Source organism: Sphaeramia orbicularis, chromosome 3, assembly GCF_902148855.1.
Source record: "Sphaeramia orbicularis chromosome 3, fSphaOr1.1, whole genome shotgun sequence".
Classification (NCBI taxonomy): Eukaryota; Metazoa; Chordata; class Actinopteri; order Kurtiformes; family Apogonidae; genus Sphaeramia; species Sphaeramia orbicularis.
Genome location: NC_043959.1, coordinates 19014456 through 19244455, shown reverse-complemented (window position 1 = coordinate 19244455; position 230000 = coordinate 19014456). Strand labels below are relative to the sequence as shown.

Sequence of the window (230000 nt, the reverse complement as noted above, 5' to 3'; positions counted from 1 at the left end):
GAATACGTGACCGTGCAGACACACAATGTGTTTATGGAAGGAAATATGTTTTTCCTCTGCTCCTCCTCCTGGGATGCATAATTGTGACGTTTGTCGCATTTCAATAACATAAAGATCGGATAAATGCGACCTGGCCGTTCAGACTGAAGTTGCATTGCAAAATATCAGATACGTATCAGATTTAGGACGACATATGAAAGTGGTCTGGGTCAGATTTGTGCTGTTCAAACGGTTTTTAACAGATTGGATACAGGTCACATATGGGTGAAAACATCGGATTTGGGTCACATTAAAACGATGTACAAATGAACTATTATTCAAAAATATAGAGCTCAGGATTGACTAAAGAAAATACTTGTTTAAAAGAGTAGGATCAATACTGGTAGTTGAGATAAGGACATGATTTACCTGAATTAAATGAAATATGTGTTCTCTTCTGTTGTATATTTAGCAATGATTAAATTGAAATTTTGCTTGTTTGTTTGTTTTCATGTGGCAATATTTTGTTTATTGTAAATAGGGTTAGGGAAAATAAATCTGCACTTCAGCTTAAACCCTTTTGGTCGCATTATATATGGAACAATGGATTTGTTGTTTTTTGTTTGTTGTTTAATAGTAATTAACGACTGAATAAACTACTACTACTACTACTATTACTACTACTACTACTACTACTACTACTACTACTACATTTGCCTGTAGTCTGAATGTAGCCATAGACTTAAATTCTCATTCTGGTCTCATTACATACTCTTTATCTTTTCAAGATATGAAACTAAATATATAAACTTCAAAATAGTGCATCACATACATACAGGACATGAAACCCATCTGTGTCTGGAGGCGTCCACAGGGTTTAATAAGATCCCTGCAAGACACAAGTACAAAACATAAAAATGAGAAAAACCTCTTTTTCTCACAGAGGACACAAATCCTGACATAGATAACCAATAAAAACAACTTTACCAGTTAAAATGATAATTATACACTATATGAGGGAAAACATAGGAGTGTGTAAATGCAGACAGACAGAGATGAGGCTGAGGCTCTTACTGGATTTTTTCAAGTCCTTTTTTTTTTTTTTTTTTTTTGCTGTACATCTAGGTCTGTTTTCAAAGAGAGTTTAAACATGAGAATTAATATTCCAGCACAGAGCTCCGTTATATAACATGAAAAATAAAGTGCAAATGTGCCTGCATGAGGGTCTGGAAGCAGCGCAGATGAACTCATGGGTTCACCAAGTCCAGTGTGCGGATCAAAAGAAGACGTTAAAATTGGATTAAAGTGGACCAGGTTCCATCTGCAGCCGCTCAGTGTGTTCATATGCACATGGAAACTGTGGGTTTGATCCGAACCGCCATGGAAATGAAGGAGATCCTGGGTATGTGTTGAATATGCTCCGCTGGTTGAACTTTTAAAGACCTCCAACTATTTTTATGGTGACTTCTGAATTAATATTTCTATACATCTAAGTGATTTATCACCATTTATTATAATATTATTCTCTTAATTTGGCATTTTTCTGTGTAAATCAGGTATTTTCTATATTTAATTCACAGACCATGTAGATATTCATGAAAGCTAAGAGTAAATTCAAAGGTTATTATATAAAATCTGAGAAAACTGAAGAAATAAATGACTTTTTTTAGCAAAATATATAATTAATACAACTACCCTTTTGTGTTACATCCTGTCATAATGTAAATACGTAAATAATATTTAATTCTAATTCTAAATTCATTTAAACATTTGTATAAATACCAAATTTCTTATGCCTCTCTTTATATTTAATTTTTCATTCGTTTTTTGTTTTTCTACCTGTCTTTTTCTCTGCAGTTGTGTGTTGTGTTTTGCTTCTGTTAAAGTGTTAAATTTCCCCACGGTGAGATAAATAAAATCTTATCTTATCTTATCTTATCTTATCATTTATTAATGTTCATTTCCTTTTGTATTAGTCATATATTTAATGAATCCCACATATTGATCGACATTTTCCAAACACAATTAAGTTTTAATGCCTTTCAGGTGACTTATCCATTATTTTTATTTTTATCATTGTGCATCTTCACAACATCAAGACTAAATTAACCCTTAAAGACCTACAAATATAACAGCATAAGGTCTCAAACCACAGGCAAATTTAGAGGTTATTACATCAAAACAGAAAAAAACAAAGAAACTGATTTTTTTCAGCAAAATATATAATTAATTAACAAAATTACCCTTCTACACTGATGATACTGTCACTTACATTAGCATGTATTTGTGTCTATTTCCTTTTGTATTAGTCATATATTTCATGAATCCCACATATTGTTTGACATTTTCCAAACACACTTGAATAAATTCAAAGATTATACAAAAACAGAGAAAACTGAAGAAAACGTGGCTTTTTTTTTTTTTTTTTTAATCAAAATATATCATTAATTGTACATAAGCCAAGTATCTCCATCCACTAATTTTGGGTTTTACTGGTGAATCAACAGTGAGAGAGAACTTAATGTTTCATGCGCTGCTCCTACATTTTGGCCTCAGTTTTGTTCAATAAATAATGACACGGTGGAAAATGTTGTATGTTATTTTATGCTTGAGGTTAGACGTATGCTGTGTTTTAGATGTACTTTCTTTTCTACCTCTGTATCAGATCTGTTGGAGCTTTAGAAGTTGTAAAGGAAGCAGGTACATTAATGAATTCAGCCTGAGTTTGTTCGGTTCTTTGTCTTTGGAAACAGTTTGATAGATGCTGATCGTCACTGACACCTCACTGTATGGCAGCTCGTTTTTCAGGATGAATGGGAGCAGTTTGAGCTTTACTTTGCATTGAAGGGCAGAATAAATGATGAAACAGGTTGAAACCGATGAGGAGGTGTGAGAACTGTCGGTGTGGTTGGAGAAGAAAGCTTTCCATTACAGTTCTGCAGACTTATGGATGCTTTAAATGTACTTTTCCCCTGGAATAAGTTAGAGATGTTTTATACTGAATTAGCTACTTTTGTGGCAGTTTGCAAATGAATTTTTCTCTATATTTATCCTTTATTAAGCAATTTATCACCATTTATTATAAAATCATCCTTTGTATTTTGTGTTTTTTTTAAGTGAAAAATCATGTATTTTCCAATGTTTGATTCGCTGATATGTGGATGTTTATTGAAGAACAAATTACGTTCAAAGTAAATTGTATCAAAAACAGAGAAAACTGAAGACAAAGTGACTTTATCAGTAAAATCTATTATGAACTGAACCTAAACCAAGTGTATCCATCTACTGTCATTTATCCAACTCCATGGGTTTTACTGGTGACCTATAAAGACCCATTTCTACTTTTGTGGCAGTTTGCAAATATTTAACCTTTATTAAGTGACTTATCACCATTTATTATAAAAAATATCCTGTGTATTTTGTGTTTTCAGTGAAAAATCATGTGTTTTCCTATATTTAATTCACTGATATGTGGATGTTTATTGAAGATCAGAGTAAATTCAAAGCTTATTGTATCAAAAACATAGAAAACTGAAGAAAAAGTGATTTTATCAGTAAAATAGACCATTAATTAAGTGTATCCATCTACTGTCATTTGTCCAACTCCATGGGTTTGACCCATAAAGACCCAGTGCTACTTTTGTGGCAGTTCGCAAACTAATTTTTCCTCTATATTTAACCTTTATTGAGTGATTTATCATTTATTGTATATCAGTCTGTATTACTTTGCTTTTTTCCAATGAAAAACATTTATTTTCCTATGTTTAATTTACTGATCGTGTAGATGTTCATAAAAGCTCAGATTAAAGTTGAAGGTTATTATATCAGAAACAGAGAAAACTGAAGAAAAGTGACTTTTTCAGTCAAACCTATCATTAACTGAACATAAACCCAGTGTGTCCATCCACTGTCATTGATCCAACTCCATGGGTTTTACTGGTGAATCAGTGTTTCAATGTTTTATTCATTTTGTTGATTTTTTTGTTTACTTTGTTTGTTTTTATCCATTTTATTGATTTTTTTTGTTTGTTTTGTTTATTTTGGTCGTTTTTATTCATTTTATTGCTTATTTTCTCCATATTACTGTCAAAAATACGTCACCATTTCACAGGAATTATTTATCAAGCACAGATACATGGATTCCACAGATAGTGCATATGTTCAGGGTCCTTCTCTGTAAGATGGTTGACGAAGGAGCGTTACAGTGTTTTACAAGTAACATCATATCAGAACAATATACAAATGGTTTGATTTGACCTGATTTCGTTCTCTGACTTTGTCGTTCATTTTGAAACAGTGATCCTGCCCGATCTGGCCTTGATCTGGAACCTGAACTCATGGTCAGTCTGTGAATCCATGGATCCTCTGCTCCAAAAAAATTGTCTGTGAAGTGGGGCTGTATTTTTGACAATAGTCACATTGGTGAATTGGTATTCGTGATGGAGAAAGAACAATCGTAAAGTTGCATTTCATGTTTGTAATTCTTGTCAAAACATATGAATTCATATTCTGATAACATACACACAATACATTTTATGTATGACTGAACTCATTCAAGAGTTTACACGTTTATTTTTTGCACATCTACAGACTAATATGCACAACATGTGTCTAATGCACATGAATATTTGGCAGCTTCCTCACCCCATAGCTGTTGTTTTCCAAAACATTTTTGATCTTAGCTGACATTAGTTCATGCAGTTGTACAGGTCTGTGCTGAACGTCCAACTCAGACCTTCTCTTCATTGTTTCTCAAGCTTTTCCTGATCTTTTCTTTAAACTCAACAGATGCTAAATCACCACCAAACTCTGGGTTTATTCACTTCTTACTCATACCGGTTTCTCTCCCTCTACATTGTTGTTTTCGTGGTCGTCTCCACTTTCTCACCTGTAAAATACGACACAAAAACCTACTTTTATGTTATGTGAGCAGACCAGTGTCCTGGGTTCTGGACTGGTTTATTTTTACTCAAAGTGCTCCAAATGGCTCAGAATTAGGTTGGTGAAGTCAAATGGTGTGTTATCATATTGGTACAGTTATAACAACTAAAGTAACTGATCATAACAGTATTAAGTCTCTGAAATGTAGTACAGGAGAAGTACAAACACCTCAAATTTAGTATTTACTGACATTCTACCACTGTGTTGATGTTAAATAATGACAAAAGAATCAAATCTGACCAAAAATATGGTTTGTTTAATAGGTTTTAACCCTGTCATTGCAGTTTTGACTTACTATTATACATCTCTGAACATAATGTTATGTTCATATTAACCCATAAAGACCCAAATATCAACCAGTGACCAAAATCATTTACTGATATAAAAAGGTAAATCACTGTCGATCCACTAATTCTATCAATACATGTAAATAATTGGCATAAAATACAGTTATTCATCTTTTCATGGTCATCAGATATGACCCAATTGGACGTTCAGAGGCTCTGTAGTTACCATGGAAACACCGTCATCTTCTACAACTTTGATTCACCAGTAAAACCCATGGAGTTGGATCAATGACAGTGGATGGACACACTGGGTTTATGTTCAGTTAATGATATAATTTACTGAAAAAGTCACTTTTTCTTCAGTTTTCTCTGCTTTAGATATAATAACCTTCAACTTTAATCTCAGCTTTTATGAACATCTACACGATCAGTAAATTAAATATAGGAAAATACATGATTTACACTGAACAAATGTAAAACACAGAGGATAATATTATAATAAATGGTGATAAATCACTTTAGAAAGGTGAAATAGAAAGAAAAATGCGTTCGGGAACTGCCACAGAAGTAGCACAGGGTCTTTATGGGTTAAACATTCACAGTTTCAGTTTCAGTTTGTAAATGTAAACCCTGTCATGTGATTTAACTTTTTTATGGTAAAACAAAGAGAAAAATCTGGAGTTGTCATTATTTGTAGGTTATTATACTATTACCTTACTGATGATTAAAGTACATTTTCAGTAAATCTAGTATTGGAAAATAACTAATTTTCACTCAAAAAAATGTAAAATGGAAAGGATAATATTATGATAAATGGAAACAAACCACTTAAGAAAGGTTAAATGTAGAGAAAAATAAATGTGGGAACTGTCAAAAAAGAAGCATTGGGTCTTTATGGGTTAAATAAATACATAAACAAAGCATAAAGTCACCCCTTAACTATATGAATTATCAAATTAAGATCATAAACCATATTAAAGGGTTTAATCTATTCAATTCTGCAGTTGATTTTCTGCATATATGCATTTAATTGGGCTTTTAAACAGTGATTTTTATTTTGGTCTGATGATGATGATGATGATGATGATGATTATTATTATTATCTTTATTCTATTGTTTTTATTTGGTAGTGGTTTATTGCTCTTATTTTTTTTTGTTTTTAATTGTATGGCTTTTTTTTTTAATCTATTCTTGTATTTTATTCTTTTATTTGGGTTTTATTTATTTTTCTGTACAGCACTTTGGTCCACTGCTGTTATTTTAAAGTACTTTAGGATTGGATTGGATTTAATATAATTATAATGATAAACAGTTTGTTATGCATCCGCGTCATTTAAACAACTGAGTAACATATGGTCTGAGTTGTTAACGCCACTAACTCTGTCAGCAGAACACAGATTACCAGATTTAGACACGTCTCGCTGCTGACATCTGCTGGACGTTACAACCAAACACAGATCTGTTCATGCGTTTAATACTGATGATCAGACGATAAAGTATCTGTTTTTGCATCACATGTACTGCACTTGAAGTGTTTAAAACTGAGATTCAGTTGAGTATTTCCAGTATTTTCTGCAGGTTTCTACATTTACATCTACTCTGAGTTTAAGATTGTACTTTTTACTTCACTATATTTGTCTTTTCAATCCAAAATACATACAATTTATGGAGTTTCTGATCAACTTAAGGTGAAATGCTCCATTTATGAGTTGAGTTTCAAATTCTCATCCCCAATAAATCAAATAAACTCTTGTTATTTCTGGAAAATTCAGTAAATTAAACTAGCACCAATCTATAAAGTCATTTAAATGAGTTCAGATGTTAACATGAAGATCAGGTAAATGTAAAATACACATGAATGCAGGTGTAAAGGTAATTAAAAATGTTACATATAATAGTAAAACACTGTCAGGGAACATTTCACTGTGTAATGAAATGTGAATTTTCATGGTTAAAGTACATGTGAACGATAATACTGATGTACTTTTATTGAAAGAAGGTTTAGAATGAAGTTTTTATGTGGAATACTAAGAATGAAGACTAAAGTAGCACTAAAACAATAATTACATTAACTGAAAGAGAAATAAAAATGAGTAGATATTAACAGTGTTTCCATTCAGTTTTAATTAATGGTTGAAAATTAATAACAGTACAATGTCTCTGCATATTCATTCATCAGTTAAATTAGACTGAAACTAAAACTATGCATTCATAATAAAGCAAAGTGACTTAAGTATCATCAAAAAAACAAAGTGAAATCCTGAATATAGTCAATATTTGTAAAACTACCAGGACTCTACTGATGTCAATGGACTCATATCTTACAGAAATTAAAAATCAATCCACAGTCTGGAAGCTCTCTACTGGATTCACCACAGATACATTCCCTGGCCACTTTATTAGGTACACCCTCCTGGCCCTCCTTCACCTTCAGAACTGCCTTCATTTGTCATGTTTCAGATTAACCAAAGTGCTGGAATGTTCTTCGTAGGACAGTCATAACAATACTCAGGTCGGCTGTAGAGCGGGGGGGGGCAAGGTTCCAGATTCAGCCCAATATGATCGCAAGTGGAACAGACCAGTAAAATAATAACATAATAACCTATAAATAATGTCAGCTCCAAAGTTTTAGAGTAACAAAAGTAAGATTACATCATGAAGATGTTTGCATCTACAAATTTTCCTTTAAAAAAAAAAAAAGAACAATATGAGCAAACTGAAGTTTCTTAAGAAAAATAAGTGCAATAAATAAGTTTTTACAGTATTCTGCCTCAGATTCTCATTTACACATGTACGGTCGCAGAAAAAAACATTAGACCACCCCTTGTTTTCTTCAGTTTCTTGTTCATTTTAATGCCAGGTCCAACTAAAGGTACATTTGTTTGGACAAATATAATGATAACAAGAAAAATTGCTCATAAGAGTTTAATTCCTCCTCTTTCATGCTATTTGTACCTCCTTTTAAATAGCATGAAACTATTTTAAAGAAGGTACAATGACACAATTTTTCAGAGGTAAAGGGATGAGGGAGGTGTTGGGTATCACAGGGTGGGATAAAGATGTACAAGTATGTGGTATGTGTATGTATTAGGTGTGTGTGTGTGTGTGTGTGTGTGTGTGTGTGTGTGTGTGTGTGTGTGTGTGTGTAGGTGTATGTGTATGCGTGTATGTATAGTGTGTGTGTATGCATGTGTATATTGTGTATATGTGTGCATGTATGTGTATGTATAGGGCGTGTGTGTGTGTGTGTGTGTGTGCGTGCGTGTGTATGTAGGTGTGTGTGTGTGTGCGTGCGTGTGTATGTAGGTGTGTGTGTATATGTGTGTATGTATGTGTATGTATAGTGTGTGTGTGTGTATGTGTATGCATGTGTATATGGTGTATACGTGTGCATATATGTGTAGGTATAGGGTGTGTGTGTGTGTGTGTATGTGTATATGTGTGTATGTGTGTATGTATGTGTATGTATAGTGTGTGTGTGTATGTATGTGCATATGTGTGTATGTATCGGGTGTATGTGCGCACATATATATGTGTGTATGACTATGTATTTACATATATTTCTATTTATTTATTTGCACACCATAAAACAGCAAGAGAAAATTAAAAAACAACAACATTCAAACAAAGCAACATCATTGTGCAGGAGAGGTTAGAAGCCAAAAAAGGCTTATATGAATACCTCCCCAGAAATGAACAATACACAGGAAAAAAAAAAAGAAAAAAGAATAAAAAATATATCTGAAACAATAAACTAAAGTAAAAACAATAAAAATGCAAATCACATTACAAATCATCAAATACAAATCAAATGATATACAGCCTTACATTTTTTCATTAATTAGTGTTACTGTATTATATGTTAATGTAAATCATATTATAATTGTTTATAATAATATAGAGCCGGAAACCAAATTATTTAATAAATATCAGTCATATTATAGTATATAGTATAGATATGCTTAGACTAGGAAGATTATTACTGTTATTAATTATTTAAGGTGAAGGGGTGGGAGTTTAAGTTATACTTCTTCTCACTCCTTTTCAAATATGTATTAAAGGTCTTATGTCTTATGTTCATGTGTTTTGTTTATTACCTCCGCCAAGGAGGTTATGTTTTTGCGGATGTTGGTCTGTCTGTCTGTCTGTCTGTCTGTGTGCAAGATAACTCAAAAACTTATGGACGGATTTGGATGAAAATTTCAGGAAATGTTGATACTGGCACAAGGAACAAATGATTAAATTTTGGTGGTGATCGGGGGGGCACTGATCTGCTTTTCTAGTTTTCCTCTGTTTTGACATTCATATTCAAAATAAATACATCCTGTCTTTTCACAAAAAATGTGGATAATCTGAACAAATATGAACCTGCAATGTCTGAAGAAACGCTTTGTGTATTTGTAGACCCGCTGTGATCTGTACGTTAATATTTAGCTTCATTCAGTGTCACTATCATGTGTGGGTGCAGCTGTGATTATTTCTTTCTGTTACCATATTTTATTTTATCATATTATTTTGCAGTGTTCACATATTTCTGTGTACTTTGCATTAAATCCTCCTGTATACATAGCGTTAATTGAACAGTTTTCTTCATGTCCTGCAGGTACGACAGCACCAGTGAGCCTCCCACTGCAGATCATGGACTCATAAACTCATCATTTTCTTTCTTAAAATAACTAAATTTAGGCTCAAAGAGGTGAACCTATAGTTTACCGTTTCTGCAGATGCTGAAGTGTTTGTGTCACACGTTTGCGCTGTAAGACAAGCTGCATCCACAGACGTACAGTTACTGGAATTTCTCCTCTGTGTTATTGATTTTCGGTGGGTTTTGCTAATGTTTACACTGTGAGCACGAGACATCCAAGCTTTTCCAAATGATGCCGGTCTGCTGTGCTGCATTAGAGGTCAGCAGACAAACAGGATGTGAACGTCTGCACATATGGGCAAAGACACGCTCACTGCTAGGATCGGATCAAACTAGAATCATTTATTTTCTGTATCGTTAAAACAGTAGAACAACCAGACTGGATTACATGACACAGAAGATACTGAAAAAACGACATGTCCTGGTCTACGAGTTTTATAAAGGATCTGCCTCAGAGAGTAAACGTGATAAATGTTATTTTAATAAGATGAACAGAAAAGAAATGACCAAAGTGTTGGTTTGCTGATGTTTTCACTGTATGTGATGAAGTGGTTTTACACATTTATATTGTTCTGGGGCTTATTTTGATGATTATTTTCTCCAGTTTTGATTTTTTTTTTTTTTTTTTTAAATTAATTTCCTACATTATTCTCTTCATTTTCTTGATTATCTCTTCATTTTGTTAATTTTGTTGTTTATTTTCTTCATAAGTTTCTTAATTTTTTATTATTTTTATTATTTCCTTCATTATTCTCTTCATTTTCTTGATTATCTCTTCATTTTGTTTATTTTATTGTATATTTTTGTCATTATATTCTTGACTATCTTATTCATTTTCTTGATTATTTTATTCACTTTTGTTTGTTTTCTTGATTATCTCTTCATTTTGTTAATTTTGTTGTTTATTTTCTTCATAAGTTTCTTAATTTTTTTTATTATTTTTATTATTTCCTTTATTCTCTTCATTTTCTTGATTATCTCTTCATTTTGTTTATTTTATTGTATATTTTGGTCATATTTTCTTTTTTTCTTGATTTTCTTATTCATTTTCATGATTATTTTATTCACTTTTGTTTGTTTTCTTGATTATCTCTTCATTTTGTTAATTTTGTTGTTTATTTTCTTCATAAGTTTCCTAATTTTTTATTATTTTTATTATTTCCTTCATTATTCTTTTCATTTTCTTGATTATCTCTTCATTTTGTTTATTTTATTGTATATTTTCATCATTATTTTCTTTTTTCTTGATTATCTTATTCATTTTCATGATTATTTTATTCACTTTTGTTTGTTTTCTTGATTATCTCTTCATTTTGTTAATTTTGTTGTTTATTTTCTTCATAAGTTTCTTAATTTTTTATTATTTTTATTATTTCCTTCATTATTCTCTTCATTTTCTTGATTATCTCTTCATTTTGTTTATTTTATTGTATATTTTCGTCATTATTTTCTTTTTTCTTGATTATCTTATTCATTTTCATGATTATTTTATTCACTTTTGTTTGTTTTCTTGATTATCTCTTCATTTTGTTAATTTTGTTGTTTATTTTCTTCATAAGTTTCTTAATTTTTTATTATTTTTATTTCCTTCATTATTCTTCTCATTTTCTTGATTATCTCTTCAATTGGTTTATTTTATTGTGCGTTTTTTTCATTATTTTCTTTTTTAATTATTTTTATTCATTTCCTTCATTATTCTTCTCATTTTCTTGATTATCACATTCATTTTATTGATTATTTTATTCACTTTTGTTCATTTAGTTGATTATTCTCTTCATTTTGTTAATTTTGTTGTTTATTTTCTTCGTAAGTTTCTTCATTTTTTATTATTTTTATTCATTTTGTTCATTATTCTCTTCATTTTTTTGAGTATCTCTTCATTTTGTTTATTTTATTGTATATTTTCTTAATTGATTTTGTTTTTATTATCTATATTAATTTTCTTTATAATTCCCTTCATTTTCTTGATGATCTCTTCATTTTGTTTATTTTATTGTATATTTTCGTCATTATTTTCTTTTTTCTTGATTATCTTATTCATTTTCTTGATTATTTTATTAACTTCTGTTCGTTTTCTTGATTATCTCTTAAGTTTGTGAATTTTGTTGTTTATTTTTCTTCATAGGTTTCTTGATTTTTTTTTTTTTTTTTTTTATTTCCTTAATTATCATTTTTATTTTCTTGATTTTCTCTTCATTTTGTTTATTTTATTGTATATTTTCTTCATTATTTTCTTTTTATTATTTTTATTCATTTCCTTCATTATTCTCTTTATTTCCTTGATTTTATTCATTTTGTTGATTTCTCTTTTCATTTGGTTCATTTTGTTGTTTATTTATTTCATTAATGTCTTCATTTTCTTGATTATTTTATTCATTTGGTTGACAATTTTGTTAATTTTGCTTATTATTCTCTTCATAGTATTCATTTTGTTGATTTTTTTTTATTTACATTGTTGATTAGTTTATTCATTTGGTTCATTTTGTTTATTTCTTCTTCACTATTTTCTGAATTTTCGCTCATTTTAGTGATTATTTACCTCATTTTTTATAACATTACCGTGACCTTTGACCTCAGACCTGGCCTTTAGTCTCATTAATAGTCTGGATGGTCACACAGTGACTGTTTCTTCATCCAAAATGGTGTAAATGTTCACAGTCGAACTAACAGTCAAATCACTTCAGTTTTACAACAGGACAGTCACAAACCCTGACTCTGATTCTCATATTCGTCACTTGATGTTATTTCCTCTTCAGTCCATCATGTTCATGTCACTGTTTTCCTTCCATCTGCTGTTTTATTTGTTTTTGTTTTGTTTTTGTTTTTTTTACTTTTCAAGTACTCTGTCACTGAGTTCTTCACATCGAAGCTTTATTTTCTACCTTTAAACCTGCTCAGATCCACCTGCTTCAGTCTGAGTCCAGATCAAATCTTCACCAATAATCAGAATATTTGATGAATTCATTCAGAATTTTAATTTTTCATACTCCTAAAGTGTATGAATCAGAAGGTGAGTCATGGTTCTTCACATGAAAACTGAGGAGGAAACAGAAATCCACCGCATCCTCAGCTGAGTCATTAATGAAGTTACTTGTAATAAATATAAACAGTGATGTGGGGTTTAAAGGCTTAAAGAGACAAGTCATTATGCACTGGGAGAGAATATTTAACTTTTAATTTTTTTGTTGTGAAGCTGAACAATGACGTAAAATTATTGATAATTCACCTGAAATGCATTAAAACTTAAGGCTGTTTGGAAAATGTCAGACAATATGTGGGATTCATTAAATATATGACTAATACAAAGGGAAATGGACCCAAATAAATGCTAACGTAATGTAACGTAAGTGACCGTATCATCAGCGTAAAAGGGTAGTTTTATTACTTAATGATACAGTTTGCTGAAAAAGTCACTTTTTCTTCTTTTTTTTGTCTTTGATAAAATAATCTCTGAATTTACTCCGAGCTTTAATGAACATCTACATTATCAATGAATTAAAAACAGGAAAAAACATAATTTTCCACAAAAAAATAGAAAATGCAGAGGATAATATTGTAATAAATGGTAATAAATCTCTTTGGAAAGGTTAAATGTAGGAAAGAATCATTTGAAAGATGCCACAAAAACAGATCTAGGTCTTTAAGGGTTAATTCAGTCTTGATATTATGAAGATGCACAATGATGCAAAATAAAAAATAATGAATAATTCATCTGAAATGTATTAAAACTTAAGCCTGATTTGAAAAAGTCAAACAATATGTGGGATTCATTAAATATATGACTAATATAAAAGAAAATGGACACAAATAAATGTTTATGTAAGTGACAGTATCATTAGTGTAAAAGGGTACTTTATGAACATCCACTGTATCAGCTGTTATTTTTTCATTAATACGTGGAAAATACGTTTTTGGACAGTTTTTAAAACAATTTTCGAGGCAAAATTTCAGATTGTTCATTAAATACATTTATGGAAATGGACCTACCGAGACACCAATGAAGAATACTGGGACAAGAAGTGAATAAAAAAGACAAGAAGTTAGACCCAAAATAAAATAAGAATCATCAGAGAAAGAGACAAACAAAGAAAACCAATGACAGCAAGACATAAACCAGCATCATAACTGTTATTTAAGGCATTTTTAAAAAGAATTCTGACATTAATTATCAAGGTAAACTCTATTCTCTATGTTATTGATTTAATTCTGACCTGAACCCGTTGGGGTGGAGGTTTAATAAATACAACAGGACCCTGTATTGATCCCAGAGAGGAAGTCCTGTTTCCGATCAGCCCTTCAGGGTCAGTCAGAGGTCAGAGGTCAAGGTGTCCATGTCTGACACAAAAGTCTAAGCTGATGGAAACAGTGACTGACAGAAAGTAACAAAAAGAAGAGAATCCAACAGTCATTAAAATAATACGGATAATAAAAGATGTGTGAAGTATACAGAGTTTACAGAGGTCTGATGGTTTTCAAGAACTGTCCTCTGGGTTGTCTTCTAGTAATAGTAGTAGTAGGAGTAGTAGTAGTAGTAGGAGTAGTAGTAGTAGTTGTAGTAATAGTAGTAGGAGTAGTAGTAGTATTAAACTGAATTTTGCCTTGTTGTCATTGTTGTCAGTTGGTTGTTGGTTGTTGTTGGTTTGTAGTTAGTTGTTGTTGGTGATTGGTTGGTGGTTGTTGTTGGTTAGTTGTTTGTTGTTGTTTGTTTGTTGTTGTTGTTGTTGCTGTTAGTTATTGGTTGGTTGTTGTCATTTGGTTTGTTTGTTGTTGGTTGTTTTTGGTTGTTAGTTGGTTGTTAGTTGTTGGATGTTGTTGTTTGTTGTTGATCATTGTTGTTAAATTGTCTGTTATACTATAAGTTGCCACATAATATCTGAACCAAGATTATTCTTACTTCTGAAAATTAACAAATAATTGAAAATTGGGTGTGAAAACACATTTTTGTTTACAGAAGCAAAATCAAGTAAAAGTCTCTGTTTGTGAAACTAAAATGAACTGAAATCACAGAAACACAAAACTTTCCATTTTTTTTCCATCTTTTTTTTTCCATCTGATGTTTATGTTTGTGAAACTAAACTTAGAAATTCAAGTTCAGTTATAATTCACTTCTGTAATGGTTGTTGTTGTTTCAATGTCCTGCAACATGATATTTATAGAAAACCTCAAGATGGATCATTTTATTGATGTTCTTATAAAGGAGAGCAGGATAAAGTCCAGACAGATGTAGACTTTAATAGAAGAGGAGAAGAACATCATAAAAGACCTGGAGGAGGGAACTCTGGAGCAGTTTGAGAACCAAGGTCCATTCATGACTTCATCTGTTTATGTAAAGTCTGATCTAAACAAAGATATATATTTTCATTATTCTTCTCATGCCAGTCTTAGAATAAATGTCAGTTTCTCCAAAACAAAAACATCCAAAATCACATGAATACAGACTTTCAGGTGTCGAGAGGATATTTATCATCTTTTTATTTTCCAAACCTTTTTCTAAATTTTCCATTTTTCAGTGTAAATCATGTATTTTCCTGTATTTAATTCACTGATCATGTAGATGTTTATTAATGCTCAGAGGAAATTCGAAGTTAATTACAGAAAAACAGAGAAAACTTAAGTAAAAGTAACTTTTTCAACAAAACATATTAATAAAATTACCATTCTATGCTGATGATACTGTCACTTACATTACATTACATTAGCAGTTATTTGTGTCTATTTCCTTTTGTATTAGTCATATATTTAATGAATCCCACATATTGTTTGACATTTTCCAAACACACTTAAGTTTTGATGCATTTCAGGTGAATTATCCATTATTTTTATTTTGCATCATTGTGCATTTTCTCAACATCAAGACTGAATTAACCTTTAAGACTGAATTAACCCTTCAAGACCCAGAGCTGTTCTGTTCCTTTAACAACATCAGGTCTCAAACAACAGATACAACATTAAAACATTAAAACATTTAACATGACGTTTTAAAAAACATTATTATATTCTCTCCAAGTAAGAGCAGATGTCCTCCTCTAGTGTATATCTACCTATAATGTACAATAACCTCCTTTTACCATTTTTCATTTCGGTATCGTCCACCTTTAGCTCTTCTAACCCATCATACTGTTTGTTATTCTTATGATATGGAACTGAATTAGCACCCATTAAACCTTCAAAATGCCTGATTATATCATGATTAAATCCTCTAAATTCTGTCTTTTTTATATTTTCATTGATTCTAATCAGCTAAAACTGTCTCACAAATGTTATTCTGGACATTTGCATCAAAAGAGAAGAGAATGACAGTATTTTAATATGATAATCGACAGTTTTGCCATTATTTTAGAGATATTATTACATTATTAAGTGCATGTCATTATTACATTATTATCAAGTTACTGAGCTGTGATTGAAAATGCAGAACTATATTTAATTTCGCCATGTTTTAAGATCAGTGTATCTTTTGGTAATTGGATTTTCTTTTCAGAAACAAAACAAAAACTAGTGGTTCAAATATTTTCATTTTAAAATAGAAAAATTAAAATTTAACCTGACAGAAATGGAAAAACAGACCTAAAATGGCTGGGTTTTTTTGTTGGTTTTTTTTACTTTTTCAAAAACTGGATGCTGTCATTTTAATTGAAAGAGCGCTAATGCCTCAGTCACAAAGATTCTTATGAACGATGGGTTTGTTGTAGTCTTCCAATTCGTACAAAATCTGGACATCATAGACATGCTCCCTCCACGAATGTCTACGAACTCCAGATTCATACAAACACATGTTTCGTAAGAATCATTGTGACTGAGGCATTAGCACTCTTTCCTTGAAAATTACAACATCCAATCTCAGAAAATAAAAAAAAAAAAAAAAAAACAGGCGTTTTTGGTCCATTTTTCCCATTTCTGTCAGGTAGTAACTTGTTTTTTGTTATTAGAAAGAGAAAACCAAAATCAATTAATTTTTAAAATTTGGTTTATCTGTTTTGACACAGAAAAACGCCTTGATATTAAATTTTAATTCTTCTATTTTAAAACGAAAGTCAATGAACCACTAGTCTTTGTTTTGTTTCTGAAAAGAAAATTCAATTACCAAAAGATACAGGGACCTTAAAACATGGTTAAATTTAGTTCTGCATTTTCAATCACAGTTTAGTAATTTGGTAAAAATGTAGTAATGGCATGCACTTAATAATGTAACAATATCTCTAAAATAATTGCAAAAATGTCAATTATCAGATTTAAATACTGTCGTTCCACTTCTCTTATGATGCAAATATCCAGAAAGTGAAATTCAACTAACCACTAGTTTGTTTTGTTTCTGACAAGAAAATCCAATTACCAGAAAATATACTGACCTTTTAATAATAATTGTTCTTGTTTTAACTGATTCATATCGGAATTGTTGTATTGAATTGTATTTTATTGTTTGTTTTTGCGTTTATCGCCATGTTCTGAATGTAAATCCTATTCGAGTCTATTTTTTTTCTGTTTTTACTTGATTGTGTTGTAAATGAGGCCTTCATCTCCTGTATATTCTGGGATAAACAGAGGTTATAATAATAATAAGGGTGTCCAGTGGCGGTCATCTTTGCAGACCAGGACAGTGTGTGCATGTATATATATCATATATTGTGTGTGTGAGCTGGAGGATTGGGTTACACTCTCTCTGGATCCACCTTACTTGCGGGAAGCCGAGCGGCAGCAGGAATAAATAAACGTCCCCGGAGGAAAACCGATCGGCCAACTCGTATGTCCACAGCAGATACATATCCGAGTGTCTGCGTCTTAATGGCCTCACAATACACAACGCACACATCTATACTGTGTGTCCTGGATGTGTTTGGAGGAAGGGAATCAGCAGAAACACGCAGGAAAAACGACATTTAGACAGATTTATGTTCAATTATTCACCATTTTATCTCATATTCTGTATTAAAATGAGATAAAATATGTGAGGTTTTTTGCAGAAGGTGGAAAAAACCTCCTTTTGTTTCAGTTTATGTCTTTATTAACGGAAAGAAAAATACAAAATTCAGGCATCAGATGCTTCCAGATGTTGATGTATGATATATTTATTCTGGTTTTATTCACATAGGCCTGATTTCAGCCTCTGTCCTCTTTATTTTATGTCTTTTCTAATGGGAATTAATGCCTTAGTATACATAAATACATTTATTTAATAGTATTTTATAAACTCCAGGATGTGTGTTGATCAGGATTTCAGGAAATTTAATCAGAATGAAGGCCTATAACAGACTGCTTATCCAAATAATCTATAACATCTGGGTGCTTCTATGAAACTGGGTTTATTTTTTCCATCTTTTTTAGACCCAATAATAAAAGGTAAATATACACATACAGTATTTTCCCCCCGGATGGACCTAGTGATGACCTCACATAAATGCAAAAATAATTATATTCCTGCCCTGAGCCATCCCATAATTAAGACATTTATAATAAAACATTGGGGCCAAAAATAGGCCCCAAATATGGACATTAAATCTCCCTAGGAGTCAGTGCATTAGATGTGAAAACTTGTGTGTAAAGGGTCTTCTATAGACTATAAATAAAGACACTGTGTTAAATGTTTCGATCTTAGTGGTTTTTCTAATCCGCACATGTGGGTTTTTCATCAGTCTCAGCCTCATTCCAGGTTTGGTGTAGAACCCATTGTGTCCATTGGTGTTACCTACAGAACCTGAACATTTAAACACAAATAAAGCATGAGTGATTTTGCAGCAGCGGTCATTTTTGTGAAACACTCTGCCTTGCATAATTAGTTCGATTCCCAAAATGTACCTGTGAGAGAATGAAAAAATACAAATATATTAAAAAAAAATAGTGGCAAGTAATTTTCGTGTCCTTTTGACCTTGTTACATATGGATTTTTGTATTAAATAAATGTAAAATAATATAAAAATGTGTTTTATCTGAAAACTAGTTTCTCTTTTACCTCAGTAAGTATTTATTTTTCAAATAGACCCAAAGTGCTTCCAAACTTGCTTCATAATATTAGTCTTTATCTGGTTTGAATTTTTAGCCCCATGTCCTGTTTTAGGACCAGTTTCATAAAAGCACCCATATACAGAATAATATCCTCCAAAGACCCATAAAGTTACAGTTTTGGCTTGTTTTTTTTACATTAAATAATTATCTTAATTTGAAACTGTATAATGCAACAGTTTTTCAGATACATCTTTTTATTATTACCTCCGCCAAGGAGGTTATATTTTTGCCAGGGTTGTTTGTCTGTCTGTCTGTCTGTCTGTCTGTCTGTTTGTCTGTCCGTTAGTGTGCAACATAACTCAAAAAGTTATGGACAGATTTTGATGAAATTTTCAGGGTTTGTTGGAAATAGGATAAGGAAGAAATGATTAAATTTTGGTGGTGATCGGGGGTGGGGGGGCCCACGGGGGGGCCACTGATCAGCCTTGGCGGAGGTCTGCGCTCTCCGAGTGCTTCTAGTTATTTATTATTTTATTTTAATGGTATGTCATTTGCAGTGGACAGCATTTTGGTTTTTTGGTTTTTCTAAGTAAAGCTGTGAAACTCTTGTCCACTACTGGGGCCAAACATGCACTGCTGGGTCTCAACAGGATATGGATGATCAGGGAGTTAAATTCTGACAGGATGATAAGGTTTTTCCATTTCTACTGTGGATGTGAAACGTCAGGCTATGTGTGTTTGTGGATGAACCGGCGGTGGAATGTGTGTTGGATCAGATGCTGTCGGTCTGATGCAGATCAATGGAAACAACAGAGACCGGTGGAGCCAGAGACTCCCAGCTGATTCAATTTACCATCTCTGTACTTCACATGATCATCTACACACAAAACCAGATGAACTCAGAGGGATGGACTGGGACTGGAGGAGGAGGAGGAGGAGGAGGAGGAGGAGGAGGGGGAGCTTGTTTTATATTTTCTTGACATAATTTTCTTCAGTATCATCATTTATTAACCATCAAAGACCAAAACAACCACCATCGACCAAAACCATCTACTGATCTAAACTGTTTAATACCTGTTGATCCATTAATCCTATGAATACATGTAAATAATTGTGTAAAATACAGTTCTTCATCTTTTCATGGTCATCAGATATGACCCATTCGGATGTTCAGAGGCTGCGTAGTTACAATGGAAACACCGTTATCTTCTGCAACATTGATTTACTAGTAAAAACCATGGAGTTTGATAAATGATAGTGGATAAAATTAACAAAAATTAATAAAAACATACAAAATAATAAATCATGTGGAAAAAATAAGCAAAGAATTTACAAAAATAAAGTGAAAATGAATAGAATAAGCAACAACATAAACCAAAACAGTGAAAGTAATGAATAAAATGAACAAAAATGACAGTGGATGGGCACACTGGGTTTATGTTCAGTTAATGGTAGATTTTACTGAAAAAAAGTCAGTTTTTCTTTACTTTTGTGTGTTTTGATATGTATTTACTTTGAGCTTTAATGAATGCCTACATAATCAGTGAATTAAACAGAGAAAAATAGATGACTGACACTGAAAAATGTAAAATACAGATGATATTATAATAGATGGTGATAAATCACTTTGGAAAATTTCAGTGCAAAGAAAGAATAATTTGGAAGTCACCAAAAAAACAATTTGAGGTTTTTAAGGGTTATTTCAGTCTTGATGTTGTGAAGACGCACAATGATGCAAAATAAACATCATTGATAATTTACCTGAAATGCCTTAAAACATAAGCCTGTTTGGAAAATGTCAAACAATATGAGGAATAAATTACATATATGTGTAATACAAAAGGAAATGAACCCAAATAAACACTAATGTAATGTTAATGTAAGTGACAGTATCATCAGCATAAAATGGTAGTTTATGAACATCTACATTATTAGTGAATTAAATATTGGAAACATGACTTTCACTGAAAAATGCAAAATGCAGCAGATAATATTATTATGAATTTTTTTTATATTTTGAAATTCTGAAAAGCAAAGTATATAATATATAGTTTATAACAGTAATAGAACCTTGTCAGTATCTAATTACTGAGTGAGTTCTTTGGTTTTACTGTGGAATGAATCAAAGGTTCAAATATAATTCTATTGTAAATGATTGTGTGTCGTTTTGACCCACCTATGGAAGCTTAGGGTAGGAAAACAAAAAAAAACAACAACTACAATTTCATAAAATAACATTTTGTGTGGGCCCTGCAATGAACTGGTGACACGTCCAGGGTGAACCCTGCCTTCGCCCATAGGTAGCTGGGATAGGCTCCAGCACCCCCCATGACCCTAGTGAGGATAAAGTGGGTTCAGAAAATGAATGAATGAATGAATTAAATGAAATGACATGTTTTGTATATTTTACTTGAGCACCTTACAGAACATAAATCTAAATTTTGTTGCACTGTACAATGGTATCTTGCAATGACTATAAAACGTATTCTATTCTATTCTATTCTATTCTATTCTATTCTATAAAAAACAAGTCACAAATGTAAGTGGCATGATATTAATAACATGTATTTTGAGAAATACCTGGAATATGAAATAATGTTTCATTATAAATATATTACAGGTAAACAACCGTCCTGGGTCATTTTTGACCCACTTATACTTCCAGGGGTTTCCTCTGCTTTAGTTGATTCACAGATGGTCAGACTAACTCATAAACTAACTCAGATCATGTGGCGTTATGTGAAAACATGCTGCCGTCTCAACGCTAACACATGCATTTGGTCGTTCGTCTGCTCTTGGATGCATAAACGGCAATAAAGCTCTAATACAGATCATATAAAAATATGTCTCCATTCATCCACTCATCTATTATTCATGCTCACGTCTGTCTGCCTGTGGGATCGATGCCTCTGTAATGTGGACTGATACGAGGCTCTGCTCGAGTCCGGCTGCAGGTTAATGGACCGACTGGATTTCACCCATGGTCCACATGTCCACATGTCCACACATGTCCACACGTCCACACATGTCCACACATGTCCACATGTCCACACTTGTCCACACATGTCCACACTTGTCCACACATGTCCACCACAGCCTGGAACACTAACACAGGCTCTTCCACGTCCACCTCATCAACACAACTTCAACCATTCACAGCCTTTCAACCAAAACATACATCCCAACCACAGCTGGAAGGTAAAAATAGATGGTTTTCCTCCAACCGAAGCACAAACTGATGTGGTCGTCTCAGATTCAACAGGAAGGAAGAAGAGATGACAACAACAACAACAACAACAATGAAGAAGAAAAGAAACCAGTGGAAAAATGAATGTTCAGTGACTGGAGATTAAACCTAGAGAACACAGAAGAGATCAGCAAGAATTAATGACAGTTTCACTACAACACAAAAAAAAAAAAAAAAAAAAAAAAAAAATCAGAATAGTTCTATCTATCTATCTATCTATCTATCTATCTATCTATCTATCTATCTATCTATCTATCTATCTATCTATCTATCTATCTATCTATCTTTAAAGGGTTAAAAATGCCAGTTATTGAGTATTTGGTAGTTTTGTTTATTGCTCAAGTGGATGAAATTTTTAAAAAATGTAAAAATAAATGAATAAATAAATAAAAATAAAAAAGTTACAAACTATATGAAAAAACAGGACATTAGTACAGCACTGTGCCAAGGACTTTTGGTGGTTAAAGGACCTCTGTGGGCGGGACACCAGAGGGTTAATGTGTCACATGACATAATTGTAAATTTTGTAGGTATTTTTATTTGGTCTTGGTTTGTTTTCTGAAATCTGTGGTCTTTCTTTTCCTTTCATTTACCTTAATGGTTTTATTTGTTTGAAATAAAGTTTATCATCATCATCAGGTGAATGGAATAAAAGGTTTTGGTTTATTAATGCATATTCTCTGGTTTTCCTCCAGTAAATAGGGATGATAACAGTGGTTAATAAACTGGCTGTAGTTTTTGTTTCCTCGTCATCATTTCATTTATGGTGTGTTTTCCAGGTGGAGCTCCATGAAAAGAGTTAAAGTCAGATTAAAGCGATGGGCCGAGTGCCAGAGCATGTGTTCATCCTCCTGCCGGGCGTGTGATAATGTGAAAAGCATTAAATATTCAACTGAGAGGAAGTTGAGTGTCACTACATTATCTGAGACGTCAGCCGTTTATTGATGAGCAGCCTTTATCTATTCAACACACACACACGCACACACACACACACACACACACACACACACACACACACGCACTAAAACCACTGGGACTAATATTATTAGCCTGGTAGATCTGTAGTCTGTTTGTTTCATGAATTATAGATTTTCCAAAATGTCCTCCAGAGCTGGAGGTCTGTCCACAGTCCACATGACTTCACTTGGACACATGGGTCGTCTTCACTGCACTTTCTGGAAGTTTTCACTCACAAACTCGGTCGGTTTTCAATCAATAAATGAAGCTTTTTGCAGCGCTTCCACGTTTCCTCTGCAGGGACGAATGTTAATGAGTAGAAGCTGTTAGTGAAGACCAACTCAGATCCTGTAGTGCAGTGTACAAATACTGCATTACACGGCCTGGTTTAGTAAAAGTACACAATACAGCAAACAAGGGATGGATTACTCACTATCGGACACTGTTCCGACCTCAACACCTTCAGATCCCTTTTAAAAACTCATTTATTTAAGACTACTTTAAATGTTTGTTTTATATTCATATACCTGCCTTCTGCACCTGCTTTTTATCTGTTTTTAATGTGTTTGGTTTCTGTTTTTATCTGCTGTATGTAAAGTCTCTTTGAGTACTGTGAAAAGCACTATACGAATAAAATGTATGATAATAATAATAACTAGAAAAGCACTCAGAGAGCGCAGACCTCCGCCAAGCGCAAAAATTCCCCACATAATCGGTGATACAAATCCTACATTTATTTTTTAAAATAAAATCCGCCTTCTGGATCAGATCCGGATCAGCCTTTGAAATGTGATAGAGGACCCCATTGTCAATTCCTGAGTTAAATGTCATGAGTTTTGGTCAATAATTAAGCGAGATATTGGGAAACGAAAATTTTGGCCCCATTTACCACAATATTAACGAAAATTTCAAAGTGATCCAGAATCCAGGATTTCTTCCGGATCACCCCCAAAAGTTAATCATTTCTTCCTTATCCCATTTCCAACAAACCCGGAAAATTTCATCAAAATCTGTCCATAACTTTTTGAGTTATGTTGCACACTAACGGACAGACAAACAAACAAACAAACAGACAAACAAACCCTGGCAAAAACATAACCTCCTTGGCGGAGGTAATAATAATAATAATAATAATAATAATAATAATAATAATAATTATTATTATTATTATTATTATTATTATTATTATTATTATTATTGTTATTGTTAATGTTGGCTGTTTTATGCTTTGTTTCTGTCACTTGGGACTGCAGATGAAAGGTAGTTATTTTTATTAATTCTGGCATATTTACATGGGTGCATTTTTTTATACATTAATGTTCATAAATGTGCACAGTCCCTATTAAATAAAACAAACAAACAAACAAACAAACAATAAATAAATAAATAAAAACCAGCACACGGTTGGCCATGAAGGTGGAATAAAATGTAAAATCTAATAAAATCTTTATCAGTGACTCATACGTGGTAACATTTCACTACTTTTATTCTGGAAGCATTTTACTTATAGACCAGTCTTACTGTACGCTGTACCTTGTACTGCTCCTACTCATTTTTTATGTATTATAATTATTCTTTTATCTATTTATTCGTTTATTTTGTATTCTATGCATTGTCTTTTTTATCCTCTGCTGTACAGTGTCCTTGAGTGTGGTGAAAGGCGCTTATGACTAAAATATATTATTATTATTATTATTATTATTATTATTATTATTATTATTATTATTATTATTATTATTATTGACTGTGCAGTTTAATGTCCTTTAGTTTATTATTACCTCCGCCAAGGAGGTTATGTTTTTGCCAGGGTTTGTTTGTTTGTTTGTTTGTTTGTCTGTTTGTCTGTTTGTTTGTCTGTTTGTCTGTCCGTTAGTGTGCAACATAATTCAAAAAGTTATGGACAGATTTGGATGAAATTTTCAGGGTTTGTTGGAAATGGGATAAGGAAGAAATGATTAAATTTTGGTGGTGATCGGGGGTGGGGGGACCCACGGGGGGGGCCACTGATCAGCCTTGGCGGAGGTCTGCGCTCTCCGAGTGCTTCTAGTATTCACATATGTTCACTTGGATCAGGGTCTGGTTTTACCCACGTTACACTCACTAGCATACCAACGTTAATGCTATCTACCCATAATGCACCAGTCTCTGTACTTACAGTGGTACTCTGTGTTTGTAAAGTGAATATCAGTGCAGTCTGAGTTCACTACTGTGGGATTTAAGACAGTAAGTGTGTGGGAAACCTGAATGGAAGCTGTTGGTTGTGTGTGTCTGACCCACAGACCTCCACTGACCCACATGGTGGTGGCTGTGGTGGGGGCTGTGGTGGGGGCAGTGGTTGTTTCTCTGTTGTAACACAGCGGTTCATCTGGTTGAATTATCAGCAAAATATAGTTCAGTATTTTCAGACTGAAACAGGATTCCAAGTGGCGTCATTAGATGAACATGTGGATCATGTTACCGTTCTCGTTTCTGCAGGATACTGAAATACTGAAGCACATATCTGTACTTTACTCAACTATTTAGTCATGTTTTATGTTAAGTTTTTACTTAAGAATACTGAATTAAAAACTTTTTTTGAATAAAAATTCAGATTATGAAACTCTGTAAAAAAAAAAAAAAAGTGAAATACAACTATTCAAAAAAAATTATTGCGAAATACAACTATTCAATATCTGATGGCACCGATTTACTTCCATACACAATATTATAAAACAAAAAATAGGACCAATGGCCCTGTAGCTTACCAGCCAAATTCCAGCCAAGTATCCAGATGCCATTTATTATCACCCAGTTATGTGTATTTATTTTATTACAGAAATAGCCCATGTTTTGGTCATATTCCAATCAGATCTGTAAAAAATTCAAATTCCAACTTGATATCATTGCTACTAATTTATTGCATCGATCCACTTCCTATCTCTTATAATGGGGAAATTTTTCAAAGTCAAATTTTTTCCCCATAAGAGCTCATGTAAAATTTTGCATAAGTTCCCGGATCCAGAAGAAGATCCTGATCAGGATGTGGCCATTATGTTTTGGTCATCTCCCATCAGGGCTGGACTGTAGAAATTTACACTGGATATCATTTATATTTACTGAGTTATTGCATCGATCCACTTCCTATCTCTTAGAATGGGGAAATTTTTCAAAGTGGCACCAAATCCAGAATCAGATCCGGATCCAAATAGTTTCACTAACTTTTGTTGACATCATCATAAAAAAGCTGTATACCAAGTTTGAAGTCAATCAGAATTGTAGTTTTGGAGAAGAAGACGATTGAAATTTTTGTAACGGACGACAGTGTAATGCGGCTAGTACAAACACTGAATCCAAATGCAGTAACTCGGACACAAAAATAAGGTTCAATGGATTTATTATTCACACACAGGTGGAAGAATAATAATAATGACAGAATCTTGAGGATAAAGGTGGGAGATATCCTCCTCTGATTCGTCCTCTGGTTCGAGGGCGGCAGCCCGTCTCCCCGAGCGGCGTTTGGGGTATTTTCCCCGACTGGGGAAAAGCAAAGGGAGGTCAGGGACGGAAACAGGTCATGCACAGGCAGGCTATCACTCAGGCAACAGGACATAAGGGCTAGACAAATACTCACGTACCAGAAAGTCAGGGCGAGAAGATCGAAACCAGGAAATCCAAAGAGGCAGACAAAAACCGACAGGGAGCAGGCAGTAGGCAAAAAACCGAGGAATCCAAAAAGGGTCACAACAGGCAGACAAAACGAACAAACGAGGTCAAGACGCTGGTAAGAACTACGAGAGTTACAAACTGGCGACTGACAAGGGGAAAGGACAGGGTTTAAATACACAAAAGGGAGGGAAGACAACTAGACACAGGTGGAGCAAATCAGGGCGGAGACAGGTAATCAGGTAAGAGGTCAGGGAGAACAGAGAACAGGAAGTAAAGACGACAGACAAGACACATGAGGGGAAACTTAACAAAATAAAACAGGAAACGACAAACAAAACATAAAAGACAGACGAGACCAGACTAACGTCTGGCTGCGGGTATGACAGACAGACGCTGCTGACGACAGACGCATGACGACAATAGTTTACGGCCTGTTGGCTGGTAAGCTAAAAAACTATAAACTTAAAATGTCTCAAGAAAAATAAGTGTAATTTTAGCCATGTTCTGCCTCATCTATTATCATTTACACATGTTCATTACAACTTACAGATCAGTGGATCTACAAATATACAAAACATTTCATAATAGACAGAATATTATTACAATTATACTTACTTCTCTTAAGACATTTCAGGTTGTTCATATTTATTCCAGTTATTCACATTTTTTCTTAAAAGATAGTTTGCGATGTAAATATTTACATGTAATTTTACTTTTTTTACACTAAAACCAAGAAAAATGTGTGGTTGTCATTATTTATATTATTATGACAGTATTTTCCTGATCTGACCCACTTTAGATCATATTGGTGTGAACTTTATTAATTTTGACATCAGTGATTAAATAATGTCTTTGGTGTAATTTTTGTATTTCACAAATTCATCCCATGGACCGGACTGGACCCTTTGGTGGGCCGGTTTTGGCCCACGGACCGTATGTGTGACACCCCTGTTTTATTTGTGTATATAATAGAACCTGCAGATCCACCACCTGTAGACTGTCATTGAATCCAGTCCAAACCAGTTTGCAGAAACACAGGTCACATGGTCTGTTTTTGTCACTTCATGCATGTTTTGTGTAAATTCCTTTTTTTTTTTTTTGGAGTGTTGTTGTAAAATCTGATTGGTGTCCACTCACAGTAATCTGTTCTGCAGCCGACGGATACAAAGACTTGAAACTCCTCAGACAATGAGCTCTAATGCTTTGCTTTCACATCAGATTCAAGTCAACGGGCAGAAATAGAATTAGACTCAGAAATAATTCATTTTGTGAATGAAAAAGCACTTCCAGTCCACTCTGGGTCCGTTTGAGCTGGGTTTGGAGACGGAGGGGGTCAATGAGGGATTGGGGGGGGAGGAGGAGGGAGGGGGGAGAGGAGGAGCAGCATTTAAAGACACCTCCTCCTCCCCTTCCTCCTCCTCCCTCCTCCACCTCTGCCTCCCTCATCCCTCATCCCTCCTCCTCTGTCCTCCCTCTCCTCCTCCTCCTCTTCCTCCCTCTCACCCCCCCCCCCACCACCGTAGAGGAAGCTGCTGCTCCTAGTGCGCTTTGGCTTCATAATTATAAAGGCAGCAGTCCAGTGGTTCATCTGTCAGAGCAGAGGACCATCTGAACATGGACGTGGACGTGCAGATGGATTACTGACATGTTCTAGACGGTAAGAACACCACGTCTGCTCTCACACTTTTAGTTTGTGTTTCTGAAACTCAATGATGAATCTGTAGGAAGATTTACAAACATTTAGGATTATTAATCATCTCATCTGTCACTTTACTGTTTATTGTCTCTTCAACCCCCTGATGTTTATAGAGCTATTCTACTTTTATAGATCTACTCTACTTTTACAGTTCTATTCTGTTTATAGTTCTATTCTATGTTTAGAGTTGTATTGTATATTTATAGTTCTATTCCACTTTTACAGTTCTATTCTATGTTTATAGTTCTGTTCTATGTTTATAATTCTATTCTGTGTTTATACTTATATTCTGTTTATAGTAACATTCTATTTTTTACAGTTATTTTATTTTTACAGTTGTATTCTGTTTATAGTTCTATTCTATGTTTAAAGATCTGTTCTGTTTATAGTTATATTCTGTTTTTATGGTTTTGTTCTATTGTTATAGTTCTATTCTATATTTGTAGTTATATTTTAAGTTTATAGTTATTTTTGTTTATAATTCTATTCTATATTTATAGTAATGTTCTGTTCATAGTTCTATTCTATATTTATACTTATATTCTGTTTATAGTTCAATTCTATTTTTTATATTTGTATTCTGTTCACAGTGACAGTTAATCAACTAGAATTAAAACTAGTAATGAAACTTTCAACTGAAATTAAAACACAAACTCAAAATAAAATCTATTATGAGCAGGGAGTTTAAAAAAAAAACAAAAAACAAAAACACAAAGTTAAGGTGATCTAGAAACAGCATCTTTAAACCATAAACGATGTTTAATGAACAGTGGTTTTGTAAATCATCTCTGATATCACACGTTTTTTTTCCATTTTCAAATCAATGTTTTCCTCCTAAAATCTGAAAAACTTTACAAATAAAGACAAACTCAGTTAATTCAACTCAAACTAACACTATGTATGCACTCTCAAACAAAAATAAAACAAACTGAAAAGCCAATGAAAAAGAACATCTAATTGTAATTCCAAAGCAAAAGATACCAACACAAGTCAAGGTTATAATAGTTTTGGATTTTTAATTATAGTTTAGTTTTAATTAGTTTTGACTTTTTTTTCTCTTATTCAGTTAGTTTTAATTAGTTTTTAGAGCAGGTTTGTTAGTTTTTATTAGTTATCGTTTTTTTCTGAATGCTTAGTTTTAGTTTAGTTTAGTTTAGTTTAGTTTAGTTTAGTTTAGTTTTAGTATTAGTTTTAGTTATTTCATATATTTTATCTTCCTCATCATCCTATTCAAAGAAATTAGTGAGGCGCGGATATGGGTTACCCTGGACACTTTATTTGGGGGTCGGGTTAGGGCAGCTCATGGACTGAGCAGAGACCCAATGTACCGTACAATGTATAAATTCCCTATAGCAGGTTGAGGGGGGGTGCAATCCATACACAACGTCACTTACGTGAAACAATGCGAAGATGTGCAAAGCATGAGAGGAGATGCACAAAGCAGCCAGCAGTTAAAGCAGATAGAAACATATATAAACCAGCTAACCAGCAGTTAAAGCAGATAGAAACATATATAAACCAGCTAACCAGCAGTTAAAGCAGATAGAAACATATATAAACCAGCTAACCAGCAGTTAAAGCAGATAGAAACATATATAAACCACTTATAAACATATATAACCCAGTTCCTCATCAGTAAACCACACCTTAGCAGATATCTCATCTCTTAATCATCTCCAGTTCCATTATTAGCTAACTTTGCTTCAGTTCAGTTCAGCTAGCTGTAGCTAGTAACATCAAACGTTTTTTAACATTCTAACAGGTTCCATACCTCTGTAATTGGATTAGTTTTCATCCTCCTCTTTTCTCCTCTTCTAAACTGTGCAGTTCAGGGCTTGGAAGGCCTTTTCATGGTGATAAACGCTCCAGTTTTAACCTGGATGCTAGTCCTGTTTGACTCTGTCCTTTAGCTCTGCTCTGTCTCTGTCACTCACGCGCACACACACGGTACGCCCAAAAAAAAAAAAAAAAAAACCTGACCCATGTATCACTACAGTAAACCCCAGACAGGACTGTGCTGCTTTGTCCCAGCTTTAGTCTGTATGTTCCAGGTAGAGTGGGGACCAGAAGACGACTGGAAACCACCAGTGACCAGACATGACAGACTGTGAAGTGTCGTATGGTGTCACCAGCTCAAACTGCTGGAGCCAAATAAATTAATTTCATATCAATCCGACATTGACAAAGACGAAAACGAAGGGAATTGTATCCATAATGTGTATACGTTTTAGTTAGTTTTGTAAGCTCACAATACAGTTTAAGTTAGTTATCGTTTTTTTCTTTTAATTAGAGTTTTTATTTATTTCAGTTAACGAAAATGTTATTTCAATTTTAGTTTTCATCATTTCGTTCGTTTTCGTTAACGATAATAACCTTGACACAAGTCTAAATGAACGAGTCTTAAAACATGCAAAGAATACACTGATAAGAGCAGGAAATGCAGAAACGGTAAAATAGTCATTAAAATTTCACTAATGAGTGTTCAAACAGATGGTGTTAAAAACATTAAACCACTGAATCATGTAAAATAAATACGGAAACTCATAAAATATGATGATGTGTTTGTCTTTTGGGAGACCTCCTGTTTATGATCATTTATCTGTTCCAAAACATCTCCTGGTTTCTATAAGACAACAACAATAAGTGAGAAAAGAAAACTTACACTTGTGGGTCGTCTCCTCTTCACCTTTACCTTTGAGAGGAAGCTGACAGTTGGATGAAATGCATCTTGGGATATTTTCAGCCAAGTCCACATGAGTCTCCAACCAGTCCATCCTTGGTTTAATGGAACGAGACCAGAACAACATCCGGGAATTCCATCTGATCTTGAACTTTTAAACGGAACACCACTGGGGCCCCGACTGATGACGTTTAAGGAGATCACAAGAACAGAAGAACAGACAATGAATTAGGAAACACTGAGTATTTTTGAAATAAGAGTCAGTGGTCAGGATGGAGGGAGGACAAACGGGTGGAAAAGTGTCCTAATGAAAGGAGAAAGATAAGCAGGGACGTGGACACCTGGGCTACATTTAGACGGTAATGATCCGAACCGAAAACACAAAAGAGGCGAAGCGTTCTCACTTCTAATTCTGTGTTTAGACGTGAGTTTTGAGGGAAAATCCACATGCAGATGGACACGTAAAAGTGTGAGAAATTTCCTATTTATGGATGTGGTACAGCACACCAGGTAGCATCACCACCACCAAGACCAAGCGCCTGCGTGGAACTGTTCTACTTCATTTCCTGTTCTCTAGTAATAATAATAATAATAATGGATTGGATTTATATAGCGCCTTTCTAGACACCCAAAGCGCTTTACATTATTAATCCATTGTATCTCACATTCACACTCTGGTGGTGGTAATCTACATTTGTAGCCACAGCTGTCCTGGGACAGACTGACAGAAGTTGCCAATGTGCACCTACCGACCACCACCAAACATTCATACACCAGTGTGGGTGGCACTGGAGGCAGGGAGGGTGAAGTGTCTTGCCCAAGGACACAACGGACTGACTAGGACAGAGCGGGATTCGAACCACCAACCCTTCGGTTATTGGACAACCCGCTCTACCACCTGAGCCACAGCCAAATACAATCAAAAAACTAGAAACAGAACATGACGAAGCAATGCGCAAAAACTGACAATTTTGTGGCAGGTCTGTCACACGGAAAAAATCTGACATGTTGTTTTCTGTACTGGCACGTGTCTGTGTAAACCAAGGTTATTATTGTTAGTGAAAACTAACGAAATGACAAAAACTGGAATTGAAAAAAACATTTTCGTTAACTGAAATAAATAAAAGTATAATTAAAAGAAAAAAAACATAACCAACTGAAATTGTATTGTGTGCTTACAAAACTAACTAAAACGTATAAAAATTATGGATAAAATTCCCTCCGTTTTTGGCTTTGTTAATGTAGGATTGATATGAAATCGACTTATTTCGCTCGAGCAGCTGGTGGCACCATACGACACTTCACGGTCCGTCACTTGTGGTTTCCAGTCGTCTTCTGGGCTCCACTCCACCTGGAAACATGGAGACTAAAGTTGGGAGAAAGTGTCCCAATATTGGAATAATATCAGCAAAGAACTTGGAAAAATATTGGGATACGAACTACCAAGGACATGTTCTGTCTTATATTTGGGTCATTTAACTGGAAAAGACATACCAAGTGGGGATGGATATTTGATTAAAATCTTCTTGGCATTGTCTAAAAAAGCCATCACATGAAAATGGTGCAAAGAGGACCCCCCCCCAAGCCTAAATAATTGGAGAGACATTGTGGAAGAAATTCACAACATGGAGAGACTTACATATATAAGACTACAACAAGCAGCTTGTGAAGATCGATGGAAAAAATTGACAATATACATGACGACAATTGACACTATGTTCTAAATGTTTGTGTTGGAAAATTTCAAAAATTGGAAGAATAAAATATAAGTTTAAAAAAAAAAGCTGGGAGAAAGCAGCAGAGTCCTGTATGAGTTTATTTAAATACGACGACGAGGAAAATAAAAGAGATGAAAAACCTAAAACTAAGCATTTAGAAAAAAAAAGAAAACTAATAAAAACTAGCAAACCTGCTCTAAAAACTAATTAAAACGAACTGAATGAGAGAAAAAAAAGTCAAAACTACATAAAACTAAACTATAATGAAAAATCCAAAACTATTATAACCCTGATGTAAACTCTACACAACGACAAAACAGTTTTACATTTTCAACCCTTTAGACGGTGACGCAAAAGTGGAGCGTTTTTTAGATTCCCACTCACTTTTTTGCGTTTTCAACCTCCAAAAACCCTGTTGCGGTCTCAACAAAGGCACATTTGAGCAAATATTTTTTGTTGTTTTCACTCGAGAGCGTTGTGGCGTAAACTGGTCCTTGGACAGAACAGAACCCACTGAGGAGGAAGATCAGCCTTTTATAAACTACCACTGACCAACCACAGCCAGGTGCGTCTTTGAGTACTTAGAAAAACACTATATAAAACCAATGTATTATTATTATTATTATTATTATTATTATTATTATTATTATTATTATTATTATTATTATTATTATTATTAGGTGAGAAGGACCCCGACAGCTGAACCCCATAAACACTAACAACCTGTGGACCAGATCCAACCAGGACACAAAACACCTGGGAGGGATCTGGACCCGGAACAAGATAGAAATGACCTAATAATGGAACAGAAAATCAAACTATTAACCCAGGGGTGTCAAACATGCGGCCCGGGGGCCAAATGCGGCCCACCAAAGGGTCCAGTTCAGCCCCTGGGATGTTTTTGTCAAGTGAAAAAATTCCACAGTCTTGAATTGAATTAAGCAAAAAAAATAAATAATAATTAGCTTGAATTAAGGAAAAAATCTTGAATTAAGCAAAAAAAAAAAAACTTCAATTAAGTAAAAACATCTTGAATTAAGCCCCCCCCCCCCCCAAAAAAAATCTTCAATTACGTAAAAAAAAAAAATCTTCAATTAAGCAAAAAAAAATCTTCATTAAGTTAGAAAAAATGTTGAATTAAGCCAAAAAAAATCTTCAATTAAGTAAAAAAATCTTCAATTAAGCCAAAAAAAAAAATCTAGAACTAACAACTTAAATTTTTTTCCTTTGTTTTAGTGCAACAAAATAACATTAAATTATGAAAATATTTACATTAACAAACTCTCCTGTAACACTAAAATGTGAATAACCTGAACAAATATGAACAACCTGAAATGTCTAAAGAAAATTCAGCACAGTTTTAACAGTTTTTCTGCCTGTTCCTCAGCGTTTAGTGTCTTTGTAGATCTGATCCATAATACACATGGAGAAAGAGAAGTTGAGGAATAATGTTGTTAAAATTGCACTAAATTTTCTTATGTTTTTTAATTTAAATTTCAGTTTTTTCAGGTTTTTTTTTTTTTTTTTTGGGATACTTTATAAAAGTAAGTATTTTCATAATTTAATGGGGGGTTTTTTACACTGAAACAAAGACAAAAATTTGGAGTTGTCATTATTTATAGGTTATTATGTTATTATTTTTCTGGTCCCGCCCACTGCAGATCACATTTAGCTGAATATGGCCCCTGAACTAAAATGAGTTTGACACCCCTATATTAAACCATCTACTGATCTAAACTGGTTAACAACTGTTGATCTGGTCATGGTCATCAGATATGACCCATCTGGACGTTCAGAGGCTACGTTTAGTTACCATGGAAACACCGTCATCTTCTACAACATTGATTCCCCAGTAAAACCCATAGAGCTGGATCAGTGACAGTGGATGGACACACTGAGTTTATGTATATATATTAGATAATACATCAAATTGAACAAAAATTAAATAATAAAAAATGTACAAAATAATAAAAAAAAAGAACTAAAATGACATTGAAAAAGAATAAATTAAGCAGCAAAATAAACAGAAACAGTCAAAGTAACAAATAAACCGAACAAAACTTAACAATTCAACAAAATTGAAGAAACAATAATAAAATTAGCAACACAGTGAACAGAAACGAATAAAAAATAAATCAAATAAATCAAAAATGACAATGTACACAATTGTTTTATGTTCAGTTAATGATATATTTTGCTGTAAAAGTTACTTTTCTTCAGTTTTCTCTGTTTTTGATATAATAACCTTTGAATTTACTCTGAGCTTTAATGAACATCTACATGATCAGTGAATTAAATATAAGAAAATACAGGATTTACATTGAAAAAATGGAAAAATGGAGTGGATACTATTGGAATAAATGGTGTTAAATCACTTAAAGGTGAAATATGAAGAATAATTCATTTGGAAGTCACCACAAAAACAGCTCTAGGTCTTTAAGAATTAAATCAGTGTTGATGTGAAGATGCACAATAATGCAAAATAAAAATAATGGACAATTCACCTGAAATACATTAAAACTGGTTGGAATACATTAAAATACATATAAGTTTAAAAAACACATAATAATATATTAAAACCTGCTTGGAAAATGTCAAATATGAGGGATTCATTAAATATATGACAAATACAAAAGGAAATGGACACAAATAAACACTAACGTAATGTAACGTAAGTGACAGTATCATCAGCGTAAAAGGTTAGTTTTATTAATTAATGCTGTATTGTGCTGTTAAAGTAACTTTTTCTTCAGTTTCCTCTGTTTTGATATAATAACCTTTGAATTTACTCTGAGCTTTAATGAACATCTACATGATTAGTGAGTTAAATATAAGAAAATACATGATTTACTGATGTAATGGTGGAATGATAGAAAATGCAGAGGATAATATTATAACAAATGGTGATAAATCACTTAGAAAAGGCTAAATGTGGAGAAAATTAATTTGGAAGTCGACACAAAAAACCTCTGGATCTCAAAGGGGTTTTACCAGTTTTATGTTCAGTTGTTGAATGTATTTATTAGATTAAACTGATGTTTGTGTTGATGATTTTTCAGCTTTAGTTTCATTTTGAATCATGTGTTTTACAATTTGTGTGAATGTATTGTGTTCCATTATTTTGACTGGTTACAGATGAAGGTTCATATCTGTTTATTTTTAACCGGGTAACGAGATCTGAACCTGGTTATGTTTCTCATGTGACCCGGTGTCTGTCTTTGTTTCCCAGAGGACAAACAGGAAGCATCATGTCGGAGAAGAAACCTCGCGGCTCAGACACTCGACCCAAATGCAGCCTTCGCAGCTGGAGCGCTGACAGCTACGTCTGGAAGGGGAAGAAAAGGTCACGCAGCGTCCGGAACAGTTCCAGTCCCGGTCTGGAGGCCGAGGAGGACCTGGGCGTCCGGTCCACGTCGTGTCCGAGGCGGCGCCGGGACAGGAAGTGCAGCTGCAGCGCTCTGGGCGACGCCCTGACATCCGCCGACCTCGATGTGGTTTGTCGGAAGGCGTTGTCCCGTCGCTCCCTGCGGCAGAAGTTCCAGGATGCCGTGGGGCAGTGTCTTCCTCTTCGCTCTCACCATCACCATCATCATCATCACCTCCATTCGGGCTCGTCGCGGCCGTTCTCCGTTCTGTTCTGGTCCAAACGGAAAATCCACGTGTCGGAGCTCATGCAGGACAAATGCCCCTTCTCACCAAAGTCTGAACTGGCCCGATGCTGGCACCTCATCAAAAGCAACGCCGCCCACCCGAGCGGCGTCAAAGGCCTCAAAGCCTCGTCCTCGTCATCATCGACCTCCCCCCCGCAGACCCCCCTCTCCTGGGACGACATCTGCTGCTCCCCGGGGCCTGGGACCAGTTCTCTGGAGGACTGGGATCCGTCCTGTGGCCTCAGAGGAGCAGACAGCGGCTGCGACTACATCCTGGTTCCAGATCTGCTCCAGATCAACAACAGCCCTTGTTACTGGGGCGTCCTGAACCGGTTCGAGGCGGAGGAGCTGCTGGAGGGCCAACCCGAGGGCACCTTCCTGCTCAGAGACTCCGCCCAGGATGAGTTCCTGTTCTCCGTCAGCTTCCGCCGCTACAGCCGCTCCCTCCACGCCCGCATCGAGCAGAACGGGAAGCGCTTCAGCTTCGACGTACGCGACCCGTGCATGTACCGCGACCCCAGCGTGACGGGGCTGTTGAGGCACTACAGCGACCCCGCCACCTGCCTCTTCTTCGAGCCGCTGTTGTCCCGCCCCCTGCCCAGGACCTTCCCCTTTTCGCTGCAGCACCTGTGCAGAGCAATAATCTGCAGCTGCACCACCTACCGGGGCATCGACAACCTGCCGCTGCCCCCCCAGCTCCGAGAATACCTCCGACAGTACCACATCAAGTGTGACGGAGCATGTGCAGACTGACCCACCAACCAGGACGTGGAAGTACTTCAAGGTGTAATACCACAGACCGCCACTAGAGGAGGGCAACTAAAGGTGTTGAAATTGACTTCAGTCGAACTTGAAGAAACAGAAGACAAATTAAAGCTGCAGGTGGCGATAATCAGGCCCCGAGACCAAGTAGATGTGTAGATGTGTTCAGGTCGGGCTGTGATGAAACACGAGGACAATCAGATTTAAAAAAAAAAACAACTGAGTTACAGTAATTTACTGTTTCAATCTTTGAACTTTTCAGCGCTGTAAAATCTGAGGCAGATTGAATAAAGTACATTCATGTTCAAACTACTTCCTGTTCTGAGGTGAAACCATGGCAACAGCCTCAGTACTGGCATGTGGATGTGTTCAGGCCGGGTCGAGCAGACTATGCACTGTAGCAACTTCAGATTTCATGACGAATGATGGAAATAAAAAATAAAATTACAAAACATTCACAGCATTGCCATGCCAACAGTGTTTGATTTTCCACATTTTAATAAATGTCTGTAAGTGATATTGACAAAAGTTTATAAAAATACAATGCAAGTAAATTATGAACATTAACATTTATTTATTGAGGAGCAGATGAGGTGGGTCATGGGTTCCTTGTTCAGGAAAGGACGCCTCCTGGACACCTAGAGGAGGTCCTGGGGCAGATCCAGGACCCTGTTTAGGCCACTTCAGTGATCCAGGAAATGGATGGATGACAAATATGCAATACTTCAATATTTAAATCTTATTATTTGTGTGTGTGTGTGTGTGTGTGTGTGTGTGTGTGTGTGTGTGTGTGTGTGTGTAATAGATGAACATGCTCAACATTCCCAATACTTCCACTGCATTTTTTCATTTCCTTTTCTTCTCATGTTTGTAAAGTGGTAAAAGTATAAACTTATATGTTTCCATTACACACAACTCAAATTAATTAGTTTAATTAAAGAACAGAACGAAACATTACAGCTGTATTTCTGTCTTTAAACACTTCCATTACCGTCCTGGATTAGACTGTTTTTCTTCATCCTTATATTTATTTTAAACTTGATATATTCCTGTAAACTGGTTTATGTTTTTACTTTTGCTTTATTTCATCTGTTCAACTGTTCCATAATTTGACCTCTGTGATTAAAACACTCATCCTTTTTAACAGTTTAATTCTATCCCTCTTTTCTCTCTGAGAATCATTTCTGTATTTTATTTCAAAGTCATTTTTGTCTTGTTTAACTATTATTTGCACTATTTTAAACTGAAACAAATCTGGAAATTTCAGAGTTCATGTCCTTAAAAAAAGTTTATTTATATGATCTCTATGTCCTGTTTTGTTCTTCAGTCTAAAAGCCTTTTTCCTCATTATATATATTATTTGTATTTTGGTTTTATCTGTGTTTCCCGACAGTTTAATGCAGTGACTCAAATACAGTAAAAATAATGTATTTCGAACAGGGGGGTCAAACTCAGTGTAGTTCAGGTTCCACATTCAGCCCAGCATGATCTGAAGTGGACCAGACCAGTAAAATAATAACAGTTAAAAAAACAAAACAAAATTACACTATGTAAACGTTTACTTCTACAAAGTTTCCTTAAAAATGTGAATAACATGAACAACCTGAAATTTCTTAAGAAAAATATGTGCAATATTCTGCCTCAGTTCATCACTTACTCATGTTCATTATAATTTACAGATCACAGTGGATCTACAAATACACAAAACATTTAATAACAGGCAGAAGATTGGAAAAACTGCACTTACTTTTCTTTGAAACTTCAGACTGTTTCTTTTTTTTTTTTTTCAGGTTGGCCAATTTTTTTGTGAAAAGATAGTGAGTAATGTCAACATTTTCGTAATTTTTTTCCTTTTTTTCTTTTAACATTAAAACAAAGATTGGAGTTGTCATTATTTATAGGTTATTATGTTATTATTTTAGGCAAGGTAACGCAGGTTTATTTCTATAGCACATTTCATGTACGAGACAGTTCAAAGTGCTTTACATAAAATATTAAAAGCATTACAGCAGGGAAGCAATAAAAAGTATAAGCATGAGGAAAACAAAACAAAAAATGGACATAAAACAGATAAAAACTTGAAGCTTAAAAGAAACAGTGCAGATCTGAACTGATGAATAAAAACTCTATTCAAATGCAGCTGAGAACAGGTGGGTCTTTAACCCGGATTTAAATAAAATACATTTTACTGGTTTAACCCACTTTAGATCATATTGGTCTGCATGTGGATCCTGGACTAAAATGAGTTTAACATCATTGATTGTTAATGAGTTCAGTGTATAACAGAATCATCCCATGGGCCAGATTTGACCCTGGTTTTTGGCCTGCAGGCTGTATGTTTGACACCTGTGATTCAGAATTAAAGTATTTAAAGGTGTCATATGTAGGATTGTGGCCAAAACTGGTACTGCAATCACATTCAAAATACTGGAGAGCGTGGTGTCCTCTCCTCCTCCCCCAAGCCTAAGGGTTGCCAGATCCAGCATGAGCATCTACTACTAGGGTTTCCACTAATCCTTGCCACCACACCATAAATTTCATACAAAAAAATCCTCACCAGACTTATTCTACATAAATCTAATCTATAATAGAACAGGACAAATGTCCTGCACACTCAAATGAAAGTTTGTGAAGATTCAGGAGATAGAGAAAAGGGAAATGAACCTTAAGTTTCACTTTTACTTCTGCAAAGTACAAGTGGCACAGATGACTATCGTACCACTCCCCCACACCCACCCTGGCCATACCACGGACGCTGGACCCCCCCCCCCCCCCCCCCTTTGGATTACACACCGCTACATGAAGAGGTCACTTCCACAGAAAACACTGAACTACAAGGGCCTACCATGGCAAGTGATAAGTCCTACACCGGTACCCGGTCTCTTCACCAGGGCCAGGAGAAGAGACCGCAGCCCAGCCCTGGGAGAAGACACCAACGGTCAGGGACCAGGTGAAGAGACCGCGGCCCCGGCTCTCAGTGGTTCTTACCGGGTGGTCAGACTAAGGCAGAGCCGGCGTCAGTCTTCAAATCCTTCTCCTCTTTCATCCCGTCTCCATGTTTCAGAATCATCTCCTGTACATATCCTAGTTTTGTTTCTCACTTTGTCACAACATATTTGGGAATAATCAGAGGCCTTTCAGGTTTATTAACGTCAGACATTTATGATCAGAAATGTTCCAGCTGCAGCTCAGTGGAACTGCCAACCTGGATGAACAAAGGCTTCTGACTCTGTGATTGGCAGACAGGTGATGGGCGGAGCCTCAGACCAAAACACACAATGCCAACATAAACATCATTTCGTTGCTGACACTGAGCTTTACAAATGCAAGTATTCTGTCTGGACTCCTACTGTCAGTGATATCAGTATGTGAAATGAACATGATTCCTTCATGTCTGGTGACAGTCATTTTATAATTACTTCGGACATAATTCCTACATACTGCACCTTTAATATTTTTCATTCTTGTTGTAGGTGTGGTCTGATGAAACCTTAACAAACCCACCTGAAGTGCCTTCTCCTTTGTGGCCACATGGTGTCAGTATATCCACAGAGCTCAGATGAACCTGTGCCTCTTCATGTGATGAACCCTGGGTCCATGGCGCCCCCTGCAGGTTCATCTGTGCTCTACACCCTCCTCTCTGACTCAGGACACATCAGTCCATGTCTTCTGCCTCTGACTGGTTTGTTTGGTGCTTTTTTGCGGTGCATCAGCCTCCATCCTCCCCCGCTGTGTCACATTCAGACAGACTAATGGGACGGAAAACGCTGCTTCTGAAGAATCACCTGAGTGTCTGAAAAAGGACACGTCCAAATGCCAAGTGTTCAGCAGAGCAAATAGACTGATAAGGACATGAAAAGGACCAGCAGCGCCACACTCATGTGCATTTTACCTTCTTTTATGTCACTGACTTTGTCTTCAGGCCCACAGAAACAACTCAGCTTTGTTCCACGATTGTTCATGGTTTTCATTTTTATATCTTTTTCACATCAGCTTAGTCTTACTCTTATCATCATATTATCCTTTTTATTCATATGTTTAACATTTCTCTCTCCTAACACCCTTTATTTACATTCATATTTACAAGAAGATCTACCATTTTAAGAAAGAAATAGTATTTTCATCCATTTTCGCATGTAGTGGCAAGTTACATATTGATGGCCAGAACACAAAACCTCCTTTCTGAAAAAATCACTTTTTTCAGGAAACAAAAAAACCGTTTAGTTTTATTATAGTATGGTCTTTGTTAAAAATATCTAGGCATATTCTACTGTTCTCAGACTCTCTTTCTATATTATGTGATAACAATACATACTAGATATTTATGCCTCCCAAAGTGCAGTCCATTTAATGTGAAAACTCAAAATCTAAAAATTTGCAGATAGGAGTTTGTTTGTTTTTTGGCCATCGATATATTCCATATATGTTTGCATGCATTCCATATGTCATATAAGCTTTTACATCTATTCCATGTATCCTTACATACATTCCACAGGTCATATAACATTGAGTGACTTTGTCTCTAGTTTATGGGATCATGTTCACCTTTCCTGTCTGTTGTGTCAAGTGTTGAAGGCCAGTCTGACACCTGTGTGGAATAAAAAGGATTTCTCACAGAAACCTTATCTCAGCTGGCACCAGCTCGATAAGTTCGAAACAACATAATTCTTTCTTTTCTTTTTATATAAAAGACAAAGACTGAGTGTGATTTGGTGTACTCTCACACAGACAACGTGAGCCTCTGGTTGATCTTGTACCTGTTTGGAGCTCCAATAAAATTATACTTCAAAGACACTGATCGCCTGAGGACCATTTCTTAGTTTGAGGACGAAATAGTAGAGTATTTTTTTTTCCATAACACGCATTATAAGATAAGATAAGATAAGATAAGATAAGATAAGATATACTTTATTGATCCCCCAAGAAGGAAAATCAACCAACTTCTCCAAATGTCTCTTTTTCCTTTGAAATATTAAGGTTAAGACTATTTAGGCAAAATTCCTTACTCTAAATGCAGAAAACTGTATGGTTTTTGAGGTTTTATGCCATGATTTTTCCAGATTTTTTCCCCTTTAACAAAAAAATACTGTTTTTAAATTTTAAATGATTCACTATAAAACTTGATATTCAAATTTCATTACAACTCACTCTTAACAACAACAACAATAACAGTAATAATAATAATAATAATAATAATAATAATAATAATAATACAATTTAGATAAAAACATGAAGAGACAGCTGTGGAGTTCTGCTTTATTTCAATAGGATCAAACTAAACTAAAATATTACATTAACCGTTTTAACCCATAAAGACCCAGTGCAACTTTGGTGTCAGTTCACAAATGAACTTTTCTCTATATCTATCCTTTCTTAAGGGATTTGTCACAATTCTAATAATATTATTCTCTGTATTTTGCGTTTAATCAGTATAAATCAGATATTTTCCTGTATTTTATTCACTGATCATCTAGATGTTCATAAAAGCTCAGAGTCAGTTCAAAGGTTATTTGATCAAAAACAGAGAAAACTGCAGACAAAGTGACTTCTTCATTAAATCTGTCATTAACTGAACATAAACCCACTGTGTCCATCCACTGTCAATGATCCACCTCCATGGGTTTTACTGGTGAATCCACCAGGCTCATCTCTGCAGACCCTCCTCCTCCTCCTCATGACCTCCAGCCCTCACCATGACCCGGGTCAAAACCATCCAATCAGAGAGTTGGAGTAAAGGACAGGACGTCACCTGGGAAACGCAGCACAAACATCTGGACTAATGGAAGCTGACGAGCAGACGGTGGCAACTAAAGGACAATAAATATATGATACAGGGAGGACGGAAGAATCAGAAAATAAATGGACGAAAGCCCAATTGAAAGTGAATTCATCCTCTGTGTGGAAATGACGTGGACTTTTGGACTTTTTTTTATTGTTTCTTAATGCTTTTATTTTTTTTAATTTATTTATTTTTTTCTAATTGTGCTTTTAGTCTTCTGTTCTGCACTTTGGTTGTTTTATAGTGTTTTATAAATAAAGTTGGATTGGATCATTGATAGTAAATATCTTCAGTGTAATTTTTGTATTTCATAAATTCATCCCGTGGGCCGGATCGGACCCTTTGACGGCCGGTTTTGGCCCATGGGCCGTATGTTTGACCTCCCCCGACCCCATGTGAAACACAGACAGTAGAGTCCATGCACATCAGCCTCACTCTGGGTTTAGTTGGACTTGTGTGTGTGTAAAGGATTAAAGGAGTGGAGAACAACACACAGGTCGTGGTCACATAGAGATTTAATTCGTTTGATTAAAAAGTCTTTGCACACAGTACAGAAAGTCACAATGAAGATGAAGGATCCAAAGAGCTGGTCATCCTTCACAACAAGGCCACAAAAAAAACAACAGGAGCTGTTTGGTACACTCAGCTTCAATCCAGCCCACGCATACGTCCACTCACACAGGCGGCACAGGACACCGGTGGAACAGGCCCACGTTAGCCCCCCCTCTGGACCATACCGGGGTTAAAGACGCCTGGGCCACATTATATACCCCCCACCCCCCCAGGCCACATTATACCCCATGATACCAGTGGTGTTCAGTCACATGCACAAGAATGACTTCATGTTTCAACATTTCATTAGGGGTTCAGCTTTGTCACGTACATTAAAGGAGAAAACTAATGATTACTTTTATTACTTCAACCAGAAAAGTAGAATAGAATAGAATAGAATAGAATAGAATAGAATAGAATAATTTTTCTCTTTATATTTCATTTTTCTATCTTTTCTTTACACTTGCTTGTTGTTTGTTGTTGCTGTTAACTGTGAAATTTCCGCACGGTGGGATAAATAAAATCTTACCTCATCTTCTTACCCCGCCCCATGAAGAGGAGGCCAGCTGTATTGTTTTTGGTTCAGTTTGTTTGTTTGTTTGTTTGTTCACACTTTAGCAAGAAAACTGTTGGTTGAATTCATACCAAACTGGGTTTATAGATTACCAGTGACTCACAATAGATGTCATTACATTTCGGGAAAAGTAGGTCAAAGTTCAAATTGTTTATGATTTTTTAAAATCTTCCCATTTACTTATAATGGGAGAAATATGTGGGAGGGGCTCCATCACTCCACATCTTATCTTATCTTATCTTATCTTATCTTATCTTATCTTATCTTATCTTATCTTATCTTATCTTATCTTATCTTATCTTATCTTATCTTATCTTATCAGAATAGAATAGAATAGAATAGAATAGAATAGAATAGAATAGAATAGAATAGAATAGAATAGAAGAGAGGCCAAACTATACCCTATATGATGCACAGATTTGATGACACTTACAATTTTGTTGCATTTTTTACAATGACAATAAAGATATTCTATTCTATTCTATTCTATTCTGTTATCAGTGTTTGAACATTTATATTGTTGTGAGGACGTACTAGTCTTAGAACCTGAAGTTTCAGGATGTTCTGACTTTTATTATAATGAACAGTCAAAATAATTGACCATTATGTTCCAATTGCATTTGTTTTTAATCTGCTTTTATTTTAAGGTGTAAACACTACTGAGAAGTGTGGTAGTAATGTTTAGTCTGTGTGGAAGTCTAATATTTCTACTGATGGAAGTAATAAAAGTAATGGTTTGGAGTTCTCACTTAACTTATCTCCAATAAAATGTTGAAAACTGAAGTCATTCTTGTGTCTGTCACTCAATACTACTGATATCATGGGGGTATAATCTGGAATTGGTCACTTTAACCCTAAACTTTGGTCTGTTACATCGGTTAAAACCTCCTTAAGTCAGTCTGGGGACACGACGATGTGTGGAAACGCAAAGAAAGTGACAAAAAAACCTGTAGTTTCACACTTAGTCGTCTCATCTGCTGCATCACACACACTATATCTGCCTCTGACACGAAAACCTTCAGATCTGAGCTCTGCCGTCAAGCTGTTTTTATCTGATTCATCTATTTTTTTGGTTTTATACGAGAGGCAAACTGGCACAAAGAGGCCGGACCTTTGACAGGACGGCACGATAAGACAAAAATCCACTGGAAAAATGAGAAAAATAGTGGCTTTATATTTGAGTGCAGCTTTTAATCTGCGGTCTGCATCTGGGGCGGATTCTCCACAACCACCATCTGCTGTCAAAGAGTAAAACAAATCTAGTTTTTTTTATTTTTATGATCAGCGCTGAGTTATCTACGTCTTCTACAATATAAGGAAATAAAGAGGAAGGTTTAGTGACTTTCACTAAGAATACATGAAAAAACACAGAGTTGTTGTATTTGTAAGGTTTTAAGACTTTCAAGTTTGACTTTTTATGATATTTTCTGCTGTAAACAATCAGAATATCTATTGTAAAAAACAAGTGGTTGTGAAAAATGAGTTTCAGAGCAGATTTGTATCTGCTACACAGAGGTAGCTCAGTCCTAAAAACACCTACACTTTCTTTATTATGTGGGGCTCAGTATTTCCCAAGTTAGTTTTAAGTATCGGGGTTAAAACTTGTTTTTCATCTTTATTTTTGATTTTCATCACGTGCAACAATAAAAAAAAAAAATGCATGTATTTTCAACATTTTTGTCCAGGTGATTAAAGCCATTTCATACAGTCTGTAATTTAATATAATAATACACTGCTGCCCATTAAGTTGGAATTATTCTGTTTTCAGACTCATTTCTCTTTTCATTCCTATTTAATCACTTTGGACCAGGTGTAATTATTACATAATGAGTCCCAGTCACACTTTATCTGTAACAATGAATCACATTAATACAATTATGTCACGAGAACAGGTAAAAATATGTTATTCTAACTTTATGAACAGAGCATGTGTCTGTCAGTTCACCTGCTAATTAGCCACCGAGCGCTAATTACTACCAATGGGACCTTATTTCAGAAAAAAAAAAAATCAGTCCAGTCAAAGATAAGAGACCAGACTTCTGCCTCATTTACACACAAGATGTTTGTCAATTTAAAGAATTTTACAAGTGAATAAAGTCTGAGTTTGTTGAAAAAACCTTGAATTATCAGAAAAAAAATTGTAAATATAAAGAAAACACACCTGGAAGTTATGGAGGCGTCGTCATGGTAACGGTGTCTGTCCACAATCTGGTCAGAGTCTGAAGATGGAACCATTAAACCACACCAGATCCATTAAACCAGACCAGATCCATTAAACCAGACCAGATCCATTAAACCAGACCAGAACCATTAAACCAGACAAGATCCATTAAACTAGACCAGAACCATTAAACCAGACCGGATCCATTAAACCAGACCGGATCCATTAAACCAGACCAGATCCAATAAACCAGACTGGAACTGTTAAAACAGACCAGAACCATTGAACTAGACCAGATCCGTTTAACCAGACCAGATCCATTAAACTAGACCGGATCCATTAAACCAGACCAGATCCAATAAACCAGACTGGAACTGTTAAAACAGACCAGAACCATTGAACTAGACCAGATCCATTAAACCAGACCAGATCAATTAAACCAGACTGGATCCATTAAACCAGACTGGAACCATTAAACTAGATTGGAACGTTTAAACTGGACTCAAACCTTCAAAGCAGACCAGATCCATTAAACCTGGCTGGAACCATTAAACCAGACGGGATCCATTAAACCAGTCCGGATCCAATGAACCAGACTGGAACTGTTAAACCAGACCAGAACCATTAAATTAGACCAGATCCGTTTAACCAGACCAGAGCCATTAAACTAGACCAGATCCATTAAACCAGACCGGATCCATTAAACCAGACCCGAACCATTAAACTAGACCAGATCCGTTTAACCAGACCAGATCCATTAAACTACACTGGATCCATTAAACCAGACTGGAACCATTAAACCAGACCAGATCCATTAAACCAGACTGGATCCATTAAACCAGATTGGATCCATTAAACCTCTTTAACACTTTAACACTTTAACACCTGTCATTTTGCTGTTGACATGTATCATATGTGATACTGAACTGTTTAACAGTTAACTGAATGTTTGTTTGTTTTAACAAATTGTGACTTTCTTGCCTCATAAAAGTACGTTTTAAATCTTCAAACATCATATGTGTAAATGGAGACGCAAAAAAAACAGGATCAAAACATGAATAATTGGTTTGCCATTGTCATCAGTGTCACACTTCGTCTAAAGTTGGGACACAGTGGAAGGGGCGGAGCTTAATTCACCTCTCTGTATGGACACTTCTGTTTAAAAACAACACACAAAAAAAAAAAAGATGGAAACGTAGAAAACCCATGAAGCCCTCCAGACCTCAGTCTAGGACACAGGGACAAAGCCTGTGTTGTTGACGCTGTTTGTTTTGTAAAGTCTCTGAGTTTCTGACCTTTTATCGGCGTCTGAACCCGACATAAATCCAACCCGATCCACCTGAGAAGCACGAAGCAGCTACAAAAACCTGATGTCAGGTCATGTGGAGCTGAGACCAGAAGGACCTGATGGGGTTGGTTTATCAGGGACGGTTCCTGTTCAGTCTGATGTTTGACTAACGCTCACACAGGAAACTCGTGGACAAACGGCTAAAGTCTGTCTGTCCATGTGGAACAAACAGTGTCAACGTCCCCACACAGAGGTGAAGGCTCCAAACTCTGACCAGAAAAACCACCGAGAACAGCAAAGAAAAACAGAAAAACACACACTCATTCACACTCAGACTGAAAACACACACACTGAGGGTGACCGGCCGCTGGACCGGCAGGAGGAGGTAACCCCAGGCAACAGGAGGAGGATGGCCACCACCAGGACCAGGGTCCTCAGCTCCGGATCAGGGTCAGAAACTCGTCTCGGGTTTTGGGATCTTCCCTGAAAACTCCCAACATGGTGCTGGTGACGGTTTTACTGTTCATCTTCTGAACGCCGCGCATCACCATACACATGTGCCTGAAAGCGAAACAAGAGGATTCAGCTGAACTCTGCTTCAGTGAATCTGCTCTGATGGCTTTGAAATGTAAAGACAAACAAACAGACACATGCACAAGAAATGAACCCATAACCTCTTGAGACCCAGCAATGCATTTATGTCCTCTGTAGGGGGCAAATGTTTGACAGTTTTACTGGAAAAAGTGTGGTCCATCGCAAAGGACATTCCATTAAAAAATAAAGAGAAATAAAAATTAGTCTAAAAATGTATCTCAAAAAACTGTTGCATCATGCAGTTTCCAATCAAGACAACTGTTTCATATAAAAAAGGTAAAATTTTCCACTTTCTTGGGTCTCAGGAGGATAAAGGCCCACTGTCATTTCCTTAGTGATATCTACTCTATATTTAATCTTTCTTAACTGATTTATCACCATTTCTTACAACATTATCCCCTGCATTTTGTATCTTATCAGTATAAATCATGTATTTTCCTGAATTTAACCCATAAAGACCCAAACATCCACCAGTCGACCAAAACCATCGACTGATCTAAACTGTCTAATACCTGTTTATCCATTAATCCTATCATAACATGTAAATAATTGGTGTAAAATATAGTTCTTCATCTTTTCATGTTCATCAAATATGACCCATTTGGATGTTCAGAGGTTCTGTAGTTACCGTGGAAACACCGTCATCTTCTACAACATTGGTTCACCAGTAAAACCCATGGAGTTGGATCAATGACAGTGGATGGACACACTGGGTTTATGTTCAGTTAATGAGAGACTGGACTGAAAAAGTCCCCTTTTCTTCAGTTTTCTCTGTTTCTGATATAATAACCCTCAACTTTAATCTGAGCTTTAATGAACATCTACATGATCAGTGAATTAACCCAGAAAGACCCAGTGCCACTTTGAGGCAGTTCACAAATGAATTTTTCTGTAGATTTAACCTTTGTTGAATAATTTATCACCATTTATTATTATATTATTGTCTGTATCTTGCATTTTTTTCCACTGCAAATCATGTTTTTTCTTTAGTTAATTCACTGATCGTGTAGATGTTCATTAAAGCTCAGACTAAAGTTAAGGGTTATTAAATCAAAAACAGAGAAAACTGAAGAAAAAGTTACTTTTTCAGTAAAACACATCATTAACTGAACATAAACCCAGTGTGTCCATCCACTGTCATTGATCCAACTCCATTGGTTTTACTGGTGAATCAATGTTGTAGAAGATGACGGTGTTTCCACGGTAACTACGGAGCCTCTTAACGTCCAAATGGGTCATATCTGATGACCATGAAAAGCTGAAGAACTGTATTTTACACCAATTATGACATGGATTGATAAGAGTAGTGGATCAACAGGTGTTTAACAGTTTCGTTCAGTAAATGGTTTTGGTTGGTGATAGATGTTTGGGTTTTTATGGGTTAAAGTCGTAAATTTGCAACAACAAAAAAATCATGAGTTTACAAGAAAAAAGTTCAAGAAAAGTCACATATTCTCTTCTATAAAGGGGGTGAATTTACAAGAAAGAAAAACTGAACAAAAGTACTGGTTTAAAAGTTCATCACAGTGTGGACTGACTGTGCACAAATTTGTGAAACAGTGAAAACACACCGGTGTGTATTTATGTCGTGTGCACGTGCAGACTTTACATACGTTGCCTCGATGACCACACCCACACCGGTTGGCTGCAGGGCCTCAGTGATCGCCACGGCGATTTGTTTGGTCAACCTCTCCTGAACTGAGACCAGAACAAACACAACGACACAATTTGGTTTTATTTGTTTTGATGTCTGAGTGCAGCACTTTGGCCAACTGTGCTGTTTTTAAAGGGCTCTGTAGATAAAGTTCAGTCGAATAAAACCGCCACTGGATGAAAACACTGGAAACATGACAGTTCCTCTGTACCTTGTAATCGACGGCTGTAGATTTCCACAATCCTGAGGAGAGAAGAAAAAGAATATTCAACAATAAAACCAACATGTTTCTTATTAGTGATCATTAGTCGACACTGTTTTGAACTAAACCGTTCCAGTCGGATAAAAACAGATTAATCAGCTGACTGGAGTTTAGCGCTGATAGTGGCCGATGATTAATGTCAGATGGATAAGGTTCTGAGGATCCTCCAGGAGATAAATGCACATTCAAGTGGATCTCAGCCAGAACTTGAAGCAAAACTGAAAAAACAGTTCCAGTGTCCCTGTACGCCAGCGTCTGTTCTATGTGAATCAGTCCCCATGTTATAAACCATCAAAATACGGACCACTAGAAGGAAAGGCATATTTAAATTTTTTTTTTTGTAAAAATTTCTGAAAAATGTGAAAAAATTTTGTAGACTTTGTCCCAAGGAAGATACATATAAAATATGAAATGAATCTGATCAGTAGTTTCCTCATAGAAGATGTTTGAAGAAATTGCCAATGAAGACACTGATGACAACGAAGACGACAGAAATGAAGACAACAAACATGACAACGAAGAAGAAGAAGATGATGAAGAAGAAGCCACAGCGTTTTCACAAGAACTCATGGTCTATCGGCTGCTAAGACAAAATACAGGAACACTGACAGCCTCTAAACAGTGAAAACAGGCGTATGTTTGGACACAATCTGTGATCAACCTAAATGTGTGGGACGGTCGGATTGGACAACAGACTGATGCTAGTTTCAAGTCTATTGGCTGATGATACCAGGAAGTAGCTACATCCCATCAACCAAATGGACGAGGACACGCTCCAAAAGAAAGAAAAAAATAATGAACAGAAATAAAAGAAGACAAAAATTCAATAAAGAACAAAACCTCTGTTCACATTAATGCAGATACTTAGAAAAACAATGTTTGTTTCTGTCGTCCACAAATAGTGTTTTAAGTCATAAAATCTTTTACAGTTTCTTTCCAACATGGAAAATCTTTTCCACAGGTTGGACAACACCTATGGACAGTCTTATCCACGGTGTCCACAGGCTGGACAACAGTCTTTTTCACAGTGTCCACAGGTTGAATCTTCATCTGTGGTATTTGGAGTCTTAGTTCAGAGTTCAACTGTAGTTCATTTCAGACATGTAGGATGTATTTCCAGTGTCCTAACACTGAGCAGCTGATCCTTTACTGTCTCCTACTGTGTTTAAATGTGGACTCAGGAGGTCGTTCCGTCCATGAGATGTTTATGATCTGACCTGGCGTCACCTTCGACTCATGCTCTACTCTGATTAAAACTAGTTTGGACAAATCTGACCTTTCACCTCTGAGTAAATGTCAGAGCAGACCATCCCTGAAGATCGGAGACTTTAACTAAGAAACTCCTTATTTGACCTTTTTGTCATTTATACCGTTTTATTTATAGTGTTTGGATTTATTTAGTTTATTTCTGTTCTACACTGAAGCGCCAACGTGGAGTTGGATGTATCTATTATCAGTGTGTTGAAACATCCCATAAAGTGGACAATACTGTTGTCAAACACATTTGGAAGTGTTGACATGTATCTATGATTAAACATGCTGGTGTGCAAATATGTACAGTGTATAAATAAGGGTTAAAACCTTCCATAAGGTCGTCTGCTGGTTTGTGAACTGTAATTCTGAGGCCATGACATGACTGTCTTATTGTTAATGGAAATAAGTAGGTGGAGCTGGAGAAGACAGGGGATGAAAACCCCGCCCACATCCCCTACCAGTATCATAATAAACCCGCCCACATCCACTACAACATCATAATAAACCCCGCCCACATCCACTACAGTATCATAATAAACCCCGCCCACATCCACTACAGTGTCGTAATAAACCCACCCACATCCACTACAATATCATAATAAACCCCACCCACATCCACTATAATATCATAATAAACCCCACCCACATCCACTATAATATCATAATAAACCCCACCCACATCCACTAAAAATATCATAATAAACCCCACCCACATCCACTACAGTATCATAATAAACCCCGCCCACATCCACTATAGTATCATAATAAACCCCACCCACATCCACTATAACATCATAATAAACCCCACCCACATCTGCTAACAGTATCATATCAAACCCCATCCACATCCACTACAGTATCATAATAAACCCCACCCACATCCACTACAAATATCATAATAAACCCCGCCCACATCCACTACCAGTATCATAATATACCCCACCCACATCCACTAACAGTATCATAATAAACCCCACACACATCCACTATAATATCATAATAAACCCCACCCACATCCACTAAAAATATCATAATAAACCCCGCCCACATCCACTACCAGTATCATAATATACCCCGCCCACATCCACTAACAGTATCATAATAAACCCCACCCACATCCACTACAGTATCATAATAAACCCCACCCACATCCACTATAGTATCATAATAAACCCCGCCCACATCCACTACAGTATCATAATATACCCTGCCCACATCCACTACAGTATCATAATAAACCCCACCCACATCCACTACAAATATCATAATAAACCCCGCCCACATCCACTACCAGTATCATAATATACCCCACCCACATCCACTAACAGTATCATAATAAACCCCACACACATCCACTATAATATCATAATAAACCCCACCCACATCCACTAAAAATATCATAATAAACCCCGCCCACATCCACTACCAGTATCATAATATACCCCGCCCACATCCACTAACAGTATCATAATAAACCCCACCCACATCCACTACAGTATCATAATAAACCCCACCCACATCCACTATAGTATCATAATAAACCCCGCCCACATCCACTACAGTATCATAATATACCCTGCCCACATCCACTAACAGTATCATAATAAACCCCACCCACATCCACTACAGTATCATAATAAACCCCACCCACATCCACTAACAGTATCATAATAAACCCCACCCACATCCACGACCAGTGTCATAATAAACCCCGCCCACATCCACTACCAGTGTCATAATAAACCCCACCCACATCCACTATAGTATCATAATAAACCCCGCCCACATCCACTATAGTATCATAATAAACCCCACCCACATCCACGACCAGTGTCATAATAAACCCCGCCCACATCCACTATAGTATCATAATAAACCCCACCCACATCCACGACCAGTGTCATAATAAACCCCGCCCACATCCACTACCAGTGTCATAATAAACAACGCCCACATCCACTAGCAGCGTCATAATAAACCCCGCCCACATCCACTATAGTATCATAGTAAACCCCACCCACATCCGCGACCAGTGTCATAATACACCCCACCCACATCCACTATAGTACCATAATAAACCCCACCCACATCCGCTAACAGTATCATAATAAACCCCACCCACATCCACTAACAGTATCATAATAAACCCCACCCACATCCACTAACAGTGTCATAATAAATCCCATCAGGTCATTTCAGATCCTTCATAAATGTTTACACATACAGTTGTGTTGATAACAGTATAAATGTACAAACACACTAATAACAGCTACCTGAGCTAATTAGCGGCTAGCACAGACCATAGAATTCAATACATATTAATGCTAACACCAGCTAATGCAGCTAAGTTCCTCTGGGTGTTGGAATGAATCTCCAGTGAACTTCATGACAGAATCCTCTGACGGTCTGATTAATGGAACAAACTTAAACACAAATACATCAGAAAAATAGGATTTATTCAATAAACTAGAGCTCTGAATGTCAGACTCAACAGACAAGCTAATGCTAACCCTAACCCTTATAAAGAACGTTTTGTCCTATTATTAATCTAAACAGGTGAGTCATATTTATATAAATTCACATCCTCTACCATCGTCACAGAGGAAATCATCTACAACAACCATAACTATTTCTTGTATTGGCTGTAAACATGTTTATTTCTTCTGTAAAAGTTCGTCATTTTAATATGGGGGTCTATTTGGCAGCCCGTCCAGATTTGGGTTACCAGAGGTTAAAGGTTAAAAATTAAAGGTCAAGGCCACAGCGACCACACAAAAATCACATTTATGGATATAAATGAATACAAACTCGATTTGTAAAATGATCAAGTTCATTGGCTTCATCAACAGAATGAGTCTAAACTAATTTCCTCTTATGCATTTTATTACTATTTGCACTTACTGAACTTGATTATATAACATGTAGTTTTTTATTTGTTTGGTTAATTGCAATCTTAACCTCTGAACTTTCCAACTGTTTTTTCTGTGAATCTTGGAATTTTTTTTTACCGATTGTGCCCCAGAATTACAACAGTTTAAATGTAATCACCCATAAAAAATACTAAATAAAAGGATTAAGTAAAATGATTGAGTTCTCTGTTTGTGGACAAATTAATTTGTTTTATCAACGATGGAATCCTTTTTTCTCCACTGTCAACAAGAGTGTCCTGCTGTCGCCTATGTCCTTTTGACGGAGAAATTTGTTGTTAATATTCGTTATATTAACTCTTAATCAGCCCTGAGCATTGTAAAGAGGAGTTGATCATATTAATTTTAATTTTAGATAATATTATTGGGTTTTTTTTTTTTTTTTTTGGGGGGGGGGTGTTTTTTTTCTTCTTTTTTTGTGTTTAATAGGTTTGTTATAATTTTTTTTTTTTTTCGTATTGTGTCCGTGTGTTGTTGTTGTTTTTTTTTTATGTCTAAGTACATGTTTATGTAAATGTGTAATTTAAAAGAAAAAAAAGAAAAAAAGGCAGCACAAAAGCCTAAAAAAGTAAATAAAATAAAATAAATAAATAAAAAAATTGGGCCATTGGCTAGAATCGCAGCAGCTAGACTTCTAACAGACAAACATTGGTAAATAAAAAAAAACACAGAATAAGAGCAGTGAACGGACAGTTTATGATGTTTGGATAATGGACACATCTAATGGAACATGTAGTTTTCATTTTTTATTGGTATAATTCCCCTTGTTTGTTGTTGTCGTCTTATCTTTCTGCGTTAATGCATGTTTGATCCTGTCGTTCTAACGTCCACCTGCTGAAAACATCATAAAAACCTGCAGAATCTCAGTCGTCTGATGTTTTGTGTCATGGTTTTTCTGTTGGCAGACATAACCAGCTCACATTTTAGAACAAAGTGTTGTTTCTCCACCTGTTGCCATCACTGTGAGTGTACGATGTTAATAAGCTGACGGGTTGATAAGCTGAAGCTATTGGGGTCAGCGGGATCAGATTCTACGCTAGTACACACAAACGCGCTTTAATAATCAGCTTAAACACACACATCCATGTCATCCACTCAAACACTTCACACTCCACCTCACCTTATTCTAACCTTAACCCTGAAGCCGCCGCCGCGTCGACCCACGTTCATAATAACTGGATGGATGGAAATAACAGCACGGTGTCCAGATGTTATACGCGTAACTATGGAGACAGCTGAAACAATAATCATTTTCATATCACTCAGTATTGATAAATATCATGTCGAGTTGAATTCCTCATCTAGTTGGTATGTGTTGTCCGATACCATCTGGTATTGTTCTTACCATTGTTGGGATGTGCTGCCTTTTACCATTAGTGGTATTGTAGTTTTTTGTTTTTTTTCTTACCATAGTTGGTATGTAATTATTGCTGTTTTTTACCACTTGTGGTATTGTAGTTTTTTATTTCTACCATTGTTGGTATGTAATTATTATAATGTAGGTTGACTGTTAACAGTTCCCTGTGGTAACACCACCAGGAATATACTTTATTTCTATTTTTCACACACATTTTGGTTATACAATGTAAATACTGTCAAATGAGTTGATTCTAATTTGGTTTAGGCCTATTTTGTTCATTGTTCTGGCTTGAAGTCAAAGGACAGGAGTGAGTATTTAAAATGTTATTATGTTCAGTTATTTGATGATGAGAATGGGGGTGGGATTAAAATAAGTTTTTCTTCTTCCCACTCCTTTTCGAGTATAGATGAATGATTTTGGAATTACGAATTTGCATGTATTCTGTAAATGCTTGAAATAAACAAACAAAATCTAAATCAAATCAAATCAATGTGAAATTTTAAAAAAAGGGGTTTAAAGTCTGATTTTTGATCCTGAATGAAGTCTGTAAAAACCATATGAAATGCATGTACAAAAAAAAAAAAAAAGATGCTAAGGATGAAACCAGACAAAAACAGTGTAAATGACAAAAACAGTTCCAGTGTCCCTGTGTGTCAGCATCATGTTCTGTGTGAATCAATCCTCAGTTGAATGTGTGAGGTTGTCAGGTTGTGTTCTACGTTCCAGTCCTGTGGTCTGGATGCAGATCAATCTAACTATAGAAGTGGGCGGGACTTTCACTGTAGGAGAACTCACCTAATTCAATCAAAGTCCAAATATGACTTCTATCAGTGACCAGTAGGAACTAGACTGATATCTGTAACCATTTACATGTTATAAACCATCAAAATATGGACCATTAGAAGGAAAGGCACATGTTTAATATTTAAAAAATTCATAACAAATCTGAAAAGCAAAATTTTTGAAGACTGTGCACAAATTTTGTAGACTTTGTCCCAAGGAATATACAAATAAAATATGAAATGTATCTGATTAGTAGTTTCAGAGAAGAAGATGTTTGAAGAAATTGCCAACGGAGACACTGACGACAACAAAGACAATAATGGAGATGACGATGACAAACATGACGATGAAGAAGAAGATGATGATGAAGAAGACACAGTGCCTTCACAATAACTCATGGTCTTTCGGCTGCTAAGCTAAAATACTGGAACTTTCACTGGAGGAGAACTCAGCTAATTCAAAGTCCATATATGGCTTCTATCAGTGATCAGTAGGAACTATATTAATATCTCTAACCATTTACATGTTATAAACCATCAAAATATGCACAATTATAAGTAAAGGCAAATTTTTAATATTTTAAGAATTCGTCAAAAATTCAAAAATCAAAATATATCAAATCTGAGGAGAAACTGTGTAGACATTGTCGCAAGGAAGAAACATAACATTTGAAATGAATCAGATCAGTAGTTTCAGAAAAGAATATTGTTGAAATCTAGACACTGGTGACCTTATGTTTGACCCTTCAAGGTCACTCAAGGTCAAAGGTCATGGACCCAAATGAAAGTCCATATTTGACTTCTATCAGCACTCAATAGTAACTATATTGATATCTGTGACCATTTACATGTTATAAACCATCAAAATATGAACCAATATATGGAAAGGCACATTTTTTTCAAAAACTCCTCAAAAAATACAAAACCTAAATTTCTTAAAACTGAGACCAAACACTGTAGACATTGTCCCAAGGAAGATACATATAAAATTTGAAATGAATCTGATCAGTAGTTTCATTGTAGAAGACATTTGAAGAAATTGCTAATGAAGACAATGATGACGACCAAGACGACGTAGCAAACAACAAAAGCTGAAAATCAGTCAACACAACAAAACAAAAACAACAAAATAAACCAAAGAAGATCCAATATATGCTCCATAGATCTGGACTAAAACATTACAAAGATCCATCTGATGCTAAATTTGTTGTTCTTGGTTGATTTTTACTACAGTGTTTAGCAATTTTGGGAAAAAATATATCAATGTGGACGTGGCCAAATATCAGCAGAAACAGTTGACGAACATATGATCATAAACTGAAGTTACTGTTAAAGCGGCCATACACTGTGCGATTATTTCGATCGTTGCATGTAGCTCCATCTCAAACTGTGCGAATCAATCGTAAAGTCAGGCTAACGATTCACGTTTTCTCACTGTACGGACCGATGCTCGTATGCGACCTGACTGCTCACACTGTAGGACCATACACCAGAGGATGCACCACACGTTCCAGTGTTGTATCCGGAAATACGTTAAAATACCAAGGAATCCGTAAAAGTGCATAAACGATTGTGTATTGGTGTGAGTCAAGAAATGGTAGTGTTAAACAAAAACCAATGAGCTGCTTTGGCAATATGTGCCATTATCTGTGAGGAATCAAAAAAGAAGAAAAGACAATGATGCGTTTGGTGCAGGTGTCCTGTCGAGCCACCCTACCTGTCGAGTTGAGCTACCTAGCGCTACTGAGCATGCACGTGCCCCTAAGTGTTTGCACAGTTTAAATGCCCATCAATTTGTGCTACCCCAGGCAGAAGTGAGTCATATTTTGTAAGTATATTTCTTTTATAGTTCCTTTTTAGCAGTTAGCATGGAAGCAATTATGTGCACAAAAGATAGACGTAGAATATGGACGTTAGATGATAATAGCGTAAGGAAGTTCTCATTGTATGATATAGCGTTAAGTACATGGGTCAAGTGGGTGTTAATGGCGTTTAGATTGTTGTTTAAGTTAGTTCAACAGATGCCAATAATGGTAGCCTACCATTTAACTGACTAAATCTATGTTAACAGTTCCTGTAAGCAATTACATGTGCACGAAGGATAGACGTAGAATACTGAAGTGAGATGATAATAACGCAAATAATGGTGTTTCTATAGTAGGAGCTTTATTTAATAGAAGTTATAAGCCTGTCGAAATGAGCTTCCTCTACCCATATTCAGATGAATAAGTAAATAATGGTGTTTTTCTACAGTCGAAGCATTATTTCATTTTTAAATAGGCGTGTCAAAACGTAAGGTAGCATGTTTTGACGGGGTAGCGTCAATCGATAGACGTCGCTGTCGATATAAGCTACTGGTAGCTTACTTTGACGGAGCAGCTCAACTCGACAGAACACAGGGATTGGTTGGCCAGACGTGGACAGTATGGGCTGTCAATCCTACAGCAAACGAAACTAGAGGTAAACTGCAACAGCTAAACTGCACTAGGCCAATAGCCAGCTACTGTAGCTTGTACGCTACTGTACGCTTCTGTGTTCGCGCATGCACAGTGTGAGAATTTGAGGAACATGGGCTCGTGGCACTGCTTTGACAGTGCGATACCCTCACAAGGAACGAGCAGGATTTCAAACAGCTCCGTTTTCCTTGCGAACACACGATTGCTGATCGTGAGGTGGTCGTGAGGTGTTAATGGCTTCTCCTTACCCCATGTACACTGGACGAAGCACCACACACAATCAGAGGCACATCTGGCCCCATCCCAGAAAGAGTCACACAAGTGAGAAATCGTCTCTAAAATCACACAGTGTATGGCGGCCTCAAGACGTTCACTTCATATGTTACGGAACAACTTCAGTCCTGTGTAGGTAAAAAGTCTGGTTGAGAATAAAACCTGAAAACCCACAGACAGGTTTCCTCACCTGGCCAACTTGCTGAGACCCAGAACTCTCTTGTTGGGGAGGTAACCGATGTGAACCTGAAAACAAAGACAAAACCAACACCAACATCAGTGTAATGAAAGGTTTATTGACTGTTTATCTTTCATTACATATAGAAGATAAAAGGGTTTATTAACGTTCTGCATGAGAGTTTAATATGAAGATCAAATATACACAAGCAGTGATGATACTTGAGTTACTGAAGGATATAAAGACTTATCACCAGGACCAGGTGGAGAACAGCAGAGTCTGGACTTTAATACTGGACATTTGGATTCAGAGTAAACACCTGATGACCCAGTGGTGGAGAGACTTCACATACATGTAGTTCAACTAGATTTTACTGTAACTTCCTGGTAGTTCAACTACATTATATTTTGTGCCGCATCAAGTAGTTCAAGTACTTTTAGGATCCTTTTTTTTGTCGTTTAACTCATAAAGACCCAAACGTCCACCGGCGACCAAAACCATCTACTGATCTAAACGGTTTAATACCTGTTGAGTCACTAATCTATCAATACATGTAAATAATTGGTGTAAAATACAATTCTTCATCTTTTCATGGTCATCAGATATGACCCATTTGGATGTTCAGAGGCTCCATAGTTACCGTGGAAACACTGTCTTCTTCTACAACATTGATTCACCAGTAAAACCCATGGAGTTGGATCAGTGACAGTGGATGGACACACTTATTTTATGCTCAGTTAATGATATATTTTGCATAAAAACTGATCTTTTTGTTCAGATTTCTTTGTTTTGGATATGATAATCCTCAACTTTAATTTGAGCTTTAATAAACATCAACATAATCAGTACATTGAATATAGGAAAAGACCTGATTTTTGCTTAAAAATGCAAAATACAGAGGATCACATTAGAGTAAAAGGTGATAAATTAGTTAAGAAAGGTTAAAAATAGAGAAAAAAATATTTGAGAACTGACACAAAAATAACACGGGGTCTTTATGGGTTAACTATTCAATATACAAACTACAATTCTGAGCAACAATATAAAATTAAGGGGTTTTTTAAGATGTATTTTTTTGTAATATAAACTGTATTTTACCACTGAACACAGACAGTCTCTTATTATTTCATCCTGAATGTCTTTGAAGGGATGATCATGTCATGACATCACAGCCAACGCTGCCTCTGATTGGCTGGCCCTGGCACCACTCAAATGCTTCGCAGATGTACGATCATCACTAACGATGTGTGGTCGTCACCACCATGGACAACCCTCCCACCAGCCCCACCCCCGATAGCGATGTGCCACCCCAACCATGTTCATATTTGGTTTCATATTCACCACATGTACATTCTCAATTTAACACTGAAAATAAAAAGTAGCTGCTAAAAGTACCTTTTCTAGCTGTAGTTTTACAAACTCCATTTCTCCAGAGGTAGAACTGTAGTTCGTTTGAACTTCTGCCATGATGAACTACTGTAAAGTAACTTCCCCAACACTGTTACTACCACATGGGGCGCTGGTAAGGGGGGGTAAACATGACAAATTCATGGGGCCCAGTAGTTGAGGGGGGCCCATAGAGCAGTGGAGGGGGTCCTGTGGACATAGAAGATGTGGGAATTTTGTGTAAGATCTGCTGCATTAGAGAGGTGTACAAGTCAGGAGGTGAACGTTGAAAGTGACGTTTATGGACCACACCTCCACATACCCCCACCCCCCCCAGTCCGACAGATTAAGAAGATAGGCAGTTTCCATAGATTAGGCTTTCGTGGGGCCCATTAGGAGTAGGGGCACCCCTGATCACCACACACTTAGGGAAATCTTCAGAGAAAAATCTAAGAAATCTTGACAAACACTATTAACCCTCCGGTATCATTGACGTAGTAATGTCAATATGTTTTTCATTCAGCTTTTTTTTTTTTTTTTTTTTTTTACTTTTTTGTATTTCATCAATTTGAACCATAAACTAAGATACCAAATACTCAGTAATTGTCATATTTTTTTTAACCCTTTCAATGCCATGTTTATAATGTAAAACAAAGTTGTTTTTTTTTGTTGCAAAAAGCACAAAAACTTTTTTTTGTTTTTTCAATATACTACATAAAATTTGGATTACTTGTTTTTTGTTTTGTTTTTTTCATTTTGCAGCCTGGCATATATCAATGATTAACATCAGTGTTGGTTAATCCTGCTACCACCAAAGATATTTGTCCTTGAATCTGTCTTGAATCACTGTTTTTAATGCCTGTGAGAAGCATTTAGTTCTGTCTTTAACTGTGGAATTTGGTTGTTTTACAGTGCAGATTTAATACTGTCAGTACGGACTTTAATACTGACTGTAAATCTTCTGTTCTTGGAATTGGCTGTATCTCCCTGAACTGCTACTTTATCAATATATCAGGCACCTGTGACCTTTATAACAGCTCTTCAGGACTTGTTTTTCTAACCACAGACCTAGACATGAACGTTTGTTCTCAGTCAGTTCCTCATTTCTGCTTATTGTCAGATACTTTGTCCCTTAGAAAACCACAAAGTAGGAAAATCAACATCACAGGCTAACTCTGAGGTCTTACATCCTGTCTGTGTTTATTTGATTTTAGCAGATATCATTTATTCTGCTCAGCGACAGCATCATATGTCATATCAACCAATCACATGTAAACTTAGTGCAGACTACTATAAGTTAGTACAGGGGTCAGCAACCCTGGTCCTCCAGAGCCACTATCCTGCATGTTTTAGATGTTTCCCTCTTCCAGAACACCTGACCATCGTTATCAGGCTTCTGCAGAGCTTGATGATCAGCTGATCATTTGAATCAGGTGTGTTGGAAGAGGGATACAGCTAAAACATGCAGGATAGTGGGTCTCGAGGATCAGGGTTGCTGACCCCTGAGTTAGACCTATTTTCTGTATGGGTCAGAACTGACTCCTGACAGAGGTTGAAACTTCGTCTGTCAGTTTCTCAATTGTTCACAATAAAAGGATCGCCTGATTGAAGCAAATCCATTCTCTACCTTCCATCACACAGAGTATAAATTTTTTCAAATAATTCAAATAGAACTAAGATAGTAATGTATTTGGAGTTCCTCATGGCTACATCCTCAGACCTCTCCTATTTCTGATTTATATAAATATAAGCTTGTTCCTACTTCCACCAAAAAAGCAACAAGATTTTTGCCCTTGAATCTATTGTGAATAACTATTTTTAAGGCTTATAAGTGTTTAGTTATTTCCTTAACACTGGAATTTAGTTGCTTTTACAGTGCAGATTTAACATGACATTAATTTAATAATTCAAATAGAACTAAGATACTATTTGGAGTTCCTCAAGGCTACATTCTTGGACCTCTCCTGTTTCTGATTTACCTAAATGTATGCTTTGGTGGAAACAGGAGCAAGACTTTTACCCTTGAATCTGTCTTGAATAACTGTTTTTAATGCTTGAAATTAGCATTTAGTTTTTTTCCATGACACCTGAATTTGGTGTTTTTTACAGTGCAGATTTAACATTATATTAATTTAATAATTCAAATAGAGGTAAGTTATTATTTGGAGTTCCTCAAGGCTACATCCTCGGACCTCTCCTGTTTCTGATTTGTATAAATATAAGCTTGTTCCTCCTTCCACCAAAGAACAAAAAACAAGAGTTTTGCCTTTGAATCTATCAAGATTAACTATTTTTAAGGCTTATAATAAGTGTGTGATTTTTTTCCTTAACACTGGAATTTGGCTGCTTTTACAGTGCAGATTTAACATAAATTAATACACATAAATTTAATAATTCAAATAGAGCTAAGATACTATTTGGAGTTCCTCAAGGCTACATTCTCGGACCTCTCCTGTTTCTGATTTACATGAATGTAAGCTTGTTCCTGCTTCCACCAAAGAATAAGACTCAAGATGGAAATTTAGCATATGGCTATAATCGCTCAGATTTACATGTAAATGTTCATTATTACGAACTGTCCCATTTTAAAAATCAATCAATCAATCAAACACGAAATATGATTTTTGCTTTTAAATATGTCTTGAATAACTGTTTTTAATGCTTGTAATTAGCATTTAGTTCTTTCTTTAACACTGAAATTTGATTGTTTTTACAGTGCATTTTTAACATTAGAATCACAGTGAAACAGAAGAACAAAAATGTGAATAAGGGTGAAGCCAAAGAAGAGGAGGACGAGGAGTGTGGAGCTGCAGAGTCAGTACTGTGGATGTCCGCCGGCTCTAATTCTCTTAAACACACACACACTCCACTCAAATGTCAAACGCAATTTGTTGACAAGACGAGAGAAAGGGCAGCAGCGAGAAGCGTGCAAAGATCTCTTCTCCTCCTGTTTCTCGTTTGTTTTTTCTCTGCTCGGCTGCAGCAGTCCGATAAATCGACATCAAACAGACCGAGTGTGACGGCTGATTTTTTTCACTTATCTGCTCATGTAAGTCCTATTTACTGGAACGTGATGTGAGTGACAGGAAGACATGATAAAAATAAACACAAAGGAGAATGGGGATGAAGAAGAAGAAGACAAAGGAGGAGAAGAGGAAGAAGGAGAAGATGAGGAAGAAGACGACAAAAGAGTAGAAGAAGAAGAAGATGAGGAAGAGGAAGAAGGAGAGGAAGAAGAAGGAGAAGACAAAGGAGGAGAAGAGGAAGATGGAGAAGAAGGAGAAGAAGATAAAGGAGGAGAAGAGGAAGAAGGAGAAGATGAGGAAGAAGAAGACAAAGGAGGAGAAGAAGATGAGGAAGAAGGAGAAGAAGAAGAAGGAGAAGACAAAGGTGAAGAAGAAGGAGAGGAGGGAGAAGAAGATGAAGAAGGAGAAGAAGACAAAGGAGAAGAAGAGGAAGAAGAAGAAGAAGGAGAAGAGGAAGACGAAGGAGGAGAAAAAGTAGAGGAAGGAGAAGAAGAAGACAATGAAGAGGAAGAAGAAGACAAAGAGGAAGAAGACGAAGGAGAAGGAGAAGAGGAAGAAGAAGGAGAGGAAGACAAAGGACAAGAAGAAGTAGAGGAATGAGAAGAAGAAGACAATGAAGAGGAAGAAGATGAAGAAGAAGATAAAGAAGATGAAGAAGGAGAAGAAGACAAAGGAGAAGAAGAAGAAGTAGAAGAGGAAGAAGGAGAGGAAGACAAAGGAGAAGAAGGAGGAGAGGAAGGAGAAGAAGACAATGAAGAAGAAGAAGGAGGAGGAGAAGGAGAAGAAGACAAAGGAGAAGAAGAGGAAGAAGAAGAAAAATAATAATAAGAAGAAACAGGAGAAGAAGACAAAAGAGAAGAAGAGGAAGAAGAAGAAAAATAATAATAAGAAGAAACAGGAGAAGAAGACAAAGGAGAAGGAGAAGAAGAGGAGGAAGAAGAAGAAGCCTGTGGGGTTTGATTCTTAGTTGATCTGCCGTTAACACTAATGTCCAGTTTAACCTGTTGCAGATCAACCAGGGTCTGATGTTTTGGGCAGAAGGAAGTGGAAAGGTGATGGATTTAGTAAAACAGTAAATATTTATTAGTTTGGTTTGTTTGTGTTTATCTGACCATCTGGATCCATGGAACAAACAGCTGATCCGTTCTATCCGTTAGACGTTCTCGTCAACAGAATTTATCTCTAAACTGTTTCCACTTCCTCTTAATGTACACTTGCTGCTGTTTGAAAAAAGGAAAAAAATCACCTCAAATCAGTATTTTTGTGAAATCTGTGAATTTTTCCATTTTTGTAAATATTTTCTGATGCAAAATGTCAAAATGCAGAAAAAAATCTCAACGTCACAGATTGATTTCACTGAAACAGGATGTTTTATCAAAGCAGAATTTCCTAGTTCCTCATATCTTGTGCAAACAGGAAATGATGTTGACACAATCAGGACACGAGAAAATAACATGTATACCTGATAAAAGCCTTTCAGATGAACCGTTATCCAGTTAATAAATAATATCAGTCATCATTATATCAGTGGTTTCTAATCATCCTTTAGAAATCCACCTGACTTTGAATTTACTTTAAGGTATTTTAATATAATAAATATGGACAAATAAAAATGATTTAAATGGACATTCATACATATAATAATAATAATAATAATAATAATAATAATAATGATAATTCATCATCATCACAATAATACATTTTATTTATAAAGCACTTTTCATTTTTAGCTAAAAACCACAAAGTGCTCCAAGCAGGGTACAATAAATACGATTAAAAGGGGAAGTTAAGAAACAGAAAGCAAGATAAACAGATAAAAACTGTTAAAACAGGTAAATCATGCACAGACCAGTGAAGATTATGGGAATCATTATTAATATTATTCTGATTTAATGGGCATTAAGATGCAAACTGTTAGATTACTCTAAGAAAAAACTGAATAAAGTTGCTTGTTGTTTGTTTGCTGTTAAACTGTGAAATTTCCCCAAGGTGGGATAAATAAAGTCTTATCTTATCTTATCTTATCTTATCTTATCTTATCTTATCTTATCTTATCTTATCTTATCTTATCTTACCTTACCTTACCTTACCTTACCTTACCTTACCTTACCTTACCTATATTATAAAAGGGAAGTGGACTCTGTTTGTGTCGGGTATCACCGTATCGTACAGAACTGACTGCTGCAGTTTGTCATATTTATGTATTTTTGGTCAATGAACAGACTAGTGAAAATGACAAGTTGATAGGACCGATATTTTGGGAGATATTAGTAATTTTGGAATACAATAACCTCACAACCACCCACAATCACAGAATCATAGAATTGAAGTGGGTTACTTAGCAACAGATAAACAATAGTGGCTTTTCCATTGGACATCTCCGCAAAACTTTACCAATATTTACTAAATGTTGAAAAAACAGAAGTGCGTAATGTCGGTTTTTCCATCAAATCACAAATACAATGATTTGTTTATTTATTATCGTGAGATGACACGAGAAGTCATTCCATAAACATGGTGACAAATGTAAATATGGTGTTGATTTACAGATATATTCAGTATTATTATATATTACCCCTCTATCTCGTACTAAATTAAAAAATGAATCAGTTTCCTGGCGTGTCCACACATACCGCACCATGGTTCTTTTAAAACTCTGTCAAGATCCGTTTTTTTTTTTTTTTTAATTCACATGGCTTTAGTTGAGGAAAAAGGCCTTTCCAGTGCAGTTTTGCATGATATATCATTTGTGCTACGCTCAAAAATCCACCTCTTGCCAGCACAAAAACTTTTAGTCAAAAAAAGAGAGTTTTGAATGAAAGTAAAAACTTTACAGCTGATAAATAAATAAATAAATACAAAAATAAATAAATACAAAAATAATAATTAAAAAAATACATGAAAAAATAATACAAAAATGAAAAAATAAAAAAACTTTACAGCTGGCCAAAGTACTGTACAGAAATCATAAAACAAGGGAATAAATCAGTAAAAACTGTGTTAATAGAAGATACAAAGAGCTGAAAACAACAAAATACAACCATCATAAAGCAAAGACAAATTCAAATCTGGTAAAAACAACAGAGGAAATGTCAAAAAATTATTTTATGCACAAGTTATATTTGCGCAATTTGAGGGTCAATGGAAAAGTGACTAATAAGGCCACATTGCCATGGTGACAAATTTCCTGTGTAGAAACAGACTTGCCAGCTGAGAGGTTATTCAACTGAAAACGACCCTGGAATTTACCAAGAAAGAAAAGAAAGTAAAAGAATGAACTGGATCAGAGGATCTAGAACCCATGGTTCCCCACGGGTCAACACACCGGGTATTATTAGGGACCGAGCCCACAGGGAGGGGCCCTCTCCCTCACTCCCACAGTGAGGGAGAGGGCCTTTACCCTTAAAGGCCCTGTTGTATTTCATTCATTTTTTATCATTATACCGAGATGCAATAAACTGGAATTTGACCCCCTTAACATGCTCAAAAACTCACCAAATTTGGCACGAATGTGATGTCCAGTGAAAAATTTGATAAAATGTAAAAATTATCCCCTTAGGTGCCTAAATGAGCTCTCTAGCGCCCCCTAGATACACAAAAACGGGCCTAGCAGCCAGTAGGAATGTCATAGGAATGTGAAACAAAACGCCAAAATTTTTGTCTCATTGAGCCCGACAAATCATACACTGACACCCATGAGCTATCTCCAACAGGAAGTTCAGAATTTGCCTTTCAAAATAAAATTTCTAAAACTAACTTGTATGACATCGTTTGTCATATTGTCTTCTAAATAGCACCAAAAGATAGAGTGAACCCTTCTCAAAAAAGTGATCTCGCACTTTTTTTTATAACTGTCTTAGTTTTTTTATAAGCCCTGAAAGTTGCTAAGTCTGAAACTGAAAATTCAGTTTGGCCTTTTCCCCCACATATTATATATTGAAATGTTCACAAAACACAGCAGAAGTCTCCTGTGAAAAATTTTTTGAGATACAATGTACGGTTTTGGATTGACAGCAATTTATGTGAGAAGTGGTGTCTGAGTGAACTGCACTATTAACTGTATTTATTTGACTCACATGTCTCATCTATAGGAGTCATGTGACATAAACGTGCGCATGCACACACATGCTGACAGATGATTGGCTGAAATCCTTTAGAGTGGAGAGGCTTTCATTTTGTGTTATAAAATCTAGAAACAACTCATTATAACTGACATTTCTGGGGTTTCAGTAACAAATTATACATCAAAATGTAGGAAAATCTCTTTTCTTTCAAAGACTGTTCTCATTTTAATCTTAAAGTGTTTAGTTTTTCATCTATGGGCCTCCAAACACAACAACTGGTGATTTTTCTCTCATGCACTGCCATGTTAAATGTGTCTCACTCACACGTTTGACTAACTCCACCTTCGTACACTCACTGCTGATTCAGTTCTGACTTTGTTTCAACACATTATAGATTGACACGTTTCCATAACTATCCACAGTCTGACATGCAAGAACTTTTCAGATTGGAGGTACGGTGATGGACTGACATCAGTTTGTCTGACAGGTGGTTTTTAGTTCATGTCTCCTCTACAGGACGTTAGTGGTGATCAGGTGCACCTGCCATGTTTATGCTCCCCTAGCAACCATGTAGAGTCCATAGCAACTGTGTGCGTGTGTGTGTGTGTGTGTGCGTGCATGTGTGTGTGTGTGAGAGAGAGAGAGAGAGAGAGAGAGAGAGAGAGAGAGAGAGAGAGAGAGAGAGAGACTACTACTACTGCTACTACTATTACTGATCCAACCTGAATAATATAAAAAACTGACTATAACTGATTCTCTCACACACACACACACACACACACGCACACTGTATAATCCACAGCAACCATGTGTGTGACACTACTACTACTGCTATTTATACTACGACTACATCTACTACTACTGCTCTTACTACTAATACTACTACTACATCTATTACTACTGCTATTACTACTAATACTACTACATCTACTACTACTGGTACTACTACTACTACTACTACTACATCTATTACTACAGGTATTACTGCTATTACTACTACTGCTACTGCTACTATTACTGACCTAACCTGCATAATTAAAAAAAAAAAAAAAAACTGATTAAAACTGATTCTCTCTCTCTCTCTCTCTCTGTCTCACACAGAGAGAGAGAGAGAGAGAGAGAGAGAGAGAGAGAGAGAGAGAGTAGCATTTTTCAAAATAAAAGCCTTGTTATAAAAAACAAAACATAAAACAGCCAAAAAAAACAAGAATGGGTGGAGGGAGGTGTGACCGGTAACAGGTGGCAACATGGGAGGGGGAACCCAGCCAGAGTGCAAAGTCCCGCCCAATGCTGCTTGCAGCTTTAATTATCATTATCATCTGCCTGTCTTTAAATCATGCCCAAAAACACACTGTTTCTCGTTGGGTTTTAATCAGTGAGTGAGATGTTTTTAGATTTCCTCTGTTTTTTTTTTACCAGACTTTAATTTGTTTTTGTTTTTATGATGGTTGTATTTTGTTGTTCCTAGCCCACTTTGCACCCTGTGTTATTATCACTGTTTTTACTTATTTATTCCCTTGTTTTATGATTTGTGTACGGCACTTTGGCCAACTGTAAAGTTCTTAAAATGCTTCATAAATAAAGTTGGTATGGTATTATTAAGCCTTCGGTATCCCACCCAAAGAGGCCTTTCCTAATCACAGAAAGTGTGTAATCTGCACAGTACAGTAGTAATGTCAAATTTATTGTCATATAAATAAATAAATAAATACATTTTACATTTGCAGTGAATGCCACAGTTTCTTCACTATATTTCTGTTTCATTAGTGCAGGGGTGTCAAACATGTTGTGTGTTCTGGAGCTGCTGTAATTGATCACACTTTGGTTAAAGGGGAAAAAAAAGAAAATCCAGGTTCCAAACTCATTTATTGTCCTGGAACGGCACCAATTGCATGTAAGTGAATAAGGGCTGATGGAGGAGGGGTGGTGGTGGGGTGTGTGTGTGTGTGTGTGTGTGTGTGTGTGTGTGTACGTGTGTGTGTGGGGGGTCAGGCTGTAAACACCACCTGATAAACACACACACACTGACAGAGGAGGTCTGTGTGATTCAGTGCTGTCATCAGATGTGTTTGTGACGCTGCAGAAGGATCAGCTGCCAACCCCTATTGTCTTAAATGATGTGCACCTGCAGGACCAGATCCACAGATAGGAGGTGGACGGAGGCAGGAAGCAGATGGAGGCAGAGGCAGACAGAAGCAGAGGCCGATGGAGGCAGGAGGCAGATGGAGGCAGGAGGCAGGAGGCAGACGGAGGCAGGAGGCAGGCGGAGGCCGGAAGCAGATGGAGGCAGGAGGCAGATGGAGGCAGGAGGCAGACGGAGGCAGGAGGCAGGCGGAGGCCGGAAGCAGATGGAGGCAGGAGGCAGACGGAGGCAGAGGCAGACAGAGGCAGGAGGCAGGAGGCAGGAGGCAGACGGAGGCAGATGGAGGCAGACGGAGGCAGAAGGAGGCAGACGGAGGCAGACGGAGGCAGGAAGCAGACGGAGGCAGGAGGCAGACAGAGGCAGGAGGCAGGCGGAGGCAGGAGGCAGACGGAGGTAGAAGGAGGCAGGAGGCAGAGGGAGGCAGGAGGCAGGCGGAGGCAGGAGGCAGGCGGAGGCAGGAAGCAGACGGAGGCAGGAGGCAGATGGAGGCAGGAGGCAGGCGGAGGTAGAAGGAGGCAGGAGGCAGGCGGAGGTAGAAGGAGGCAGGAGGCAGGCGGAGGTAGAAGGAGGCAGGAGGCAGGCGGAGGTAGAAGGAGGCAGGAGGCAGACGGAGGCAGGAGGCAGACGGAGGCAGGAAGCAGACGGAGGCAGGAAGCAGACGGAGGCAGACGGAGGCAGGAAGCAGACGGAGGCAGACGGAGGCAGACGGAGGCAGGAAGCAGACGGAGGCAGAGGGAGGCAGACAGAGGCAGAAGGAGGCAGACGGAGGCAGGAGGCAGACGGAAGCAGGCGGAGGCAGGAGGCAGACAGAGGTAGAAGGAGGCAGGAGGCAGAAGGAGGCAGGAGGCAGAAGGAGGCACGAGGCAGACGGAGGCAGAAGGAGGCACGAGGCAGACAGAGGCAGAGGCAGACGGAGGCAGGAGGCAGACGGAGGCAGGAGGCAGACGGAGGCAGGAGGCAGACGGAGGCAGGAGGCAGACGGAAGATGGAGGCAGACGGAGGCAGAGGCAGATGGAGGCAGACGAAGGCAGGAGGCCAGGGTTTAGCTCACAATCACAACATCAGTGACAAAATGATGAGACAAATGGACAAGAGTTTGGGGTTTGAGGCAGATACATTTGCAGCTTTTACATCTAAACCTTCAACAAATCCAAGAGCAGTCTTACACCTGACTGAGACATTCAGGCCAGATCCATGAACGAAACAGAAATATAGTGTAAAAAGGTGGAATTCAATGCAATGTGTCCAACAAATGTGCCCATGTCATTTGCATGGATGTAAATTAGGTAATTGAAATTAGACCCTAAATCAACCCCTGTCTAAGATTATAATAGTTTTGGATTTTTCATTATTGTTTAATTTTATTTAATTTTGACTTCTTTTTTTTTTCTCCAGTTCAGTTTGTTTTAATTAGTTTTTAGAGCAGGTTTGCTGATTTTATTTTGCTAAATTCAAGCCAATCTGCCAATGGAACAAGTGAAAATTATTTTGGTAAGATTTCTTGACATCAGATTTTCCAGATCTATTGTCTATAAATCAGTTCTTATATCTCACTGAAAAGTTACTCCTCAGGTGATTCTGTCTTATTTTAAGTGTGATGAGATATTTGGACTAGAAATGAGAAAAATACACTTGGTAAGATTTAGATTTTTGCAGTGTACTGCTTGATTTATGTCCAAAAAACTGATTTTCAACTAAAGCGCCCCCATGTGGATGACTTATAATACTCATAGAGAAGCTGAAATCCACAGGGTTCTTCCACTAGGGGTCCACTATGATGGTTAAGGAGAAGAAACCAAACCCAATCTGTCCTAGTTATCGCCTTCACATGAAGGAGATCCAGCGGTGGCGGTCGGGGTAAAACCATTATATCCCTGAAACTCGATTTCAGAAATATAATAAGTAATATATATGGAATGCTTAACATTAAAGTAGATTAATGAAGTATTATGTAAAATAAAAAATAAAGACTAAAAAAACACTTGTTTGATCGGATTCAGTTTCATTTGCGCAGAACTTCTTCAGTGTGGATGTTGGTATAAACATGTGTTTTCACTGTGAAACTGCTGTGGGGGTTTGTTGCCGTTCTCACCCTGCCGAAGATGGGCACCAGATGATGTTCACACATGGAGAACATGTCGATGTCTTTGACGATCACCATCTCATCGTGGTCTTCGTCGAAGATGGCGTCGTTCAGTACGTCTGAGGAAGGAAACACAAACATCCCACGTCACCTGAACATCTCATTTAAAAGAAATGTCTGTGATTAACAGGGCTTTGTAAATTAATGAATATTAGTTATTCATCTCAAAAGTCATTAAGTTAATTAACTGAGCCACGTTCATAAAGGTAGTTGCTAAATCCTCCATTTTGATTGGTCAATGACACAGTTCTCTTATTTCTACAGAACACACTGATGGCACCTTTGCACAGTTCCAACCACCTAAGTCTTTTATTTTAGTGGGAACAAATAAAACACATTATTATAACATTTTAATGTCAATAAAGTCAATGTGAGTGTGACAGACAGGTCTGAAGTCACTTAACTCTGTGTCGACTATAGAGGTTTTCCAAACGGTGGATAAAAACATTCCCATAACACAGAAGGGTTCAGTGTGTTTTAGTGTTTTTAGAACAGAAAATAAACTCTACTGTTCATAAACACAAGTGGACGTCATTACACTATTATTCCAACAGGTGAATTTATTTTTGTACCAGGCTGTAAACATGTTTGTTTCTTCTATAAGCCTGGATGTTTTACTATGATGGGGCCTATGAGGACTGTTTCATTTTTAGAGTCACCCTCAAGTGGACATTCAAGGAACTGCAGGTTTTTGTCACTTTGAGTTTGTATTTTGCATTGTCAGTCACTTCAGTACAGAACCACATGTGACTTATTCCGACAAATTTGTCTCATAAGAACTAGAGTAAAAATAGGACCAAGGCTCCAACTGCAAATTTAAAGACGTTAACTGACATTGGATCATCTTAGGTCAAAGGTCGTGTCATCAGTCCTGTCCTGATACTAGTGTATTTCGTCACACTGCACATGTTGTTAATTTTGAATGTAGACTTTGGACTTTAGAAAAACTTCTTGAAGAACTGACTTTTTCGTGTTTCTTTTCCTCTTGTGCTTATACATGTTTTTAGCTGGATAGTCAAAATCTACAGTCTGGGTTTGACCTTTTAAAGTCACTCAAGGTTAAAGGTCATGGCACCAAATGAAAGCCCATATGTGACTTCCTATCTGTTGCCAATAGTATTTACATCAATATGTTCAACTGTTTTCAAGTTATAGCACTTTGAAATGTGTCCCATTATAAACCAATGGGGATTTTTGAAATGTCAAAAATTCATAAAAAATCTAAAAATCAATATTTCCCAACTCTTTGAACAAACTTGGTAGACCTTACCCAAAAAGGTTCCACAACAAATATCAAGTCATTCTGATGGTTTCAGAAAAAAGATTCTTGAAAAATTGTTTACGGACGGACGCCAACTGATCCCAAAAGTTCATCAGACCCATTAGACCCATCGAACCCATTAGACCCATCGGACTATTGAACCCATCGGACCCATTAGACCCATCGGACTATTGAACCCATCGGACTATTGAACCCATCGGACCCATTAGACCCATCGGACTATTGAACCCATCGGACCCATTAGACCCATTGGACTATTGAACCCATTGGACCCATTGGACCCATTAGACCCATCAGACTATTGAACCCATGAGACCCATTAGACCCATCGGACTATTGAACCCATCGGACCCATTAGACTATTGAACCCATTGGACCCATCGGACCCATTAGACTCTTGAACCCATTGGACCCATTAGACCCATCGGACTATTGAACCCATGAGACCCATTGGACTATTGGACCCATTGGGCCCATCGGACCCATCGAACCGTTGGACTAAAACCCAGAAGACACTGGTGCAGATCCACAAACAGACCAGTGCAAATAAGACAAAAATATAACCATTAATGCACAAAGTGTCTGTAAAGGGTGGAGTGGACCATAAACTGTGTCCATGCAAATATCATTATCATAGATGTGATCTGGGGAGTTTTTATATCCATATCTGGTGCAAAATAGACCACTTTCTGTGTACAAACAGTTTAGCTGACAAACCCCTTTAGTATTTATTTGAGCTGGTCCAAACACCGTCTGCAGAAGGCTGAAGTGAAACTCCACTCACCTCAGACTCACTGCCTCAGTGTTTCTCTCTGTTTCTACAAATCTTGGACTTTGTGAAGTGTGACTCATACTAAATTAATGTTTACTGATGTACAAAACCTTCCATCAGATATTGGAGGATATTTACAACTTAAATATAGGAGCCACTGATGATCTGACTGTTTCATTACACATTTTATTACCTTATCATCTGACACTATCAGAGTACAACAGTTGCACAAATACAGCTTTAATGACTTTCCTGGTGATCTGCAGTTTATGACATTAGAACGCAACAGGTTTCACATCTGAATGACATGAATCACTGAATAAATGGAGCTGATTTTAATGTTTCAGTTAATTGTTTTATGCAAGAAGAGGTTGAATTATTAAAATTATCAAGCCAGTTTATGTCGATTAGTCATGGCATCATCGTTAACGTATGGTCACCACTTGAACCAAAACAATAGAAAGTTTAAAAAAGGCAGGAAACATTGTCATACATATTAGTTCTGCATCTATGCTAACTCCAACACAAAACAAAGTCAAATTTCACTCAGGTTTGCACCAGTAGAATGTTAGCATTTACTTTTCTGGCCCATTGTGAGGAGGAAAATACCTGGAAATATTCACATTTAACCCATAAGGACCCAGTTTGACTTTTATGGTAGTTCCCAAATGATTTTTTTCTCTCTATTTAACCTTTCCTAAATGATTTATCACCATTCATTACAATATTATCCTGTGTATTTTGCATTTTTTCTGGTGAAAATCATCTTTGTTCCTGTGTTTAATTCACTGATCCTGTAGATGTTCATAAAAGCTCAGAGTAAATTCAAAGGTTTTTGTATCAAAACTGAAAACCCACCCACATTAAAGATACACATACATACTCCACCTTTACAGCCAAATTAAAAACATGGTTTGCAGACAACTACACTTGTCCACACTAACATATGTCTGTGTGTTATTTAAGTCATGATCATAGATGCTTTCAGTCCATATATGATGTCTGTTTACATCCCTGTCTGTGATTCTGTGCTGATGTTCTATGTGATTATATTGTTTGTGCTGCTTTTGTATGTTTGGATTATATGTGCCGATGTTTCACTGTTCTTTTTTATCTTTTATCTTTTTATCTTTATTGATTCATCTTGTCTCTTAACTCTCTGTTTTTAATTTATGTGCTGTAATATATTGTTTTTTAGTGTTCCTATTGTCATCAGGCCAGGGACTACAGCAGGATACTAGCCATGTTGGCAAACTGCCCCTTTTTACTGTTATTGATACAGTTCATTAACTGGGATTGTCCACGATACAATAAACTATTAATAATAAATAATAATAATAATAATAATAATAATAATAATAATAATAATAATAAAATGAAGAAAAAGTAACTTTTTCAGTAAAATATATCATTAACTGAACATAAACCAAGCATCTCCATCCACTGTCATTGTTCTCACTCCTTACTGGTGAATGTCCAGACGGGTCATATCTGATGTCCAGCTACATTTTACTCCAATTATTTGCATGTATTGATAGAATTAGTGGATCAACAGTTTAGTAGATGCTTTTGGTTGAAGGTGGATGTTTGGGTCTTCATGGGTTAAAAAGATGGAATTTAAGGATGCAGATGCTTTTTCATTGAATCAAACTGATCACTGATGCTCAAAATAATGTTGGTTAATGTAGTGGTATTTTAATTGGTAATCTATGAATTAATTGTCACAGTTCCATCATACACAGGCTTTAACTGTCCTTTATACCAGTTAAATCCTTATATTTATTGGCTATTTGTCCATAACTGAACCACTCAGCAGATGTTTAAATGATGAACTCATGTTATTTATGTAATTTGTTGTGTATTTTTTTGCAAGCGGCTGATGGAAACCCAGCTGACCTCCTACAGTGGTGCTGGTGTTGATGCCGTTGCCTTCCTCTTTATCGCGTCCTCCTTCTTTCTCCTCTCCATCTAATTACAGCTCTGCTTCCATACTCTGCTTCCTGCTGTTGCTTTATTGTATTTTTCGGTTGCCGGGCGTTCAATAAACTGCTTTATCTGTTTGTGACGCTGCAGACACCTCTCGCTCTCACTGTGGCACTTTTTAATTTCCTGACGTCCTATCTGTTTGAGGAGACGGGGGGGTCACATCCTACAGACCTGTTGCTTCAGTTTCTGCTGATTATTGGACATCTGTGTGTAAATACGACTGTGGGTTTGAGCAGATAAACATATTCATAGTTTTTTCGGTGCCATGTTGCTGCAGCAGCGTCATTATTCTTCACCTGACAGAATCAAACATTGGGGGTTTGTCTTCAGATGACACTTGAGCTTATTTGCTCCATTTACTGCGATAAACAGTCGACTGATTGTTTCGATAGTCGCTGTTTGGAACCGCAGTGAAACTGGACAATCTCAGCTGGAAACATCTACTGTTAGTTCATGTCATATGTATATATAGTTTAGGTTTTCCTACATTCTCTAAGGCAGAGGTGTCAAAGTCATTTTAATTCAGGTTCCACATTCAGCCCATAATGATCTGAAGGGGGTCGGACCAGTTCAGTAATACGAAGTAGCTACTGACACAGAACTGTGGCACGAAGTATCAGTTTGTCTGTTGGGGTGGAGGGCACTAATGGTGCTGCTAGGTAAATCTGACAGTGATATAAATCAGCCACTGGGACAATGTTCAGAGTGCAGGATTCAGACCACAGGACTCAAAACACTGAACTGACACAGAACTGACACTGAACTGACACAGGACTGAGAAGTCACACGGCACACTGCTGCATCTAACATAGCTCCGCCCACCTTCTCCAGCCTCCAGAGTAAAGAACACCATAAAACAACCTATAGAGTATTCAGAACAATAACTCCTATTCTATACTGTATACTATCACTAATTAGTGGTTTCTTCCGTCAGTTGCCACAGTACTGTGGTAGAAAAATGAATAAAAAAATGAACTGAAGTATACTCCATATATAACCACAGTACTGTGGAAACAAGAGGAGAATGAGTTCATGGAACAGTATCTGTGATTGGCTCTAGTACAAATGCTAACATATGATTGGTCTGTGGAAATAGACAAACCCATATTTCTTGCCACAGTACTGTGGCAGTAGCCTTTGCATCAATAACATATAAATGATGAAAATTAAATTTTTTCTGCTTTATTTTAATGCAAAAAAAAAAAACATTATAGGAAGATGATGCATGTACTGTGATGTGATATTTACATCACTTTATGACAAATAACTAAAAGATCAGAGAGATATGAGCTAAATCTGATGATTGTTTCAGGGGAATGATATCAAATATTTGTAAAAAGAATCGTGAAACATCTGAAAAACTTAGAAAGTCTGCACTGTCACTTTTAGAATCTGACCTTAAAAAAAAAAGGGTAATATAATTTCACCCTCTAAAAACAATGGACTAAAGTCAAAAAATGTAAGTCAATTTTCAGCAAAAATAGCATATACTATACATTAAGTTAAGGTTTTTTTTTTTTTTTTTTTGAGAAACTTGAAAATGACTTAGGCCATTATTATCTGTAACATAACTGTTAGCAAACATCTGAAACCAGTCTGAAACCAGTTTCAGCCAGTCTGAAACCTGTCTAAACCAGTCTAAAACCATTCTGAAACTAGTCTAAACCAGTGTGTAACCAGTCTGAAACCAGTCTAAACCAGTCTGAAACCAATCTAAACCAGTCTGAAACCAGTCTAAACCAGTCTGAAACCAATCTAAACCAGTCTGAAACCAATCTAAACCAGTCTGAAACCAGTCTAAACCAGTCTGAAACCAATCCAAACCAGTCTGAAACCAGTCTGAAACCAGTCTAAACCAGTCTGAAACCAGTCTAAACCAGTCTGAAACCCATCTAAACCAGTCTGAAACCAGTCTAAACCAGTCTAAACCAGTCTGAAACCAATCTAAACCAGTCTAAACCAGTCAGAAACCAATCTAAACCAGTCTGAAACCAGTCTGAAACTAGACTAAACCAGTCTGAAACCAGTCGGAAACCAGTCTAAACCAGTCTAAAACTAGACTAAACCAGTCTGAAACCAGTCAAAACCAGTCTAAACCAGTGTTACTGGTGTTTCTTCTGAGTGGTTCCAGTATTTATTTTGCTTCACTGGATACACAACCACCTCAGACAGAATTAACATGAGTAACTTATTAAAAAAAAGCTCAACCATCTTTGTTCACTGACAAATGTTTGCTAAGTGGGCTAGCATTATTTAGCATCATGCTTTAGCATTTGATTAACTCTATCAGAGCAGTAGACAAAACAGAGTGGAGACACTTTCATGGACTCCCGTTGTAAAAAATGGCGGACGAAATATGGACCTACTTCCGGGTTATGGAGGCGGGGCCAACACTTCCAAACATTGAGTACGGCGGCGTCGGAACACATTCATTTCTATTTCTGCTGATCTACCAACTCCAACGCTAAGTTAATAAGAAATCGTCATCTTTTAAATTATTTCCTGTATTAGCGACATTTATGTTGTATATTCTGTTTTCTTCGGTATGTGTTAGCATTTGTACGCATTTATATCTTATCCAACCGTTATGTTTGATTTTCAGCTGTAGCCCGATAGTTAGCTAGCTTGACTTGTCCAGCTGTTGAGAATCAACCACTATAACCACAAATGATGGAGTTTTTAAGGTAAGGTAACGTTAGTCCAAGGCTGAATCCCATTTCACCCCTTGCCCCCCCCCCCCTTGGGTTTGTGCGTACATGTGAAGGGGTAGGGGTGTCCTGAATCTCAATTAGTCGGAGGGGAAGGGCTAAGGTGGAGGGTTGTATAGCCCTCGAAATGGAGATATTTCAGGACCACACTACAAGCGGAGGGGTAGGAGAAATTTCTCATAATTGTGTTCAAATCATCGGTCAGATGGAGATAAACACTGCAAAAAAGTGCAGCAGTGATGAAAGAAACACACAAATTTATGGATTTTCTTCGTAAGCAGCTTCGCCTAATCATTTGATTGACTGTTGTTTTTTTTTTAAATATCTTTTTATTTCACAAAAGAAAATCATCCAGATACAGTATACACATAGTGATACCGAGTCTTGCTTTTTGCAATTCTGCTTTGTGCACTCTTCTCACTGAACGACTATTTAATGCCATTTCAATGTGTTATAGATTGCATTTCTGTGGTTTATAGTTGATAGACGCAAAAAGATGACCAAAGCCCATGGAACAGAGACGGTTACAGCTGCTGACGGCATGGAGAATACTTTTGGAAAGAAAGTTTTGCATCTGTTTATAGCGGCATCGATGACTGATGATGATGTAACAGGTCTGGAAGGGTGGGGCCGTTTCATAGGGGAATATTTCAACCACTACCTCTTACAACTCTGTTTAAAGGGGGAGGGGTCAATGGCCGCTGCACGTCTTTCAGAGAGGGGAAGCTCATTGTCGGCTTACATAAAAAAAAAAAAAAAGGTCAATTTATTTAAACATAAATTCGGCCCTCCATTCCTTTTTAAGAAAATGGTCAGTGACCTTATCATACCAAGTAAACAAGAAAACGGTGAAATTATGTTAAATTGAAACAAGGAAGTACAATGAGTGTGTTTTATTTACAGAGCAAGAAATGAACAAGTAATTTCGTAGTGGTTTCTCTCTTGATTTCACAGCAGAATGTGCAACGGTATCACAGTTTTTCCCAATTGCTAAAACACAAAAGCCAGTTCTCTAAACCAAATGACCAGTCCTCTAAACACATTTAATAAAAGTAGGCCCCATTTGCCAAAACCATAAACACATTTCACATGAAGACACAATTCACAAAACACATCCTCCTTTTTTCATAAATCTAAACACATTTTGTCTTGCTAAAACACAAGTTGCAAAAAAAAAACTCTGCTCAAATTCTCAAATTAAAGCTCATGTGATGCAAAATACTTGCCACAGTCATCAAAATTTGAACACAATGAACACACCTGGCTTCATTCATTAAACACAACGACTCAAAATTGAAGACACTTGTTGCAAATGATGTGATTCCACCTATAAAAGCCAGTTCAGAGTGAAGAGTTTACTGAAGGTTCAAACAAACACAGTGGACAGAGGCAGAGGCAGAGGAAGAGGAGTGCAACGACATGATGCCGCATAATATATGTGTGTGTGGGATAAACACTGTAAATAAACAAGAAAAGTACTCGGAGAGCGCAGACCTCCTCCAAGGCCGATCAGTGGGGCCCCCCCCGTGGACCCCCCCACCCCCGATCACCGCCAAAATTTAATCATCTCTTCCTTGTGTCAGTATCAACATTTCCTGAAAATTTCATGAAAATCCATCCATAACTCTTTGAGTTATCTTGCTAACAAACAAACAAACAAACACGCACGCACACGAAGCAAAGCAATCACAATTTTTACCTCCACCAGGAGGTAAAAATATCACACCCTGAACATTGTTTTCAATGAGTATTGTTGTGTGTACTGGATCCTCTGTAGTGTTTGCATAGAGTTGTGATCCAGTACAGTAGTGTACATACTGTATTTTCTGTAGATTCACATACTGTTCATATGAAACACACATCTATGAAGGCCCAGTACTGTACAGTGATATATTCTGAGAACAGATGCTGTAAGGTTTCTAAAAATATGCTTTGGCAATTGTAGAAAAAAAGAACATTCTCACACACTGAACACTGTGTTTTCAGTTGTTTTTTTGTAGTGTGTAATGATGTGTATAGTGTTTAAATTTTTGCAGGCTTTGAGCAGCTGTTTTGGAGTGAAAGTTTGAATTTTGAAGAGAGAAGGTGTAGTTTTGTTTATGTAGCTTTAGAAAAGTGTGCGGTGTTTAGAGTTTTGGAAAAATGGAGGAAAATTTTGTGAAATGTGTTTTAGCAGTTGAGAAAAACTGTAAACTGAACTGTCAGTGAAGGAGTAGATTTCAAACTAGCTGTCAATCAAACTGGATTCAGCCTTTCGACTGATCCTCCAATCAGCACGTGGAAGCCCGGCGTCCAGCCCGGCCGAGCTCCGCCCACAGCTCCACTCACCCCCAGAGACGCCCAGCGTCCGGGGGCGGGACAACATCGTGGCATTTATCCAATTACCGTCCAGTTTTGAGGCAATGAAAAAAACTGTTCCACTCAGTCCCATTGAAGTGCATGGACGCTGAGCGTCTACGGCAGGGGTGGCCAACCCTGATCCTGGAGAGCCACAACCCAGCATGTTTTAGATGTATCCCTCTTCCAACACACCTGAGTCAAATGATAAGCCTATCATCAAGCTCTGCAGAAGCCTGATAATGACCATCAGATGTGCAGGAAGAGGGAAACATCTAAAACATGCTGGATTGTGGCTCTCCAGGACCAGGGTTGGCCACCCCTGGTCTACGGACAAATGCACTGAGCAGAGATCAAATGAGAAAACAGCGCAACGGGAATGTATGAGAAGTGAACAACATCGACTCCGTTGATTTGTGATAAAGCTGATTCTGAACGAACTCATCTGTGAGATGAACGTGTTCTAACACATTTGCAGTCAATAAAATGTCAACACAACTGAACATATTTAACCATTTAATTTGAGTACTTTTAGGGGAAGCTGAGCTTCCATTGCAGTCTATGAGACATCACCTCTGATAGGGGTAAGGGGGAGGGGCCAAGGGGTGAATTGGGATTGGGCCCAAATGTGGTTCTCAGTGGGTTTTATTTTAGTTGTTTTGCTGAACCTGGTGGTGTTTGGTTCAGTTTGTCAGCTGAGCTCATGTGATCATCAGTGTCATTTACTGCAGGTACAAATATGGGTCCACTTTGACAGTTACTGTAATTTATTAATGTTTTATAATGGCATGTGATGACTGTAAGTAGTTTTATTTGTCCTGAACTCTTCTAATTGTTAAACAATTTTTGTCATTTTCACATATTTTGCTTATTTTATTCTCATTTTATAAGTATTTGTTCACTTTCATGCCTCATTTCAAGGTTATTTGGTTCATTTTCCCCCCTTTTTTCACGGATTTTGCTTATTTTATTCTACTTTTACAACCATTACCAATAGCTATTAAACATTTTCAATCCGTAGGTAGCTTTGGGTCGCCGTAGTTAATCTTGATCTTCCATTCTTTTATTTTCCAGCCTCCTGTTGATTCCATTCTCCTTCATTCCTGTGGGCTTCTTTTCTACTCTTTCCGTTCCCCATAAATTGTGCTTGTCGTGTAAATGTGCTCACAGTATGAAGCACTTTGTAAACGATGGGATAAAACTCATGATATTTACAAAAGTTATTAATTTATCATTATTACTACATGGGCAACAGTGAAACATGGACAACAAATCCATAATACAGTACAATTGTCCTTTAAAGCAGATTTAAGTGCACTTGAACTCCCGTCTGTGTGTTTGCCCACATTCTCATTACAGCCTATTACACCACACACATCAGCCCCCAGAGAAAGCAGCATGAGTTGAACCTTAACCAAATAAAGGGCAGCTGCCGAGGACGCTCTGGGTGACAGAGGTGTCACATAATGACTGTTACTCATCGGCAGCTCGTCCATTGAAAAGCACATCCTCCTCTGGTGGAAGCAGGCGACAGGCCACATGTTGACGTGTTATGAATGAAGCAGCTCAGGCTTAAATGAATCAGTAAACAGAGCTTTTTGTTCAGAACCAGGATGTGCCGCCGTCGTATAAAGGAGAGGGTCATTATTTTATGTCTATAACAGAGTATTACGGCCACTGTTTGGTAACACACAGCGATTACTTGAATTATAATTATTTGGATAATGTGAGTGATGTAATGTGTGTGATATTCATCAAATTATACATTTCTGTTCACATCTGGAACACACCTGAAAACTAAGGGTAAAATGAACCAAAAAACCTTGAAATACAGCACGAAAATGAGTAAATATTTGAAAAATGAGAATAAAATGAGCAAAATACTTGAAAAATGGGGGAACATTAACCCAAAAACCTGGAAATATGGCATAAAAGTGAACAAATACTTGTATAATGAAAATAAAATAAGTAAAATACTTGAAAAATAAGGAAAATTTTAACCAAAAAAACTTGAAATACAGCACGAAAATTAACAAAATACTTGAAAAATTGAGAAAAATGAACTGAAAAACCTTGAAATATGGTATAAAAGTGAACAAATACTTGTAAAATGACAACAAAATAAGCAAAATACATGAAAAATAGAGAAATAGAGTTCCTCCTTTTACATGCTAACATTTATAATTTTTTTGTTTATTTATTGAATGAAGCAGCTCAGGCTTAAATGAATCAGTAAACAGAGCTTTTTGTTCAGAACCAGGATGTGCCACCGTCGTATAAAGGAAAGGGTCATTATTTTATGTCTATAACGCAGTATTACGGCCACTGTTTGATAACACACGGCGATTACACAAATTATAATCATTAGGACAATGTGATGATATTCATCAAATTATACATTTCTGTTCACATTTGGAACACACCTGAAAAACAAGGGGAAAATAAACCAAAAAACCTCAAAATACAGCACGAAAATGAGTAAATATTTGAAAAATGAGAATAAAATGAGTGAAATACTTGAAAAATTGGGGGAAATGAACCAAAAAAACATCAAAATACAGCATGAAAGTGAGCAAATACTTGTAAAATGACAATAAACTGAGCAAAATACTTGAAAAATAAGGAACATTTCAACCAAAAAAACTTGAAATACAGCACGAAAGTGAGTAAATACTTAAAAAATGAGAATCAAATAAGCAAAATACTTGGAAAAATAGGGAAAAAAGGAGCCAAAAAACTTGGAAATATGGCATGAAAGTGAACAAATACTTGTAAAATGAGAATAAAATAAGCAAAGTACTTGAAAAATAAGGAAAATTTTAACCAAAAAAACATTAAAATACTGCATCAAAATGAAAAAATACATATAAAATGACAATAAAATGAGCAAAATACTTGAAAAATAAGGAAAAATTCAACCAAAAAAACCTTGAAATACAGCACAAAAATGAGTAAATATTTTAAAAACTGGGAAAAAATAAACCAAAAAAACTGGAAATATGGCATAAAAGTTAACAAATACTTGTAAAATGACAATAAAATGACCAAAATACTTGAAAACTCAGAATAAAATGGGAAAGAAATAAAATAAAAATGAGGAGAGTTCATTGTTTTGATTTGCTTCTTTATCCTATTGTATTTTCTTTTGTATTTACACATATTATAATTAGAATTATCATGATAATGTGATTCTGTTCATCAAATTACACATTTTTGGTCACATTCTTACATGCATTTTTTATTTTTATTCTACTTCTATTCTTATTTTACCTTTTGTAAAAAAAAAAAAAAAAAAAAAAAAAAAAAATTATATTCAATTTTCTTATTTTACTTTTCCTAATTTTATCTTCACTTTATTCTTATTTTCTGGTTTATTGTTTTTGTTTTGATTTTTTTGGTCATACTGTTGCACTGACTGGAAAATGCAGTGGCCCAGAGGTGCAGCAGCCCAAAAAATTATCCACTATAAGAAAAAAAAGAGAACAGCCCAAAAAATTATCCGCTATAAGAAAAAAAAAGAGAACAGCCCCAAAAAAAATCCACTATAAGAAAAAAAAGAGAACAGCCCAAAAAAAAATCCACTATAAGAAAAAAAAAGAGAACAGCCCAAAAAAAACTGTCCACTATAAGAAAGAAAAAACATCATCCACCGTTTCAATTAAGGGGGCGCTGTTTACCTGAAAGGCCTCTTGCTTTAAAATTAAGGCCATCAGAAAAAATAAAAGCATAGGCTGAAAATTTTTAAGGCCTTCAGCTAATTTATTTAAATTTTATTTATTTGTGGCTAATAAATAAATGACTAATGACTAATGACTAATGTGGCTAATGCTAATGAAGTAACCCACCGGGAGTGGAGGTCGGTGCGCTAAAAATACAGTTATTTTAAAAATATATAGTCAATCTTTTTTTGGGCTGTTCTCTTTTTTTTTCTTATAGTGAATCTTTTTTTTTTTTTTTTTTTTTTACAGTGGATAACTTTTTGGGCTTTTGCACCTCTGGGCCACCGTAGGAAAAGCACTGAACACACAATGAAAATAAAGGCTATTCTATTCTATTCTATTCTATTCTATTCTATTCTATTCTATTCTATTCTATTCTATTTTAGTCTTCTCTATTTTATTCTATTCTAGTTCATTCTATTTTATTCTATTCTATTTTTATTGTACTCTATTCTATTCTATTCTATTCTATTCTATTTTAGTCTTCTCTATTTTATTCTATTCTAGTTCATTCTATTTTATTCTATTCTATTTTTATTGTACTCTATTCTATTCTATTCTATTTTATTCTATTTTTGTTGTACTCTGTTCTATTCTATTCTATTTTATTCTATTCTATTTTATTCTATTCTAGTTTATTCCATTTTTATTCTATTCTATTCTATTCTAGTTCATTCTATTTTATTTTATTCTATTCTATTTTTATTGTACTCTATTCTATTTTATTTTATTCTATTTTAGTCTACTCTATTCTATTTTATTCTATTCTATTCTAGTTTATTCTTTTCTATTCTAGTTTATTCTATTCTATTTTATATTGTACTCTATTCTATTCTAGTTTATTCTATTTTTATTCTATTCTATTCTATTCTATTCTATTCTATTCTATTCTTATTCTATTCTATTCTATTCTATTCTATTCTATTCTATTCTATTCCCTGTTTGTCATTCCTGTTTTCCTAGTTGTTGTTTTTACTATTTTCGTGTCATATTTCTTATACATTCACTCTTGTTCTGCTACTGGAACTTTAATTTTCTGATGGATCAATAAAGTTTAATCTAATCTAATCTAATCTAATGTAATCTAATCTAATGTAATCTAATCTAATCTAATCTAATGTAATCTAATCTAATGTAATCTAATCTAATCTAATCGTGTTAAATGGGTTAATTGTTTCCATGCAGTTTCCTTCAGAGTGGACAGTAGAAAACATTCAGGTCTGAGTTCATCCAGTTCAGTGGATTGGAACAGGCCCGTGTCTTAGAACAAAGGGTTAAATGTGTGGAACACGCTGGTTCTGTTCCAGCTGCTCACATGCTTGTGGTTTCTGAGTCATGTGAAGGAAAAAAAAAAAAAAAAAAAAAGAGGATTTTGGGCTCATGTTGACAAAAGCTGAAGCGTGACCTGGCGCCGTAAACATGCGTCCACTCGGCTCCGTGTGCAACGACTTCAACCTGAATCTACATGTTTCCAATAAGTTAAAGGGGAGGCTCCGGCAGCAGCCAATCAGCACGCAGCATGAGCACCGCCACCGCCCCCACGGTCAGCTGCACCACAACACCTCACAAAACCAGGAGGAAGAGGAGCTGGAGGTGCAAATCAGCTGGGAAGGACCTGGCCACGCCCCCCCTATGACATCACTCACATGACGAAGTCCAGGTTCAGAAGCGTCCAATAAATCATTTTATTTGGAAAATTTCATATACATAAAAATAAATATACCAAAACACACCCAAATTTTAAAATCTTCCTAATGGAATTTGAAAAATATATTAAATCTTTAGAATTATCTTGAACAAAAAAAAGCTCTAACACCCTGACAATTTATAAACAGTTCTTTAAAATAGATGGAACTCTCTGTTGCATTTATTTATTTATTTTTGTTAGATTTATTATTTTCAGTTATTTATTTATTTTTATACTATTACTTGTCTATTCTACTTTGTGTCTTTAGATCTATGCATTATTTTCTTAAACTTATTTGTTCAAATGCTTTTTCCTTTTTGACATCTTGTTGTTTGTTTGTTCAAAATGCATGTCTTGTATACCCAAATATTTTCAATAAAGTTGACAAAAAAAAGAGAAGCGTCCAATAAAAGTGTCCTTTATAAGACGAGTATCAGCTGATTATGTGGATGTGTGGATGCGGAACCGAACCGCAACCTGAACAATTGAACCACTTTAACCTTAAAACAAAACTAAACTGTGTCATTTTCTTCATCATCATCATCTTTTGTTGCGTCTTCTTACATCATTTACTTTATTTTTGTCCAGTTTTGTCTTGAAATATGTTCATTTTATGTTGTTTTTGTGTTGTTATATATTTTACAAAAAATACCATAATGTTTCATCTTTTTTTTTCCTTGTTTTGTCTTAAAACATCTTATTTCATGTTTCATCTTATGAAACTGTTTCATAACAGTTACATCATTTATCTAATTTTATCTTATGTCTTTCATGTTTTTTATGTTGTTTTATCTTATATATTGTTTTCCTTAACATTATTTTGAGCTTTTTGTCATCTTATATGTTGTTTTTGTGTTGTTACATATTTTACAAAAATTACCAAAATGTTATGTCTTTTATTTTCTTTTTTTTTCCTTGTTTTGTCTTTAAACATCTTATTTCATGTTTCATCTTTTCCAACCCTTTTGTAACAGTTACATCATTTACTTTCATGGGTTTTTTTGTTGTTGTTTTTATCTTTTACATCATAACATTATTTTGATCTTTTTGTTGTGTTTTGTCTTAAAGCTTGACTTTCTTTACTCTTATTTATCTCGCTTGTCGTGTTCGTTTTCTTACATCTTTAACAATCGTTTTGTAACAGTTACATCATTTACCTCATTTTTTTCTTATGTCTCATGTTTTTTGTGTTTTATCTTTTATATTGTTTCACATAACATTCATCTTTTTGTTGTGTTCTGTCTTAAAACTTAACGTTCTTAACTTTACTCTTATTTTTTCTCTCGTGTTCCTCTTGTTACATCTTTCACAACCGTTTCATAACAGTTACATCATTTATCTAATTTTACCTTATGTCTTTCATGTTTTTTATGTTGTTTCATCTTATATGTTGCTTCCCTTAACATTATTTCTAGCTTTTTGTCATTTTTTTGTCGTGAAATATGATATTAATCTTATATGTTGTTTTGTGTTGTTACATATTTTACTGTTTGATAACAGTATTTAATCTTTTCTGTCACTTCATATTTCATCTTTTATGCTGTGCTACAGCATTTACTTTCATGTTTTGTGTCGTTTTATCTTTTGCGTCGTAACATTATTTGTATCTTTTTGTTGTGTTTTGTCATAAAGCTTAACTTTCTTAACTTTACTCTTATTTCTTTCTCTTGTGTTCGTTTTATTACATCTTTTCCAACTGTTTTGTAACAGTTACATCATTTACTTTGATGTTTTTTATGTTGTTTTATCTTTTACATCTTAATACTTAACATTATTTTTTTATATTTTTGTTGTGTTTTGTCTTAAAGCTTAACTTTAGTCTTATTTTTTCTCTTTTTATCTTGTTACATTTTTACAGTTTTGTAACAGTTCCGTCTTTTTTCCGTACAGATTTAACATTTTTTTAATCTATTTTATTTTATTTTATGTTATTTTGATTTTCTTTTCTTTAACAACATTTATCTAATTTAATCTTTTATGCCATTTTCATTGCATTACATCTGTCTCTAAAGGTTTGAAACAGTCATGTGTTGTGCATCATTTTTATTTTCGTTGCTTGTTCTGTTATTTTTGTCCCATTTTATCTTTTAAATAACTTCTGTTTTCATCTTGTTACATCTTTTACATCATAATGTTCTTTTGTTTGGTTGTCTTGTTTCCTACATTGTTTTTGTCTTAAAGATAATTTCATTTTTCCTTCAAAAGCATTTAAATGAAAGCAGCAGAAAAAAGTACAGAAAGTAATAAAAGAACAAGGTTATGAAGTATTTAAGTATTTGTACTTGATTACTTCTTAATGTTTTTGTGTCCTACTTTTCTATTATCTGACATATAAAGTCTGGATTTGTCAGAATAGAATAGCATAGAATAGAATAGCATAGAATAGAATAGCATAGAATAGAATAGAATAGAATAGAATAGAATAGAATAGCATCGAGTGGAATAAAATAAAATAGAATAGAACAGAATAGAATAGAACAGAATAGAATAGAACTGCATAGGATAGGATAGAACAACACAGAATAGACTACATTAGAACAGAACCAAATAGAATAGCACAGAATAGAATACAACAGAGTAGAACACAGAATAGACTACAACAGAACAGAACCGAATAGTATAGAACAGGTCCAAATAGAACAACACAGAATAGAATAGAATAGAATAGAATACAACAGAGTAGAACAACACAGAATACACTACAACAGAATAGAACCAAATAGTATAGAAAAGAACCGAACAGAACAACACAGAATAGAGCAGAATAGACTAGAAAATAACTTTATTGTCAGTGTTACAGGAACAATGACAAATTTATACTGAAAAATATATAGTATATAAAAGTACTGACAATATACAAAAAATAACAAAGAAACACTGAATTATACAAAAGGAAAAATCTATACCACAGATAGAAGAAATATATACGACATAAAAAGGATATATATGAGGGAAGAATATATATGTGTGTGTGTGTGTGTGTGTGTGTGTGTGTGTGTGTAGCTCAAAAAATTTGAATATCATGAAAAAGTTCCATATTTTTCATCACTCATTTCAGAAAGGTAAACCCATATATTATATGACTCATTAGACATAGAGTGAAATATTTCAAGCCTTATTTCTTGAAATGTTGGTGTTTATGGCTTACAGATAATGAAAACCCAAAATTCTGTGTCTCAGAAAATTAGAATATTGCATGAAATCAATTAAAAAAGGATATTTTCAACAGAAATGTCAGGCTTGTGAAAAGTCTGTTCATTTGTCTGAACTCCAGACTTGGTTGGTTCTTCTCTGACATGAGTTCCTGCTTCAGTGGGGCATGTCATGGAGGTGCTCAGCCTGTGGTTCTGCTCAGGTGGACTGGAAGCCCAGGTTGGTTTGATAGTGTCCTTCAGCTCATCTGCACTGTTGGGTCTGCTGTCTGTCATCTGCCTCTGGACAATCCTCCACAGATTCTCTGTGGGGTTCAGGTCAGCTCATTTTTCTGCTCCATCAGTCCCAGTAACACCAGGGTCACTGAACCAGCTTTTGGTTCCTTTGGCAGTGTGGGCAGGAGCCAAGTCCTGCTGGAAAATGAAATCAGCATCTGCATAAAGCTCCTCAGCAGAACGAAGCATGAAGTGTTCTAAAATGTCCTGGTAGATGGGGGTGTGGACTGTGGACTTCAGAAAACACAGTGGACCAACACCAGTAGATGACATGGCACAACAAACCAGCACTGACTGTGGAAACTTCACACTGGACTTCAAGCTGCGTTAACTCTGTTCCTCTCCACTGTTCCTTCAGACTCTGGGACCTTGATTTCCAAATGACATGCAAAATGGACTTTCATCTGAAAAGACGACTGTGGACTTTCCACAGTCAGTGGTGGTTTGTTGTGCCATGTCATCTGCTGGTGCTGGTCCACTGTGTTTTCTGAAGTCCACAGTTCAGCTGATGAGCTGAAGGACACTATCAAACCAACCTGGGCTTCCAGTCCACCTGAGCAGAACCACAGGCTGAGCACCTCCATGACATGCCCCACTGATGCAGGAACTCATGTCAGAGAAGAACCAACCAAGTCTGGAGTTCAGACAAATGAACAGACTTTTCACAGGCCTGACATTTCTGTTGAAAATATCCTTTTTTAATTGATTTCATGCAATATTCTAATTTTCTGAGACACAGAATTTTGGGTTTTCATTATCTGTAAGCCATAAACATCAACATTTCAAGAAATAAGGCTTGAAATATTTCACTCTATGTCTAATGAGTCATATAATATATGGGTTTACCTTTCTGAAATGAGTGATGAAAAATATGGAACTTTTTCATGATATTCTAATTTTTTGAGCTGTACATACACACACACACACACACACACACATATATACACACACACAGTATATGAGGGAATAAAGGATATATACAACATAAAGTATATATATGAGTGCATAAAGGATATATATGTTTGTTCTATGTAATGGTGTGATTTTTAGTAGATTTCAATCACAGGAAACTTCCTAAAAGGTTTAGTTAAATTCTAAATTAACTCCTTAACCCCCCACCAACACATTTTTCTCTGACTTTGCTGCATTCCTCACTTTTACATCACCCCCCCCCCCCCCCCCCCCACTCAGATGCCAAACTACCTCCAGATGCTGCTCTTCTCTTCTGTTGTGTTCCGTTCTCTTCTGTTCTGTTGTGTAGTGTTGTGTAGTGTAGTGTTGTGTTTTTGTGGAGGGGGGAGGGCGGGTCCAGACCCCAACGCTCCAATCAGTGTCGGCGTGGAGAAGTCGGCCCATGTGGACCCGACGCCTTGTGACTCAGCATTTTTAGACGACGAACAGCCGGTTTGTCCAGATCTGAGATGATGGTGATGATGTGCAGCTCTGATAACGGCCTGTACGGACGCGAACGACGTCACAGACCTGACTGTACTGTGAATAATTCACACTGATTAGGAAGGTTATTAATTATTTATGTCATCAATAAGGAAGTCAAGATCAATGCATTTTAGTCAATGGGGGTCGGGGCCAATAAACCACAGGATTATTCAATAATTCACTCCAGTACTGCAGTACTTTTCAAATATCTGTACTTTATCTGAATATTTTCAACATATTCATTACTTTTGACTCAAATATCTGTACTTTATCTGAATATTTTCAACATTTTCATTACTTTTAACTCAAATATCTGTACTTTATCTGAATATTTTCAACATATTCATTACTTTTGACTCAAATATCTGTACTTTATCTGAATATTTTCAACATTTTCATTACTTTTAACTCAAATATCTGTACTTTATCTGAATATTTTCGACATATTCATTACTTTTAACTCAAATATCTTTACTTTATCTGAATATTTTCAACATATTCATTAATTTTAACTCAAATATCTGTACTTTATCTGAATATTTTCGACATATTCATTACTTTTAACTCAAATATCTGTACTTTATCTGAATATTTTCGACATATTCATTAATTTTAACTCAAATATCTGTACTTTATCTGAATATTTTCGACATATTCATTACTTTTAACTCAAATATCTGTACTTTATCTGAATATTTTCGACATATTCATTACTTTTAACTCAAATATCTGTACTTTATCTGAATATTTTCGACATATTCATTACTTTTAACTCAAATATCTGTACTTTATCTGAATATTTTCGACATATTGATTACTTTTAACTCAAATATCTGTACTTTATCTGAATATTTTCAACATATTCATTACTTTTAACTCAAATATCTGTACTTTATCTGAATATTTTCAACATATTCATTACTTTTAACTCAAATATCTGTACTTTATCTGAATATTTTCAACATATTCATTACATTTAACTGAAATATCTGTACTTTACTGGAATATATTTATTACTTTTAGCTCAAACATCTGTACTGTATTTAAATATTTTCAACATATTCATTACTTTTAAAACTAATATCTGTAGTTTACCTGTATATTTTCAACATATTCATTTACTCTTAACTCAAAAATCTGTACTTTACTTGAATATTCTCAACATATTCACTACTTTTAACTCAAATATCTGTACTTCATCTGAATATTTTCAATATATTCATTACTTTTAACACTAATATCTGTACTTTACTTGAATATTTTGAACATATTGACTACATCTAACTCAAATATCTGTACTTTCTACTTCCTACATTTGCATATTAGGCTCCTTACTGCAGTTTTAAGAGAAATTTCACCTACATCAATGGAATAAGATTAGATATTTATCAGCAGCTCAATTAAACTGCAATTAAACACAGTAAAAGTGCATCAAAACCAGAGTAAAACTAGAATAATAAACAGCAATAAAGACAAAAACACTGTTAAGACAAATAAGAAGCAGATGATGGAGTTTTTGTCTTATTGAATTCATTGAATGCATCATTGTTTCATCAGTTTAGGCTGAAATCAGTGCAGATGTCATGAGGATGCACAAGGAAAGAATCAAAATAAGGGATAATTCACATTAAAATATAAATGCATTACAAAGAAAGTAATGAGTAAATGTAAGGATGAGAAAGTACAGTCGTATGTGTTCAAATGTCCAGATAAATAAGTGAATAAATACTCAGATACTGATGCTTATCATGCAGGTAGACAATGAAGACGACATACTGCAGAGGTGGAAGCTGTTCTTTCCTGTCGTTGCTTTTATGTTCCTCCACTGGTTCAGTTTATTTACGCTGAACCCAGTAAACGGCCTTGTGTTTGAACTGTGTTTTATAAATAAATTCTAATAATAAACTGTTCTCAGGTATTGACAGATTTCCCTGAATGTGGGATCAGATGCGCTCTGTCCGTCTGGGGTGATGAACTCGGTTACAACGGAACAAGTCAAAGATGGAATTGAACACATTTTTGATTCATTCTCTAACAAACGTTTGAACTTAGATGATAAAGCTGTAAAATCATACAAACGTCCACTTAACTGAGCACATTCCACTGATGTTTTCTGACAAATACAGTTGATTTAATGCTTTTTGTGTTTATTTTGTGCTCAGTCTGAGGTGGAATTCACTTGATCACTGTGTTGAATTTCAGCAGCAGGTGAAGAAAAGTACATGTGAGACGACGCATGAACCTGTGGTTTAGAAAAACCCAACATGGACAGTTTTATCTGCAGTTCTATGTGGAAACAATAACAGGTACGTCAGAGGTTTAATCTGAATGTCTCCATCTTTTGCAGTGTTTCCTGGGATGTGGTCTTTGTTCTTCAGACATTAACTATTTCAGATGTTTTATCCTTATTTATATGGACAAAAGTATGTGGACATGTTGAATTCAGTGTCTTTTCTACAAAACAATAATGATAAATGTCATAATATACTTTTATTTTTGGGATAAATATTATTCCATTGGTTAGTTTGGTTTAAATTGTTGTATTTGTTTCCAAAATGCCTCAGAGATGGTGTAGACTGAATTTCTCTCAACACTGATTTCCTTTTTTTTTTTTAATCCATGACTGTGATTTTAAATGTTCTTCCTCTAAATTCCTATAATATTTTTCCTGCTCTGACTGTAAATAAAAATTTTCTGCCACATCTAACCATCTACTTTCTTCACATCTCACTGAGGAAGACAAATCTCCCATTAAACTTTAAGGAAATATTGATGTTTTTATCTCAAATCAGCATGAACATGATGTGTCCCAATATTTATGTCCATATAGTTTATAAACATCAAAGAAACATCTGAATTCAACGTGTCCACATACTTTTGTCCATATAGTGAATGTCAGATGTTTAATCTAAATGTCTCCATCTTTTGAAGTGTTTGTTGGGATGTGGTCGTCCTTCTTCAGACATGAACTAGTTCAGATGTTTTATCTTTATTCTTTATATGGACAAAAGTATGTGGACACGTTGAATTCAGTGTCTTTTCTACAGAACAATAATGATAAATGTCATAATATAGTTTAATATTTGGGAGACATATCATTGCATTGGTTAGTTTGGTTTAAATTGTTATTTTTGTTTCCAAAATGTCTCAGAGATGGTTTTTACTTAATTTCTCTCAATATTTATTTCTTTTTTTTTTTTTCAAGTTTAATGAAAAATTGATGTTTTTATCTCAAATCAGCATGAACATGATGTGTCCCAATATTTATGTCCACATAAACATCAAAGAAACACTTGAATTCAACGTGTCCACATACTTGTGTCCATATAGTGTATGTCAGAGGTTTTCTCTTTTTATCTCAGTGTTGGTGTTTTACTTCTTCAGACATAAACTACTTCAGATGTTTTATCTTTATTTACATGGACAAAAGTATGTGGACATGTTGAATTCAGTGTCTTTTCTACAAAACAATAATGATAAATGTCATAATATAGTTTTATATTTGGGAGACATATCATTGCATTGGTTAGTTTGGTTTAAAGTGTTATCTTTGTTTCTAAAATGCCTCAGAGATGATTTTTACTTCATTTCTCTCAACACTGATTTCCTTTTTTTTTTTTTTTTTTTTTTTTTTTATCCATGACAATGATTTTAAATCTTCTTCCTCTAAATTTGTTAAATATTTTTCCTGTTCTGACTGTAAATGATAATTTTCTGCCACATCTAACCATCGACTTTCTTCACATCTCATTGAGGAAGAAATATCTCCCATTAAACTTTAAGGAAAAATTGCTGTTTTCACCTCAAATCAGCATGAACATGATGTGTCCCAATATTTATGTCCATATAAACATCAAAGAAACACTTGAATTCAACGTGTCCACATACTTGTGTCCATATAGTGTATGTCAGAGGTTTTCTCTTTTGTATCTCAGTGCTGGTGTTTGACTTCTTCAGACATAAACTACTTCACATGTTTTTATTTATATTCTTTTCTTTCTTTTTTTTTTTTTTGTTGCTGTTCAGTTGTATTTGCTCTGTTTTGGTCCAAATCTTCTTGGGTTTTCCATCTGCTCTAGGAGGAAACTTCACCATCTCGGCTCTTTCAGTAAACATAATCCACATTATTACCCCGGTCCCGCTGAACCCGGTCCCGGTCCCGGTGCCCCGGGTGCGCACCGGGGCCGTGCGCACTGAGGACCGGACACCTGTTGCGCGGCTCAAATCCAGCCTCTGAGCGGCTTTGTGGATTTACACTCACCGATAATTTTCTCCTGGTATCCCTTGGTGAAGAACTGCATGGCGGTGGCGGCCCTCCAGGGGGTCTTCAGGAGCCCCTGGCGCTGCGGGTCCTCCCCCAGCCCCCGCAGGATGGTGGTGTAGGCTGCGGCCAGGGACGGCAGGCTCATCTCGTTGTCCTCCACGCTGCGGGTCCGCTCCTCCTTCCAGCTCTCCATCACGGAGGCGGAGGCGGAGGGGGCCGGTCGGTCCGCGGCCGGAGCCCCGGTGCGCTTCACCGGCCCGGCAAAGTGTCCGTTAAAGGCGGAAGACGCGTCCCCGGAGCCGGACTCCTTCTTGTCGGCTTTGGGGAACTGGGCTGCGGGGGGTTTGGAGTGTTCCATGCCTGTCACTTCAGCGAAGGTCCGGTCCGGTTCTGTTCCGGTTCTCGGGTCTGGGTGGGAGTCAGGACTCTTCCCGCAGCCTCAGCATCCTCAGGCTTTATACCGACGGGATAATCCAAGAGGCCATCCTATTGGCTGAGCGGCCCCGAGGGGCGGGGCCAGGGTGGCTGATTCATTTATCTATTCATGTATTTATCAGAGACAAAGCAGGGAAACACAGAGAACATACAGAACTGAGAGAACATATAGAACATACAGAACTGAGAGAACATATAGAACATACAGAACTGAGAGAACATAAAGAACACAGAGAACATACAGAACTGAGAGAACATAAAGAACATATAGAACTGAGAGAACATAAAGAACATATAGAACTGAGAGAACATAAAGAACACAGAACATAAAGAACACAGAGAACATAAAGAACACAGAGAACATACAGAACAGAGAGAACATAAAGAACACAGAGAACATACAGAACTGAGAGAACATAAAGAACATACAGAACAGAGAGAACATAAAGAACACAGAGAACATACAGAACTGAGAGAACATATAGAACACAGAGAACATAAAGAACATATAGAACAAATGGAACATACAGAACATAAAGAACATATAGAACGGAGAACATATAGAACATACAGAACAGAGAGAACATATAGAACAGATAGAACATATAGAACAGAAAGTATAGAACAGAGAGAACAGAACATATAGAACTGAGATAACATAAAGAACATATAGAACATACAGAACTGAGAGAACATAAACACAGAGAACATACACAACATACAGAACAGAGAGAACAAATAGAACATACAGAACATATAGAACATAAAGCACAGAGAAAACATATGGAACAGAGAGAACATATAGAACATACAGAACTGAGAGAACATAAAGAACAGAGAACATACACAACATACAGAACAGAGAGAACAAATAGAACATACAGAACATATAGAACATAAAGAACAGAGAGAAGATATAGAACAGAGAGAACATAAAGAACATACAGAACATATAGAACTGAGAGAACGTACAGAACAGAGAGAACATATAGAACATACAGAACATATAGAACTGAGAGAACAAAAAGAACAGAGAGAACATATAGAACATATAGATAGAAGATACAGAACATACAGAACATAGAATAGAGAGAACACATAGAACAGAGAACACATAGAAAAGAGAGAATATACAGAACATATAGAACAGAGAACATATAGAAAAGAGAATATATAGAACAGAGAGAATATACAGAACATATAAAACAGAGAACATATAGAACATATAGAATAGAGAGAACACATAGAATATATAGAACAGAGAATATTTAGAACAGAGAGCATATACAGAACATATAGTATAGAGAGAACACATAGAACAGAGAACATATAGAACAGAGAGAATATACAGAACATATAGAACAGAGAACATATAGAACAGAGAATATACAGAACATATAGAACAGAGAATATATAGAACAGAGAGAATATACAGAACATATAGAACAGAGAACAGAGAGAATATAAAGAACACATAGAACAAAGGACATATAGAACAGAGAATATATAGAACAGAGAGAATATACAGAACATATAGAACAGAGAACACATAGAACAGAGAGAATATACAGAACATATAGAACAGAGAACATATAGAACATATAGAATAGAGAGAACACATAGAACATATAGAACAGAGAACATATAGAACAGAGAATATATAGAACAGAGAGCATATACAGAACATATAGAATAGAGAGAACACATAGAACAGAGAACATATAGAACAGAGAGAATATACAGAACATATAGAACAGAGAACATATAGAACAGAGAATATACAGAACATATAGAACATATAGAACAGAGAATATATAGAACATAGAGAATATACAGAACATATAGAACAGAGAACACATAGAACAGAGAGAATATACAGAACATATAGAACAGAGAACATATAGAACAGAGAATATACAGAACATATAGAACATATAGAACAGAGAATATATAGAACATAGAGAATATACAGAACATATAGAACAGAGAACAGAGAGAACACATACAACATATAGAACAGAGAATATATAGAACAGAGAGAACATACAGAACAGAGAGAACATACAGAACATATAGAACAGAGAGAACATATAGAACAGAGAACATATATGGTCAAATACTAAATGTCACATAAAGTATTTTGAATTTCCTGAAAAATCTGAAAAAATTGCATCACCAATTATTTCAGGAAGGTGACTGTTTTTATCTGGCTCAATTTGAAGTTCTTCTTATTCAGTTCTTCCATTTACTACTGGGGTACTGTGGTTCTATAGAACCTTATATTCACCTGTACATACTTGTGTTGGGATTGTGTATTTTGTGTGAAGTTGTTGGATACGTCGAATTTCCTCCATGGGATGAATAAAGTCCCTTCTATTCTATTCTCCAAGGCTGGACCATGAATAAGACCAGTGAGGACACCCAGAACCCCAGGACCACTATGGAGACCAGTGGGGACACCCAGGACCTCCAGGACCACTATGACGGAGACCAGTGAGGACACCCAGACCTCCTGGACCACTATGACGGAGACCAGTGAGGACACCCAGACCTCCTGGACCACTACGAAGGAGACCAGTGAGGACACCCAGACCTCCTGGACCACTATGAAGGAGACCAGTGAGGACACCCAGATCTCCAGGACCACTACGAAGGAGACCAGTGAGGACACCCAGACCTCCTGGACCACTATGGAGACCAGTGAGGACACCCAGACCTCCAGGACCACTACGAAGGAGACCAGTGAGGACACCCAGACCTCCAGGACCACCATGAAGGAGACCAGTGAGACACCCAGGACCACTATGGAGACCAGTGAGGACACCCAGACCTCCTGGACCACTACGAAGGAGACCAGTGAGGACACCCAGGACCACTATGGAGACCAGTGAGGACACCCAGACCTCCAGGACCACTATGGAGACCAGTGAGGACACCCAGACCTCCAGGACCACTATGAAGGAGACCAGTGAGGACACCCAGACCTCCAGGACCACCATGAAGGAGACCAGTGAGACACCCAGGACCGCTATGGAGACCAGTGAGGACACCCAGACCTCCTGGACCACTATGAAGGAGACCAGTGAGGACACCCAGACCTCCTGGACCACTATGAAGGAGACCAGTGAGGACACCCAGACCTCCAGGACCACCATGAAGGAGACCAGTGAGAACACCCAGATCTCCAGGACCACCATGAAGGAGCTCAGATGTAGACACTGGTCCAGGTTCTTCAGCAGTCAAAACTATAAGAGGAAGAACTGGTGAATAAATGTGGACCAGAGATCATCACCCACAGGTATGAGGAGACTGAGGTGGACTGGAAGAGGGTTCTCAGGTCTGATGGAACCAGAACAGGCGCCATGTTAGACCGTGAACGCACCATCTCCACTGTGAAGCCTGGTGGAGGTAGAAGCTTAAATGAAAGAGGAAAAATAGTTCCAGTGTCCCTGTACGTCAGCGTCTGTTCTATGTGTTCTAATCCCAGCTGAATGTGTGAGGTGGTCAGGTTCTGTTCTATGTTCCAGTCCTGTGGTCTGGATGCACATCAGTCTATCAATAGAAGTGGGCGGGACTTTCACTGGAGGAGAACTCAACTCATCCAATCAAAGTCCATGTATGACTTCTATCAGTGATCAGTAGGAAGTAGACTGATATCTGGAACCATTTACACGTTATAAACCATCAACATATGGACCAGTAGAAGAAAAAGCACATTTATAATATTTAAAAAATTAAAAACTGAAAAAACTTTGTAGACATTGTCCCAAAGAAGATACATAGACAATTCCAGGGTTCCTACAGGTTGAATTGGAGACTATTAAGACTATATATGACCATGCTGTGGAAATAAAGGCATTTTAATACTTACAGACAGTGCCTTGGAGTTTTCTTTCTGTTCGTCACTTACTTTATTATCCCTTTTTCCAAAGAGCACCTTAAACAAACTCTTTTTGGTCCTAGAAGCATTCCTTCCCATGATTTTTGTAACATTTTAAGACTATTTAGAACTGTGTTTTTCAACCTTGGGGTCGGGACCCCACGTGAGGTCACCTGGAATTCTAATGGAGTCACCTGAAATTTCTAGTAATTGATAAAAAACAAACAAACAAACAAAAAAACTAATAAAAAATATATGGTGAGTTGACAGAGACAATCCCAATCCATAGCACACAAACTGTGAGTCTGAAACTGAAGCACTGTGGTTCTGTTTATCTGTCAAATGTTCATTGTGGTCAGTTTCAGATGCTGCAGCTCTTTCATAATTCATAGTTTGAGTTCTTGTTTGTTCAGTATTAATTGTCAGCCTTGTAAATCCAAGCTGGACTGACTGTACATATCCTGACCAAGGAAAATCAAATTCTCCCTTTGTGCAGTAATCTACACCTGGCTTTTCTGCCTCCGTCCAGAATAATATACATTATATAGACTAAATGTCCTCTAAAATTAACCTGTATTTGAAATATAGTGTAGCAAACTATTACATAATCAAAAACAAATTAATTTTAGCAAAAAAAAAGTCTGTTTTGAATGTCTGGGGTCGCCAGAAATTTGTGATGTTAAAATGGGGTCACAAGCCAAAAAAAGTTGGAAACTACTGATTAGAACAAATGTAATGCACGTTTCACAGCCTATTTTATGGCCATACTGGAGAAAATTCACGGCTACTAGAATTGAGGAAAATATATTAATTTATTCCAACACCTTAAATCCGCAGTTATTGATAACTGGTTCCTAATTTCAGTATAAACTGTCGGTGGAACTGAGTCGACTAATGTTACTTTCTTTGCAGTTTGGACATTTTAACAGACATTTAAACACAATCCAGCGAACAAGTTTATGGAAACAGAACTTAACATAATTTAATACCTTTTAAAGACTTTTAAGGTATTAAATGCAGATTTGTAAATTCAAGACTCTTAAGACGTTTTTAAGAACCGGCAGGAACCCTGAACTAGAAATGAATCCAACCAGTAGTTCTGTAGAAGATGTTTGAAGTTTTGCTCATGAAGACGTCACTGGACACAGCATCTTCACATCAGCTCATGTCCTATTGGCCGGTGGGATAAAAAAAAGCAGATTTCTCTGGATCAGTTTATAATGAAACCACCTGTGAGAGCAGAGATGAAAGTGAGGAAAGAAAGAACACATGAAGCTTACACTGTCAGGAGCTGACAGTGAGGGTATATCCCCTCAACCCCCCCTCCCAATCCTCTGCCACATAGAAGCCTATCCACAATAAATGTTAGATAATCAATATGAAGTCTATTTGAGCTACATGGACCTGATAGTGGCAGAGTAACGGTCAGAGAACCATGAACCTCCACCTAGCAAGGTTATTATCGTTAACGAAAACTAATGAAATGACAAAAACTAGAACTGTAAAAACTATAGTTGAAAGAAAAAAACCATAACTGAAACTGTATTGTGTGCTTGCAAAGCTAAAATAAACACAAATTATGGATAAAATTCCCTTCGTTTTCTTCTGTCAACGTTGGATTGATATGAATTCGATTTATTTCCCTCAAGCAATTTTAGTTGGTGGTACCATATGATATTTAACGGTCCATCACTTGTCGTTTAGAGTCAGCTTTTCGTCCCCACTCTACTTGGAAACATGGAGACTAAAGCTGGGAGAAAACAGCAGAGTCCTGTCTGGGATTTATTTAAATACGACGGCAAAGAAGAGAAATGAAAAAACTAAAACTAAGCATTTAGAAAATAACAAAAACTAATAAAAACTAGGAAACCTGCTCTAAAAACTAAAACTAACTGAATTAGAGAAAAAAAAAGTCAAAACTTAACTATAATGAAAAATCCCAAACTATTCTAACCTTGCCACCTAGTGAATGAAAATGACCCCATATGAGCTTTGGATGGCAGACAGAACATGGACATTTAGAAGAACATCAATTGGAACCAAATTTGATCTCAATCAGCCTATTATTGATCGATTTATGTCCAAAAAACTGATTTTCCACTAAAGCGCCCCCACGTGGATGACTTCTAATACTGATAGAGAAGCTGAAATCCATAGGGTTCTTCCACTAGTGCAGGGGAGGCCAACCCTGGTCCTGGAGGACCACTATCCTGCGAGTTTTAGAGGTTTTCCTCTTCCAGTCCACCTGACGGTCGTTATCTGCAGAGCTCGATGATAGGCTTATCATTTGTATCAGGTGTGTAGGAAGAGGAGCACATCTAAAACAGGCAGGATTGTGGCTTTTCAGGACCAGGGGTGGCCTCCCCTGCTACAAGGGGTTCCCTATGTTGGTTATCAAGGAGAAGAAATCCAACCAATTCTGTCCAAATTATCACCAAAACACCGAGGAGATCTGATGTTCAGGGTAAAACCATTATATCCCAAAACTCCATTTCAGGGATATAATTAAGGAAAGACAGAAAACGACAGAAATTCAACTACCTGATGTTTTACTGAAGCAGATTCTCCTTCAGAGTAAACGTCCTCCTCATTTTTCTGATTTAAAAACCCTTAAAGGATTTTTTTGGGTAGTTTTCTTGGGTCTGGAACAACTCAATTATATTTGAATTCATTTCAACGGGAAAATTGATTCACAAAACAAGTAAATCGCAAAACGAGCAGTCATGGAACAAATTAATCTGGTACTTCGGAGGTTCCACTCCATTTCACCTGAACTGAAGTACCTTCTGCTCCTGTTGATACGTGTTCTGTCGTGTTTATTTCACAGGTGACCTCATGTAAACCTTCGAAACTGAAGCTGAGCCTTAGGAGCAACCCCAATTCCCCCCTTGGCCCCTCCCCCCTCCCTTTTAAAACAGAGTTGTAAGGGGTAGGGGCTGAAATGGTCCAACCCTTCCAGACCTGTTCCGTCATCGATGCCGCTACTCAGATTTTAAAACTTTGTTTGCGACAGTATTCTCCATGCCGTCAGCAGCTGTAAACGTTTCTGTTCCATGGGCTTTGAGCATCTTTTTGCGTCTATCAAATATAAACCACAGAAATGCGATCTATAACACAATGAAACGGCATTAAACAGACGAGCAAATGATTAAGTGGTTCATGAAGAAAATACGTACACTTGTGTTTCTTTCGTCACTGCTGCACTTTCCGCTGTTTACCTCCATTTTGCTGGTGATTGGAACAGAATTATGGGACATTTCTCCTACCCCTCCGTTTGTAGTGTGGTCCTGAAAAATCTCCATTTCCAAGGTCAAACAGCCCTCCCCCTTAGCCCTTCACCACTGACTCTTCGAGAATCGCGACAGCCCTACCCCTTCCTCCTCCTTTTCACTCGTGTAAATTTTGAGGCTTAAGACGTTGCAGTTTCAAGTTACCGTTTTGTTCTCATTCTCTTGATTATCATTTATTTGTATTTCTGTTTTTAAATTGTCATTTGCGTGATTGAAATAAAGATGTCAATCAGTCAATCAACGTGCAAAATGGAGGGGTGGGATAAGGGGGAGGGGCCAAGGTGTGAAATGGGATTGGGTGTTGATGTTTCAACGTTCAAAAACCTAAAAATTCACCGTCGACCAAAACCATCTACTGATCTAAACTGTTTAAGAGCTGCTGATCCGCTAATCCTATCAATACATGGAAATAACTGAACATCCAAATGGGTCAAAACTGTATTTTACACCAATTATTTCCACGTATTGACAGAATTAACCAATCAGCAGGTCTTAAACAGTTTAAATCAGTAGATGGTTTTGGTTGGTGGGTGTTTAAGGACTTTTAGGGTTAAATAAGAAGAAAATTTAAGTGAATTAGATTAAACACAACAGGTGAGTTCTAATAAATAAAGTCAAATCCAATAAAGAAGATGAAAACATTTACATTTATTCAGAACTTACAAATACAGCGTGTGTTTTATTAAGAAACGTTAAAAAAAAAAAAAACAGACAAAATTAAAAGACGTCTTATATTTTCAGTGAAATCTGAACTCAAACTCCACTAACTGTGGCTTTAGTTTTTGTTAAATGCAAATGCCGACAGTTTGGAAGATGCGTCCACAGATTTCTTCTTCTTGGCGTTGTTTTGGTCCGTCTCCGCCACGTCATTCTCAGCTCCGTCCCCTCCTTCCCGTTTCCTCTTCTTCAGGTCGCCGGCGTCTCCGCCCGGGCCTTTCGCTCGCTCCGTCCACGACTGAATCGAACAGAAAAAGGACGTGACACACACACACACGTTAATGAGTGCAGCGGCGAACAGAGCGGACACCTACGGGACGATGACTAAACGCCCACATGGACGATCGCACAGCGCTCTGAAATTGCATCCTGTCATGTGTAATCACTATTGACAGGCAGCAGCTCCACCAGAGACAAAAGGAAACGAAATGGAACCGCGATGAATCATCAGGACACACACACACACACACACACACACACAAACATATACACACACAAACACACACACACACAGCTGCAGGTCATTCATTTATCCTTCATCTAAAGCTCAGACCATGAATCCACTGGTTCCTCTGAGAGTCTGAGGTTTATCTGTTAAAGACGGTGGAGCCTCAGATTTATAGAAAACATTATATATGTGTATATTCTACATAACTGACACTGGACTCACTTTTGTGTGTGTGTGTGTGTGCTGTTTTTTACTCTTATATCGTCTTTTACTTCATCATAATCTTAATTTAAACTCTGCGATATATTGAGGACACAACCTCATTTACAATATAGCCGAGACAGAAGAACACGACATTTGGACCATCGGTATGAGAAAAAAGTAAAAGTGACAAAGACGAATTAAAAACAGAGAACTCTACCTAAAATCAGGAGCAGCTGGAGGTGAAATAAGATGGAGTTATGGATTTAAAATAGAAACTATTTGAAATGTACGCCATATAAGAAGTACCAAAAAGAAAAAGTGAAAGATGAACTAAAACCACACTTGACTGTTTTTAACTTATATTTTTATTCTTGAATGTATAATCGATGTGTCATTTTTACTCTGAGCACCGAACAGAAAACAGAATTTTGTTGCATTGTACATATTAATGTATTGCATGTACAAATATATTGTATGTAATATTATATGTATATTATACACTTCAAACAAAAAGTTAAGGATATTTTTTTTTGTTGTCATTTTTTTGATCGTTTTTGCCATTTGTAAATAAAACTGTCTGGTCATTAAACAATGTGTTTCAGTTCAGTTCACACACAAAAAAGTAAAAAGCGCTGTGCAAGAATCCCAACAGAAACAAAACAGCCCAAAAATAAAAAATATCCTTAACTTTTTGTTTGTAGTGTATACATTACATATGCCAATTGCTAAAATCGCACTTATTTTTCTTAAGGAATTTCAGTTTTTCAGGTTATTCACATCTTTTTTGTGAAAGGATAGTTTGTAAAAGTAAATATTTTCATAATTTAATGTTTTTTTTTTACATTAAAACAAAGACAAAAGTTCGGAGTTGTCATTATTTATAGGTTAGTATGTTATTATTTTACTTTGACAGCCCTGATCTTATATATTATCTTATATTGTATGTATTATGTATTACATACTACATATTTGCACGTGCAATACATTAATTTCTACAGCGTAAGAAAATTTGGTTTTACATCCTGTAAACCTAAATAAATATATACATATTATATAATACATCATATTGTAGATTATTATATGTATATAATATTTAAATTTATATCTAAATTAAATATATATAATTTATACATGGAAAAAATATAAAATAAGAAAAATAGATAATAAAAAATGAGACCAAAGAGTCTAAGGACATCAGTTTATTTCTAATTAACATTTATTTAAGAGAATTTCTTTTTCTTTTGTTCTATTTAGTTGTTGATGCTAAGTGATGTTGTTGATCATTCACTTATTGTCTTGTTTTTTCCTCTCTTTCTAATTATTTTATTTTATTTTATTTTCATCTTCTTGGTTCATTCACTCTGGTGTTTCACACTGTAAAACCTAAATAAATATGTGAGACCCGTAAATATGAGCTGATGTGGTTTAACTCTTATGTCTGTGTCCGTCATTCCGTTTATTCTGTTTTTCGTGTCTTTTTCGTTTCTTTTGGGTTCAGGACCGGCTCTAAACCCTCCTCCTCGGCCGCTGATATAAAAGTCATTACTCCTGTTATGGGCAGATCAATGCCGGGCTCTCCATGGACTCCCAGGCAACCGGCCCTCGGTGGGCTTCTGATCCACTTCAGGGGGTCTTTGTTCCCGTGGAGAGTCATTGAGGTCTGTGTTGATGGGATTCATGTATGCAGGGTCAGGAGCCTGACGGTGTGTTCACCCACAGAAACAAAGACAGGATCCACAAACACAAAAACACTACGGACCGGGTTTAGTCAAAGATCTGACCTGGAAAAGGTGCATGAGTTAAAGGGAAATGTCAATAAATGAGCTGGAAACCGATTTAATGAGCATAAAGACACTGTATCGTCCCCTGACCGAATATAAGAACCTACATAAAAAAGACACATGAATGGAAACGGTGATGAAACACTGAACTCTTATTCCGTCCTCTGACATTTTTCTCTTATTTTTTGTTTTATTTGTTGATCATTTTGTCTGTGTTGCAGCTTTTGGCTCAAAATTTAGAAAGAACTTTTCTTCTTAGTCATATTCTTGTATGTATTGCAATCAAATGTATGTACTGCATGTGCAAATATATTTTAACAGGGTTTCTGCAGGTATCAGTCAATCTAATTTAATGCTTTTTAATGCCACTTTAAACAAATGTAATGCCCATGTCCAACTGCAGATACCGTTTATAGTTTTATGTCAGTTTACTGTTGACAGGCTTTAACCAGAGTCTGAATAGTTCCTCTTCCGGTCACTTCTGCTGAAACTTGCATTTTCCTATTTTTCCCACATTTGCTCATATTCCCTCCACTCTTTCGTCACAGTATGAACATGCTCACAGCATTTTGCATTCCAAGCATCCGATGTTGTGACTTTGTTCACAAGACGTTAATAGTCAATTAAAGGGTTCGGCCTGTCAGTCATCACACTATACCTCTGATCAAAATTATTAAATGTTTATATAATCAAAATACATCATGAATAACAATGCTTTTTTCCATCAAGTGTCTTTAATTTTATAATGCCTCTGGACATCGAATTTAATGCTTTTTAATGTCATTAAGGTCTTAATTTTCACTAAATCTATTTAATGACTTTTGATGCTTTTTAATAAACTGCAGAAACCCTGTGTAAATATGTCTATAATACTGAAATTTAAATCTAAATTTACAAATATTAAATCGTAGTTTTCTTTCTTTTACTCTTTTATCTTGCTGAGAAGGACGGCCTAAGGACATGGGATACCCGGGACATTGATCCATTTCTTTCATTGACTGTTTATTAAGTTATTACTTGACTGTTTGTTCATTTTCATTGTGCTTTTTTTTTTCATCAGTTCAACAATTTCTGTAAAGCCCTGTGTGGCTACTTTGTTGTGATATTGGGCTCTATAAATAAAACTGAATTGAATTTTACTCTCAAAGCTATGGAAGAGGATTAGGGCCACTGGAAAAAAAACAAGGGCCAATATATATTTTTTATTATTCTGAGAAAAAAGTCAGAATTCTGACTTTAATCTCAGAATTCTGACTTTTTTCTCATAATAATAATTTAAAAAATATATTGGACCTTATTTATTTTTTTCCAGTGGCCCTAATCCTCTTGTCCTAATCCTCGTGTATATTTTCCATTTTCTGTCTTCCCTGCACTTTATTTTTGTATTTGCTGCTCTTATCTGTGAAATTTCCCCATGGTGGGATCAATAAAGTCTTATCTTATTTCTATATACTATCCAGTGTCTTTTACTCTTACATGTGTTTTAAACTCCCATGATGCATTTTGCTCCCTCTGGGACACAAAAAACTGCTATAAAATCATCATACATCAATATTTTTTTTGCTTTTTTCCCCATAAATCTCTTAAACCACTTCAGCCCTGCTCAAAACTACTAAACAATCAACAGCTTTGAGGATGTTAACCCTTTAAATGCCATTTTAACTATTTGAATTCTTAATGATTTATTACCAAAAGACACAAAATGTTGAATATTTTCCATTTAATAAATAGTCAGGGGATGAAACATTGGTGGTGATTAGAGCCTTGGATATCTTAAAGATTAGCAACAAAACTGATTTGATTGCGTTAGTATTTTTCTGTTGTGTCAGATACTCTCTCTGGTTACCCTATGGACTTCCATTAAAAACACATTTTTTTCTAAGTTTTTTGTAATAAATCATTCAGAATTTAAAAAAAAAAAAAAAATCCAGCTGGCATTTAAAGGGTTAAACTCCTGGAAATTGTTGAATGTTTGATAGTTTTGAGCAGGACTGAAGTGGTTTAAGAGATTTATGAAAGAAAAAGCAAAAAAATAAATATGAATGTATGATGATTTTATAACAGTTTTTTTTTAATGTACTGTAAAAACATTTTTGCCACGATTGTAACCAGAGGATAGTAAATTAAAGGAGGGCATGAGGGTGAAAACAAACAGATAAAGAGTCTGAATCAACATAATATGATCCAGAGCAGACGTTCAGACTGGTTTAACGACCTCTGACATCTATCAGCTGGATGGTTGGATGTTTACATATGAGCGACTGTTAACCCTGACCACGACTAAGGCTCCGTTCACACTGCAGGTAAATGTGGCTCAAATCTGATGGTTTTGTCCACATGTGACCTGGATCTGATCTGTTAAAGGCAGTTTGAACTAGGGATGTCCTGATCCGATCTAAACATCTGTATCAGCTGTCGAGATGGCATTTTTTTTTAGAAGATCGGATTTAGTCACTAAATTGGGCCGATCTGGACCTGGTTCTGGGGTGGTGGTGGTGGTGTGTGTGTGGGGGTGTGTAAACAAACCTCCTGCTCCCTTCAAATTAAAGTTTCTGAAGGTAGGAAAAAGAAAAATTAGACACAACAGCAGGAGGCTTATAATAATAATAATAATAATAATAATAATAATAATAATAATAATAATAATAATAATAATAATAATGATAATAATAATAATAATAATAATAATAATAATAATGATAATAATAATAATAATAATTACAGCTGAAACTATTAATCGACTCAAAGTGATAAAAAAAAAAATCATTCAACCACAATTCTCCTGAATCAAAGCTTTGTTTCCTTCATTTCTCTGCTGTTAAACATTGGTTCCACTGTTGTGTTTCACACGGACGCTTACTGTGACGCACAAAGAAGCTTCAATTCAGGAAAACTGCAATAGCATATTTCCCTTCAATTAATTTGAGTCGATTAATCGAATTGTGAATTTTTGCATTTGCTTCAAGCACCTAATCGATTAATCAGTTGCAGCTTCAATAATAATGATGATAATAATAATAATAATAATAATAATGGATTAGATTTCTAGAGCGCTTTTCTATGAACACATACTCAAAGTGCGTACAGTGGATCCATTATTCATTCAGTCACACATTCACACTGTGGTGGAGTTAAACTACATCTGTATCCACAGCTGTCCTGGGGCAGACTGACGGAAGCATGGCTGACAATTCGCGCCTACAGCCCCTCCCACCACCACCAAACATTCATATGTGTATAAATGGAGGTGAGGAGGGGGAAGTGTCTTGCCCATCAACAGCACATAACTAGGACAGACTCGAACTGCCAACCCTTCGGTTATAGGACGACCCGCTCTACCTCCTGAGCCACGGCCGCCGCTTAGAGGAATCAGTTAAGCGTCTATCGGTTTCACTTTCACTTTAAGGTCCAGTAGTGATGCCTGAGTCGGGTTTTCTTTTCAACCCATGAAGCTTTTGTGGAATTATTTGACCCGACCCGACCTGACCCGCGCATCACTATCATATGGTGCAAAACGCACCCCCGTATAATCCCTGAACGTACCTGTCCATAGACACGCTACTAGGGCTGTGTATTGGCAAGAATCTAGTGATACGATACAAGTCACAAGACTAGGATCACGATACAATATATCACGATACTGTTAAAAAGGCAATTTTTTTGCTTGTTTCTTTTATTTTATGATTATTTCCTTGAAGAATTGAATTACACCAGAAATCTGCACAAATACTAAACACATTTTTATTTGATCAGAACAGGATCTAATGTTATATCACAACATTTACCTGTTAAAACTTAAATTATGTTTTACAGACACTACAGTTTAAAGGTGCTGGAGACTTTGGTGACCAATTTTTCATCAGATCTGTCAAACCTCAGTATTATGAATCTGTAAGTCTTTCTGTCATTACTCACCTGAATCTCTTGCATTACAGTGAACAGTTTCTTAGTGCCATCCGCCAGAAACAAACTATGTGTTTACAAACAGACCTGGGACGTCACTTGGGAGTCTTTGGAATTTTGTTGCGACATGCATTGTTGGAAACGGAGGTTAGCGCAGCCACCTGACAGCAGCGTGACCATATGGTATTATATGGATGAAACAAACATGCGGAAATGGCTGGAGGAATATGCAGAGAAGGAAGTGAGTTCCTGCTGTTTCTGATAGTGTCTGTTCCAGCTGCTGCTGTCAGGTGGCTGCACAAGCCTTCGCTTCCCACAATGCATGTCGCAACAAGATTCCGAAGATGCCTGAGTGACCTCCCAGCTCATTTGTAAACACATGGACTGTTTAAGGTGGATGGCAATTCGAAATTGCTCACCGTAATGCAAGAGTTTCAGGCAAGTAATGACAGAAAGACGTACAGATTCATGATACTGAGGATATGACTGAGGTTGGAAAGATTTGATGAAAAACTGGTCACGAAAGTCTCCAGCACCTTTAAGATCCTGTTCAAGTGTTCATATTCTATTAGTTACTGCTGAACTTCAGTCTGTCAGTATTCTCTGAAATATCGTGGACCAAATCTGTGGAATAATCTAAGACTTGAACTTCAATCAACATCTACTTTATCATTGTTTAAAAGCATCTGAAAACGACTTTAATTCATGAAAAAATGTAAGGCTGTATATCACTTGATTTGTATTTGATGATTTGTAATGTGGATTACATTTTTATTGTTTATATTTTAGTTTATTATTTCAGTTATATTGTATTTTTCCATTTTTTTTTTGTGTATTGTTCATTTCGGGGGAGGTATTCATATAAGCCTTCTTTTTTGGCTTCTAACCTCTCCTGCACAATTTTGTTACTTGTTTGAATGTTGTTTTTATCCATTGCTGTTTTTATTATGTGCAAATAAATTAATAACATTATTTTTGTGCAATCCCAACAAAGGAACTACCATTATTTAATAAAAGAGCGTTAAAGAATAATAAATAAAAAACAAAAACAAAAAAAACTAAAATGAACCTCCACAGTATCTGCATTTGAATACAGACCTAAAAATATCGATACAGTACTTTTTAATATCGATACAGTATTGTGAAATGAAATATCGCGATATATTGCAAAACCGATATTTTTCTTACACCCCTATACGCTACAGCAGTGGCAAACATATGGTCTGCGGGCCAAAAGCGGCCCACCAAAGGTTCTAATTTGTCTCACAGTATGAATTTGGAAAGTGCAAAAATTACAGGGTAGAGAATTAAACATAGGAAAATACATGATGCAAAAATACAGAGGATAATATAATAATAAATGGTGATAAATCACTAACAAGAGGTTACATCTAGAGAAACACTCCTTTGTGAACTGCCATTAAAGTAGAACTGGGTCTTTATGGGTTAATTCGTCTTTTTCTCATCATCGTCTCCACTTCCTGTATCTGTCATTTCACATTAAAAGCCTCTCGAATCCCTGTAAATGCAACTAAACAGATCCATACTAAACCCTAGACCCTCCCTCCCTCCCTCCCTCTATGACCTTTGACCCCTGTGCTGGTCCTACCATCCTCTCCTCCGCCGTCAGCGTCCTGAACCGACCCATGGCCTCTTTGATGACCTCAGTTTCCTCCAGGTCTGGACAGTCCGCCGTGATGCTCTTCCTGTTTTCCTCTAACCACAGCTGGAAGCCCGTCTTCGGCCTGAACACAAAACACACCCATGTTTTACCTGCGACGACTGGAATTTTATATGTTGGTATGAATTTATATCATTTACTGCATCAGCCTGGGCTTGACTGAATGGAAAATAAATCCATAATAACGCACGTTTGAGACGTTCACTGTCAAGTAAGTACCTTAAAATAACAATATTATTGTCTGTTCTGAGACAAAATTAAGACATTAAAGAAATAAGTAAAAATTTTAGAGTATTTCTTTTTTTTTTTTTAGATATTTATCACAAGTCACTGTTATTGTCTTTTAATTGTTTTTACACTGCTTTCATTCTGCTTATATATTAAGATTTTTATTTCTGATTGTATCTGTTAATCTTTTATATTTGTACTCATAGTTACTCCCATGTACCTGAATGTGTACAAATGGCAAATAAACTCTCTTATCTTAATGAGAAAGAACAGAAAGAACACTGAAGATATTCACAAGACAATTATTCATATATTTGACAAAGTTCTCTGAAAATAAACCTTGAAATATATGAAATGAGTCAAAACTCTAGGGAGGCACTGACTAAAAAATATTTGACACCAGTTTGTTTTAAAATGACGTTTTGCTCAATATCTGGTTTTACTTTCAACTTTTTAAAATATTATTTTTTTTGTTGCTTTTCATCCTCTTAAAGAAATATTCAACATATCTGTAAAAATAGTCTGGATTTTAACGTCTTCCAGTCCTTCATCACTTAACCTGGTTAAAATTTTAAATGTTACCTTTCTTTAAGTAAAATTTTTAACTTATTTAAACACTTTTATTATCTTTTTTATTATTTGTATAGTGACTCTTCATGGTGGATGTGTGAAAAACAACTTCATTGTTATGTGAACCACAGAAATGACGATAAACTGGTACACTTCAGTTTTCCACTTTTCTCGAAATGCAAAGTATCAGGAGTAAACTTTTGTTACGATTTGATTCTATATAAATAAACTTTGACCTATTGATTTGATTGACACAGAGAAGATAAAGGCGTTTTATGTCACCTTGTATTCTCAGAGTCCTCTGTGGGCGTGGCCAGCGGCGGCGGCTGATCGGCCTGTGACGGCGTCTTGGCGTTGACCTCAGCGTTGACCTTCCGATCAGCTGATTTAGAGCCGCTCATCTGGAGCAGAGTGGACTGAGTCTGGAGAGACCACATGGACATGATCAACACCCCCATCAGACCCAGGACACCCAGAGGGGGGGTTAGGGTTGGGGTTTGGGGGGGTGGGAGTAACAGTACCTTGGTTTGGGGTCTAGGGGGTACAGGACCTTAGTCTCGGGTCTGGGGGGGTACAGTACCTTAGTTTTGGGTCTTGGGTCTGGGGGGTACAGTACCTTTGTTTTGGCTCTGGGGGGGGTACAGTACCATGGTTTTGGGTCTGGGGGGTACAGTACCTTGGTTTTGGGTCTGGGGGGTACAGTCCCTTAGTTTTGGGTCTGGAGGTACAGTACCTTGATTTTGAGTCTGGAGGGGTACAGTACCTTGGTTTTGGGTCTGGGGGGTACGGTACCTTGGTTTTGGGTCTGGGGGGTACGGTACCTTGGTTTTGGGTCTGGGGGCCAGCGGTTTGAGGACGGGGCCTTTGCTTCCTTTTCCTGCTGATCCGCTCAGTGGACCCGGCTTCCTGCTGGATGACATGTTGTCCAGGATGTTGGTGACCCGGGCTGGACCAGGGGACGGTTTACCAGAACCAGGAACCTGAAAAGACCCCACCTGGAGTTAAAACCTGGACTTAAAGGACACCTTTCCAACGCTGCCATGGGAGGAGTTTAGTAGTTCTTACCTTAAAAGGGTTGGAGCGTCCGACTTTAACGACTGCAACACAAATTCAACACTCAGATAAAAACACAGCAGATACAGAACAAAAGCTCCTATAACAGGGGAGTCAAACATACGGACCATGGGCCAAAACCGGCCCACCAAAGGGTCCAGTCTGGACCATGGGAGGAAATACACCAAAAATATTAACAACCAAGGACATGTTCATATGTATGTTAATAAATGTGATAATAACAACTTCATTTTTCTTTTTTCGGTGAAACATTTATAAATTATCCTTTCATAAATAATGTGAATAATCTAAACACCTGAAACTTGAAATCTAAGAAAAATAAGTGTAATTTGACCAATCTTCTGCCTGTTATTAAATGTTTTGTGTATTTACAGATCCACTGTGATCTGTACGTTATAATGTACATGTGGAAATGATGAACTGAGGCAGAATATTGGTCAAATTGCACTCCTTTTTCTAAGAAAACTTCAGGTTGTTGGTGCTATTCTTCTTTTAAAGGATAGTTTGTAGATGTTTGTAGACCATTTTCTTCATGTAATTTGACTTTTTTCACACTAAAGTTGTCATTATGTTCTTATTTTATTGGTCTGACCCATTTGAGATCATTACTGGGTTGAATGTGGAACCTGAACTAGAATGAGTTTGACAGCCCTGGACTAAAGCAACTAAATCATCATCTGTGGATGTTGATGTTCGTCTCCTGAGGTGGTTGCACTCACCTGGTTTGACCGACGGCCTCTCAGGTGAACTGGAGTCTTTGGCGAAAGGATTCAGACCTGCATCGACAACAGACACAGTTAAATATACAGACGTTTTACTGCACAGTCTGGAGCCGAAAAGCAGAACGAAATCTGTCTGAAGGATGGAAAAACACATTTCACCCATCTACATCTGACCATGAGGCAGATGATCTGCTGTCCACTATTTGGGATTAGTGTAACTTTGCTTTTTCATTACTTTTTTTTTGGGATGGGGGGTGGGGGGGTGGTGGTGGCTTATTGCCTTCGATATTCTGGAATGTTCTGTTTAAATTTGGGGTTTCGTTTTGCCTTTCGTTCACCTTTGTATTTTGTTTCTACTTATGTTCAAAATAAACTTCAAACTTGAACTTCAACAAAAATGAAATGTTTGGTGCATTTATGAAATTATGCGACTACAATAAAGAAAAAAGTCAACATTTTTACAGTTTTTAATGGGGTGTGCTCTTTCCAATACAAAATTATATTGTGTAATTGAGAAAAATCTCCACTTTCATGCACATAGGCTTAGTTTTAAACAAACTGTAAATACAAATGTAGTATCTTCTATCTATCCAAAAGTTTTGCTGCTTAAGTATTAAACAAACAAACTGAACCAAAAACAACCCTCCCTCCAAAAAAAACAAAACAAAACAAAAAAAAAAACACAAAATTGAACTTTTCCTACAGTATAGAGGGTATGTCACTGCTAGCAGAAGTCACCGCAATTACGTCCACTGAGTGGCAGAAAGAGGGAGATGAATAGCGGCTTTGGTTTGAATACTGCGAAAACTTTAGAACAGTCTAAAAAATGGGGAAGAGCTGTTGTGCCATCGATTGCACAAATAGGTTTAAAAAGCACTCGGAGCTATGGTTTTAGCGGCGACCTAAAGCCAAAGACAGAAGAAGCAGATGGATCGCTGCAATTCATAGAAATAACTGGAATCCAGGCAACGAAACCTGGATTTGTGGTTGGCATTTCGTGTCAGGTAACGTTAATTTAAGTTGTATTCTTGTGTAAAATTATACCTTAAATTACATATCGTTTTGGCTAACGTTACTTCTTAGTAAAGCTCTTAATGTTAGCAGCTGTCATTTAATTCTATATTTCATAACTGAAACATTTTTGTCTTCAGCTGTGTGATTCTGAACCTTGTGCTCTACATAATTTGTAAACTAGCTTAAACTGAGGCTAACCTAGTTTTCCAAATAAGGGCGTACTCTAGCAACAAGCTACAAAGCTGTTGTAGCTGTGTTGGATCAAGTATTTGATGTTAACTCTACTCAAATCTCCACAGTACCAGTAGATCATCCACTCACTTGGGTCAGTACTAAGGGTTTAACTCCAGTAAATCAGTAGTGAACTGTGAGCACTACTGCTGGGCCTTTACCTTGGAAATCACCACCAAGAAAATACATCTTCACTGATGTAAAACCTCCAAAACAATAGTATGTTGAATTAAAGCACTCACCAGCTGTAATCCTCTAATTAACGATGACGAGGATGTCAACAACTCTTTGGCTTTTGTATGCTTTCAGCCTTTGCATTGGGTATTTTCCCAGCGTTGAAATCAGGTTCATATAAATGTCAGGATGCGTGATTTCCGCCCACATATCAGTGTTCGTAGACCACTTGTTGTTTGGTAGTTGTATGGATCCATGTCCAGTCCAGTTGTCTTTAATTTCATGTTATATTCCACTTTTTTCCCAGTCTCGCTGTAGTCACTGCTATACTCTGTCATGTTGAGCCGGTTTGTTTTTGCCACTCAGTCTGACTTAGAGGGGCGTGGCTCGGGGGGAAGTGACGTATGTGCATACCCTCTATTGGGTCTTTTTACATGTGTTGGTGGAATCCCCTTTAACCAGATCCTGTTGAAAACCCCTCAGACCAAATTAAAAACCAAACTCACGTTTCCTGGTTTCTGTCTCTGTCTCCTGTCCCTCCTCTTCCTCATCTTCTCCCTGAGGCTCCTCCTCCTCATCATCTTCCTCTTCCTCCTCATGTCTGTTGCTGTGGTGACGTCCTGTGACCTCATTCCGACTGAACCTGTATCAATAAAATGTATTATGGGAAACGTCTTCTGCGTGAGACATTATCAGATCATTTCAGTGATCGTTCAAGGACTCAAACTGGAATTCAGTCCAGTCGTCTTCATCTTCATCACTGTTTGAGTGTAAATGTCGTCAGAGGTCATGTGATTCAACACTTCATCAAACTCAGCAGCATCACTGAAAAATGTTAAAAGAATCACCGTACAATATTAATCCTTTCATGCATGAATTATAAGAACCTTAGTCAACATTTTTACTGCTTTTATTTCCTTTTCAGGCAGAAAAAACTATGCAACTGAAATTTTTTTATAATCCTGTTTTTTTATGGAGTTACAAAAACCATGTGTTTAAATTCTGAAGCAAATAAATGTATATTTAACAATCCAATACTAGAAAATGATAAACTGTAAAAACTATGACATAACATGTTAAATGCTGCTGAGGTGATGTTTTCTCACATTTTAACATATTCTACTAGTTGTTACTTATTTTATGGAGAGATATATATAAAAAAACACCTTTTAGTTTTTTTTAAAAATACAGTTAATTCCACTCTATTAACAATTATTAACTGATTTCCACTAAAACCTGTTAGTGCAGATCAGGTTTATCCAGAATGATCAAGTTACAGTAATGGTATGATTTAGGGTAAATAAAACCAGTGATGCATGGCGTCCAATTTAATTGACATGGGATTAATTGCAAATTTCATCGAATATAAAATAAATATGTGGAATATTTACCAATAATATTAATCCTTAGATGTTACTTGATGCTGCATATTTTTCTACCTTCAGGGGTGTCCTGCGATAGAAGAATTTACAAGATATTCCTGCCATCTGTCTTTACCAGTATTGTTAAACATCTGTATTTACTAGAAATGGTGACCTACACAATACGACTTCAGAATGAACTGGGTGAAGAACTTTTGGAAAAATGACACATTTACATAATCTGTAAGACAAACTTGGAAACCTTTAAGTGTAAAAACTGTGTTGTTTGTCTAAGCAATGTGATCTTTGTAATCCTTTGACCTCACGACCTGTTTGTTTTGGTTTTTGAATCTGTAAAAAAAAAAAAATAAAAAAAAATAAAACTTTCATAAAAAGTTAAAAAAAAAAAAAAAAAAAAGATATTCCTGTGATGTTCAGCGTTTCTGACTTCCTGTCAAACATCTTGGTTATGAGTCAAACAAAAAAAAGCACTTCCCAGGACTGACCAATAGGTGTCAGTGTATGAACCAATGTGTCCACTGTGTTGGCTGGTACAGAACCAAAACAACCAAACCCACAAATATACAAAAGAACAGCTGTAGAACAGATGAACACTGGACATGAAAGGGTTAAACAACACATTAAGTAAAAAAACTTGCATTAAATGGACACATTCTAAGTTTTAAGGACAATAATTATGATGGTTCTGAACTTTCACACATTTGGGCTGACATACTGAACTACAGGTTTAACTTTCAGATCTGACTCCTGTGTTTGTTCTGATGAGTTACCCAGAATTCTGTCTGACGCTGTTGAACTCAGCCTCCTCCTCTTCCTCCTCCTCTCTACTCTGACTGGCTTTCTCCAGAGCAATCTCGCTGAGGCGCTGGGCCAGGGCCATCCTCCGGGACCGCGATGCGTATCGGATCGCCAGAGTTACCACGTTCTGGGTCATCAGTTCTGCCAGCTCCACGCAACGGAACTCCCTCTCCAGTTTACACGACAACTGCCAAAAAAAAAACAACAAACAGTTTATTTAAACCTGGTCCATTTGTTTAAGTCTGAATCATTTCAATGTAAAACAAACCAATGGATTAGCATCGATAGCAGAAGTTTCATTCATATAAAACCAAGTTATGATCAGAAAACAGTAAAAATAAGACAGCATTCATCATTTCTTCATAATGTTCCTTTATTTTTGTTCTTCTTTGTCTAGTTCAGTGAGTTTTAACAGTAGAAATAATCTTAGTACTATTGGATCTGTTTAGTGTTAGCTTAGCACTGTTAGCTTAGCGCTGTTAGCTTGTCTCATTGGTCTGTTTGATTCAGTTCTTCCTGACATACGCTGGTCTCAGACTGTTAGACTGGTTCAGATATTTGACCATTTCACTGCTTTTTGTTTGATTTGTATAGAATTGTTAGCTGATGTTCTCCTGGATATGATGATGTATAGAATGTATATAGGCTACTGCTACAAGCGTCATAGAGCGTTACCATGGTAACACTGATGTAACTGTGGCAGTCCCTGTTACCCAGGGTAACCAAACCTAAGAGGCTACAAATCCCATATTGAAGACATGTTATTGTTGTTCAACATTTAAATTGGACTTATTTTGGTATTGCAGTTGACAGAAGAATTTTTCACTACATTTAACTTGTTTGAAGTTTTATCGAATTACACAGCTGTACGACGGTGTATCAGGGCCACAGAAGAAAATAAAAACACTTGTCACTATGAGAATAAAGCCGTAATATTTCGAGAATAAAGTCGTAGTTTTAAAAAATCCCTTATTTAAAGCTGTGTATGACTTTTGTCTCAAATTTTTCATCAGATCTGTCAAACCTCAGTCATAGCCTCAGTATCATGAATCCGTAAGTCTTTCTGTGATTACTCACCTGAATCTCTTCCCTCACAGTGAACAATTTTGAAGTGCCATCCACCACAAACACAACATTTGTTTACAAACTGAGCTGGTAGGTAACTCTGGCATCTTTGGCATTTTGTCGCAACGTACATTGTGTAAAGTGGAGGTTCGACACGGAAACGGCTGGAGCTCTACTTCCCACAATGCACGTCGAAAATTCCGAAGATGCCCGAGTCACCTTTTCTTTCCACCCGTTTCCTTTTCTTTCCACCCGTTTTTGCTTCATTTAAATCAAAGTAGGCAAAACTGATTCACTGGTCTTGTTCCGTCTACAAAGACAACAAAAAGAAAAAAAGAATATCGGTAACTCCATGTACTCACCGCGAACATCTTCATTAGAAGTTCCTGCTGCTCTTTGTGTGACTGGTTCTGAGCCTCCTCATCAATCTCGTAGCCGCTGGACGACAGGAAGCTGTAGTGGTTGTGGAAGAGGACGGAACGCCAGAACTGCTCCTGAACAGACGGACGGACGGACAAATCAGTGTGAATGAAGACGTCAGGATTGTCCAGATTTTTTACCAGTTCTGTTTTTATTCTTTCTCTCTTTCTTTCCTGTGTTAATAGTGGGACATGTTTGCTGTTGATAAACTTACTTCACACGGACAGATCTTATTCATGGATTTGAATCTAAATCATTCCAGTTAAATCAGTTTAACTGAGTTCAAACAGTGAGGTCGTTGTGTTTTATCTCAGATATTCTGGTTTATTCTCGGGGTGCATTTACCTCCATCTGTCCTTTCTCCGTGGTCGTCTGACACAGCGGTATTTTAAAGGGCAGGATGGCCACAGCGGGTCTGGGCAGGGTGGGGGGGTACCTGGACCCTTTACATGGAATACACCTGTCAGGAGGGGAACACAGCAGAACATTGTCATGAACCTGCAGAACCAGGACCCACAGGTTAGAATCAGCACTGGGGGGGGGGTCTGACCTGAGCTGCTGGGGGTTCTCATGGACCCCCACCACCCAGTAGTGGTCTGACTTGCTCTTGCAGGTCTCTCTGGTGTTGCAGACCGGCGTCCAAGTGTTCCCCAAAGAGCGATTGAGCATCCGAACCACCCCCTCCGAGTCCACGAAGCACGGAGTCCCTGAGGACGGAGACGTCAGACCGTCTGTGTGTTAACAGTCCACACCACAGAGACATGAGGATGAGGATGAAGGCTTAACACTAACCTTCTGCAGTGAAGCCCACCCAGGACAGATGGGCCTTTGGGCTGAGGGGGAGGGGCTCACCGTGGACCACCTGACGCTTCCTTTCACCAAACTGCAGCAGCTGAACTCCAAGAGCCTGGTCTCCATCGAAACCTGCAGCTGAAAAGACCGAACACGAGAAAGAGTCACATGACGTCTGTGGTTTGGAAACTGAAAACCCATGAACAGTAAAACCTGGAAGCACCAGAGTCACCACCGGACGAGAGATACATGGGAGAGGTGGCGGGGGAATATTTTTGTCTTGAAATCATTACACACACACACACACACACACACACACACACACATTTTGAGTTATATATGTGTATATTTAGAACTTGATACATCTATATGTGTTTTTGTTGTATTGATAATTTCTTTCCGGCTCCTTCTTATTCCACTCGAATGGAGTGACTGTAACACAACTCTGCACTGCAACGCTTACTTTAATACTTGTGTGTTTTTATATTTTTGGATTTTATGAGTTGTTTTCTTACTTGCTGTTTTTAATCACCTTTTACATGTTTCTTTTATCATGTTTTAAATGTGTTTCTTTTTCCCTGTCGTTGTATTTCAATGTCCTGTGTGAAGCACCTTGAATTGCCTTGTTGCTGAAATGTGCTATACAAATAAACTTGCCTTGCCTTGAAATCAGAAACCACAGACTGACCTCCTTGTTAAACTTCCTGTTACCTCCTTGACCTGTGAGTCTGGACCAGTGTCCTGGTCCACACTGGTCCAGTCTGGTCCGGTTCAGTCCAGTTTCTTACCTCGGTGGTAGACGATGAGCAGCTGCTCCCCGTGTCCTGACATGCAGACCACAGGTCCAGGGAGGCTGAACACCTCCCTCTGGGCTCCGCCCACAGAGAACAGACGAACCATCAGTGAACTGGTGGCGACCGCTGCCCAGCCCCGCCCCAGACACAGCGCACGCACGTCCTCCCCTGGTGGCAGGTCCACCATCCAGTCCTTATTGGTGTCCCATGACGAGAAGTGGAGACACTGCAGCTTACTGAGCAGAGGACGAATACAGCCACAGGTCAGTTTATTATAACGTTATAAAAACTGAAAAACAAAATGGATTTACACACAACATAACTGTCGTATTTTTAACCCTTTAAATGCCATGTTTGTAATGTAAACAAACCATATTTTTTGACGCAAAAAAACACAAAACTTTTTTTTTTTCAATTTACTACATAAAATTGGATTAGTTTTTTTTCATCCTGGCGTATGTCAATAAGTAACAGTAACATTGGTTAATATAATTATTATTTTTTGTGCAAGGTCAAATGTTAAATGCTAAAATGTGTCAATATGCATTTTTTATTCACTTGGTAGAAGGGTGTTTGTGAAGGAATTTTCTATTGTTTATAATGTGCTGATTTTAGGAGCTGGGTCAGAAATTTAAAAATCATGCAAAAATGAACATTTTTTAAAATTCTGACCTACAACAAATTGTAAAAAATTTCATGACCTTTTATAACATGAAGTACAAAGTGTGCATAATATGCTCACTGAATACTGGAAGGATAAGAATTGATTCATTATCATCATTAAAAATCTTTGAGCTATGAATCTGCGGTGAAAATATGACTTGATTGTTAAAAACAGGCAGCTTTTTGATGAACCCTGGGAGCTCAGAGTGTCTGAAACACCTGACTATTCCATCAGAGTTAAAGTCTAGACTGAGCAGAAGCAGGTCCGGTGGGGCGGGTGGTACCTGGCGAGCTCCTCGGTGCTGGGACAGGCCAGGAGCACGGCCTCCTGGGAAAGGTCAGCCATGGTGTGGCCCAGTGAGTTGGTGAGGTGCATGGCATGGTGCACGGCCGTGTCGTGGAACTCCACGTCGATGGCGTTGTCCTGCTCGTCATTGTAACCTCGGATAATTCCCACCGAGTTCCACATCTGAGGAACACGTTACATCAGGGGTGTCAAACATGCGGCCTGTGGGCCAAAACCGGCCCGCCAAAGGGTCCAATCCAGCCCGTGGATGAATTTATAAAATGTAAAAATTACACTGAAGATATGAACAATCAAAGGCGTCAAACTCATCTACAATTGCTTATCATTTTCAAGAGGATCAGACCAGTGAAATAAAAGAACAAGTGGTGCCAGGTTCTGCCTTTGAAAATATGCTTTCCAGGGTGAAAAAGGTTTCAAATAAAAAGAGTCAGATATGGCAAATGTTTATGGCTCATATTACGAGGGCAACATCTTATAGAAGGTGTGTGTGTGTGTGTGTGTGTGTGGGGGGGGGGGGGGGGGGGGTGTAAGAATTGTTTGGGATTGGGGTGCTAGGGGTGGTTTGCAGCTGCCTTTTTAAGTTGTGGGTTGTTTTGTTTTTTGCTTTCCTTTTTGTCTTTCTTTTTTCTCAGTTTTTTTCCTTTTTGTAAAGGACTGAAAATATGATAAAAAATTAACAAAACTTAAATGACAAAAAAAAGTGGTTCCAGGCACAACAAACCCCGCCCCTCGCATATATTGTATCTTATTTTGGCATCGATCCAGCCGATGTCATCATGTTTGTGTGTGTGCTGATGTCATCATATCAGTTACCTCTATATATGTGCCAAGTTTGAAGCAAATAGAAACAAAACTGATGTTTTTATAGGCATTTGAAATTTCACCCATTTTAAGTAAATGGGAGGAAAAAAAAAAAGATTTAAAAAAATTCATAAAAAATGTGAACTTTGACCTCTTTTTCCCAAAATGTAATCACATCTGTTCTGGGTCACTGGCAATCTATAAACCCAATTAGGTCTAAATTCAACCAATAGTTTTGCAGCTAAAGTGTTTAACATTGAAACAAACCAAACCCAAAACATTACCCCTTGCCTCCGTTTCAGGGGGCGGGGTCATAACCTGTCAATAATCAGAACTCCAAATGTTAAGTGCAAGTTATAATGTACATGTGAAAAAGATAAACTGAGGTAAATATTGTTAAAATTGCACGAAAACAACAATAAACATTAGCAGTTATTTATTGGTTATTATGTTATTATTGTACATCCCTGTTTTACATCAGATCAGTCTTCAACCATATTTCACATTTTATGGAAACGTGTCCTTTGCATTTTCTTTTTTCTATTTTTGACCTTATTTCACTTTTGCTTTGGCATTTTATGAAAATGTGCCTTAAACTGATAAAGCTGTGTCCCTGTACTGTTCTTATCACCGCTTAGTCTCATAATTGTCTAATCTGTTACGGTCTTTGTTTGTCCTCTAGTGTGACTGTTGTTTGTCTCTAGGCAATAATATTATGGTCTGTAAATGTCACCCTGTGCTGTAACTGTAAACGTCTGACATGGAAACTCCTGCAACACTTTCATCCTTCAACACAAAAGACTTCTGAACTCTGAATAAAAGGAAGTCAGACACAAACACGGGAATGAAACAACATTAAAACCACAGCTGGAACTATTTTAGAGTCTTTTAAACTGATTTTTAACTATATGCACACTAAACTTCTTATGTTTAACAAACTGGATTTATTTTATTTGTGTTTTCGAAAGTCAATGCAATGAAATTTTATGCCCATTTTGTAATTTTTTAATTAATTTTGTCTTTTTTTTTTTTTTAATTTTTCATTGATTTTGCAGCTTAATTTTTGTCTTTATTCATGTTGATGCTTATGTTTGTCCATTTTGTTAATTATCCATCTATCAATCCAACATTTTTTCCATGAATTAATTATCTATCCATTTATCTATTTTTGTGCCATTTATTTCTGTTCACTTTTCTTGCTTATTTTGATTCAGTTTTTATTACATTTGTCTCATTTTGTTCATTTTTCACAGATTTTGCTGATTTTGTGGTTATTACTTACTTTTGATGCTTATGTTTGTCCATTTTGTTCCTTACTCTGGTCATTTTTTTACTCACTTTGTTGCTTATATTTGTCATTTTTATTAATTTTGTTATCAGTCTATCCATCCAGTTCATTGTGCTACTTATTTATGTGTATTTTTTGTCATTTTTCTTGCCTATTTTGTTCTTTTTTAAATTAATTTTGTCTCTTTTTCATTAATTTTGCAGCTTATTTTTTCTTTACGAATTTTTACTATCCAGTATAAAAGTGTCTTAGTCTTTTTTTGTGAGTTCTTATCTGTTAAAAAATAAGGCCTTGACGTAAACACAGCATTTCGTCTTCGATCATGGTGATTTTCTGCCTTAAAATCCCACTGATGTTAAAACTAGGTTCATCATAAAAGAACGACGCTGCTTCGACATCATGTGATTTGTCACTGCGCATTTAAAAAGGACACAGATCTGATCTAAATAAAAATGAGAACGTGTTAAAATACCAGTAAACACTACGTTGGCATCAAATAAAGACTTTTTTTCCTACCATCCTCCCAGTGTCTCACCATGAATCGGTGTGTGAGGTGTGCAGGTGTGGATCCGGGCTGAAAGGCCTTCTGAGGAGGGGTGGGCAGGGGCCCCTCGTAGATGGGGCGCAGAGGTATCTGGGGGGGCGCTGCCGCCGGGACCACGGCGCTGCTGGCGTCATCATCACCATCTTTATCCTGACCGAGCCTCAGAGAACCGGTGTCTGAGACAAAAACACAAGATCAGTGAGTTTAGAGGAAGGGGGGGGGGTCAGGAAAGACCAGGAAACACAAGAGGGTTAACCCTTTAACCCCTGAGCCCTGATTCCAGGTAAAGATTCACATGTTAACCCTTCAACCCCTGAGCCACTCAGAATGGACATCAATAAAAGATTTAGGATGTTGAACATCAACTGTGAACTGGAAAAACACTGAACAAGGATTTGACTTTTGGCCCAGTATTTTTCGTTTTGGGCTCTATTTTTTAAATAAATCAGTCCAGCTGCTTTTTGACACCTGTTTAACTCCATAAAGTAGGTCCACAGTCAAAACTCCGTGAAAACAGTAAAAAAATAAAGGAAAATCCCCACAACACTGGAAACAACAGGAAAAACAAAACATAACATATACTGAACAACAAAAGAAAAGCAAGTATGTTTCGGTATTGGTTTATATGGGAGTTTTATTATAAATATTGGTTTCATATGAGATATTTATATCCAGCTGTGAAATTTACAGTGGGTCTCTCTTGCTGTCCTTGTAGCACTGAGTTGACGGTCACGGAGATGGGCCAAGCGAATATGGCGATCCTGATTACGGGTGGTCACACGTGGTCTTCCGGATCTTGGTCTGTCCCGAGTGGTCCCTGTGTCACGGAATCGTGTCCTCAGCCTACTGATGGTGGACTCGTGCACTTGCAGACGTCTGGCAACGTTGCGAGCCGTTAAAACAGCATCAAGCATACCAATAGCGCGTTCTCTCAGATTATCGTTAAGGCGAGGCATCGTGGTAATGCAGTAACTTTTGAATCTTACCATTTCTTTTTATAGCCCCCGGATAAACAAAGGGAATTGCCACTCCCATTTGTTGCTCCCACTACCATATCACTCAAAACGTACCGCACCTCCGATACTTTGTACACGTGCTCAACACCACTCGTGGTCGTGTTTGCCTGCAAACACACGCTCCAATGGTTACAACTCACTTATTTTAATGTGCATCTCAGTTGACAACTCAACAGGACAGCTGAACTCTTGCCTAAATTAACGACCAAAACTTGCGTTTCTTTTGTTGTTCAGTATACATGCCCTTGAAAATCCTGGGCCTGACTTATCAGGCACATTACTGCCCCCAGTGGCCTGACTTATCAGCACACGCCAAAGTTTTTGGACGGATGGACGGACGGACACATGGACAGACAACCATCTGATGACAATACTCTGCAGCCAGTGTGGCCAAGGGTAAAAAAACAAAACAAAAACAGTGTTTGAAAAAAAAAAAAAAAAAAAAGCCCAAACCATCTATTTTTATAGTGAGTCGGTCTCACTCACTGCTCTGTGTTTTACCCCACATTCCACAGGCGGTGGGGGGTGAACTGAGCATGCTCAGATGTCTATGGACAAAACAAGGTCTATTCTATCAGCACAATTTGAAATTTTTCCTATTGAGCAAATGGTTGTGAATCTTTATGAATATTTAAAATAAATCACACATTCAGAACGATCACCACAGACACGTCAGGGGTTAAAGGGTTAATTAAATTAGATTACATTAAATTAGATTAGAGACTTTATTGGTCCCACAACAGGGAAATTCACTGGTCAAGGCAGCAACAGAATAAACTGCCACAAAAGAATGTGCATGTGTAAAAACAAAAAAATAATCTTAGTTAAATAATCTTAGTACATTTGATTAATTTTTCAAGAAAATCTATTTAATAATAATGTGTCATTTTATCGTCATTTATTTTGGCTTTACTACTGACACCTTTGAAAGTGGACAAAATGCATATAAGTAGTATAGATAGTTCATAACACATGAATGGAACTTACTGAAACAAGATCATTTCATTTAAATACTTGAAGTATCATTAAACTTTACCACTGCAACAAAAAAAAGGAACAAAATTAGATGAAAATTTAAGACTGAGTTGAAGACTGACTTCAAAATGACTAAAATAAATCCATTTATTTACTCTATTACAGTCCACTCATTACTAAATGATCACTTTTTTTAGACTGAAACAGGTAATATGGTGACCAATAAGTGGAAAAAAGTTGGTAGAGTTTACTCATAGCCCTGCCCAGCTGCACAAGACTCTGCCCTTTTACAATCACAGTCAGTTATTCACAATAATCATCATTACACTGAGAATTATTCAGAAAAATCCCCGTTATGACGACTGATCATTCCTGCACCTGATCCTGGACCAGACCCTGGACCTTTCACTCACCCATCGAGTTGTCGTCATCCAGAAACGTCCCTCTGTTTCTGACTCGACCCGTTGCAGGCATCAGATAATCATCGTCATCATCATCTTCATCAGCTGTTGTTGTTGTCGGCTTCTTCACCGGAGTGTTGGTGTCGCTCAGTCCTTCATCCATGAGTTGGTCATCATCATCATCAAATAGGTCATCATAGTTTTTCACAGGTTTGTTTATTGGAGCCTGAAACAGTCCAACAGGTTCAGTTTATGCTACATTCCATCTGTATTTAACCCTTTAAAGACGACTGTGTCTCCAGTGACGCATTTCTACATTCACTGTCATTCAAATTATTGTAACTCCTGAACTGTTTGTACTATTGACAACATTCAAAGTACATCTGAAAGCTGAGATTGGGTTCTTTTTATCTATACAAAAGCCAAGTGGCTTCTGTGTGTGTGTGTGTGTGTGTGGTGGTGGTGGTGGTGGGGGGGGGTTCACACTAAATCCGTACAGAGCTGACTGCTGCAGTTTGTCATACTTATGTATTTTGGTCAAGGGACAGACTAGTGAAAACAGCAAGTTGATAGGACCAATTTTTTGGGAGATATTAGTAATTTTAGAATACAACAGCCTCATAATCACGTTGCTATGGCCAGAACGCTTTGGCGGTGACTGCTGGACGAATGCAGTACAGCATGTACGAATACACAACAGCATAAAAACTACCACATCTAGAACCTGTGGATCCCCACGGGTCAATGCACTAGTTGGACTATAACACATTATGGTAGAGGTCTGCATTGGCTGAGGGGGAGGGGTGGAAGTGGGCGGAGCAGAGAGCAGCAGAGTGCAGTCAGTGAGAGAGAGATGGAAGACTTCTTCTATTGTTAGCAGCATTTTAGCGAGGTTTTAGCGGTGAATTCCTGTAAATATGTAATAAATCTATATGCAGAGCTGTCCAGGGCATACACAGATGCAGTGTCTGTATTTGAATCAGATGATGGAGGTTTTTGTCAGTGAAATGAGGGGCTCTGTCTACAAGACAGAAAGTGAACACAGACTATCACAGGATCCAAATGACTAGAAAGAATTAAAAATAAGAAGAACATGGACACAGAATGATCCAGACAAACTAAAATGTTTGAGCACATGGAAAATAGATGAAAGATTATTTCTATAATCTCAGAAAGGTTTGTTAAAAACATTTACAGTTTTTCATAATAAATGTAAATTTGATTTTTACTATAACACACTGTTTTAGGCATTTATTCCATATATTAATGAAAATTAATGGGCAGACACTTAAAGGAAATGGCAAAAAAGACCTTTTCTGACATTTTTCTTGCAAAAATAACAAAGAAATATCGGCCTGTTATGATGGTATTCTTCATAAGGTTAATTAAAAATGCTCAGTATTTACTCGTCATATTACTCATCTGTGTGCTCTGTGTGGTTTGTTCTTTGGTAGTGTTGGCCCCGCCCATACAGTACCTGTCCGTCAGGGGGGAGGGGTTTCTCACCTTGGTGCTGTTGGAGGTGGACGAGGCTGAGCTGAGTCCATCCAACAGACCCAGACTGCCCTCGGTGTCGGTGTAGGCGATCTGATGGCCTGATGGATGCCACGCCAGGCTGCACACCGTGAAGCCTTTCTCATGTTTCTGCCTGCAGTGGATAAGACACACTGGATATGTAGTATCAGTGTAACCATGGTAACCAAACGGACTCCATCAGACAACAGCTACCTGAACTAAAACCACCTCAACATCCATGACTGTCAATATCTTCAATGTCGTTTTTGAACTTTGGCAATTCCTCCTGCGGGCCGGATCGGACCCTATGGTGGGCCGGTTTTGGCCCGCGGGCCACATGTTTGACACCCCTGCTCTAGAATATAAACAGACCCTTAGGACATGAGCATCAGTTCCTGGTTGAAGCAGGATTAGACATTCAGACCAACTGGGATTAACATTACAGTAGAGGCTAATACTCTAAATCAGGGGTGTCAAACATGCGGCTCACGGGCCAATAAAGGGTCCAGTTCAGCCCACGGGACGAATCTGACAAATGCAAAAATTACACTGACGATTAGGGGTGTAAGAAAATATCAGTTCTGCAATATATCGTGACATTTCACAATACTGTATCGATATTAAAAAGTACTGTATCGATATTTTTAGGTATTTACTCAAATGTAGATATTGTGGAGGTTCATTTTAGTTTTTTTTGGTTTTTCTTTTTTGTTTATATTTTATTTATTATTATTTAACGCTCTTTTATTGAATAATGTTAGTTCTTTTGTTGCGATTGCACAAAAATAATGTTATGATATTAGTTATCAACAAATAGAATATGAACATTTGATCAGGATCTTAAACTGTAGTGTCTGTAAAATATAATTTAAGTTTTAACAGGAAAATTTTGTGATATAACATTAGATCCTGTTCTGATCAAATAAAAATGTCTTTCGTATTTGTGCATATTTCTGGTGTAATTCAATTCTTCCAGGAAATAATCATAAGAAAAAAACAAAAAACAAAATAACAAAACAAAACCAATAAAAAATTGCCTTTTTAACAGTACCACGATACATCGTGTAGGCCTGTAATGGTACGCGTACTGAACCGAACCGTTTCGGTACACACCTGTTCGGTTCGGTACACAGCTGTACTGAAACAGCACAGTATGTTGAGAAAAACAAAAAGGAACGAAAGGCGTCGTTAGATGCGGAACTTTAAATCCGCACAAGTTCCACACGAACATATGGAACTAATGCACAATGACTCGAAATATGAAATAGCTGCTTCCATAAGGTTAAAAAAAAACAACAAATATGATGTCAACCTGAAGGGAAGAGACTGAAGACCCTCCACCATCAGTACAGTCCAGTTTGGATCAGTTCAGGTTCAGGTGAAAGACAACAACGAGGAAAGAGACGTTAATAAGACGGACATTGTTTGGCCCCTAGGAACTACGGTAGTTCTAAAACACTGACACTAGCTCACTCTCTCTCTCACTCACACACGCTGTATAATAGAAGAATAGAACCCGGGAGTTGGAAGTTGTACAGGAGTTGAAAGGATGTAAAGTTTCACTTTCGTTTCACGCCAGCGTTAGTTATTACGTTAGTTATGGTCCGAACCCCCATATATAACCCCCCCCCCCAAGGGAAAAAAAAAAAAAGAACCCCCCCCCCTTGACAAATCGCACCCTACACACACACACGTACACAAAGTGGCCTAAACACTTTATCTGTCCTAAAATAAATAACTAGGTTAATTTATTTGTCAGTGTTTCTCTTCAGTTTGTTGTAACAGAATACCAGTTTACCCTCTTGTTAATGTTGCACTTCATGTGGAATTTTTTTTATTTTAAAGCAGAATGTGAACTGACAGAACTGTGATTAGATTTTTGTTCTTTGTTCAAAACTCCCTTTCAGGGAAAAGTGCAATACTAATGTTTAAAATACATTTAGTAATATTTTATTTTCTATTTGATTTATAGCAGCAGAATTATATTATTCCTGTTTTTCTATATTCTACTGTTTCCAAAAACTGGGGGAAGAATGTTCAAAAATTCATAAACGCATTAAAGACATTTTGAGGGGTTTTCTTTCTTTCTTCCTGTACCGAAAAAAAAAAAAAAAAAACGAACTGTGGCTTTCAAAACCGAAAACGTACCGAACCGAAAATTTTGTGTACCATTACAGGCCTAATATCGTGATATATCGTATCATGATCCTAGTATTGTGATTTGTATCGTATCGCGAGATTCTTGCCAATACACACCCCTACTGACGATATTAACAGTCGAGGGTGTGGAACTGGTTTTAGTTCAGGTTCCACATACAGATTAATAGGATTTAAAGGAAAATAATCATAGAACCTAGAAATAATGACTCCAAATGTTCATTTTAGTTTAATGTGGAAAAAAAAAAACCCATTAGACTATGAAAATATTTACATTTACAAACTATCCTTTAACAATAAAATGTGATGTGAATAACCTGAACAAATATGAACAACCCGAAAATTACATGTAATTGTACTAATATTCTGCCTGTTATTAAATGTTTTGTGTTTGTAGATCCACTGTAATCTGTGAGTTGTGTTAATAATAAACTGAGACGCAATACTGTAGAAATTGTTCATATTTTAGGTCCAAAATTTTTAACAATATTATACCTGTTACCAAATGTTTGTGTAACATTGTGTGTAATGAACATGTATAAATAAGATGAGGCATTATATTGTTAAAATAACACTTATTTTGCTCATGAAATTTCATTTTTCCAGGTTATTTACATTTTTTCTGTTAAATGTAAATATTTTCATAATATAATAGGTGTTTTTTGTACTAAAACAAAGAAAAACTTGGAGTTGTAATTATTTTTAGGTCATTATGTTTATTATTTTACTGGTCTGACTCACTTTAGATCATATTGGGCTGAATGTGGAACCTGAACTAAACTGACTTTGACCCCCCAGGTCTAAATTCTCTCCTCATAACTTACATTTTAATGTCTAATATCTAATAAACTCTTTACCTGTTCCTGAAACCTGACGTATGTTTCTACCGTGTCCCTGTTGGTGCTCGTTTATTGGACGTACCTCTCCACACACAGACGGTTGTCCACGTCCCACACCGTCATTAACCCTCCGATGCAGCCGGCGGCCAAGAAGCGTCCACACGGAGACCAGGACACCACGTTGATGGGCTGAAAAAGAACAGGATGAATGAGACCCGACCCACAGAACTCAGAACTCCTCCCACTGTGGAACCATCAGACTGAAGCGACTTTCCATCAAAATGTATGTGAAGAGTTTAAAACAATACTGTTGAATATTAATCACACTGTTGATTATTTAATTACATGTGTGACTTAAGAGAAGATAAAAAGCGTAATATCTGGGGAACATCTGGAATATGAAAGAACAGCATGTCATTGTGCAGATACTGCAGGAAAACAACCTGAGTTTGTTCATCTAAGGGTTAAAACCAGACTGATCAGTATCGTAACAGTAGTCGAATCATGAAAGTGTTGATCAATCAGGTGCGTAGTGATGATGTCACCTGTGTCAGCTGATCATCTGACAGCGTCCCGACCTGATCCCAGGAGCCTCGTTCATACAGGTGGACCTTCGAGTCGACGGGAACGGCTAAAAACTGAGAACAAACAGAAAAGGAGAAGTGTGACGGTACAGACGACCAGGTGGAACAGTGACTGTAGCGTCAGACAGACTGGAACCAGACCGGAACCAGACCAGAACCAGACCAGAACACTAGACCTGAACCAGACCTCAGCCAGACCTGAACACTAGACCTGAACCAGACCTGAGCCAGATCTGAACCAGACCTGAACACTAGACCTGAACCAGACCTGAGCCAGATCTGAACCAGACCTGAACACTAGACCTGAACCAGACCTGAACACTAGACCTGAACCAGACCTGAGCCAGATCTGAACCAGACCTGAACACTAGACCTGAACCAGACCTGAGCCAGATCTGAACACTAGACCTGAACCAGACCTGAGCCAGATCTGAACCAGACCTGAACACTAGACCTGAACCAGACCTGAGCCAGATCTGAACACTAGACCTGAACCAGATCTGAGCCAGATCTGAACCAGACCTGAACACTAGACCTGAACCAGACCTGAGCTAGATCTGAACCAGACCTGAACACTAGACCTGAACCAGACCTGAACCAGACCTGAACACTAGACCTGAACCAGACCTGAACACTAGACCTGAACCAGACCTGAGCCAGACTGGAACCAGACCTGAAACAGACTGGAACCAGACCTGAGCCAGACCAAAGCCAGACCTGAGCCAGACTGGAACCAGACCTGAGCCAGACCACAGCCAGACCTGAGCCAGACCTGACCCAGACTGCAACCAGACCTGACCCAGACCTGAATAGACCTGAGCCAGACCTGAAACAGACTGGAACCAGACCAGAGCCAGACCTGAACCAGACCTGAACCAGACCTGACCCAGACCGGAACCAGACCTGACCCAGACCTGAGCCAGACTTGAAACAGACTGGAACCAGACCAGAACCAGACCTGAGCCAGACCAGAGCCAGACCGGAACCAGACCTGACCCAGACCTGAAACAGACTGGAACCAGACCTGAAACAGACCGGAACCAGACTGGAGCCAGACCGGAGGCAGACCTGAGCCAGACCTGAAACAGACTGGAACAAGACCAGAGCCAGACCTGAGCCAGACCGGAACCAGACCTGAAACTGAACCAGACCTGAGCCAGACCGGAACCAGACCCAAGCACTAGACCTGAACCAGACCTAAACCAGACCTAAGTCAGACCCGAACCAGACCAGAACCAGACCTGAACAAGATAAACTTGAGGAATCCTGTTCAAATCCTCTTTATGTTAAATGGGCTTTTCCCCCACAAAATTTCCTATTTAAGTTTTACAAATAAAATTAACATTAGCTTCTCTCTCATAATATATAAAGCCAAAAAAGGTAATCTATTACAAGTACATTGTGCACAATGAAATAAAATAGCAAAATTAAAAATAATCAATTATCTTGACAAAATAAATGGGAAAAAATAAATAAACTCTACTGTGACTTTTGCTCTAACATTAATTTCCTATAACACCTGCTGATGATTTGCCTCCACTTTAAAAGGACAAGGACTTAAACTACAGTTCAGTAAAAACACCAGATGTAAAAACTAAACTAGCAGGTTGTTCATTATGTGGATTCGGTGTCTGGTTCAGGTCACATGTTCAGTGGCTCAAACAGATGGTGGCGTCACTGACCTTCGCCATCTGGTTCTGCCAGGACAGACGACACAGAGACGTGGCGTTGGTGATGTCACTGCTCTTCTGCAGAAGGTTCCAGCTTTTCACCTGAGACTGAAGCACAGAAAAACCCATCAAATACGTCCAACATACGCCAGGAAAAGGCCTCAGACGGTTTAGTTTGATGAACTGAAACAGACGAACCTGCTCCTCGATGTTCCAAACCACGACTGAACCGTCACAGCTCGACGACGCCTTAAACACAGACATTATTATGTTATTATTTATGAATGAGCAGAAGGAACACATCCAGACTGAACTTCACTACGGTGACCATTCACAAACATGGATTTTACAATATTTAGTCATCTTCAATACGCTGAATAATTTCACTTCTGACACCAGTGACCAGGTTTACCCACCAGATACTCATCTTTAGGGTCAAAGGTCACGCTGAGGACAGGGGCTTCATGGCCGCGGAGTGTTTTCTGTTGGCTGCTGTCGGCCACGTCCACCACTTTAACCATGAAGTCACTGAGAGCGAAAAGGAGAAGCTGATTAAGAACCGAGATTAAAGTAAAAAAAATAAAATAAAAAAATTTCATCATTTTCCAACAGGAAACTGGATTCATTTGAGAAAAAAAACCCACAAACGTCCATCTCTTCTCACCACCTTCATTATCTGGTTTATTTGTCCTGTTGGATCTGAACTAACGCTGCCTTCATGTGCTATGGGAATTATGGTAATTACTAGTTACAAACTTAAAAATTGCACCTGAATGCCCCTTTACGTCATATTTTCCACTGTTGTTCCACTATTGATCCATGAGATGAAAATAACCTTTGACCTTTTCAACAGGAGAACAATAATAAACTAATATTTACCATTATTATGTCTGAACTTATTATTTTTACATGTGCGTTACAGGTCGGATCTACAAAGACACAAAACATTTAGTAACAGGCAGAATATTGTTAAAATTACACTTATTTTTCTTAAGATATTTCCATTTTTTCAGGTTATTCACATGTTTTTTGTTTGGATAGTTTGTAAATGTAAACATTCTCATAATTTAATGTTAATTCTTGACACTAAAAACAAAAACTGGAGTTTGTATTATTAATAGGTCATTATGACAGTATTTTACTGGTCTGACCCACTTTAGATCCCATTGGTCTGAATGTAGAACCTGAACAGAAATGATTTTAACATCCTTCATTATTAATGTCTTCAGTATAATTCCTGTATTTCATGGAACAGATTGGATTCTTTAGTGGCTGGTTTTGGCCCACAGGCCGTATGTTTGACCCCCCCGATCCAGAGGATAAATCCACCTTAAACAGCCTCAGATGGTTGAATTTTTCCATCAATATGAGAGCAGAGGCGTCGATATGGCGCCGTGGCCCGAGCTGTTATTGTGGACATAAACCTGTTTAGGACGAATCAATCCGACACCGGACACACGTTGAAGTCCAATCAGGACTCATCACAAACACATCCCAACGTCCGCCGCGCACACAAACACCAACCCTGGACATAATGAGATCACGGCGGGCTGAGTCACCACATCGCATCGCCATGGAAACGATCCAAGCGGACAGAACCGAAACGACGTTCACCGGCTCCGGGTCCAAATACCTACCGGACGTCCACACAGACAGATGCGTTCTGCCCAGGATTTAGATTCACAGGTTGAACTGACATCAGATGAAGACAGTGACAGAGCAGAACCAAACAGAACCTCAGGTTATGGTTCTGATCCGATTTATAAGTAAGTAAGTAAATTTTATTTATAGAGCACTTTTCACAGACAGAGTCACAAAGTGCTTTACCAATTCAAATCAGAATCAAATTAAGTTTACAGAGACCCAACAGAATCCTTCAGGAGCAAACACTTGTGATTGGTGACAGTGGCGAGGAAAAACTTCCCTTTAACAGCAGAAACCTGGAGCAGACCCAGACTCCTGAAGGATGGCCGTCTGCCTTAACCAGTTGGGGTTAAAGAGAGAGAGTAAAGGAGGAGAAAAGAGAGAGTGATAGAGATATAGAGAGACTGGGGGGGGGGGAAGACGACGACACATGGAGTACTTTATGATGAATACATAGAGTGTAATCAGTTTGTGGTGGCCCTGGGTCAGGTGGGAGAATAAAAAGCCTTTTTGAACAGGAGGGTTTTGGGGTGTTTTTTAAAGCTCTCTACAGAGTCCATGGACCGTAGGTGTAGAGGCAGGTCATTCCATAGACGTGGTGCCACAGCTTTAACTCTTTAAGTGCCAGACAGTTAAGGGGATAATAAGCCTTAAAAGTGCCACAGAATTTGGCCGTTTTTCAGTATTTCGCGTCGTTTTTATAATATTTGAAGAATCCTGCAGGAAACCGCTCGGTAACATCTGACCGATTGCTGATTAGATCCAAAACGCACCGGACGCAGCCGATTCATTATTGATCGTAATTTGCATAATTTATAATAATAATAATAATAATTATTATTATCTTTATTTATATAGCACTTTTCATACATTAAAAACTGTAGCACAAAGTGCTTTACATATCAGTTTAAAAATCAGTACCGCCCCCCACCCACACCCACCCGCTCACCCGCGCACACACACACACACACACACACACACACACACACACACACACACACACACACGCAAACCCACATGCTCACACATACTTAAGAAGACTGACTGAGCACGGGTAGACCAGAACAAAAATGTACAAGTAAAAGTAAAACATCCATTTAGGAGGCGCTGTCTCAGGGAGCCATCCGCACCAGGATGCAGCCGCCGACCCCGGCGACCAGGCACCAGCAACACAGCCCCGCATCCCAACTAGTGGGAGAGGGCCAACTGGGACCCCCACCCACCAGAAAGGAGCGGACCCCAGTGAGAGAAGGCGCCACAGCCCCCGGAGTCCACAGCCGCCCCCCGGCATGGAGGGCTCCCTCTGATGAAACACCGGAGAATAAGAAACATTAAAAGATATAAAAATATTATTCGGTCGCGTGACCTCAAATTCCCGTCTGCTTGGTCTCAAAAGGGGGACACAGAAAGAACGTCATCGAAATGTGAGAAAGAAATGGGGGTGGATGGTTTGTTTGTACACAAATATGGCGTGTTCTCCAAAGCCGATCTGATCGGCCCGTGGCACTTTACAGGTTGTTTTCGTAAAGCCCATTTAATCGGCCCATGGCACTGAAAGTGTTAAAAGACCTGTCACCGCGTGTGCTAAAACAGGTGCGTGGAACCATCAGCAGGTGCTGTCCTGAAGACCTCAGGCTACGAGTCGAGCTGTAGGGCTGGATCAGGGAAGCAATGTATGCAGGGTTATATGGTTCACTGACCCGAGGAAAACGAATGAGTCTGAAAATTACACCATTATTCTGAGTTTGATGGATATTATAAAAGCAGCAGATTCCACTACGACGGGGGGTGGGGGTGTCAAACATACAGCCCCTGGGCCAAAACCAGCCGTCAAAAAGGTCCAATCCAGTCCACAGGATGCAAAAATTACACTGAAGATATTAAGAGTCACATATGTCAAACTGGTTTTAGTTTAGGTTCCGCAAACAGACCAATATGATCGAAAGTAAAATAATATAATAACATAAATAATGACTCCAAAGATTCTTCTTAGTTTAATGTGAAAATAATGACATTATGCTTTCAAATAATGACATCTCCAAATATTTCTTCATTTCAGTGTAAAAAAAATAACATTAAATTATGAAATATTACATGAACAAACTATCCTTTAATAAATGTGAATAAACTGAAATGCCTAAAGAAAATTAAGTGTTAATTTTAACAATATTTTGCCTGTTACTAAATGTTTTGTCTTTGTAGATCTGATCCATAATGCACAAGTATATAAAACTGATAAAGTGGAGACATAATATTGTTAAAATTGCGCTTCAAATATTAGATTTATTTTCACTGAGCATTTAACCAAATTAACCCATAAAGACCCAGTGCTACTTCTGTGTCAGTTCCCAAATGAAGTTTTCTCTGTTTATTCTAATATTGCCCTTTGTATTTTGCATTTTTAAGTGTCATCATGTATTTTCTTATATTTAATTCATGGATCATGTAGATGTTCATTAAAGCTTAGATTAAAGTTGAGGGTTATTTTATCAAAAACAAAGGAAACTGAAGAAAAAGTGACTATCAGTAAAATCTGTCATTAACTGAACATAAACCCAGTGTCTCCATCCACTGTCATTGATCCAACTCCATGGGTTTTACTGGTGAATCAGTGTTGTAGAACACAGGTGTCAAACATGCGGCCAATGCAAAACTGGCCCTCCAAAGGTTCCAAAGCGGCCTGCGGTGCAAAAATGACACTGAAGATAGGAACAGTCTGGGGTGTTAAGCTGGTTTTAGTTCAGGGGCCACATTCAGCCCAATGTGATCTCAAGTAAAAGAATAAAATAAATAAAATGTAAACCTGAAAATGAAGTTCAGTTTTAACAATATTTTAGAAATTGTTTTGCACATTTTTAGATCAGATCTATAAGTCGTTAATAATAATCTAACACATGATGTAGAAATCATTCCTTTTTAAGGTCCAAATTCCAAACTTGAAAATGTTAACAACACTATGCCTGTTACCAAATATTTGTGTAACATTGTGTATAATGCATGTGTACAAATGACAAGTTGAGGCATAATATTGTTTTTTCTTCAGAAATTTCCATTTTTCTGGTTATTAACATCTTTTTGTGAAAGAGCAGTTCATAAATGTAAATATTTTCATAATTTTGTGTTTTTTTATTGCACTAAAACAAAGAGAAAAAAAGGACCAATGGCCCTGTAGCTTACCGGCCAAATTAAAAGCTTTGGGAAATGTATCCAGATGCCATTTATTATCACCCAGTTCTGTATATTTATTATATTACAGAAATAGCCCATGTTTCGGTCATATTCCAATCAGATCTGTAAAAAATTCAAATTCCAACTTGATACCATTGATACTTACTGATTTATTGGATCAATCCACTTCCTATCTCATAATGGGGAAATTTTTCAAAGTGGCACCAAATCTAGAATCAGATCCAGACTAAAATAATTTCGATACCTTGTGTTGACATCATCATAAAGAAGCTGTATACCAAGTTTGAAGTCAATCGGAATTGTAGTTTTGGAGAAGAAGACGATTGAAATTTTTGTAACTGACAACAGACGACGACAGATGACAATAGCTTACGGCCTGTCGGCCGGTAAGCTAAAAACTTGAAGTTGTCATTATTTATAGGTTACTATGCTGGGTAATGGCTAGTTTACATATATTCTATATTCCATATAAGATTGGTTGAACAAATGATTGTTTTGCACTCTGGTCTTGGACACATGGACACCTGTGTTCGAAAATGCTTTCTCACAGGAGTTTCACACAGAAGTTATCTCTTCTGGACATTCCATTCTAGCACAGGAGATATCATGATTTTTTTATTAGTTTTCATATCAGAGACAATGTCAGACTGTAATTTCTAGTACACTCATGTCGACAGCTTACCTCTGTATGATCGTATCTTGGAGCTCCAATTAAACTTAAGACAAAGACACTGATCGTCTAAATGACCATTCTTTATTCTGAGCACGAATGAGCAGAGCATTTTTTCCACAACAGCTGATATTTTAATGGTTTGGCCCGCTTGAGATCAAACTGGGCTGAATGTGGCTCCTGAACTAAAATGAGTTTGGCACCCCTGTTGTAGAAGATGATGTTTCCACGGTAACTACGGATCCTCTGAATATCCAAATGGGTCATATCTGATGACCATGAAAAGATGAAGAATTGTATTTTACACCAATTATTGACATGGATTGATAAGATTAGTGGACTAACAGGTATTTGACAGTTTAGATCAACAGAGGGTTTTGGTCTCCAGTGGACATTTTGGGTCTTTATGGGTTAATCAGAATATCATCTTTAGGGAATTTGAGAGAAATTGGAATATTAGTGAGCATGTAAATGATTAGACCTGCATTTAAATCTGACCGCATGCAAACAACTTTAATCCAACCTAAGACGACAATCGGACACATTTGGTGGTGGTGGGACCACTGTGTCCACAGTCTGAACAGGTAGACACATTAGTGGACACCAAACCCTGAGTGCTCAAAGGTTACCTGGATCCGGCGGCGACCCGTGTGCCGCTGCTGTTGAAGGTGATGTGTGTGGCATTGGTGGTGAAGCGGGTCAGGATGCCGTCCGGATCTCCATCTGGAAACGTGTGGACCTGAACCGTGTTGTTAGAACTTGCAGTGACCAGTTTCCCGTTCTGTTAAAGAGAAACATCAAGTGTCAAAACTCAAATGGATCAACAGGAGTCGAGACACTTCACCCTCCGGTATCAGAGGAAGTCCTTTAACCACATAAAGCTCATAATCTGCACAGTACTGCAGTCATGTCAAAATGTTTTTCATGCAGTTTTTTTTTAAAAACTATTTTACACTTTTTGTCATTCATCACCTTTAATCATAAACAAAAATACCAAATACTTAATAACTGCCATATTTTTAACCCTTTAAAGGCCATGTTCATAATGTACACAAACCACATTTTTGAAGCAAAAAAAAAAAAAAGAACTTTTTTTTTAAAATATACTACAAAAAAATTGGATTGGTTATTTTGTTTTTTTTTTTCATCCTGGCATTTGTCAATGATTAACAGCAACACTGGTAAATATGTATTTTTTTTGTGCTAGGTCAAATGTTAAATGCTAAAATGTGTCAGTGTGCATTTTTTACTCACTTGGTAGAAAGGTGTCAGTGTAGGAATTTTCTATTACTTATAATGTGCTGATTTTAGTGGCTGGGTCAGAATTTAAAAAAAAATCATGCAAAAAAGAACAGCTATTGAATTTTGACCCGAAACAAATTGTGAAAAATCATATGATCTTTTATAAATGAAGTGCAGAGTGTGCATAATATGCTCACCCAGATACTGGAAGGTTAATATTGTACATACAATAACAAACATCTGAACATAAGCACAGAAAGAAAGACAAATATTGACTTTGGTGAAAAAGTCATATTACAGTGACTGTGGAAAAACTGACACATAAGAGTCAAATATTAGTGATTTTTACAAAAACAAAACAAAACAAACACCCACAACTTTGGAGTCAGTAAGATCTGACTGTCTGTTTATTCAGTCATCTGTGCTGAGATGAAGGTCAAAAACATGTGTAAAACCCCTCTGAAGTGTCTCCATTACTAGTGAACAGTATGTAGCCTGGGTTTATTCCAACAAAAAACAGAAGAGAAGCGTCAGCTGACGAACCTTCAGCGCCACAGAGTAAACCTTCTCCCCGACAGTGATGAACTTTGGGTCATCGTCATCCAGACTTTCCCAAATCCGCACGTCCCCATCATTTCCACAGGTCACAAGGAATCTGGGAATGAGTGTATGTGTTTAAGATGATGAGCTGATAGACAGGTAGTATTATTTTTTCTTTCCTGGTACATTACTATAGTGTGGAGTTAAATATTTGACTGTGTTTATGCAGCAAAGCTCAATATCCAAACATTAAATAATATACAAGTCAGATGTTTTGAAGATATGAGATATTGACAGGTTGAGAAACAGCTTCAGCAATATGTGCCACATTAAAGAATAATCAGTTTTTACCAGTAATCAGCAGCTTCCATAGCATTTCAGAGACTCTTATTTTGAAGGTCGGAAGTTCACTACAGCTCGACTTACTCAACAACAAACTGCTTAAAAACTATTTTTTAAAAATGAATCCTTTCCCCTACCTTGGTTTTAATAAGTAGTTATCTGAGTAAATGACGTTAATTATGTCTACTTTGTCGTTTTATGTCTCCACTTCCGCATGGCGTCTTTTCAAATTAAAAGCCCTCAGCAGACCATATGTAATCTTAGAATATTTAATCAAATCCTAAAGCAGCAGACGACATAATATACCAGTGACAGATCGGAAGGAGCCCCATGCGGATCCTGTACATGTACAAAATTCCCATAATGCTTTGGGTCACATGTGACTTACTTTCCAGAGTCATCGAAGCAGACCTCTGTGTGTCCCTCCGAGTGTCCGTACCGCATCGGCATCCTCTCACACGGCATTTTACCCCACAATACTCTGGAAAACACGACTGTATTAACACAACACTCGAAAACATGATTATGTTAATATATCAATGGAAAACATACGTCTATTCACACCTGGAGGTAAAGTTAGCAGCCTGTCACCGTCACGTAAAGCGGCACAGACGCAGGAAAATCCGGTTTAATATCACACAAACTGGTTAAAACTGATGGTTACGTTATTAAACCGTCTTTGTAGCGTAACTTATTCGACTCAGCAGCGAAACAACCGCGTCTGTCGATGAAATAAAGTGAAAATTCACCTTAAAGCTCCAGACTCCTGCTTCTCTTCTGCCACAAACTCCCGCGCTGTGTTGAAAACAACGACGGCAACGTCACCACTCCCGCCTGCTGCGTCATGACGCAATATTCTGAAACCCCGCCCACGTTGCGCTTACACTTTACGCCCGTATAAAAAAAAAGAGGCACCGAAGAAGTGTCACAGCGCCGCCAACTGGATATGATTTTATTCACAACCATTCACATAATAAAATAAAATAAAATAAAGCTACATTTCTAATTCATAATATAATTTTCACTGTATTTTTCAGTCATTTTGTATTTTATGTCTCTTATTATTTTTGATGGCTCTTTTTTTTCCTTCATATTGTGTCATATATTGTCCATCACTATTTTTATCCTATTATTTTGTATTGTTTTTTTTCTGTTTTATATAAAATTAAGCAATGAAATTAAACAAGACAGAACTTAAGTAAAAGAAAAGTTGTATGTATTTTGTATTACTTATTTAGTTCTTTTATCCTGAAAGCAAAATAACTTTTTTTTTCAGTTGATCCAGTTGTTTCATTTTTAATTTCCCTTTATTCTTTATGTCTGTATTCTGTTGGTTCTTATATTAGTTCTATCACGACTATTCAGCCTTCATTATTTAAACCATTTTTCCCCTTTTGTTTTTTATGACCAGTTTTCAGTGTTTTTTTCATAGTTATATATTAAATTAAGTGTAGAAAAAAAAACTTAAAGGAAAAAAATACAGTCAAGAGAACCTAAACAAGATTCAATAACTCTCACTTCTGAGTTCTTCTGTAGAATATTAGCGGCCAATCCCCGACACTTTGTCATATTAATGCTCAGTCTGTTTTCATTATTAAATCCTGTATATTTTATATGATTATCTCCTTCCAGTTATTTCAGATTTTGTCAGATTTCCCTCTGAACTGAGCTCATACCAAACGTCAGTATTTTATGCCACCCTCTGACTTCCTTAGATATTATAGAGCACCAAAAATGTCTGCCATTATTTATATAATTTGATTCCAAGTTTCAACACCCAAGAAGTACATTTTATGAGTGTCAGTGAATGCAACAGCACCAAACAACATTTATATATTTCATTAATGCTATTTAAAGGTACCTTATAGTAAATAGGTTTGGTTTTATGTTGTATAACTGCTTTGAAAATGAAAATCAGAAGTAAAAACAGTCTTTACCTCTCCAAACCTCTTAACTCCATCAGGTCTACACATCTGGACTCTGCAGTTCTTCTCCATCTGGTTTCACCTGGACCAGGTTTGTTCAAGTCCAGACTCTGGTGCTCTGATGGACCCAGGTCTGGACTTTGACTCCACAACATTCGTCTCATTGTTTTTAAAATATTTCTTTCATTGTCTTCCTTCAAAACAACTCTTCTCCTGGACCTTCCAGACTCAGGTGTCTGTATGTTTGACTGAGATGCATTCAATGACCACAGGAAATCTCAGTTTCACTAGTTGTCAGATGACAGATTAGCTGGATTACATCAGTCACTTCAAAAAGGCTGAATATTAACATTACATATATATTTTTTTTTTATTAACTGACATTGTGGAAATTTGTTTTCACTTTGACATGAGTTTTTGGTAAATTCTTACCATAAAAGACAAATTATATTGATAATTTTCAAAGCAAAGTGTAAAAACATCTAAGATGGTGAATATTTCTTATGAGTGCTGTATTATAACTGTTCTTACATTATTATTATGGCTATAATACCTACATTTTACATCTAAAAAGTTTTGCTATATTCATTTTTTCTTCATTTCCTTCTGTGTTGCTGTCACTATTTTCTTCTTTCCACTAATAAAACACCTGTTATTTGGAGTTATTAAATATAATACTGAGTTTCAATTCCTAAGGAGTACATTTGATCAGTGTCAGTGAATGCAACACTCCCAAAACAACATTTGTATATTCCATTAATATTTAACAGTAACTTATAGTAAATAGGTTTGTTTTTATGTTGTGTAACTGCTTTGAATGGATGAAAAATGAAAATCAGGAAGAAAAAAATACACTAGTTCTCACTTTGATGTTTTTTTTTTTGTTGTTGTTGTTGTAAATTCTTATTATAAAAGCCAAATTATACCAACTATGACTCAATTTTCCAAAGCAAAAAGTGTAAAAACATCCAAACTAGTCAATACTTTTCATAGGTGCTGTATTATACATCATCATCATCATCATAATAATAATAATAACCATCATCATTATAATCAACATTATACTAATTACTATCACCATCATGTTTATTATTATTATCATCATCAATAATATGAATTTGCTGTAATATCAATTTTAAATATAAAAATAGATAATATATAATAATATACATTTTTCATGATTTCCTCCTGTGCTGCTGTTACTATTTTCTTCTTTCCACTAATAAAACACTGTTATTTGGAGTTAATAGATATAATACTAATTTTCAATACCTAAGGTGTACATTTGATCAGTGTCAGTGAATACAACACCAAACATTTGTATTTTTCATTAATATTTAAAGGTTACTTATAGTAAATAGGTTTGTTTTTATGTTGTATAAGTGCTTTGAGTGGATGAAAATGAAAATCAGCAGGAAAAAAATACACTTGTTTTCATTTTGACATGAGGTTTTTTTTTTTTTTTTGTAAATTCTTAGCAGAAAAGCCAAATTATATCAACTATGACTCCATTTTTCAAAGCAAAAAGTATAAAAACATCCAAACTAGTCAATACTGGTGCTGTATTATAACTGTTCTTACATAATAATAATAATAATAGTCATTGTTGTCATCATCATCATCATTATTAACATTATAATAAATATTATCACCATCATGTTTATTAACATTATTATTATTTTGCTGTAAATCCATTTTAAATATATAATAATATAATTTTTTCTTCATTTCCTCCTGTGCTGCTGTCACTATTTCCTTCTTTCCTTCTAATTAAACACCTGTTATTTAAATGTATTCCATATTATTTGTGCAGAATCAGACTTTTTTTCCCGTTCAGACTCAATCACACACGTCCAGACGCTGCAGGAGTTACAAGTTTTCTTTTTTTTTTTTTTTAACGGATATCGGGGCATGCCAAGTCACAGCATTCTGGTACAATGCGACAAAATTACAGCAAGACACTGTGAGAAACACTCGAACGTATGCACACAGTCAGCGTCACACGTCATTCACATGTTTGTACAGATTCAGAAGAGTTCAGACCTTCATATGAGCAGTAGAAGTACCAACACAGGACCAGACCAGACCACCGGACACGTTCACACTGCAGGACACATTTACATCTGTTTACTGGGGCTGGAGGTCGCCATGGTGACGGGAGGAGACTTGAGCACTGGGGTGGACGTTATTGTTTTGTCGCTAAAATACAGTTTTATTATTTTACTCGATCAGAAAATGAGTCGAGTTCTGATTTCAACGTCTGTTTATTTGTTTTGTGTCAATTTCGTCTAATGTTTTTACCGACTGTCTTGTTTTTTTTGGTCATTTTCATTTTGTTGGGTTATTAGGGTTTAATGGTTTTACTGGGTTTGATGGGTTTAAAGGGTTTACTGGGTTTCACTGGATTTGATGGGTTTAGTGAGTTTGATGGGTTTTACTGGGTTTGATGGGTTTACTGAGTTTGATGGGTTTACTGAGTTTGATGGGTTTTACTGGGTTTGATGGGTTTACTGAGTTTGATGGGTTTTCCTGGGTTTGATGGGTTTAATCAGTTTACTGGTTTTGATGGGTTTACTGGGTTTGATGAGTTTTACTGGGTTTGATGGGTTTTACTGGGTTTGATGGGTTTACTGGATTTGGTGGGTTTAATGAGTTTACTGGGTTTACCAGGGTTTGATGGGTTTTACTGGGTTTGATGAGTTTACCAGGGTTTGATGGGTTTACTGGATTTGGTGGGTTTAATGAGTTTACCAGGTTTACCAGGGTTTGATGAGTTTTACTGGGTTTAATGTTTTTACTGGGTTTTTCTGGGTTTGATGAGTTTAATGAGTTTACTGGGTTTGATGGGTTTAATAGGTTTTGATTGGTTAAATGGGTTTACCAAGTTTCACAGGTTTAATGGGTTATTATGGGATTGATGGGTTTACTGGGTTAACTGGGCGGTGGGATTGACCACCTGTTGGTTTCAGTATCATCATGGTTCCATAAATCCTGAACAGACTCAGCTGAGGAGCTAATTTAATAGAAAAAAACCCAAACTAAATTCACATCAGTAAATCTGCAGGTTAAAGGTCGACGGTCCGAACCAGAACGGGTCAGATTTAGGATCAGAGAAAATAAAAATCCGAAATGTGATGTTTTGGTCGAAGATCTGCAGTGTGAACGAAACCGTCACAGCTTGGTCTGGTTTCATCCTGCAAAACATTTCTTTTTAAGTCCATATAAAACCGTTTCCATTCAGGGTAAATGTCACGAGTACAAAAAAGGCACTGCCGTTATTCTAAATACGATTTCCCAGCCTTGTGCATGCAGTTTCAAAATATAAATTATACTCTTCTCAAATCTCCTTTTCTTTTTTCAAATTTTCTTCCATTTTTTGTCCTTTTTGTGTTTTTTATTATTAAACATACAATATTCTTTAGTCAAATATATACGTAAGCCTGCAGTCAATACAGGACATCGGCTCTTTGATAAAATAAAGGAGCACAGTCAAAGCGGTAAAACTTTGTTACAGAATGGATTCTGCTGAATTTACAAAAACAAAAGAAAAACAAAAAAAAACAAAAGCCTCAGCATCCCATAATGATATAAACTGACTAAACTGTCTGTGACAAAAGATAAAACAGCATACATGTCTCCACTTAGTACATTACATGTTTCTGGAATATCAAGGCGTTACCTAATCGTTAATACTGCAGCGTGCACAGCGTTAGAAGCACTTTAGAAACAAACAAAAAAAAAAAAACATTTGGTTTGAAGAGATGAGTAGTGATCCGAGCTTCACGTCGACCCGGTGACGCTGCAGAAGGAAGGTCTCAACTGTAAAGAATTATGTACAGTAAAAAAAAAATACTGTTAATCCAGTAATAGTCGCTTTTCCATTGGACTTCTGCGCAAAACTTCACCGATATTTACAAAGTGCTGTAAAAACAAAAGTGCGTAATGTCAGTTTTTTTCCATTAAATCACAAATGCGATGATTTGTTTATTTATTATCATGAGATGTCATTCCATGAACATGTTGACGAACATAAATACGACGCTGATTTCCAGATATAGTCATATTTCTCTCATAGCGCCCTCTAGGTCCTGGAAAATTCTCGCATTTCTCTGTTGTTCTGAATCTAGAAAGCTCGTTACCCCTCCATCGCATACGAAATTAAAAAATGATCGTGTTTCGTCATGTGTCTACACATACCGACACGTTTGTTTTACACTCTTCTTCTCTGGTTGTAACATCCATCAACATGTTTTTTTTTGTTCATGTGACTAGTTGTACAAAAAGGTCTTTCCATTGTTGTTTTGCGCGACATACCAATTTTGCTACATCCGAAAAACTACCTCTTGCAATCAAAAAATGAGAGTTTTGGCGAAATTGTTGTTTTTCTGTTTGACAAATTTTTAAGCACAAGTTATATTTGTGTAATTTGAGCGTCAATGGAAAAGCGACTAGTGTCTCTGATTCCAGGGGTCGTATTCCAAAAAGTGCTCGAAGTAACTTTAACGATTCAATATGGAAAATTTAACACATGCTAACGAAGTGCTGCAAAATGCTGCTGCTGTAGAAGAGCTGAAGAGAAGCGTTTTAATGGAGAACACATTTAGAGTCTGTTAGCATCGTGTTATCAGTGTTTTCTTCGTACTGGAGTCAGTTAACGTATGGAACCAACCAGGTAGTGACAAATGAAATAGCTAGCTTTAGCATGAGCATCTATTTCAGTGCAGTTGTAGTGAATGAACCAATCACAGTTGCATAGAAGAGCAGCCCTTTAACTGATCCATGACTCTGTTTTAAGATGATGACACTAATTACATGCATTTGCATAAAAATATTTAATGTGCATTTTGAAGTTCTGCATCAAAAATACGGAGTTTCTTTGCTGGTGCTTCGGTCGGTTCTTTAGTTAAAGTTTACTTCGAGGAGGAATACGACCCCTGATCTGTGTCCTCACATCACAAATAAAAGCCGTTATTCGCTGAATTTGTTGTTTTTATGAATGGATTCGATGGAAACAAATGCAAATAAAAGCATGTGCGAATTTCCCAGAAGTCTGAGCAGACGTCGCGTTTCGTCTTGCCTGAACTCCGTGTGATAAAACACAGAAAAGAAGCAGCAAGTTCTCGTGTTGGTGAAGCCGGAAACAGCAAATATTTGGCATAAAAATGAGTTAAATCCATCCGGTTAAACCTGTAACAACAGCAACACGTGTTGTGTGTCTGTTTGTGTGACGGGTCATCTCCACATGACACTGATCGATACAAACAGGATTATACAACAACAACAACAACCAAAGAAAAAAAAAAAAACAGTCGACAATAACTATGTTAATATTTGAGATGTACGTATGGTCACCAGCCATAACATGTTAATACATACGGTACTTTAAATAATAATACACCTAAATGAGTACAAGTATCACCTCTGAAAAAAAAAAGAATAAATAAATGTTTCTACTTTAAGTACTGAATCATATGGCAGTGACACTGAAAGTCTGAAAACAAATGATGAGATTCCCCTTAAAGAGGAGACGTCATGTGACATCAGGTTTTCCATTCGGGACTCGGACAGGCTCATTGACGCTTTGGCGAACCTGACGTCAGATCAGCTCGGACTGGAACTGGAACACAGAACCAGACTGGATCGACTTAATGACGCTGATCCAGACTCTGCTGATCTGCATGTTTTAGCCTCTTTTAGACCCAAAACTGCCTCTATTAGCATCTAAGGAAGAAAACATAGTCTGACCTTGAACGCAGCATCTTATTTCAACAACCATTAGTTTATAGAAAGTATAGAATCAAACTTCCTGTTATTGTCTTCTCCATTTTCTACTATTTTAATTCTTTTTACACATGCACAGATGTAAAAGGACTAAATAAATCAGATTAACCTGTATACATGCAGGAAGACATTGGAGTATTGGAGACAAATCCAGGTGTGTTAATCTGATTTCTCATAATCAGATTAGTGCTGTTATCTGATAAAACAGATCAGATTAGACTGTTTATGTGATCAATAATAATCTGATAACTCCTTAAATCAGATAATGATCAGAGTATTAGTGGGGATGTTAACGGGCTCAGTGTTTCAATGGAAAAGGTCATTGTGGTCTGATGAGGCCAGACCGATCCAGTTCCACGGTGATTACCCATCATGCCTAGTGCCTACAGTGTTATGACCTGTTGCTTCAGTTGATCAGGTCTAGGTTCATAACAAGATGCTATGGGGCTTCTGCAGGATTGGCTTTTTATGACTTTAAATAAAAGTCTGACTCTAATACAAATCCACTGGTACCTGGTCCTGGCTCTACAGCTGAAATAAAGGACTAGAGACTATTTCAGGAGATACAGTTCACACATAAACCCCCATTCTAGAACAGTTGGGACACTAAAATGGAAATAACACACGCTGCATGGCTTGGCAGTAAAGAGTCCTGGTCCTGAACTGGTCTGTCTGAGGTCATGAACAAAAAGTACGACAAAGAACCTGTTGAGTGACTAGGATCCACGATCAGGTCTACGTCAGACCAGAATGGGACACCACTCCTGTCCTTTCCCTCCATCATCTGGTCTCCTCAGATCCAGACGTTTATGGACTGTAGTTATCGAAGAGGCGATCACACGCACCTGCTCCCTTAGTTTTTTCTCAGTTTGAACATTTGTTATATTTTAAAAGTTCTACTGTGGATAAAATATGGGCATATGAGTCACGGGACATTCGGACCTTCTGACCTCTTGACCTCCTCGTCCCTGATGTGAATAATGAGTGAAAATGCATGTATTCAACAGGAGAAAAGCCGGTCAAAGATGTCATTCATTGTGTATTTTTGAGGAGCTTGGGCTAAAACATGCAGAAGCAGCGGTCCAGGTCCTGGTCCTTCAGTCCATCTGAGCTGATCTCATGTGATGGAGACGAGCGGCGTCAGGAGTGTTTAGTCTCCGCCTCCCACTCAAAGCTCCATACGCTTGGATGGATGCTCAGAGATTATACTGGATCACATTATCATGTGCAGGAAATAGAGGAAGAACTACAGAGTTGCAACAAACCAATCAACAATAATATTCAAGAACCCCCCCCCCCCCCCCGATGACTGTTCTACCAGCTTATTTCAACAGATCCCTATTCTTATACAGTCTGTCTCCAGACGTGATACACTGAGGATAAATATTAAGACACAGTATAACCGTCAAAGATCACATGGGCCGACGTAGACCAGAGCGTCCAGAGGCTGATGTGCATCTGTCCTGCTCTGCCTGCATTCGACCACTAGGTGGAGGTAAGCACTACATGAGACAATCTCTGGGAAAAAAAAAAAAAAAAAAAAGAACGACAACCCTTCATGGATTGACAGCGTCCCATTTCTCTAGTGTCGCAATCCACACAAACCTACACGGCCTCCATCAAACGCATTTAATCTGAACATGCAGCTCAGGCACATCACCCTGCTTTAAAATAAAAAAGACTACTAGTAAAACAGCTAAAATCGGTATGTGAACATGCAGACACATCCCACCGACTCCTAGTTCCACGTATAAACACCTGCATGTTTCAGACAATTCACAACGGAAACACGACTGAGCTGCACCAATGAACACTCACTGCTGCACTTTGTCCCAGTGACGACACCTTAATTTATCTGCATCCTAAATCATGAAACAAAGAAACCACTTAATATGTCATATCTCATGTTTCTAAACAGGAAAATGAAAACTGTGGACATCTGACTGACAGGTAGCTTCACAACCAAATAATAAGAGCTGATAAACTAATATGACAGTGCTTCACATCACAGATGGATAATGAGTCAAATCATAGTGTAAAACAAACCAAAGAGAGTAAAGAAATGACATGTTCTTCACCTGATCTCAACCCAACAGAGCAGGAGTTCAGCTCCTGAAGACTAAACTGAGGGCAGAAAAACCCACCAACACCTGCAACTGAAGGAGTCTACAGTAAAGGCTCATATCGTTAGCCTCGTAGCATAGTTGGCTAAATCATGTTTTTGGCCAAATCATGATATTTATGTAACTTTACTCTCCTAATGTGCAACTGCCTGCTTTTTCATTACAGTTTTTATAGATATTATTATTATTTTCTTTCCTTTTGTCTTCTGGAACCTTAATTTCCTGAGGGATCAATACAGTTCTATCTAATCTAAACCAAATTAATCTAATGTAGTCTAATTTAATCTAATCCAAGATAAACTAATCTAAACTAATTTAATCATATCTAATCCAAAATACACTAATCCAGTGTAATCTATTCCAATCTAATTTATTCTAATCTAATCTAATCTAATCTAATCTAATCTAATCTAATCTAATACTGCTGATTCGTTTTATGCAAATATATCAATCTGGCCAAAAATATGACTTAGCCAATTGTGTTACAACACTAACAATATTTAAAACTTTCCATGCATTGAATTGGTTGTAATTCCTAAATGATTGATGCAATATTTTAGATAAACACGTTGAATTAAAGATGAACGTCCACACTTCACTCACATCTTCCGTCATTCTTGGTCTAATACCTTCAGTTATTTCATACGTTGTATTTGTTTCGACTTCTTCTTCTACACTATGTGAGTGTAAACCTCATGAATCCTCACTGGTGCAGCTCAGCCTAAACATCACTTCCTGTCCCGTTCGCTCACGTGTCGACTCGGCGCCATCCAGAGGTCCGGCCTCTGGCGTCTTCCTCTGATACTTGCGCTTCCCTTTTCCATCATCACCATCAAACCTTCGGTCAACTCCTTCTCATTCTACTTCCTCTGTCTTTCTGTGTTACTTGGTTCTTTCCTCCGTTCTTTACACCTGCTCTCGCTTTTTCTCTCCTTCCGTCAGCTGATAAAGTAAAAAAAAAAACACAATGATAAGCATATTGGTTGTAAACTAGTGTGATGATGGCTACTCGTGGGTCATAAAGCCAAATGGTAGGTTTCCGTTCATACCGTGTCTGTACCCTTAGAAAGTAGCATCAGAATGTAAACAATAAATACAAACGATATGAATAAATGACTTCCACTGCCTCCCAGCGCTAAAACCAGTCATCCCGGTCCTTCTGCGATCCGATATCCTCCTGGTTCTGGGTCTGAGGTACTGTGATGAATCTGAAAACGGTGGCGGTGGCCTCGGTGCCTCCTGTCCGCCGTGGTGCCTCCTCTGGCCTCTGGGCGGCGCTGTTCACACATCGTCCAGGCGTCGATTCTATGTGTTCGTGGTGGCTGGTGTGGGCGAGCCGCCGGCCGCCAGGTGATGGGCTCTCTCTCTCTCTCTCTCTGTGATTGGTGGATCCTGCCCAGTCTCCTTTGGTTGAGCTCTCCCATTGGCTGCAGGCAGGGTGAGGGGGCGGGACTGCTGCGGGTGACCTCGGGGTGACATGTGGTGAACCTGCGACGTCCTGCTGCCTCCTTCAGGTCCTCAGCTCATATTGTAGATGTTCGATCAGCTCCGTCTGGTGAGAACCAAAAGGAGGATACAGTTTAAAGGAGCAGTGATACATTTACCTCTGACCCGAAAAACACCTGGACCTTCAGTGATCCACTCACATTTACACTCTCAAATATCTCTGTAGACGTTTCACATCATATGTCACATCCAAGCACCAGTAGATGCATGTTTATTACACCAATAAATGGTTTGGACCAAAAGTGATGCATATTTACAATCATTTATTCATTGTCTTTTAATTACACTGTGAAATGAGTTTAAAGCAGGAGTATCTAACTCAGACTTAGTTGGATTTAGCATTCTCTTAATTTACTATTATTGTCTTTTAGTTCATTTTTTCCACCTTTTAGTTTAGTGCTAGTGTCTTATGCTGCGTTTCCACTACGTGGAACCGGCTGGACTTGACTCGGGTACCAGGTCCTATTCCTTGAGACCATTTCCATTACTGGATACTACCGACTTTACAGTACCTTGACGTCATAGCGATGCGGCACGTTACTTGCGTGTCATCTGCTCAGAGTTGCTGATAAACTCGCTCGTTGCGTGTTGTCTCGTCAAGCTCATGCTGAATTTTTACATTGGCCATCAAAGACTGAATCTCCTGACTTAATGGTGTAGTTTTGTGGGCTGTTATCATGTGGATTAACCTACAACTATATTTACTGTCAACTTCCGCTTCTGTTTTTTGTAAAACGGCAGGTCACAGAGACGACTCTGACCAATCAGTGGTCTGCAGTGTTTACACATCATGTTTTAGTATCTGGTCCCCAGTCCTGGAACCTGTCCAGACGTGATACCAAAAAACTAGTACCGGGTACCAGATTCCAGGTCCTTTTTCGTAATGGAAACGTAAAAAGGCTGAGTCGAGTCAAGCCGAGCCGGTACCACATAGTGGAAACGCGGCATTAGACTGGTTTTACCAATAAGCTTTATACTACAAAGCTAAGCTAACAGCTAAGCTAACAGAGCTATAATGTAAACTATCATCTGATAGTGTTACTTTTATATATCATGAATTGTGTTTGAACAACACAAGTCTTTGTGAAGCTGATCAATAAAGATGTTTGTCATTGCTTTGTCACTCTGTCTTTGAATGTAGAAAAAATGCAATGCTCTTAAATCAACGATTATTGCTTAAAATGTGCGTATGTGGCAAAGCATTGGTTGCTCATGTTGCACATTATTAGAGCTCATTTCTACATCATTTGGACTCAAAATAAGCTGCAAATTCTGACCTAGAAAAGGGAAGATATAGGTTCTAAAAACAAGGCTGAAATTCTGCACTGCCAAGATATTTGTTCTATCAGGACTTAAAACTAGAAAAAAAAACCCAGATTAATATAATATCCCCAAAATAAGTAAATTTCCTTTTCTTGAAAATCACTTTTTGCAGTGTAGTGACTGTTAAAATAACCGTTTATGAGTTTTAGTTTGAAGATAATGATATCATAATACAGATGTGTGCAAACAATGAGCTTTATACTTTATTCAGTGTCTGATTCAGTCTGTGGAAACATAGGGTTGATTCATTGGTGTTTCTGGTACTAGAATGACCCCTGCTGGTCAGAGTCTGGAATATCTACACAGAACCTCTTTAACCTTTGTCAAGTGTTTGACTCACCTGCCCTTCAGGCATACAGAAGTGACGCTGTTAAACTGCTCTTTTCATGTAGTTCCAACAAACACATTTTCAGCAACATGTGGACGGTAACAGTAACAGCTGTCAATCATCTGCAGGTCAATACAATGCACCTTTCCTGTTTACCTATGGTTCACCTGGTGCATGTTGGGACAGGCTTCAGACTTCCTGTGAAAACATCCTAATCTGTCAGGAATTGGCAGCTGTGAACTTACAACAGGACACTCAGGAGTCCTTTTAACCCTTTTCGAACTCCTATTAGAACAGGCTGCCTAGATTTCATTATGCTGTTTTTGCACTAAGTGTTAGAAAAAGTCTTTTTTGAAAATTATTTTGCACCTTTTTTCAGGGAGAACTTAACTTTCGATATCTGGCCTTTAATTATCATTATTATAATAAATAAATATAAAGTTTCTCCCACTCCTTTTCGAATATGCAAATGAAGTCATACTTTGTTTTCCTGTATATGTAGGTTTTTGTTTCTGTTTGTTTTCTTATAATCTGTTTCATTTATAAGGACTAAGTAGGATTATTTTGTTTTGTTGTATATTAAAACTAAACTAAACTAAACTAATAAATGCTTGAAACATTGAGTTATAGCGCAAAAAACAAACAAAAAAAGAGCTTGAATTTAAAAAAAAAAATCATAATCAAAACTTCATGATATTATAGAAATAAACTTTCAACTATTTTACATGTGCTCAAACATTTTAGTTTGTCTAGATCATTCTGTGTGCATGCTCTTCTTATTATTTTTAGTTCTTTCTAGTCATTTTGATCCTGTGTGATAGTCTCTGTCTTACATCTATCATCTGCTTCTTTTACAGACACTGCATCTATCATATTTACAGCTAAAATACAACTATTAATGAACTATACAAAATGCAAAAACACAGACAAAAACAGTCAAAGAAAAGCTAAACTTGACAAAAACACGGTGAAACACTAGTAGAACACTCCATAAACAGCACTACACTGCAAAAATCTAAATCTTACCAAGTGTATTTTTCTCATTTCTAGTCCAAATATCTCATCACACTTAAAATAAGACATAATCACCTAAAGAGGAACTTGTCAGTGTGATAGAAGAACTTATTTTTAGACAACAGATCTGGAAAATCTTATGTCGAGAAATCTTACCCAGATAATTTTCACTTGTTCCATTGGCAGATTTTTTTTAATCTTAATTCAAGATTTTTTTGCTTAATTCAAGCAAAAAAAAAGTGAAAATTATCTTGGTAAGATTTCTCGAAATAAGATTTTCCAGATCTATTATCTAAAAATCAGTTCTTATATCTCACTGAAAAGTTACTCTTTAGGTGATTCTGTCTTATTTTAAGTGTGATGAGATATTTGGACTAGAAATGAGAAAAATACATTTGGTAAGATTTTGATTTTTGCAATGTATCACTATTATATACAAGTATTTGCAAGAATTCACAGCTAAAACATTGCTGAAAGTAATACATAGCTTCCATCTCTCTCTCCCTGACTGCACTATGCTGCTCTCTGCTCCACCCACTTCCACCCCTCCCCCTCAGCCAGTGCAGGCCTCTATCCTTATGTGTTATAGACCAATAGAAAGAACCCCATCTCAGCTTTCAGATGCTGTTTGGATGTATTAAAAAACACATATATTTCAGGAGTTATGGTAATTTGAATGATGTTAAATGTAAACCGTGTCACCGGAGACACAATCGTCTTAAAAGGGTTAAAATTGTTTTTGTGCCTGTTTGGCGTTTCTGTAGCTGTGCGTTGTTCTGAGCAGGAGAATACAGTGAAGTGAAAAAAAAAATTCATGGATATTTGCAATGAATCAATACATAAATGACACATATTTTTGTATTTTCTTAATGCACTCACTACATGCATCACCTTAAAACTGGTGGTTGAATTTCTGTTGCACATGCTCCCGTTTCCTTCATGTGCGACATGTTTAAAGTCATTGTGAATAAAGTGCCGTTTCCAGTTCAGTTATGATGTTTGTCATGAAGGCTGAACACTGAGACGCCAGAGGCCAAACCGTTGAAGCCAGAGAACATCACATCTGTCAAAACACTGACAGACTTTCAGAGGGAAACCACGTCTGACAGACGCCGAGTTCCTCGCTAACAGTGACCGGCTTCTGCTAAAATAAGACCTGCATCGACTGAAGAGGTGGCTGATGGGATACAGGAGGAGCAACATGTCTGATTTTCAAACAGCAACAGGATGAGGGTCACTGTGGTAAAAAAAATAAAACAAAATCTGTAGCTGATGAACATTTACATGAGTTAAAAGGAGAGAGGAGGACATTAACATCTGGACTGAGTCTGGATACTGATACAAACACCTTCATATACATTCATCATATTATTATGTTTATTTTGTTGATTATTTTTGTTCATTTTGGGGATTATTTTTGTTAGTTTTTGATTAAGTTCTTGATTATTTTGTTCCTTTTGTTGATTATTCATTTTTGCTCATGTTGATTATTTTCTGCCATTTTAGTTCATTTTGTTGATTTTTTTTGTTCATTTTGTTGAAACTTTTATTCATTTTTGTTCATGTTGATTATTTTCACCCATTTTTGTTCATTTTGTTGATTATTTTTGTTCATTTTGTTGATAATTTTATTCATTTTTGTTCATGTTGATTATTTTTGTTCAAGTTGTTGATTATTTTGTTCCTTTTGTTGATTATTTTATTCATTTTTGCTCATCATGTTATTTTTGTTCATTTTTTTCATGGTGCTGATTATTTCCATTCATTTTGTTCCTTTTGATTATTTTATTCATTTTTGTTCATATTGATTATTTTCATTCATTTAGTTCCTTTTGTTGATTATTTTATTCATTTTTGTTCATTTTGTTGATACTTCATTCATTTTTGTTCATGTTGTTCACTGTTTTTGTTCATTTTGTTGATTATTTTCACTCATTTTGTTCATTTTGTTGATTATTTTATTATTTTTTTCATATTGTTGATTATTTTATTCATTTTAGTTCATTTTGTTGATTATTTTTGTTCATGTTGTTGATTATTTTTGTTCATTTTGTTGATTATTTTTGTTCATTTTGTTGAAACTTTTATTCATTTTTGTTCATGTTGATTATTTTTGTTCAAGTTGTTGATTATTTTGTTCCTTTTGTTGATTATTTAATTCATTTTTGCTCATGATGTTATTTTTGTTCATTTTTTTCATGGTGCTGATTATTTCCATTCATTTTGTTCCTTTTGATTATTTTATTCATTTTTGTTCATGTTGATTATTTTCATTCATTTAGTTCCTTTTGTTGATTATTTTATTCATTTTTGTTCATTTTGTTGATACTTCATTTTTGTTCATGTTGTTCACTGTTTTTGTTCATTTTGTTGATTATTTTCATTCATTTTGTTCATTTTGTTGATTATTTTATTATTTTTTTCATATTGTTGATTATTTTATTCATTTTTGTTCATTTTGTTGATTATTTTATTCATTTTTGTTCCAGATTGGATCTAAATACAGACACTGACCAATATGTGTGGGTGTTAAAACTTCAGTAAACCAACAAACAGAAAGTTGGACCAGGACTTTCACACAGAACTGTAGGTGGATGAGTCAATGTCCAATGTGAAGTAGATGGACACCAACACTGACAGACTGGATCGTATCTGCATAATAATCAAATACACTTGGACCTGATCCAACACCAACACTGACCTAATGTCCTAAATACTGATGATAAATCATGCACAGACTAAATGTGAGTGGAAACTGTTGCAGATCTACTGTAAGTAGAGCCGACAGGCAGCCTCAGTGTGGATGTGTGCAGGTCTATGTGTGAAAACTGTCCCCGTGTCCAGTGGAGTGGGTCTGGTTTGAAGCCCCTGCCCACCCCTCCAGGTCTGAAAGCCCACAGAGGCTCACACACTGGGCCCCAGTGCTCACACAACGTCTGCTTTGTATGAGACTGGAGACGCAAACACATCCTGCAGAACGGACCGACCAAAAAACAGCTCCTTCACTGCATTTTCACCTCCGTCAGTCCAGTACAGGGATTGTCAAACATGCGGCCCCTGGGCCCAAAACCGGCCCGCCAAAAGGGTCCAATCCGGCCCCGGGGGATGAATTTGTAAGATGCAAGAATTACACTGAAAATATTAACAATCAAGGATGTACACTGCAAAAAATCCAAATCTTACCAAGTGTATTTTTCCTCATTTCTAGTCCAAATATCTCATCACACATAAAACAAGACAGAATCACCTAAAGAGTAACTTTTCAGTGAGATATAAAAACTTATTTTTAGACAACAGATCTGGAAAATCTTATTTCAAGAAATCTTACCAAGATAATTTTCACTTGTTCCATTGGCAGATTTTTTTTTTTTTTTTTTGCTTGATTATGAAAAAAATCTTGAATTAAGAAAAAAAATCTGCCAATGGAACAAGTAAAAATTATCTTGGTAAGATTTCTTGAAATAAGATTTTTCAGATCTATTGCTTAAAAATCAGTTCTTATATCTCACTGAAAAGCTACTCTTCAGGTGATTATGTCTTATTTTAAGTGTGATGAAATATCTTGACTAGAAGTGAGAAAAATACACTTGGTAAGATTTTGATTTTTTCCAGTGTAAAGATAACTTTAGTTCAGGTTCCACATTCAGATCAATTCAAATGGGTCAAACCAGTAAAATACTATCATAATATCTATTAAATAATGACAACTCCAAACTTATCTCTATGTTTTAGATACATTTTTTTTTATTGTTTTGGTGTAAAAAGGTAAATCAGTTCACTAAAAAGGTAATAGCATGAACAACCATGAATAATTTGAAATATCTTAAGAAAAACAAAGTATAATTTTAATTATATTCTCCCTGTTATTAAATGTTTTGTGTATTTGTAGATCCACTGTGATCTGTAGGTTGTAATGTAAATGTGTAAATGATAAACTAAGGCAGAATTTTATTAAAATTGCATTTATTTTTCTTAAGAAATTTCAAGTTGTTCATGTTATTCACATTTTTTAAAGGATTGCAATGTAATTTTACTTTTTTCACTCTAAAATGCAGACAAAAGTTTGGAGTTGTCATTATTAATATGTTTTTATGTTATTATTTAACTTGTTCAGGCCATTTGAGATCATGTTGGGCTGACTGTGGAACTTGAACTGAAATGAGTTTGATGTCCCTGGTTTAGTACCTGCGGCACTAACTATGATGTAGGCACGGACAGACGACCGGTCCGACACAATAACTAATGATTCACATCTAATCCAAAGGTCCAGACAAAAAAAAAAGAAAAAAAGCATAAAAGGCAGATCTTATCTTCTTCCAGGATGAAGACCCTGTACATTAAACCATGATGAAAGCAGTACATGCAGCCCTTTGGACAACGGGCTGTGTCTAATACCTGGAATACAGACATGTTAGTCAGAGTTTCAGAGATTAGACGGTACCTCCTAAGGCGTGTTCGGTCATACTCAGACACAGAGACTCCAGGCGGTTGTTGATGTCTGGCTCTGTCGCTGGTAGCTGAAGATCTGCAAAACAAGAGCAGCTCATTAAGATCAGCTTTAAGAACAAATCAACCAAAACGAGCTGTCAAACGATGAGCAACATGTCAACGCAGACACAGGGGTGTCAAACATACGGCCCGTGGGCTAAAACCGGGCGCCAAAGGGTCCGATCTGGCCCAGGAAATACACCGAGGATATTAACATACTCATTTTAGTTCAGGTGCCAAATAAACCCCAATATGATCTCAAGTGGGTCAGACCAGAAAAATAATAATATATAAACCAATAAATAATGATGACTACAAATTCTTCTTTGTTTTAGAGTAAAAAAGTTAAACTACATAAAAATGTTTACATTCACAAACTAAATTGAGCATATTTGAACAATCTGACATTTCTTAAGAAAAATAAGTTCAGTTTTACCAATATTCTTCCTGTTATGAAATATTTTGTGTATTTGTAGATCCACTGTGATCACTGAGTTGTAATGTACATGTGTAAATGATAAACTGAGGCAGAACATTGATAAAATAAATAAATAAAATAATTTTTCTTGAGAAATTTCAGGTTGTTCAGGTTACTTAAATTTTTTGTGAAAGGGTAGCTCCTGAATATACATTTTCGTGATGCCATTTTATTTTATATTAAAACAAAGAGAAAAAAATCAGAGTTGTCCTTATTTACAGTTTTATTTATGTTATTGTTTTGCTGGTCCGACCCACTTTAGATTAAATTGGGCTGAATGTGGAACATGAATAAAATGAGTTCGACAGCCCTGATCTAAAAGAATCACAGCCCATTTTTATTTATGTTAATAATCACTAAACCAAGAACAAAAAGGAACAAAAACAAGTCATTTTAAAGCTATTCAGATGTTCATCAAGTGCAGAATCCAGAGTCAAACTGAATCCTTTGTGTTTAATGTGAGTCACAAAAAGAGGTCAAAGGTCAGTGGACTTGGACATTCAACACCTTTAATTAGAAACTCAAACCGAAATGAACTTCATACATGTAAAGAAGAAGAGACTGAAGTCTCAGAGTGGGGCTGAGTTAGGCCCGGCAGTCCACGCTGACCGGGCTATTTATAGACATCAAGACCTCCTCCCAGACCACGCCCACCTACTGCTGACAAACACAGAGACACGCCCACTGTCCTGGTTACTCTACTGTATCTATGAACACAAACTCCTACCTTCATCTCTGACCATTGTAATATATTAATGTTACTGTTGTACTTTATCCACATTTATTTATGTGTATTTCTTTAATTATTACATTGATAATATATTGTCTAGTACATATTGAACAAATTGCTGTTCTGATTGTGTTGAAACGTGTATTTGGCATATATATATATATATATATATATATATATATATATATACATACAGGGTGGGGAAGCAAAATTTACAATGAACATTTAGTTGTTTTTTTCTCAGCAGGCACTACGTCAATTGTTTTGAAAACAAACATATATTGATGTCATAATCATACCTAACACTATTATCCATACCTTTTCAGAAGCTTTTGCCCATATGAGTAATCAGGAAAGCAAACGTCAAAGAGTGTGTGATTTGCTGAATGCACTCGTCACACCAAAGGAGATTTCAAAAATAGTTGGAGTGTCCATAAAGACTGTTTATAATGGAAAGAAGAGAATGACTATGAGCAAAACTATTACGAGAAAGTCTGGAAGATACTATTAAAGAAGAATGGGAGAAGTTGTCACCTGAATATTTGAGGAACTCTTGCATAAGTTTCAGGAAGCGTGTGAAGGCAGTTATTGAGAAAGAAGGAGGACACATAGAATAAAAACATTTTCTATTATGTACATTTTCTTGTGGCAAATAAATTCTCATGACTTTCAATAAACTAATTGGTCATACACTGTCTTTCAATCCCTGCCTCAAAATATTGTAAATTTTGCTTCCCCACCCTGTATACATATATATATATATATATATATATATATATATATATATATATATATATATATATATATATATATATATATATATATTTTTTTTTTTTTTTTTTTTTTTTAAACTGTATTTTACCAGTTTCAACCATTATTGTATTGTAGGCTGATGCATGAAATTCTTTAATTTCATGCATTTCTTCCACAAAGGTAACCAGAGGATAGTAAATTTGCAGGTTAACATTATAAATGAACCTGTTCTGGAAAATGAATGATCATGTGTGATGTCCCGATCAGCGTTTTAACTGAATCTGATCAGACGTGTTCATAGTTCTGAGGTGAAACCTTCGAAATCTGGTGCAGGAGGAAGTGGGTGGGGGTCTGTCTGTGGGCGCGTGGGGGTCTAAGGGTGGGTGGGGGTCTGTGGAGGCTGAGGACCTGTTTTAGCTGCCCTCGGTTTGCCTGTTCTGTGTGCATGACTCTGCAGAGCTGGACGACGGCTGATGGAGGGAAGAAGAAGAAGAAAAGAGGGAGATCTGGGAAAGTTAAGAAAGAGCTGGGGTGGGGGGTGGTGGTGGTGGTGGGGCGGGGGGTTAAAGTGGGCCTCGGTCCCTGTTCTGAGTCTGTGCACAAAGAGCCTCATTGTGAGAGTCCTCGCCTCCTTCCTCCCTCCTGCCTCCCTCCTGCCTCCCTCTTCCTCTCTCACACACTCTGTCCAATCGGCTTTTTCAATCTGCTTTTCCTCTCCGTTCTAAAAACAGGACAGTCCTGCAGTGTGTGTGTGAGTGTGTGTGTGTGTGTGTGTGTGTGTCCGGTTACTGTCCAAGGCGTCTCAGTGGACAGAGGTTACTGCAGGTCACTCTGGTCTGGATGCTTTAAAGTTTCACATTCATCCATAATAACATGAATATTTAACAGATTATCATTATTATTATTATTATTATTAATTTATTTTTTTTTAACTTTTATTTAACCAGGAAACTGCACCACCACCTTAATCTGTCACTGCTGCTGTTTATTCAGAGTTTGTTTTTTGTATATTTTAGTACTATTTGTATATGTCAGGGTAGAGACTGCGATCTGGTAGGATCGGCGATTCTACCAGTAGAGACTCCGATCATAGTCTCTACCAGTAGAGACTCCGATCATAGTCTCTACTGGTAGAAACTCCAATCCGAACCCTAACCCTAACCCTTCTACTGGCAGGATCGGAGTTTCTACCAGTAGAGACTCTGATCGGAGTTTCTACTGGTAGAGACTACGATCGGAGTCTCTACTGGTAGAATCGCCGATCCTACCAGATCGCAGTCTCTACCCTTACATATATTTAATATTTTATCGGTGTAGTTTTTGTATGTTGCCAATATTTCTCTGTATTTTGTGATTTTTTTTACTGCCTTTTCTGTGCTTTAAATATTTGCTGCTAAACAGATTTATATTGTTCCTGTAACAATGACAATAAAGATCTATTCTACTCTATTCTATTATTTTATTGGATTTTATGGTAGTTTTTATTCAATTCTATTTAGCTTTGATCTTTTTTATTTATTTTATCCTATTTCATGCTGCACACACAGAGGCCCGTCGAACTGTAGTTCATTCTGATCATGTTTAATGATTGAATGACAATAAAGCTGAGTCTGAATAATTTGTTTTTTTTAATTCAGCGATAAATTTACACTAAATACATGCAAAAGAACAGAATCAGCAAAGTTTGATTTTACCGCCAAAACATTTGACTACAATTTTATTGCAACTGAAAAGATAATGATAAACTTTACTTTGAACAGAATTAGAAATAACATATAAAAGTGAACAAAAGGCAAAAAGAAATGATAAATTTAAATAGAACACCCCATAAAATTGAAGGTAACAAGTTAATAACAAAAACTACTAAAGTACAACTATTTCCTTTTACATTGTGGTTCTTTGAAAAGCAACAACAGGTGCATTTGAAACATTAAGGAGTAAAATAGGGGTGAATTTGAACAATTCTAATTATTAAATGATTAGAATTATTACAATTCTTAATTCTCATTAAGCCTCTGTCAATTACAAGGAAAGACTGAAGCCCTGAAACCCAAAACCTGAACGTTAAATGAGCTGTTTTTCACCGTCTGTTCAACTCTAACCCTTTAATGCATGAGTCCAGTGTGTGTTGTTGTTGCTGTTGTTGTTGTTGTTGTTGTTGTTGGTGTGTGTGTGTGTGTGTGTGTGTGTGTGTGTGTGTGTGTGTGTTGTTACGTACCGGCCTGTTGGAACATGACCATGGTCTGCGGCGTGGTGTGAACCGGCAGTGAACGGGTTCTCTGCACCGAGCTGTGGCTCCGACTGGGCATACTGTTACTGCCCCCAGGGTTGGCGAACCACAGACCCTGAGGAGACGAACAGCAGGTCAGTGAACAAACCCAGACATCCACCAACACTTCAAACAATTCAACTAGAAACACTTCAATGAAACACGGTGACATCAACGTCTCAAAAAACACACAAAAAAACACAACAGGATGAAGATCCAAAAGTTCGGTCCAGTTCAGTTCAAATCCAAAAATCTAATCCAATGAAGTCTCTTAATTTTTAAATGATGTTTCATCATTTTATTCTCATTTTTCAAGTATTTTGCTCATTTTCATGCTGTATTGCAATGTTTTCTTTGGTTAATTTTCCCCAATTTCTCAAATATTTGGCTCATTTTATCGTAATTTTTCAAGTATTTTTATTATTTTATTCTCATTTTACGAGTATTTGTTCACTTTCATGCTATATTTCAAGGTATTTTTGTTCATTTTCCATGTTTTTCAAGTATTTTGCTCATTTTATTCTCATTTTACAAGTACCAAATTTCTTATTTTTCTCTTCATATTTCATTTTTCACTTTCATTGGTGGTTTTTCCATCTGTCTTTTTCTCTGCACTTGCTTGTTGTTTGTTGCTGCTGTTAACTGTGAAATTTCCCCACAGTGGGATAAATAAAGTTATATCTGATCTCATCTTAACTTACTTTTTCACTTTCATGCCATATTTTTTTCTTTTTTGGTCCATTTTCCACATTTTTTCTAGTATTTTGCTCATTTTCTTCTCATTCACTCATTTTCATGTATTAATAGGATTAATGCGTCGACAGGTATTAAACATTTACATCAGCAGATGCTTTTGGTTCCCAGTGGATGTTTGGGTCTCTGAGGGTTAAAACAATAGTAATACTTCATGTACAGTACAGTACTGTAGTATTAGTAATCCGTTACTGTGCTGATGCGTGGCCTACTGACAGTCTCGCCGTAACCTGCCTATTATCCGTCCAACGACGCTGCACCCCCAGCGCTGGAGGCCACGGAAAAACAGGAAATGCCTGTGCACTGTTCTCACTGCTCCCTCACTCCGTCTGATGGCGCCTCCTCCTCTGCTACCTCTCCCAAACTATGACTCACATATTTCCCCTCCTCCTCCTCCTCCTCCTCTCTACACATCCCCGTGCAGAGGCAGGAGGAGGTATTTCCTCCCATTGTGGGCCTGAACTGGGTCAGTGCAGGCTGAAGTGTGCCAGGACGGCTCTGACGCAGGGCCTCTGGTATGTCGGGGTGACCTGCCTACATTTCCAAACGCCGCCGCTCGCCAACGCTCACTGCTCCTCTTCCTCAGCTGCATTTTTCAGTTGTGGAATAAAAAGTCTATTTTGGGCCGAATACGTGCTGAAGAAGGAATTCTGCTGCCCAGGTTACTGTAAACACACTGGAATGTATTATTACAGTGTCTGGTCACGAACGCCACCGCCACTCAGTCCGACAGTCACTTAAAGGACGCTTTCACACTTTAGAGGACTGTCTTTAACCAATATTCAGGTTCACACTAAAACACTGACTTTTACTGTAATTATTACTTCTGTTCCACGGTTAAAAGTACAGTTGTGCTGAAACATTTCGCTGGCGACACAAAGGGTCATTCCATGTCAGATCACCCAATGAGTTAAACCCTACCTCCTCCAAATTCAATGAAAATTGGTTTATAGGTAAATCCTAGCCAGAAAAGCCAAATTTTCAAATTTTAGCAAAATCAGACCAACGGTTTTTGAGATATCGCCATTTCTTTTTTTCACTTTTTCGCGAAAAACGGCGTGGCCGCCAAATTTTGAAGTGCTGTATCTCGGCAACCAGTGGTCCGATTTTCAAAAATAAAGTATATTTGTGAAGGGGAGATCATAAGGAATCTAAATACATCATTAGTTTTATCTTTTAAGTGATATATCTCATCATGACCTTTTGACCTATATTTTGACCTTGAAATTGACAATTTGGGACAAATGACCCCGCGACGACTTTTCCTGAAAATTGTAGCCCAACATGTTGCCTACAACATATGAAGAAACTGGAGAGGTAATATTTTTCATTTTGAAGCAGCATCAGTTTGAAATGTGCATTACCACAGCTAAAAGTCCTACTCCTGTACATTCTATGTACATCCGTACACACAATTCAACACATTTCACACATTATATGCTTACCACATGGTTAACATGTTCTCTGTCTCTACACTACTAACAAGACAACTCAAAACCACTTGCTTGCAGTAGTGCATGCTATTCTCAACTGAAACTTTATTCAAAAATATCTACAATACAAGTCAGGGGTCACATGACCTAACCCACTTAAACTGCAGACCATATGTCTGCCACTAAATTTCCCTCAGCCTTTGATGTCTGTTAACTGCAGACCTCAAGTCTGACCTAAATTACATCATACACAAGAATGAAAAATAAATAAAATAAATAAAAATAAAAATAAATAAAAATAAAACGATTGGTCACAAAGGTCAGTCTGCAGTGTGTTACTGAAGGTTATATTCTGGATTCTAAAGCAATGTTTGAATACTGTGTCAAGAATATCCCTGGAATCTCCTTCTTTCATGTCAAACAAGATGAAGTCGCTGCCAACGAAGAAAACCTCAAACCTCGATTCCAGTTAGCAAGGACTATCAAAGGCACTCTGCAGTATCATCGTTTTGTACCTGTCTCCCTCACTCAGATTAAAGCCTTTAAACTCTCTGAGCAGGACAGTCCTCCAGATTTGGTACAAATCCAAGACGCCAACAATGAAACATGTACACCCAGGGTCATGCAAATTCCCTTGGAAATAAAACAGCAGAATTTTGTCTGCTGTATGTACGATGAACATCCGTGGATCGGACTAGTTGACGAAATTTCTGAGGAATTCAGTGACTACCACATCAAATTTATGCATCCATCTGGACCTGCTAAAACCTTCCATTGGCCATCAAGGGATGACCAATGTTGGATTCCGGAGTCGGATATTCTATGTGTGATAACTGCTCCGTACCTAACCTCCTCCTCTACTAGAAACTATTGCCTCTCTTCAGATGACCTTTTCAGGATTTCAAGTGAATGCAACAAATGGATTCTTGACACTGAATAGACATGTCATTACATAAAAAGACTAAAGACACTGGATTTTCCATATTAAGACTGATAATTGGCATATATCTTCTCTTGACTTTGTGAATATGTGATGTACATGGATAATACATGGTTTATGTACACAGAATACAGGGATGATCATTTTAGTGGTAAGTATGTCTCATTCTAATTGATATTGCTTCAAAATGAAAAATATTACCTCTCCAATTTCTTTATATGTTGTAGGCAACATGTTGGGCTACAATTTTCAGGAAAAGTAGTCGGGGGGTCATTTGTCCCAAATTGTCAATTTCAAGGTCAAAATATAGGTCAAAAGGTCATGATGAGATATATCACTTAAAATATAAAAGTAATGATGTACTTAGATTCCTTATGATCTCCCCTTCACAAATATACTTTATTTTTGAAAATCGGACCACTGGTTGCACACCACAGCACTTAGAAATTTGGCGGCCACGCCATTTTTCGCGAAAAAGTGAAAAAAAGAAATGGTGGTATCTCAAAAACCGTTGGTCCGATTTTGCTAAAATTTGAAAATTTGGCTTTTCTGGCTAGGATTTACTTATAAACCAATTTTCATTGAATTTGGAGGAGGTGGGGTTTAAAATGTCTTTTTTTTGGGGTGATTTGACATGGAATGACCCCAAACTGACCTGTTACTTAAAAATCATTTCCTTGGTTGACCTTCCGGTGTCCAGGTGAGCAGATTATGTACACTCACCAATCATAGGAACCTAACTTTTTCACCAAGTCAATATTTGTCTTTCTGTGCTTATTCAGATGTTTGTAAATGTATTTACTGATTCAACCCTCTGTTATCCGGGAGAGCATATTATGCACACTTTGCACTTCATGTTATTAAAGGTCATATTATTTTATTACAATTTGTTTTAGGGCAGAATTCAAAAGATGTTCATTTTTGCATGATTTTTAAATTCTCACCCATCCACTAAAATCTGCACATTGTAAACAATAGAAATTCTGACACTAACACCCTTCTTCCAAGTGAGTAAAAAATGCACACTGGCACATTTTAGCCTTATTTTCTTCAATTTAGTTCAGCTTGTGGCTTATTTTGTTAATGTTACTTATTATTTATTGGATTTATTATTAATTTTTGTTTATTTTATTCATTACTTTGGCTATTTTTGTTCATTTTGTTGCTTATTTTATTCTTTTTTACTTAATTTTAATAATTTTGTTTGCTCATTTTTTCAAAATTATTTCTTATTTTGTAGGTTTTTTTTAATTCATTTTTGTTCATTTTATCCATTGTCATTGATCAAACTCCATGGGCTTGATGACGGTCTTTCCACGTTCACTACAGAGCGTCTGAACATCCAAATGGTTCATATCTGATGACTTGACACCAATTATTTACATGTATTGATTGGATTAGTGGATCAACAGGTATGAAACAGTTTAGATGTTGATAGTTGGGGTCAGTATAAATGTGTCCATGTACTCACCTGTGTGTCCTGTTTGGGTCAGTATAAATGTGTCCTGTTTGGGTCAGTATAAATGTGTCCTCACCTGTCGGCCCTGTTTGGGTCCAGTGGGGGTGCTGCTGGAGCTCCGGGGCGTCGGTCCCAGGAGCCCCCCGCTGCCCAGCAGCCGGGCCCCTGGGAGGCTCCTGGAGGGCATCTGGAACTGACGGAGGCTCCTCCTGGCCGACACACCGCTGCCCACGCAGGAGGCGGTGGGGAGGGAGTTGGACTGGCCAAACCCCCGGCTGACACACAACAACACACAATGAGACACAATGAGACAAAAGGAAACACAATGAGACACAATGAAATGCAATGAAACACAACAATACACAAGGAAACGCAATAAGACACCACAATAAACAGTGAGACACAATAAAACACAATGAGACACAACACACAATACACAAGAAAACAAAACGAGGACACACAATCAGACACAAAAGTGTACAATGAAACACAAAGATACACAATGACACACAATGACACAAAAGGAAGCACAATAAACAGGACAAAGGCTAGAGGTGAGTCTAATGATAAACAGGGACTCATTGGACAGAGTCTTAACTTCCGATTCATTATTATTAATTATTTTGACTTTTCTTTCTAAAATTAATTTGCATGTTAATAATAAAACACTGACATAACTAAAGAACATTTAATCTGAGCCTTAGGAGTAATAGTGTTTCTTTTATTCTTCTGGAAGTAGAAGTTTTTAAAAAGTCATCAGACTCTGTCCATTTGTCAGAGGTTGTGTTTATGTAGAGGAATATAAACTCAGTCAACTGGAGAAAGTCTAGAAAGTGTCTCTGAATAAAATGGGAGCACGCCATAGATAGACTGGACATTTAACTGGGTGTGACTCCATCATAAAGTGTCCTGATTGGTGGAAAAAGCTCAGTGTGTTTGTATTGGACGCTCACTGATGATAAACCCACCAAACTAACGTCATGCTGTCTTTAACAGTGTTGTGTTTGTGCGTCTGTACCTCCTCTGCGGCCGGTATCCTGCAATGTCAAGGAGGGTTTTCCTTGGAATGGACCGGAACAGTCTCTGCACCTGTTGTTTCCATGACAACAGCCTCTTCTTCTGCGTCTCAGTGAAGGACTAGATGGAAGAACGAGGATGAGATGAAACACAGCAGCTAAAAAACACTGGACGGAACTGGACAAAATATCCACGATCACGACGACACCATTTGGTTCTAAAATCTGCAAAGGCTTCATGGATCAGTCTGGTGGTTTTTACATGAAGACAGAATCCTTTTTTACACTTTTCATGAAAAATTATCTCGTTATTTTCATGAATAGTTTGCACATTATCTATGAAAAATAGTTCCAATGTCTCTGTATGCCAGCGTCATGTTCTATGTGAATCAATAACAAGTTGAATGTGTGAGGTCAGGTTCTGTTCTATGTTCCAGTCCTGTGGTCTGGATGCAGGAGATCAATCATTGGAGAAGAATGCAACTAATTCAGTCGAAGTCCATATCTGACTTCTATCAGTGATCAGTAGGAACTATATTGATATTTGTAACCATTTACATGTAATAAACCATCAAAATATGGACCATTAGAAGGAAAGACACATTTTTAATATTTCAAAAATCCGTCAAAAATTCAAAAATCTAAATTTCTCAAAACTGTGCACAAACTTTGTAGACATTGTCCAAAGGAAGACACACAAGTATCCAGCCAGTAGTTTCATCGTAGAAGATGTTTGAAGAACACATCTAAGATCATGTCTAAAAACGCACTTTTTCTCGTTGGCTTTTAATCAATGAGTGAGATGTTTTTTACATTTCCTATGCTGTTTTTACCAGATTTTAATTTGTCTTTGTTTTTATGATGGTTGTATTTTGTTGTTGCACCCTGTGTTATCACTGTTTTTACTTATTTATTTCTTTGTTTTATGATTCGTGTGGCCAACTGTAAAGTTCTTAAAGTGCTTTAAAATTAAGTTGGTATGGTATGGTAAGAAATTGCAGATGACAAAGACGAAGATGGAGCCCTGAAGATGGTCCCTTGTGGGACAAATAAAGGCATATCTTATCTACTGAGCTAAAAACAGTAATAACAAGTGGTTCCAGGCACAACAAACCCCACCCCTCACACGTATTGTAGCTTATTTTGGTATTGAGCCACCTGATGTCATCATATCTACGCATGTGCTGATGTCAGCATAGACATAGACAGCATAAGCAAATGTGACCCATTATAAGTAAATGGGAAAAAAAAAGATTTTAAAAATTCATAAAAAATTTGAACTTTGACCTACTTTTCCCAAAATATAACCACATCTGTTCTGGGTCACTGGCAATCTATAAACCCAATTTGGTATGAATTCAACCAATAGTTTTGCTGCAAAAGTGTTAAGAAATAAAGAAACAAACTGAAAAACAAAACAAAACAAACAAAAACAAACAAACAAAAAAGAAACAATACTCCTTACCTCCCCTTCGGGGGTTGGGTTCTTAATAATAAAAGAAACAAAAAACAGCATTATGACCCTAGAACTTGAACCTAATACATGTTGTTCCTTATTGTCCAGAGCTGTTTCATGTGTCTCTATATTCAGAATAGGAATCCAAATATTAGGCTAGTGCTAGCATGGAGTTAACAGTGGATGGTTCCAAAAGAAGAGCAGAATGTGAAAAAGGTTCGACTCCTGTTGTGTTTTGTGTGTTTACCTCATGTACAGTTGACTCCTGTTGTGTTTTTGTGTGTTTACTTCGTGTACAGTCTACTCCTGTTGTGTTTTTGTGTGGTTACTTCGTGTACAGTCTACTCCTGTTGTGTTTTTGTGTGGTTACTTCGTGTACAGTCTACTCCTGTTGCGTTTTTGTGTGCTTACTTCATATACAGTCTACTCCTGTTGTGTTTTGGTGTGTTTACTTCGTGTACAGTCGACCCCTGTTGTGTTTTTGTGTGCTTCCTGTTGTGTTTTTGTGTGTTTACCTCGTGGATAAGGCACTTGTCGATGAGCTGTAGGTAGAAGCTGATGTTCTCCTCATCTGATCTTGACACCAGTAGCTGCGTACAAACTAAAACACACAACATGAGGTCAGAAGAACAAAACTCCGCCCATCTCCGAGTCCGTTTAGATCTCCAACCATCAGACTCACCTTTACCCATGACCCTTGTGAACTGTCCAGGCAGATCCCCCTCCGCGATTACGCTGGAGCCAGACTCCGCCTCCCCTCCTCCCCCGCTGCCACCGCTCAGATGTGACCCGGGTGCGGCGCTCTTGCCTCCGTGGCTCAGCAGGGGGCGCTGCGGTGCCTCCTCCCCACCACTGAAAGCCTTGATAGGCGTCATGATCATCTGGTGGAGCTCCTGCAGCGGACCGCGGAGGTTACCGCCCTCCAAGACATCCTGAAGGGGGCGGGGTCAGACCGGGGAAGGGGAGGGACATTTAAATGTTTCCCATGTTTATATTTCATCAGTGAAACACATCTGTCTTTGGGGTCACAGTCTGTTACCAGGTCATTTACAGTTTTCACAAATTAGCTACATCATTCATGATTCAGTTATTATACTTTTTTATTCTATTTTTCTTGTATAAGTTTTGAGTTCTTTCTATTTAAGACCAGGTGTGTTTTCTTTTTTTTTTTTTTTCTTCAAAAGAGCCCTGCACAAGAATTCCAATGTGTCTGGACTATTTGTGCATAAGTGGAAAAAATCTAGAATCTTCAATGTTTTTACAGGGATGGAAATATTGCAAAAGATGCAAAACAAAGAAAAAGAAAGAAAAAAATTGCAAAATTGCAGCAGCAAAATGAAAACTATGTAAAAGAGAAGATGAAAATGATGTAACAGATGGTTATAGGTACTATGGTAAGATAAGATAAGATAAGATAAGATAAGACTTCACTGATCCCACCATGTGGAAATTTAACAGTTTACAGCTGCAACATGCAACACACCAGTGCAAAAGAAAGGCAGGTAGAAATAAACGTTCTTAAAAGTATACAAATTTAAGTATAAAATGTAAAGATATTTACATAGTGATTGCACATATACATGATGTGATATGGGGGTGGTGGAGGGTCACTGTGTACTGTTATACAGTCTGATGGGCTGTGGGAGGAATGACCTGCGGAGGCGCTCCTTCTTGCACAGGGGATGTAAAAGTCTGATGCTGAAGGAGCTGCTCAGGGCCTCAATACTTATAATGGTGCCAAACTAATACAGCAAAATAAAGATATAATGATATATCGAAAAAAATGCCATATTTTCTGTTTTTTCTGAACTTTTGGGGATGTTTCCTCTTGTTTTTTAAGTGCAGTGTTTCTGAGTCTTCCTCCTCGATCTGTTAAAGAACTAATGATGATGTAAAGATGTGCAGAGGACAGGAGAATACAAAGATACTAAAAATAAAAATACATGTATGTAGTCGAAGTACATGCATCATATTAACCCCCCCCCCCGTACACAAGTGGTGCGTGAACCCAAAATACCGAGCGACAGGTGTCCAGTTTCTGCAGCTCTACCGACGCAGCAGTGGCCATTTTTTAAACCGAGCGTCGGTGAAAAGGTTAAGCCTGAATTTAGCCGGCCTGGCCGTGCCCTTGAGCGCCATTGTGTTGCCCTGGAGGCCGAGCAGAGGGGGCGGGGCCGGTTTAAATTCGGAGACGCTCCTTCCTGGATTAGGTGTTCCTTTAGCCGCCGTCTCAGATACATAACACGGGCTGAGAATGGACACGCTTCAGGAAACAGAGGCGGCGGCGGCGTCCCAGATGAATCTGAATAACTTTAAAGGGTACCTGTAGTGAATTTTTATCACTAGCTATTTCAGAACATCACATACAATACTAGTGGTTCCGTCAGGTAACTTTCATCATAGCCCGATGTCAAGTACCACGTCACTGCTCCGTCAGTCAGGCATGGTCAGAGACATGTTTCCACCGTCATGGGCTGTTCCAACACCGGTACTGACCCAGACTGGTTGTATTATCCAATTACCTGGGCTGAGATGGACTGGTCACTGACCCTGTACAGCAGACCCCAGTCTAAGATGACACATTATTGCCCAGTGCTGGGTTACACCTCTAGGATAATGACGGAGTGCAATGCTTGTTTTTATTCTGCATATATATTTATACTTTTTTTCTTCTCTTTTAAAGTGTTTTGCACTATGTACCACAAGAGAGTTGTCTCTTTTAATTTCATTGTACATATGTATAACGACAATAAAGGCATTCTATTCTATTCTATTCTATTCTATTCTAATGCGGCTGCACAAACAAGCACCAACACGTGCTTTAAAGGAGTGATATTTTGCTTTTTTAAATGGAATTCTTCATTTTCCAACATTTCCCTGTTGTCTGCATAAACTGTAAATGCTCTGTTTGGGTCTGAATTCTTCATTCATTCAACTCCACAGGTCCATCTTCAACCCTATTTCTGAGTAATGACACCAGAAAGGTGGTTTGGAGTGCTGGCCCTTTAAATGTACATGAGCCACTTCAGGCCCCGCCCCCTCCAGGTTATTGGCTGTGCTGCTCTGTCCCGTTCAACCAACAACTCAATATTTAAGGTAACGGGCTCCAAGTCTGAACATATTTTCAGTCTGGACTACAACCGCTGCTGCTGACAAACAATTATGGAGAAATACTGGAGAAATGTTCGTCTCAAGTCTGGACCTTATATGTGCAAATGTTGTGATGTAACTAGTTATAAAACGTAACAAATTAAGCAGGAATTGAAACAGGTTGTAGAAATCCACTGGATTTTTGCTGGAATGAATATAAAGATAATTTTGCAGCAGCTGGAGGGTTCAAATTCAAACTGTATGAACTATTAGGATCCAAGTGCACAAATAAATGAACCACAGATTAATAAAAGTGGGTTTAGACAAATATGAGCCCTTTAACTCAGTTGTACTCACTGACTGCTGCTTGTTTACTCGCATTCATCACCCAGAATCAACGATGGTACGTCACTTACGTCTACCCCCCGCCCGAAATTCACGTAATAAAAAGGTCCAGTGTGGTGCATTTGAGGTGATTTTTACTGAATTTGCGCTTCTCTTGCTTTAAAGTAAAACACAAAGTACAATTAAAGTCATAAGTACGACCAGTACAGGTACACTTTAAGGAAAACGTGGACTTCGGAATACGAGGACGGTGGTGGGACTGACCTTCTCCAGGCTGCGAAGGAGGTTCTGTCTGTCCTTGAGCTTCTGGATGCTGATGACGATCTTGTGTCTGGCTCCTTTGGTGACCTTCTGCAAGAAGAAAACCATTACTAACAGTTTCAACAAGACAGACCTGCAGAGTAACTACATTAGACACACAAAGACAAATACATTTGAACTGAACTTCAGAGGTTTATTTAACCCTTTCATGCCCAGTGTTCATCTATTCTACAGCGGTTCTCTTATATATCCTTCTGAGACCCAGGAAAGTCCCAGTTTTGGCTTTTTTACATTAAATAATTGCCTTTTTTTTGAAATAGCACGATGCAGGAGTTTTTTCAGATGCATTTTTTTTTTTTTTTTTTTTTTTTATGGACTGCCCTTTGCCTTGGATAGCATTTTTTTTGTTTGTTTGGGGTTTTCTTTGTCAATAAAACTGTCAAACTCTTGTCACCTACAGAGGACAAAAATGCATTGCTGGGTCTCAGGAGGATATGAATGGGTTTGGTTGTTTTAGTTCCATATCAACCAAAACTGTGGACACGAGTGCGTCATCCCATACACTGACACCTATTGGCCATTCCTGGGAAGTGCTTTTTTTTTTTTTTTAAAACTCATAACCAAGATGGCCGACAGGAAGTCAGAAATGCTGAAAATCCCAGGAATATCTTGTAAATCCTTGTATAGCAGGAAACATCCCTGAAGGTAGAAAAATATGCAGCATCAAGTAACATCTAAGGATTAATATTACTGGTAAATATTCCACAGATTTATTTTATATTGGAAGAAATTTGCAATTAATCCAATGTTGAATAAATTGGATGCCATGCATCACTGGCTTGTACTTGTACTTGTACTTTTACTTGTCCTTGTATTTGTACTTGAACTTGTATTTATATTGGTACTTGTACATGTACTTGTTCTTGTAAATGTACTTGTTCTTGTACTTGTATTTGTACTTGTGCTTGTATTTGTCTTGTACTTGTTCTTGTTTTTGTACTTGTACTTGTATTTGTACTAGTATTTGTCTTGTGCTTGTTCTTGTATTTGTACTTATACTTGTATTGGTACTTGTACTTGTACATGTACTTTTTCTTATACTTGTACACGTACTAGTACTTGTTCTTGTACTTCTACATGTATTTGTACATATATCACAGCCTATTTCCTCATCTTCTTCTTCTTCCACCTCTGGATGGACACCTGGAGGAAGTTGCTGCTTCCCGGTGAACTGGTTAATTTTAGCTGCATCCTCTGTTTCAGAATAGACTCTTCAACGTCTTCAAGTGCAAACACAGCAGTCGCCAACTCTGTCTGAGCGTTAATTTTAATACGGAGCCGCTGACGGCATTTACATAACCAGCCGGCCATCCCTTCATGTTCAACTGCAGCTGTGGTTCCACCTGTCAGAGGTTGATCACTTTATATTCTTCATATATTTTAAATTGACCTGTCGTTTATCCAGGCTGGAGCAGTTTATAATTTACAAAGTCAGGCTGGGAATTCATATTGACCTTCCAGTAAAAACTCATGGACTATTGGATTATTGATGCACATCCACAGAGTTAAACATCCCACATCCTTTCTGTTGATTTAACACTGACCTGAGCCTCGAGCTGCTCCTCTGTCAGTGACAGCATCTCATCATACGTCATGGTGGAAAACAGAGCAGCGTATTTATGGAGGCGGAGACTCTTCAACCAGGCAGGAACATCTGTGATGGACAGACGTGGACATGACTCAGCATTAACCATCTGGACCAGGGACGTCAAAGTTGTTTCAGTTCAGGTTCCACATTCAGCCCAATTTGATCTCCAGTGGATCAGACCAGTAAATAACAACAGAACCAGGGTTCCAGGCACAACAAACCCCGCCCCTCGCACATGTTGTAGCTTATTTTGGTATCGATCCAGCTGAAGTCATCATGTCTATGCGTGTGCTGATGTCAGCATATAAGTTGCTCTATATATGTACCAAGTTTGAAGTAAATTGAAAGAAAATTGATGTTTTATAGACATGTGAAGTTCTGCCCATTTTAAATAAAAGTAAAAAAAAAAATTTTTTTAATTAATACAAAAATTTTAACTTTGACCTACTTTTCCCATAATGTAATCACATCTGTTCTGGGTCACTGGCAATCTATAAACCAAATTTGGCATGAATTCAACCAATACTTTTGCTGCTAAAGTGTTAGCAAACAGACCAACAAACCGAACAAAAAACAACACCCCTTGCTTCGGGGGGGGGGGGGGGGGGGGGGGGGGTGGGTAATAACCCATAATAATGAAAAAAAATTATATTATTCCCATAAATAATGTCAACTCCATTTTTTTCTCTTCGTTTCAGCGCACAAAAATTACATTGAATTATAAAATTGAAATAAAATATAAAATAAAATAAAAAAATATTTAAAAAAATAAAATAAAATAAAATTTTATGTATATGTGTGTGTATGCATATATATGTATATATCTGTGTATGATTATGTATTTACATATATGTGTTATTGTATTATATGTTTATTTAAATCATAATATATTTGTTCATAATAATATAAAGCCAGAAACCAAATTATTTAATAATAAGTATCAGTCATATATAGTATATAGTATAGATCTGCTTAGACTAGGAAAATTATTACTGTTATTAATTATTTAAGGAGAAGGGGTGGGAGTTTATAAGTCATACTTCTTCTCACTCCTTTTCAAATACGTATTATATGTCTTATGTCATGTTAAGTGTTCTGTTTATTTATTTTCTTCTGTTTTAACATTCATATTCGAAATAAAAACATCAATCAGTCAATCAAATTAGTGACCTAGGGTTGAACAGGTTGAAGTCTGTTAAATATGCGATCCTCCCTCTACCTGTGTGGCATTAATACAGTTGAATCCAGCTGAATTGTGGGTATTTGCTACTTACCTCTCATGCCGCTGCCCTCCTCATGGAAGGAGCTGCGATGGAGGGCGGAGCCTCCTCCCAGCCCTGCCTCATCCAGATGCTCACTGCCTCCGCTGCCTGAGGAGGCGATGCTGCTCTGGGGGGACAGGGGGGCGTGGTCAGGGGCAGGGCCTCGGGACGTCCGGAGGTCCTCCTGGGACAGCCAGACGTGGCCCAAAGGCTGGTTACTGGGGCCGCTCATGGGCGGAGTCAGGGATACAGAGCGTTTCAGGGGGCTGTGCTGTTGGCCGCCGCCGCCGCCACTGGACAGAACTGTGGAGAAACCAGGAGAAACGTCACAACAGGGACTCAATTACTGTTATTTAACCAAGATGTCCATAACTAAACCTTCATTTAATACTAATTAATCATCATATGACTGAGAATCTATGTCTGTAGTGCAGTGTAAAGTAGAGGAACACGTGACAGAAAACACACACCTTTTAACTCCATATTCATCTCTTTCCAGTGTGAAAGTATTATTTAACCCTTAAAGACCCAAACATCCACCATTGTCCAAAAGCATCTACTGATCTAAAATATTTAATACCTTTTTGTTTAATGTTCAGTTAATGAACATACTGTACCATGAACATGATGAATAATGAGAAAAACTATGCAAAAAATGGACTAAAATGAAGTAAAAAAAAGAAAAAAAAAAGGAACAAAATGAACAAAAAAAAAGCCAAAATGATCAATAAAATTAACAAAAATTAATAACCTACAAAATAATAAGTGTTAAGAATAAAATAAGCCACAAACTGAACCAAACTGAAGAAAAAATAATAAAATAAAAAACACAATGTTAAATAACAGTAATATTAATAAAAAAGCAGCATCAAAATGAACAAAAACAAATAAATAAAGTAAAATGTAAAATAAATGAATAAAAATGATCAGTAATTAGTAAAATAAAATTAATGATGTTACGAGGAGGTGTTTTTTAACACTAAAGGCTTGTAATACATCAGGATTCACCAGTCCATCATATTATAATTAGGAGGTAAATTAAGACTAATTATCAAGCATCATCATATGACTGGTTTTTTAACAAAAATATCAAATAAAATTGTGCAAACATTAAACTGCAGGGCTAAAATGTCTAACATTTTGCCAATTAACTGATTGATTGGTCTCAAGTTCTAACTAATGATTATTTACTTATTATGTTTTATTTAGTCAATTAATCGTTTGCTTTACTCATCAATAAATCATTCTCTCTGATTTGTATTCAAGCATTTCTTATTCAAAGAATTCTTTTGTTGATTACCATTTTTTTCCTGCATTGACAGGTATAGGTTCTGTTCGACTGTTGATGTCATATCGTGATTTAGAATTGAAAAATTAACATAATAACTTTTTAAAGACAAAACTTTGTTCTAAAATATCAGACAATGACACACAAAACAACATCCTCAAAGGTCTGATTGGATCCACAGCCCAAACATATTAAGTTTACAGTCACCGAAAATGTTCAAATTTACAAGGGCTGAAAAATGAAAACCATGCTATAAAACTACATTCTCACATTAGTTATTATTGTTTTGTATCCCAGACCCCTGTTAGAAAAGAAACACCTGAATTCAACATGTCTACATACTTTTGTCCAAATAGTGTATATTCAGTTTAGTTACATATTCAACCTGTGTGTTTTAAGGTTTTCCAGCGTCCATTCTGCTGCTGAAGGAGGTAAACAGAATAAAAAGGTGTCGAGCCAAAGAGCTTTTTGTGTCGCCGCTGTGACGGGAGGCTGCTGCGCTCTCTCCTCCTCGTCCCTATATGCGGTCCTCTTACTGCCGGCGCTATGTATAGGACTTCATGGGCCCTGTTTTAAAATAGGTCCCAGCTAACATTACAAGTTCCAGTCCCTAAATATTAGCCATTTTCCCTAAATACAGTCCCCCACAAAGGCTGCCTTACAAGGGAAAGGATGGATGGTATGTGCACTGTGGCTTGGGCGAGGACCGTGGAGTATGGAGGGGGGGCGACCAGGGGGGGTTAAGAGGATGTTGTGTCAGTGATGAAGCTGGACAATAGTGGACAAACATGATGCCTAGAGAAAGGGACGGGACCAGTTGTGATGCACATATAACTACTGATACATCCGTCTTAAAATAGAATTAAATTAGAATTAAATGAGTAGCTGTGCTTTACATCACCTATTCCTTTTATTCCCTGTACTATAACACAAATATATACTTTCTACAGATACTAACTCTCGGAATCCCACCCTAGACGTCCTTCTAATCACCAAAAGCACAAAATCTGTCACAATGTTTATTATCATACGGTTTTGTTTTTAACTTTTTTGGGGGATTTTCATCAGCTTGAACCATAAACACCTAAACACTCAATAACGGTCATATTTTTAAATCCTTTTAATGCCATGTTTGTACTGTAAACACACCATATTTTTTGACCCAAAAAAAAAACACACACACACACACACACCAATATTCTACATAAAAATGGGATTTTTTTTTCTCCAGATTTTTTCATCCTGGCATACAGTAAGTCAATGATTAACACCAGCACTGGTTAGTATGCATTATTACTTTCTGTGTTAGGTTAAATATTAAAGGAGTGATATTTACTGTTTATATTATATACCTGCCTTCTGCACCTGCTTTTATCTGTTTTTAATGTGTTTGGTTTTTGTTTTTATCTGCTGTATGTAAAGTGTCTTTGAGTTCCATGAAAAGCCCTATACAAATAAAATGTATTATTATTATTATTGTTATTATTATTATGTTTCTTTTTTAATGGAATTCTTAATTTTCCAACATTTCCCTGTGGTCTGCATAAACTGTAAATACTCTGTTTGGGTCTGAATTCTTCATTCATTCAACTCCACAGGTCCATCTTCAACCCTATTTCTGAGTAATGACACCAGAAAGGTGGTTTGGAGCGCTGGCCCTTTAAATGCACATGAGCCACTTCAGGCCCCGCCCCCTCCAGGTTGTCGGCTGTGCTGCTCTGTCCTGTTCAACCAACAACTGAACATTTTAGGTAATGGTCTCCAAGTTTGGACATATTTTCAGTATGGACTACAACCACTGCTGCTGACAAACAATTATGGAGAAATACTGGAGAAATGTTCGTCTCAAGTCTGGACCTTATATGTGCAAATGTTGTGACGTAACGAGTTACAGACATAAGAAATTAAGCAAGAATGAAAACAGTTGTAGAAATCCACTGGATTTTTGCTGGAATGAATATAAAAATAGTTTTTCAGCAGCTGGAGGGTTCAAATTCAAACTGTATGAACTATTAGGGTCCAAACACACAAATAAATGAACCACAGACTAAGAAAAGTGGGTTTACATAAATACGAGCCCTTTAAATGCTAACGTGTCAGTGTGCATCTTTTACTCACTTGGGAGAGAAAGGTGTTAGTGCAGTAATTTTAACATTCTTTACAATGTGCTGATTTAGTGGTCGGTCAGAATTTCAAAAATCATGCAAAAATGAACAACTTTTGAATTCTAACCCAATACAAATTGTGAAAAATAATATGATCTTTTGTAACATACGTTGCAAAGTGTGCATAATATACTCACCTGAGTACCGGAGGCTTAATATGATGTGAGTTTTAATTCCACATGCACCATAAACGCCCTTCAAACAGACTGGACTTTTTCACTTTTACTGCAGTAAACATGTTGTATCAGTATTTCTACTTTACCATAGTACTTTAGGACAGTCTCTCCTGTTGCATCTTGACGAGGACATGTTTATATTCCGATATCAGTCATTTTCTGTCACCTCTTAATTCTCTGTGGGGTCAGAGCCTAACGTAGCTGACACTGAACTACAGTGGAAGAGGAAGGGGTGGTGTTGACCCTGGACAGATCAGAATATAGAGGTGAACTGTTGTAGTTGATTATTGGATCTGTTAAGGTGGGTGTCTTTGGATGGTGGGAGGGGGTCGGGGTCTCCAAAACATGGGGAGAACATGTAAACTCCACACAGAGAGGTCCTGACTGTGATCAAACAGGGGGTGTCAAACATACGGCCCATGGCCCAAAACCGGCCCTTGGGACGAATTTGTGAAATGCCAAAACTAGGATATCAAAACCATTTTAGTTACAGTCCAGTTAAACTGCAAATGTTTTACTTAACAAAAGTAAAATTACATGAAAATATTTACATTTACAAACTACTGTTTCACAAAAAAGGGGAATAACATGAATAACCGTTATAGTTCAGTGTTTTTCAACCTTGGGGTTGGGACCCCATGTGGGGTCGCCTGAAATTTATAGTAATTGATAAAATAATTTAAAAAAACTTACTAATAAAAAATATATGTTGAGTTGACAGAGACAATCCCAATCCATAGAAGACAAGACAAACTGTGAGTCTGAAAACTGAAGCACTGTGGTAGTGTTTGTCTTTCAAATGTTCATTGTGGTCAGTTTCAGATGCTGCAGCTCTTTCATAATTCATAGTTTGAGTTCTTGTTTGTTCAGTATTAATTGTCAGCCTTGTAAATCCAAGCTGGACTGACTGCACCATTTCCTGACCAAGGAAAATCAAATTCTCACTTTGTGCAGTAATCTACACCTGGCTTTTCTGCCTCCATCCATAATAATATAACATTATATTGACTAAATGTCCTCTAAAATTCACATTTATTTGCAACATAGTATAGCAAACTATTACATGATCAAAAACGAATGAATTTTAGCAAAAAAAATATGTCTTCGTTTTGAATGTCTTGGGGTCACCAGAAATTTGTGATGTTAAAATGGGGTCACGAACCAAAAAAGGTGTGAAACCACTGGTGTAGTTGTTTCAAGTTTAGTTGAAAAACAAGTGTAATTATACCAATATTCTGGCCTGTTACTAAATGTTCTGTGTATTTGTAGATCCACTGTGATCCGTAAGTTTTAATGCACATATGTAAATGATACACTGAGGTATAATATTATTAAAACTGCACTTATATTTCAACTTAATTCCTTCAACTTATTTCAGGTTGTACACAGTTCTTCATTTTATTCACATTTTTTAAAGGATAGTTTGTAGATGTAAACATTTTCTTCGTGTAATGTTATTTTTTTCCCTCTAAAACAAACAGAAAAGTTTGTAGTTGCTTAGTAGCGTTGCATGTATTTACAAAATTTAAATTTTTTTCAAGTTATTCACGTCTTTTTTGTGAAAGGATAGTTTGTAAATGTAAAGATCTTCATATTTTGATGATTTTAAATGATTGATGATTGAAATGATTTTAAACTAAAGCATGAATGAATGATTGATATGATTTTAAACTAAAGCAAAGAGAAAAACTTTTAGTCGTCATTATCTGTAGGCTATTGTGTTATTATTTTACTGGTTTGACCCACTTGAGATCATATTGGACTGAATATGACCCTGAACTAAAATAACTTTGATACCATTGAATTAAACTACATATGACCCTGCATAGAGGTAAAGATCTGATGTTCATTGTGATTCCGTGATCCTGACTGATATTAACACTGATTTTGTTCCGAACCGGCCAGACCTGAAGGCGACCTCCAGTCATGTCTGTTTTCCAGAAACGTCCACCACCATGAGTCTGAGGTAACTGAAGGCTTTTGTACAAACCGCACGTGGTCAAAAATACAAGAGGATCTTTCTTGGAGAAGTGAGCGAGGCTTTAAATGTGTCTGTATTTATAAACCCTCAGCTGTTTCTTTCATCTCCCAGAAAAAAATAACAGAGCTCTTGCATTCTTGTCTGGAAATATCCTGCTCCGAGTACAGTTTAGTTGAATTGACTGGGCCGTGGCCTCGCTGTGGCGGTATTCAGAGTAATGACAGTAATGAGAACGTTAGTAAAGTACAAATATTTGCACTGAAATGTTGGGGATACAGGTGAAATGTTCTCAAGCAGATACCTGAAACCTCTAGTGAAGTTCATTCATGATCCCAGCACAGGAACTTTTAGCTTTTACCCTGGACTTTGAAAAACCTCGACAAGTTTCCACTGAAATTTCCAGGTATAAAAAAACTTTCCCTCGACCCCAAACTTTCTCTGATTAAAGTTTCCTAGTAGGGGGGCGGGACTTCTATATTCCTAAAATTCTTGGGGGTGGGGCTGTGTGCTGATTGGTGGAACACACTGTCAGTGTTCCGTACTTCTGTTTACCCTCCATGTTTTACCTTCCGGTATCTGAGTATATTATGCACACTTTGCACTTCATGTTATAAAAGGTCATATCATTTTTCACAATTTGTTTTAGGTCAGAATTCAAAAGTTGTTCATTTTTGCATGATTTTTAAAATTCTGACCCAGCCACTAAAATCAGCACATTATAAACACTGGAAAATTCCCACACGAACACTCTTCTCCTGTGAGTAAAAAAATGTGCATTGACACAATTTAGCATTTAACATTTGACCACAAATAAAAAAATAATAATGCATATTAACCAATGTTACTGTTAATCACTGACATATGCCAGGATGAAAAAAATCTGAGAATAAGTATTCCAATATTCAGGTAGTATATTGGGGGGGGGGGGTTCTGTATCAAAAAATATAGTTTGCTTACATTACAAACATGACATTTAAAGAGTTAAAGTATATGACAGTTATTGAGTATTTGGTATTTTTGTTTATGGCTGAAGGTGATGAAATACAAAAAAACCCAAAACAAAACCTAAAATTAAATCAATCAATATGTATGAAAAACATTCTGACATTATGTTGTCCTCTTTGGACGGGACAAATCCAAGGATGTCTGCATCTTTTCTGTGCAGATCACATGGTTTTATTTGTGAAATAGTAAAACACGAGGAACAACAGAAGCGTCCTCCTTCCTGGCGTGTGTCGGTAGCCGTTTATGGCATCATCATGCTTCTTGTTAGCACCACCTACTGGATTGGGGGAGTAGTGCAGTGTCTTTTACCACTGACCCATACCAATCAGAACCACACAGATTACCAGGAATTCTTTTACCCTGGTAAATTTATCTGAAATAAAAGTTCCAGGAAATGTTGGTGGAAAATGGTTGGACTAATGCCTCTCACCCCTAAAGGAAATCTGCATAAATTTGGAAATTCACATGATGTCTGATAATTCAGTTACCCAGGTACCTTAAGGACACATACAAGCCTTTTGTCCAACATTCCTCCAGCTCTCTGGTTCAAGCTAATAAAGAAACTGAAAGCAAAGAAAAAGAAGTTTCCACAGTTCAACAAACTATTGCGTCATAGCTAAACAGGTACCCAGGTAAATAAATTCCTGGAAATGTTGGTGGAAAAGGGGCTGTTGCCTTTCACCTCGAAAAAAACCCTGTATAAATGTGGAAATTCATGTCTTCTTTTGCTAATTCATTTAGAAGTGCTAATAGATGTGGGTGAAAGGACTTGTAACGTAGCCCATTGACTTACTGGCGTTTCCGCCTCCACCGGTTCCCACTGTGTTGATGGTCCGCTGGCACAGAGGATGATGGGTAACGGAGCAGGTGTCCATTCTCACAGCCCTGGTGCTGCTGATGCCAGCCTCCACCTAGGCCCGAGTCCCTGGAGCTCTGCCAGCCGTTGAGCCGGTCGTCGGAGCCGTAGCGCTGGTGGTGGTGCAGGGAGTACAGGTCCCCGACGACGAGGTGTTGGGGAGGAGGACGACGACGACGAGCCCGAGGAGTTGAGGGTGGACGGAGGCGTGGACTGGTGGTGGGCGTGGTGGTGGGGCCCGGCAGGCGGGGGCCGCTCCAGGGAGTCCCCCCGGGCGGCAGCCCTCTCCTCCAGGTGGTTGAGCCACAGCGCCAGGGCGGCCCGGTCCTCCAGAGACGTGGCCGGGTGGATGAGAGCGTAGGACAGCAGCTGGCGAGACTCCTCCAGGTAGTGGCCGTGCTCAATGGGTGGTGGGCCAGGATGCGAGGCAGCAGACGCATGTACTCCCCTTTGGCCTCCACGTTACGGGTTTTGAGCAGCGGCAGGTGGGTGAGCACCAGGGAGATGACACGCTCCTTAGGCTCAGTCTGCCATTGGCTGATCACGCTGGAGGAAACAGGAAACAGGAAGAAACTCATCAGTGACAAAACTCAGAACATGGGGTTTGAACATTGGTCGAGAGAACCAGAACATGAAACTAAAACTGAAGAAAGATTGAAGACAGAGGTTAAAACCAGCAGATGACCTGCATGTTTGGATGAGTGATGGATGAGTTTCTGCTTGGGTTTTTACCCATTTATTTTGTAGCAGGTTTTATATGATGCACAGATAGGATGGTACTACTGCATATAATAAAGATATTCTATTCTATTCTATTCTATTCTATTATGGTACTCTGAGGTTTGTCACAGGCCCTCAGAGTTTGCACAAATATAGAATAGAATAGAATAGAATAGAATAGAATAGAATAGAATAGAATAGAATAGAATACTGGAGGAGACCTTGGGGAAGACCTAGGACACGCTGGCGAGACTATGTCTCTTGGCTGGCCTGGGAACGCCTTGGGATCCCCCTGGAAGAGCTAGAGGAACTGTCTGGGGAGAGGGAAGTCTGGGCATCCCACTTAGACTGTTGCCCCTGCAACCCGGCCCCAGATAATGGCAGAAAATGGGATTGGATGGATGAATAGAATACTTGTATTGTCATTGCGTGTACAACGAATTATTAGTGCTACTCCAGTCAGTGCAACGATTAGAATAAAAAATACAAGATGTAAGAAAATAAGAATAGAGCAATATATAAATTTAAATAAAAACTAAAAAGTAAATAAAAAAATAGAATGTATAGTTTTTAATTTAAAAAAAAAAGTAAAATAAGAACAGAACTAAAAGTAGAAACAAATAAAACAGACATGAATAGGCACAATATTAACAATATGTATATCTCTAAGAAATCTACAAAATAGTGCATTATGTTTAAATAAATATTGCATTGTTATGGAAGAAGAGAGAATTATTGCATGAACTTCTAGCATATATACTATATATATATATATATTATATATATATATATATATATATATTATATACATATTATATATATATTAATCTCCAGATATACAGTATCAAGAACATACAAGCCCTGTGATGACGCATTCATATAAATAAGGTATCCATAATCCAAAAGAGACATGAAAGTAGGAGGTGTCTTAGAACCACCTGAGGCGTCATGTGCAGACCCCTCCGGTCTACATCCACTGTACATGTGGTTGGTGATGAACAGCTGCTCCTACATATGAGGAGTCCAAAAACGGTTGATCTGAGGATGACGTAGCGCTTGGTGCACCGTCATCCTCCTGTTTGGTTCTTTGTCTAAACTCTGAGTCGGCTGCTGCTGTTACGGCTAATAAATATAAAATACACAACCTGGAGGCAGCGAGCTCTATTGTTGTCAGAGTCTGTCACTGTTTGGAGCCTGTTCATCCTGGGCCGGGAATACAAACACCACCAGGTCAGGATGACAGCTCCAAGCAAGAATAAAAATAAAAACTATATTTTATCTTAAAAAGTGATAACTTACAATAATAAAATTACAACCATTTTTTTAAAAAATCCAAATGAAATAACAAAGAAAATTAAAATAAACAATAAATATGAAAAAGTGTTATGTTATAAAACCATATTATCAAAGCTTTATTCCTGCACAAAGTGTGAAGTAGAATATGAAACCAACTAAATACAATAATGATCCACAAGACAAAGCCAACAACCAACCATCTGAATGAATCAATAATAAACCATCATGAAACAATTAAGACAAAGACACACAAGAGAAACCAATTATAATTATGATTACAATTAACTGAAACAATAAAATAGTACGAGAATAGACAACCTGAAATCAGTGCCATAAACCAGCCTAAAACAGATAAAAACCACAAAACTCCTTAAAAAATAGTAACATAATGTACACAGAATCAAATAGTATAGAAATAAAGTGTAAAACCAAAGAGGAGAATCAGAGCAAACTGAATTTAAGATAAGTAAAAAGAATTAAAATAGCATAAAATAACCTAAAGTTATACAATATGTTGAACACAGTTGGCATCTGATCCACATTACAGAGAAAAAGTTCATCAGGAAATATGTGATTACTAAATAAAATAAAACACAACAAACGTAAAGCTTTAACTTTACCCTGAGGTTTAATAATGAATGACAAATTTACAGACGGACCAGACTGGTTATCAGAGGGTCCAAATTAAAACACATGAGACCACAATGATTCCTGGAATAAATAATGGACTTATTTTAAGACAGAGGAGCTTTGGAGCCACCTGGAGCTGCCCCTAGTGGCCGTCAGGGGTATTACAGCTTTAATGTACTGTAGAATAGAATAGAATAGAATAGAATAGAATAAAAGAGCATCGAACAGAACAGAATAGAATAAAACAGTATAGAATAGAACAGAATAGAACAGAATACAAGAGCATCAAACAAAACCGAATGGAATAGAATAGAATAGATCTTTATTGTCACTGTCACAAGAACAGTGTAAATTAGTTTATCTGTGTTTCTGTTTAGCAGCAGATTAAAGTGCAAAAGGAAAGACTGTATAAAACTATTGTACCAACGTTATACTGACAATATTACTTCCTTTAGATCCGATGTCGTTGTCTGTTGGTAAAAGATGACAAAAATACTCACTCTCTGCATCAGCACAGTGGGTTGAATTTACATCATCTCAAATCCAGGTGGTTCTTATTGAAATAAAAGCCTCTGCTGTGTTTTATCCTGTATTTTCATATGGAACAGGAAATGTGATGTGATTCATCAGTGATGGATCTGTTTTTAGACAGATCTGAACAGGCCCTTGTTTCATGTGGATCTTGGACTAAGACAGAGTCAGACTGAGAGGGAGGAGGGGCTGATCTGAGGGGTGGGGGGGTGGGGGGGGGGTTCAGTGATGTAATCCTCATTTCCTCTGAATGAGGCAAGCCCCAGACCGTCGACCAACACCAACTGTTCCATGAGTCAAAACTCCTGGATTTCCAAGTGACTGGAAAACATTAACATGCACTGAAACCTCCGGAAGATCGCTGACAGAAGCACAGCGTTTCAGAGGAACGCCACTTCACACCGCTCCTGCGGGGTCAAAGGTCAAGTGGTGGTCCTCCGGAGTGAACAGAGATGTAGTATCTCTCACCACTCAGAGAGAGGTCACGCCCGGCAGAGGTCAAAGGTCAACTACTAGGACAATAGACCAAGAGAGAGAAACAGAAACAGAGGAGAAAACACAAAAAGTTTATGAATGGGTTAGGAACAGGATATGAACGGGTTATGAACGGGTTATGAATGAGGTTATGAACAGGTTATGAATGGGTTATAAACAGGTTATGAACGGTTTATAAAAAGGTTATGAATGTTTATGAACAGGTTATGAAAGGGTTATGAATGGGTTATAAACAGGTTCTGAATGTTATGAAAGGGTTATGAATTGGTTATGAATAGGTTATAAACGGGTAATGAATGTATATGAAAAGGTTATGAAAGGGCTATGAATGGGTTATGAACAGGTTATGAACGGGGTCATGAAAACTGTTATAAATGTGTTATAACCAGGTTATATACGGGTTATGAAAGTGTTATGAATGGGTTATGAACGGTTATGAAAAGTTATGAACAGGTTGTGAATAAGTTCTAAATGAGTTTTGAAAGTGTTATAAACGGGTAATGAACCAGTTATGAAAGGTTATGAACGGTTTATAAACAGGTTATGAATAGGTTATAAATGGATTATGAACAGTTTATGAATGCTATGAGTGGGTTATGAATGGGTTATGAAAGTGATATAAACGGGTTATGAACGGTTTATGAACAGGCTATGAACAGGTAATGAATGGGTATGAAAAGGTTATGAACAGGTTATGAATGGTTTATAAAAGGGCTATGAACAGTTTATGTAAGTTATGAATGGGTTATGAACAGGTTATGAATGGTTTATGAATGTTATGAAAGGTGTACAAACAAGGCCTGTAACAGTACACAAAATTTTAAGTTCGGTACGTTTTTGGTTTTGAAAGCCATGGTTCGGTTTTTTTTCGGTTCGGTACGGGAAGAAAAAAAACCCCTCAAAATGTCTTTACAGCATTATGAATTTTGAACATTCTTCCACAAATTTTTGGAGACAATAGAATATAGAAAAACAGGAATAATATAATTCTGCTCCTATAAATCAAATAGAAAATAAAATATTACTAAATGTATTTTAAACATTAGCATTGCACTTTTCCCTGAAAGGGAGTTTTGAACAAACAACAAAATCAAATCACAGTTCTGTCAGTTCACATTCTGCATAAAAATAACGAAAAAATTCCATATGAAGTGCAACATTAAGAAGTGGGCAAACTGGTATTCTGTTTTAACAAACTGAAGAGCAACACTGACAAATAAATTAACCTAATTATTTATTCTAGGACAGCGAAAAAACTGTTTAGGACACTTTGTGTACTGTGTGTGTGTGTGTGTGTGCGCGCAGGGTGCGACTTGTCAAAAACACAGAGGGTTTTTTTTTTTTTTTTTTTTTGTCGGAGGCGTGCGCGGGCGGGGGATACGTGGGGGTTCGGTCCATAACTAACATAACTAACGCTGGCGTGAAACTAAAGTGAAACTTTACATCCTTTCAACTCCTTTCCAACTTCCAACTCCCAGGTTCTATTCCTCTGTTATACTGTGTGTGTGTGTGTGTGTGTGTGTGTGTGAGACAGAGCTAGTGTCAGTGTTTTAGAACAACCGTAGTTCACAGGCGGCAAACAACGTTTGTCTTGTCGCTGATCTAGAACATATCAGATCTCTGCTGTTGTTTCTCCCCTTTCCACTTCATATATAATATATATAATATATATAATATATATATGAAATATAAATCATATATAAAACCCTATAAATGGTGGAAAAATCATTAGTAGAGTTTAAAACAGGACTATAATTGTTACTAACATGATATATTTACAAATATTCATAGAAAATTTTAAAAAAATGTTTTTGTCTTTAGGGTTTTCTTATTTCACCTTCATTAAATCTTCAATGTTCTGTTTCTGATCATAAAAAAGAATAAAATCACAAATAATAATGATAATAATAATAATAATAATTATAATAATAATAATAATAATAATTAATACCTTTCTTTAATCCGATTAAATCAAAATAAAAAGTATTGAATTGTTTTGTCTTGTTTTGGCTTTTATGTCTTTCATGTAATTTTAATCTTGTTGGATCTTTAATCAACTACCAGGTTTTTCCAACTATTCTTAAGAACTAATTAAACCAACAGAAAATAATGATTTGATATGTATTCAGGATAATTAAAGACCTTTTAATACTTTAAGTCAAATAATCAAGTTTATCAATTCAAGTCGCGATGGAGATGACAAGGACAAAGATGAGGAAGTAAAAAGGAAACAAGAAAACCAACAAAAACTGGTTTTATCACAAATAAACCACAGAATTTTCAGTGTCATAAGCATTAGTTGCACGTCTCTATGAAATGAAACAAACATCTCCTTCCACCCTGAAGAAAAGCCAGCCAACTCTTAAAAAAGATACCTGCTAATAAACTGATAGATTATTCATGAACTGTTCTAATCTGAACCTTTTTATTGTTCACATCACCCAGATTTAAATTGAAAATATTATATAATTCAAATATAACAGAACACAGAGATGACAAGAACATTCAGTTACTGTTTGCATCATAATTTCATAATAAACACTATGGAAATGACAGGAAAAAGTCAGAAAAATCAATACTGAACTACAGACTGATGAAACTTCCACTGGTTGAATGTCGGATTTTCAGCTCAGAGGATGGATCCTACTGAACAGATAAGAATCAATCTGAATCTGATGGTGACGCTCCGAGGGCTGAGAAGGTTTCCACTCAGTAACAGTGAAAACACACAGAAGAAGAAGCCCACTCTGAGGTAAAGAGTTTTAACTGTGCCACACAGGGACACGGGGGCATGCTGGGAAGTCATGAATCACAGCTGAACGCTGAAAAGGAAAGTCAGACCCAAACTGTGAAACCTCAGACAGAGAAAGTCATGTGTCGGAGGCTGACGCAGCGTTTCTCTGCTGTGAACTCCCAGTGCCATCGAGTCCTGGCACCAAGCGACCAAATAGAAGAGAATTCTGCCTCTGTCATATCCCCCCCCACCACCCCTGTCCACACCAACAACCCCCCCCATGGTCGACCTTCTCACCTTACAGACAGAACAACACAAACATAAGGCAGATAATCACTGCACATTCAACGAAACGTCAGATTTATATATGCAGGAGAAGGAGGAGAAGGAGAGGAAGGAGAAGGAGGAGGAGGAAGAGGAGGAAAAGGAGGAAAAGAAGGAGAAAAAGAAAGACAAGGAGAAGGAGGAGGAGAGGAAGGAGAAGGAGGCAGAGGAGAAGAAGCAAGAAGGAGAAGAAGAAGCAGTGGGAGGAGGAAGAGGAGGAGAAAAAGGAGAAAAAGAAATACAAGTAGAAGGAGGTGGAGGAGAGGAAGGAGAAGGAGGAGAAGAAGGAGGAGGAAGAGGAGGAAAAGAAGGAGAAAAAGAAAATAAAGGAGAAGGAGGAGGAGGAGGAGGAGAGGAAGAAGGAGGAGGTGGAGGAGAAGAAGGAGAAGGAGGAAGAGGAGAAGAGGCAGGAGGATGAGGAAGAGAAAAAGGAGAAAAAAAGACAAGTAGAAGCACAAAGAGGTGGAGGAGGGGAAGGAGAAGAAGGAGGAGGAGACAAAGAAGGAGGAAGAGGAGGAGAAGGAGAAGAAGCAGGAGGAGAAGAAGGAAGAGGAGGAAGAGGAGAAGAATACGGAGAAGGAGGTAGAGGAAGAGGAGAAGGAGAAGAAAGAGAAGAGGGAAGGGAAGAAGAAGAAGCAGCAGGAGAAGGAGAGCAGAGGAAGGAGAAGGATAAGAAGGAGGATGAGGAAGAGAAGAAGAAGAAGCAGGAGGAGAAAGAGGAAAAGGAGAAGAAGCAGCAGCAGGAGGTGGAAGAGGAAAAGGAGGAGAAGAAGAAGCAGGAGGAGGAGGAAGAGGAGGAGGAGGAGGAGAAGAAGAAGCTGGAGGAGGAGGAAGAGGAGAAGAAGCAGGAAGAGAAGGAAGAGGAGAAGAAGAAGCAGCAGCAGGAGGAGTAAAAGGAAAAGGAGGAGAAGAAGAAGCAGCAGGAGGAGGAAGAGGAAAAGGAGGAGAAGAAGCAGGAGGAGAAGAAGAAGCTGGAGGAGGAGGAAGAGGAGGAGGAGAAGAAGCAGGAAGAGGAGGAAGAGGAGAAGAAGAAGAAGAAGAAGCAGGAGGAGAAGAAGAAGAAGCTGGAGGAGGAGGAAGAGGAAAAGGAGGAGAAAAAGGAGGAGGAGGAGGAAGAGGAGAAGGATGGATGCCCCATGAGACCACCTGCTGGTTTCAGTGTTTAATGAGGTGCTCTGGGGGCATTAGGACCCTGCAGACGTCACCTGGGTTTAACTTTGACCCTGAAGCGTCCTCTTCACATTTGACCCTAATCACAAGACACGAGTGACAATAGTGGAAACAATGTGATGGTTTTAGCTCATTTGTTACACAGTGGTTATGTACATGGACACACACACACACACACACACACACACACACACACACTGGTGGACATGGTTTGGACACATGATTCCTCTGCTGCTAAATATAGATGAACCGACGGCACACAAAGCCAAGGCAGCTAACACAACAGATAAGGCCGCGCTGAAGGGACGAAAGACATGCAGACAGTTCACACAAAACCACAACAGTGGAGACGCAGGAGGTTCAACAGGTAAAGCCTTCAGATCAGTTGAGTTTCACTGATTCACATCCTCACAAACATGGTCACTGTGAAGTTGACTGATCGTATTTGTAAACTACTGATTCCAGCTTCTAGAATGTGAATATTTCCCGTGTCTTCTGAATATCGGTGGGTTGTGATCAAACAGGGTGTTCGAGCCAATGCAGTTCACTTCCAGTTTCACGTCAGTCACAGTGAAAACCCAGCGTTCGTGTGTTTCTTCTGTTAGTAAAACAAACATCAGGCCTCTGTGACGCTGCTGTTGATCCAACAGCGACTCGGATGCCGCGTTCGAGGACATCCATATGCCTGAGTGACGACAGTAAACACAGCCTCAACCAGGGAAGGTGGAGGTCGACGGATGGAGGACAAACACCACAGGAGATGGATGAGTCCTGGATTAGACTGAAGGACGGGGGACGGAGGAGAAAACACCACATGAGGAAGTGGAGGATTCACTACAAAATAAGACCAGTGTCCCTGTATGTCAGCGTCATGTCTATCAAGAATCAGTACCAGGTTAAATGTATGAGGTTGTCAGGTTCGGTTCTATGTTCCAGTCCTGTGGTCTGATGCACATCAATCTAACAATAGAAGTGGGCGGGACTTTCACTGGAGGAGAACTCAACTCTTTCAATCAAAGTCCATATATGACTTCTATCAGTGATCAATAGGAACTAGACTGATATCTATAACCATTTACATGTTATAAACCATCAAAATATGGACCATTAGAAGTAAAGACACATTTTTAATATTTCCAAAATTTGTCAAAAATCTAAATTTCTCAAAACTGTGAAGAAACTTGGCAGACATTATCCGAAGGAAGCTACGTATAAAATCTGAAATAAATCCGATCAGTAGTTTTGAAGAAGACTGTGGAAATCTAGACATTGGTGACTTTAAGCTGCGTATGACGTTTGTTACCAATTTTTCATCAAATCTGTAAAACCCAGTCATAACCCGACTATCACCAATCCGTAAGTCTGTCCGTGATTACGCACTTGAATCTCTTCCCTCACGGTGAACAATTTTGTAGTGTACTCCACCAAAAACAGTCCATGTGTTTACAAACAGAGCTGGTAGGTCACTCGGGCATTTTTGGAAATTTGACACGACGTGCATTGTGGGAAGGGGTAGCTAGCTTCTCATAGCTTCTTGCTACTGCAGCTGCGTGGAGCTCTGCTTCCCACAATGCACGTCACGACAAATTTCCACAAATGCCCAAGTGACCAACCAGCTCTGTAAACAAATGGACTGTTTATGGTGGAGTTCATTCATTCATTCATTTTCTGAACCTGGTTTATCCTCACTAAGGTCACGGGGGTCTCTGGAGCCTATCCCAGCTACTTATGGGGGAAGGCGGGGTACACCCTGGACATGTCTCTATTTCACTGCAGGGCTGACATATGGAGACAACCAATCACTCTCACATTCACACCTATGGGCAATTTAGATTAACCCATTAACCAATCAGTGCCTGTCTTTGGATGGTGGGAGGAAGCTGGAGTACCTGGAGAGAACCCACGCAGACACGGGGAGAACATGCAAACTCCACACAGAAATGCCCCACCCCCATCGACTTGCTGTGAGGCACGAGTGCTATCCACTGCACCACCGTGTCACCATTGTTTATGGTGGAGTACACTTCAAACTTGTTTGCTGTGAGGGAAGAGATTCAGGTGCATAATCACAGAAGGACTTACGGATTGGTGATACTTAGGCTATGACTTGGGTTTTACAGATTTGATTAAAAATTGGTAACAAAAGTCATACGTAGCTCTAAGTTTGATCTTTCAAGGTCACTCAAGGTCAAAGGTCATGGACCCAAATGAAAGTCCATATTTGACTTCCTATCAGTGATCAATAGTAACTATATTGACATCTGTAACCATTTACATATTATAAACCATCATCATATGGACCATTGTAAGACAAATTTTTCCATATTTCAAAAATTTGTCAAAAAATTCCAAAATTTTAATTTCTCAAAACTGTGAACAGACTTTGTAGACATTGCCCCAAGGAAGAAACATATAAAATTTTAAATGTATCTGCCCAGTAGTTTCATCAGAGAACATGTATAAGAAATTGCTAACGAAGAGGAAGACATTGATGAAGACGATGCCGGACACAGCGCCTTCACAGTAGCTCATGGCCAATCAGCCGGTGAGATAAAAAAAAAAAGAGCTGAGTGAGTTGTGGATGAGGCGGGCGGGGTGACAGGAAAAGTTCTCGCTCCTGCTTTCCCAGTGAATCCTCCAGCTCAGCAGAGGGGAATGTGCTGGCATACCACAGAGCTGCTGCCGAGGAACACACCGAATCCGAACGGACACGCTCAGTCCACACACACTGCAGCTGGAGTTCACCCCGACAGGATGGGATACACCCCCGCCGCTGCCTCCGGACGTTTACACTAAACACAGACAGCGCCCTGATCGGGTCAGACGTCACATGAACCCACATCACGCCAGGATTTACCACAGACGTTGCTCCGACCAAGCCTCAGGACGATGGACAACACAGGAAATAAGAACAACTTTCACTGTAAAACTACATTATTTTAACAACTAAACAAGTGTTTGCATACTTATATATATTTTTTATAGTATATAGTTTATATACTATTTACTTTACTGTATTTTATACTTTATTATACTGTTTAAATAAATATTTTTTAATTATCATTTTGATAATATACTGTCTTGTATACATTGCTGTTTTAATGGAGGGTACATATATGTACATTTAGAGCTTTATATATTCATTCATTCTCTGAACCTGCTTTATCCTCACTAGGGTCACGGGGGTCGCTTGGAGCCTATCCCAGCTACATAGGGGCGAATGTGGGGTACATCCTGGATGAGTCGCCAGTAATCGCAGGGCTGAACATTATAGAGACAACCAATCACTCTCACATTCACACCTATGGGCAATTTAGATTAACCAATTAACTTATCAGTGCCTGTCTTTGGATGGTGGGAGGAAGCTGGAGTACCCAGAGAGAACCCACACAGAGAGAACATGCAAACTCCAAACAGAAAGGTCCCACCCCCATCGACTGGTGCTGGAATTGAACCCAGGACCTTCTTGCTGTGAGGCACAAGTGCTAACCACTGCACCACCGTGTTGCCCAGCTTTATATATGTATATCTATATTTTTTGTAATAATAATTTCTTTCCTGCTACTTTTGAATGCAATTCTAACACACAACAATTTTCTCTGGGATAAATAAAGTATTCTGACTCTGATTCATATTCAGTGAGATGGGAAAGCAGGACTGGGACAATAAAAGGAGTATTTTATAAAGCTATATTCTCATTTTAATACACACTAATACATGTTTGCCTTGATCTTCAGGGTTTATTTCATTTATATTCTCAGTTAAAGTTTTTGTGTTTTCTATTAGTGATACAAACACTAAAACTTTTTTAAAGAAATAGAATCATCTGAATTTGAATGAAATACATCAATGCTGGTGATAATGTACACAAATAGGTTAAAATATGATATAAAATGACAAAAAAGTCAATATTCACAGGTGAAAACAGCTGAACTTGCCATTATCTACCTACTTGAAAATGTTGTAGAGCGTTCCCTTTCATATGGTTGGACTTATAGATAGAATAGAATAGAATAGAACAGCTCTGTTTGTGTGTGTGTGTGTGTGTGTGTGTGTGTGTATGTGTGTGTGTGTGTGTGAGAGAGAGAATGGTGTAAAATTAATGTAAATAATTAACATTGTAATGTAAGGTAGAGGAGACCCCAGGAAGAATAGCAACTGATGTTTCAGTCGCTAATAGGGATCTTAATAAATGAAACAAAATGAAGTGAAGTGAAATGAAATGAAATGTTTCTGTTTAGCAGCAGATTAAAGTGCAAAAAGAAAGACTGTTTATAAAACTATCACAAAAAATTATACTGAAAATAAATACTGACAATATACAAAACTACGAAGAAAAACTTGAACATACAAAAGGCCAACTCTGTACCACATATAGAGGAAATCTATACGACAAGGTCAAAGGTCACAGGCCCAGATGAAAGTCCACATATGACTTCCTATCAGTGCTCCATAGTAACTACATTTATATCTGTAACCATTTCCATGCTATAAACCATCAAAATATGGACCATTATAAGGAAAGGCACATTTATAGTATTTCAAAAATTTAAACAATCTAAATTTCTCAGAACTGTGAACAAACTTTGTAGACATTGTCCCAAGGAAGATACATGTAACAATTTTAAATTAATCTGATCAGTAGTTTCATCAGAGAAGATGTTTGAAGAAATTGCCAACGATGAAAACGACACCAGACATGGCGCTTCACAATACCTCATGAGCTAAAAGACTAAATCCAAAAACTAAAGATCAGTTCTAAACTTTAATACCTTTAAATGAAATAAAGAAAACAAGATGAGACTGAACAGTAAAGTCGCATCAAGTAAATATGCAAAAAGAAATAAAGAAAACACAAACAAGCATAAGGAGGAATGTATTCAAAATAGTGACACAAAAGTGCAAAATCTGAGACAATCAGTGTAAAAGCACAGAAACTGAAAAGAAAAGCAGAGCAGAGAAGACAGGAGTGAAAGTGAGGTAAGAGGTGGTGCCGTTGTTCATTCAGTCGGAGTATACACACAGTGAGAGGTGTGGTTCCACAAATATGTGATGTAAGTGATCTAATGCCTCTGCACTACATCACCCCGCCCAGAAACACAGTCCATGTCCCGACACGAGGGTCGGGCGGGATCCTGCAGGCCTCGACACGAGCGCCGAGACACGGGAAGGAAGGAAGGACGCCCCGGCGGGTTCGTTCAGGACGAAGAGCAAGACATTTCAACACAGGGACGAACGACAGACGAGGAGAATGAAGACGCATGACCTACTGACACCAAACCACTGAGGGGAGGAAGACAAGGACGTGTTCACCCACATCTGGTCCCAAAGAAAAAAGAAAAGCCCTGTGTAATGTTTCAACAATTCAACAACCAGAGGAAGTGAAGACATGAGTCCAATCCTGTCCATCAAGACGTAGGGTGGACAACAGAGACCCAATGCTCGTCTTATCCCATGTACGACTGCTTTATATTTCACCAAATCCATCTTTTGTTTGCTGTTTTTCGACATGGTGACACTTATTTCTGCATTATTTCAAGGAGCTTTTATTTTGGTAAATTGTATTCGTGACCTCTGACCTTTCAGTGACACAATTTAACCTCCTGACCCTGTGACCAGAGGTAAAACAAATAAAGAGTTATAAAGCAGGAAAAACACTAAACAGAGGCACGTGTAGCTCAGAGTAGATTTATTTACGTATTTTATCGAGTACTTTTATGGAACATGCCAAGTTACTATCTAAAGTTAACTAAAGCGCTTTTTCTTTGCTGGAAAGCTATTGTAATAATTTTGATGATCAAAAATAATTTCCCCCTCAGCCAGAATAGTAGTCCTTGTCTCATTCCTCATATCCACAAACACAACACAGTTAGTAGCAAACGCTTAGCAGGTACTATTTCTGAAGACAGTTTCCATTACAGGATACTACTGACTTCAGAGTACCTGGATGTTGTAGTGACGCAGTGCGTAACTTCTGTGACAGTCTGCTCAGAGAGTTGCTGATAAACTCGCTCGTTGCCCCTGTCAAGCTCACGCTGAAATATTTTCATCGTCCACCAAGGACAGAATATCTGACCTCCTTGACCAACCACGGTGTAGTGTTGTGGGCTGTCATCATGGATTAGCCTACCGGTATATTTACTGTAAACTTCCAAATCTGTTTTTTTTTTAAATGGCGTGTCAAGCATTGATGACGCAATGATGCAGAGACAACTCTCCAACCAATCAGTGTCTGAAGTGTTTAACGTCACATTTTAGTATCTTTTTACTAGGGCTGGGTAAAAAAACGATTTAATCGATCTCATTTTAATTTTGCGTAATCGATAATAGTGGATGAGATCGATTTTTTCAGAGCAGGACCGGGAGTACGCGGAACGCGGGCGGCTCCGTCTTGCGAACTCCTGGGGAAGACTTTGTCTCGCTCGCAAAAAAAGACGCTGGTGGGGAAACCCCCTCTGCTGGAGGTCCTCCGGCCTCAAACTCGAACCACAGTGTGAAGTAAGTGGCCGCACGGCGAGTCGCGGAAGCCGGTCATTCTTTGAATAATAACTTGGACCCCATACTATCCACCTATGGCTGAGTATGGAGTTAGAGGAAGAGTAGAGCGACAATGCCTGACCGCTACGCTACACCCCAACCAGCATTCACAGAGCGCGTTGCCACCCACCAGCCCCGCTTCCGGCCAGCAATCACGGAATGCCCCCCCCCCAACCCCTCCCAACCCCCAGTGAGTAGTAGCCTCCAGCATAAAACAGAATATAAAGGTGACAAAGTCCGTTTCTTACCACTGTAAAAACATGGCAATGTTTCTGTCCCGTTTATTATTTCAGAGCACGTTCAGGAATTACCGCTGAAATGTCATATTATTTCCTTTCTAATATCAATACTTGATACCAGTATTGATGTGTTGCATGACTGCGGTACTTAAATAATCAGGTTACAGCTCAAAATTGTACTTTGGTATCACTAAATTACTCTGAATCAATCAATTAATACTGAATTGAATCGATACTGAATCGAATCGAATTGTGATTAATTGATTCAGAACCTTATGAATCGAAATCGAATCGATTATGGTAATTGGCCACGATACGCAGCCCCTACTCTTAACCTGTTTGGAACCTTGGGCCGAGGCAAGTACTAAAAAAGTAGTACTGGGTACCAGATTCCAGGTTCTTTTATACGTAATGGAAATGCAAAAAAGGCCGAGTCGAGCACGTACACGTAGCAGAAACGCAGCATATGATACTGCTGCGTTTCTGCTGGTAAGGTTTTGCTGTGGCATGCCACGGCAAAATCCTTGGCGCCACACCCATACCTTTCATACAAAAAATAGGACCAATGGCCCTGTAGCTTACGGCCAAATTAAAGCTTTGGGAAATGTATCCAGATGCCAGTTATCATCACCCAGCTATGTGCATTTATATATTACAGAAAATAGCCCTGTTTTGGTCATATTCCAAATCAGACCTGTAAAAAATTCAAATTCCAACTTGATACCATGATACTTACTGATTTATTGGATCAATCCACGTCCTACCTCTTATAATGGGAAAATTTTTCAAAGTGGCACCAAATCCAGAATCAGATCCGGATCCACATAATTTCACTAACTTTGTTGACATTATCATAAAGAAGCTGTATACCAAGTTTGAAGTCACTCAGAATTATAGTTTCGGAGAAGAAGACGATGAAATTTTTGTAATGGATGCCACTGCCGCCGCTGCCGGATGCTGCATGACGACAATAGCTTACAGCCTGTCGGCCGGTAAGCTAAAATCATCACCATCAGATGAGACTTATTACATATGATAATATATAATAGTCCAGGACAAACAATCCTGCCCTCTCAAATGAAAGTTTGCGAAGCTTCAGGAGGTAGGAGGAAAAGAAACTGATTGTTAAGTTTCATTTTCACTCCGCAGGCGGCACAGTCCACATGCTCCGTACCCCCATAGTTATTAAAAGTAGGACGGAAACTGGCTGAGCCCTGCTGGCCCCACGCGCCATCCCTGCCACCCCTGAATGAAATGTCACTCGTGTAAGTGGATTTAGCATCGTGACCCTGGAGACCCTCCTGGTGACCTCACTTTTTAGACAAAACCTGTTATGATTGGATATTTAATTCTGTTACGCCTGACCAGTGAATTTCCCCGCTGTGGGATCAATAAAGTCCCCTCTAATCTGATTATAATCTAATCTAACCCTAATCTAATTTAATCTAACTCCAATCCAGTGATAAATGTTTCAACCATTTGCATAAAACTGGAACAAAGACTCCTCCAGCTCCATTATAAACCACCAGAATCCTACTGATACGCTGATTTCAAGGCATATCTTGTGTCTGGTGTGAGTTACTACTATGAAACAACAAACTGTTCTGTATTTATTGTTGAATAGCAGCAAAACAAGGAAACCTTTCATTAAAAAACACAACTCTGTCTCTCACCCAAACAATACTGCCTTCAAATCTGAACAATGAACTTTATCAGAATGGTGGAGGTCTATGCTAGCCTTTATTGCCTCGTGTTCAGTCCAGTTCCAGGACTGAACTGGTTTTGATGGATTCGGAGCTGACGGAGGTGAGGAGATGATATCACCAACGGACAGAGAGAGTCCTGTGAGACTCAACAAAGCAGGAAGAGGAAGACGTTTCATCATCACAGCCCAGACACCTGCTAACACTGGATTATTTATTTATACTCCATTATGTCTTAAACAGCAGACCATCGGACTGTTACCGGGGAAACACCTGTCCACGACGACCAGGGCGGGAAGAGGAAACGCATCACCATAACTACTGTACGTGACAGCGTCCTGTTTTACAGCTGCTGTGCAAATAATCAAAAAGGAGATTATAACAAGAGTCCATCACAGGTCACTGAAGTTTCACTACTGACAAATGAATAAAACGGTTAACTAAGCCGACCAAATGCACATGTTTATATTTATGCACCAACTATCTACTGTTCCAACATCATCATAGTAGTATGAAAATTAGCCATGCCAAATAAGGAACAGAAAAGGTGGAAATTAACTGTGTCTTCGACCTTATTTATAACAAGATCCTTATTAAACCAAACATTTAAGTCTAGAGTGTCAAACATACGGCCCATGGGCCAAAACCAGCCCACCAAAGGGTCCAGTTCAGCCCATAGGATGAATTTGTGAAATGAAAAAAATTACACTTAATATATTAATCAATGGTGTCAAATAATTGTGGTTCGGGTTCCAAATTTTGACCAGTATAATCCAAAGTGGATCAGACCAGTAAAACACTATCAGAAAAACCTAGAAATAATGACAACTACAAATTTTTCTTTGTTATAGTGTAAAAAGTAAAATTACATGAAAATGTTACATTTACAAATGATCCATTTACCAAAAAATATGAACAACCTGAAATGTCTTAGAGAAATAAGTGTAATTGTACCAATATTCTTCCTGTTACTACATGTTTTGTGTATTTGTAGATCCATTGTGATCTGTAAGTTATAATGGACGTGGAAATGATAAACTGACACATAATATTGTGTTATTTTACTTAAGAAATTTCATTTGTTCAGGGTTGTTGATGTTATTCACATTTTTTAAAGGATAGTTTATAGTTGTAATCATTTTCATAGTGCAGTTTTTTAGCTCTTAATTTTATTTTGTAACTTTTTTCACCCTAAAACATAGAGAAACGTTTGGAGTTCACATTATTTGTAGGCCATTATGCTATTATGTTACTGGTTCGGCCCACTGGGCTGAATTTGAAACCTGAACTGAAAGGAGTTTGACATCCTTGACTTTAGTCAATAAATCAAAATCAGTCACTCAAACAGTTTTGTTTTTTGTTTTTTTTAAATGGAATCATTCTGAAAATTAATAAAAAGCATCAATGCTGATGATAATGCAATTAAATGGATAAATAATATATATATATATAAAATAAAAAAATGTACATTCAGTATTGTTTTAATGAGACTTAACATGAAATTTGCACAATAAGAATTAGCATGGGACAAAATTTGTGATTTTGCTTTCATGTTTCATTCACTGAACATTAATAAACACAGATGTTGTAGCTCCACATCATTGGTCTCTCCTCCTCAACTGTTCAGAAAGCTATTTCGACATGTTTTTGTGGTCAAAATACATTTCCCATAATGCATTTTGCCTCCTCCATGTGTATTTCAGTGAATTCCAATGCATCCCATTTGTTTTCTAAAGGCAGATGCCGTTGTTTCACCTGGTGTTAAACCCCCTTACGTTGGTGTTTCTTTGCTATCATTACTTCGACCCCCCCACCCCCACCCCCTCGGGGTTAAAGGAGGACCTGTGGAAGTGCACACAGAGCTCCAGTGTGGAACAGAGGGGGGGGTGGGGGTCTGAATGTGGCAGTGGCAGCTATGCTGGGAATGTGAGCCTCCACTCTGCCAGCGCTGGACGGAGAAGCCCACAACTCTATTTAAGGAAATGGCAGTTAGAGGCCTCTGCATTTCTGAGCCTCGAACCCCACCTTTCCTTCCTTTTACAAGAATGACTATTATTTTCCTTTCTGGAAGAAAGGTTTATTTCTGTACCTGTTGGGAGGAAGCAGGACACTCAACGGAGTACTGTGAGGTTAGTTAACAGTTTCCGGTACATTTGGGATGTGTCTGTGTAAACCACCTGATCACTGTGGCCAGATGACAACAAACAAACACACAAACAAACCTCATCACTGTGCAGAGTAGATGCTGACAAAGCAAATTCAACACTAATATTCCTCTAATAGTAGGAATCACAGCCTGGTGTCAATGTAAAACCGACTCCAAACATGTCAAAAACAGCTCCAGTGTCCCTGAATGTCAGTGTCATGTTCCATTTGAATTCATCCCCAGTTGTCAGGTTCTGATCTATGTTCCAGTCCTGTGGTCTGGATGCAGATCAATCTCCCAATAGAAGTGGGCAGTACTTTCACTGGAGGAGAACTCAAGTGATTGAATGAAAGTCCATATATGACTTCCTATCAGTGATCAATGGGAACTACATTGATATCTGTAACAATTTACATGTTATAAACATTTTTTTTTAATTTCCGAAAATAAATAAAAAATGCAAAAAGCATAATTTCTCAAAACTGTGAACAAACTTTGTAGACATTGTCCAAAGGAAGCTACAAAAATGTATTAAATTTATTAAGTATATTTTTTTTACCAGAGAGTTAATGGTATTTTACAGAGTGTGTTGAACAAACCTATGGGACTTAATGTGGAGGTGTATTAGAGTATAATAACAAGGTTTTCATTTATGATGAACCTCCACATTCTGGGTACTAAATGAACCACAACACTATCCCAGATGCATGTACAGACTGGAGCATGTAAACCAGTGTTTATTTCATTTAGATATAGTCCAAATGTAATTATGTCAGGTCAGAAGGATGAAAATGGTAGTCTCGGTTTTATAAGAGGTGAGAACAGGTAATTTTATTATATTCTGTGTTAATAAATATCTGATCAGCACATTATCATATAAACATGAAATGCACAGTGAAGCCAGAACAATAGGGGGAAATTCTTAGTAGAAATTAAGAACTGATACAGTGTCAAATATAATAATATGATAAAACATAATCTTGATGTCCACAAACACATCTGGAATTATCCAAATTTTCAAATGTCCTTCTCTAAGTCATGATGACTTCTAATCTTGTAATATCTTTTGTTTTTAAATATATTTTCTTCAAATATTCTATTTTCTATACATCGTTAGGGACTGTCCTTAGTAAGTTTCCAACTTTTCATTAACATACAATATACATCATTGTTTAGGATGCTTCATGTTTCTCTAAATTGTGATTTACCTGAGTTTTACCCAGAATCCTTCACTGTCCACAGAGAATGAAGCCTTTGTTAGATGAGAGTTTACAGACACACAAAGGTTCAACAAAGAAAGAAAACGGAAACACAACAGGGGCTGTACTATGCAGCCTTTCTGTACTGAAATAGTGTCACAACCAGCTCAAATGGAAATATTTAAGGTGGAAATTGTGACAGTAAAACAGCGACACACACACACGCACACACACACACTAGGGCTGGGAAAAAAATTGATTTAATCAAAAATCTAATTTGTTGGTCACATCGAGTTTTATTTTTAGAAAATCTATTTTCCTATCACGCAAAAAACATAGGTATTTTGAATTCGGCAACAACACGTCCTTCTGGGTTCCTGTAGTTCTATGAGCTCGAGCCCTCCCTCCGATTCCCCCACGTGGATCACAGAGTCACAACAAACAACATGGCAGAGACAGCAAGCAGTAGAGAGCAGCTTATTCTAAAGAATGGTTCTATGACTTCAGTCGTTTGGAACTGGTTTGGATTCACAGCATCAGATATGGAACAGGCAAATCCCTGCTGTAAAATATGTGAGGGAGGGTGCATGGTGTCACTTTGTTGAAACCAATGACTGCCTTTGCTTTTTTTTTAAGGTCTGTCTCAATCCATTCAAGCTGGAAACAATAAAGCTAAAGTTTTTTCAATTTATTTGCAGGCTGCACTTGTGTTCTTTTAAATAGAGGATAGAAAATTGAATCCAAAATCAAGTTTTTCCTTAAGAAATATATTATTTTTTTTTTAGGCCATATCGCTGAGCCCTAATATATATACAACATATTGTACAGATTACAATGTTATAACATAATTACTTATCATTATTACTTCAGTATTTATTTTTAATGTGCAATTGTCTGTTTTTCACTACTGTTTATATAGTTATAGTTATTACTATTTTCTCCCCTTTTGTCTTGTGATATTGCTTATGTGTATACATTCATAAGACTGAAGGTGCATCATGGATAGGGCTGTGTATCATGGCCAATTTCCATAATCGATTCGATATCGATTCATAAGGTTCTGAATCGATTAATCACGATTCAATTCGATTCGATTCAATATCGATTCAATTCAGTATTAATTGACTGATTCAGAGTAATTTAGTGATACCAATGTACAATTTTGAGCTGTAACCTGATTATTTAAGTACCGCAGTCATGCAACACATCAATACTGGTATCAATATTGATATTAGAAAGGAAATAAATATGACATTTCAGCGGTAAATTGCTGAATGTGCTCTTAAATAATGAATGGGACAAAAACATTGCCATGTTTTTACAGTGATTAAGAACGGACTTCATCATCTTTATTCTGTTTTATGGCTGGAGGCTACTACTCACTGGGGGTTGTGGGGGGAGTGCACGCGCTCCGTGAATGTTGGTCGGGGCGTAGCGTAGCGGTCAGACATTGTCGCTCTACTCTTCCTCTAACCATACTCAGCCATAGGTGATAGTATGGATCCAAGTTATATTCAAAGAACGACCGGCTTCCGCGACGGGCGGCCACTTCCTTCACACTGTGGGTTCGAGTTGAGGCCGGAGGACCTCCAGCGGAGAGGGTTTCCCCACCGCATCTTTTTCACGAGCAAGACCAAGTCTTCCCCAGGGGTTCGCAAGATGGAGCTGCCCACGGAGAAATCGATCTCATCCACTATTAATCGATTACGCAAAATTAAAATGAGATTGATCTAAGATTGATAAAATCGATTTTTTTACCCAGCCCTAATCATGGACCTAATTTCATTTATTTTATTTGTAAATGAGGTTTAAAATCCTCATGTACAAGTTCTAAATACCAGTGACTGAAGAACAGGATTAACGTGGTCATTAATCTGTCAGGTTGTGTTTAGTATTAATAAATCAGAATAAAGCACCAGGCTGGTACAAAAAAAATCTCCTTCAACAGCTAAAGATTCACAGTCGTTTTAGTGTTTTTTGAGCTCTTTGGGCTCTCACTCGGATCTCCTCACTGATCCAGGGGGATTTCTTCAGTGCTGCTCCTAAATTAGTCTGAAAAGAAGCAACAGTGTCTAAAATAGAAATGCACAGCGTATTGAATTCATCAACCAGCTGTGGAGAATCGACTGAGAGCCGGTGGTCAGAGTGGAGAAAGAAACAGAAGGAAGCCGACATTAAAGAGACTGAGGTTTTAACAGAGAAAGTAAGAATACTGAGGTTAAATATGGATACTACTGTATAACATATTAAACCTCGATATTGTATCAGAACTGAGTAATATATGAACATTCTGCAGCAGTAGTATCAGATAAAATATCCATAACAGGTTAAAACCCACTGTAATAATGTCATAGTTTAATTCACATGGCAGAGAAAGTTGGTAATTCTGATGAAAAAAAACACCTTGGATGGATCACCAGACTCACTGTAAATCAACTTTAACTTCAATAAGTTTAAATCTGAGTTTACTATAAACTGTAAAATCACAACCCATGCACCTTGTTTTTAATTTTACCTTGTACATCCTATACTGCCTGTACAGATCCTTATATGGTGTATATTGTTTTATCTATATCTGTAGTATAGAGTTGGCTTTTTGTATCTTTTCAGTATTTCTTTGTAGTTTTTGTTTAGTTTGTACAGTCTTTTTTTTGCACTTTATATGTTTGCTGCTAAACAAGAAACAGCGCTGATAAACTGACTTGCATTGTTGCTGTAACAGTGAAAATAAAGATGCATTCTATTCTATCTGAAGAGAAGAGGGCAGAGCTTGGTAAGATGACTGACATCCATCCTCCAACCAGGTTTCAGTGAGAAACAAAAACTCCAGATTATTGAAAATAAGCAATTGATTTAGAATAACACTTATTACATAAAGACATTACATTTAAAAATGTAATCTTTGTAATGACCACCAGCATGTTCAGGATGATTTGATTTTTTTCATACAAATATGATTAAAAAGTTTCCTATCCTTCTTGATTCTTCCTCCAGTTCTTCTACAGCTGATTAAGACTGGTATAGATACTACTATTGGCTGTTTTTGCAGTTTGTTTGTTTGTTGCACTCAGATCTAAGTGAGAAGGATTAAAATGCCACTGGGTGGAGCTAGTGAGTGAAACGGCACAGGTTGAGATCATGTGACCACAAAACTAGAGCTGCTGATTGACAGGAAGTGACCAGTTGGGAGCGGTGGACAGGGGTCGGTTGATAATGCAATTCATTTTAATTCAGTTCGTAGTTACATTCATTTAGCACTTATCATTAAACCATAAATCCAAGTTATGGTCTTAAAAAGCCGACACAGACCCAAACCCAAACCAATCCTCCAAGATCAAGCCCAAAGTGACAGAGGGGAACTAAACTAGAAGAACCATATAAAACTAAAAAAATAGAAGTGTCATGAACACTGAGGTGGTGACCATCATGACCATAGAAAAAGGAACCATTCCAAAAGGATTTTAACATATCAACAAAGGAAAAAAAAGATAAAAAATAAAAACGAATAAAAATAAATCAATCCTTCTGCTACAGTCGTCAAGAAGCATGAAAACACCTTGTTTTAAGACATCAAACCAACATGTGAACTGGGATAATTAATTGGTGCATTTTTCTATTAATCAAACATGTTCACACAAAGATTCTACAATAACTTTATACATGGATAAACTGATTTCTGATTCCTGTTCCTTTTTTGTTTTTGTTATCATTTATAACCCCTTAGCACAGAAACATTCTTCATAAATATAAAAACAGATCCGATTTTAAAGTCTTTCAGTCCTTCATCATATTAAGTATGAATGACAGATTAATATATGACATATACATACAATATAATGTTTACAGTACAATATAAATCATCCAAGATCAAACCCAAAGTAACAGAGGGGAATATACCACAAGTAGTACATAAAACTACATTAGATTATGCATTAAAATAGGAGTACCAGTCAATAGGGAAGTCACCAGGATCTTTTTCCACTAAATCCAACACTTTAAAACCAGGAAACAGAAACACTTCGAGAATTCTCAAATCATAACTTTGTACAGTGATGAAAATTCTTGGCTGACGCTGATACTGTTCTACTTCCTGTTTTTTTTGTTTGTTTTTTTTACATTGTTATTTATCCCCTTAAAGAGTGATATTTAGCTTTTTTAAATGGACCAAACCATATTTTTGATGCAAAAAAAACCCACTTTTTTTCCGAATATTCTACATAAAAATGGGATTTTTCTTTTCAGATTTTTTTACCCCAGCATATGTCAATGATTAACACCAACATTAGTTAATATGCATTCTAACTTTTTGTGTGAGGTTAAATATTAAGGAGTGATATTTTGCTTTTTTAAATGGAACTAGCTGTATTGTACCCGAGGTGCCATTGTACGATTAATGCCCTTCTGTGGTGCAACAGCAGCATCGTACCCATACACCCTCCCGTGCTGCAACATCAATCGGACGCAGCACCGGATGCCGGACACAGAACGTGCATTACAGTAGGATTCTTCATTTTCCAACATTTCCCTGTGGTCTCCATAAACTGTAAATGCTCTGCTTGGGTCTGAATTCTTCATTAATTCAACTCCACAGGTGCATCTTCAACCCTATTTCTGAGTAATGACACCAGAAAGGTGGTTTGGAGCGCTGGCCCTTTAAATGCACACGAGCCACTTCAGGCCCCGCCCCTCCAGGTTGTTAGCTGCGCTGCTTTGTCTCGTTCAACCAACAACTGAACATTTTAGGTAATGGGCTCCAAGTTTGGACATATTTTCAGTATGGACTACAACCGCTGCTGCTGACAAACAATTATGTCGAACTGGCAAAATGCTCGTCTGAAGTCTGGACCTTATATGTGCAAATGTCATGACGGAACTAGTTATAAAACATAACAAATTAAGAAGGAATTAAAACAGCTTGTAGAAATCCACTGGATTTTTGCCCAAATGAATGTAAAGATAGCTTTGCGGCAGCTGGAGGGTTCAAATTCAAACTGCATGAACTATTAGTGTCCAAATACACAAATAAATGAACCACAGACTAAGAAAAGTGGGTTTAGATAAATATGAGCCATGTAATAAATAAAGAGGTCATTATATAAAAATGGTCAGGCTTTCAATCCTTCATCACATTATGAATGAAAGATAAACATCAGACACTGCTATCGGTGCAAACATATCTGATACTGACATCGATATCCAGTGATGTAACTGAATCCATAATTTTGTAACAAATCCTGATTATAATCACTTGGTCAAATCACACTGTGATTGGGAATACATGTGGATTTACAGATTAATGTGACCTTAATAAACATGAACACATTTGAATATCACTGCTTTACAAAACTGCTCCAACTATTCCAACTCTACTGTACTTCACCCCCCCATTGCCCCCCACCACCCAGCTTAGCCAGCTGGGGTGGGGGGGGTATATGTGTGTGTGTGTGTGTGAGATATATGAGGAAAATTATACGTGTGTATGTCTGATCTGGTCGGGACCAGGCTGACTGGTCATTGAACAGACACACTGGTATCCCTTCACCTGTTCACCCTCCCACACTGCACGCACAAATATATGCACAAATAGACACAAACACCACACACATACACAAATATACGCACAGACACCCACAGACATGCACAAATATACGCACAAACACCCACAGACATGCACAAACAAGCACCGACATATGCACAAACACACAGACATGCACAAACACACAGATATACAAATAGACACTCGCACACAAAGACTCACAAATACACACAAACATATGCACAAACAGACACAAATACATTAAAAACATACAGAAATATATGCACACAGACACAAAAACACACAACCACACACACAAAATGCTGAAATATATGTAGAGATGCACAAACACATGTAGGCAGACACACAAATACACAAACATGTAAACACATGCACACACAGGCATACACAGATATATGCACAAATAGACACAAACACATACAGACACATCCACAGAGGCACACATGTACAAATACACACAAATATACATTAAACATGCACAATATATGCGTAGGCACACAAAAATACAGACACACAATAATGCACAATATATGCACACAGACTCACAAACATATGTAGACAGACACACAAAACACACAACATACACACAAATTCTAAATATGACCCCTTTACATTAATTGTGAATGTGTTTTAATTTATATACTACATGTGCAACTACAATATAAATATGTAAATAATATCTGAATCTAAATTGATATAAATGTTAGATTTTTTTTCTCTTTATATTTCATGTTTCACTCACTCATTTTCTACTGTCTTCTCTGCACTTGCTTGTACTTTTCTGCTGGTAACTGTAAATTATCTTTTCTTTTCTTTATCCTTATCTTTTCCCTTATTTTTTATCTTATCTTATCCGTTATCTTTTCTTTTCTTTATCTTTCTTTTTTATTCTTATATTTTCCCATATCTCATCTTAATCTTTTCTTATCTTATTCTATCCAATCCTTATTATTTAATCTTATCTTATTTTATCTTAATCCTATATCTTATATACTACATGTACTTTTAGTGAAGACAAAGTAGCCACAAAACAATCGATCAAAATTCTACATCATCCACAATTTTGAAAAATAAAATTCAGATTAAATGTTTTATTAAATTATTACATGTTCATTTTTAGTTAAAAGGTATGAATGTCCATATTTTTATAACTAAAGACTCTCACAGAAAAGAAATTACAGATTTTTTTTTTTTAATATATGAATAATCTGCATATTTATTGCCATTATTTCACATTCTGCAGGAGCTAAAATCAGGTGTAAAACAGACCTTTGTCCAACAGATCTGATCTACAGATCTTCCTCCTGCAGCTCTCAGTCCTAATCAAGACTAAATATAAACCCAGATGAACCTGACACCGTCTCCCGCTGTAGAAAAGTGAAACCACTTTTCCAAACCTTTATGTGGAGACACGAAGCAGAACGACTCACATCTGAATCTGAACCATGAACAGTTCATTACAGCTCACACACACTTCTGTTTCTGTTTCTGTCCTTCATTAGACTTTAAGTTTCAGTATGAGAGGACCTACAAAACCAGTCAAACAAACCTCCCATTCTGAGGTAAATTTTCTGCATCTACACAACTCCTATGTCTGATTTATTTAAAGGACCTATCATCAGCAGATTTAATCTAAATGTATTTTTCGGCATGGCGTGAACAGAGATATTTAGTAAAACGAACAACAGAAATAAACATCTAATTAGAAAAATATCTGTGTTACTGTGGACGGGACATACATTTGCACAGGAGGCTGTGAAGCTCTGTAATTATATGCTTGTTGTTGAAATGCATCCTGGGAGTTGTAGTACATAATCCTTTTTGCTGTTAACTGATTCCCTTACTTGACCAAATCTGGGCATCTCAAGTATCAAATCAAAAATACTTATGAACAACACACTACTGAGTAAAACTGAACAGAAATCAAAAAACAAACTGAAAGAAAACATAAAATAAAAAAAAAAAAACCAAGCATTAGGGGTGGGAATTTTACGATCTCACGATCAGATTCGATTCCGATTTTTGGGGCTACGATTCGATTCAGAATCGATTTTTGATTCAAAATGATTTTATTCCTGATGTCTGCTTCAGTCTACAGGTGTGCAAAGGATCCTCATAATCTACTCCAGTCTGCTTTGCAAGACAGAATGACAAATGTTGTTATTAAAATGTCTTTTTCACATTTATTAAGTTTTACATATTTATCCATGCTTGGCTGGGAGTTTGGTGAGGCACAGCAGTGTGCATTGGTTGTCTGCTGATGGCTGACTCTGCAGCGTGTCCTTAAGCTCTGGGTGATGCAGATGACAAACTGAGCTCATCAAATACCATTGTATGTGACGCCAGTTTATTGCATTTGGCGTGCTATACGTATGCAATTTCATCCTTTCGTGTGTTATTTAACACCATTTGATGGCATGTCAATGCATTAGCCGCTAATCGTGCTAGCCGCTGATCACGCTAGCCGCTGATCACACTAGCCGCTAGCCCTACCCCCTCCATTAGTTTCATCTTTGTTTTGGTGCTTACCGTGCATGTGCATGTTCCAGAACCGGCTGCCGTTATGATGTCAGGATGTCTTGCATACAAAACAGAGGCAGACTGCCGGCGGATTTGTTTTATTTTTTAAAATCGATTTTGGGACATTTTAAATCAATTCTGAATCGTAGTAAATGAGAATCGCAATTTTTATATGAATCGATTTTTTGGCACACCCCGACAAAGCATATTTAACAAGTATAAGAACTGAGTGATGATGATTAATTATGATAGAAGCTCCAATTAAAATGCTCAATTATTTTTAGAGTATATGACTTAGTGTAATCCTCCATACTTTGATCTTTTACATATATTTTTGGTATTTTTTAGCCCTCCGGTATCGCACCCATAGAGGTCCTTCCTAATCACAGAAAGTGCATAATCTGCGCAGTGCACCATTTATTATAAAATTATCCTGTGTATGTTGTATTTTCCAGTATAAATCCGCTCCTCACATACCTGCTGGATGCTGCCTGTAAACACCACAGATGCAGCTCATGTGCTGTAATCCAGCCAGGTGGAGAAAGCAGATCTGGGATCAGAGTTCAAAAGAAACTAAGAAACCAAATCTGAGGGATTTATACAGCGCTTGATTGTATAATCCCTGCTATCAGTGACACCTTGTCTGCCTCTCGGAGACTAAACCAGCTCCTTCCAGCAGATCTGGATGCCAACAAAACACACAAACACAAAATCCCCAACAGCCACCAGGGATGGAAGAGGAAAGAAAAGGGCTTTTACAGTGAAGACAGAGAGGAAGAGCGGGGCCTTCTTCGTCTTCCCTCTGGTGGTGTTGGCAGGCCGTCTGTCCCATTCCTGAGGTTCAGGACGAGTTCACAGAACACGCCGTCAAGTTCCAGAAATAAACTGTTTGCTCATGCGTGGGTGACATGAAATAGTTTGGCGCCCAAACCAGAGACAAGAGTTTTCAGTCACTGATAGAACAGTCAATGAGAGTTAGAGAAAGACACTAAGCTGTGCACGCCGACGTCTGAAGGTTTAGATACAGAACGCCACTGATGTCACCGTGGTTACAGAACCGTACTGCAGTTTCACAGCTGGGCCAGATCAAGTGAAAGTGACCATCAGTGTCAAAAATTAAAGTGTCACCTATCATTTATCAAATAGGCTCATTTTTTAGCATAAGAACTCTATTTTATGGAACTGTTTACAACATTTTAGTATCACTTGTAGAAAAAAAAGATATAATCAATATAAAATGAAACCTAAAAAAGAACTAAAATATGTAAATGCACTATTAACTTTAATAATATTTGTTCAGACTCATATACGTAAATGTATTATCAACTTCAGTGATATTTTCAGTCAGTGAATCTGTTGACTAATTATTCAACAGTACATGAATATACAAAGGTTCAGTCCAATCCAATTATTAGTCAAATATGTTCTGCTATTATCTGTATATATCACTTCAGTTGTAATATGTCTGTTCAATAAAAGTTTTCATCATATTTGTAGTGTTTAGTTCCAGTCAGTCTTTTATTGTGATACTGAACACTTGAACACAAACTGATCATTTCAACACTTTGATCCAATATTGATCATAGTTGTAGTTTAACATCAGAGCTAAAGCCCTATGTTTCATTTACGATCCAATTATGATTTATGATGAGAACAGCATGTATTAGACATTTGAATAAAGTGGGGGAAAAAAAAAAAAAAATTCATTTTAAGTCCCGTGTCACAGCAGCAAGAATTTAAGTCTTTTTACCCCAAAATTTCATTTCTGCAATTTGTAACATGTGTCATGTGAAAGTACATCCTGAGACCTGTTCATATATGTATTAAACATGGATGTAAGTTATTTAGTTTAAACACAGAGACTATTGAACAGGACACGTGTCCCTGCTGGATCTGACCAGCCAGCGTTTGTACGAGTATGTAAATGTATATCAGGACACAGGGACGAGGGGGGACATGAACCGTTAGTTTAGTCTGAACCATAGGACCAAAACCACCAACGAATTAAACCCCATGTATCCACAGACTGAACCAGTCACTGAATAACAGATAAAGCTCATCATTTCCACATATTTGTATTATGGTGTCACCAAGTTTTCTTCTTCAAACTAAAACTCATAGATGCTTATTTTAACAGTCACTCAAAATAACACTGTCTTATAATTTTCACTGCTGCATCAGCTGATAATTTACAATATAATTCTGTTAGCTTCACTGTTAACTTAGCCATTAGCTTAGCTGATTCTTTTGTGCCCCTTTGTTCATTTTGTTGATATTTGTGATAATTTTGTTTAGTTTGTTGATCATTTCATGGATTTTTGTTAGTTTTAGGGAATATTTTGTGCATTTTTTTGTACATTTTATTTACATGCGTCTTGTAATGTTGATGTGCTGCATCAGCTGATAGTTTACATTACAGCTCTGTTAGCTTAACTCTGTTTTAGACTGAAAACAGCCACAGCAAAACCTTGCTGGACTTGAATTTAAAAAACAACAAACAACAGAACTGACGCGATAATTATGCTCATGTATATTTAGATTTTTAAAATTATATATCAAGAGAATTGTTTCAAGTTGTGTACCGACCATAAAATAAGACCTTAACAGCACTACTAACTGTCCAATTTCTTCATATTTCTATTTAAAAAATCATATATATATATATATATATATATATATATATATATATAACCTTTAAAAATGAAAGAAATAATGAATCATCATTTCTTGTAATAATAATTACTGATTTATCCTGACCCGTTTAATAATAATAAAATAATAATAATAATAATAATAATATATATAATAATGCTTTTATGGTTCAGGTTCAGTTCTGACTTTAATTAAAGACCTGTCAGATGCTGGTTCAGGACTGCTGGACTCTAATAAACCCCCAGGACTGGGTGGGTTTCAGCTGTTCCAGGACCAGGGTTGTGAGTTTTCCTCTTTTCCCTTCTTCACCGTCCCCCCACTCCATACCACGATGGACTCAGGAGACCCACTGAAAGTGGAATCAGTTTTCCTTTTCCACTGTGTCTTTTTCCCCCCACGCTGGAAAAGCCCCCGTCCCCCCCCCCCAGCGCTGCGACGGGCCTGCATTCCTAGACAGTATCCCCAGCGCCGGAACCGCTTACCGCCTCGGCCTGGAATGCTGATTTCCAGCCCAGGTTTTCATCAGACCCGGTTTAGGCTGAGAAACACCGTACAATTTCACTGATTAACACAAACCATTACACAACACACACTTTCCCGCCATGTCATCCGTCTTGAAACACACACTCCGACTGGGTTTGGACCCGGACTCAGAGGAAAGTCGGTTAAAACATCTCCAATCTGACGAAACCATTCAACAACTACTGAAAGCTTCTGAAAAATCAACAGGTAATAATAAATAAATACAAGTGATTAAAGATCTGGATAAAGGTTCCACACAGGCTAAAATACACACAGTTCTTGTGATTTTCTTTAATGAACATTTCATTTCAAAACATTTCAAAAATTTTCTCATACATTTGTTGTCCAACTGGTGGTTCACGGTCCATGTTTGTTCCTAAAGGTTTAGACCTTTCCTGGACGCTGATTTTGGACCAAATCAGCACTAAAACCACCTATTCATCACATTAGATTAGATTAGTTAGATTACATTACATTAGATTTATTGATCCCACAACATGGAAATTCAATAGTTAAGGCAGCAACAGAATAAACAGCAAGAAAAAGTGTACAGGATAAAGAATGAGCGAAGAGTGTAAAAAACAAGATAGTGCCAAAAACAATATAAAATAATAATAATAGTGGTTACAAAAAGTCAAACGTGTATATGATGGAATGCTGAACAGCCCAGTTACAACTAAAACTCCCTACTTTTAAAAGGAGATGGGCTTCAGTTCTTGATTATCTCAGGGTTTTTTTCTTTCTTCCCATGATGTAATCGAAGGTGGATATATAGATGGTACATGTACATATAGGTTTCATCATAACTGTAATATGTATGTCTAAATGTGGACAATGTAGGAGTATATATATGATAGGAATGTACATTATCTTTACGCTGTAATCCAGAGGAATATACATTTATACAAATGGAAGATATATATATGAAAGGCTGCATTTTTTTCCCCTTTTTTGGCTTTCCTCTTATTGTATGACATCATACATACATTTATATAAGGTGAAAGCCACTGTCAAGGTAATTTTGTTCTGTACTGTTAATTACCTATCTTTTGCTGATAATGGCAATAAAGTAAAAAAAAAAAAACTATAATAGAACTATTACAGACTATATACATATTTACACATCAGATGTTTCATTATTTTAAACAAATTCCCTTATTTGTCTTGACTGTGTTTTACCTGAATATGGGTACGGATTGAAAGTGAAGTATTCATGTTCCTAGTGTTACTGACTTTTTAGTTGATACAGTTTTGACACTGTACCAACTATTTCTTATTGGGGATGTAAAACATTTCAGTGAAATTAATTGAGTGGTAGTTACACTAAAATGTAGTCGGATCAATATCACTATAAAGTTAAAGTCCACTTTACATTTTCTTTGCCTGATAATGGTGTCATTTTAGTGTAATTTCTAAAAAAAAAAAAAAAAAAGTATTTTTACTGAGAACTCTTATTGTTGTTGTGTTTTTCCTTTTGACAGTGAATCTTTATGGGTTAAATACACCAGTTAAATAAATGAATAAATAAATAAAAACTCTGACTAATCCATTCAGATCTTCATGTCCTGTCCACCTCCACACCTAGACGTTCAGATGCTGGTACAGACTCTGTAGTCGTTTTCAAACTGATGCAGAACAGGTTAAAGTCACGCTTTAATGTAACATGTAACCGTGTAAATAATAACTAAGCCAGAGCGCTGGGATGCGATGTGGATGCTTTGATATGTTCACCTCCGAAGTCTCCGATAAAGGCATCACAGGCCGAGTCTGAAAACAAGGCGTCCTCTGAGCGCTCACAGAAGTAGGTCACTGAGGATTCCATTCATTTGTACACTGCTTTCCAAATAGTTGCGCTTTTCCACTCAGCCCCAGACGTCCAGCTGCAGGTTAACCCTTTAATGCCCCGAGGCTCCTTTCTGCACCAGGACCGGATCCTAACCCGTAAAAGGTTCATGAAATGGACCAAGTATGAACCTGTGATTTAAAGCAGCAGGTTTCCATGGTTTCCACTTCATTTTCTTCTAAAAACAGACTTTAAGCTTTTCATTCCCATAGAAAAGAACAGGAAACGAATCTATTTATAACACAAAACACTGGGATCTCTACTGTGAGTGTTTATTTTTATGGCAATTTTACATTTTGAACATTTTGTGTCACTGTATCCTTAGTTTTGGTGCATTTGAGGTGATTATCTGTTAATTTTATAATTACAAAGCAAACATTGGGAATGATTTCAACCTAACAAACAACGATGAACCATTGGGGAATCAATCAGGGAATAAAACGCAGAACAAAAAGACAAAAGATTAATACATAACATCATCTTGTGACATATTTACTTATTTTGGTTTGGTATTGTCATTGTTTTGCATCATCTGGTCAGGTATATATTTACTTATGTTTTGTTTGTTTTGTACTTCATGGATATGTAGTTTGCACTGGTTTTGTACTGATTTTGTATTATCTTTGGATGTATTTTGTTTGGTTTGTCTGACTTTATACAGTATGACTTTATCGCTAGTTGTGTATAGCTAACCATTAAGGCTATTATTTAGAAGGAGGCAGGAAATATAAGAGTTCTTCACCTGCTCCTTTTCGAGCATGGGTGTGTAAATGTTTGTTCACCTGATGATTACTGAAGTCTGCTGATGAAATGCACATCAATGAACAAAATAAATAAATGAAGAAAACACATAAAATATACCCACTGCTGACAAAGCAAGGTGAAAACCATGAAGATGTAATGTGGTCAATTTTGACTTGATTTCAGTAGTTTAAGAGTCTTTACATTAAATTAAAATGACGTGAAGTTCTGTTCACTTTGCACAAAATGAAGAAAAAAAAAAATCTTCTGGAAATCACACGTTAAATATGTTTGGGGAAGGTGGTACGGAGCAAACAAGGCATATCCTCATTCAGAAAGCAACATATGTTATACTGTACATTATTTTTATTGTATTGAGTACTGTGTTAAACTGTGGGGAAACACAGATGAAACCAATATACGAATAATATATAAATGCAGAAAAAGGCTGACTGAAAAATAATGCAAGATATAGAGACCAAACAAATGAGCTTTTTTAAGATTCAAAACTCTAAAATGAAGCTATTTAAAGCACACATAAATTACTTCCAATTACAGAAATTGTTTGTAAAGGAGAAAAAAGAAACTGAATTTAGCACTGTTAAAAAAAAATAAATAAAATTATGGAACAGTCAAACAGCTGCATTAAAACAAAGTGAAAACATAAAGCAGTTAAAGGAATATACAAGTTTACACAAATATAAGGATGAGGAAGCATTTAGAGACAGAAATACAGCTGTATTGTTTTTTTCTGTTCTTTAATTAAACTAATTAATTTGAGTTGGTGTAATGAGAATATAAGTTTATACTTCTGCTCTACAAACATGAGAGGAAAAGGAAATGTAGAAGTGCTGTGGAAGTACTGGGAATGTTTAACATGTTTGAAATAAAAAAAACTATCTATCTACCCATCACTGTGCTACTTATTTATGCTTACTTTTCTTCCTTTTTTGATCTAGTTTGTTCAGTTTTTATTAAATGACTGATTTTGTTCATTTTTCATAGATTTTGGTGTTTTTTGGTCTTTACTCATTTTGATGCTTATGTTTGTCCATTTTGTTCCTTATTCTGTTCATTTGTTTTTATCATCGTTGCTTATATTTGTAATTATTCATTTGGTGAGTAACTAATGTCTCTATCAATCTGACTTTTTTCCATATTTTGTCAATTTCTATTATTTTGTGATTTTGTTCTTTTTCTTATTTATGTTATTTTTGTTCACTTTCTTGACCATTTTGTTCAGCTTTCATATTTTTCTATCTATCTATCTATCTATCTATCTCATCTATCTATCTATCTATCTATATATATATCTATCTATTATCTATCTATCTATCGCAGAAGTGTTTCTTTTTCCCCACAGTCTTAAAACCTACTGTCGACCTCTACCACCTGCTTCAACCAAAACTACTAAACAACGATCGTTTTACAGATAAGTCTAGAAAAGGAGGATATCCAGCAATCGATCCAGGATAATAGTGTCCCAGTGATTCCGTAAACCGATATTAGCCTTACCCTTGCATCAACGCACTCAAACAAGCTACCAAACATACCAGAGGGATCACGTAACCAGACGAGCTCGTAACCCCCCTAACCCTTTCAGTGTGTGCTGACGTTAAGTCTACAGCTCCGACAGGCCGCTGCCTCCATCACATGCGCTGAATCAGAAGGAGGACGCCACGGCGAGCACAGCAGGTGGGATTCAAGCGGTGGGTGTGGCTTGAAGGAAGAGGGCGAGGTTTGGAGGCGGAGGTGGAGGACGACTTCAGCCCAAGAAGAAAGGGATACTAAATACTAAGACATGCAACTGAATTATCTGACTGTGTTATGCTATTAATACACACACAAAACACAAATCAGCAAATAACACCTGATTGCATAAACAGGAAGAAAGGAAAGGAAAGGAAGGAAAGGAAGGAAGGAAAGGAAAGGAAAGGAAGGAAGGAAGGAAAGGAAAGAAAGGAATCAGAAGGTTACACGACTTATTAGGGTTTGCAACATTATTACTTATTATTACTATCAAGGCTATTATTGTAAACGTAAACTAATGAAATGACAAAAATTAGAATTGAAAAACAATTTGTTAAATGAAAAAATATATATAAAACTTAATTAAAAGAAAAAACAGTAACTAACTGAAACCGTATTGTGTGCTTATAAAACTAACTAAAATTTATACAAACTATGGATAAAATTCCCTTTGTTTTCGTCTTTGTCGATGTCAGATTGATATGAATCGGTTTATTTCACTTAAGCAATTTTAGCTAGCGGCACATACGGCACTTCACGGACTGTCAGTTGTCGTTTAGAGTCAGTCTGGTCCCCACTCTAAAGTTGGGAGAAGAGCAGTCGAATTTTGTATGGGATTTCTTTAAATATGACGGCGAGGAAGATAAAAGATATGAAAAAAACTAAAACCAATACTAAAACTAAGCATTTAGAAAAAAAAAAAACCTAATAAAAACTAGCAAACCTGCTCTAAAAACTAGGGGTGTTAGAAAATATCGGTTCTGCAATATATCGCGATATTTCATTTCACAATACTGTATTGATATTAAAAAGTACTGTATCGATATTTTTAGGTATTTATTCAAATGCAGATATGGTGGAGGTTATTTTGTTTATATTTATATCTCTATTGTTTACATCTTATTATATTTAACATGTTTTATTAAATAACATTAGTTCCTTTGTTGCGGTTGCACAAAATAATGTTATGATGTTAGTTCTGAACTAATAGAATATGAACATTTGAACAGGATCTTAAACTGTAATGTCTGTAAAACAAAATTTCGGTTTGAACACAGGAACATTTCGTGACAAAGCATTAGATGTTGGGATCAAATAAAAAGGTGTTTAGTATTTGTGCAGATTTCTGGCGTAACTCAATTCTTCCAGGAAATAATCATTTTTAAAAAAAAAGAAACGAACAAAAATAGCCTTTTTAACAGTGTCATGATATATTGTGACAATCATATTGTGATCCCAGTATTGTGATTTGTATCGTATTGCCAGATTCTTGCCAAACACAGCCAACAAAAAACTAATTAAAACTAACTGAATTAGAGGGAAAAAAAAAGTCTAACTAAATAAAACTAAACTATGAAAAATCCAAAATTATTATATCTTGATTACTATACACTGGATTAGATGCCTTCTATTTCATGAACTTATTTATCTCTTTTATGTACAAATTAATATGTTTTTTATATTTTACATATTGCCATATGTCTCTGATAGGATTGGTCTAACCAGCATGTGTCCTTATTTTATTGTGCTCTCCTGAGACTCTGGATTGTATTTTTTATTCATGCTTTAATATATAATTATGGGATACATAATAAGTCTATACACAGCTGAAATAAAAGAAAAAAGTAGTGTTTTGGATGACACTAAAATTAGCTTAACATATGATTTCTCTCTTTATTTTGCTTTTTGTGTTATTTATCCCCCGTTAACAAAGCCTTTTATGAAAAAATCTTAAATATACCATAGACAAATATATGAGACTTCTATATTGCATGCCGATACCAATACTGGTTGAAATCAGCAAATATCAGCAGATATATCAGTGCTTCTTTATATTCATGCAGTTTTCTGAATTGAGTGTTGGTCAATGTGGAAAATATGGGCTTTTTCCACCAAAATCTTTCAGTTTTCCTCATGTCCAAAGTTGAGCCAAAGTCTGAACATTATGATCATATGACATATGGTGTTATGAACAGTTTATGCTGAAATGAGTAAAACGGAGAGAAAAGATGAAAAACAATGAGCCCATAGTTATGTGTGTGACGACCCCATTAATAACTCCATCTTTAACCTTCACAGATCCCAGTGTTCACGGAGCCGCCGCTGCCCACTGTAAAACCTGATGGAAACTATCTGTAATGAGGGCGGGGCCTTATGTCAGCCCCGCGGCGTCCACGCTAAGCCTGTATAGTGTTACTGCATGCAGATGTTGCCATAGTTACACAGAGACGCCTGCTCTCCACCAGCATTACTCATTTTTCATGAGCCCGCTTGGTTGCCAGGGTTTTGTTTCCATGGACACGCTGCAGTCTGATGCAATAGAACCCAGCCAGACCTAACCCCCCCACTCACCCCATATCCCACCCCCCCACCCTTGGGTGCCTTGGCGCAATACCAACCACGGGAGCACTACGGCACTATGGACGGGCACTGCCGAACAGCTGAGCTCATACTGTACAGAGATAGGCACGGATACAGCAAAAAGTACTAACAAGTTACAGAACCTGGGTCAACGAATGGATCTACATGAAATACAGGTATGTGCGGATGGTGAACTGTGACAAAAGATACATGGAAACACAATAAATGACAATAAACACTGCAGTAGGATTACCTGAACTACAACAGCTCAGTTCACTGTCAAGTACGTTTCCAGATTCATATCAACTTTAAGAAACTGAAGAGCAGTATTAGCAATTAGCATGAGCAATAATTAGTTCAGGTTGTCACTCGGGGTGTAAGAAAATATCGGTTGTGCAATATATCACAATATTCATTTCACAATTCTTCATCGATATCAAAAAGTACTGTATCAATATTTTTAGGTATATATTCAAATCCAGATATTGTGGAGGTTCATGTTGTTTTTTGTTTTTCTTTTTGTTTATATTTCATTTATATCATTTAAAACTTTTATTAAATAATGTTAGTTCATTTGATGGGACTGCACAAAAATAATGTTCTGATGTTAGTTATGAACTAATAGAATAGGAACAGGATCTTAAACTGTAATGTCTGTAAAACATAATTTAAGTGTTATCACAGGAAAATGCTGTGATACAGCATCAGATCCTGTTGATCAAATAAAAATGTGTTAAGCATTTGTGCATATTTCTGGTGTAAATCAATTCTTCAAAGAAATAATCCTTTGCAAAAAAGAAACAAAATTTTTTTTTTGCCTTTTTAACAGTATCAGATATATCATGATATATTGTATCATGATCCTAGTTGTGATTTGTATCGTATTGCCAGATTTCTGCCAATACACACCCTATTTGTCACTTAGAGCAGGGGTCTCAAACATGCAGTCCAGGGGCCAAAACTGGCCTGCTAAAGGGTCCAATCTGGCCCGTGGGATGAATTTGCAAAGTGAAAAAATTACACTGAAGATATTAACAATCAAGGGTGTGAAACTCATTTTAGTTCAGGTTCCACAAACAGACCAATAAGATCTAAAGTAAAAAATAACATAATACCTATAAACAGCGACAACTCCATTTTTCTAGGATTAACTGGACTAGTTAGTTTTGCTCTTTGAAGCAAAAGTCCAACTGATCCTCGAAGAACTACCAAGAAGAACAATGAGCTGGGCAAATGACAAACTGAATGATAAATTGTTCCTATTTTAGTTCCGAATTCCAAATATTAACAATATTCTGCTTGTACCAAATGTTTGTGAAATGCACATGCATAAATGAAAAGTTGAGGCATAATATTGTTAAAACTGCACTTATTTTTCATACAAATTTCATTTATTCAGGTTATTCACATTTTTGTCAATGGATAGTTTTTAAATGTAAATATTTTCATAATTTCAGGCTTTTTACTGCACTAAAACACAGACAAAAAGTTGTCATTATTTATAGGTTATGATGCTATTACTTATGGTCGGCCCACTGAGATCCAATTGGGCTGAATTTGGCCCCTAGAAGAAATGAGTTTGAAAAACTCTGCTTTAGAGAAATAGTGGGGTCAGAAACAACAGAAAAGGATCAAATGGGAAGTTGAAATTAGAAATAAACAGGGTTGGGTTGATATGTGATATGAAGCCAAACACTGAATCCAACCAGTACATTAGAAGAAAAGAAATGAGACTACCAAGCCCATGACTAAAAGGGTAGTGACTCCAGTCCACTTGGTGGCAGTACTGCATCCTCTAAGCTGGTTTTACAACTATCAGTAAACACTAATGCCGTGTTCTACTATGTGGTATCGGCTCGACTCGATCAACTCGGCCTGCATTTCCATTACAAAAAAGGACCTGGAATCTGGTACCCGGTACTAGTTTTTTGGTATCACCTCCACCGAGATTCCAGGACTGAGGAGCAGATACTAAAACGTGACGTGTAATACACTGAGACCACTGATTGGTCAGAGAGTCGTCTCTGTGACCCGCAATTTTACAAAAAACAGATGCGGAAGTTTACAGTAAATATAGCGGTAGGCTAATACACATGATAACAGCCTGAAAACTACACTATGGTTGTCGAGGAGGTTCAGACGTAAAAATTCAGCATGAGCTTGATAAGACACACGAAACAAATGAGTTATCAGCGACTCTCTGAGCAGACGACACAGAAGTAACGCACCGCATCGCTATGATGTCCAGGTTCTGTAAAGTCGGTAGTATCCTGTAATGGCAATGGTCTACAGGAATAGGACCTGAGGTCGAGTCGAACTGAGCCGAGTCAAGCGGTTCCACGTAGTGGAAACGCGGTATTAAATGTCTTCAACAATGTCGATATTAGGCTAAGGTACGAGACTAAAGCAGCACTGTGATTGGGTTTGACTTAATTACGGTTTACTTGCAGTGTTTAGATGTCACCTCATTGCTTCATCAGCATTAAATTGACCACATGGCCATATACAGTAGGTGCAGTTTTACTCTCTCATGTCTCAGGTCATGTTGCCAGAAAAGGACATAATCTTTCTAGTATAAACCTGCCAGCTTCAAGTCGGCAGCAAAATATGTAAAGTCCATCAAACAATAGCAGTTGATTTAGTTGTACCAAACTAGATCTGTTTAGTGCAGCAATACAATAAAACAAAACAACAGCAATAATAAATAGAATATGTTCGTGAAGTTATCAAACAAACTGGCTTTAACACTGCAACACCGTTAACAAGGTTTGCCGAAGTCATTCCCTTTCATCGCTTTAGCAGCATTTGACACCATGTATCAGATTTTTGGGAAAAAAACAAACTCATCAGCGTCAGAAAACACCGTCAGCTGGTTTGATAACTACTGCTCACATAGAACTTAAGTCTCCAGCTTCAAACGGCTCCATTTTGTTTCATTCGCTATAACAGAGGTGTGCCTCAGGGGTCAGACCTAAGACCACTCCTACTCCTATACTCCAAATCCAGAATGTTAATGATTATGATTCCAACAACTTTCCACTTTTATGACAACAACAAACCTAACTGACTCCCACAGGGAACTACAACATATGGCTATAGATATTTTGTCGATTTGACTGCCCAAACTAAAGAGTGGCATCACTTCGAAACCATGGTTACACGGTTTACATCTCTGAAAAAGCAAGTTTCAGTGTTCTCCCATCCAAATGAATCCATCCATATAATGTGGCATCCTACCTGATAATTACTGCCCAAGTAGAACTGAAGTGCACAGACAGTCAGCTTCATTTTTGGTTCACTTGCTGTAAACAGTGGTGTTCAGGGGTCAGTCCTAAGACCATGCATATTCCTGATCTCCATATCAAGAATGCTAACTATAGTGACATGAAAGTCAAAATTTCCACTTTTATGGCAATGACAAAGGAATAATAAGCAAGTCAACTCCACTCCAAAACCCATCACACCAGTGCCAAACAGTGGTTTTCGAACTCAAAACCAAAGACATTGAACGCATCAGACCATCAGTTCACAGATTGAAGATTTGGACAAATATCAGAGCATTTACTGACTCTCATGATTACACCCCAGATCTTCCCACCACTAAAAATCCATGCATCAGCAGGTGTTGTGGCATCCTACCTGGATTGTTGGCCTCTCCTTCCAGGACGTGCAGCTCGGTGCAGTCCGACAGGGAGTGTTCCAGACAGAGCTGCAGGAACGGGCCTGGGTCCGGCTCATCTTCAGCAGAGACAGCAGAGCCACTGTCTGCTCAACTCATTCCAGCCCTTGAACCAACTGGCTAACACGCCCACCTGATCACGAAACATCATGGTCTGCAGGGGGGGGGGGGGGGGGGCTGGGGGAGGGGAGGGGGTGTACTGAGGGCAAGGCCAAGGTGAGGCTCCCCAAACTTTGGTAAGTGATGGAGGAACGGAGGGAGTGTTGAAGCCTTTGAATGTGGGAGGGTTCAAGGGGGGACGGAGGGATGGGGCTCAGCTGAAGATCGAGGTGCCATTCTGAGCTCTGGCATCAGCTGGAGCAGCAGGAGAGAGGCCTTCTGGGAGATATTTCTGTCAGAGCGTCCTCCTGTCTTGAAAACGTTGAGGTCGCTCAGAGGTTTGGGATTTGATGAGTCAGCGTTCTCCCAGCAGACATGTGTCACATCAGCTTGGATCTCAGTGGCCTTCTCCTCAGGGAATCCTCTCAGACTGCAGACATACATGGACAGAGATGTTAGACATGTTCACATGAGGAAACACACTTGAACCTGTCCCTGAGCAGCTGCTACTGATGCGTTCACGGACACTTTCTCAGTTCAATACAGAAACAGAAACAGCAGTGTTCCTGTTGCTTCAGCTCTGCAGAGACTCTTTGAAGAAAAACCAGCTCTGAAAAAATAAAACACACATTTATAGGTCGCCTCAGCGCCGTTCCCTACGCGCACAGGCTTGTGGCATTCACCACCGAGACAAAAATAAATAATTTTTGGTATCCACCCATTCCTAAAAATACAGCTGTCTGAGCCAGTGGCGCTGCATCCCGGAATTTTCCAAAAGGAAAGGACGCAGGAAGGGTTACCGATGTCAGGGGACACATTAGAGGCTCCGAGCGGGTGTTTAGTCACAGATCAGCGGGGTAAAGCTGGGTCTGACACCGGGCAGGGGCTCGGAGGGACGCCGGGGACGGAGCGGGCTGGAGCCGCTTCAGAGCTCCGGTGTCTGGGTCTGTCACCGGGTCCCATCCGCCGAAAAAAACGAGAAAGAACACCCAGAGTACAAACACGGGTTAAACTTTCCCCGAACCGAACTCGGACCGACCCCACACTTTTAAAAAACTTACTCCGACACCGGTCTCAAACGCACCACGGAGCCCGGATCAGTCCGCGCTCACACTCCGGTTCTTCTCCGGTTCTTCTCCGGGTGAACGTTAGTGTTTTACCGCCGAAACAAAGTCCGAAGACAGCGACAGAGTGTTAGCAGAACTCCGCGGAGAGTCCGTTCAGGGACAGGCCGAGCCCCGGGGCTTACCTCCGGCCGCGGTTCGCATGGTACTGGTCGGTCGGGGCGGGCGACAGGCTGGGCTGTTCGGGGAGCGGCGCCCCTTCACTCCGGGCCGGGGGGTTTGCCATCTTGACTAACTTTCCCTCGGTGTCTCTGGGACTGACTCGGCCTGCTCTGGTCTAAAACTCAGCTGTCAATCACCGGCAGCGGCACAAGACACATCCGGTCTGCTATTTCAAAATAAAAGCTATGACTTCCTTTGAGAGTCTTGTTTTATTCATAAGAGAGAGAGAGAGAGAAAAAAAAAAAAACTTTACTCAGGTTTTAGAATTTGGGTTTTGTACGACTGAAAAATATTACCATTACTACCACAACTACTACAAAAAAAACACATATAATAATAATAATTATTATTATTATTTTTATTCGCTTGGAGCCTATCCCAGCTACATAGGGGCGAAGGCGGGGTACACCTGGACAAGTTGCCAGTTCATCACAGGGCTGACATACAGAGACAAACAACACTCTCACATTCACCTATGGGCAATTTAGATTAACCAATCAACATATTAGTGCATGTCTTTGGAGAGAACCCACGCAGACACGGGGAGAACATGCAAACTCCACACAGAAAGGTCCCACCCCCCATCGACTGGTGTTGGAATCAAACCCAGGACCTTCTTGCTGTGAGGCACGAGTGCTAACCACTGCACCACCGTGTCACCCCATTACTATCATTATTATTATTATTATATTATTATTATTATTATTATATTATTATTATTATTAACACCTTAGTTTTAATTAATTGAAAACTATATCTATATATAAGGTACTATATCTGATGTGAATATAACTTTAGACAAGTACAAATAGTACTGTGGTTGTAAAAGAAATTAATACATGTATTATTATTATTATATATTATTTTATTATATATATGTTGTTGTTGTTGTTGTTGATGAGGATAGTGATGTTAACATTACTAGTAAAGAGAAGAGGAAGATTAAGAAAAAATGTAAATAAGTTCTCGCATTAGGTTAGGAGTAGAATAAGTAGAAATACAGTTAATTACAATAAATAATAAAAAAAAATCCTGAATTCAAAATGAAAATTAAGTAGAACAAAACATGCTGAATTATTATCATTAAAATCATCATATCATAAAGTACTGAAAGTACTCTGTTTACTGTAAGGAGTATCATATTAGAAGTCTATTACTGTGTTTTTAATCACTAAATAATACATGTAATGTAACACTACAGTGTCATATTTTGTCAGTTAATTAAAAACTATGCTGTATTATGTTGTAGTCAGTATTCATACAGCATCGTAATAAAACAAGCAAATTATATGTTTTACATGTTTACTTGTACATTTCATGTGTTTATTTCTTTTTTTTTTTTTACAGGAATTAAAGCTGACGGACAAATGTAATTGAGTGAAATATAGAATATTTACTCTTGACATCCAATGATTAGAAACATGAAACTGTAGAAAATTGAAATAACTAAAGTTACTGATGCCATACAGTCAGTTGTTGATTTATTATGATGATTTGAAGATTTACTGACATGAAATTTTACACCAATAAACCAGTAGTTTAATGCTTAAAGCTGTCTAAGACTCCATCAGTGTATTTGGTGTTTTTCCCCCCTCTATAAATAAATCCAGCTGTTATTTTTGGAGATTCCGTCCTCTGTGCAACCTCAAATAACCCCTGTCAGACTGCAGCTGTTTTATTTTGAAGGCCTGTGGTCTCTACTTCCGGTGGTGTCATGGCGGACTTGTCTCCACACTGAGGCTCCTCTCCACATGCTAATCATTAACAGAGGACCATTACGTCAGGGGCTTGGCAGCGCCAGG

The 230000-nt window shown here is 37.2% G+C and overlaps 4 protein-coding genes and 1 long non-coding RNA gene across 7 annotated transcripts; 2 read left to right on the top strand and 3 right to left on the bottom strand.

The window, feature by feature from the left end:
* The first annotated feature begins 28174 nt into the window (after nt 1–28174).
* LOC115415312 (suppressor of cytokine signaling 4-like) lies at nt 28175–37201 on the top strand. Its single transcript, XM_030128841.1, has 2 exons — nt 28175–28298; nt 35965–37201. Exon 2 carries the CDS (start codon nt 35984–35986, stop codon nt 37136–37138), a length of 1155 nt encoding a protein of 384 aa, XP_029984701.1. The 5' UTR covers nt 28175–28298; nt 35965–35983; the 3' UTR covers nt 37139–37201.
* Nucleotides 37202–44778: 7577 nt separating this feature from the next.
* On the bottom strand, nt 44779–96155 carry LOC115415321 (GTP cyclohydrolase 1-like). Its single transcript, XM_030128852.1, has 6 exons — nt 95621–96155; nt 71953–72062; nt 59254–59309; nt 49961–49992; nt 49709–49793; nt 44779–48062 (listed from the first exon to the last, which is right to left on the bottom strand). The coding sequence occupies exons 1-6, from the start codon at nt 95979–95981 to the stop codon at nt 47936–47938; spliced, it is 771 nt and encodes a 256-aa protein (XP_029984712.1). The 5' UTR covers nt 95982–96155; the 3' UTR covers nt 44779–47935.
* A 7779-nt stretch (nt 96156–103934) lies between these two features.
* Nucleotides 103935–142418, bottom strand: LOC115437787 (WD repeat and HMG-box DNA-binding protein 1-like). Of its 3 annotated transcripts, none has more exons than XM_030161133.1 (26): nt 142363–142418; nt 142002–142094; nt 141275–141386; nt 140119–140270; nt 134403–134514; nt 134185–134235; nt 133999–134094; nt 132278–132370; nt 131815–131921; nt 128728–128869; nt 127234–127447; nt 124821–125005; nt 122174–122358; nt 121221–121462; nt 120433–120570; nt 120191–120347; nt 119986–120100; nt 119583–119714; nt 118128–118342; nt 116482–116618; nt 114554–114610; nt 113826–113857; nt 113582–113740; nt 113043–113182; nt 111891–112026; nt 103935–104183 (listed from the first exon to the last, which is right to left on the bottom strand). In XM_030161133.1, the coding sequence occupies exons 2-26, from the start codon at nt 142076–142078 to the stop codon at nt 104004–104006; spliced, it is 3366 nt and encodes a 1121-aa protein (XP_030016993.1). In that variant the 5' UTR covers nt 142079–142094; nt 142363–142418; the 3' UTR covers nt 103935–104003. The 3 variants fall into 3 exon arrangements, 2 of the variants coding, with proteins under 2 accessions (XP_030016993.1, XP_030017002.1); XM_030161142.1 differs by lacking the exon at nt 142363–142418 and adding an exon at nt 142178–142330; XR_003937982.1 differs by lacking the exon at nt 103935–104183 and having other exon boundaries at nt 113553–113740.
* LOC115437853 (uncharacterized) lies at nt 107145–122156 on the top strand. The gene is made up of 4 exons (XR_003937990.1): nt 107145–107232; nt 115908–115919; nt 119755–119756; nt 122147–122156. It is a non-coding gene; the product is annotated as an uncharacterized LOC115437853 (long non-coding RNA).
* A 9687-nt stretch (nt 142419–152105) lies between the features above and the next one.
* LOC115437812 (protein Smaug homolog 1-like) lies at nt 152106–185905 on the bottom strand. Its single transcript, XM_030161166.1, is given in 14 exon segments — nt 152106–152994; nt 160055–160138; nt 164281–164407; nt 168993–169191; nt 169935–170053; nt 171904–171989; nt 172071–172320; nt 175088–175174; nt 176689–176798; nt 178007–178297; nt 185403–185442; nt 185444–185614; nt 185616–185873; nt 185876–185905. Coding segments are annotated over 14 exon segments (1881 nt in total). The 3' UTR covers nt 152106–152965.
* Nucleotides 185906–230000: the final 44095 nt, after the last annotated feature.

Bases quoted from the DNA above. Each gene is read 5' to 3' on its own strand.
- LOC115415312 (XM_030128841.1), top strand. From the start codon at position 35,984: ATGTCGGAGAAGAAACCTCGCGGCTCAGACACTCGACCCAAATGCAGC.
- LOC115415321 (XM_030128852.1), bottom strand. From the start codon at position 95,981: ATGGAACACTCCAAACCCCCCGCAGCCCAGTTCCCCAAAGCCGACAAG. The intron at 72,063-95,620 runs GTGAGTGTAAAT...TTCCTTCCTCAG, and splicing joins ATACCAGGAGAAAATTATCG to ACGTACTGAACGACGCCATC. The intron at 59,310-71,952 runs GTGAGAACGGCA...CTTTGTTTTCAG, and splicing joins TGGTGCCCATCTTCGGCAGG to GTTCACATCGGTTACCTCCC.
- LOC115437787 (XM_030161133.1), bottom strand. From the start codon at position 142,078: ATGCCGTGTGAGAGGATGCCGATGCGGTACGGACACTCGGAGGGACAC. The intron at 134,515-140,118 runs GTAACCTTTGAG...TTTCGCTCTCAG, and splicing joins CGGGTCGCCGCCGGATCCAG to TGACTTCATGGTTAAAGTGG. The intron at 121,463-122,173 runs GTACCACCCGCC...TCCTCTGCTCAG, and splicing joins AGCACCGAGGAGCTCGCCAG to TAAGCTGCAGTGTCTCCACT.